The following is a 230,643-nucleotide window of genomic DNA, read 5'->3' as shown; positions in this document are numbered from 1 at the left end:
TCCATGTGAAATGTGTTCCACCATTGGTGATCTGTTTGCAGTTTCAGACAAGTAAGAACCAAAGTGATTGCACCTTGACTGCAGGAAATGCTCTTGTATAAAAAATATTCACCTTATGCCAGACACATGAAGCTGCAGTGATGGGAAACTGTGGCGGATACAGAGTTAATTATTCTTACCTGCAGCATGACAACCCAACTGAAATGATTTGGATTTTATTTATTTTTTGTAAAGTCACACTGCAACATTTCCTCAGCGGTTTAAGCACACACAGGGTGTAAAATGGGTTTAAAGGAGAAGATGGGGGAGTTCAGATGTTATAGTTTCCTATTCCAGCAAGTTGTCTTTGTTCATCTATTGCTTTTTCTGGTGGGCAAATGTAAATCTTGTTAAAATGTACTTAATATATATGTTTAATTTTTTTAATCATAAATAATGTTTTTGTTTAATCCAACCTGTGCCTATCATTTCAGGACTGTTTAAGAGAAGCTACAAAAATAAGTGTAAGTGACCTCTTTTATAAACTGAGGAAGAGAGGTTAGAAAAATACATAAACACATAATACTTTCTAGCTGTGAATATGTTTATTAAATTAAGTAAAGAAATAGGTTTTAGTAGTTGCATCAAGCACCTCATTTTAGTTAATGTTTTATTTACTAATTTATATTACTAATGACTTTTTTTGTTCAGATAGTCAAGACGCCAAGAGCATGCTTTACACAAACATGCTCTTGGCATCTTAGTGTTGATGATGTTACATTACACTCAAGGTTAAGTGCTGTCTATTAGGTAAAAAGACTGAGGTTTTACAAGAAAGAATGAGTCAGAGCGGCTAACACACTATCATGATTTGGTGCTGGATTTGTAGCCAGCACTTCCACCCCCAGTCATAAAGCATGAAGCCAGCCTCATTAAGCTGATGATTAATGCTGTTGTCCAAACCTCTGCTAGCTTTGTAATACTTCCACCTCTCTCTCTCTTGGGTTTTCAGACTGTGCGTGTTCAAGGGAATGCCATCTCCCACCACCTCAGTCTTTCCAAAGTAAACAAAGAAGATGAGGGGTGTACGAGTGTCGTGTGTCTGATCTTTGGGCGAAGAAGAGACTCAGGAATTTACAGTTCATGCAACATTGAGCATCACAGCAGGTGGTGGCATGGTGGCTGAGGAGGCTGTGTCACACATTCAGAACCGTTGGTCACTAAGGAATACCAACGTAGCTTTGGGATGGGGCTCAGCAGGCCGTGCCACCTCCAAGCCAAGCCAGCGACTGACAGGATCTGGGACAGGGCAGCAGAAACCACTGGGTACCTCAGCCCGACCGCCTACCTTCCATGTCATCCACCACTACTATCTCAGTGGCAAAGTCATCAGCCTCACAACTGCAAGGGAGCACAGCACTCCTCTCTCACACGGCTGGTGAGTGAGCGCTGAAAGGTCAAGTGTGAAACAGTGCTGTAGTGAGTCCTAGGAATAGTTCCAAGAGAATCACTAAATATATGTATAACCGTAAACACACAAACACATCTCAGCAAACTATTTAGTTTTGCAGGTTTCTGTCTTATTGTCTATTGTAGAAAAAAAAAACTTGACAAAGTGTGTCCTTGTTTCAACTTGACAAGAATTTTTTGCATTGCAAATTCTGATACCGATGTATTGAGAACTCTTTTTCTCCAATACTGCTGTCTCTGCAATCCTAATGTGTTTATGTATAAATCAGCCTAGTTTTCACTCCTTGTGACCTCCATGTTCCTCCCTTTCTTCTTAATAACATCACATAAATGGAAGTGTGGATATGACAGATTTTCATAAAATGTTTGTCTCGTCTTCACATCAAAACATCTTTTTTCTTAAGTTTGGCAGACGGGAAAGATTAGTGTTGCTATGTATGAGTCAGTATGTGAATCTTTCAGAACTAATACCACCTCTTAAACTCATTAGAACTCATTCAAAACTCCAAACTATTTATTTTAACACAAAAGCATACATTTGCTCACTTCCATATACATGGCTTACACCTACTTATATCCGCTGAGTCAGCAGCTGAGCAGATGGTGTGTTGTGTGTGTGTGTGTCTGTGTGTGTGTGTGTGGGGGGGGGGGGCTCTACTATCTCATTGCTTTCCCCTGACCCAGTTGGAGTGAGCTCATAAATATTAAAACTCTAAGCAGGCATGTGGACACTAGTAGGTTGCTGAGGCAAGGAGCCACTAGTCTATAAGAAGAACACACTTATAAAGGAAATAGCATATGTTGTCATGATGGGTACGACTTTGGTTCACTCGAGTGTTTTGCATTCATCTATGTTAGAATCTCTTGCTAGATGACCAAGGCCAGTGAGAGGGGCTGCCACTGTGTGTTGAAGCCTTTTAGAAGATTTGGGTTTTCTTGATCAGTCAACTTTTCGTCATTGGAACCAGTGATGCTTGCAAGCACACATGCTGTGTTCATCAAGGAATGTTTAGTCTTTTACTACATAAACAATTTTTTTTACACACACACACACACACCACACACACACACACACGCGCACCACACACACACACACAACACACCACACACACACACACACACACACACACACACACACCAGGATACAGAGGAGAATGGGAGACTCAGCATCATTACCAAAGAGATGCCATGCATGTTAGGGAACAATCCTCCCAAAATGCCTGCTGAATAGTTACCAGTTATAAACGTGATTTGATCATGTAGCGCACCCTTGCCTACATTACTGGCAAACATCCAAAAACTTGTGAATCAACTAAATATTGGGCGCCCTGAGTTCCTATTAGTAAAGGGTGATAAAACTGCAGTCGTTATTATGGGATTGGTTATGAGTACCCTTGTAAATATTCTGTAGATATGTATATCTTTTTAACCTAGTAAGGATATCACAATGAAATAATGAATTGCAAGATGAAATGTCTTTTTACTAAAAATAAGGGTTAAATAAAATTACAGAATTTAAATAAATGCAGAATACACTTTGCTGTGTTACTCAATAAATCAAAATACTCAAAGGAGTGGATCAAAGCTCAAAATACACCTCACAAGGCTTTTAAAGCGATATACAATTGAATGAATGCAACCTCAACACAAATACCCTTTAAACTGAAAAACCAGTATAACCAATGTTCAACCCCTTAGCGACCATCAATCCTTTCAATGGCATGAACAAACATTCAGTTCAAATACAAAATCAAAGTAACCATTAAATGTCATCAGCTATGGCTGGCTTTCAATGTAACTAAACCCAGAAAATTACCCCGTTTGGCAGGCCTGAACGTCGCTCTTGGATGCGTTTGCTGGTGCCTGGAAACGGAACACTGGCCGCTTCACTCAATGAGCAAATAAAAAAAAGAAACTGAGTTTGCGTTACCTGAACGTAGCACAGAAGAGTAGAGCAGAAGCGAGAGTAACGCTCACGTGCTCACTGCGCGATCACGTAACTAGAGCGGGACCCGTCACGGCTTGTTCCTCAGCACGCGCCTCCTGCTTGGACTCCCGCCAGCATCAAATTGTCTGGTCCCCACCTTATAGTTGAACTTGACCGCCTTATCCAAGCGAACCTCAACTCCTCCGATGTTCAGGAGGAGGAGTTGTTTTTCCTGGGTCTTCCTCAGGAGACCCAGGAAAACTTCTGGTCAGAGTTGGACTCCGCCAAGGTTGCCCTTTGTCACCGATTCTGTTCATAACATTAACTTTAACAGAATTCTAGGCGCAGCCAAGGTGTTGAGGGAATCTGTTTGGTGGCCTTAGGATTGTGTCTCTGCTATTCGCGGATGACGTGGTCCTATTGGCTTCATCAGGCGTGATTTACAGCTCTCACTGGAGCGGTTCGCAGCCGAGTGCGAAGCGGCCGGGATGAGAATCAGTGCCTCCAAATCTGAGACCATGGTCTTGAGCTGGAAAATGGTAGAGTGCCTTCTCCAGGTTGGGGAGGATGTGCTACCCCTAGTGGAGGAGTATGATACCGGGAGGACAGATCGCTAACCTGAAACCCTCAAATCAAGCTCCCAAAACAAAACGGGATAAGTGTCTGACATTTTCCTCCGTCCCCAAATAGAGCTTGAGTGTCCATCATAACTTTTAAACTAAATCGTAAACTCTGTGTGTCATGATCTTGGCACTAGTGCTGGTCTGATTCACCATCTGACAGACCTGTGCAGCTCCGCCCCATTCTCATCAGCCTTCACCTGATCCAATTGCACCTCTGCCTATATAACTAGCTCTCAGACCAGTCACTCGTTTCAGATTATTATGAGCCACCGGTGAGTCTAATCCAACGTTCTGTATCCCGTCTACCTGCCTGCCTGTTGCCTGACCTGTTCTGCATCCTGATTCTCTGAGCCTGCCTTACCCCTGTTGGATCTGATTGCCTGCTTGTTACCTGACCTGTGTATGTGCCCTGACTTTGCCCCTGGACTCTGCTTTGGATTTTCTCTGGATCTTGGATCACCTGGCTCTGACCTGGAACCCGCCCTCAGACTTCAGACTCTGGTTAACCCCCTTGATCTTTCTACCTGACTCTGCCATCACGGTTATGACCTTCTGTCTGCCCTTTGACCACCGAGCTCCTGCCAGTCCCAGGAGAAGAAACAACCTGAGAGCTTCCTCGACCGGACTCTGGATCACCACCATCAATTTCCCACCTACTGGAGCCTTCACTCACCTTCCCTGCCTGTTCCTGGATTGTGAGAAGGTTAGTGACCATAAAATCAGTGACTGTTTCACCCCGCAAAATCTCTCTCTGGTCACTAACCTGTTGTCTCCGCTTCCAGTGGTTCCTGTCCCTGACGCTGGTGATTCACCGGCAACCTGCAGCAGTTTACTCCTCAATAAACTGTCTGGTTGAATTCCAGGTCCTCTGGTTTGGTCATTACACTGTGCCGGTGATGGTTTCATGCTTATGGCCAGAACGTACTGTAATGGATAATGCTGGTGAACCCGATATTCAGCCCAAATACAAAGTTATGTTTTAAAAAAGTTTATTGAAGGGGATGAGTAATTGCAGGTGAGGCAGGCAAGCAGAACCAGATTGAATCCGTATAATCCGATCCAGTCTGTATAATCTGATTGAATTTAATTTTGGAAGTGCCTTGAGATGACATGTATCATGAATTGGCGCTATATAAATAAAATTGAAATTGAAAATTGATCAATGGTTGCTAGCAGTGACAGGCCAAATCAGTGATGAAGGCAGGGACAGACCAGAACAGCCGATGTGGACAAGGAACCACCAGAATGGGCAGAGTGAGTGGCTGAAACTCACGGGAAAACAGGCAGACTTGTGTAGAACTCAGACACAGGGAACTTTCATAAGAAGATTCCAGCTGGCTGAGCACATAGGAACTGGTAGAGGCAGAACACATAACATAAGACGAGACGTTCTGCCAGGAGGTGTTAGCTGAGCCAGGTATATATAGTCAGGGGAACAGGTGAGCGGAGTTGGCAGTAATTACTGGCAGCAGGTGGAGCTGATCTGGACTAATTGACTGGTGACTGAGGAGTGGACACAATCTAAAACAATGTGTGGTGGGAGAACAGCGAATAGGTCATGCCAGTGTCCTCTCCACCCGTTTTCCTCCATCCATCCTCTCCAAATCCTTTTTTGTTTGTCTTTTGTATGAAGTATGAAAGTTTTACTCAATGTTGCTGTGAGTAGCAGCTACCGTGAATGTGGAAGTCAGGTTAGAGTTCCATTGCTCCAACTTTCCAAGTCTTAATTCCACTTTAGAGGTTGCAGTTGGAATTTCCAAGATGGTTTGTTTGACTCAGAGTACAAAGGGAACACAATATGGGGCTTTTCAAAAAGCACGTCATAGTCGACCCGAGACTCGAGCTTCCTGGATGTTTCGGACAAGCAGAGTACAAAACTAGAATGGCAACGACTGCAATACCAATTTTGGAACATAACGACGTCTCTGGAGTTTCATTTCTACATACTTCAATTGAGAAACACAGCATAGAACAGCATAAATGTTAGTTGAAATGTAGAGCCCTCAAAATGAGCAGAAAGAAAGCAGTATTAGGTAGAAAGGTACGAGAGACTGTCGTCTGCTCTCGCACAATAGATCAAACACAAGGAAGAAACCCGCTGAATCTGCGCAGAATTTCAGCTTATTGCAAAAAATAGCCTGAAACAAGGGGTCAGGGGTTGCTGGATAGCTACCCCCCCCTTACCCGGGGACTAGCAACTGCATGCTGCCTCATAGGACTTCAGAGTCTGTCAAGGTGTTACTTTATTGTATCTGTAATACTATATCCGTTGGTTGTCCTGTTCTTTTTACATCTCTCTTTGCAGGTGACGAAGCAGACTGAAGATATTTTATAATTCTCTCCCTTTTATCTCCTCTCCCTTTTATCTCCTGTTTCTTTCACCTTTTCTTTCTTGTTTTTCTTTTCCTCTTCTACTTTCTCATTGTAGTGTCCATATAATATCAATACTCCCTGCATGAATTATAATAAAACTATTTACATGCATAAATCAAGCGGAGCACTATGGCAAAAGCCGTACTGCTCCACTTGTAAAAGTAAAATCTGATGAGCTCTTTTTGGCATTAAGACAACAATTCTTATTGCCACATTGCCAGACAGGACACTGTTAAAAAAGAGTCTGTCTTGTGCTGCAACACTACTCTAACTAGTAAAGTGCAGATGGAAACTTTTGTTTCCATCCATTAGCTTACAGTAGCTACACGGACATAATACACAACATAAAATCATGTAATGGATTCAAACAATTTGTAACATTTAGTAGAGGTATGCCGCATTCAATCACCAACACTTAGAATATTTAAAACATGAGCATATAAGGTAACTTACTGTATTTATTGGGCGCAATGTTGGCAGCGGTGAGGATGAGAGTCGAGGAGATATGTCAGTACAACCTCACGAACCAGCACCAAGCGTCTGCCCCTAAATCCCAACTGTATCTCCTGATAGTTAGTAAAACTATCTGGAGTAAAGTGGGCACTGCAAAGGCGAGTGTTGCTGGTGATATGATGTCTCCATTGTGGCTTCTCTTTACAAAAATCGATCCAGAGTTTGTTCAGGCGGTCATCTCTTGAAAACTTAAATAAAGTCACCAAGCTGCTACCCTGAACATTGTGGCATCCAAGGAAAGATGTATGAACGAGGTGTAAGAGGCAGAATTGGTTAGTTAGCTAGCAAAAAACTACCATTGACACTAACTGACTCACAATTGTGCGGGAGCCTGCCACACATTTGGTATTTATACCACTGGAACAGCAGGGGTGGGGTTATGGTTAGACACGGCCACAAAATTCTTAAACTCAAAAGTCTTGAAATACAAACTGAATTATAACTCCACAATTTAATTTTATGTGGTTAAGAGACTATTTACACATTTAGAACAATACATTTATGACATTTATGTGTTTAGATGAAAATGGCAGAATTCCCTTTTAAAACAGCTTTTTTCTAAAGTTGCAAAGTCATTCATCCCACTGTAATGACTCACAACCCATCTTACCTTCACACACACACACACACACCCACACACACACACACACACACCTCCGCATACACACACAAACAAGATCATCTATCTGGTTAGAGAGACAAGCAACTTGCTCCATTAAAACAAGATCAAAAGAAACCCAACAAGTGAACCACCACACTGTAATGTAGCGGCCGATTCTAATCATTACAAATGCATGTATTTAGCTTGGTATTTATACATGCATGTTATGCTTCTGTCTGTAACTGGCTGTGATTTGTTCTCTGTGCTCAGCTCCATTAATGGGCAGATTGGCTCCACCTGCGCTGAGCTCATTATTCTGCATCTGTGACACCTAGCCTGCCTATTTATACCTGCTTCTCACTGCCAGTCTCTGACAGTTTGTTGAAAGCCTTGGTGTGAGTGGATCATCAAGCATTCCTTGATTGCCTTGCCTGTTGTGAACTCGCTTCATGTTTTTTGATAACCCAGCCTTGCTCTGCACCTGTTGGACTCTCTATTGGCATCTGAAATTTGAATATTGATCCCCTATTTTGCCTCTTGACCAAGCCTTTGCCTAGCCCTTTTGGAAACCTCTCCCTTACAGTTCTGATGTCTGCCTGAATTCTGGATTTCCCTCTGCTAAGTTTCAAGTCAGCTCAGTCAACATTATGCATCTGTGCAGCTTGCTGCAACACCCTCAAGCCCCTCAGATTCACGTTTCCTGGATGTTGGATGGGTTGATATTGGCCCGGGTAAAAAGCTGTTGTTGCAGGGGATGATAACCAGAAAAAAGGAGTTCTGTCGGAAAAATGCCAAGCCCAAAAAGAAACTGCATATTCAAAAACAAATCCAAATAATTGCAACCGCCAACTCACAAAAGTTGCAAGAAACTTTGAGAAAAGCAAGCCCAAAGTCGCTTATAATAAGTAGACTGTGCAACACTGAAGCTCACATAAATACCCCTCAGCGACTCTTTGATATTTTTCATTCTGCAGAGAAAAATACAAATAAACATAGCCTAAGTGCACAGACGTTCCAGTTGCTAATACTGGGTCTGGAATTTTAAGTTTTGGCTTTTCCTTACCACTGACATAATGTAGAGAGAACATAAGTGTCTTTGGTCAGATTCCATAGTAACGTCCTCTCACTTACAATCTCATATCCAACACTGACATTTCTTAGCAATCCTTCGGGGTTTAGTTAAATAAACTAAGAAAACAAACTCCCTTCACATGGTCACGATCATCATATTGTGGTTTACATCGGTAGATACCGATGCAGCAGTGTTTTGTTGTTACCATAGTATATTTGTTGAGGCAATATTCAGGACAGATCTGTTTACTATTTGCCTCATAAAAAGAATGGATTCAAGCTTTACCACTCAACATTTCTCCAAATCTAATTTGGCCATGGTGCATGCACACTGGGATGTTCTAAATTTAGCCCAACGGAGACAGACTTTGCATTACCATTTCGTTGTATTCAGTACAAACCCGACATCCTGGCTCATGGCGATGTAAAAGATTCTGTCTGTCTTTCACTACTCTGAACACATCTTTTAAAGGAATGACTGCCCCCCTGCTTAGTTCAGGAGGGGGTTTGTGGACAGACACAGCGGCTAATTTATTACTGAAACGGTCTTTATCAGGGGTTCAGCAAATGACCTCTCCCAACCATAAACCCAAGCTGCATGTTTATTTTGCCCACAAAAAGGAGACACAGTCAAAAGCCATGCATTCCTCATTTCTTCCATAAAAAATACCTGATTAATATAACAACTAAGATATGTATTTTCCTCAACAACATATAGTGCAGAACAATTTAAGGTTACCTTCCCATATTACATGTCTATAACCTGCCCTTTTATTGAACTAATTAAATAACCTTACATATAATTTTATTTACACAATTGTTTCTTTCTACAGTGGGACAACAAAGAAACTTCTTGTCATGAAGCTAAATGCGGAAATTCAGACTGAAGAAACTCATTGCTTACCTCCATCAATCAAGGACTCATTCGCCTCCGACGCAAACCAATCAGTTTTGAACTGCTCCTCCTCAAAGCCAATCGGTGTCCTGGATTCATCTTAAAAGAGCTTCAAATCCAGCTCAACTTCTACCCAGCAAGCAAGCAGTCACTGTGCGATGTCTGATCTGGACTCTGATGACTGGATTCAACCCACCTCCATCCCCTTCTCCACCATCATAGCAGCTCCATCTGGCTTTCCTATGTGCTCCTACAACCTTGTTCCTATTAGAGTGTAATTCCTCCTGGACTCTACAGAATTCGCTGTCATATCTCAATCGGTCCGGCAGAAGACCGCCATGTTGAGCCTGGTTCTGCCAGAGGTTTCTTCCCAAAGGGGAGTTTTTCCTCTCCACAGTCGCTTCAGGCTTGCTCATCATGGACAATCATGCAAACCTGTGTTTATCAAATTGGACATCTAGCTCAAACAGATCATCATATGGACTGAACAAACTTCTTCTATCTCCACTCCACCACCAGTTTCAGGCCTAGGGGAACATTCCTATTCTCATACACCTGCTTATGCATATTGAAGTATAATTCAGCGTGAATGTTTCCTGCTGAGGTCTGAGCGCCAAAGTCTTAAAATATTGTATCAATAAATTCTTCTAATTGTCTCTTCTTTCCGTGTGAGTTTTTCAGATTGAATTATCCTATGACCTAATTTTGAGGGCTTGTGTGTGTGTGTGTGTGTGTGTGTGTGTGTGTGTGTGTGTGTGTGTGTGTGTGTGTGTGTGTGTGTGTGTGTGTGTGTGTGTGTGTGTGTTCAGGCACAGACACATAAAAAGACACAGGGGCACGGGCATGTAAGTCTTTCTGGGCATGTATAAACATGTACATTTGCTGCCTGCATTCCAAATATGTGGTTTTCATAAATGTTTGTCTTGTGACACCATGAAATATGGAATTTGATGATGTCTATGTAGCATTTATGATGCTGAAATCATGTTACAATGAAGCAATAAATATTTACAGTAAGGGCTATTTACCAGAAGACCTAAAGATTCGACTCAGGGAGGATCAGGGTTGTATTTAACACACCGAAGACAGTAAGATTTTTGCAAAAAGTGATTTACAGTATAGTTAGGAAAAACTTTTTACAATATATATACAGACAGACTTTATCAAACAGATCCTGGACATGCAGTAATAGTCCAACTTGTAGAACTGATAACCAGTCCAAGAGTCCAAAGAACTGAGCCAGTCTTTGGAAAATTCAAATGTTGACTGGAGTCCTTTGGTGTTGTGGGGACAGGCAAAAATGACTCATATCAAATAAATGGAAATCTAGCTGTTTAGCATCCAGGTTCCTTGGCCCAAAGGGCTAGTAAATAAATGGTAAATGGACTAAACTTATATAGCGCTTTTTCCAGTCATACTGACCGCTCAAAGAGCTGTACACTATAGCCACATTCACCCAATCACACTCACTAACGCGCAAACATTTATACACCAATACGCAGCTCGGTAGGCAACTTGTAGTTATGTGCTTTGCCCGGGTGAACATCGACATGTGACAAGGGGAAGCTGGAATCGAACCCACAACCTTCTGATTGAAAGACGATCCCAACCCATCAAGTCACAGTCTCCCCTAGTGGGTAGCTCGTCATCAAATGGGGACCTGGCCTACATAGAAAGGTGCAACACTAAGTTAATTTCATCTTAAGAGTCATTATTAATCTCATAAACACTTCCTTTTTAAAGTAATTGGAATTAATAGGAAAAAATATACATATACATGATTCAAATAGAGTACTCTTCTGAATTAATATCCAATTCTAATGCATTAAATAGTGCACCATCAGACAATATACAAACATCTTTCATCAAATAATGCTGAACAATATCACCTCAATGGTACCAGGTCAACAACAAAATATAGTCTTAGCCTTAGTATAACATTGTAATGTTAGCATTAGCATGCTCCAAACAATAAGACAAACACTCGGCAGTTTATTTCTTCCAATTTATAAGCCCAAGAAAACCCATTCTTTGTAGATTTGAGGTATCTAGAAGCTGCAAGGCATACCAGTGAGCATAGCATAATCAAAGGATGACAAATAACAGATTAAAACAGATTGAAAGCCCATCTGGAGCAGCCAGCGCTGAACTTCCCTGTTCACCACATGCTCCAAGACCAAGCAATGGGCACCGCCCTACTTTTAAAAATTAAAATCCACCAAAATCTCAAGTGTAAAATGTCACGGAATTTCACACTTAATCCAAAAATGGATGGGATGGAAAATTGAAAGGGAGACATAACCTTAATTATTAAAATTCCTTCCTCCCCCCTCACAGTCACACCAATGCAGGTGAGAGGGCAGCTGATGAGGCTTAAACAGAGGAAAGCCTCAGGACCAGACGGCATCCCCCCCAGGCTGCTGAGGACCTGTGCAGATGACCTCTGTGAGTTCCTCAGCTTCATCTACAACCTGAGCCTCAGCCTGGGGTTGGTGCCCACCCTGTGGAAGACCTCCTGTGTGGTACCGGTTCCCAAAACACCGCACACCAGGGAACCGGCCCACTTCAGACCAGTCACTCTGACCTCCCACCTGATGAAGACCATGGAGCGCCACATCCTTGCACACCTAAACACCGTGGTCAGCCCCACTCTGGACCCGCTGCAGTTTCCCTACCGGCCCAACATCGGAGTAGAGGACGCCATCATCTACCTGCTCACCCACCTGGAGCGCTGTGAGAGTCATGTTCTTTGACTTCTCCAGTGCTTTTAACACCATCAGACCTCGGCTGGAGGCCGCTGGGGTGGACAAAACATCTTGCTGACTGGACCATCGACTACCCTCACTGACCGCCTTCAGCACGTGCGGCTGCGAGGCTGTCAGTCAGTGGTGGCCCTCTGCAGCACCGGGGCCCCCCAGGGCACCATTCTGTCTCCGTTCCTTTTCACCCTCTACACCTTGGACTTCACCTACAACACAGACAGCTGCCATCTTCAAAGGTTCTCTGATGACTCGGCCATTGTGGGCTGTGTGTATGAGGGGAACGAGCTGGAGTCGGTCATCATTAACTTTGTGGACTGGTGTGAGAAGAACCACCTATGTCTAAACACCAGTAAGACCAAGGAGATGGTGATCGACTTCAGGAGGAGACCCCCACCTCACTCACCTGTGAACATCCAGGGGCAGGACATAGAAACTGTGGAGAGTTTCAAATACCTGGGTGTTCACGTCAACAATAAACTGGACTGGACTCATACCACCGATGCTCTATACAAGAAGGGCCAGAGCTGCCTCCACCTCCTGAGGAGGCTGAGGTCCTTTGGAGTGAGCAGGCCCCTGCTCAAGACTTTTTATGACTCTGTGGTAGCCTCAGCCCTCCTCTACGCTGTCGTCTGCTGGGCCCAGGCAGCGCAGAGAGGGACAGAAAGAGGCTGAATAAGCTGGTGAGGAAGGCCACTTCTGTCCTGGGCTGCACTCTGGACTCTGTGAAGGAAGTGGTGGAGAGGAGGGTGTTGTCCAAGCTCACAACCATCATGGACAACACCTTCCACCCCCTGCACCAGACTGTAGAGGAGCTGAGCAGCTCCTTTAGTGACAGACTTAGACATCCTGTCTGTAAAAAGGAGCGTTACCGCAGGTTATTCATCCCTGCTGCTATCAGATTATACAATGCCGCACTATAACTGTAACCATAACTGTAACTATAACTGTAATAACCAACGTGCAATAACTAATGTGCAATTTTACTTAATACACTGTACAATAATCCTGAAAGAAGTGACTTCTGCTGCTATTACCACCTGAATATATGTCAATACATATGTTTAGAAGTTACTGTAAATGTACATAAGACATCCTCTGCCTTATTTCTATTTTGTATTTTTATTCTTATTTTTCTTATCTACTTTTTTTTTATCCACTGTATGAACGAGGACACACTGTATATAACTGATGCACCTTGTCCTACTTTTGACACCTTCTTCTGATTATTGATTACTTAGCCGATGTGACATGTGAATTTCTTCAATGTGAGATCAATAAATCCTATCTTCTCTTATCTTAAAAACCTGGGTTACATTGATAATTCTGATATGTTGTGTTTACCCTGTTTTCACCATACTCTTTATATTTGACTGTAATTTTAAAAAAATCTATTCAGTGGATACATTTGATGATTTTGATGGTGTTTGCTCTGCATCCCTTATATTTGTGCTATTCTTAATGCTTATCAATGCACACAGTTCCTCTTTAGCAAACTAAACAATATAATTTTTTCAATTAATTGCATCATCATTGCAATCATTCTTCATAGAAAGCTAAATCTGTGCAAATTGAGGAGGCAGTGGTAATTGTTTCTGACATTTCTGTTAGTCCCAAAACTGTAGGCTATGATTATAGGAATGAAAGCAGATTTTTGTTTAGCTCCAAGCATTTATGTACCGCATCAATGATGTTCCAGAGCAACACTAACAGATGCTGGTTACATAAATTACCAGTGGAATTTTAGCTTCATTGTTTAATATTGTGTTTTATTGTTGTTGTTTTTGGTACAGAGCACACTGTATAAGTATACACAGGATGACCTCTTTCCTAAGCCACAGAATCCTTGATGCTTATTTCAAAAGTCTAGTTTTATGCCATTTTATTGGCAATGAAAGAATGTATTTGTCAGGTATCAATCTGATGAATATTAACTTCTGTGTTTAAAGGTTGTTTATCATACAACTGCATGTTGATTCAAATGGAGAATATGTGCAATTATTTATAGCTGGTTATGTTCCAGATTACAAAGAACACCAATAGCCCCAAGTTTGTACACAAATAGACGACACCAACTAAAACAAAAGGAGGTAGAAAATTGATCAAACCTATCATATCACAGGCTATTTGCACATATTACAGTTTAAAAAACACAGTCAGTGACATTTATTGTTACTTTGGTTAATCATTGGTTTAAGAGAGAATATTAACACTCACTGGTGTTCTCTCATCTTTCCTCTGTCTTTGTTTCAAAATCTTTTTTTTCAGTTAAGTTTATTAATGAAAAGCAAGGATTAAGCTCTATATTCATCCACAAGTGATGCTGTGCATTTCAAATAGGCTTAAAACGTGTTAATTTTTGTCTCAGAATGCACTAACAGATAATGTGATAAAACAGGTAAATCTGCTATGTGTGTGTGTGTGTGTGTATGTATATATATATATATATATATATATATATATATATATATATATATATATATATATATATATATATATATATATATATATATATATATATATGTATATATTAGGGCTGGGCAACGATTAAAATATTTAATCGCGATTAATCGCATAATTTGCCTGATTAATCATGATTCATCGCATTGTATTTACAAACTCCAAGAATGAATTCAAAAGTAGTGTAAAGAGCACTTTTATTTTAATGTTCTGCTGCCATATGAACAAAAGTGTTGTAACATTTGTAGTACTTATCAGTAACACATATTTAGTGTAAAGCTCAACTTAAACATGTAAAACAAAAAATAGCAATAATAATAAATTAAAGCTTATTGCCACTGACAGGGAATTCTCTTTATGGGGAAAAAATATACCAAAAACAGGCAATTTCTGAGGTAACAGCAGGGAGCAGCATTACCATTTTATGTTCAATACCAAACTTGGCAGTGGTTACAACTAACTTGTTTCTGTCATATTCGATGCTGGAAGAACTTTAAACTGAAATGCTTGCTAACTCGATATGCTTGCGTTGCTTGCGTTTATTTGACGTTGACACGCGTTTTTTTGTTGTTGCTTTCTCGCGTGCATATCCACCTTATTTTTGACGGAAACATGGAGGCAGCGAGTTGACGTTTGTTTGGGCGAGACTTCCGCCCGCTCACTTCCTGTCAGTGTTTAGCTATCTGAGAAGCGGCTCATGCGGCTACTTCGTCTCAAATTACTCGTCATTATGACTTCGAGGAAGACCGGGATCATTTGTGTGGTTAGAGGTTGTCATAGTAATGGGTGTAAAAGAAAGGTTTACGTGGAGCAGGAGTGTTTTAATCATCGACCGTGTACAAAAGCTGTGGATACGAGGCGCCCTACTTCATTCACCCTCAGCCGAAGAATGAGGAATCCCTTCGCCTGTGGTTAAAAGCTTAAAATCTGAAGAAACCACCGAAGCGACCGTATGTTTTTTTCATTTTGTGGACAAAAGACCAACATAAGACCACATGACGCCAGAAAAGTGTCTGGGCTGCGAAGTTCCATAAAAAAACAAAACCAGGAGACGTCAAGAGGAGAGGAGACAGGTAAGCTAATGTTTTGATATCCTCTCATAACATCAGTTAAATCCCAAACATTACAAAATTAACTGACCAGCAATCTAATCACAACGAGCCAACGGCCAGTATGTTTCTGAATCAGATAATTCATCAGCCTACCTTCCATAAGTCGCCGCTGCATGACTGAAGGCTTCCCCTGGAGCCGCAGCATCAGAGCCCTCTGAGGTCTCGTAGAGCCGATTGATGCAGTCAGAATCCAGCAGCGTGAACGTCGGACTAGTTTTAGCTTGAACGGACATCAGTCTCCATGAATACCAGGTCATCCATGTTGATATTTATTAACACCGATCCAACTCTTTCACTGCGGAGGTTCGCTTCGGTAAAGTCGCACAGCAGAGCCGTCCACACCAAGTAACGACACAAAACAGGTTAAAATGTCCTCGTACGTTATATGAGGCCACTTCTTTGTATCATCCACTCACTCATGAATAGTTTGAAGCTGTGGCCCTGACCTGCCACTTCGATTGCTCTGCAAGTTTTGACACTGTCGCCGCGACAGTTGATCATTTCAGTCAAACTAATGTTATTTGGCCGAGGGAAGCGCTGAAACGGAAGTGCGGCACACACAAACGGAAGTTGGACAGACCTTCACAAAATAAAAGCATGTGAGCAACATGCGTTAACACGCGTTAAAGAAAATATCGCCGTTAATAGTCTAATGAGTTAACGCGAAATTAACGCGTTAACTTGCCCAGCCCTAATATATATATACATATATATATATATATATATATATATATATATATATATATATATATATATATATATATATATATATATATATATGATATGTAGAGGCTAAAACGACGCTTAAAGGAGAAGTCCGGTCAAAATCAGAATTCAAACTCCTGAAAGTGTCAGGATGCAGCTTATTGGCTGCATGCTGAGCCTCTCTCCCTCTCTCTTGTTCCTGCGCAGCCTGATCAGTTTCACCTGGCAGGCTGCAATTAACCCACAACTGCTTCCACCTGTTCCCACCGCTTTATCAGACTCACCTCTTTCTGTTCCCGTCGCCGGTCCATAGCGTTCACTCCCGCTCAGTCCCTGCCAGTTTTTCTTGTCAGCTCCGTTTGTACCCGTCAGCCTGAAGACTCCTTTCACCTGGTCTTGTTACAGTCAGCCCAAAGACTTTCCGACAGTTTGTTTTCTCCAGTATTCAGCTCAGAAGTTCAGACCTCCACCGCTCGGCTCAGACGCTCAGACCTCCACCGCTCGGCTCAGACGTTCAGACCTCTACCGCTCGGCTCGGACGTTCAGCCCTCCACTGCACGGCTCGGACGTCCTGTGCTCCACTACTCGGCTCTGAGGTTCTGCTCGCCTCTGCTCAGCTCTGATGCTCTGCTCGCCTCAGCTCGGCTCTGACGTTCTGCTCGCCTCTGCTCGGCTCTGATGCTCTGCTCGCCTCTGCTCGGCTCTGACGTTCTGCTCGCCACTGCTCGGCTCTGATGCTCTGCTCGCCTCTGCTCGGCTCTGACGTTCTGCTCGCCTCTGCTCGGCTCTGACGTTCTGCTCGCCACTGCTCGGCTCTGATGTCCTGCTCGGCTCTGATGCTCTGCTCGGCTCTGATGCTCTGCGCTCCACGGCTCTGCTCAGATGTCCTGCTCTCCAGTGCTCGGCTCCAGAGTTCCTCCCGGTCAGTCTCTCCACACTCCTCCTGCCAGCCAGCTTCTACACCCTTCACCTCCGTCCGTTGAAAGACTCTGGTCAAATCATCCATCTTCCACACTATTCAATAAAAACTCACTCATAAGAACTGACTCTGTGTGTGCGTGCTGTGTCCGGGTTCATCCCAGAAAAATATATCATAACAGAAAGTACTTTAAATATAAAACTACTACATACTGTGCAAAAAATTATACGTTTTTTTAATTATGAATAATTTTCATTTAATCATGTTTATGTGGAAGAATCCATCTTGGTCAAGAATAGTACTGTCACCTCCCATTTTTTGACGTCACTCGGCGGACCCGCAGTTGAGCAAGTTTCAACGCTCTGTTTGTCACGGCGCACTATTTTCCAAGATGTCGACGACTGGTGCTCTGTGCGAAGCAGAGAGTGATGAAGTACTTAGTGACAGTGATGAGAGCTCCGTGGAGCTATCATCATCTGATAGCAATATGGATTTTTTTTAGAAGAGTTTCTTGACAGAAACCGGACTTTTGACGGAATCCAGCCTACCTATTTCCAGTGCAAACTCAGTCAGTCGGGTCCTACAGTATATATATATATACAAGCGTGTGTGTGTGTGTGTGTGTGCGCGCGCTCCGCCGCAGCACGGCGCTGCAGGGGAGCGCGCACACACACACACACACACACAGCGGAGGAGAGATCGCCGAAGTGACTCTTTTATATATTTGCCCTCTAGTGAAAAGGGCAGGTGGTCATTATTGTATAAATATTAAAATGTAAAAGCGTTCCAGCACATGCTGGGGTGGAGGGATACCACATCACATGTGGTATCCCTCCGCCCCTCTGCTCGGTGACCATCCCCGCAAATTCTACATATAAAATTCTAAAATAAAAAATAACTTACCGAAAATCCTCGCTCTCATGTCATGTTCAAAACATTCTTCTTCAAAATGGTCACTGCATATGACGTGTTTTCTCTCTGGCCAGAAGTTAGATGGCAAATCCGCTCTGTTCAAGTTGGCAGTCCAGCACCGAGCCCGGTGGCTCATGAATCAGAAAGTTGAAATAAGCAATGTTTTTTCCACTTTTACCAGTTGTGTTGGAACATCCGATGGCCATGCATGTGGGCATTGATGCTTCAGCAATAACTCTTGGGAATGTCAGCGGTGAAGTCCTCTGGAAATCCGAAAAAATATTTGATGATCGCAGCTATGTAGAACGGCTCCTATTGACTTTGCATGGAAAGCGGAGAGAAATGCTGTCGCCGCTTCCGCTTTTCCACGCCCCAGGATGTGATGTCAAACGCCCCTTACTGCCCAAATATGGGCAGTAATGTCAGCCCCCATACACAGTGATTCAGACGACAATTTATGTTTTTATTTTCTTATTGATTAAAGATAAGTTCATTAAATAACCACAAACGTATTAGTTTTAGTTATAGCTAATGATACCCTGATTTTTCCTTGTTGACCGGACTTCCCCTTTAAAGCCACTGGAATATTTTTAAACCGGAATCTTATGGTTGACGTGCATTTGCCGGGGTGAGATGGTAAATAGGAAATGTCCAGACGCTGTTCTTGCAGTTAAAAGCCAATTTATTCCCAACTTTGCTTGATTATAAAACAAAAAAAATGATACAAACGGGCAGCTGTGGGTTGACTGCGTTTCCAAGCCAAGCGGTCAAAACCGATTTGCCTTTTCCGGTGAAACACACACCCATACACACATCATTTGCTTTCTTATATAGACTTTTGTACAAATTGGCTTCTACAATATATATATATATATATATATATATATATATATATATAGACAGGTCGCCAGTCTGTCGCAGGGCAACATAGAGACAGACAGGACAAAAAACCATTCACACACACACACACACACACACACACACACACACACACACACACACTTACACCTAAGGACAATTTAGAGAGACTAATTAACCTAACAGTCATGTTTTTGGACTGTGGGAGAAAGCCAGAGTACCCGGAGAGAACCCACGCATGCACAGGAAGAACATGCAAACTCCATGCAGAAAAACGCAGGGTTGGATTTGAACCCAGAACCTTCTTGCTGCAAATATATATATATATATATACATATATATATATATATATATATATAGAGAGAGAGAGAGAGAGAGAGAGAGAGTTGGGTGATACCAGCAATTTTTAATCAATCCAATACCAAGTAGATACAGGGTCAGTATCGCAAAAATCGATACCTTTTTATATTTAAGCTTGATGTGTCATAAAACTATTGACCTTTTGGTGTTTTGTGATCTTCATTTTATTATTACAATTGAAAAATAGTAATGTTCTGTTCATAGTGGCGTTTTTTTCTAATCCACCTCTTATGATATTATATCTTTCAATCCTTAAGCAATTTTGTTTGTGCTGTGTGCACTTGCCTGTTGCTTTAATTCTATAAATGTCCTCGTCGTGGGATAAATAAAGGATTATCTAATCTTAGTTTATTTTAGCTAACACTTTTTAATGGGATAAATGTAATGGGTAGTGATGGGTCGATGAGGCGTCATGAAGCGTTTCGACACATTGCCAAACTATATTGATACTGTGCCAATACTGTGTCACTGAATACTGACACCTGCTGGACCTTAAAAATCCCTACAGGCAACCTAGTTGACAGAGTTAACCGACACTGACACTTATTTTTTTTGACAAATTTTTTGCTGCCATGTCCATTCAATGCACCCCCCCCCACACACACACACACACACACACACACACACACACACACACACACACACACACACATACACATACTCCCCTTTTGTCCATATGCCTTCTTTAAAGATTTAAAATTCTACTCGCAGGACAGGCACATTTCCAAGCTTTTTCCTGTCATTGCCATGGTGAATCACGTTATTTGCGTTCCAGTGATCGGGCTTTTTTTCATGCTCGTGCTCACGTTCAATGGTTGATCGGGCGCTGTGTTTAGTTACCTGACTGATATAATCTGTTCTGAAATCGGAAATGCTGAGTATGACAGGGAGGAAGAACTACTCAGAGTAGCAGCTTTCTAGTCAGTGAAGATCAGCTGTTTTTTCTGAAACGACGCTCAGAACAAAGACGCACAGCGCAACCTGCCCAACCATAAAGGCGTCTGCCCAACCCATCAATCAGTGGTGCGCTCCGATCAGCACCTGGAACTCACTGAGTCGGACCGTGGTACACCATCACACCAGAGTTGCAAAATGGTTAAAAAACTTGGTTTATTATTATTTTGTTTACAGTTCAGCTTGGATTTTATTTACTGCGCAGCATAGCTTTGCTGTGCGTGCTGAATCCAGATGCTGTGCGTGAATGCACTGCACACAGTTTAGAGGGAACAGAAACAGTTTGGCGGTCAGTCAGTTCGAAACAGATCCTGTATCGGTCACGTGACTTTCCCATAGTGACTCGTGCATCGACACAAGTTTTGCTCTACGAGCTCGACGCATCGGTGTTGCCGGACCCATCACTAGTACTGGGTTCTTTCAAGGTCTTAATTACACTTTCTAAGTGCTGCTGACGATAACCACTCGTATCTACCTGGATATTCTCTGGAGGTCTGAAACGCCTTTGTCAAAGACGTTTGTCTGTGGGTCGAGGATCTGTCGGGACCAGGCAATGAGCAAAGTTTCGTCTCCTTTCTCCGTTTCTCTCGCTCAAAGTTTTCTTGCTCATGGTTTTTCTTGTGCTTATATGAATTTATTGAGTTTCCATTGTATTTAACCGCCTTTTTACAAAGCATACAGCTAGCCATTTTTTCATTTGCAGCATGAAAATATAGCCACATGGTGCTTCTTTTCGTCTCCTCCATGTTTTTTCTGCTCCAGCGGTCTCTCTTTCTGAGTGTGAAGAGAAGCAACATGGTTGTTTGTATGTCGAGTGGAGAGAGAGCTGAGTGGCCGGGCCTGGCTGAGCCTACATCGTGATTGGCTGGCGTGACGGTGCAAGACAGTGACGAGAGGGGAGAGGAGAAGCAGCAAAGTGCTGTGACAGAGACAAGGGGACTTTGGTGAATTTGCTGTAATCAGTGCGTGCAAGAGAGAATAAAAAGTATAGATGTTTTGAAAGGAGTATTGTTCAATATCAATACCAGCATTGTTATCGATATTATCAATATTACGATCGATCTGCCCACCTCTACTAACAGGTGCCTTGGAGCTTGAGGGTTCTTCTTGGGATGTTAGCTATTGCTAAGATTGCGCTCTTCTGTACTGAGTCTTATGTTTCTCGAGGTATGTGTTGGAGCCACTTTTCCAAGGGTTGGGGTTACTGCCCTGAGTGCTCCGATGACCACGGGTCCTACTGTTGTCTTCACCTTGCAGAGTCTTTCTTGTTCTTCCCCTAGCCCTTGGTATTTCTCCAGTTTCTCGTGCTCTTTTATTCTGACTACGTCCTTCCTATGGGACTTCCGAATAGTCCCACGGGATCTTGGCCCTGTGTGACAAACAGCCGTTTGTTACGTCTAAGAAGAAACACTTTTAACTTTTGACTAGAGCACTTTAACTTGCATATTTAGCACTTTAGATAGCAGGCAGCATATTAAAAAAGCATATAAATGATTATAATCATCGTTATTATTAAAAATTAAAACAAGGATGTCTTGTTTATGTACAGTGGGTACAGAAAGTATTTAGACCCCTTTAAATGTTTCACTCTTTATTGCATTGCAGCCATTTGCTGAAAACAAAAAAGTTAATTTTATTTCTCATTAATGTACACTCAGCACCCCATCTTGACAAAAAAACAACAGAAATTTAGAATTTTTTGCAAATCTATTAAAAAAACCTGAAATATCACATGGTCATGAGTATTCAGGCCCTTTGCTCAGTATTGAGTAGAAGCACCCTTTTGAGCTAGTGCAGCCATGAGTCTTCTTGGGAATGATGCAACAAGTTTTTTCACACCTGGATTTGGGGATCCTCTGCCATTCTTCCTTGCAGATCCTCTCTAGTTCCGTCAGGTTGGATGATGAATGTTGGTGGACATCCATTTTCAGGTCTCTCCAGAGATGCTCAATTGGGTTTATGTCAGGGCTCTGGCTGGGCCAGTCAAGAATGGTCACAAAGTTGTTCTGAAGCAACTCCTTTGTTATTTTAGCTGTGTGCTTAGGGCAATTGCCTTGTTGGAAGGTGAACCTTCGGCTAAGTCCGAGGTTCTGAGCACTCTGGACGAGGTTTTCTTCCAGGATATCTCTGTACTTGGCCGCATTCATCTTTCCTTCAACCAAGAAAGGAAAATAAATGTTAAACAGGAGACAGCCAGATCTTCTCAACACCGTGATTATCAGAGAATAAGTATAAGTTTTGTTGACTGGAGTGATGGGAAGGACTCCTGGAGGATCTACAGCTGATACTCTGACAGATGGCGGAATGCCCTGCTGCTAACCCAGGAGTTGGAGAGATGCTGGTGAGAGCTATGCCTTATTGATTTGAATGCAGCAGCGGATTTTTATAATGGGCCCCAATAATTTTGTTTTTTGAACTATTCTTTGTTTTGTGCTGGAAACTAACTGAAAACGTGGAACTACACCTTATTTTTTTTTATATATTTTCTGGAGGAACACGATTTTTTAGAGACAATTATTTTTTCAGGGTTTGGACAATGCAGAGTTAAATTTATCGGGTGGTGCAGAGTTTATCAGAATCAGAATCAGAAATACTTTAATAATCCCAGAGAGAAATTACTGTTTCAGTACAACCGCCATCACATACATCACAAACATTTCAGGGGGAGACAATTTACTGAGGCCATGCTGCCAAGGACAACGTGTACATGGTGCCCACAGGGCACTGCCATTGACTCTGTGGAAAGATAGAAGCCACAATAGGAAGGTGGGAGGGAAAAAACACATTTCAAACTTTATCCTAATAACAGGATACGTTTGAGATATCAAAAACCTTGGCACGAGAAGCACAAATAAGACGAGACACATAAAAGCAGTAAGGTAAACATTGGAGACTAGTCACGTGTAAGTTCATATGTTGTTGTGAGCATCAGTTGATAAGTGTCTGTTTGGGTGAACTGTTTATATTTCCATGAACACTCTCCAGAGGCCATTGTCCTTGATGTTATTAGCCGGCCAACAGTTCTGAAAGCATCCGCAGATGTCAGCAGGGGAGGAGGGAGCAGAGGGAGGATTCTGAGCTCTACGCCATAACAATACCGGAGTAGAGATAAGGAAGGCATAATCCAATACTTTATTTGTTATGAGGACAAGCTGTACTGACTTTCCCATGAGCTTTCAGTCTTTACTGGCTCCACATGGCGAAATGCAATATTCCAAATTAGTTGGGCTTTTCCGCGTTTCAATTCCAAATTTTATCCCATCTCTCCTTGAGTTCAACCACCGAAGCCAGTCTGCGTACCAGCACATCCAGCTTTTCAGCTTTGCTACTACAACATCCGGGTCTGTTCGTTCATTGCCTTACTGATCGCGTCATATGCAGCCGGTAGACTGATCAAGGCCAAATGGCTACCGACATCCGCATTCCTGATACATCAAAAATCCACCAAATCCAATAAGTAGAAATCCAAGTATCATGAATCCAAACATGTATACGTCTCCACGTCCAAGACTGACAAAGTCAAAAGACACACCGTTTTCCATCCAAGAATATAGAGTGTATCCAACGAGATGAGTCAAATCGGGGCCGGACGCGTCCCCCTTTCGCTGCCTACCCTTCGAAAAAATTTGATCAATAGCATTGCGAGACCATCTTACCAGATCAATGATTTTCAGAGTTCGGTGATATGAAGAAAGTGCTCAGAAAGACAAGACATAGCAGCAGAAGCAGGAGAGGGGGGAGGGCGGGCGGGTGAAGAGCTGGAGAGGAGAGAAAAAACATGACCAACCTCAAAGAGAGACAGAACAGAAGGTTAAGAATAAATGGGCGCAAAGAGCACATGACTGTTTGTTTGTTTGTATTAAATATGGCTGGGATGGCACATGTGTCAGTTGGCTGACGTGTCATTTTTTTCCCCTTGTTCCTTTCGTCCTCTTAAAGGCCCAACCGGTGATCATAAATAACAAAACCCAAAAAAGACCTTTGTGTTTTGGTAATATTGCCCTTAAAGGTGCTCAATGTTAGAAGCTTTGGGTTACATATGGTTTACGGTTGTGGTTATGGTTTATGGAGGGTTTTAGATAGTTGTATGTACTTATCTTAACATGTCCACCCATGGGAGACGTTTAGTGGTTTTAGCCAGTTAGCGAGACAGTATTTAAGGCACCTGTTTCTATCACTTGCAGTTCTGCTGCTGCAGAAGACGCTACTCCCCCAACCTCCATTGCACTTGCACTTTTGGTACTTTATGTAAATAGGCACTATACAAATAATGCTAATAATTAAAAAATGTGGACCATGCCATTTCCTGTGTCTGTATCTCTCCCTCCGCACATTACATACTCCTACTGCTAAAGGCCAGCTTAAAGTATTTAAGATTGGCCTACAGTTGACATCCTCTCCACATAGCCATTCTGCTGTGACTAATCCAGCAATTCCAAAGGCCTCAGAGCCTCAGATCCTCCTCCTCTACGTATCACAGAATATTTTGTTGCTCAATACCTCCAGATTACTTCGCTGTGATACAGAGCGGGCCCTGGCCGCACTTTATCAGACATGATAGTTTCCAGCATCAGCTTGGGCCTTTTGCTGGAAATTATGGAATATCTGTGATGATACGTGGCAGAAAAACGAAAAACAAAAGGATAAACAGCAACAAATACTTAAAAGTCATAAACTGTCAGATGCAACCTGTCACAGAGACATCATCAATCACTAAGTCATATAAACTAGATTTATTAAACATTAGATCTCTGTCAGGAAAATCCCTTTTAATTAATGACTTCATTATTGACAATAATCTTGATGTAATGTTTTTAACAGAAACATGGTTACATGAATCTAATGAAGAAGTTATTCTGTTGGAGTCCACACCTCCAAACTACAATTTTCTTTGTGAGAGCGGACAGCAAAGGAAAGGTGGAGGAGTGGCAACATTGTTCAATGATTCACTTTTTTAATGATTTTAGTGACCTCCTGTCTGTGATATGTGTTGATTATGACTGTTTAATTATTGTGGGAGACTTCAACTTTCATGTTGACAACCCTGGAGACAGAAGTGCAAAATAACTGTGTGGCACCATGTTAAACAGCCAACACACAAACAAGGACATATTTTAGACTAGATCATCTCTAAAGGTCTAAAGATTTCTAAGGTCAATGTAACTGATGTTGCCTTATCCGATCACTTTTCTGTTACCTTTGAAAGCATAATTTCCAGAAAGTCGGCAACGGCACCTTAGCCTGAGGCTGGTCGGATTACCAGAGGGAGCTGAGAGCGGCCGGTGCCTGGCTCGATTCCTTGCCGAGCTGCTGCCGAATATCCTTGGCTCTGAGAAGTTTCCGGATCACCCATTCATTGTTGAAGCTTTCAGACTTCCACTTTCTACAAAGACAACAAGAAGACGCACTCCTTCGCCCCGCAAATCCTCATCAAATTCCGTTGGCTGACCGATAAATAGCGAGTGATGACAGCCGCCCGGAAGAAGAAGCCGCTGCAACTCGAAGGCAATCAATTGATGTTCTTCCCCGATCTACCTCCGGAGGTCCAAGAGAAGCGACAAAAGTTTGACGGGGTGAAGGCCCAACTTCATAACCTTGGCATCGAGTTTGGATTACAATACCCGGCCAAGATAAAGCTTTTCCTCGACGGGAGTGGGACCCTAACTTTCCTTACTCTAGCCGAGGTACATGATTACATCAAAACAGTGGAGAAGAAACGACCTCCACCCACAGAGACTACTATGGACTAAGATGTTGGTATGTGCTATCTCAATTTTATAATCAATTCAGTTAGCATAAACTTGGGTTACTGGCTGTTGTGCCATAACATGCAACAACCTATGGAGGGTACAAACCGATATTCGCTGAGCACAGGTTACTGTTCACACTGTATGGTGTTTGTTTTCTGCTCCTTTAGAAGGATCAGCAATGTTCCAGCCCTACCGGTTATATGTGAGAAGGGTCTGTGCAATGGCACAGAGAAATAGGAGAGCTCCTTCTCCTTTAACGAGGGGGGGGGGGTTCTATTTGTTCTTTTTTCTTTTCTTCTCCTTTTTGAATGGGACAAGGTTACTTTATGGTCAAGTATATGATGTAAAAACATTGCTGTCAGACACATTTAAGTACGGGACATGACCCCTCCACATCTTAATATAGTATCTTGGAATGTCAGAGGTCTGAGGAAATTGGTTAAAATTAAGCAAGTTCTAGCTAGGATTAAACATATCCAAGCCAAAATCGTGTACGTCCAGAAAACACACTTAATATCGGACAAAATCATACGCATTAAGAGTAGATGGCCTGGGCAAGGTTTTGCATCTTGTCACTCATCACAGGCTAGAGGAGCCGTGGTTCTAATCCATAAATCAGTTCCTTTTAGAACACTTAAAATGATCTTAGACCCAAGGGGAAGATTTGCTATAGTCAAGGGCTCTCTGTTAAATCAAGAAATTTTCCTGACTAATATATATGGTCCCAACAGCGATGATGACTAATTTTTTAATAACTTGCTTATGACCATCTCTTCTTATCAGGGAGAAATAATAATGGGTGGTGATTTTAACTGCACGCTTAACCCCTATTTAGACAGGTCAACAAGAGTGGACCCTTTTTATGACCGAGCCCGCAAAACGATTGAGCACTTTATTTTAGAGCTTCATTTTTTGTTCTTTTTTTTTTATTCCTGCGTGGAGAATTTCAAATTATGTGGACACTACTATGGGAATGTAGGAGAGTAAAGGAAGAACAAGAAGAGAAAAAAAAAAACAAAGAGAAGAGGTGAAAGAAAGAAGAGATAAAAGAGAAGGAATGATAAAACGTCTTCCGTCTGCTTCATCACCTGGAAAGAGAGATGTAAAAAGAACAGCAAAACCAACGGACATAGTGTAACAGATACAATAGAGTAACACCTTGATACTATTGCTAAATCATATGTATTATTATTTAAAATGACATGTACAATGTGATACCTGAGAAAAGAAAGTAATAAAAAAAAAATAATAATAAATTTCGGGCTTTCTGTATATAAGTGAACACTTAGTACCTGGAACCCAGCACCTGTGGATGTTTGTGAGAGTGCACTTGTGTATGTGAAATTTATCCATAAGAAAATTGTTCAATTGTGGTTGTGAAGAACCAAAGACCAGCCTTCCCCGAGCACCAAGGCAGGCGCCACGGGACCCATAACCCCGGACTCCCAAAAGGGCCCCTAATGCAGGGGCCAGCACAGGAAATCTGCAATCCCCCCGCCCCCACCCAGGGAAAGAGGAGAGATGACCCCGAGGAAATCCTCCAGCCACCGCAATGCCGAAGCCCCAAGGAGCCGCGGGGGCGAGTCCGTTGGCTACGCCGACAGCCAGCTACGCTGAAGTGACACCGGCCATGGGCCCCGGGGCCCAGAGGCCCCAGGGGCGCCCGGGCCAGGCCCCGCGAAGCAGCCACCAGGAATGGGCTGGCACCCACCCGGGAAACCCGCCCGAAACCCGAGGGTCGCCAATGCACCAGCGGGCCAAGGCGCCAGCCAGCGGAGGGGGGCAGGACGTTGGGGGATGGGCTCCGCACCTAGCGGAGACTTGAGATGTTCTTGGGAGACGGAGCGGTTTGTTTTCACTTCAATCCATTGTCTTGCACCCTCTTACCTGAGTGACATTCTAATTCTTCACCAGCCCAGTACAGCCCTATGCTCTTCTGAGCAACATCTGCTGGTGGTCCCACAGCCGAGGTGTAAACAGTGGGGCGTTTGTGCCTTTTCAGTGGCAGGACCCAAACTCTGGAACCCTCTTCCCCTGGAATTATGAAACCATCACAACCCTGCCCCTGTTCAAGTCCCGGATACAGACCTATTTGTTCAGTTTTGCCTTTTATACATCTACCCAGCAAGCAAGCAGTGGCTGTACAATGTCTGATTTGGACTCTGATGACTTGATTCAACCTACCTCCACCATCGTAGCAAGCTCGGTCTTACTTCCTATGGTGCCCCTAAAACCTCGTCCCTATCAGAGTGTAATTCCACACCGGACTCTTACGGAATTCCTTGTCACATCTCAATCGGTCCGGCAGAAGACCACCATGTTGAGCCTAGTTCTTGCAGAGGTTTCTTCCCAAAGGGGAGTTTTTCCTAACCTGACAACAGCCAGCTGCATGTCTCGCTCCGCCTAGCTCCATCTGGGACACGGCTCATTGAAAGTGATTTCCCCAACCAAATTTATGGTCTGGCCAATCAGGACGCAGGGCGGGTGTTTCCTGGATGTGACGTAGTGGAGAAGTGACCGTGAGATTCCAACAACAATGGCGGCTCGCATCGAGGAAGCAAGCGTTAGCATTGATGCTGCTATTTCTTCTGTGTTGTCCAATCTATCTGATATTGTTTCATTAAAAGAACATCAGAGAACGGCTCTGAAGGCTTTTGTTGGTGGAAACCATGTTTTTGCCCTTCTCCCGACCGGATTTGGCAAGTTTTGTTTTCCGGGGCGCGGATAGCGGTTAGCGCTAACCATATAAGGAGGCCTATTAGTCCTCAACGCGGTCGGCCCGGGATCGACTCCGACCCGCGGCGCTTTGCCGCCTGTCTTCCCCCCTCTTCCTGTCAGCTCACTGTCAATAAAATGCGTGCCACAAGAGCCGCAAACACATAAAAAAAAATTTAAAAAATTTTTTTCCTGCGTGGCTCTCATCAGCGTCACGGGTTAGCTTCGGTGTGAGTGGTTAAAATAGCACGTCGATAAAGATGACAGACAAGTGGCATATCCAATCATATGCAAGGAGTTTTGATAAGGCCCAGCCTTCAGTAAAGGCAATTCCTATCGCGGTGTCCCAGATGTATGTGAGTGGAGCTAGGCGGAGCGAGACATGCAGCTGGCTGTTGTCAGGTTAAGTTTTTCCTCTCCACAGTCACCTAATGCTTGCTCATCATGGACAGTTCATGCAAACCTGTGTTTATCCAAGTTGGTCATCTATCTTTCGGGTCCCCGAGTGAAGCATTGGGATCAGCTCATGCAGTCTACTGGATCCCACCAATTCAGCTCAAGTAGATCATCTCGCAAACCAGCCTCTATGGACTAAACCAACTTCATTTATCTCCACTCCACCACTAGTTTCAGGCCTGGGGGGAACATCCCTATTCTTTATTTATTTATTAATTAATCTTTATTAATTAATTTTTTTTTTTTTTTTTTTTTGTTTCAGTATCTCTTAAAACTGATTTTTTTAAAGAACGGTTTTTATACATGTTTATTTATTTATTATCATCATTATTATTTTTTTTTCTCTTCTTTCAAATTTTTATTGTGAATATAATGTAACATGCTCCTTTATGTATCTATTTATTGTCTTATAATGGAATTTTTATAGTAGTGTTATGTGTGAATGCAGTGTGACACATAGTTTGGACTATGTAGCAGTCAGAGTCTGTAACCCAAATCAAATTTCCCTTTGGGACAATAAAGTTAATCTATCTATCTATCTATTCTCATACACCTGCTTATGCATATTGAAGTATAATTCAGCATGAATGTTTCCTGCCGAGGTCTGAGCGCCAAAGTCTTAAAATATTGTATCAATAAATTCTTCAAATTGTCTCTTCATTCCATGTGAGTTTTTCAGATTGAATTACAGTTATACATACAGCTGATTAATTAGGCGCCTGCCTTGCATGTGCAATGAGGAGGCAGTGCTGTGCTTCGCACAGCACTGCCTCCCAATGCAAATGCATGGGCAGGGCCTATTACTATGCACCTCTAAACGGACTATATCTTATTCTTTATTATTCTTCCTTCACGATTAATGCGGCCTGAACCATGGCGTGCACCCCCACAATATAGGCATCAAAACCTGCGGCTCGATCTCGAGATGTGTGCTACTACTTTTATTGGGATTTCGAGTTACCATGGCAACAAAATTAGTGAAAAACCAACCCCCAAAAAACCCATGATAATCAATGGAGTCGGGTAGAAAGAAAGCCTCAAAAAAGCCTCAAAATGACCATTTTCAAAGCTGTACTTTGTCGCCATGCTTTCACCTATGAACACCATTTAACTTCCAGTTTGTAGATATATCTGTGACCTACTCAGAAGTGAAAACGGGATGTGGATATCTGTTATCATCTCTTCACAGTTACTCCTCAAAGCTCATGTCCAAAAATCAGCGAAATCATCGTTTACAATGAAAGTCAATGACGGAATTCTCCAACCGCTAGACTGGCCCACTCTAGCTTTTTTAAAGATTTCAAAACTCCGAACAACTTGACCTTACTCGCTCAATTTTCACTCTACGTAGACAAATTATACATCAAAACGTAGGTATTTTTGTCAGGATTCGGGAAATGTAACCCTCATTGGTGTGGCATTTATAGATTTTTCGCAAATCACCTCAGACCGACACAAACCCGAAACCTCCCCCATTCATTTCCTATGGAGCGGTTTTGAAAAATGACGTCTAAAAATCCCAAACATCACATGTTTTCGCATCGTTGCTACTCCTAAACCGTTTTATGTACAGACATGAGACTTTCACACATGAATGTCCCAACCCTTCTGGCACTCACAAAAAAGGAAATTTGTGAATAACTGTTACGGTTTTTCGGTAGGAACAATTTGTTCGGGAGTAGCGAATGTGCAAAATCCTGAAAACGCTTTGGAGCTGCATTTTCCCACATCAAGCACTTTTTTACATCGTCGCTGTGCCTACACCGATTCTTGTACAAACATAAAAATGAGCTTCATGGTCCTCAAAAGCCTGCTGATACTCATGGTGAAAGAATTATTTTGATATCTCTTATACTTTTTGAGCTACAGCGATTTGTTCGGAAGCGTTTTAAGAGGATGTCTGAAAATCCATAAAAATCCCATTTAGATCATAATTTTTTACGCCTTTATTAAACTTTTTCCAGCAAAAAACGATAGCTTTTCTTCTTCCCCTATCCGTTAGGAAATAAACGCTGAAAAAATTACGTCTCTACCATTTATAGATCAGGAGATATGAAGCGTTGTTCGGGGCAAAGTTCTCCATTATAATCCAATAGGCAGTCTATGACACAAAGTGTCTGCACTTGAGTAGACGGGCCAGCTGCAGCTGTGTCAGTGAGTTTCCATGACGACGGAACTCTGAGGGCCAGAGGAAGACGCTCCATTGAGATACAATGGCAACTTTCATCGCTCACTGCAGTGGCTGTGATTAATGTAGAAATCTGAAATTCGCACAGTCACTTCCTCTTAACATTTTAAAATTTTCATGTGACTTTCAGTCATGTGTCAGTTTTCTGTCCCATTTTGGATTTTACATGCTTTCCTATTGGGCCTTTGCTTCCAACAGGACCTGGCATGATGCCCAGACACGACCCAATTGGCCAATACAGCAACAACCACATGTGGGAAATGGCACTACACACCATTTTGGTCAAATGTTGAGTTCTGGGCCCAGATGTGGTTAGCCTGAGTTGCTAAAGGAGGCCAATCTGACCCATGATTTTTGGTCACGTTTGGTGACATTAAGTATTGGCACCCCTATTTGAGGCACTTCCCAGTACAGGATTTGGACCAAACTGACAGAGTACAATCACCCGGTGGTACTGAACACAACCTTGTTAGCGGCTAACGGTTAGCATGTTGCTAACCGGAAGTAGCTCTAGGAAGGTATCACCAACTTCTGCTTCACACAGTCTGTTCTTACTTTAGAGAGAAAGCTCCACAAGAAATTTGGGTTACGTCGATTCAAGCATCTCCAAGCTATGAGGTGTCAAACATCCAATGCTTTTCAATGGGGGACCAAACCCCTTTTGTTCCCAATGATGCATGCCCATATATGGCGCTACAGTATAGCTCAGAGGGAGTGTGCAGGCTTTGAATGCAAGAGGTCGTGGGTTCGAAACCTGGCGTGGGTGACTAAGATTTTTGTGTTATAATCCCAACAGTGTATATTAAAACATGTGTGCTGATCCCATTAAGTATTTTTTTGTACCACCCGCCATTTTCAGTTACCATGGCAACGTTATAAATAACATATTTTCTCCCTATTTGAGGCTCATCCCAGTACAGGATTTTGACCAAACTAACAGAGTACACTCAATCAGTGATACCAAACACAACCATGTTAGCGGCTAACGGTTAGCATGTTGCTAACCGGAAGTAGCTCTAGGAAGCCTGTACAAACTTCTGCTTGACAGATTTGGTGAATTTTAGGATTATCTCCCATTTTAGGCACTTCTCAGTACAGGATTTCAACCAAACTAACAGAGTAACATCACCCGCTGATACTGAACACAACCATGCTAGCGGCTAACCGTTAGCATGTTGCTAACCAGAAGTAGCTTTGGGAAGGTCCTACCAACTGCTGCTTAGCCAGGGTTCTTCTGCCTTTACAGACAGAGAGAGGGCTGCAGCTGTCAGTGAGTCTCCATGACAACGCTGCTAGCTAGAGGCTCCTAGGAGGTCCATTGACTTAACATGGCACCTTTCGACGGCCGCTGCGGGGGCTGTGAAGGCCGTAGGAAGCTTAAATTCGCAGTGTTGCTTCCTGTTGCTATTTCTGACGGCACGGTACGCACCAAGTGGCAGGCGCCTTGCTAAATTTCTTCAGAAATTTTCTAGTTTCTTATTACTATTTCTATTTGTGTTTTTAATTTTGTACAGCACCATAGAAATAAAATTTGATTGATTGATTGATACATAGTATTTGTCAAAAAGTCTTCTGCATGGTATTTTTAACATCCCTGAGCTGCTTTTCTGCCCCAAAATCTATACATTATTAGCACTTTATCATGACAATTCCATGATCTATGCTCACTATCTGAAACTTGCCCCAGAGTATCATGATCTAAAACATCATGATACTTTGTGGTTCTGCTTCAAATTCTTACCGACCTATATACATAAAAGTCTGCAGGTCCCGCACCATAGATACCTTGGAACTACTGTTACCAATTCCCTACCATACTCTGCCCAGGAGTATGGTAGGTGACCCATTCATATTAATGGGTCACACTAAAAACAGGCTCCCTGACGAGACTGTCAGGGAGCCTGTTTTTATGTGTGAAGTGTGAATGTTTATTATTACTACTGCACAAAAATTGCCCATATTGGGACAAATAAAAGTTACTACTACTACTATATTTGCTCCCAACATGTTGATAAAACAAGCACAACCTTACTGCTGAAGTTACTGGAACTCTCAAAATATCAATCACATGTTATGGTTTGGTCATAATAAAACCAAAAAAAAAAAAAACTTGACAATGTCCTGTAAAGGACATATACATCTTTTTTTATTTAATACTGGGGTCCTAATTCTGTTTAAAGTCTTCTATAAAACTGTTCTGAAGAAAGTCTTTAAAAATGTCAGGGAATATTCTGTATTCATTTTCTTTATGATATATCACACCCTTGTGTGGAATAAGCCTAAAGGTATTTAACACACACAACACAAATGACTAAATATATATTTCTATCAATTTGCATAAAGGCAGATATAATGCAGAAACCTAATTTGATTTCTGTGATACAACACAACAATACCAAGGTGCTGCATGTGTTCTAATGTTTTTTCTCCTGTCTTCTGCCTGTCTGTCTTTCATCCAGCCTACAGCATGATGAGCACTATGGACACCCTCCTCTTCATCACTCTTTTCTTCCTGCATAAGCTCCTCTTTATACTCTTGGTGAATTGAAGAGACATCACATCATTCTAGTTTGCCTACAGGGTCTCACTTTCAAAACAAAACAGAAACCAAAAAACAATTGGACACCAACAGGAAGAGTGAGGTCACATTGTATCCATCTGTGCTGTTGCAGCACATCACAGAAGAAAGTGAAAGCCATGCACCATGAGTGGCAGAAGACAATTGGATTGGAGAAGAAAGGCACCTCCCAAATATGCCAAGGATATGTAGCATCATGACTTGTGTCTGTGACTGTGGACAAAAGCAACAAGCTCAGTTAGTGAAGAGAGCATCAGTACTGTTAGAGCCAAAGAAGTGGCATCACAGTGGCCATGTTCTGTCTTCCACATCATCACATTTTATCCTGTGTGTCCATCAGAGTGCTGTGAGTCAACTATTCATGTCAGACTAGATGCTCATATTTGTTGTATCACTAACAAGCCTAGACCTCTGGGGTTCTTCTTCCATTCTCAAAGATAGAAGTTTCATTAGCAGGATCTATTATTTTCAGACTTCTGTTTCTCTGAATCTAACAGACCTCCTCAGTATACAGACTTACTGTTCAAAATGTGTTTGAGTTTAATCTCCACTATTTTACTAACAAATACACACTGCTGTTCAAACAACACAAAGTAAACAAATAATAGGCTACATGATATATTTTGAGTAAGATAAGATGCACCTTAGAATTGTTATAGTCAAACACTTCCTATAACAACTTTTGTATTGAACTTATGGTGATCAGTGACACATTTCACCTCTATGACACATGGATTTATTGATAATTTGCAGCAGCCTTTCAGATGGAGGATGATTAAAAAAAGGTTACAAAATATTGTAAGTAACTGTCTTTCTTTCTATCACAAGACAGCACATATGGAATCTCATCCATCTTTTCAATGGCCTTCCTTTCAACTCAGCACTTCCCCAGAGCAACCATTTTATATGAGAGGAAGTTCTCGATTATTAATGCTCCATTTATCAGCAAACAGCTGGCATTGTTATTCAACTTTTTGACCAAAAAAACTTAAGCACCCAAAAGTGATACACAACACAAGAAGTCTACAAAAGATTTGTTCAATAGAGCAGATAAGTGATTTCATCAGGATTGGAATGATAACATTGCAGGAAGTCAAAGCATCCGAGTCTATCAAAACTGTTAATTTACCTCAGGAGACTTGTTAGACGTCTCATACATATATTAGAAAACGTCACCATCACTTGAATGAGTTTATCTATCATGATGTCATGATGTCCAATCGCTTAGCATGTACAGACCATTGTATGCCTGCAGCAGAACATACAAGGGGAGGATTGTCTTGTGTGCCAATGTTTTATGAAATCTTTATTCAGGTTCGGAAGAGATCGGCAACACACAAATAAAAACACCAACACTGTTTCTGTTAGGATAATAGTGCCCATATTTATTATTCCCCACATAATATAGCAACACAAAACAGCAAGCACTTCTTAAACACTATTTCTGCTAGAATAACTACGTCCTTCATTATTCCCCACAGAATACAGCAAAGTAGCAAACATTACAAAACACTATTTCTGCTAGAATAACTATGTCCTTCATTATTCCCCACAGCATATAGCAACACAAACAGCAAGCAATTCGCACACACAAAGTAGCAAGCATCAAAGCCGACAAGCTTTCAAACAGGCATGATGTTCAACAGGTCTCTTACCATGGCACAGAACTGGGAAGTCAGTCAGTCCGGTGAAAGTGACATCAACGCAGCCGGGCATCCTCCCATGGCAGACTTCACCGGACTGAGGGCAGTCTCCCCTTTATATACTTACAAACAAAGGGCCAGGTGTGGAGAAAGAATGGCCATTTTCTCTCTCCACAGCCAATCTATTTCCCAAAACATGTTTCCAAAACATAGACCGTTCTCAGCAGTGTGTGAAGCAAAATAACATTACGAACATAGAATACAGCAAATCAAACAAAATAAGGAATACAGAATCAGTCTTTCCCACAACATATTTTCATAGGTTCCCACCACAAGTTAAAACAAGTTATAGCAAAATAACACATGTTTTTCTTAGTTTTATGTGAGCAACATAATACCAGGCACAAGCATATATGTTGCTCTTAATTTAAAACTAACCAGTTTTTCCCAAAATACATTGTCAAAGAACAGAAATAATTATTTAATAAATCAGCCAAGCATTATGGAACACCATGACATCTACACCTGCCATTCAGTTGCAGGTATTGAACTCTTTACAGCACCTTGTGTCTCCTTGTACCATGTCTTAAAGAACTTTGGTTCAGTGTCCCATAGGCTGACAGCATACAAAAGATGGCTGCATCTGCAGTGGTGGCATAATCAGGAGGCATGAACTGAAGTGATGCAAATTAAATAATACTTTGTCAAAAGGAGAGAACCCCTGTTGCAAACAACGTGGAAAGACACATGTTGCTTTGTAATGGTATTATTTAATGGTATCCTGTGTTTGTATGCCAGAAAAGTGTCCCTTCCTGATACACTTTTCTGGTACATTTCTTAGCCAAACATGCCTATCTACAGATGGCTGGTTATCTCTGGACTACCTGCGCAATGCGGAAGTTCTAATGGCTGGCCGAATGTCCCAAACCTTTACCAACAAAATACTGTAGGTGTAGATCTGCCAGATCTGAAGGGCCATATACAGGGGTTATAATGACTATATTCTGCACAGAGTGACTTTGTGTGACTCCATATCTGAGGGGGTTCCATACACTAAGCAACTTGGGGCCAATCTTAGACCCTTAGTGGGTTCACACATTACATTGTATGAAGGTACATTTTACCACCCTAGTGTTTTATAAGCAATGGCCAGCAGAGAGAGCATCTGAAAACCCAAAAAGTGGCTTAAAAGACATTTTATTTTTTGTTAAAAAAGGCATACAGCTGCAAATATTCTCATAAGAAGGGGTAGAAGAAGATAGAAATCTTTATTTGTCATTGCAATTGAACATTCCCATAGGGGGCATTGGGCAGCTTAAAGCACCGAGTGAGATATCTCGGGTTAGGTTCATGCTCAACGACCCATAATGACAGTTTCAGAGGATTCAAACTGGGTATTTATAGCCATTCTGCTCTAACCACTAGGACACCCACCCCACCATATTAGCCACAATTGTTGGGACAGAACTGTCTGAATAGTTCTTCTGATTTGTCATCACAAGATACTGTGACCAAGCAGGTGGTAGGAAAGCATGAGAAAACCAAAGGCCATCTAGACTGGAGATTAAGTCTCCAAATATGTTGCAGGTAAGACAGGTTCATGTGGCTAGTCCAGATGAAAGGGTGGTCAGCCCATTCTAACAGTATCACTTTCTATTAATGCCAACTTTATTGCCAGATATTCCCATTCTCCAACTTCATTATGTGTTCAGAGGGAGAACATAGGTAAGAAAAAAAAGCAACAGTGTTAGAGAAATGTGAATGTAATAATTTTATTTTCAGTAAGTTACAGGCATTTAGTCTGTTTTAAGAGCTGGCTTGCAGGAATGTTCTATTGTTTTAACTTCACACAGGAAGAACAAATACCTCTCCAGATAAGGAGTGTCTTGCTTTATCCAGCTCTTTGTGTGCTGACCCCCATGTTGTGAATTCCTGACATACCCCCCCCCCCCCACCCCCGTCCATTTTTTGAAGTTGATAATAAAGGCAGAAAGAAAGAGGTGGCTCAGGGCAGATGAGCCAAGACTGTCAGGGAGCCTGTTCTCCGTTTTTGGCTGGTCTGCCCTCTTCTGCAGAAAAGTCTAAACTTGTGTTTGTGTGGTTTTCTTTGTAGGATAATAAGGGGTTATTTATCATAGCCCTAACAACCTGGTGCCGTGAGCCGGATCCCAACATATCAGCTCGCTGACGAGAGGAGCAACGCGCTGAAAACCACCGGTGGTCAGAGTCTAGAGGACCTGACAAAAGTCCCGGGAGATAATTTTCCTCGCTGGGCCAGCGTCATAGGTTAACTCCTTTCGCCAACGAGGGATTGGCGGGATCCAACCAGGAGAAAACCAACCAAAGCAAGTAAGTGTTAAAACGACCAGTTACAGTCCGTCGTTCAGGGTTACGGGCGATTACAAGTTTCCCGAAAAGGTAAACGAGCTGTTTGAGTCCCTCGTAGATGTACAGGAAAAACAGGTTTATGTCCTGAAAGGTACATTAAAAAAGAAACAGGATTAAGGTCCTGGAAGGTAGATAAACACAACGCAAAAGTAAACAGGATTGGTTCAGGACAAAGTGGAAAGGGAAATCCCAGAGGGGATGAAAAGTTTATGTATCAGATTGATCCAAGTAATTTAAAATACTTGTAGAAGTGGAAGGAAAAGTATAAAATAGATGGTGTGCTGAAGGTGAATCAATGGAATAACATTGTGTGCCGTTCATATGTCTAAGCGCTAGTGAAAAAAAAGGAAATAATTTGTTTTTGCATGTATATATATATATATAAGAGCTCGAAACTGTGTGCTGATGGTTAACTCAAGCACAAAATAGACAGGATGCGCGAGCTAAAAATAAAAGACAGTCGTCAGTGGGAAAACATTGGTGAAAAATACAGGCGAATTATACAGGCAGAACCCCACAAGGCGGAATTTTTGAACATCAAGCGCAAATGGGAAAACAACAAAGGCAGCAATGGACAGCTGTGGCAAACGCAGCGCGTGCAGTTTTTCCCAGGAGGGCGGATTATGTACATTTGGGGTCCATAAATCAAAGACAAATATGTTAATGGGAGGTTTTCCAGCAACATATATCCACGTGGGTTAAAAAACACTTAGTTACACTGACAACCTCTAATGTAACCACAGTAATTGAATATGCGCGTCACGCCGAGAAACACGCCAAAAAGGGAGGTGGTGCGTCTGGGGGGGGGTCCAATTTTCTGGGCAGATCCTATGTGTGACCCAGAAGAAACTGGACCTCCTCGATTCCCAGGAGGCAGAGGCAGTTCTTCATATGAGGCGTGACTAGGGGCTAGAGCAAATTAGGCTAGAGCAAATGGGGCTCCAGAGCCATTAAAAACAGTTGATGCGTGTGGAGTATGGGAGCTATTAAATGCATTAAAAGAAAAACCATACATAGTGCTTACAATTAATGGACGGCCGGTTACTCTTATGCGATCCAGGAGCCTGTAAAACATGTATAACAGAAAATGTAGGACTAAAAGCCTCTAAAATGCCCATTTTTGTAAAATCAGCAAAAGGTCAAACATCCCAAGAATGGATGTCAAAAGCAATAGAAATAAAGGACCCTCAAACAGGAAAAAAGGTTGTATGTTCCTGTAGTAATGTCACCAACCTGTCCCATTAATCTGTTAGGACGGGACTTGATGAAAATGATTTAAAAGGTATTCCAAATGCTTTGTAGTCTACAGGAACCAACTGATGTAGGATTATAGACAACTGTAGAACCAGTTAAAATAGTTCCTAAATCGCAATACAGGCCGCGGAAAAAACAGTACCCGCTAAAACGTGAAGCTAAAATTGTCCCATTTGGCAGTTTTCACAAACCCAAGGTGAGTCCTTCCTGCATTTGCGACAGGTATACTTTGTGCAGTGCACACAACCTCAGTGCTGTGGTTCCTGTTGCAGAGATTGCGCACTTGGCACTGTGTTGTTTTACCATGAGAACGTCTCTTCATCTCACAATGCTGTCTCATCTTTTCTTCTTGTAATGCCTTTTCCTGCATAAACCATCAAATTGTCCATAGTTACAGTCCTGCCCTGGTCCATAAATGGCTCCATCAGTTTCACAACAACGTTCTCAGACAGCCTTTCTCCTGTGGGGCGGGAGGGATCTTTTCCCAAATAGGGGATAACATGTATTTTGTGTCCAGATCCACTGCAATCCAAAACTTAATTCCAAATTTATCAGGCTTTGATGCAATGTATTGCAGAAAGGGACAACAAACCTTTGATGGAAATAACTGCTCATCAACAGGAATATGTTGCCCTGAACTGTAGGACACACACAGTTCTGTACAAACTGTTGCCAGATGTTTGAAATTGCAGCAAATTTGTCAGTTTTCACACGTTCCAAACGAGTGTCTTTGTTGTCGAAGCGCAGATATTTGATTATCAGGGGCGGATTTACCATTAGGCGAAACTAGGCAGTTGCCCAGGACCCCCAAGTTCCTGGGGGCTGATTATCCAGCCAGGCTTCAATAATGATGTTGTTCCACCAGACTGAGAGAGTCCAGCATCATCCACTCTGCTGGTAAGCAGTCAGCACAGTGGATTTCCTGAAGATGACCCAGGTCTGGCCAATCAGCTGTCTGATCGTGCATGCTGCTCAATAGTACAGAGAGGACCGTTCCAGGTGAAGAACAGGATCTTGCCAAGAAATGGATACAGGCGCAGATTTACTTCCAGCTATTATTTCATTCAAATAAAAAAATGAAGAACAGATAAGTAGATCATGGCTTGTCTACTAGAAAAAGGGACAAAAGAAAACATAGAGGAAAATAACAAGAAAAGGGATAAGAGAGTGTCAGGACTCAGCCGCCAGGGCTGTGCAGCTCGCTGCCAGTTCTGCCATCCCTGCTCTCTCCACAGGTGTTCGTGGTTGGCTGGTGGGCGGAGTGCGCACACCTGCAGCTCGTTCAGCAGCACCTGAGTTGCCTACAAGAACAGCGTTTCGAACAGCGAGAGGACGCCAGAGTGTTTTCGTTGCGGTACCCCCTCGGGTCCCAATGGTCCTTTCGTGCCTACCTGCCTCTTTCGTGACGGCACCCTCGAGTTCTTCGGGTCACTCCCAAGTCGCCACCTCACCTCAGGGCTCAAGGCTCCTTCCGACGTTCTCCTGCTCCTCTCGCTGCTCTGGATCCTTGGACTCCACGGTGCTGCTCCGACCTCTTGCCCCGCTCTCCGGCCGCCCGGACACCTGTCAACATCGTCCACAGCTGAGTCCTCACTGCCCGCCTCCCCGATCGGTTTCCCGCACCAAGTGGTAAGCTTACGTTCTAGTTTGCACCTCCCCGATCATCGCTACGTTCTAACCATTCCTTTCTGTCATGGCTGTCATGACAGAGAGGGACAAAAGGAGAAAAAGTAGTGTATATCTATTCTATTAAAATATCTGTATCTGTATAATGGGTCTGTTTTTATGTGTTGTCTTCACAATTCAGAGGGCCCCATCCCTGTCTTTGCCTAGGGCCCCAAATTTCCTAAATCCGCCCCTGTTCATCATATCTTGAAACTGTTTTCGAGGTATTGTGGCTTTGATGTGTGAATTCCCAAAGTATTTGGACCACAAATCCCACATGGCGCCAACACTGGGTCCATTGCCTTCATAAACAGATCTGCAATGAAAGCCACCAGCTCATACACACTCATTTTCCAGCCATGTTCTGTTATGCGACCCTGCTGGACTGTGCAGTCTCTGATGGTCATCAGAATACCAATATCCGCCAAACAGAGGAAGCTTTGGAGGCGACTTGTAGTTTTTCCGGCTTGCAAACTCAGTTGGCCCTCCAGTATATATATATATATATATATATATATATATATATATATATATATATATATATATATATATATATATATATATGTGTGTGTGTGTGTGTGTGTGTGTGCGTGCGTGCGTGTCTGTGTGTGTGTGCGTGCGCGCGCGCGCGCTCCGCTGCAGCGTCGCAGAGGAGAGATCGCGCTGAACTCACTTGAGTTATATTTGCCCCCTAGCAAATAGGGCAGACGGTCATTATTGTATAAATATTCTTGCTATCCGTCTTTACAACGTTCCAGCACATGCAAATATTTTCATTGTACAGATTAGTTATCAGCTGATCGCTGCGCTGGTGGCTCCGGTGTCTGAAATCATTCCAGTGTTGGCGACACTGATGACGTAGACCTAGTTATTTTTAAATACAAATATGATCCCCCCCCCCCCCCCCCCCGGCCGGGTGCCACCGCAGATGCTGTCACCCATTTTCCTCGCCCATCCACCGGGCGATTCCCACAAACGCGTTTGGCAGCCCTCCCCCATGACTCACAACAAATCTGGTGCAGATCGGTCGATACAGCGAGGAGATACAGCCGTTGGATAATGATAATGCATTTGGCCACCGGGCCGGACTAAATTGTTCGGCGGGCCGGACAATTTATACCGATTTCTGGACGGTGACGACAAACAGAAAAAAAAACGGCCCATGACGCCATGAACGCCGAGCAGGAGAAAAACAACGACTTACCTTCCTATCAACTCGGCCCGTTTTCCAGTCTTTCCGAGCCCTCGACACTCAAGCCATCGTTTGAGCTGAACGCTGGTATGTTCTACCAGTAAAACATCCTTTTGTGAAAGTTTAACAGGTGTAAAGTCGGTCATATCGTTGTATCTGTTGCATGTGTTACGGCTGGTTGCTACGTGCGCTCTCACACTGTTTGCCCTAGCTTAGCGGCAAGGGGCGTTGCTCATGAGATGGTGACGTCACGTGCGCGGTACAACATTTAGATATTAAAATCATACACCAAATAATATTCTAATGACATATTAAAATTATAGCCTAATGATATAAAAAAAGTCGAGTCTTTTTCTCAATTTCCGAGTCAGAATGATCTGAATGCAGGAGTCCGAGTCCAAGTTCGAGTCATCAGTCCTCAAGTCCAAGTCAAGTCACGAGTCTCTAAATTTAGCTAATGACTCGGACTCGAGTTCGAGTCTTGGACTTGAGTACTACAACACTGCTGGAGGCTGATGAAAATTCTCATATTTCTGGGACTTCTAGTGTTAAATCCAGGCTTAAGAAGTGCATGGAAGAAACAAAGAGGCCATGTCTAGTGTGTGTGATGATTATGTGCAATGATTTTAGGAGGAGATGAACCCGGTATTAAGTCAGACACTTGAGGTAATGCGCAACAGGATTTATTGAAGTGATGAAGAGGGTGATTCAGGCAGGTAGGCAAAAAACAATCCAAGTGGGGTACAGAGCAGACATCCAAGCACAAAACCAAAAACTGACAGGAACTGGACAGACAAAACAGGCAAACAGGTCAGATAAGGTAATCAGGCAGGCAGGTAGAATACAGTATGCTGGAGAGAAATTACCGGGTGAATGAGGACTGGGACATGAAACATGACGTTCTGGCCGGGAGCAGAGAACTAAGGCAAGCATAAATAGGCGGGCGGACAGGTGAGCAGACAGAAAGTAATTAATCCGAACAGGTGAAAGTGATCAAGGGTGGGGGAGTGACTGAGGGAGCTGACAGGACCAGTGGAAGGGGACATAAACTAAACTAGGCAAATACAGAACCAGGATGAGACAGGATTCAGAACATAAATAACCACTAAGACTATGTTGGGAATATTTTATGTTTCTTTTATTGTGTTAATGATTTATTGGGTTTGTCATCATATATTTACTGGATTATATATGTGAGGTGGTTAGTGTTGTAGCTTTATCGTTTGTTTGTGTCCTTCACTATCTTCTGCCATTCTAGGAGACCTGCAGAAGACAGGAAACATGTTGTGTTGATAATGATACAAGGAATTTGTGTAACTGTGATGCACCCAGTTATCTGTGATATTTGTGACCCATTCTCTGAGTAGTGAATGGTCTGCATTGAGTGCCTGGAAGAGATGTGATTAAATCATGCTATGTTATATTGGATGTCATTGTTCCTTACTTCCATAGTGCTGCAACTGTGTTTTGTAATTAAGGACCTCCCCTATTTGAAATAAAAAGAGAGGTGATGACGGGGTGTGCTTCAGAGCGATGGAAGATTTGGAAAGAAGCAGATCTCTGTCGTTTCTCCTGTCTGTTGTCTTTTTTCCGTGATGTGTTGTTTAATGAATGTTTTAGGTGCTTTGGTGCATTCAGAAAGTTTATTAAAGGTACAAGTGAGGGTTGAGGTGAAAACAAACAAAAACAGTCTTTGGGAAAGTCCAGAGGGGAAACAGGCAAGATGAGCTGCAGGGAGCAGACACTGAGCAGGGGAAATAATCCAGGAGGGGAGCAGAGCTCAAGTAGCAGTCCAGACCGGGGACACAGAGACTTCGGTCCACACGAGATCCGAGTAAACTGACAACTCAGAACAGACAAGGGTTAAGCAGGCTCGGCGACTTACAGGCAGGCAAGGGTCGGGTTCATCGGCAGACAATCCAGGTCAGAATCATGCAGAAGTCCAGCAACAGCTCAGGTCAAAATCCCAGGCAGGCAAACAGAATCCAGATAGGGGTCGGGCAGGCTCAGTACCGGGAAGCAGAATACAGGTCAGAATTACAGATACGCAGGCAGGACAAGAAATACCTGGAAGTTTGCACCGTGAGGATAGAGACGCAATGGCAGGGAAGTGGCAGAGGAGGCAGGCTTAAATAGGCAGGAAAACAAAAGTGAGCAGAGTGAGCTAATTAGCCAGAACAGGTGGAGGTAATCAGGGGAAGGGAAGTGGCTGAAGGAGGAAGCAAGCTGACAGAAAATGGTTGGAAGGGGACAGAAACTAAACCAAACCAACGCAAAACATAAATAACCACTGAGACCAAACCTAAGATAGAAACCCAAACTAAGACTAAAACTAAGACAAAGAACTAAAACTATCACAGAGTGTCTGGACCTAGTAAAACTGTACATGAGAATAACTCCAACAAGCAGTGGTTTGACTCTGTTTGAAATAATACATGGCAGACCATACAAATTACCGCTGTTTACAACACAAACACCACCTAAAGAGGAAGAAAAGTGACTAGCAGACCACATGAGAGAAATGTTGCAGTCTAAAGAAGTGTCCAATGCAAATTTACTGCCAGGAGAACCTTTGTCTCCACAGGATCCACAAGCAGTGAGACCAGGGGACTGGGTGTTCATCAAAGTCATCAGAAGGAAGAACTGGTCGAGCCCAAGGTGGGAAAGACCATGCCAACAGCTGTAAAGATCACTGAAAAACCATCCTGGATTAACCTCAGCCACTGTAAGTTACAGAGAGTGTTAAACGCCTAAGGTTGCAACAGTGGGGAAGTCCGACTACAAAGGGGTTTGGTTTTTTAGGGCCACTCGTCTCAACGCCGGTGAAGAAATCAACCGATCCCTGTTCTTTAGAGTCCTGGGTAAAATTAACATCTCTGCTAACCGAGCAAAAATGGCGTTCCCATGGAGATGGGGCCTCTTTTGCGTTGTCGCTGTTGCGTGCATTATCTGTTTGAGTCCAGATCCGGTAAATGAGAGAGGAAAGAGGTTCATCCACTCTACTGCCATGAAGATTTGGCTGGGTAATATCCCAAACCATCATGTTGACAACCTGTGGGAAACGTATGCAAGGGCTGTAGTCCTGCAGCATAACAAGACTGATTGCTACGTGTGTTCTGTCATGCCTAAATCTACCAAGCAGCCTACCTTGTACATAACCCCCATGAAGACCTCACAGGCTATTTGTTTTGCATCATATGCATTCCAATTTAGGCCTGCTCAGTAAATGAACCCCACGACTGGGAAGATTATGATGGAACGAGTGTGCAACGGAGAAAAGTCTTCACTGTTCTCTAACAGCAAAGTTACAGGTTATCCCACCAAGATGAAGGCTGTTATGCCTAAAGGAATGAAACATCCAGTGTGTATTCGCTCACCTAGAGGGAATGATACAGGGAAGGTAGGACTTGTAACAAGATGCCAGAGTACCATCACTGACCCTTACTCTGACTTTGTCTGCGGCATCATCCCTAATGAAACGTACACCAGCTGTTCTACTTGGAAACCACAAGTCAACTTTCCTACAGAGGGTGGCTGGTTCCTGTGTGGAGGAGACAGCATCTACCCATCGTTACCTGTAAACTGGTCAGGCACATGTGCACCTGTGTTTGTTTCTGACCACACCATCATCATCTCAGCTCAGGCTGTGAAAGACCATCACTCCTCTTATAGGAGAAGAGATATCAGCTCCAGCTCAGTGTTCCAAGCCCCATGATCCCATATGGGGTTCCAATGTTCCCTCTGAACATAAACGCTGGAGCACAGGGAACAAAATAGGACTTTCACTTTTCCCGTGGTTTGGAATTGGTAAATCTATGCTGATGATCGAGACATTGGACTACAGAATGACGATCCTGGTGAACATGACGATGGACATCAATTAAGGACAAAACAAACAATTAGGTGAAATGCGTTTAATGGTACTGTAAAACAGAATGGTTTTGGACATGTTAACTGCTAGCCAAGGTGGCGTATGTGTAATGATTGGAATATCCTGCTGAACATACATTTCTGATGCTAATGAAACTCATGTTACTGAAGCGATTGCTTTAAAGATTCTGCAACAAGCAATGTCCCAGGACGCTGTTCATCTAACTATGGACTTCATTTCCTGGTTCTTTTCAGGATCCTGGTGGCACCTTTTGCTGAAAGTAATGACACCCATTATTAGTGTTCTTATTCTTTCATGTGTTTTTACTGCTTGTGTAATCCCATGCCTAAAATCTATGATTGCTAAAACTATGGGAAATTTAATGTTTCAATATCAAATGCTTTTACAAATCCCTCTTGAAGAAATACAACCCGTAGTTTAAGTTTCCCCTTGTTAAATGCTTAACAAAATGACAGTCTCATTGAAAATGCAGCATGCAAGAAATGAGTACTTGAGGTAGGTTAAGTTAAGCTTCAATTGTAAATAATAGGGGCGTGGAACTAGAATGACGTTATTTGGATGCGTCAAGCATAAGGAAGATAGAATAAGGAAGATGGATGACTCACAATATGGCAGGAATGACAGGAACCAGCAAGACGGCATGGGTGAGACCAGAACAGGGTAGAATGACGGACGACCTGACAATGTGATATCTCCTTCTTCTTTTGCTTTATTTGGCAGGTTACACACAATTTACAGGTGAATACCACCATCTACTGTACAAGAGTGTGTAGCTTTATAGGTTCCATCTACTATAGTCATAGCCAAAAGTATTGAGAATGATTCAAATGTTAATATTTACAAAGTCTACTGCTTCAGTTTTTATAACGGCAATTTGCATATACTCATGAATGTTATAAAGAGTGATCAGCGTAACAGCAATTAATTGCAAAGTCAATATTTGCCTAGAAAATGAACTTTATCCCCCAAAACACATTTCAACATCATTGCAGCCCTGCCTTAAAAGGACCAGCTAACATCGTTTCAGTGATTGCTCCATTAACACAGGTTTGGGTGGTGATGAGGACAGGGCTGGAGATCAATCTGTCATGATTGAGTAAGAATGACACCACTGGACACTTTAAAAAGAGGCTGGTGCTCGGCATCATTGTTTCTCTTCTGTGAACCATGGTTATCTCTAAAGAAACACGTGCAGTCATCATTGCATTGCACAAAAATGGCCTAACAGGAAAGAGAATCGCAGCTAGAAAGATTGCACCTCAGTCAACTATTTATCGCATTATCAAGAGCTTCAAGGAGAAAGGTTCCATTGTTGCCAAAAATGCTCCAGGTCGCCCAGGAAAGACCAGCAAGCGCCAGGGCCGTCTCTTAAAAGTGCGGGATCGGGCTACCAGCAGTGCAGAGCTTGCTCTGGAATGGCAGCAGGATGGTGTGACTGCATCTGCACGCACTGTGAGACGGAGACTCTTGGAGCAAGGCCTGGCCTCAAGCAGGGCAGCAAAGAAGCCACTTCTCTCCAGGAAAAACATCAGGGACAGACTGATATTCTGCAAAAGGTACAGGGAGTGGACTGCTGAGGACTGGGGTAAAGTCATTTTCTCTGATGAATCCCCTTTCTGATTTTTTGGGACATCTGGAAAACAGCTTGTTCGGATAAGACGAGGTGAGCGCTACCACCAGTCTTGTCTCATACCAACTGTAAAGCATCCGGAAACCATTCATGTGTGGGGTTGCTTCTCAGCCAAGGGAGTCGGCTCTCTCACAGTCTTACCTAAAAACACAGGCATGAATAAAGAATGGTACCAAAATGTCCTCCGAGAGCAACTTCTCCCAACTGTCCAAGAGCAGTTTGGTGATGAACAATGCCTTTTCCAGCATGATGGAGAACCTTGCCAAAAAGCAAAGGTGATATCTAACTGGCTCAGGGAACAAAACATAGAGATTTTGGGTCCATGGCCTGGAAACTCCCCTGTTCTTAATCCCATTGAAAACTTCAATCATCAAGAGACGGGCGGAAAAACGAAACCTAGGAATTCTGACAAAATGCAAGCATTGATTGTGCAAGAATGGACTGCTATCAGTCAGGATTTGGTCCAGTTGATTGAGAGCATGCCAGGGAGAATTGCAGAGGTCCTGAAGAAGAGGGGTCAACACTGCAAATATTGACTTGCTGCATTAACTCATTCTGTCATTAAAAGCTTTTGTTACTCATATGATTGCAATTGTATTTCTGTATGTATGTGATGACATCTGACATACACACATGAAAACCAGAGGGCAGCAGATTGCGTGAAAATATAATATTTGTGTCATTCTCAATACTTTTTGCCATGACTGTATATTCTATTTTTTTATTTTGTATTATGTAAAAATAAAAACAATGCTTTATTAATTATCCTAATTTCCTCCCTATCCCCATCTGTCCCTAATATTCCTTTAATACTTCATTATATTCCTGTTTCCCTAATTACTTCCCTCGTCCTCTCTGTTTCAGTTAGACTTAGACTTAATTTTGCATGCACCGAGTGCATATAAAACGAAATTTTGTTGCATACAACTTACGACAATGTAATGAGATTGTAATTGAAATAAAATAACATTACAATATAGAGTGCAGGAGTGATAAGAATGTACAGTGCAGGAGAAAAGCAGCTTTTAAAAAAAGTGTGCAGAAGAATGTTCAACCATGTTTGTAGAGCAAATATAATGATGCAAAAAAAGGCATTAATTTTAAAGGTCAATGTTGGCAGAGCAAAATAATATTGGTGCAAAAACGCAGTAAAAATTCAGTTGTGTAACTTTAAATTGAAATGGATTATAAAAGATCAGCAACGTTGACAGTGCAAAATAATGATGCAAAAAGGCCATAAAGTTCAGGTGCATATACATAGCAATTTATCAAATCATGATCCACATTTTCTTTTCCTCCACAACCCTGACATATATCATTATTCCTTTTCTCTAATATAAACAAAAACTCATTAAAGTAGATATGACGAATTCTTAGTCTAGTCAAAATGACAATTTCCCTTCTGCTTCTTTCTCCATAATTTCTAATTATTACAGATTCTTGAACTCTATATAATCTTTTTCATTTCTCATCTTCATCCCATATTTTGCCATATTTCTATTTCGTTCTTTTTAATTATTGATTTACCTTTCCCTTTCCCAAATGGAATCTAAACCATTATATCCTTTCCCAAAGTCTTTATAGCTAGCATTCCAAAAAAAAGTAAAAAACAAAACAACTGAACTTGTTTTCCGTAGTTGAAGACGTTTCGCCTCCTCTCCCATTAATAAGGTGTGGACCTGTTTTGGTTGAACTTGCATGTTATCTAAGCCATTACAAGGCCCTTGTTAGGCAGTCGTTTAAAGCTTGTTACTCCACATTACTCCAGACTTTTTGAATTGAGAAAGCTTCCAGGAGAGGAGGCGAAAAGTCTTCAACTACGGAAAACAGGTCCAGTTGTTTTGTTTTTTACTCTTTTTGGAATGACCATGACCTGGATGACTGAGAATCTTCACCAGCATTTATAGCTAGCACATCTGCTGTTGTCATTTCCTCTCACCCCTTCATGTGTAGAACTGATATGAACTGAATGTCTATTCCACACCTAAATAACATGAATAAACTCTGATGAATTTCTAAGACAAGGTCTTTCCTATAGTTTCCTTTTGATTGAATACTTTCAATCAAAAGGTTTTCAATCAAATACTGCCTTTGAATCTGTGCATATCACCACCCTGCCCGATCTAACCTCCTCCACCCACTGTAAGCTAATAATTATTGCAACAATTTCTGCTGTGTATACAGACAGGAAGTCCATTAATGTTTTACAGATACATATATTAAATTCCGGAATGTATATCACTATTCCCTTACTTCCCTTTGAATTTTTTTAACGATCTGTATAAAATGTTGAATACCTATAATACAAGTGTCTAATATATAAGCTAGTTTTAACCCCAACTTTGTTATGTTTCCATTCTCTTTTCATTTCATTTACTTTCATGCTGACTTTTGTTTCTGGACACTATTATTTTTAGAGAATGTCTTATCATCTAACTCATATATTTTCGCCAATTCATTTCCCATCTAGCCAAAGCCATTTCTTTCAAATCTGGAGTATCCCCAACAGTTCTTTAATATGTTTGTTGCTGGGTTTTCTTGTCTACTACTTTTATTTCTTATCCAGTAAGAAAGTGATATTTTGACTTGTCTCATTTCTAAAGGGGTCTCTCCAAACTCTACAAAAAGAGTGTTGATGGGGGTAATCCTAGTTGATCCAGTAGCTATTCGTAATGCCCTGTATTGCAATTTATCTCTAATTGTAATGTTGATTTTGCTGCTGCTCCATATACCATACATCCATAATCTATTGCTGATCTCATAAGAGCCCTGTAAATATTCAGTAGTGACTGCTTATCAGCCCCCCAATAATTCCCAGCCATGGCTTTCATGAGATTTATTACGTTTTGTTTCTAACTGCTTAATATGCGTTTTCCATGTATGGGAAATTATCTAGTTATGATTCTAAATATAAGGCTGACCATATAATTTATTTGTCCTATATCAATATTTATTTTATTAGTGAAAATGATATAGCAAGATTTACTTACATATAATTTGAATTGACCATTTTTAGTTTTTTTAACTACTCTCTTTATTTCCTACTACATGCGAGACATTCCTTCCCCTCATCCATATGGCTCAATCATCTGTATGCAGTGCTGATACAATGCATTCATCTAGATTTGAAAACATATCATTATCATAATGTTAAATAGTACAGGACCTATTACATTCCCTCGTGGAGTGCTGTTTTCTACTTTAACATCTCTTGAATATTCATCCCCAACTTTAACTCTTATTTTCCTACCTGTAAAGAAACTTACTATCCAATTGTACATTTTTCCACCTACTCCCATATTTTCCAACCCTATCAGTAAACCTTCCCTCCACATTGAGCTGTACACTTTTTCTTTGTCAAAGAATACTGCTATTATCAATTCTCTCATTTTTAGTCCTTTTTCTACATCACTGACTCTTGCCAGTGCACCCATTGTTGACCTACCTGTTCTGAATCCACATTGATAGCTACTGAATAGCTGACTCTGCTCTAAAATAAACCCCAATTTATTTACTAAAATTTTCTCCATCCATTCACACAAGTGGGATGTTAATGCTATTGGTCTGTAATTGTTTGGATCTGATGAGTCTTTCCCTGGCTTATTAAATGGGAAGATTGTTGCCCTTTTCCATTTATTTGGTACTACATCTTCTCTCCAGATTTTGTTAAAAAGTTGTTTTAATGTTGCTTCCGGAAGCCTTCTAAATATTGCATAACATAGATTATTATCTCCTGGAGCTGAGTGTCCTGTATTTTTAATTACTGTTTTAATTTCATTCATGTATATATCTTGATCTAATGCTGGAAAAGATCTGTTGTTGTTCTTGTAAATATCTCTAAATTCTTTTAGTTTTTGTTCTTTTTGAATCCTACGTGTATTTCTGAGACACTCCCCACTACAGAAAGAGAGAGCCATCCCTAGCGATAACAGAGACAGTGCAGATGAAGGGGCTTACTGTCCGATCGGATAGTCTGAGCAGAGTCGCTCAGAGATGGATCACAGCGTTTCAATGTTATGGCCAACAAGAATGACTGATTCCGTTCGAATGAATGTTGTGCGTTTAATGGCAAAAACAAAGCCTTTCTCAGAGATGGCAAATGAAGCAGATTCAGAGGGCAGAGAATTCCTAAAGTATCTAAAATATTTTACCTCCTGCAATGGAAGGGAAAAAATTGTTAAGGACTGGCTAATATACAGCAGGTCAGAAACAGCCATATTTTGGCTGCAGTTCTTGCTAGTTCTCTCGCACTAAATTCAATAGATGGGTTGAAAATATCCAATATAAAATACAGAGATTTCCAGGGAATGAAGTATACAGTTAAGTTCACTTTTTTTGGTGTGTGTGTGTAGTGGCGGCAGGTGTAGAGGGGGTCCCAAAAAGACTGTGTTGTCCCGGGCCCTAGCAAAGCTGTCAGCTGGGCTGAGTGCAGTCATAACATTTGAGGTGAAATGCGTTCCTCTGTCCGAGTCGATGGACAGGGGAACGCCCCACCGGCTGAAAACGTGATTTAGCAAAGGACTGCCGTGGTGACAGCGGTGTCATTCGGTGCCGGCAAACATTCAACCCATTTTGTGAAGCTGCATATTATTGTCAAAAGATATTTCTTACCTTTTGACGATTTGGGAACTGGACCGATCCAGTCAATCTGCAAATGTGACCACGGAAATGTAACCCCCCTTCGCTGAAGCGGAGCTCAGCCAAGCGGCCGGGTTGGTTGGAATTGGCAGCAGGACAAACAGCCCTGTACTCCTTGGTGTCCTGGGCCATTGAAGGCCAATATGCAACCTGTTGAAGAGTTTTCAGTGTAGCTTTGTAGCCTCTGTGCCCTCCTACTGGTGAGTCGTGGGCGTGTGCCAATATGATCCTGCGATGGTTCACCGGAACAACCCATCGGGGCGGACCATTTCTGTTTTGGGAATCAACCAATTGGTCTTTCTCCAGTTTCAGGTGAGGTAAGCTGCAGCGGAACGCCTTCGGTTCCTTGGTTTCTCCGTTTGGTGATGGGATTACTCCTGTCGATGGACCGTTAGCCACCAGACCTCGGAGGACGTGTATGAATGAACTTGTTCTAGTGCCTCCTTGGATGTCTTGCATTTGCATTGCACTAGTCAGCAAATCAGTACATTTCTGTTTGTAACTGTCCGTCATTGTTAGTTGTGTCCATGATAACTGTGTCATCTGAGTATTTGGTGTAGGTGATTCCAGGGCTAGTGCTTCAGCAGTCATTGGTGTATAGTGTATACAGTACTGGAAAGATGAACGATCCCTGTGGGGCTAAAGTTGAGATGGTAAGTGATGTACTGAGAAAGCCATTGACCCTGCCTTTTTGGTGTCTTCCTGTTAAAAAAGAGGGGACCCAAAGAATCAGGTGTGGTTTTACATCCATCTGGAGTAGTTTTTGTCCCATTAGGTGAGGCTGTACAGTGTTAAATGCACTAGAGAAGTCCACAAACACCAGCCAGACAAGAGACTTGGCTTCTCGAGGTTAATATAAGCTTCATGTAGCATTGTCAGCAACTTCCACCCCCTGTGCGGCTTATATGTGAACTGAAATTGGTCAGCATGTGCACTAACATCTCTTTGAAGATGGTACAGGAGAAGTGTCTCAAATGTTTACGTCATCAGAGATGTCAGTGTGACAGGGCGGTAGTCAATGTTGCAGGTGAGTGGTGGCCTAATGGTTAGAGCATTGTGATTTTATCCTGGAGGTTCTGGATTCAACTCCCACAGGCTGCAACTCTGGGTCCCTGAACAAGATTGTTGACCTCAGATTGCTCCCTGGGTGCTGCACAGTGGCAGTCCACTGCTCCCCAAGGGGATGGGTTAAATGCAGAGAACAAATTTTATTGGAATGTATGTTGCAATGGCAATATAGATGAGCATTCATGTGGGATTGTTCTTTTTGGCAATGGGACAGAAAATTGAGTGTTCACATAAAGAGTTGTTAAACAGAGAGCAAAATGACAGCAGTGTTGTGCACGTACATGGGAGAAGAGGAAAAGCATCTGAAACTGCACAGGTGTTTTGTTTGGAGGTGTAATGTCTTCTGAGGTAATAAACCTATAAATATTGAGGTTAGCCCGTGTTCTAATGCTAATGCATCGATTATTCAATTCAATTCAATTCAATTTTATTTATATAGCGCCAAATCATGAAACATGTCATCTCAAGGCACTTTACAAAGTCAAGTTCAATCATATTATACAGATTGGGTCAGATTATACAGATTGGTCAAAAATGTCCTATATAAGGAAACCAGTTGATTGCATCAAAGTCCCGACAAGCAGCAGTCACTCCTGGGGAACCGTAGAGCCACAGGGAGAGTCGTCTGCATTGTACATGGCTTTGCTGCAATCCCTCATACTGAGCAAGCATGAAGCGACAGTGGGAAGAAAAACCACCCATTAACGGGAAGGAAAAACCTCCGGCAGAACCGGGCTCAGTATGAACGGTCATCTGCCTCGACCGACTGGGGTTACAGAAGACAGAACAGAGACACAACAAGACAGACAAACAAGCACAGAAGCACACATTGATCTAGTAATCTGTTCTACATTAGATGGTAGTAGCGGGTGAGCCGTCTTCTCTGGATGATGTCACAGTTAACAGAACGCCAGACCAGGTGTACCTACTATGAAGAAAAAGAGAGAGAGCAAAAAGTTAAAAGCTGAAATGACGACAGTCATTTCAATGTAATACAATGCAAAACTGGAGAACAGTAGACTGAAGAACAGTAGAAATCAGTAGAGTCCCCGATTATAGCGGGGACTCGACAAAGTAGCCAGGTGAACAAGAGTGCACAGCGCGTTCACAACATCACGCAAGGCAAGAGGATTTTGCCCGATTTACAGAAGTATCCAGGCCATAGAGGCAACTGTGGTAAAAAGAGGATAACTCGTTTTAGATGTTGGGCAATTGTAGGGACGTTTCTCAATTGTATGAGAAAAAAATAAATAATAATAATTACAGTAATTAACTTCAAAGTTGCACTGTGTACCTTTAAAAACAACTTGATGTAATAAGTAATGTGTAAGTACTTCTTAATGCAAGGCTGAATCTTTTTCAGGGAAAAAAGGATTATTTGTATGTGTATCATGTTACATAAAACCCTAAAATTAAAAATGGAGGACTATGTAAATTAATTGTTGTAATTGAAGGATATGTATGCAGAAAAGGACAAAGACTGGCTCAGAAGGAAGTGGTGAGACAATTTAAACCCAATGAGATAAATGCCACAGTGGACATCTGGCACTAAAGTACATGGTGAGCTGCAACTAGCACATCAGGCAGGCCCTCTGGTCTTTAGACTAATCTGATTGGATTCTAGGTCATAGAAGGTCATGAAGGATAACAGAGTGGAATGCTGCCGTAATTCCACAAATACACTAGCAATAGAAAAAGTAGACTAATCCTTTGCTTAAATAGGAGTTCTCATATGACTCAGGAAAAATGACCTTTTACAAGAGAATGTCTTTATATACCTAAAGTTGAAGTGGGTGAATATATTCAGGGCGATAAAAGAATCTGAGAAATAGAACATAATATTATCTTCAGGATCTATTGGTGTCACTTTTTTTATTAAAAACATGAAAAGGAAATGTTTAAACTAAAATGTGATAAGGTCCATGCCTAGGTTGTTAGGTGCATGCTATATGTCATATTATTTTATGTTATGTAAGCACATTGGATGGTATCACCACCTGATTAAAGGATTATTACTATTTAATGTTCTTCTAAACCATCCATCCATCAGGGTCAAATGCTGGTGCCTGTGGTAATCGGTTAATGGGTGAGGTGCGCCCTGGACAGGACAAACAAAACTGGGCACACTAGTTCTGCTACTGTTATTCTTTCGAATCATAAATCCTCAATTTTTCATACACTTCATAATTTTGTAAGTCATCCGAAGCGGAGATATTTGGTTGTTTCATGTTAATATTAACATCACAGCAACTTACAGGTGCTTTTCTTACAATTATGCTGAACTTAGGCATGTTATACTGTCTACATTAAATAGTGTAATATCTCAGACACTTTTTACTATATTCTTATTCGGATTTCATCTCCATGACTGAAACATATCTGCTGACTGAGCTAACAATAGGAAAAAAGAATCATAATTAGTTCAGCTATGGGACTTATTGATTTGGGACTTGTTCATTCGTGGAACAACACAGAAGTTCATATTATTCACAAAAGGACTGCTATTGGATTTTTGGAGTCTGATACAAATCTTATCCTATCAAACACTAAAGACTATTTATGCTTTAACCTTCTCAGGAAGTGTATTGATCAATGCAGTGGATGTAACCAGGAGGGCCATTCAATTCGTAATTGCCCTGTAAATATTCAAAAAGAGAATGTTCGGGTTAGTGAAAATCCAGAGCCAGGGACATTAGCGGATAGTGTGAATGGAGCCACAGTGGGGGCAACTGGGTGGCTGACGCTGGGGAAGGAGCTCAAGGAATTAACTCTGGGGAAGGAGTTTCAACAGGAAAGTAAAAGCAGTCAGATGTTTCAGAACGTGACATTGAGAATGTCATTACTTATGTTGAAGAGAGTAAAGAGAGTCAAACGACTGCACAAGAAGGATTACAAAAAGAAATGGATGTTGGTGAATTAACTGAAAGTGGGAGAGATCTGATTAGGGATGATGAAAGTGTTTTTAAAGTACCAAACACTGAAAGAAAATCTAAAGAACCTAAAGGGGTAAAACCTAAAAAGACTCAGTGGAAAGAAGAGGCTGTATCTCATTCTGATAGTGATAGAGAATCTTCTGATTCCTCTATTCCTGATGGCCAGAGTACTAATGGATACAGTCTAGAACAGATTAGAAGTTTTTTGGAAGTTAAAATACAGCACTAAAGGGGATGTGGTTATAGATGATTTTTTCCCAAATAGAAAATTGTTTGTTGACTCAGTTAAATGGTTAATGAGGCAAAGGACATCTGATGGGTTGAGGGACACTGAAGATGAAAGTTAAAAAACAGCTGATAAAACGCTGTGTTTTTGTTTTTCTTTGGATCTTTTTTTAAGTGATTGTAAGTAGATTTAAAATCTCATCTTTGAAACCTTAATGGGTTTAAAATCTAAATGCATTGATATAGCTTTTGCTCAAGAAACTCACAGCAATGTTGATAATGAGGTTGATTGGAAGAAAGAATGGGATGGGAATCTTGTTCTGAGTCATAAAACGTTGCTAAGTGCTCGAGTAGTTATTCTTTTCTCATAGAATTTTCTTCCATTTTCTATTGAAATTGAAGATGTCGTAGCTGGAAGATTGTTAAAGGTTATTGTTAAGTATGAAAATTAATTTTACTGAATGTATATGCTCCCGTGAATTTGCAAATACACTATAAAATTGTGGGTCAACAGATTACTTAATTTAAGGTGGTTGTGATGGACCGAGGTAAAAATGCATGAGGAGTCACAGGAAATTATTCAAAAGTTGTTTTTTTTATTTTTAACCCAAAAGCCAAAAGTACAAAAATGGTGGGTTTCAGAGTCATAAAGGAGGTCAAAAAAGAAAAAAAACTAACTTTAACTGAAGCAAACTATGCCCAAACTAACTGACTGCACAACCAAACATAACTGACCTTCAAAGAAATGACACACAAGGGTATATATACACTATATAAAACCAAACAAACACTCACAAATGACAAAACAAAGCAGTACAGTTAAGTTTGGCAATAAACTAATCTAAGAACAATGAAAAACACACCAACCTCTAAATATAAACCCTAAGTGAGATACAAAACAAAGAAAGAAAAATATAAATTCTCCATTCAGCAAAAGCAGGTGGAACAGTCCAATTTACCCTCCCCGGTATTTAGGTGATCTCAGCCCTGGCTGCCATCTTTTGTCTGGCCAAACTCCCAGGCACCATGGAAGGTAAGAAATAAAGATTAGTAACAAAAAACACAAAATTGAACAAAAGTACAAAAGTGAACTAAATGTGTGCGCTTACAAATAGACCACATGTACTTAAACTAAGAATAAAGTTTTATTGTAAACTAAAGTGTACATATACTGGTTGGTAAATGAAAAGTGCATGTGTGGTACCAACTTTTAAGGTGTGGCCATGGGTTTGGCCATCACAGTGGTGATTTTAATTGTACAATAGATGATTTAGATAGGAATCATTTGGAACCACATCTACATTCAAGGAGAATATTGAAACGTATTATTGAAACTTATGATTTCAATAATACGTTTCAATAATACGTTATAGCTGATGTGTGGTGTTTTAAAAATGAAAAGATAAGGCAATATTCATGGGCTCATTGTTAAGAGAGTTACATTACTTTGGCAAGATTAGATAGGTTTTATTGTTTTGGGCATCATTTACAAATATTTAGATCATGCACTTTGTGTCCAGTGGGCTTTTCTGATCATAGTATGATCATAGGGAATGTGTTTATAAATAATTTAAGACCTAAAAGTGCATATTGGCATTTCAATACTGTTTTGTTAAATGATGGTTGTTTTAAGAAAGGATTTTCTTTTTTTTTTGGAAACAGTGGAGACTAATGAAATGTCAGTTTATGTCTGTACAGTAGTGGTGGGATATTGGTAAAATAAAAATTCAGCAGTTTTGTAATCAATACACTCACAATGTCACAAGAGAAATGGTAAAATCTATTGAAGAATTAGAGACTGAAATTGTGGATATTCAGAGTTCTTGTGAGTCCATGGGAAATCGAGGCCATATTCAGGCACTCAAATGAAAAAAAAAAAGAAAAAAAAAAAGCAGCTTTGGCTGATCTGCTTGGGCTCAGAACACAGGGAGCTTTGGTACGGTCATGTTTTCAAAGTGTCTCTGAAATGGATGCTCCCTCAAAATTCTTCTTCAGTTTGGAGGAAAAAAAATGGACAAAATCGTCTCATTCATTGCATTCGTTCTGAAGATGGAAAAGAGCTGACAGATTCCACTGAACTGTGAAAAAGAGCTGCAGATTTCTTTTCAACATCATATGCAAGTGAGTTTAAAGAAGATACTGTGATAACAGAAGAATTTCTTGATGACTTGCCAAGGGTGTCAGACCAAAACAATGTCTTTCTGGAGCATGCTTTAAGGTTGGAAGAACTGCAGGAGGCGCTGCTGAGCATTGAAAATGGCAAAGCTCCAGGAATAGATGGCTTGCCTGTGGAGTTTTATAAATCGTATTGGCCTGTGTTGGCTGAAGATCTGTTGGAAGTTCTTAATAATAGTGTGGCAAGGGGAATGTTGCCCCTTAGCTGTCGCAGAGCTGTGCTCACTCTTATTCCTAAGAAGGGGGATCTTTATGAAATAAGGAATTGGAGACCTGTCAGTCTATTGTTTACTGACTATAAGATCTTCTCAAAGGTTCTGGCATGCAGATTGAGAAAAGTGATTGATCAAGTTATACATGTTGATCAGTCTTATTCTATCCCTGGCAGATCAATAAGGCATAACATAACTTGCATTCGAGATTACTTGGATGTCTCTAATTTATTGGGCTTAAATTTTGGTCTGATTTCTATTGACCAAGAAAAGGCATTTGAGCACCAGTATTTATGGAATAGTTTGAGAGCTTTTGGTTTCTCCTCTGGGTTGAAAGTGTACTGAAAGTCAATGGTGGTTTAAGTGCACCTTTTAATGTAAAGAGAGGTATTTGCCAAGGCTGTGCAATGTCAGGAATGTTGTATTCATTGAGCATTGAACCCTTGTTATCTCAAATCAGGAAAAGGTTGCAGGGTGTAAGGTTAAATTGAGTTTCTTTACCTTTTCAACTTTCAGCATATACAGATGATATTGTTGTGGCAATCACAAAAGAGTCAGATGTTGTTAGTTTAATAAAGATTATTGAGTGTTTTGGTAAAAATTTCTTCATCCAAAGTTAATTGGAGCAAGAGTAAGGCTTTGTCAGTTGGTAAGTGGACAAAACAAGAACCTAAATTACCTGATGAATAAAAATTTAAATTTAAATTGTTTACTTTTAAATCACTGCTGCACCTTATACTGTAATTAAATTTTTACTGCAATTTACAAGCTGTATGCAACGAAATTTCGTTCTGTACGCACTCTGTGCATACAAAATGACAAATAAAGTTGTCTAGGTCTGTCTAAGTCTAAAATGGTCAAAAAATGGCTTTAAATATTTGGGTGTGTATTCGGGGGATCAAATAGAGGTTATGAAACATTGGGAGGGTTTTATTGAACTGATGGAAGGTAGATTAAAGAAATGGCAATGGCTTTTGCCACGATGTTCTTACAGAGGTCGTACACTAATTATTAATAATCTGGCTGCTTCAACTTTGTGGCATCGCTTATCTGTTCTTGAACCCCCGCCAATTCTTCTGATAAAATTAGACTATAATTTTAAATTTCTTTTGGGACAGAGTACATTGGGTCCCTCAGAGTGTTTTGTTTTTACCAAAGGAAGAAGGAGGGCAAGGTTTGATTCATTTAGATAGTAGGAGAGCAGCCTTCAGACTATGTACAGTTTTTACAGAGTTTTTTGTATGGTAATCAAAATGTTTTGTGGAGACAAATTACAAAATGTTTTTTTCCAAAGTTGGTAGAATGGTAAAACTTTGCTTATTGTTATTTTTTTCAAAATATAGTGTAAAGTGTTTGTCATCTTTTTATGTTAGTGTGTTAAAATCTTGGAACCTCATGGAAACGAAGAGAGTTGGAACGTCCACATCTTTAAATTAGCTATTACTCGAACATGCCCTAAAGGGATCTCGTTTGAAAAGGGGAGTGGTTACGTTGAAACATCTGCTTGAATTTGTTGGAACTGAAATGGATGATGTTGTTTCTTTGGCTCAAAGATTGGAGATTCGCTCTTTAAGAATTGTAAGCATTATGTTGGCAACATTTTAAGCGAATGTTATCAGAAGATGACAAAAGACTTATAAAAGGAATGTTTGATGGACATTTAACACCTGATAAAGCAGATCCTTTTGTTAAGCTGTGTTTTCTTGAATGTCCTGGACTTTTTTAGAGGAAGGGAAAAAAATGAATGGACAATTTTGGATTCTGTGAATGGAAAGATAATATATATGAAATGTGTTAAGGCTTTGAACAAAGTAAAGTTAAAAAATAAAAAAGATACCCCTTGGAAAGATTTTTTTAAAGTTGATTTGTAGGTGAAACCTGCATGGGGATTACTTTATAAACCACCATTGAATAAAAATGTTGGTGATTTACAATGGAGAATTTTGCATGGTATTATTGCGGTTAATGCTTTTGTTTCTGTTATTAATCCTGCTGTTTCAGATAAATTAGTCTGCCTGATCTGACCAGTGATGACATGTTTAGCCGCATGTCATCATTCAACCGCTGGTTGTCTAGGTGGTGTCCTGAAAACAACGTGGGCTACATTGATAACTGGCGAACTTTCTGGGGAAAACCTGGTCTGATCCGGAGAGACGGCATCCATCCTACTTTGGATGGTGCAGCTCTTCTTTCTAGGAATCTGGCCAAATTTATTAGTTCTCCTAAATGCTGACAACCCAGGGTCCAGACCAGGAAGCAGAGCCGTAGTTTAACACACCTCTCTGCAGCTTCTGTACTGTTACCCACCCATTATCCTATTGAGACAATGTCTTTCCCACGGCCAAAACTTAACAGATCAAAAACTGCTCTAAAAGGAACAAATTATAAAAATCTAATAAAAATCAATACGGCTCACCTAGAACCAAAAAATAAAACAATTAAATGTGGTCTATTAAATATAAGGTATCTCCCTCCAAAGACTTTGTTAGTTAATGAATTGATTTCTGATAATCAGATGGATTTATTTTGTCTCACAGAAACCTGGCTACAAGAGGACTATGTAGGTATAAATGAGTCAACTTCCTCCAATTTTTCAAATTTCCACATTCCTAGATCTGTGGGAAGAGGAGGGGGATTGGCAACCATCTTTCAGTCTGATTTATTAATTAGTCCCAGGCCAATTAATAACTATAGTTCTTTTGAACATTTAACCCTCAGTTTCCCTTATCCAAATTGCAAAGCAATAAAGCCTCTTCTGTTTGGGTGTAAGGGCCCGGTGAATAATAAAAAACAACAGTTTTTGGATCAGCTGTCAGACATCTTATCTGATTTGGTGATAAACACTGACAAGGTTATTATAGTGGGTAATTTTAACATTCATGTTGACACAAACTGTGATAACCTTAGTGTAGCCTTTAAAACTATCCTAGATTCAATTGGTTTTGCTCAAAATGTGCATAAACTGATGCACTCTTGGCTCCATACTTTAGACCTTGTGCTGACATATGGCATTGATAGTGAAGAATTAACAGTATTTCCTCACAACCCTGTCCTATCTGATAATTTTTTAATAACATTTCAGTTTAATCTAACTGAGTTCTCCTCCCCCAAAAGAGGGTTCCATTATAGTAGATCTTTATCAGACAATGCTATATCAAACTTTAAAGAGTCTGTCCCCCTTTTAATATCGTCAGTATTGCAGAAATGCCCTGCAGATAACAGCAATGTTGTTTCTTCCCATTCACAAATAGATGTCTTTGTTAACGGTATGGTTTCGTCATTTCTGTAGCTCCCTTGAAAAAGAAGGTGATAATTCACAGGAAGCTGGCTCCCTGGCTCAGAGCTGCGTTCCTTGAAGAACAATGTTAGGAAATTGGAGAGAAAATGGCGCTCTACACACTAAGAGGAATCCTACCTAATCTGGAGGGACAGTCTATTGTTGTATAACAAGAGCCTTCACAGAGTTAGAGCAGCAAATTTTTCATCATTAATCAAGGAGAACAAAAATAATCCTAGATTTCTCTTCAGTACAGTTGCCAAACTTACACAGAATCATAGCTCCGTTGATCCATCCATTCCCTTAGCTCTTAGCAGTAATGATTTTATGGGATTCTTCATAAATAAAATTGATTCCATTAAAAATAAAACAATTGGCATCCTCCCAAACATGATTACCTCTTCCTCAGTAAGTGAGGCAGCGTTGAAGGAATCTTTAGAACCTGTGCGGTGCCTAAACTGTTTAGAAGCTAAAATATTAGCTTCATCTAAACGTTCTACCTGTATGTTAGACCCAATCCCAACCAAATTGTTTAAGGAGGTATTCCCTTTGATCAGTGGTCCTATTTTAGATATGATTAATCTATCCTTAGTAAATGGATATGTACCACAGGCTTTTAAAGTAGCTGTTATTAAACCTTTACTTAAGAAACCTTCTCTTGATCAAGATGAGTTAGTAAATTACAGACCTATATCTAATCTTCTTTTCTTATCTAAAATTCTTGAGAAAGTAGTTGCTAATCAACTCTATGAACATTTACAAAGTAATGATCTACTTGAGGAGTTTCAGTCAGGCTTCAGAGCTCATCATAGCACTGAAACAGCTCTGGTGAAGGTCACTAATGATATTCTCAGGGCCTCAGATAATGGACTTGTGTCTATACTTGTCCTGCTAGATCTCAGTGCTGCATTTGACACAGTTGATCACAATATTCTCCTACAAAGACTTGCGCATACTGTAGGGATTAAGGGGAAAGCATTAGGCTGGTTTAAATCTTATCTGTCAGACAGATCCCAGTTTGTTCATGTTAATAATAAATCGTCTTCAAACTTTAGGGTCACTTGTGGAGTACCACAGGGTTCAGTCCTTGGACCAATTCTCTTTACTATATATATGCTTTCGATTGGCAAAATTATCAGACAGCATGGGATTAATTTCCACTGTTATGCTGATAACACTCAGCTATATTTATCCATAAATCCTGATGAATCCAATCAATTACTTCGACTGCAGTCATGTCTTGATGACATCAAAAGCTGGATGACTTTAAATTTCCTGCACTTAAATTCTGACAAGACAGAAGTTATAATCTTTGGACCAGAGTCCTCAAAAAATAAACTTCTTAATCAATCACTTAATCTGGATGGCATTAACTTGACCTCTGGTAATAAAGTAAAAAATCTTGGTGTTATTTTTGACCAAGACATGTCATTTAAATCCCATATTAAACAGGTTTCCAGAGTTTCCTTTTTTCACCTCAGGAATATTGTCAAAATTAGAAACATTCTGTCCTGGGGTGACGCTGAAAAACTAGTCCATGCATTTGTTACTTCAAGGCTGGACTATTGTAATTCGTTACTATCAGGAAGTCCACAAAATGCAGTTCAAAGTCTTCAGCTTATCCAAAATGCTGCAGCAAGAGTTCTGATGAAAATCAACAAGAGGGATCATATTTCTCCACTTTTAGCTTCCCTTCACTGGCTTCCTGTTAAATCAAGAATAGAATTTAAAATTCTTCTTCTAACATATAAAGCCCTTAATAATCAAGCTCCATCATATATCAGAGCTCTGATTACCCCATATATTCCTAACAGAGCACTTCGCTTTCAGACTGCAGGTCTACTGGTGGTTCCTAGAGTCTCTAAAAGTAGAATGGGAGGCAGATCCTTTAGCTATCAGGCTCCTCTCCTGTGGAACCAACTCCCAGTTTTGATCCGTGAGGCAGACACCCTGTCTACTTTTAAGACTAATCTTAAAACTTTCCTTTTTGACAAAGCTTATCGTTAGAGTGACTCATGTTACCCTGAGCTACCTCTATAGTTATGCTGCTATAGGCTTAGGCTGCTGGAGGACATCAGGGCCTATTTTTCTCACTCTACTGATTTCTGCTGTTCTCCAGTCTACTGTTCTCCAGATTTGCATTGTATTACATTGAAATGACTGTTGTCATTTCAGCTTTTAACTTTTTGTTCTCCCTCTTTTTTTCTTCATAGTAGGTACACCTGGTCTGACGTTCTGTTAACTGTGACATCATCCAGAGAAGACTGATCACCTGCTTTTACCATCTAATGTAGAACAGATTACTGGATCAATGTGTGCTTCTGTGCTTTTTTGTCTCTCTTGTTGTGTCTCTGCTCTGTCTTCTGTAACCCCCAGTCGGTCGAGCCAGATGACCGTTCATACTGAGCCCGGTTCTGCTGGAGGTTTTTCCTTCCCGCTAATGGGTGGTTTTTCTTTCCACTGTCGCTTTATGCTTGCTCAGTATGAGGGATTGCTGCAAAGCCATGGACAATGCAGACGACTCTCCCTGTACCTCTACGCTTCTCCAGGAGTGAATGCTGCTTGTCGGGACTTTGAAGCAATCAACTGGTTCCCTTATATAGGAAAGTTTTGACCAATGTGTATAATTTGATTGATTTGACTTTGTAAAGTGCATCGAGATGACATGTTTCATGAATTGGCGCTATATAAATAAAATTGATTTGAATTGAATTGAATTTGTTTATCAAGAGAAACTATCTTTCATTGTTTTGTACAATGTTTTAGAATAATGGATTTATTTACATTATTAAGAGATATTTGGAAATCATTTGAAGAAAGTTTTACAGAACAGTCTTTTATTTTTGGTTTTTATATGGCAAGCGAAAGAAGAAAATTGGACGGTTGTTAATTTTTTTTCGCAGTCAAGCAAAGCTTGCAGTATATTTAAGTAGGAAATTTAAAATTAATAATTAACAGAATACTGAGTGCAAAACTAAGAGTATGGTTAGAGCAAGAGTGATGCTAGAATACAAATATTATTTAAAAGTAGATGAACTAAATATTTTTCAGAATATTTGGGATTATGAAGGTGTCTTGTTTACTTCTAATAATTCTGAACTTTCATTTATGAACATGTTAATTTGACGTTGTGTTGAATGTTCCAATGTATCACCACTGAGTGACTAAATGAGTTTTTAAAAATCAAAATCTCTCTCTCTCTCCCTCCTTCATATTTTAAGGCACCACTTTTTACTTAGCATGAATGTTTCTCTTACAGTTGGCCTAACTGTCCTAATTAAATGAACTTTGTTAAACACTGAAAAAAAGATATCTAGCAGGTTTGTTTGACAAACACTTTAACAAAAGGATGGGAACTGTAGCACTGTGACAATTTTTACCAAAATCTAAGTTGTGTAGTGAAGGCTTATACTTTATTTTAACATGGTTACTCTCTTCCATATAGGCCACTGTACTTCATTTTATTTTTTGAAACAAACAGTGTGTCCATATATCTTGTGACATGTTGTGTGTCTTCCCATATAATGTAACTACTCATTGTGGGCAGTCAGGGTCATTTTTATGGTCCCAGTCCAGTCTTGAACATGAGTCTCCTTCTTTGGAGGATGCTGTTTGGGCAATTTATGTTCATACAGTTGGATGTGAGAGATCCAAATGCTTCTAAAGTTCCAGAGACAAACAGCTAAATTACAGCAATAAAGTTTATGTAATCTATTGAGAAAAGTATCAAGTAAACTAGCTTAGGTGATGAGCAGGGAGAGGAGGAAGCAAAAGAAACCAAAGCGCAAGTGAATATAAAAACATGAAAATACAGCACTAAAGGAGCAAACTACAACAATATTGACCAAACCTAACATGGTACTGTGAGATCCAGTATTATAAAAAATAAGATCAACATTAAAACCAAATTACCCGACAGATTACTGAAAGAAGACATATTTGAATAAAACAATTAGTACCTATTGGTCATCTTTTGACAAAGGAACAGTTCTTGTAAACAATTTTTTGGAGAGTTTCAGGAAACAGCCTATTGCTTAAAGATCTAAAAAATGTTTTGAAAAACACTCTGGCAACCTGTCAGAAAAACATAGGAGCAAGGATATATCTAATGCAGATGCAACTGGCTGTGCAGTTGCTGCAGTGTCTGGGCAGATGTCCATAGTTCTCTACATTCTAATCTCCTGTGAGCTTCAATCCAAAAAAGACACACAAAGGTTCTTTTTATAGCAGCATACAACCGCAAGATAAACCAGAGTCTTAATCTTACCAACAAATCTGTAGGAAGCATTATAAGCTTCATTACGGTTTTCAGTTCTTTAGTTGAATGACCTACCTGGCTCAAAGCAATTTTCTCTGATGATTTTCCCTCTGGAGCTAGTGGGTATTTGATTGACTGCATCTAAATGACTATACTTATCTGCATTCAGATAAAGATAATTAGAATATATAATGTTTAATCAGATTAAAAAAAAAATATATTTGGACAACATTGACCACAACATTATTAAAGACTGCATAATACCTTAGAAACTAAATGACTTAAGAAAATAATCTATAGTTTCCACAAGGATATCTAACAGTGACATATTATGAGATGATTTTCCTGTGTTGCCTCACATGATGAATTGCTTTTTGCCCGGCTTATTGTCACTGTTAAGCTTTCCTCTGGAAAAAGCTATGTCAGTGATGTAAGAGGCTTCTGAGTCCAATACTTCATCCTCCCTCATTAGGTCACTCAACATGTCAGCTCATATGGGGCAATGCTACGTTCGGGGGCTCGTGCACTTGGTTAAGGTGTGGTGTTAATGTCCTGGGCAAGACACTTGGGGCAACAGTTACATGTTACATTTTATTCATATTAGCAACAGAAATCACTTGTTTGAATCATATAGGTTTAAGCTAAATAGCACAAACAATGTTTAACAAAAATTAAGCTCAAACTAAAAACATTTTAATTACCTAAAAACATTTTTTTTCAATAAATCCTGACTGACCTAATGAATCTGCTTGCTTTCTCTCTACAAGGAGGCAGTGTTATTCATAATATGATTGTCATGACTCCAGCTTGTTTCTGGTTGGAGAAAAATGACATGTTCCAACTATCCTCTGTTGTAACTGTCCCCAGTCTCACTTATCAAAGAAAATGTAATTTATAAAAACTTTTTTGTGTTCTCTGCTTTTGGCCATTACTACTTGGTGCCTGATGAGGCGGCTCTTAGTTCTTCCTGTCTCATTCACTACGGCCCGCCTCACCCAGTTCATAGATTTGGCAGCAGAGGAAGAAAACAATTATCAGAGACAAAACACTTGAAATATACATATATTTATTACAATTGGAATTCCAAGGGGAGATGACACAACGTCATCCTAAAGCTCATGTAGTATAACCCGAAAGCCCGCCCTTGCATGCCGGCTGAAGGCATGTGTCTGCCCGAAATGGCCCATGGGCACACCTTTGATAGGCCAGCCCCTCACGGAGTGACTGGAGGGGAGGGAGGGGGTCCTCACTTATCTTCTCACAAGAGAAGTGTCAAACAAGGTGCCAGGTTCTTGATATATTTCTGCCAGATGTTGTAGGAGTTTACTAAGTTAAACATCAAGAACAATAAAAAAGCTTTTACCATCAACCTTCTTGACTGGTAACCCATAAACGTCATGTGACTCCCACTTTGCCTAGTATCCCACAAGATGGTTGGGTGAATTTATAGCTTTGAGTGACCCTGGAAACTCCCATTCCATGAAAAATCCAAGCCACACAGTTTAGTAATTAGAACTTAGGTAGCTCTTACTGCTTTATGAAAAATACATGATTGATACAAAACTGATTACATATTTCCATAACATGCCACAGTCTTTTTCTTCTTCCTTGATTTTTATGGCAGTTAGTAAACATTAGATATCATTATCGCCACTAGCTAGGAACCACAGCCACGTGATAGGGTCATATTGTCATGATGCAGCCTGTCTGCTGCACCATGCACAGACTCAAGACACTTTCCACCTTCCATACAGCTCCAGTTCAGTAATCATCCACACCTGTCAGCTACTAATCAGTCAGCATTCAGCACACCTGTCAGCCTCACTACTTAAGCTCACTGCAGTCTGTCATTCCTCGTCGGTTCGTTCTGTTTTCCTGCTTACCTCTGTTTCTGCTGCTCACCTCATCCAGTCTCGACCAGTCCGTAGTTCCTCCATTCTCCGCCAGCCTGCTGTAGTTCTGGTTTCAAGACTTCATTCTGTCGTGCTGTGAGTCCAACCTGGTTCCAAGTCTCCATTCTGTCGTGCTGCTGGTCCAGCCTGGTTCCAATTCTCCATTCTGCTGTGCTTATGGTTCTGCTGCCTCCATGCTCTGGTTCCAACCTGCTTGCCAGTTCCTGCCTTCACCATCCTCCTGCTTCAGCTCAGTACAGACTTTTGGTTCCTTCCTCCACTATCCACAAATTTCAATAAACTGTTAAAACTTAACTCTGTTGTGGTTGTGTTCGGGTTCAATAACAAAACATGACACATATGATATGGGTGCTCTTTGCTCACAGGGAACTTACGCTAGGCTGCCCCCTGCCGCCACATTTGTGAATTGCGTGTGATTTAAAGAGATTGAGAGTGAAATATTGAGAGACAACAATGTTGATATATTTTTAAACGACGAAGCATTACATTTTACGTCAACGCTTTTCATGATTGCTGATGACAATTACATCGACTAGTTGTTGCAGCCCTACTGTGAAGGCAAACAGTGCCTGATGAAAGTCAAAAAAGACTGGTTCCACAGGTTCTTGAGCTGATTAAGAAATAAAAAAACTGTCTCTCATATGCAAATGTCTATTTGCACACTTTTCTCTCCTCAGAGAGTTTGTTTGTACATTCATGCACATTGCAGGTTTTGTTTTACATTACTGTATAACAACTGCTGTTTTACATATTTTTTAACTTGAACATTTCACTTTTAATAGATATTAATGCACACGTTTAGCTTCTCGGGAAGTGTTTATTTGGTACATTCATGCAAAATACACTTTTTTACATAGTTCTGTAAATCAACTGCTTTTTTACTTATTTTTTTAACTTTAACATTTAAGTTGTTATCTTACTATTCCTTATTATCTATTAATGATTGCATTGATAGTATTTTTCCCATTCTTATAAGTAGCTTTCCTCTGCTGTAACGTTAAATCTAGCCTCTTTTCCCTTTCCATAATGTGTTTTTGCATTTTTGAAGATCTTTTCTAGGAATGCCCATCTTTGTTTTCCCATGGGTGTTTTTGATTTCTGTATGTGTGTTATATGTGCATTCTTCACAGCCCATACTCTGACACTGGAAACACGAAGTGGCATTTTGGAGCAATGTGGCAAAGGATGCACTTGATATGTAATCATTAGCTGATCACATCCTAATTGCAGTTTTTTTGTTTGTTTGTTTTTTTAACGTGTGTGTGCATCAACCGCCCAAGGTGATAAACCAAATTCATCCAATTCTTGAATTCTGGTCAAGGGCTGCACACAGTCATTCCACAATTCCACAGGCCACAAATGACCCCATGGTCGGACTTTGGGCACCCCTATAAAAGGGTTAGGTTGTCCTAAATTTCCTTCATTTGACTTCAGATTGTTGTTGATATATTTTGTTTAGTAAGTAAAATATGGTAAATGTTTGGTTATTACTTGTAGTTCAGCCCTGATTGATGCCAATGTATGCAAAGTGGTGGGCAAGGGCTTAGATAGTGGGGCACTTATGTCCTGAAGAAGCTGCAAGATTCCTGGTTCCACTTCCTCTTCTTCTTCTTGTGAGAGGGGTGTGGCTGCAAAGGGGTCTGCGCTGTCAGGTTCCAATGCTGGAAACCAGCAGGAGAATGGTTGAGGAGCCAGCAGTGAATGAAAAATCAGATCTACAAATTAGTGGTTGTGTGGTGAGTGGGGAGAGTGGTGGTGTGATTGAGGAGGGGAGAAAAGGGTGAAGTGGAAGAGGATGACGTGGTGGGTGGATAACAGGAGGTTTAGACCATTAGTGAAGTGAATGGTGTGTATAATGATCAGGGAAGGAAAGGTGAGGGGGATTGGTAATGTGCAGAAACCTTTGGTGGCTTCTGTGGAGGAGAAAGGTGAGGGAGATGAGGGGATTGAGCTTGAGGCTTCTGCACCAAATAAGAGGCATAGCTAGAGGAGAAACAGCTGCTTCAGTGGCTAGTAAGCAAGTCAGCAAGCTGTCCACAGAAAAATTATTTTTTTCTGAAAGTAGTGACAGTGAGCTCTCCGAGAGCAGTGAGGTGTCTCTGTCACAGACCAGCAGCAAAGAGCCATGTTGCCCTGTTGAGTCTTTTAACATGTTCCTCCAGCAAACCAAAGGGTTAAACATAAAGGTGGAAAGCTTCTTTCCTAATTTTAAAACAGTTTACTTCTCTGCTAGATGAAAGAAAGGAAGAATCTGTTTTTTCAGTCAAGAAGTTTATAGACTTGAGAAGCTCGGCGTCAAACATGTAGGACGTGTCTGCCGGAGCTCCACAGGAATGTGACTATTTAAACCTTTTTTAGCACGACTTATTGAAGTTTCTTTTACAGCTTTAGTTCATTACGTAATCTACATGACATTTATGCTCAACCCGTTTTGATAATTTTTTTAAACCATGGCAAACCGGGGTAAATCCGACACCTCAAAGGTAGGCCGCAGCAAATCACGCCTGTCGCCTGAGCCCGAGGCTGCTTCAGTATTCGATGCTAACGAGCTTCTGCTAAAGCGTATGGAGGAAATGCTGGAGGGTGTGCGCTTGGATCTTGTGAGTAAATTTGACGAAATTGTGTCCAGGGCTGTGAGAAGTGAGATTACGACTGCTCTTGCTCCACTGGAAGCTAAAGTTACTTCACATGAACAAGCTATTGCGGACCTTGAACGTTTGGCTACTGACCACGATGACAAGCTAACAACCCTTGGAGCAACTGTTGCTTCGCTAAAGGATATGGTGGAATCCATATCAAAGAAATGTGAGGATTTGGAAGGACGGTCGAGGCTGAATAATGTACGGGTGGTCGGCGTGCCTGAAGGATCTGAGGGAAGCCGCCCAACGGAGTTTGTGGCTACTTTACTTCAGGACTTACTCGGTTTATCCTGCAAGCCCGCGCTGGACAGGGCTCACCGGACCCTCCGTGCTAAACCTAAGGACGAGGAACCCCCACGTCCCTTCGTCGCCAGACTGAATATGTTTCAACAACGTAACGAAATCCTGCGCAAGGCTAGTGAAGCGTCTCCTTTGATTTATAACGGGAGGAGGATTTCTGTTTTCCCGGATTTCACGGCTGCTGTGGCCAAAAAACGGTCCGCCTTTACTAAAGTTAAGAAGGAGCTGCACTGCTGTCCAGGTGTCAAATATGGTCTTTTCTACCCGGCAATATTGCGGATTACTCTTCCAGATGGGCAAGTCCAGAGGTTTGAAGATCCGTTGCTCGCCATGGACTTTGTTGAGAAAAAGCTGAAAAATGCGGTGATCCCTGACTCTGTTTGAATGCTTGCCCTATGGCAGACATTTTCAAGTAAAATGTTTGCGTTTATGCACGGGGATTGATATGACTTTATTGATACTTTTGTTGTAGTATTTTGTTACGGCTAATTTTTGGCCCCAAGGACCATTAATGTAACTTGCACTAATGCTGCAGATTTGATAATTGAGGTTGGCTTTTTTGCACTTTAAGTATTGTCTTTGCACACTGGTTTGCACTTTTTTTCCTTTTTTTTTTTTTTATAATTTAAAGGGGGAAGAAAAAAAAGGGGGAACAGGAGAGAGGAGGGAGGGAAAGGGAAAGGAATAAAAGGAAAGAAAATATTTTATTTATTATTATTAGTATTATTATTATTATTATTATTATTTATTTTATTTTTTTTCCTGAGCGTTGAAATACGATATTGTGCACCTGGATTTTGTCTTTTGTCGCATTCTATTTGGAGGGTTTTTGTTTTTTCTCTCTAAGAGCTCTCCAAGGACCTTTTGTAGGTCGGACCATGGGCATTTTGTGGGGGAAGTGGGTTTTGCACATCCCATTTGGGGGGATGCTTCTGCGAAATGTTCGGTTTGTTTGTTTACCAGGTTTTCTTTTTGTGTTGTGTACCTCCAACTCTTCCTTATCTTTTCTTCTGCTTAATCCTTTGTTTTATCGATCAAGCGCCCAGATTCTTTCTGTTACTTATAAGTCTTATACTTTGCTATGGCTCTATTACTAGGACAGGACCTCCAATTTTCCAGTTTCAACTGCAAGGGGCTGAATAATCCTGTCAAACGCAGTAAAGTACTACATCACCTAAACCAGTTGGGAGCAAGAGTCATCTTTCTACAGGAGACTCATCTTAGGAAACAAGAACATCAGAAACTGAAGAAGAACTGGGTTGGCCAGATCTATCATTCATCTTTTTCTGGTAAGGCCAGGGGTGCAGCTATTCTTTTACATAAATCTGTCCCTTTTACTTGTGATCAGATTATTTCTGATCACAATGATAGATATGTTATTGTCACAGGTTCAATTGGGGATATACGTGTTACATTAGCTAATGTCTATGCTCCCAACTGGGATGATGAAGCTTTCTATAGAAGCTTTTTCTCTGAACTTCCGGATATGTCAACACATTATTTAATATTAGGCGGAGATTTCAATTGTTGGCTCAACCCGACACTCGACCGTTCTTCATCCAAGCCAGCCGTGCTTTCTCGATCGGCCAAAACAATTCACTCATTTATGCAGGAGTTTGCAGTATCTGATGCATGGCGTTTTCTTAATCCTTTAAAAAGGGAGTACTCCTTCTTCTCACCTGTACATCATACATTCACTCGCATTGACCTTTTTCTTATTGACAATAGGCTGTTACCATCATTGTCCCTGTGTAGATATGATGCCATGGTTTTATCTGACCATGCCCCGCTTTTGATGGATGTTAAATTAGGCATGTTAGCATCCCAACGTCCATTTTGGCGATTAAACACTCGTCTTCTCTCAAACACTAGCTTTATTGACTATATTTCGAAACAGATAGACTTTTTCCTGGCAACAAATAGAGCACCGGGTATCTCTCCCTCCCTTCTTTGGGAATCATTGAAGGCTTTTATTAGGGGTAAGATCATTTCTTTTATTCATTTCGAGAAATAAATTGAGGAATGAGAAGTTGAATACCCTAAGACGACAAATTGCGCAACTGGACAAAATGTACGCGGCCTGTGCTTCCCCAAATGTGTATAAAGAGCGTCTTTCACGGCAATCCGAATTTGATATACTCATGACCCATCGCACTACAGAACTTATGTTGCGGTCCGGGGCACAGTTTTTCGAACACGGTGACAAAGCCAGCAAATTGTTGGCACACCAAATTCGCCACATGTCTGCTTCGCGTCAGATTATCAAGGTTCAAACTGACACAGGTGTGACGACGGATCCCTGTCAGGTTAACCTTGCTTTTGAGAAATTTTATAGGTTACTGTATTCATCTGAATCCACTTCCACGGCTGTTGACTTGGATAACTTTTTCGCCAAATTGGAAGTGCCTACTGTCGATCAGGACACGGCGGTTAACCTGGGTAGACCTATTACTGTGTCAGAACTTGATGCGGCTATGCGATCTCTTCAGGGAGGGAAGTGCCCAGGCCCTGACGGGTACCCCTCTGAGTTTTATAAAGCGTTTTGGGATAAACTTGCACCACTCTTATTAGAAATGTATAATGATGCTTTTGTTATTGGAGTCCTGCCCGAGACTCTTAATCAGGCTACCATCTCCCTTCTTTTGAAAAAAGCCAAAGACCCTCTTTGTTGTTCATCCTATCATCCGATAAGCCTTTTAAATGCCGACTTTAAACTGTTATCGAAAGTTTTAGCTACGCGTCTTGAACGTGTTCTGCCTACAGTAGTTCACTTAGACCAAACCAGGTTTGTTCAAAATAGACATTCTTTTTCTAATATTAGGAGGCTTTTTAATGTTATCTACAATGACTCATCTCATAACAATCCCGAAGTCTTGATCTCTCTCGATGCTGAAAAGGCTTTTGACCGAGTTGAGTGGTTTTACCTCTTTTATATTGTCAAAAAGTTTGGTTTTGGTGAAGCTTTTTTGACTTGGATTAAGTTACTCTATTCTAACCCACAGGTCTCGGTTAGGATTAATAACACTTGGTCGGGGTATTTCCCCCTTCATCGCTCTACAAGACAGGGATGCCCATTGAGCCCCTTTTTATTTGCCCTGGCTATTGAGCCACTTGCCATTATGCTTCGTTCGACTCCAACTATTGTGGGCATACGACGTTATAGTATGGAAGTTAAAGTCTCACTTTACGCTGATGACTTACTCTTATACCTTTCAGATCTGCACAACTCTATTCCTGCTGCTTTGCGCTTGCTTTCAGACTTTGGCCGGTTATCTGGTTATAAACTGAATTTGGGTAAAAGCAAATTGTTTCCTATTAATTCGGCGGCTAGGGCTCTTCCGCTGCACAGCTTTCCTTTCAAAGTAGCCAATGACAGTTTCACATATCTTGGAGTTCGAGTTACGCATAGGTATGAGGACTTATTTAGTGCTAACTTTTCTCCCTTGCTGTTGAAAGTTAAAGAAGACTTTGAGCGCTGGTCCTTACTTAAACTGTCTCTGGTAGCTCGAATTAACTGTGTCAAAATGAATGTTCTCCCCCGTTTTTTGTATCTTTTTCAATGTGTCCCAATTTTTTTAACCAATTCCTTTTTTGGCCAGGTAGATTCTCTTGTTTCAGATTTTCTCTGGGAGGGGAGGGTCCCTAGATTGTCTAGACAATACTTACAGAGACCTAAGCCACTTGGGGGGATGGCCTTACCGAACTTCAGGTACTACTATTGGGCTTCCAATATTAGGGTTTTGACAGCATGGCTTCGTCGTGGCCCGTCCTCTCCTGACTGGCTTGTAATGGAGACGAATTCGGCAAAACCGGTGTCTCTCGCAGCTCTATTGTATTCACCAATTAAATCCTCGACTGTTGCTTACACAAAGAATAACATAGTTAAAATTTCTCTTAAGATTTGGACTCAATTTCGGCGTTATTTTGGTCTACAACCCCTTTCTCCATATGCTCCTATCGCAAACAATCATGTCTTTTCTCCCTCTCTCACAGACAAAACTTTTGTGATCTGGTCAAACCTTGGCATTCAGACCTTTAGGGATTTATTTATTGATGGTATCTTCGCTACTTTTCAACAACTCTCTGCCAAATTTACCCTTCCATCTCGAGATTTTTTCAGATTTTTACAGGTGCGCAGCTTCGCTCATAGTAATTTTTCCTAGGCTGCCTGGGGACTCTGACCTTGACTCCTTGCTTTTGCCCATTCCTAGGCTGAAAGGATCTATTTCAATCCTTTATACCCGCATAGCTTCGATCCGCTCTGAGTCTCTAGGATCAATCAAGGCCCTCTGGGAGGAGGATATAGGAGAGGCTATCTCTGACGAACTTTGGTCACGTATCTTAATACGGGTACATAAGTCTTCTATATGTGCTAGGCACTGTCTTATTCAATGCAAGCTTGTGCACCGCGTTTACTATACCAGGGCTCGTCTGTCTAAATTTTATAACACGGTTTCCCCAGTGTGTATTAGGTGCCAACAGTCCCCTGCGAACCTTATACACACGTTTTGGTTGTGCCCCCAGCTGAAGAGTTTTTGGACTGAGATATTTGTTGTTATATCAGAGGTGGTCGGCAGAAAAATTGATCCGAACCCCCAGAGTGCTTTGTTTGGGGTGTTTTCGGGGCCATCTTCTTTGTCCTCTTCCCAAGAAAATTCTTTGTCCTTTATGACCATTATTGCAAGAAGGATAATTCTTCTTAAATGGAAATCGCCACAACCTCCTTCTTTCATACATTGGTTGAGGGATGTGGTGTTTTTTCTTAAGCTTGAAAAAATTAGGATGTCACTACGGGGTTCCTCTGACAAATTTGCAGAAATCTGGCAGCCATTACTGCGATTGATTGGTCAGGTTAATTTCCACTCTGTCCCAGTCTAGTCCTTCGTGTATGTATTTGTCTGCTCATCCTGTCTTTTTTACTTTTTATTTTTTATTGTGGATTTTACTTTTCTTATGATTCCATATTTACTTTCCTGGGTACAAACTGTACTGTACTATTTCAAAACATTTTTTCTTTTTTGTGGGCGTTTCCTTTTCTTTTTATGACTTTTTCTTATGGCCTGGGAGTGATTGGACGTCGTTTTGTTGTGCTTTTTGTTTTGTTCTTATGACTTAAGGGAATTGTATGGTTCGTTTTATATGTATCACATTGCAAATGTATGGCTATGCAATTCCTGTTAAAAAACCAAATAAACAAAGTTTGTAAAAAAAAAAAAAAAGGAAAAAAAAGAAGTTTATAGACTGAAGAAAACAGGGGGATAAGTAAGAAAACAATTTTAAATATAAGTTTTTATTATTTTTAATTGTGTGTGTTTTGTTGGTTGTTTTTAGCCTTTTTACCCAACATAAATACTTTTAATGTAACTTCTTAATGGAGCTAGGAAGGCTACAAAGTGCCTCATCATGTAGCAAAAGCATAACAAAAAAGAATCAATGTATTTTGCTTACAAGAAATGCACAGTGATTTTAATAATGAAGTTGACTGGTCCAGAGAATGGAAGGGAGAAACTTATTTTTAGTCATGGCAACTCACAGAGTTCTGGGATGGTTGTTTGCACCTGTGATATTTTTTTGATTGGTTTTGCTGTTCTTATATCTCTTTCTGCAGGTGTAGAAGCAGACTCCGAGGATATTATCTTGCACCCTCTTTTTCCTCTAATATGGGTTGCACATGGGTAAATGACTTGCACTTATATAACGCTTTATCAAATTCGACGACCCCAAAGCACTTTACACTACAGTCAGTCATTCGCCCATTCGCACCCTGACGGTGGTGAGCTATATTAGTAGGCACAGCTGCCCTGGGGCAGACTGAAAGAAGCTAGGCTGCCATACATTGGTGCCACCAGGCCCTCTGACCACCACGAGCAGGCAATGCGGGTAAAGGGTCTTGCCCAAGGACACAACAACTGAGAAGGTCAGAGCGGAAGATCAAACTAGCAACCTACCAGTTACAGGACAGCCTCCATAACTCCATTGCCCCTCAAAAAGATTGAATTTGAGTCGCATTTCCCTTCAGTGTGAACGTAGCCTAAGTGTCTCAAGTTAGTTTATAAACATCACTCCTTGAAAAGACAAATTTTAAAATAAAATCATATGTTTAATCAATCAATTTAACGCACAAACTTTGTTTTTTCTGTATAGATCTGCATGCACTATCTGGGCTGGTCTGTTTCTGCAAGCATCTTGTAGTCAAAGTCTGACTCTGCATGCTTCGTCTGGTCAAGTCAGTCTCTGCCTGCAGCATCTGGTCACCTGACCTGCTGTCATCTTCTGGTCAGCTGCCTTCATTCATCTCCTATTCCTGCCTACCTGTCCCATATGCCGCTATCACACATTGAATAATAAAACTTTTAAACTCTATGTTGTGTCGGCTTGAATATCGGGTTCTTCTCTACAAGATCATTATACACAGCACACAATTTCCCTTTATAGGTCACAGCTGTACCAGGTTCTGCCTCATGTTCTGCCCTAGACACGGCCACTTGTTAAAAATGAATCAGCTGCTAATTTTTTCATCATGGTGACGTGGTAACCACAGAGAAAATGTAAAGAAAATTTGGGAGAATTTCACAGAGAGGCATTTATCAAATTCGTAAATCAGAGGTAAAAAAAAACAGATGTTGCCCATAGAACCTAGGCCTGGGTATTGTTAGGAACCTCACGATAATGTTGACATTTTTAAAATATTTATTTTCAAACAAAGTTCTGTAACATCACCTTTCTGAGCAAAGAAACAAACTTCTTTCTGTAATGTGCTTAAAGAAGAAAACTGTTCTTAAACAATAAAAAATAAAGTGCATGTAAAATAAAATTAGGCATAGCTTATCTCTTGAAAGTCTAATATAAATAAAAATGCATTTCAATAACATCTGTGCATATCAGTGCAGATTTAAACCCAAATCATAGGGTTGTATTCAATGGAATTGCACTGAATAAGTTTAGTGCTTGTAAACATTCTTAGCTTTTGAACATGTAATGATTAACCTCTAATTTTTGAACATATCTTGAACTGAACTATAGTACTGTAGCCAGAAATAAAGAATTGTACTGTAACAGTACATTTCCTAATTTCTGGTTACAGACTAAGTAGGCACGTGGAGATTCTTGTGCAGAAAAAGCAGCTGATCCACATGCTCAGGCTTCAATGCTCTTCTCTGGGCTGTGACTATGTCACCTGCTGTGGAAAAGATCCTTTCAGCAGGTACACTACTGCCTGGGATGCAAAGGTACCTTTTAGCTTGGCATGACAACAAAGGGTATTTCCCCTCATGCTCTCTCCACCAGTTGAGTGGATTTGTGGAGAGTGGCAGTGGTTGTACCTCCTTGTAACGCACCACCTCATCCAATGCCTTGGCATATGTGGTTCTCGACACTGCTACTGGAGTTGTATATGCGCTTCCAAAAAGATCAGCCAGAGCACAAGAGTCCCTTGTTTTGACCCTAGCCCTCCAGCTAGGGTCAAAACCAAGCTAATCTAACCTGGGTGGGTGGAGGGAAGGTTGGATGGCGGGCTAAAAAACAAAAACTACCCACTCAGGGCAAACCAAAAGGGGTTTCTAACAATCCCTGGTAAACAAAACAAAGAGCGTGTAACCGACGCTGACAGGCGAACATCGCCACAAGGCAAAACAAACAAGACAGGTGCACGACAACGCCAGAGGGCCAAGACAGGCGTATGACAATGCTAGGGCTCAACACACGTAAAGATAGCTGGAGCACGACTAACGTGCGGATCGCCAAGGGGGAAGGAACGGGCGTGCGGAAACAGCAAAGGGAAAACCTGCCGGGGCGTGAGGGAAACGCCGGGGCGCAAGGGAAGCAGGAACGTCTAAAACACCAGGGAACAAGAACAGAGGGCATACTAACACGCCAGGGAACCGAGAACAGAGGGCGTCCTAACACGCAGGGGAACCGAAAACAAAGGGCGTCCTAACATGCCGAGGAACTAAGAACGGAGGGCGTCCTAACACGCCGGGGAACCAAGGAGCCTAAGACAGAAGGCGTCCTAACACATCGGGGAACCAAGAAAAACGAATATGAAGGGCGTTCTAACACACCGAGAAACAAAGAAAAATCTAAACGCCAGGAACTAGAGGGTGTCCTAATACGACAGGAAACACGAAATCGAAATACCCAGAGACAGAGGAACTAGGAGAACAAAACTAAGGAAGCTCGAACCAGCCAAAGCTAAGGAGCATGAAACAGCTCAGAACCAGGGGTCAGAAGTCTAAACGAGCGCTAAGACCTAAGGAATGCTGGAACCTAAGAGCGCAGGACAAAAATAAAGAATCAAACCAAGAACTAGAAAATAAAGGCAAAAAAGAGCAGGGATAACACAAAAGAAAAACTAAAAAAAAAAAACTAACCAGAGCACAGCAGACTTCTCAGGGACACCTGGGCACAAAGCAGAGCTTCTCCAGGGCAGCTAGTCAGGTTAGCAGTTCTTGGGAGGCACTAGGACACAAATCACAGCTTCTCCAGGGCAGCTAGTCAGGTTAGCAGTTCTTGGGAGGCACTAGGACACAGATCAGAGCTTCTTTAGGGCAGCTAGTCAGGTTAGCAGTTCTTCAGCAACACACAGCAAAGTTCAGAATCTTACAGAAAGTCTGGCAGAACTAACCTTAAATAAATAATTAAATACAGTAAAAAAAATTAAAAAAAAAACACAGCAAAAACTATTTTAGGAAGCTGCCGGACACTGCACTCTGGGGGCTGAGGAGCGGCCTTTCAGCACCTGCAGGGAGGTGTAGCCACTTTCCCTAGGTTATATGAAAATGCAATGATCGGAGTCTAAAGCGGCATATTAGACAATCATCTTCCTTGGCCAATAAATATTTGATCCCTGAATCCGTGTTTCCCCCTAATTCTCCCATCTTCAAGGTCTTCCAACCGTGCTGATGCATCTACCGCGCAGCATTATACCTACGCCAGGATCCTGTTTGTGGATTTCAGCTCTGCCTTCACCACAATCATGCCAGCTCTGCTTCAGGAGAAACTCTCCCAGCTAAGTGTGCCTGACTGATCACAGACTTCCTGTCTGACAGGAAGCAGCACGTGAAGCTGGGAAAATATGACTCTGACTCAGGGGTGGACTGGGACAAAAAATCGACATGTGTAATACCAACTGTGCAATACCTTGAGGCCAGGTTAATGGAAATTAGTGAGAGTGGACACTTAAAATACTTCCAAAATCTTAATTTATTAACACTGTAAAATGTAAACTCCACCACAGCACAGCAACAATTCTTAGATCAGAGAGAGAGAGAGAGAGAAAGAGAGGTGTCACGGTCAATCACACATATTATCACGTTACATCATCATAAGAAGTTATTGTAAGTTGCTCATCAGATCTATTCAGTCTTCCAGATACTGTAGGGTAACATTGGACTACTGTGCACTCACTGTGTAAAAAAGGATGCCAATGACAACATGAACCAGAGAAATGCCTCACTTGTCATCATGGAAAGAAAGAAAATATATAATAACATAATATAAATTTTTATTTACTCAGTCATTTGTAATAAGTATTTTATTTGTCTAATTTCCTAATTTTTTATCATATTCTCTTTAAAATCGCAGACTTTTCGCTATTTTTCATGTAAATCCTTGGTGGCGCTTCATAGCGAAGCCGGTGAGGCCGCAGCGAGCTTGGCCTCCCCTGGGATTGCGCAATCCCATGTTAACTGCGCTGACTTCCATTCTGTGAATGCATCTTCCTGTCTCTAGATCATAAATTCAGTTGTGATTTTCCACAATTTAATATATGTGGATTACGAATTGTGTTTTGGTCATCAAACTGTGTGCAGATAACATGTTTTCGTGGTGCTGGCCGATCAAAAACAGCAAAGAACTGGTTGTAGGTGAGGCCGGCAGTTCCTTGGCCGCTAGGCAGGGGGCGCTCAAGGGGCACCGCTCGTGATCCCCAAATAGTAGAGTCAAAACAAGTTATTGATGTTTTATTAGCGAGTTTTGCTAAACAAGTGGCACTTAAAAAGACTCTAAACATACAGCCGGAACAGGACTGGTGAAGGAAGGCTTTCCTCCCTGGCAGTGAGCTCCACTGAGACTGAGAGACTTTAAAACTGAAGAAGATAAAGAGAACTTTTACCGGAAAATGATGATATTTTTGTTCAGAAAAAGCGCCGCAGGGACTTAAATTATAAGTAGAGGTAAGATAGCGATACTTATTCATGTTTTGTTTTTGTGATAAAAACAAAACACATTTTTTTAAATCACATAATCAATATTTTTCCATGTATCTTGGTGAATTTATTTGGCTCAATCAGTCTCCTTTAGCACTTTGCAACGAGTCTACTCTGTAGAGTGTATATATTAGTAAATCTGACTAATGACGTCAGTGCCTCACCAGCTATGAACTCTACCGCACGTCACTGACTACAACCACCACTATATTTTACATCAGACACCGGAGCAGATGAAGGGCCTGCTGTTGGGAACATGTCAGTCAGTTTGACACATTTCGCAGCGTCCGTTTAAAGAACTTGTTTCTTTTTTTCGCGCAGTTTCTCTGCGCCTCCCTTGCGTTTCTTATCCATTACTACTGTGAACACCGCTGCACAAAGGTCCACATGGAGCGTGAAGGTGTTTTTCTACTTTATGATTGGCCTAGCCCTTTAGACTGTCAGGGATGATAACCAATGGGCTGCAGTAGCCTGTGGTAAGGGCCGGATGATCGGAACAGACTCTTGTGCTGCTGATTTTATTTTTCTTAATGCATTATGCAAATATAACGAGGCCGATATAATAATAATAATAATAATAATAATAATAATAATAATAATACATATTATTAATATGCATGTCGGGTCTGCCGGCCCAAACAGCACGTCGGCCCACCGGGAAAATGCCCGATACGCCCGATTACCAGTCCATGCCTGCTCTGACTCACAGCTCATCAGCACTGGTTCCCCCCAGGGCTGTGTTCATACTTCTGTGCTCTTCTCCCTGTTCACCAACAGCTGCACCTCCAGTCATCACTCTGTTAAGCTTCTGAAGTTCACGGATGACGCCACTCTCATCTGACTTATCTCTGATGGTGACAAGTCCGCCTACAGGTGGGAGGCTGACCATCTGGTGACCTGGTGCAGGGAGAACAACCTGGAGCTCAACGCTCTAAAAACACTGGAGATGGTCATGGACTTCAGGAAGAGCTCAGCCCCAGCTACTCCCATCACCCTCTGTGAATCCACCATCGACACTGTGGAGTCTTTCTGCTTCCTGGGAACTATCATCTCCTAGGACATAAAGTGGGAGCTGAACATCAACTCCCTCACCAAGAAAGCCCAACAGACGATGTACTTCCTGTGGCAGCTGAAGAAATTCAACCTGCCAAGGGCAATGATGGTGCACTTCTACTCCTCCATCATTGAGTCCATCCTCACCTCCTCCATCACCATCTGGTATGCTGGTACCACCGCTAAGGACAAGGGCAGACTGCAGCGTGTCATCCGGTCTGCAGAGAAGGTGATTGGCTGCAATCTTCCATCTCACCAGGACCTGTACGCCTCCAGGACTCTGAGGCGTGCAGATCCTGCAATCCTGAAGATTGTGGCTGATCCCTCGCACCCCAGTCACAAAATATTTCAGACACTTACCTCTGGCAGGAGGCTGCGGTCCTTCAGGACCAAAACCTCACATCACAAGAACAGTTTCTTCCCATCCGCTACCTGCCTTATCAACAAGGCCAAGAGCCACCCGTGACACTGCCTGTCTCCCTCCCCCGTTCAGGATCTACACGCTACACCAACAGAGCATCTCCAGACCTTCTGCATTACATTAACACACAGTCTACTGTGTATATAGCTCTAGATTCTGTATATATATATTTTGTTTTGTCTGCACCATCAACACCAAGTCAAATTCCTTGTAAGTGCAAACCTACTTGGCAATAAACTTGATTCTGATTCTGATTCTGCGCAAGTGTATTAGACTGTTTACAGCAATTAAAGTAGTTGCTGCACACCTTGTGACAATAATCTGTAAATCTTTGTTACACATCACCCTGTTGATAGTCAGGGAGAGGAAGGTGATGTTAGGAAACCCGATGAAATGTGAAGACTTTTATTCAAGATTCAAGGCTTATGGGATTTTTTTTTTTTTTTTAAGTCCTTTTGTATAGTTATGTCTCACCAGTGCAAGTATGAATAACACTGCAGTTTTGAATGCTTATGATAAAGTTGATCAATGATTAAAGTCTAATATGGAGTGAAATTGAATGTCTGAGAAGAATCATGATACAGTTTGGCTGCATCTGCATCGCAATTTCCTTGTCTTTAAAATGAGCGCACGCCTGGGTCAGAGTTGTCAGGAGGCAAACTTCTGTGACGTCTTTTTTTTTTATTTTTTTATATAGATCCCAACCTTTGCATGGAAAGTGACGTATGCACATTTCAGGCCCTGTTTTGTGCATTCACAAGCTTTATAAATGAGACCCCAGGACTGGGAAACAATGCTCTATAGAGCACAGCAGAGCCTATGAAGCAGGTCCCCTGTTCTGAATTAGTCAAGCTACTTTAACCTCAATTCACATTCTTTAAGTTGAACTTTGGTTCTTTAACTTAAACAAAATATTATTTCATCAAATAATGTTTTGTTTAACTCAGGATTCGCATTGTGAATGGATTGAAACACATGCCAAATGTTTTTCTAAATTAGTTAAGCTAAGTTAACTCCATTCCATACTTTTTGAATCAGAACTGCAGTGAACAAGGATTCACTGAATTATTCTGATTATGATCAACCACTTTTGTTTTGGCTTTTGTTTGTTTTGTATGTAAATAGTTCCTTAGCTTAGTTTCTTTTTATATTTGTTTCGCTTAGTAGTTCAGTTAAGTTTCACTAGCCTAGTAGAGAGGATTTGTTAATCGAAATATAGTGTTGATTCAGATAAACAGTATTATATAGTGATGTTCTCTAGATGTTAATTTTATTTCTGTTATTAAGTTCTTGAACTTGAAAAGAAGTTGTCACTCCCTTATTCTATGTGTGTGCAGAGTTTGCTGTTAAAAGATCGCTAGTGCTCAAATTCATCCTTTTCAACCATTGTCCTGATATCAGTTTAAGAGCTGATCATCACTAGACAATACTTAACAGACAGAGAGTTATTTAATAAACATTAAATAGCTTTAAACTGTGTATAATTGCACAACACCTCTCTGCCAGCAGGTGATTGTCGGGAGCAATGTCAGATGTGCCCTTCTGAAAAGAAAGTGGCAAGAACAGACAACATTTTTGACAGAGTCCTAAAGTGGTGTACATAACTTTCAAAGGTATATTTAACATGTTATTTGCAATAGCTATTGTACAATCATGCTTTAAATCCATCATCAACCCTGTTTTAAAGATCTTTGTGGTAAATGTTCTCCCTGGATTTTTCCTCTGATTTTAACATAATCAACCCACAATAGGTATTATGCAGCAGAAATGCAGATCAATATGCAAGGAGGTACATCGCCAAACGTAGGAGCCTTGATAACATAGAGAGGCTTGCTTTTACCTCTTTTGATGTTACCTGTATCCCAGCGCGGTTATGTTTGCTTGTTCTTAGATGGCTTACCTTACTATCAATGGTTGCTGAATAGCCAAGAAGAGAAAGCATGAAAAATATATATATATTTTTTATTTCAAACAATATTTCAAGGTGGAAATTAATACTCTCACTTGATTCAGTATATTTGACTAAATAAAACAGCACTGAGGATGCTTTTGTGGTCTTTTAGTCAGTTGAAGCTACATGCACGTGGCCAGAGCGGTCCTACCAAGCACAGCTCCCTTTGCTCCAGAGTCTGCAGAGTTATTCTGCATCATTCAGCTCACTCGCCATGGGACTCTACCTGTGGCCCTTCATTATGACCCCATTCAGTCAGCCCAGCTTTCTGCCTGCTCTGCTCCAATGCATTGCCTCAACTCACAGAACCGGAAAAGAGCCACAGCAACATCTAATCATAGCCGCTTCACTGTTTCTGCCGTCTGCTGAGATGATTATGTCTATAAAGCCAGAGAGTGGAAAAAGTACAGAACAATGTGTTCACTAGAGAGAGAGAGAGAGAGAGAGAGAGAGAGAGAGAGAGAGAGAAACATGCCATATGGTCAACTTAAATCTCTCAAATGAATTATTTGTGTGATTGTGGATTTACAGTTCTTTAAAATCTTAAAACAAAGATATGTAATCTTCAGTTGTGTCAAATGAGCTCGTCAGCTAGATAATGTGACCTCAGTTCATTATTTCATGTTTGCCAAAATGTGACAGCTATTTGTGTAAAAAAATAAAGTCAAAACAATGTATAATGCAGTTTTGTTACAAAGAAAGTAGATATGCTAGTACAAAGGTATCCTCTCCTCATCAGGTCTTAATTTAAATTAAATTCAAAAAGACTTTATTTACCCCAAGGGGAAATTAAATGTTGATGTAACTAATTTTGTCAAGTAGTTATTATAGATGGTGATGGCTGTTGGCAGGAAATATATCCTGTAGCTGTTTGGTTTTCAAACCAATCTGAAGAAGCCTTTGACTGAAGAGACTCTGTTTTCCAATGAAGAGGAAGTTCAGGATTGTCCATAATTTTCTTGATTTTGTGCAAAATCCTGAGTTTGATCTAATCCTGTTTCTCATAAAGTCTACAATTGTCTCCTTTGTTTTGTTCATATTCAAGATGAGAGGATTGTTCCCACACCAATCCACCAACTCTCTGTACTCAGCATCTTGTCCATCTCTGACAGACCTGACAACTGCAGAGTCATCTGAATATTTACGTAGATGACAGAAGTTAGACCTGTGCTGGAAGTCTGAAGTGTACAGAGTGAAAAGGAATGGTGAGAGGACAGTCCCTTGTGGTGCTCCTGTGCTGCTGACCATCTGGTTAGACACACAGTCCTTCAGTCTCACAAACTGTCGTCTGTTTGTCAGGTAGTCATTGATCCAGGCGATTATTGAGGCCTCCACTTGAGTCTTCTGGAGTCACAATGCTGCCAGATGACAGTGGGTTTGTTGAAGCAGGCATATGATGGTGTCGTCAACTCCAACTCCATAGCAAAAAGCAAACTGCAGGGGATCCTGGTATGTTCTGGTTTGCTTACATAAGTGGGCCAACAGTAGTCTCTCAAAGACCTTTGTGATGTGGGATGTCAGGGCAACGGGTCTGTAGTCATCATTGATGACTGATGGGTGAGTTTTCGTTGGTACCAGAACCAGACAGGATGTCTTCCACAACAGCGGTACCTTCTCTCGGGTCAGGCTTAAATTAAAGAGATGCTGCAGAATCCTGCAGAGCTGCTCTGCACAGGCCTTCAGGACTCTGAGGCTGACACCATCTGGACCTGCAGCCTTGTTCTGGTCCTGTCTCTCCAGCTGCCTCTTCACCTGAGTTCTAGAAAAGGAAAAGAGGGAGGGGGAGGGAGCAGCAGCATCTCCTGATTTGGGTGAAGACAAAGTAGTGGAAGCAGAAGAGTACATGATTGAGGTAGAGGATAAAACATCTGAGGCGTGACAGGAAAGCTGTGGATCAAAGAGATTACATCAGCAGTTTCATCATCATCCAGGTGACCAAGTACTCTACTCACACCAAGCAATAGCTTCTAAGGACCCTGGACAGTGACGGGTGGGCCATTGATTTGCATGACTTAGAATGTGTCTAGGACAGGGGTCGGCAACCTGCAGCTCCGGAGCCGCATGCAGCTCTTTGATCGCTATGATGCGGCTCAGGTGTGGAAAATAATTATGTCGCGGAGCCACAGGCAGTCGTCAATGCTGGCTGACCAACACTCCTCCTCACCAGTTGGTGGTGGTAATGCACACTAAAAAGACTCACCGTCAAACTCAAGAAGAAGAACTGGTAGTTCACTGGCTGCAGTGACATAAACACAGCAAGGCGGAGTTGAGGCGGCATTTTCAAATGCTGCTTTTTGTTTTAGTAAATTCTTCAAATGACAAATACGGTGACCTAAAATAGCATGGAGTCATTGCTGAGGGTGAAGAGAGCTAAACAGCAGGGTAAGAGTCGTTACTATCTTAAGGTGACCAGATTTCTGAAATCAAATCTGGGGACATTTCTTGCTCTTGATCTCCTCTCTACCTGAAAGATGAAAAAGATCCATTTGTACAGAACCTGTTATTTGTAAATAAATCGTATTACTTGAAGTGGTCTCTGTGGATGACTCTGTATGTGGGTCAAGCAATTAAACCTGAACATGTCAAGTAGACAACAAAGGAAAGGTGGAGGAGTGGCAATTTTGTTTAGTGATTCACTAAAATGTAAACAGGGGTTTCTGGGAAATTTTGACTGTTAAACATTTGGCTCTCCAGGTAAAGAGCCCGGCGAACTATGTTTTTGAATGAGTACAAGCCTCCTAATCTCCCATCTGTGTTGATTATGACTGTTTAATTATTGTAGGAGATTTCAACTGTTGTCAACTCTGAAGACAGAGGTGCTGTGGGAGCATGTATGTATGTATGTATGTGTGTATGTGTGTGTGTGTGTGTGAGTGTTCTGTTACTTTTCATTTCTTCTTAATAAATGCAGGGCTTGACATTAATCTTTCTCTTCATTTGCCACTAGTATTCTTCCAGCTTTGCTTGACTTGCCTTGTTTTCTCAGTGGAAGAAGTAAAGATGTGGGCCACAACTTTAAGGACCCAATACAGTAAGCTTCTGAAAGCCAAACCCAGTGGGAATGGGAACAAACCACTGACAAGCGAAAATGGCTCATGACACGTGCCTCTGAAGCAGCGTATATGTAGAGCTGATTATTACCTGCCCCTTGTAGTTTTATGTCTATTTATAAGCAGTTTATGTTATGTGGCAGTTGTTCTTCCAGTAATGATTTACTTACAGACACTTAGAGGAAAAAAGGACAAGAATTAAACGCAATGCAGTGGATTTCTTTGCGCTCACTGTTTCGTAATTTACCTCACGTGACTATTTAGTGACGTTAACGCGTAGTGTACGCAGGCGCGATACACAAGGTCGTCTCGGCAGCAGTGAAAGCATGATGTCCCTTGCTGCCCGATCGGGGGCATTTTCCCCTTACCTGCAGGCTACAGCATTTGCTGTTGCGGGGCCCCTGAAACCTCTGGTACCAGGCGTTGTTGTAAAGTCAGAGAAGTTTCTGATGGACCCCAAAAAGCCGTTCCTGTGCCGAGAGACGCTGAGCGGTCAAAGCCCGAAGACAGGCCCCGCTGTAACAGTTAGCATCAACGGTGAGTCCTGCCGCTGGTTTTACCTCAACTGTCTGGGAGATATCTAAAAAACACAGATGGACACGTATTCAGATATGTGTTTCAAGACAGATAGTATATGTAGCAGAAGGATACGCTGATAACCAACTATTTTTTTCGAACTGTTTTTTTTTTAGATCGGAAGTTGGCTTTCTTGTTTCTATAGTTAGCTACCGGTTAGCACAAGTTAGCACAAGTGCTATGAACAGCTTCGCTTCTCGAAGAAAATGTTAGCAACATGCCCCTTTGTGACCAAAGGGGCATCTTCCTTAAATGCATAATGTATAAAGTCACGTATCTTATCACTTAAAATACAGATTTGAAATTATCAGATGCTTTCATCCGTGTTGTCTCAATGATCAGGCTAGCTAATGCTATGTAATAAACATGGTGTCAAAATCAACAAGAGTTGTATTTCAAAACAAACGATTTCATCTGATAGACCATGAAAATGACTAAGATCATGGGTGCAGACCAGCTGCAGTGTTGTTGTTGTTGTTGTTGTTGTTGTTTTTTAAAGTATTTTAAAGTGATTCCGGGTATTCTGGAATGGTTTCTGTCCCTCAATTTACATTGAAACCAACATAAAGACAATAAAATTGCTGGATTTAAGTTTTGTGCGTGTCAGCATAAAATGTTCAGCAAACAATGTTCTGCTTTCTGAGTGTTAGAATAAAAGTCAGGTAATTGACCTTTATTTGTCCTTTTGTCCAGCCCATACTCGGAGAGCATGAAGCTGTGAAATTAAGACATTCAGCAGAAATTATTTTTGAAAGGACAGCATATGAACAAAGACCAAATCAGTTAGGCAAGGTTGTTCGTAGAGCAGATTTCAGTAAAAAGAATTCACAGTGCTGTGCACAGTGCAACATAAAAAATAAGACATGCTGTGGAATAGTAGCAGCAGGTCAAGATAAGTTGGACTACAGGCTTAATTTAATGATGTTTCAGTTGATATGTATGTATATAAACTTGAAAGCTGGTTTAGAAAAAAGTCAATACATTTTCAGGGACCATAGGCGACCAATATTGTAGGTATGTTTACTTGACATAGCCTCATAAATTCTTAAGTGGTTAGAGCATTGCTTTTGTGTCACGGAGGTTCTGGGTTCCACTCCCACACACTGCCGCTCTGGGTCCCTGAGCAAGACTCTTAACCCCAGATTGCTCCCTGGGCGCCGCACAGTGGCAGCCCACTGCTCCCCAAGAGGATGGGTTAAATGCAGAGAACAGATTTCATTGGACTGCGTGTTGGAATGACAATAAAGATTATTATTATTGTTATTATTATTAAACTGTCGCTGCAGACTGACTGGTAGTATCGTCGTTATTGTCAGTTTAACATTAGGTTTCTCTGTATTTCTGCATGTATTCATTGTTACAAGGTTTTACTAGTCCGCGTTAGCATTTGTGACTAATTCAATGAGATACAAGCTCACAAAGTGCTAATGAATGTTTTATTATTGCCTATATTAAAACTTCTTGTGCATTTTCCAAAATCAATGCTGGTTAGACACTTGAAGGACAAATTAAGACATTTAGCTCTATTCTTCTAGCCTACCACATGGAAATTCAAAGATCCAAATGGAGCACATTGAGTCAGACCTGAGTTAACTTACAGTAAATGGAAGACTTATGTATGTTATGTTATGGTAAAACATAAGCCCCTTTTACACTAGATCTGTTCAATACAGTTTTCAGCACCGCTGTGACTTTTTTTTGTCCGTGCTTTCTGACAATATCCAGAGAACAGTTCATCTAAAGAGCGACATCAATAAAATCCAGCAAAATATAATTGTACTATTAACAAACCATAAACCACGCCTGAAAAAACAAAACAAAAGAAAAAAGACACTTGAGCCTTCTATACACAGATGGACGCAAAGTATTTACCGTATTTTCCGGACTATAAGTTGCAGGGTTTTTTTTATAGTTTGGCCGGGGGTGCGACTTATACTCTGGAGCGACTTATGTGTGAAATTGTTACACATTTTTACCGGTATATCATTACACCTGTTATTTTCACACAAAATCGCAAGAAGGCGCCGTAGAAGCGGAAGTGCCGCATCTTCTACCTCCGGAGTTAACGGAGTTATTTGAAAGTGACACGAGGATGAAGATTTCACTGGATTTTAGTTATTTGGAGTGACACGGGCGCTTTGGTTAACTTCTTCGTTATTTATGCTATAGTTATCTGAATAACTTTTAATATGTTATGTTAACATACCAGGCACGTTCTCAGTTGTGTCATGTAGCATAAGCTAACCGTACAATTATTCAGCCTGTTGTTGCCTCCGTTCAATTTTTATTTAAAATTGCCTTTCAAGATGACATCTCTGTTCTTGATGTTGTATATTATCAAATAAATTTCCCCCAAAAATGCGACTTATACTCCAGTGCGACCTATATATGTTTTTTCCTTCTTTAATATGCATTTTATGGCTGGTGCGACTTGTACTCCGGAGCGACTTATAGTCTGGAAAATACGGTAATAACCTAAATCAGATGGGTGGATTTTAGATGCAGGGGAAAAAATACATGCATCTAAAATAGGGATACAAGTTATTTATGAATAAGTTAACTTAAAGTTTATTGTTAAACTGATTAATTGATAAAGTGTCGCTTTTCTTAAAAAACCCAATTTTCTCTTGTATCAATAGGGTTTGTCCATAACATGCACATTATTGTATTTTAACAGTTCATTGAGCCACCTGTATTAAATGTTGACTGAATAAACATAAAATTGTGGCTTTCTCACATTTTATTTATTCTATTAGGTTACTGAACGTTCAAGTTCAATAGAATAAAATGTATGAAACACTAATAATCCCCATGAAAGCCCTCACTATCAACTGTGGTTTTGGCGTGTCTTTTTCTATCATGCCTGTGCAATTTCTCAGTCTCCGGGTCATCGCAACAGCAAACAGGCTTCAAACCGACTGTCTTAGAATGCTGCTGGAAGGACGAGCCTCCATGTCCTTTAAAACAGCAGCGCTCCAACTGCAGGCTGCTTAGTGCAAGCTGCCAGAACTGACAAAGACTCCTGGATAGGAGTTGACTCTGGCTCTGCCTGATTTAAAAGTGTCACAGCTAATGTTAATGAATTTGTCTTATTGGCAGTAGGTAAACAAGCGGGCTCACCCACTGCTCCCCCGACTTAGAAAAAAAAGTGTGTTTTGACTATTACTCCGTGACATGTGATGTTATTTAAATGAGTTGTAAGCATAGACAAATAGAGATGGGCAGAAAGTGGTTTTGAGGGTTTTGGTGATTAATATAAGACACCCGACCCATCACTCCCTATGTATGAAACACTAATAATCCCCGTATTGACCATAAGGTGAGCTTTTAACTTTATCACCAAAGGTACTCTGCCATTCTTAGTATCGTTGATACTGGTGTGTAGAAATTATTCAACGATGTAGCGGAGCTCAAAGGGGGAGCTCAGAGAGCTATCCATCAAGCTAATAACGGCTAGCATTAGCTTTTGTTGTCCGGAAGGTTTACAACTTCCCTGATGCAGATTGAAGACCTTTTACTGACCTTTTTGTGTCGCTCAAAAACACCTGTGTGCTTTTTGTTTTTCTCGTCTGTCTACAAGGGAAAGTTTCTCGGAACAACGCTTTTGTGTTCATCTTGTCTACACTATAGGGTCTCGTGTTTTCTTCTGGCTGTTTTCCACATCTTAGCAGACTTGATGACTTCTAGCAGCAGCTTATTATTTTGGTCAGGTGTGTGGCTGCAGAGAGGAGATTTGGACATATGTGAATGGGTCATTGAGGGAAACCCTGCCTAAGGTGTCGGTCAAAGAGCCGTTAGGCTGATTAATAGTCTGCGTAACGGCCTAATCACAACATCATTTTGACAACTGACTGGGCTGGCGATAATCCTAGAGAAGCACCAGACCCAACAAGGCAGCTATCAAAAAAGAGATGCAACTAATGATGATTTTAATTATTGATTAATTTGTCATTCATTCTTACGATTGATCAATGAATCGGACAAAAAAGCTGTTTTATTTCCATTTGTTTTTTCCAAAATAGAACATTTGGACTGACGGAGCAAATGAGCGCACAAAAAACAAGTTGCTAATTAGGTGTTCTTTTATAATGAAATAATAAAAGTATTGTGGGCGTGACATTTCTTTTTATAATATGCCTTGTATTGATCTATGGAATATTCTCTACAGTAAATTTTGGGTTTTCATTTGCTGTAAGCCTAAATCAATCATAATCAAGTAAAGGCTTGAACTTTTTAACTCTTTTCATTGGCTCTATATGAGTTTCATTTTCTGAAATGAGGAACAAACAAAATTATTATTTTTTTAACAATATTAAAAATTTGAGACATCTTTGAAGACGCACAGCAAAGTGACTTCACCTAAATCTGTCCTAATTGTAATACATTTAATCAAATGACCCTGGTAATTTGAAAAAGTAATAATTTAACCTATTCATTAATGTTTTGGCATGTTTCAAATATTTTGGTCATACTTGACAGTGCATAGTCATTCTTCTGGCTATTGTGCTCCGTACAATCCTAAAGTTTCACTCTGAACAAGTGTAAGGAGCCAGGACATTACCAGATTCGGATAGACTTATACAAAATAATCCATCTGTTTGCTGTGGAAAGTTGTCAGACTTGATTTTCTTGACAGATTCCTAAATTGAAGAAAATTTGTTTTAGCCATTTGCAGCTGAAGATTGTGTAAAAGTGTGATTCTTGTGTGTTGGCTTAATGAGCAATGTTCAGCTTAACTGATGACTGATTGTTTCTGCAGGGTGTGCAGGAGTCAGGTTCGCCCACACTGACATCAGAGTACCAGACTTCTCTGACTACAGGCGTCCAGAGGTGCTCGACCCCCACAAGTCATCCCAAGCAAGCAGCGAATCCAGGAGAGCCTTCTCTTACCTGTTTACTGGAGTTACTGCGGTAGTTGGCGTCTATGCTGCCAAGACGGTGGTGACCCAGTTTGTTTCCTCCATGAGTGCCTCGGCCGACGTCCTGGCTATGTCAAAGATCGAGATCAAGCTGGGTGACATCCCCGAAGGGAAGAACATGACCTTCAAGTGGCGAGGAAAACCACTGTTTGTACGTCATCGCACCGACAAGGAGATCGAAGCAGAGGCTGCCGTGAGCCTTTCAGAGCTCCGAGACCCCCAGCACGACAAGGACCGGGTCCTCAACCCCAAATGGGTGATTGTCCTTGGCGTGTGCACACATCTGGGCTGCGTGCCCATCGCCAATGCTGGAGAATACGGAGGTTATTACTGCCCTTGTCACGGCTCACACTATGACGCCTCTGGCCGCATCAGAAAAGGCCCCGCCCCTCTCAACCTGGAGGTCCCATACTATGAGTTTCCAGATGATGAAACGGTCATTGTGGGGTAAACAACCGTCACAGACAGGTGACTTAATCCTACACTTTTCAGTCTGTCCCAAATCAAAAGGCCGCAATAATCACAACTGGGACGAAGAAGACTTCAGTCCTCAATAGAAACATCTGCCAGTGTTGGTTATCGTTTAAATTCAAGTTTATTGCCCCCATTTCTCTCTAATGTATAGTTGGATACTTGAAAGATCACATTCTCTCTGCTTATTCTTATTTGTTAAATATAATGTAAATGTAAATTAAGACCATGGCTCGTCACGTGTTGTAGTCCATCCTCTGTTGTGCTCAAGTGTGGCCAATAAAGATTTCTATTTTATTTGACTGCTGGGAGTCTGTGCTGAGATTTTACAGAGAATACCTGCTTCAGACATGCTTCGACAGACAAGCACATGTTCAGAGAACATCAGGAATTATGACAAAAATATCTGCAGTGTATTGTGTACAAGGAATAAAACATGAAGTCTGTGTGTGTATGACACACACACACACACTGGAAACTTCTAGTGAAGATGTCCTGAGGGATAATTCACTGCAAAAAGGGACTAAATAAGTAAATTTTTCTTGAAATCATTGTATTTGTCCGTGATTTCAGCAGGTAAATAAGATTATTTGCCAATGGAATGAGTATTTCGACCCCTAAAATAGGATATTTAGATATACTGCACTTGAAATAAGATGGAGATGAATTGTTCCTATTTTAAGTCCTAAAATCTTTTTCCATCGGCAGAGAATCTTATTTAGCTGCTCAAATCATGGACAAATGCACTAATTTCAAGAAGATTTTACTCACTTTTAGCTCCCTTTTTGCAGTATAAACCTTAAAGCAGCTGGTTTGGCATACTCTGCAGCTTTTAATAGTTTATCAAACGCCACGTTTATCATACATTTATCAACTTGCATGGCTGAATCTGTTGGTTTTAAAATGGCAAAATGCTTATGTGAATGTAACTTCTGTCGGGTGTTCCTCCTGCGTGCCTCACAATAGAAGGCTCTTCTCAGTGAGCTAGTCTTTGTCATTATTTTTCCCTCTTCCTGCCTCTGACTAAGAAACATTCACAACGAAAATGTATATCGTGTTCCGTCCAAACTGCTGCAAGAGGGTAAGAAGTTGGTTGAGATTAGCCTTTGCAGAGGTCCTCAGAGGTGGTGTTGAAGTGACATTTGGGTCAAAATCCATGTTTTACATTACAACAGCAAACTAAATAGAAACTTGATTCAAGCAGCCGCTGCTCCTTAAGAATTCATTCTAATAAAGTGATTGCCATGAATTTAGTGACAGCTACTACATCTCAGATGCAAATCACTTTAACTATTCTTTCTTCTCCAAATGAGGATCTGAAGAGGAGGACACTTTACCTTGTCTGTAAGCCGAGTTCTCGCGGTATTTGTGCATTCACAAACACACGAGAATCCATGTTTTCCTCTATTAACTGTGAGTCAAAAGGCAAACATGAAATTAACAAGGCCAATTACACAACTGAAAGAAAAACAAAATGAAATACAAAAGGAAAATCAATTAAATAACACCTAGAGGTCTGCTACATTTAGGTTAAAATTATTAAGTAATTTGATTATTTTGGTCAATTTATTCTTTTTTCTAGTTTTTCAATGCTGGTCAGAAACATCTTTTTATCTTCTGGAAGTGGAACCAGAAAGCAGTAACATGGATGCAGTGAACAAAAACATGCTCCTTGGTTTCACCCTCACAACCACAAAACGTGCTTACAGTAGGAAGAAAAGAACAGATAATTGCTTTTGAAGGGAAGTATTAATGTTCAATTTTGAGCAATCCAATTTTTATTTTGTTTTCAAATGTAAAGTTAGGCCCAGAAATATTTGGACAGTGACACAATCTTCATGAGTTGGGCTTTGCATGCCACCACTTGGAATTTTAAATGAAACGACTGCACAGAAGTGCAGACTTTAGGGTTTAATTCAAAGGGTTGGAAAATATATAAATTGTAGCTACTTTGATACAAATGATATAAATTGTAGCTACTTTGATACAAATGCTCATTTCAGGGGCTCAAATGTAATTGGACAAAGAAACATAACCCAAACTAAAAAGTTACTTTTGAATATTTTATGGAGAATCCTTTGCAGGCAATGACCGCCTGAAGTCTGAAACCCATGGACATCACCAAACGCTGGGTTTCCTCCTTTGTGATGCTTTGCCAAGCCTTTACTGCAGATGTCTTCAGTTGGTGTTTGTGGGGGGTTCTGCCTTAAATTTTGTCTTGAGCCAGTTAAAAGCAAGAACAATTGGGTTGAGATCTGGTGATTGACTCGGCCATTGCAGAATATTCCACTTCTTTGATTTAAAAAAGTCTGGGGTTGCTTAGTATGTTTTGGATCATTGTCCATCTGTACTGTGAAGCACCATCCAATCAACTTTGCTGCACTTGGCTGAATTTGAGCAGAAAATACATCCCTATATGCTTGTGCAAATTCTCAGTTATCCGGGTCATCACGACAGCGTAAATCGGAGGCAACCAGACTTTCCCCCAATCCTTTCTTTAAACGGTTTGACGCCTGTCTTGAGTGGAAGACATTATGTTAATCAAATTGTGCCAAACTAAAGGCACAAATTGACTGATCAGGCGCGCAGCAAGAAATAGTCAGGACCCTCCAACTGATGTCAACTGAACATGCATCCTTCATGGTTTCGCTTTAAAGTATACAGTCCTGACTTTTTCTGCAAAGAAGACTAAAGCACTTCTAAAAAGGTAAGATAGTGCTATATTTATTGATTTCCAGCACCTGTTCAGGTTTTTAAAAAGTTTAGTTCTGCAACAATTTAAAAGGAATATGCATTTTTTTCCCTTTACCCATACTATACTGCAAATGTTGTAAAAAAATGAACCAATTGATGTGCAGGTGGCACACGGGTAGCACACATAGCTCATGTACAGAGGCCTTAATCCTCAGGGTGACCCCGGTTTGACTCCAGTCTTCGGTTCTTTGCCACATATCTTCCCCCTCTCTCAGCCCCCCTTTCCTGTCAGCCTACTTTTGATAAAAGGATCACTAGTGCTATAAAAAAAAAATCTGTGATATCTGGCATTCAGGCCATGTCACTGTGGCTGTGTTGTTCAAATGGTGTGTACGTATGTCTTTGCACATGCATTTATTTAATCTTGTAAATAGACATCAGGGTATGTTGTTTATGTATTCTTTGCAGTTTCTTTTTTATTTGTTGGTTTATTAAATCATTTAAGTTATGACACTGATAGTTTGGTGCCAACCTTGTGACGCAGTAAATGGGAAGGGTTTTTATGGGAGGGCCTACCAGTAGCTTAAGTAGGCCCTGCTTGTGGCCATCAGTAATTCTTGCTGCAGTTCGTGTTAACAGAGCAGCAGAAGAGGGATCAGAGTTATGAATAATCTTGGTCTTAACTCTATTCACTGATTATTTGCACATTTGGGGTCTGTTTCATTTGATCCGTTCATTCAGGTCTATCTAGAAACAAAATGTTTTACAAGAACAAAGCAGACAGCAGTAATGGACTCAGGAAGGTGGTGTTTTTGTTGTAGCAAACAGAATTTCTGTAGATGAGTGACAATCAGAGCAAGGTGTATTTTCGACAGAAATCTGTAAAACAATCACATAGCCGTTTGTTTATTTAGACTTGGCAATGTTGAACGTAAATGTGAATGGAGTTTAAACAGACGTGATTCTCCTCAAATAAGGCAGTCTCGATATGTTGAAACAATAACGGGAGAAGAGTTGTGTTTTAACCCCCTAACTGAACAATAAAGTGTCAACACTCCTCTTTCACTTTTTAGGCAAGGCAAGTTTATTTATTTAGCACTTTTTAGTAACAAGACAGTTCAAATTGCTGTACATGGACAGAAAAACATTACAGACAAGAAAAACAAAGGAATAAGCTAAGTAAACCATTTAACAAAAGTAAAACATCTCTGCTTTCATGCCTAGTCGGTTAAAAATTAGATGGAGTTTACTAGATCCGCTTTAACGAGTCTAGCAGCCTGAATGACAGCGTAGAAAGGAAATTATTCACGTAATCATTGTGCTAATACACGCCTGCTAGTGGGCCAAATCTTTCTTGAAATGCTGTTGGGGGGTAACCTGACTCTAGCCAGATGGATTTCGCTCCGCCTAGCTCCACTCACATCCATCTGGGACATCTCCATAGGAATTGCCTTTTTTGAAGGCTGGGCCTTATCAAAAATCCTTGCATATGATTGGATAAGCCACTTCTCTGTCATCTTTATTGACGTGTTATTTCAACCACTCACACCCAAGCCAACACGTGACGCTGAGAGAGTGACGCAGGAAAAAACAAAACTTTTTTTTTTTTTTTTAATGTGTTTGCGGCTCTAGTGGCACGCGTTTTATTGACAGTGAGCTGACAGGAAGAGGGGGGAAGACAGGCGGCAAAGCGCCACGGGTCGGAGTCGATCCCGGGCCGACCGCGATGAGGACTAAAGGCCTCCTAATTTGGTTTGCGCTAATCGCTCCGCCGTGGACGCGTCCGCCACGGTTGCGCCCCGGAAAACAAAACTTGCCAAACCCGGTCGGGAGAAGGGCGAAAACATTGTTTCCATCAACTAAAGCCTTCGGAGCCGTTCTCTGATGTTCTTTTAATGAAACAATATTAGGTAGATTGGACAACACAGAAGAAATAGCAGCATCAATGTTAACGCTTGCTTCCTCCATGCGAGCCACCGTTGTTTGAATCAAAACAGTCTAACGTCACGGTCGCTTCTCCACTACATCACATCTATGAAACTCCAGCTCTGCGTCCTGATTGGCTAGACGGGGGCTGCAAATGGCCACCGGGCTGCACTTTGGACATGCCTGGTCCAGTGGTTTCAACTTCAAAATGCTCAAAAATCAAAATTAAATGATGGCTTGATTGATCATCAGTTTAGTTTAGTTTAGTTTTAATCACTCCAAGTATTTTAGCTTTGGAACTGGAGATCATCAAATGTAGGGCAATCTTTTTAAATAGCCTTGATAGCTGCAGTCTGAATAGTGCAGTCCATAAGGAAGGAGGATTGATAAGGAGCCGGTCTGTTTCCTATCATAGTTCCTTTAGCAAAGGGAGATCACTATGTTCTTCACTGGCACTAAGGAGCTACTGAGGAATCCAAGAATCTTCTGCATGATATGACGTATAAGCACTGCCCACCACATGGAAATTAACGAAAATGTCTGGAGAGAAGAGACACTATGTTCTTCTTTGGAAGACTGTAGGCCATCCATGTGTACTTCCTCTGCATAATGACGTATGTGTTAAAGGCTGCCCGAAATCGGCACAGCAGTCAGAAGCTTTTTTCTTCCCCACGACAGAGTTCTTACTGTTGACCTCATAAAATATCAAGGAGCTAGAAGCTATAATTACAACATTTCAGACACATCCCTAGTAGGGGAGACCGGGGCTAGTTGTCACACTTTTGACACTTTTACATAAATATTGGAATCAAAACACCATATATAAAAACATATGTACCAGATGAAAGACCAAAGTCTCTATATATTTTGTATTCGGGTATATTTCATATCTTATTTCTGCGCAGAGTTATAAGCGATCTAATGGAGATTGTCACCATGTGACAAGTTGCCCCTCCAAAGGGTAAGTTGTCACACTGGGTTTTGCAACCAATAAAATAAGGGCAAAATTAATTTTGTTGTAATTTTTTAATGTTAAGTGAATAAATGACAATAACTCACTTTTACTACTTATGAAATAACATGAAATAATATGCAACATGCATTACGAAACTGACACTTAAACTTTGAATACAAACAAAAGAATATCTCACGAGTCAGACTCCTTATCTGAGTTGCAGTTTTGCCATAGCTTATGTAGATTGAATTGCCAGGAGCACATGCATCATGTGAAATAACATGAAAAAAAAATATTCTGAAACATTGATTGATAGCTGTCTGACCCTGAATTTCTGCTAGTGTGAATGTTTTACAGTATCACCCCAAAGTACGGTAATTGACATTAAAGTCCTTTGCTGTACTCCTGATCGACTTGTGATCTAGGGTCGCCTGCCTGACTGTCCTCAGCATCACGTCAGGTGCATGCACAGCCATGCTCTGTTTTGCTTTTATAACTCCTGACCATCTTCTTTCTCACTTTGTCCTCTCTTTTAAATCACTCTATTTTCTGTAAAAATGATGTAAAATTTTTATTAGGATGTATTGATTTAAATTATTTTTGAAAATTATAAAATTGGGGTAAGTTGATACATGTGACAACTTACCCCAAAATGACTGTGACAAGTTGCCCCAAATGACCATGTTTGCTAATGCTAGCTCTATCTTAACATTAGGCTAAATCAGAACAATGACTGAGGTATGACTGGATGCCTTAATATCTACTTTAACAAGTCCATATGTATAACTGCTAGAATTTCTATCTGAATGAAGGTTATTTAATTGCAATGTGACAACTTACCCGTGTGACAACTAGCCCCGGTCTCCCCTACTGCTGTGTATAACTTTGTTGCTGACTGATTCAGCGTGAGCGTGTTATGGCATGAACGGCAATCGTACTGAAAGCGGTGCTGTGTCACTTACTTGCATACTACACTAAAGGACTGATAGGCAAGACAGATGTAATTTGGGAAAGATAATACAGGGATCTATTTAATGGATTTATTTCCTGGCAGCACCGGCATTAATTTGAAATATAGGAGCACCCTGTGATTGGCTTCACAGATGGGTCCCCTCTCTTGTGGGAAGTACTGTGCTACTTTGTTCACAGTGTAAACAAACAAAGCAGGCAGTGATACATTTTTGATCCAAAATTCATATTTAGAAAGTACCTTTTCCATTTTTCATCTGAGCTGGCTGACTTCCGGTTGCTAGAACTTCAAAATAAGGTAAGGAGAGAGCCTGAAATGGTTCTTTGTTTTTCCTGTTTTAACTGTAAAGAAACAAAATAGGTAGTTAGCTGTCATATTATCATAACCACACTATGAAGCGGAGTTTTCCCTATCTAGCTTAAATTTGTGTTATTAATATTACTAATTTTATTTTTAATATTACAATTTACAGTTACAATATTAATATTACAATAATTTTTACAGTTTCAGTTTCAGTGAGACACAAGTTCTCAATTACAAGAAAGTATCTACAAAGTGTTTGAGACAAAAAAGACTCTCAAATGTACAACAGTTTCAAGCTCATCTTTCATCTGGGACTCATAATAACTCACATTTACAATAAACACATACTGACAGAAACTTACAAGCGCTTCACAATACTTCTTTTTAATTGCAGTTGGCAAACAGCTACATCACATTAAAGAAATTGACTTGAGAATTATATAGCGATGTAATTTGGTCAGTGGTGGATGATTTGAATATTTTCTCCTTTATTTGATAGTCCTGTTATGTTTTAGGTACATTTTATTAAACACAGACTGATTCTTTCCTTAAACAATCAAAAATATGACTGTTAGGTTGATTGGTCTTAATTGCCTTTAGGTTTGAGGGTTTGTGCATGGTTGGTTGTCCTGAAGATTGATGGGTGGATGAATGAATGAATGAATGAACGAATGAATGAAAAACTAGAGGAATGATCTAATAAATACTTTAGATTCATATATAAACATTTGGGCAAAATAAAAGCGCTGGGATTTAATTGTTTCAGAACACACGGCTTCTTTTCTATTATTTACTCTTTAGTCTCCTTTGACTTGTTTTTATTTTCTTGTGTTTGGCAAGGCACTGCTATCAACAGGATGTCTGACTACTTATATCTTGATGAAGCATTTGATGTGTCTGTAATAAACGATATCACAAGATTCTGTATTCTGTAATAGATCTAGAGTTTTTTCATCTTTTCAGCTGCTATCCCAGCCATCCTAAACAGTTGAGAAAACAAGTAAATAATTCTAAATCAAAAAAGCAAGAAAATAGCAGCAACCTTCAAGGCTGAAAACAGAAGCTAACATAGATGTTCCCCGACTGTATGGAGACAAATTTCTGCCAAAACGTTGCACACAAAAAAAAGTTTTGCACACAAATAAAACTTGTTTGCACACAAAAAGATTTGTTTCACACAAAAAAAATTGTTTTGCAAACTGTTCGCCAACCTTGCACTCAAAATATCATTTATAAGTTTTCCTCGAGCACAAAACGGTCTCTGCTCGCACAAAACAGCCTCTGCTCGAGTACGAAACAATCCCACTACCGCTGCGGTAAATTTGTGCCAAAAGTCACGTGATGCATTGAGTTGTTGTTGTTGTTCAGACTTCCCGACAGCAGGGGGCGCACCCGAAAGAAACTGAAACGCGCCGGTTTGGCTGAAGAAGAAAAACGTGATATCACAGCTAACAGCATTAGCACCCCACAGGTAACTTTCAAAGCTTTCCCGGTGAAAAAGTAATAGCTCACTATGGTGATAGATCATGTAAGATTTCAGTTAAAGGCACTGTTTAGTTTTAAAAATGCTGTGCAACGGACTTTTGAAAAATAACGTATTTAAACCATGATTTAACTCTCCTTTCAGAATTCAACGTGTTTGGAGAGACGTGTGGTGCGCAGGAACAAACATATACAACAATGTGCTGCACTCAGGAGAGGACAACAGTTTGCTTGAGCTGTCAAACATGTTGGATAACTTCTGTTGTCACTATTTATTTACCCCAAGACTACAACTAAGTTTTCACACCATCAGCAGTGGCTGAGATGACCATTCACTCAGAACTGAGGGGAATCTAACACTCAAGTCAGTTATGGGAGATGGGAAGCATCCAGCATGCTGTGGTAGAACCAGAAATCACAGAGGTAAGATGGATTTTTTTTGTGCGTGCTATTATACAGTTTCTCACAATGCATATATTTCAAACCAGAAATTAATTTATCTGATCATTCCAATACAACAAAACATCAAAAACATCAGAGAGGGGGCATTGAAACTGTTTTCTTTGAAATGTGTTTATTATTAAAATAATTAATGGATTTTGGAGTCTTTTTTTCAATCCTTAGCTCCATGAATTAAATTATATTCAGTAAGTTGTAGCAACAGAATCATGGCCTCTTTTTTATTCTCTATATATCTCCATCTTTCTTGCAGGGACTCTGCCTGCCTCATATTGACAGTGGACTGCTGGATGACCCACACTGTGGGGTCACTATTCCTGAAACTGGCAATGTGTTGAGCCCCGAACAACTGGTAGCACTGAGGGCAGCCATGGATGCACTGGGACATTCTGAATCACACGGTTTAGATATATATATATATATATATATATATATATATATATATAAATGTTGCTACTGTCCAGTATGACCAACACTTTACGAGTTTAATCTTATTTTGGTTACCATTGTTGCAAAAGGTTTTCAAGTAATAAAATCTAGCCAGGAAAATGTAACTAAGTTAGTGTATTCACTGAATAAAAATGTAGAATTGCTAGGATTGTGATAGTAAATGTGTAAGGTACTGTATAAACCTTTTGAAAATGCTGAGGTTATTGAAAAAAAGGGGCACATGACCCCTTTTTTTTACTAAAACTGAGGATGCAAACATTGTGAGACAATTAAACAGTCCTTTATTTTCCACATTGCATAATAAACATACCCTTTGATAAACTCTTCATTTCCAATTCTTACCAATATTAATCAAAGTGAATACACCTTTTTCACAAGGATTGCTTTTATTGTTGAAATTAAGACTGAAAGAACTCCATTAATTCTCCAGGTTTTTCCCAGTAAACAATCCATATATTAACAATAAAACGGGCTGTATTAAAAAAACTGGCTGATGAAATGGATGAAGCCAAAAACAGGACTATGAAAAACAATTTCTGCATGTAAGACTGTCAGGAAATTTAGAACCTCAAACCTGGCCTTTTTTTTCCTAACTTTTTTTTTTTTTTAGCCTAAAGGGCTCCACTAAGAGCTATGAAGGACATGCTGCAACAGTTACTGATCAAAGTAGTTAATACTGGGAACTAAAACGGTTACATATTAAGTTATTTTTTAACAAGCCCAACTCCTCATGTGTTTAAAGATTCCACCAAATCCTGAATTGTTCAAGTCTTGGTAGTCTCGTGATGGAAGTCGACCTGGTAGACTACCAGAGTTTATGTAGGAGCCTTCCATCCAGCCCAGAACTTTGATGGCCTTCACCTCATCAGTGGGTGCTGGAAAACAGATATGTGTTATTGTTATGTAAAGGATAATACTGTTAAAGAAAAAAATAAATCACCACTTCGATGAAAACAAACTTTTCAAGAAAATATCTGCTCATGTGGCTAATTCCAGCTGTGGTTTTTGCCATGGCCAAACCAATTTTATTAAGTGCACAACACATATTTGCAATTGGGCACAGATGACCTCATTTTTACTTTGAAGAAATTAAGGAGTTAGAAAGGTAGTGAGATATGATCTAGATCTGCTGCTATATGCTTTACTTGTAACATTCATATTTATGTTAGAAAACGCAATTTTTAATTAATTTCCTTACCAATTTTCATATAATCAATATCCACTCGTTGCAATTATTTTAAATTCATTAAGAATTCGTTTTGCACATAAGCATACATGCATTGGTTTGACAGTTTTAGGATAAATTACCAAATCCAAACACCAATTTAGATTTACACCAATAAGAACAATAGACAGTCATTTGAAAACAACACAAAAACCACATGATAATCTGTTAACAATGCATTTATCTGGGTATCCACTCAGGTACTATTTATTTGACACAGCACAGTAAAAGCAGAAGCCAACCACAGTGGCTGCATTACAAAGCAAAAGTTGTTTTAGCATGGCGTTCAACCTAAGGCAAGCTTTCATGTTATTTGCTCTAAAAAGTAACATGGTCCCTTACTGTAACATAGCAGGGCCTTTAACTGAAATCTTACATGATCTATCACCATAGTGAGCTATTACTTTTTCACCGGGAAAGCTTTGAAAGTTACCTGTGGGGTGCTAATGCTGTTAGCTGTGATATCACGTTTTTCTTCTTCAGCCAAACCGGCGCGTTTCAGTTTCTTTCGGGTGCGCCCCCTGCTGTCGGGAAGTCTGAACAACAACAACTCAATGCATCACGTGACTTTTGGCACAAATTTACCGCAGCGGTAGTGGGATTGTTTCGTACTCGAGCAGAGGCTGTTTTGTGCGAGCAGAGATTGTTTTGTGCTCGAGGAAAACTTATAAATGATATTTTGAGTGCCAGGTTGGCGAACAGTTTGCAAAACATTTTTTTTGTGTGAAACAAATCTTTTTGTGTGCAAACAAGTTTTGTTTGTGTGCAAAACTTTTTTTTGTGTGCAACGTTTTGGCAGAAATTTGTCTCCATACGACTGCAGATTCTTAAATTCACTTGTTTCAAAAATGAGTCCACCAAAAAAAGACTAAAATACTTTTATTTAGGAAGAGAAAATTAAAAACACATGGGAATATTCAAGGAAATTGGGTTTGTATCGAAAGGGGAAATGAAGACAGTCATTGATGGCAAACATATCAGAAAGGCACACATAAAACAATCATTCTAAAGTACCTAAAGGCATTGCAATACTAAATAAAGTCAAGGAAACATTACGTTGTACGTCACTCCATATCTGCTGTTCACTGGTTTCACATTATTTGAATTATTTTTCAGAAGTCTAGGGAAAAAACTCCAAAGGTACAGTGTACTAATTTTTATTCTTCACAAAAATCTGTTTTTTTTATTTGAAATATGGGTTATAAGGATCATACAAAATCTTACTAATGCACTGTTTTGTTTTGAAATATTGAAATGTCCACGTTTAGCGTAATTGAAAACAGCTGAAATTGTGTACACAGCAAGAAATAATCAGTTACCTTGAAATATTCAGATGTTTTCTGTCAAGGAAGGAAACTATAGTTTAAAGGCTCTATACAACTTTAAGCATTCATTTGTATCCCTGAAGAGAAAAGGGGTTTGTGTTACTGTAAATTGACCTTCAATTTAGTACCTGTGCATTCATTGCTGTAGCAACAGTTCCATATGGGTTACCTTTCCTCGTGGCTTCCCTTGGGCTTCAGTCGGTGTGGATTGGGGGGAAGCTGATGTGTGCAGGGTTAAAATGCTCTTAACATTTTAGCGAGAGCAGAGAAGATGCTTCATACCTGAATCCACTGTGACAGCGTTGCTCCAGGGCATAGGGCTGTGCAGTCCGATCAGCCTCTTTTTTCTGTTTGTCTGACATCTCTTGTCATCTTTCCCACACCAAAGATCTATTCACCTGCCACAACTCTCAGGATGCAGCACCATATTTTAAGGTGAGTGGGGTTATGCCAGAAGGATCTCAAAGGCTGTGGTGCTCTAAATAATGCAGTGCACCACTCTTATGTAACTTCTTGCCCATACATTTTCTTTGCTTCCTGCTCTCACATTTATTTAAACTTAGAAATCCTTCTGGACACATTTTTAACATTCTATTTCTTCCACAAAGATATATGTGGATCAGCTTTTAAAAGGATTTACTGTCACAAATATAACTGAGATAAGAATAGAAGAAATACACATTTTCTCACAATGGGGCAAAGAACACATAGAGTTACACACTAGATCAGTATGAATAACAAGCTAACTTAAAGTTTAGTTCTAAAGAAAAAAGGAATGAAGGTACCAGGCAAAAAAATGAAAATATGCAATCATTAAAAATATGGCATATTCAGATAAATGTACTCAGTATTATTAATTGTAATTCAAAATGTTCTATTTTTAACAAAAGCATAACATTTACGTTTTTTAAAGCAGAGACTTTTAAACCACAGATGTGGTCTTCTTTGTACCAATAATTTTACAACACCAGAAGAAATAAAGTACATGAACTAGAGCCTTCTCATTTTTTATGTGAAAGCTTGTGCCTTCTGAAAGCTGAAGTTGCAGGGTATTTTTTGTTTGCTTTGGCGCTTTCTAAACACTCCACTCAAGAGAGGCAACACACATGCTGGCTTGCTTTTTCACCACCCTTGTAGGAAACAATATTTCTCTTTACTGTATTGAGTGAACATGTGCAGATCACTTAATACTAAATAACTTTATTGAACACGCTTTACATGACATCTCCCCATTAAAATAATTATGTCCAACTTTCAAAGTTCCTCCCTTTCTTTGAAGAACACAAATGGGAACGCGAATTGGAACGATGCAGACATCACCACTAAACTAAAAAGAGAGGACGCAGAGATTATTCTGTTCCATATGCCTTTCATCACTAAAATTATTTTTGACTTTACCACTCGTCCACTCCTGGTGACAACAGGACCTCCAGAAGTTTCTGCTGCTGAGCGCAACTTGTTCGAGGGGGTGGTTTCCACTAGATCTTCCTTGTTCACCAGCTAGATGGTTTTACGTCTCAGTGCATCACCTCGAGATGTAGGACTCCTTGGCTTCTCTGTCATCAGTTCTTACAATTTCAATGTCAGGCCAAGCTAGTCTTAGGTTTTCCTAGAAGTTGGCTGGGTTGTGCGTAAGCTCCACCCCATCAGAAGCTTGGCAGGACTTTCCCTTGTTGGCTCTGTTGGAGTAGTAGTAATTACAATGGTAGTAACTGTGGGAGTTTGGGACACTTTTTCCTTCTGTGTGGTAGTCTTCTTCTTCCTCCACTAGATGGCGTCCAGTGAGCATGGTGTCTGGGTGAGACACAGGTGTTCTCCATCAAGACCTCATTCAGTGTTGCCAAGACCGCTTATTATAAGCGACTTTAGGCTTCTTCTTTTCTAAAGTCGATTGTAGATTTCATGAGTCACGGGCTGCGGTTTTTTTGGGCTTGTTTCTGAAAGTGAAGTTGCTTATTTGGGCTCTAAAATAAGTCACGGAAACACGTAAACACGTTAGAGACCTGCTTGCACTGCCACGCTGTGCAAGCGCGGCAGTGCAAGCAGTACTCAGCCAGTACTGGCTGAAATATCCCTCCGTATCTCCACATTCGCACACTCCTACTGATAATTTAGTGTACTGGCCTGCTCCTGCTTAGCTCTGAAGGCCCATTTTTACCCCTTCCAAAAAAAGGTAAAAAACAAATGACCATGACCTGGATGACTGAGAATCTTCACCAGCATTTTTACCCCTTTTTAAGATTTGACTTACAGGGCAGTCAAACTTTTTTAAAGTAGCAGGCCACACACTATCATGTAGGAGGGTGCACTTTTGCCCAGGGGTCGACTGGAACAAAAAATCAGCCCTGGTATTTTGGATTAGACTGGCCCACCACATTTTTTTTTTCTTGATAGCGAAGCCGGTGAGGCTGCAGCGAGCTTGGCCTCCCCTGGGATTGCGCAATCCCGTGTTAACTGCGCTGGCTTCCATCTTCCTGTCTCTAGATTCAGTTGTTCAAACAGTTATGAACTGATTTTCCACAATTTAATACAGGACTGTTTTAGAAAATTAGAATATTGTGATAAAGTTCTTTATTTTCTGTAATGCAATTAAAAAACATGAAATGTCATACATTCTGGATTCATTACAAATCAACTGAACTATCGCAAGCCTTTTATTGTTTTAATATCGCTGATTATGGCGTACAGCTGAAGAAAACTCAAAAATCCTATCTCAAAATATTAGAATATTTCCTCAGACTAAGTAAAAAAAAAAATTATAACAGCAAAACAAAATCAAACATTTGAAAATGTCCATTAATGCACTCAGTACTTGGTTGGGAATCCTTTTGCACAGATTACTGCATCAATGCGGCGTGGCATGGAGGCAATCAGCCTGTGGCATTGCTGAGGTGTTATGGATGCCCAGGATGCTTCAATAGCGGCCTTTAGCTCATTTGCATTGTTGGGTCTGGTGTCTTTCAGCTTCCTATTCACAATACCCCACAAATTCTCGATGGGGTTCAGGTCAGGGGAATTGGCAGGCCAATCAAGGACAGTAATGCCATGGTCAGTACACCAGTTACTGTGAGAATCTTATGTCGTCTCCTAACCACTACCATACTTGTGATTTAGTTTACTGAACCAAGCTGAGTGTTTTTCAAGGCTCAGGAAACCCTGCAGTGTTTCGAGTTAATTAGACGATTCAAGTGATTAGTTGAATAGCCTACTAGTATACTTTTTCATGATATTCTAATATTTTGAGATAGGATATTTGAGTTTTCTTCAGCTGTACACCATAATCAGCAATATTAAAACAATAAAAGGCTTGCAATATTTCAGTTGATTTGTAATGAATCCAGAATGTATGACATTGCATGTTTTTAATTGCATTACAGAAAATAAAGAACTAATATCACAATATTATAATTTTCTGAGACAGTCCTGTATATGATGTCTATGGATCGTGCTACCGGTACGGATCAGGTAGTGACAACTGAGCTATATTTATATATAGGAACAGTCTGTTACTGGTACAGATGGAAACAAGATGGAACATATATATATGTTCCATCTTTTTAAGGGAGCTGGAGGTCTGCCTGACGTTTGCCCCAAAAGTAATCGCCGCCTGCTGCATCCTCCACAAGATTTGTATAGAGGCAGGGGACCAGCTTGACGTGGAGGACGAGGAGGTTGACCCAGAGGAAGATGACCATCCGGCGGCTGAAAACAGGGAGCTGCTCCAGCTGGCTGCATCAGTTCTAGTCATGTACACATGCTGGTTCATCTCATTGTTTTCACTACCTGTAAAAATAAATTAAATAATCAGGAAATTAATTTCCATTCCAACTATTTTTAATTCTAAGTTTATAGGCGTTGTCTATTTGTATAAGATCTTAATAGGAGTTATTTCTTTGTTTTAAACCATGTTATTAACTGTTAATCATTTGTTGAATATATTACACCTTCATTCTGTTCCAAAGATAAAACATTTGTATAAAATAAATGTCTGTTATTTTCACATACTATTATTACTATTGTTTTCTTTACCTCTTTCTCCTCTCAATTATTCGTGTCCTGACTCAGAAGAAACTCACTTAGATAGGAAAAACATTTATAGGTTTTATTTATTTATTAATAGGGCTGTCAAAATAACGCGTTAATTTTGATTAATTTAAAAAAAAATAACGGAATAAAAAAATAACGCAAATTAATCGTATAGGGTAGTTCACTGCTATTGTTTTCATCCGGGTTTTTCGCGCCTGTGCGCCGGACTGGAAGGTAGAAAAGGCGAGCACAGCGGCAGACGCAAACACAGCAAACAACGAGTTCTCAACGTATTTTTCTCAACTACCTCCCGATCAGGAATCGGACGGTCGGTTGAAAATCAAACATGTTTGAAATTCAGTCGGCCGTCGTGAGGTTTTCGTGAGAGCATCCTGCTGTTCAAGTAGAGCTACGAGGGGGCGCCCTCCCCTCCTCTCCGTCCCCGTAAGGGGAGTGAGGGGACCGGGCGTCCCCGAAGCGACCTCCGCCCAGCCAGGGACCCGCGGGGCCCGGACGTCGGCTCGCGGAGGGGTTGGGGAGTGCAAGCGTTCCGGTCCGCGCGAAGCGCTGGCCGTCTGTTTCCGTACGCCTCCGCTCGCGGGGGGCGGGCGGTCTGCTGTGCCGCGCGGCCGCCGGGGCGTCTCGTCTTTCCTCTCTCCCCTCCGTTCCCCCCGACGCCCGGTGCCTCCCGTGCGCCGGCGGGTACTACCCAACTCTCCCCCCTCTTCCGGAGGGGGCACGACACTCTGGTCGCGTCCAAGCGTCGCGCCGTACAGTGAACACAGATCGTGAGCGGTGAACTTTTAAATCCCGCGGTTCCGTCGCACAGTTTGAGATGTATATAAGTACCACGACTGAAAAACTCATACAGTGTATGCCCGGCTTTATTCACACGTTTTATCATGGTGTTTGGCGAGAACAGTCCTGCTTTTGCCTACCGGCGTAACCCGGAAGTAGCGCGGACGTCACTTTACTGTTGTAAAGTGTTGATATTGAGGGGAGTGTTCATTTATTTCCATAGTGTCCCCTACATTACTGTGTGCCACATATGCCACAACGACACATGTTAAAACTTCTGAAGGCATGGAATGTGAATAAGAGTTTTTGAACTTTAATGTATCTAATACTGATTATTAATTTAATCATTTGAATTTAAATATTTAAAATACTTTAAATATTATTATATGCAATTATATTTAAAGACAGTTTATATTTAAAGACAATTATATGCAATTTTTTAAATTGCATATAAAAAATTATATGCAATTAATTTAGATTCATTAATTACAGAGTATGTAATTAGATTATTTTTTTAATCGATTGACAGCCCTATTTATTAATTTTATATGCTGCAATTTATTCCAGCAAGTATTGAGTTAATAAAGCAACACACGTCAGTCAGATAAACACAAAACAAATAAACCAGAACCAGCGGTACTACGCACACTAGTTGCGACAGAATAGTTGGCCGACAGAATTGTCCTAAAGACGGTCTAACATCAGCCCTGGCTGCGGTTTTCCTCGGAGGTCTGCGGGTCACTCTGCTCCGCTCAACGTCGGACTTTTTATTAAAATTACTCACTAACTCTGTAAACAGGCCACATAGGGAAGTTTAAAAGTATAATGTTCTTGCCTCAGCCGATCTGAAAACGTACTTTTGAAGAACAACAGCAGCAGAAAAGGGAATTTTTAACTTACCGCTGTGAGCTCTGTTTGCGCTGTCTGGAATCAAGCTGCGGCCGTGGTGCATTCTGGGCAAGCGGGCTGAGGCTGATGACGTGTCACGAGCACACGAGACCGCTCTGCCAGACTAGCTGTGGCTGCACAACACTGCCATCTGCTGGTTGTTCAGTGGAGGGTGTCTTCACATTCAAATCTAGTGGCATTTATATTTGGATCTAGGTTTGCAGTAGGAATGTCTCAAAATTACGTCATCAACATGAAAGCGAAACGGAGATTCACAAATGCAAAAAGCAGATTCACAAATGCAAAACGGAGATTCACAAATGCAAAAAGGAGATTCACAAATGCAGATTCCACATACAAAGTCAAGCATATTTATTTTCAAATCTCGAAAATATATTTACAAAGACATGTTTATTTATATAAATTTGTTTATTTATTTGTATGTCACATTTTTATATTTGTATTTTGTTTATTTATTTGTATGTCACATTTTTACATTTGTATTTTGTACTTGGATATTTATAAATGTATGTATATGTATATATATCCTTTTATATTTATTCAAATCTTTTTAAGACAAAATTCACTCCATAGAAAACTATTTGTTTAGAAATAAATATTTCTATACTACTACAATTGCAAAAAAAAGAACATACAAGAACAACATAGATCACAGTACAACATGGATGTTTCAGAGCAACATAAAGCTCACATGCATCAGTGAAGTTTTAAACCGCCCAGACAACAGAACAGTAAGCTAGCGCTAGCTGTTATTAGCTTCACAGACAGCCCAATAACAGGATTCTGTTGCGGTCTGGGCCCTTCAAGCTGCAGCACGCAACACTCCACTGTGTGAATGCATACTGAAACAACAAAATGATATACAAACATGTCTTCAGTCTTTGTTGTCTATAAGTTTACGTTTCAATTAATTTGTAAGTGGTACAAGAGCAACATATAGTATTTACAAGCCTTGAGAGCCCTCTTGCGGCTATAGATTGGTTTACCCCTTGGTTCATGTTATTCAATATGAAACTGATAATAAGTTGCAGCTGATTATAAGTTGCAGGATCGGCCAAACTATGAAAAAAGTGTGATTCAAGCTGACAGAGGTCACTGTGACACTAATCAGTATTCTGCAAATTTATGACGTAGGTTAATTCCTTAATATTTCCATTGATGAAGAAACAATCTAGACAAACAGTAAAATGTGTTTAGCTAATCTCTCAGTTGAGGTGCACACTGTCACATCTCATGTTCACATCTCATGTTTTCAACAATATTTGTTAAAAAATGTTCTTCATTTTGTTCTTCTTTTTCATGGCACAGTTGTGACTCACATCCCCTCCCCCATGCAATAAAAATAAAATACTGTAGTGGTAGATCATAGCTTTCTTACTTTGCTTGCAGTGATTTGACCAATGAGTCATTTACCTTCATACACAGAAGAACCAAGGCTACTATGAGCCTGTGTAAACAGTAACCACATAACAAGGTCAAAGACCTGAAGGGTCTCACTGAACTTTGTTTTACAGGCTCTGCAAGAGCACATTTGTTAGGGTGATTTTTTTTATATATACATATTGGGCGTAGATATTCACCACATGACATACACATAAGAACACAAGTAAAGCACACATGCAGCGCTGTTTAAGTTTGTCAAACAATAACAAAAATTCAGACACTGAACAGTTTTTCAGCAGACAACACTTTTGGAGCTGAGTAACTAATTATAGTCTCTTTGTTTATGAGTCTTCATTGATTCTCTCTTCAGAAGAAGAGGGGAGCGTAGACTCCTCCTTGTGAACTTTGGAAAGTTTTATCTGGTTTTTCATTCCGTAAAGCACCTGCTGCGTTAGACGTTCCCTCCTCATTGCAGCCAGTGACCTAGCAGGAGTGAATGCACAGTGAGTAGAGCAAAAGATATGTAGATACAGTATCACTGAAATGAAAAATTATGCTAAATTAATATTTGTCATGTGTGGGAAATGGGGTGTGTTTGTTAATCTGAGCATTTTAAGATTCATGCTGAGAATCACACTTTTTCCAGCTTCAGTTTGTTAAACTTCTGCTGATTAACTGTCATTTGAAAATAATTTTACTCTTTTCCACTAATAGAAGGTTGACTTTGCTATTTGTGATATGAGATGGAAAGGTTGGAATGATGACATGATAAATATGAAAGTCCAATAATATTTGTCAGGCCCAAGAAGAGGAGCTTTATCATTCCTTCTGTTGTGGAAATTCCTCATTGAAAAATAAGCAATACTGTGTGGTGCTAAGAATTAGGAATTGATTGTTTGATGCATTACAAAACAGTACTGTTCCCTATTATACACCTTTTTTTAATACGTTTTAGTTATAGTATTTACAAGGCAGGTAAATGGAGGCGAAAAGGTAACTTGAACAATTTTAGTTTAACAGAAACAAGTTTGAATATTTCATAATACTCTCCTTGCTGAGTAGATTATGCTTTTGAAAATCTGCACAGTGGTTATTTTGTGATGGTTTCTTGTCCAGTATTTTAATTGTATATATAGAACTTCTATATGCTTAATGATGAGTTTTGTGACTAAGATGTTACCTGTAATTGAAATGTGAAATGACCATGGCATTCATGTATAGTTTGGATGCTTACAATAATGTGACAGGAAAAGAAAAATATCTGGGCACTTTTCCATTACATGTGAAAAGTCACAGGCTTTTGAAAAGCCTCACACTTGTTTTGATGCAAATTTACACAGGGGATTTGAGATTATCGGGGCTTTAGTTTTATAAGAAAAGGGTCCTGGTCTGAGGGTAGGACCTTTCAACAAGTCTGGGGCTTTGTTTAACGGGCGGGGTTGTGTGCAGCAAGGCAAAACTTGGAGGAGCAAGGTGCAATAAGGAGATAAGTTTACAAATATATTGATTTTACATCCTTAATTTATAATAAAGAGTAGTTTTAAGATGTTTTAGGCGAGAAATTAAACTTCATATGTACCAATTTTAAATCTATTTTCTGAGTTCTGGGGAGCGGCAGAGCTCTGCTTACAGGTCTCTGGTCTCACCAGGGAACTGTAGTGGGAGACCCCTGTTGCTGCAGCGTTTAGTCGGCCAAACAGTCTGTGATTTCCTGCAGACTGTATGTCTTTGTCACAGTATATTATGTTTGAAGGGAATATCTGCAAGTACCAGATCAAATGTGACAATCTCCGCTGGATGTTTTCGGCATTTTAAGTTAATTAATTCTAAACTTTTTTGCCAAAAAAAGATCAACTGATTTTGTGAGGCTTTCTCTCATTTGACATACACTTAAAGCATTTACGTTTTGCCTCTAAAGAGTGCAAGTGGAGGAAGGAAAAGCCAAATCAGTTTAGCAAATATCCAACTCCATGAGGCAAACTTTGGAGCAGACCAGACAACCTCGTCTCCCCTCTCAACTTGTGTCGTTTACCCATGTTTGAATGCGCTCACTTTTAGGTATCTTCCTCTGATGGTGTAAATTGGTAATACACGTCAGTGGAACTGCGACTCTGAATGTGGTGCACAACATTTATGCTTTTTACAATACAATAAAATGAAATAATGAAGCATGAAATAAAATGACAAATTCAATCATAAAAACAGCAAATTAACTGTGTGGGTGGCCTCTTTTGAACAGATTAAACATTTTTATGATTTATGAACTTTTGCCAGCTTTACTTGCCATTCTCACATTTATACCAACGTGAGTAGAATAAAGTGGAGCTCAGAAGTGCAGAGCCAAGTGGGCAGAATAGGGTAGGTCCAGTGTAAAAGGGGATTCTAATGAGATGAAACGCCATTACTAAAACTTGTTGAGCATTCTCTATCTTGTTCTGCAGACGATGGCAGGATACGGATGCAGTTTCTCAGTCTGCCTTTGTTTGTTTAGCCTTTGGTGTATTCTTACCACCACCTGCTGGACCCAAGGTGTACTCCAGTATTCCTCCCAACTTCCCCACACCTCATTGGGCTGATTGGCATAAATAGCCCCTGGCAAATGGAAATGTGTCAAACTTAAAAGCCCCAGGATTTTAAGTTTGCACCCCAGGATCAATCAAAGCCTATGACTTTAAATCATGAGGAATGCAATGCAAAAACGGCTAATGCTATTATCCTATCTGACTTCACCACACACATTTCACCTGTGATTTCAAAGTTAATTTAGAATAAATGAAAACCCAGTGATATTTAAATTCTTGAACAACATCACACTCAACATTTGGTCTATTGGAAATATTTAACATTATAGAAATAATTTTCAGGTAATTTATTTCACAGTAAATAAAATAGTGAACTTAGTGTTGCAAAGTAGGACATGGTCATCAGATAGTGAGTGAATGTCCAGAGTGCAGATAAACATATTTATTAATCCTCATTCAGTAAATAAAGAAAAGGACAAAGTTATATCTCGACAACTAGTAAAATTTAAAGTGCCATAAATCCAGAGATTCAGTTATGCATTATCGTTTTATTTATAACTGAATTTTCTTCACCACAGTTGTAGCAATAACAGTTTCCTTGGCTGTCTTTTCTGACACAAGAAACCACTCAAAATGTGACTACACGAGTCTAAAACTGCAAAAGGTGGTTTTAAGCATTTCTTCATTTCTTGTTGAACGTTCTAACCATTCTCTGCTCATTTCAGATATGCTTGACACCTGGATATTCCTACTTCTCCTTGTCCCAGGTAAAGTAATACTTTATGAAACAAATTAGCAACTGTCTTTTTGAATTAGCGTCCATTATTTAAATTCTGTAAATCTTCCAACTTCTGCAGGGGGATGGATGTTCATGATCCATAACACACAGTATGGCCTGTGTCTGGAGGATTCAGCTGACACAGGTCAAGTCCTCATGAAAAAGTGTAACCTTGACTCACAGGCCCAACAGTGGGTCTGGATGAATCACGGCATGTTGATGTGTGTTGCATCATCCAGATGTCTGTCAGCTCAACAGAACCATCCAGTCCAAACCCAGCCTTGCCAAGATTCAGATATGGATGCTGCAGAAATGATGTGGGACTGTACCAGTAACAGACTGATCAGCAGAAACACATCCTTAATGTTGTCAACCAATGGCCAAGAAGTGATTCTCACAAATCATCTCAAACATTTTCAGTGGAAATCTCTTGATGAGGGGGACATCTGTAAAACAAGACTCAGTAAGTCTCTGAATTACGTTAAACCGAAGTAGATCCTATAGATTTGATCTCTTTGGTTCAACAGTTAAAACATTGAACTCTGACATATACAAACAGACAGCAGTGATCCTTTCTTTTCAAAAACAAAATTACAGGGCATTACTAAAATACTTTCTTGCATGTAAAACGCTTGTCAATAATAACCATTTGTATATAGAAAATAAATAAAAAATGTCTAGCACAGGCACAGTCATTCATCCCATAATTAAAACAGAAGGACCCCAAAGGTGTTAAAATCTACCTCTCGCTTTCTGATGGATTGGAAAATGTCTTACTCAGAAAAGTTGAAAGTAATATTAGTGTTAATTAAAGTGATGGTTTGATCAGATTGTTAACGGGTTAAGACACTAGTAGTAATATTAAAGGTACCACCTTCTTATGGGCCATATTTACATCAGTGTCATCAAATCAAGACACATATTTTAGAACTTCACCTTTTTCCCTGTGAATTATCATTTAGTTGCTCTGCAGGTCATCCATAGTATATTTTGCTCATATTTACAGTATTTATATGTTTTTGTTATTTTTTAACTTGCGTCTATTTATCCGTCCTTGTGTGAACAAAACTGTAAATAAAATAAATATTTCAGAGCTCAATGAGGAATCACGGAAGAAACATGAACTCTAACTGGGGAGAAGTCTAAATTGCTGGCAGTTTTTAGTGTTATTAAAAAAAAATGAAATATATTTCAAAAGTAATTATTTGAACACAAGTACTAAATAATTTGACCTGCCTTTACAAAATATTTTTAGTTTGCATCTAGTCATCAGTATTATGCAATGTTTCTGTGTATTTCTCTTCAGGACCCAGGAGAGCATCTGAGGACCAGGACCAGCTTGAGGATCCAGAACAATCAGCAGATGAGGGGAAAGGCATGACGGAAAAGCAGAGAGACTACTTTCGCTGGTTGTACCGCACCGAGGACTGTAAGTACTGCTGATTATAGGAAAAGTCATAAAATCCTTGGTTTGAGTTTTAAAAAATTTGGTAAATCAATGACTTTTCTAGATCACTCATAAATGCATAAAATTTGGCATGGGCTCTATTTATTACATCTAGTTAAGCCCAGAGAAGTTTAGAAGCAATTTCTGCCTGAACTGACAGATCTCATATAAATCAAAGAGCTTCAAAGCTATATTGTGAAAATGCAAATTGTTGGTAACTGTGTGAATATAAGGCATTAAAGATAATGTGACAGATTCTGAAAGAGCGGAATCTAGGTTTTCCAATGATGCCAAACTTGTGGAAATCAACAAAGAATTGAAGAAGATATGACCATTTGAATGTTGGCACTCTGCAAAGAAGATTAGTCAGAAAACAGGCATTAAAGTTTCTTTATAATCACCCCTAGCCAGGGGGATGTTAACAAAAGTTGTTGAATTGAATTACTTTGCATACAGCTCAGTCCATCTTCTTCACATGGAGGGGTTTGTGCTCTGCCTACTTGTTCTTACTTTTGCTGTGGCGGGTCACATATGTTTCCAGTGGAACCGTTATTGCAAATGTCACTATGTCACATTTACAGGTGATTAAACAAAGACAAAGTCTTATCTTTTGAGCCTCGCCTACATGTTTTCAAAATAAACAAAACTACATGAAAACCCTTTTGAAAATATAGGAAAAGCCTCAGCAAATCCGGACTGAATCAGCTGAAGCATATTTGTTCCACAAAGGTTTAAGTGAACAGTGCCATGTGGACCTGTGATTTTGTCACAGTTTAGCGCAATGTGCCAAAACTGTGCCAGATGTGTTTTTCACCACAAAAAAGTTAATTTTCTCAAATAAATGTGCTGATTTCCTTTGTAGCACTCCTTCTGCATAGGACAGAGCCTTTGGTCACAACATTTACACTTTGTCTAGAGTAAAACGAAGAATGTGCAAATCAGGATTTTTTTGAAGGGTAGCCCTTTTGATAACCTCTGTTACGCACAGAAATTTTGATGAACATGTGTCTGTGATGTTGTCAAATGACTTTCAACATTAGGTTGACCGTTAACAGAGACTGGTAAAACATACATGAAGTCTATAATCTTGAAACCTTGTGTGACTAATAAAAACAATTACAATCTACAAACCTAAACTCTCACAGAATATTAGAAAGTTTATATGTTTTTATCATTGTTCAATGTTGAAATTGTCATCTTCACAGCTACAGCTGTGATTATTTTCCTGTTGCTGACTGGCGTAGTCATTCTCAGCATTCTGGATGGTTCCAACCCAATCCCCTGATTGCATTCACCTGTTACTGCCCTGATTACTGGCTTTGGTTTTACCTATATGTGGCACTACTTAAGCCTGCCTTCTCCTGAGTGCTGGTGCCAGATTCTCAAAAACCACAGTGTGAGTAGACCTTCCAGCATTCCTAGCCTGCCTGACTACGTTGTGACTTCTGATCGTTTTGGATTTCTGCCTGTTGCCTTTTCCTTGTTGGATTCTCCTGTGGTTCTCAGTTTCTGGCCATAGACCCTTGGCTGTTCCCTGACTCTTCCTCTCAGCCCAGCTCGTCTGTACCTCTGCCCGTTGGGTATCTGGATTTTGGACTTGAAATTGGACTCTGCTGGATTTCCCTATTTGTGCCTCTGCCTATCCCTGACCATCTGTGTATGACCTTGGACAGACTCAGTATTCTCCTGCATTGCCTGTCCCTTTCAGGAGAAAGAACTCCTCATTGAATTCAACGTTGGTTACGAATCCAATTAAGGTTAGTGGCTACTCTGAAGCTTTTACACTTCTCCTGTGCAAGCTTTCGGCCACTAACCTGTCTCTCTCCCCTGCAGAGCTGCCAGTCCCGTTCCCTGAAGCTCCCCACTTTCGCTACACCTTACTTTTTAATAAAATTATTAAAACTTTCACTTGGTGTGGTGTGAAATATTGGGTCCAACTCCTAAGATTCATTACAGTAGTTTCTGGCCATAAAATGGACCTGTCCGAGTGGCATGTAGATGTAGACTGGGTTGGAGGAACGTATGAACAAAATAATCAGCCTCTTACATAATGCCATGGTAACTCCTAAAAATCTCGTCAGTAATTCGGTTTCGGCTAGTGTTACTCCTACAGCTCCGGCTCCTGTTCCTGCCCGTGAGCCTAAGTTATCTCCCTCAGAATTGTTTAAGGGGGAGGCTGACCAGTGTTGTTCCTTCCTAACCTAATGTGAGATACAATTTGAGCCACAGCCTTCTTCCTTTTCCACAGAATGCTCCAAAGTAGCCTATGTCATCTCCCTGCTGTCAGGTAAGGCTAAGTCTTGGGGGACTGGCGAGTGGCAATGAAGATCTCATCGCTGCAGTTCTTACCAAGCTTTCTCTGAGGAACTGATTTGGGTGTTTGACCTGGTACTTCCTGACAGAGAAGCGGCTAGAGTTCTACTCACGATTCGCCAGAGGGGCAGACCTATGACCAGTAACATTGTTGAGTTTCACACAATTGCGGCGGAGAGTAAATGGAATGAAGAGGCTTTAATGGATGCCTTCACGGCAGGGCTGGATGAGAGAATAAAAGACGAGCTTGCTACTCGGGACCTACCTGACTCCCTTGTGGAACTGGAGGAGTTGGCTACTCACGTCATTGTTAGATTGGCTGAGAGGCGAAGAGAAAGAAAGAATTCTACGCCAAAAGATATTCCCCTTACGGAAGTTCCGCATCTCCTGTATTACCCTTATCCGCCACGAAGGAATCGGCGGAGGAGAATCCCGCTGAAGAACCAGTGCAGCTTGGGTGGAGTCATCTGTCTTCTGAGGAGAGGGATCGCTGCAAAACTGAGACTCTGTATTTATTGTGGGAAAAAAAAGGACATTTCTTCATAGATTGTCCGTTCAGTTCTAAAAGTAGGCTGCTACTGAGCCAATGCCACACTCAAACCTCCTCCACGGAGTCAACATTTCCGGCTGTCATTCAGGTACGAGAACGTTCTTTTCCCGTGTCTGTATTCATTGACTCAGGTGCTGACACAGAATTTATTGATGAATCTTTCGCGTTCAGTTGGTCCCTGCAGAAACCAAACAAAAAGTTGTAGCTTTGGATGGACATTTTCTTAATCAGTCATATTCCCAAACTGCACCTGTCCAGTTCTGCATTGGGGCAACCATTTTGAAAATTTGGTTTTTACTCCCATTAAGTCTACCGATCTCTCTGTTGTTCTTGGGGGTTCCTGGTTATCAAAACACAATCCACACATTAATTGGAGCCTTAAGGAAATTCAAGGGCAGTCTGAGGAATGTTTGGCTCGATGTCTTACTAAGGCAGACGTTAACACCATTTGTAAAGACAATATCGAAGAGACCTATCCAGATCTTTCCAAGGTTCCTGAGGAGTATTTAGATTTGAAGAAAGTTTTCAATAAACATAAGGCCACTGCTCTACCATCTCACTGTCCTTACGACTGCCCTATTGACCTGCTTCCTGGGACTATGCCACCTAGAACACGACTCTATCCCCTAGCAGCCCCAGAACACGAGGCCATGAAAAAAATATGTTGAGGAAGCATTAAGAGAAGGCATCATCCGACCATCCTCATCTCCTGCAGGGGCAGGTTTCTACTTTGTCAGCAAAAAGGATGGATCCCTCCTTTCATGCATTGATTATCAGGATTTAAACTCACCGTCAAGAATCTTTATCCCCTACCTCTGATGGATTCTGCATTTGATGCCATCCAAGGTTCCTGTATCTTCACCAAACTGGATCTGAGAAATGCTTATCATCTGGTGTGCATTCGTGAGGGAGACAAATAGAAAACAGAGCTTAACACCCCAACAGGACATTATGAGTATTTGGCTATGCCCCTTGAACTAACTAATGCTCCTGCTCTTTTGCAAGCCCTGGTTAATGATGTACTACGTGACATGATTGGTCATTTTATTTATGTCTATCTGGATGATATTCTGATCTTCCCTAAGGATCTCAAGACTCACCAACAACATATTTGCTCCATCCTCCTTCGCCTTCTCCAAAGCAACTTGTTCATCAAAGCTGAACAGTGTGAATTTCATCAGTTCTCCAACATTTTTCTAGGTTATGTCATATCTCTCAACAAAATCTGCATGGACCCCGCAAAGTGTCTGTTGTCCTAAACTGGCACACTCCTTCTGATCACAAGCAGTTCCCGGTGTTTACCAGTTTTTAGCGACTTTTCATTCGCAATCACAGCCAGATTGCCGCTCTACTTCATTCACTTACCTCCTTCAAATCCAAGTTTGTCTGGTCTGATGCTGCTGAACAGCCCTCGAGTGAGGACGTGAACAGACTCGAGAGTCTGTTCACATCGGCTCCTGTCCTCAACTCTCCTGATCCCAACAAACAGTTCATTGTAGAGGTCGATGCATCCAATACTGGAGTGGGAGCTATACTCAGCCAAAGAGGTGAGGACAACAAGAAATTGATATCAGCTTGTTGAGTTCTCTTTCACTCAGTTTAACATATAATCATCTGTATCTCGGTTAGGGTTGTAGTACGGAATGTCAGTAATATTGTCAGAGAAAGTACTTTAGTGATTTATTTGTATATTTTTATTTTATGTTTTGTGAAGAAACTGAACATCTGAGTGTAGTACTAAACATGTTGATGAGCAGCTATATTGAAATTTAAACCAGAGGGCCACAAAAATGTTGGAGTTGTTGAAGATCATTTTAATGATTCATTCTTGTAGAACATCTACAACCATCAAGAGAAAACCAACTTTTACCAACTTCTTAACATGAGTCAGAATATAGTGATGTTAAGTGACATTTAAAAAGAATATGTAAACCAACATGTGTACCAGAACTGTTGACAGATAAAGATGGACACGAGCATCATAAAGATAATTAATGTCAGTGAATACAAGCTAAATTGCAAAGAATATTGGTGCATTCTATTTCGCTCCATTCTGAGTGAAATAGAATGAAAATGATGTTCAGCTGTGTTTCATTATGAAGGTAAAAATTCAGATTTCTAAAACCATGCAGACGCACACCACCAAGCAATTTCATTTTATAAATCACATCTGCACCTGAACATTTATGTACCAGCTTCTGCCACATGTTCTGCCCTCTACACAACAGGGTTCAACCATAAATAGTAAATTCAAAGAAGCTATGATTTACGCCTACTTACATGTGCAATGAGGTAAGACCACTGTCCCGTTTGCTTCAATGATGCAGTACCAGGTGTTTAAGTGCAAAGCTATGAAATTCTGGGAAACATTTATGCCAATATGTTTAAATAACACATACATTACTCAATAAAACTGCAAATAATTGCACTTATTATTAGTCTGTTGTTATTGTGCATATCCCAAAAGCAGCTGCAACTTGCAACAGCACTGCAGTGGGCACCAATGGCAGGTTACTATGTGGAGAAAATGTAGGTGTCATGATATGTCTACGTGAACCCGGACAGAGCACGCACTCACAGAGTTTATTGTATTGCAAACATCCAGCAGGGCAGCAGGGACAGTTCTTGAGATCTAGGGGCTGTAGTAATTCCAGCAGCTAGTAGAGGCCTTACTTGAGGCACAGAGGAGGTAGGAAACCCAGCAGCTAGCAGAGGCCCTACTTGAAACACAAAGGTGGCAAGAAATCCAGCAGCTAGCAGAGGCTTTACTTGAGGCACAGAGGAGGCAGGAAATCCAGCAACAAAACAGGGAACAAACCAGGCTGACAGACATGGAGTGAGTGGAGACTGAAGAGAACAGGTCTAGACAGGCGTGGTGTTGGTAGAGACTGAAGAGAAGACTGAGGGAAGCTTTTGTAGGGAGGCAGGCAGGTGGAGTGAATTCTGTCTAATTAGTGCCTAACAGGTGTGACTGATTGCTGAGGAGTGGAGGGTGAGCTGAATAAGAGGAGGAGGAACTGAAAAATAACAGGGAAAAAAGCCAGACCAAAACTAAACCATGACATTGAGTAGATGAAAAGAATAGCAATGACCTTCTCTGTTCATGTGAACATCTTTGAAATAATAGAAGAAAAATATAACCAGGACCTGTGGCAGTCTGGCAAGGTCGTTGTTTAATTTTTTCGAATACAAGCCCAGTTAAAAATGGCCGTCACATACTCTCTCCAGACACTCAGGACACACAAAACTGTTTGTAATGAATGGAGAACTTCTGCTATTTGCTTTTTTTGTATATTAAAGCCAATTTAGTTGCTATAAAAATAAAGGAAAAATGTGTGTTTTGTCAGCAGAGGTTCAGCAAAAACTGTTCAACAACATCACAACAAAACAGAAGAAAAACCAGCAGTTTTCTTTTCTGGGTTTAATAAGAAAATATTACAGCTGCCAAATCAGATTTATAGGCAATGAAAACATCCCGTTTATCATTGTTCTACCAGTTCGTGGATCAGTGACAATACCCATGTCAAACGCACAAGCTGAGCAGAGCTATTCCAACCTGATGACCATACTCCAGTCAACAATGTCTCCAGTCAACAATGGGGTCTTAATCAGCTCCTCTACACATCCACAAACACCAGACTGACTCCCTGGACCTGAATAGTGCTGCGCACCGTCTGCTTTGCCAGAGAGCGAAAGGAGACTTCTTATGGACCATTCTGAGGAAATTAAGACCTGTTAACAGTTTACAACTTTATAAGTGACTTCCCACATCAATTACTAGACCACATACTTTACTCATGACATCAGTAATAGATCGTCACAAGCAGCCACAGTGCAGAAGCCCCCGAGGGCTGGAGTGACGACACAGCCAGGGAGTTCAGGCCCGTGAAGCAGCCGCCAGGAGTGAGCCAGCGCACACCCGAGCAGACAGATCTACAAACAGACCCATTGCAAACTTCTTTTTATCTTTAGAGTTGGTGATTTCCTCTATTAATTCCAGGACTGCTGATGCTGTGAATCTCTGGTATCTAAATACATATTTATTTTCATGAGTGTAGAGCATGAAAGGTGTTTTCCATCTACAGATGGAAAACACGTTTTAATTTACAGTTGTTAATGTTTCTTCAATCCATCCCCTAAACATGTCCATATCAGAACCTGCTGTTCTGTAGATATAGATAACCAGAATTTTTTTCTTTTCCCATACAGACTTCAATCATTGCATTCAACTGTACCCTCTATCACCTTTGTCATGGTATCTATTAATTTCTATTTCAGGTTTTTGTCCACATATGTACACAGCCACTTCTCAATTGTTGCCAATTATATTCAGATAATTAAAGTCATGTCCCACCAAAATAATCCATCATTACTGAAAAATAAATAAACAAGAGACTTCTGAGATCTCACTCCCACTTTTATTTTCCAAAACTGAACCCAAGTCATCCAAAACTGACTGTGGTCCAACCATGTTTCGAAAGGTTTTTAGTTTTGCTAGCTCCTAATCCTTTGTGAAGATGGCTTAACTTTGTGGTAGTTAGAATTTTTTGCACTATATGGACCCTGTAAATTAACAAATAAAAGTTAAGCAGAGTGCTTTCTATTCTTCCTTGCAGCAACTATTTGGACATTTGTTCTATTGGGACTGGCCTTTGTCTGTTTGCTCATTGGGTTTTTGCTGCTTGGAATGGGAACCATGGCCAACAGGTAGCAAGTTACACACCAAATATTACCAACTAAGGAAAATGCTTTATGTGACATTTTAAGGATTTCCTGCTTTATCCCCAACAGGACCAGAAAGAAGATAGCTAAATACAAGGAAGCTGCATCCCTTTTTAAGAAAGATGAAGGCGAAGAGCTTCATGTCATTTCTGATCCTCGGAATAACGGCACATCTTCACTGCCCCAGGATCACACATCGTCCATATCTGAGGGCGACACAAATGAATTTAAGGCAGGAGACATTGTGGTCACATGGAAAGATGGCAACACCTCCTGTCTGTATTCCGATCATGTTGTCGAGGAGATGCAGGAAGAGAAAGTGGAGAAAGAACAGGAGGAGAAACAGCTGGAGGTGTGGCAGGAAAGAGAGGCTCAGTGTGAAGGGAGCATGACAAAGTGAATAATTCTGGTCTATTGCACAGCTTTTAAAGATAATTTTTTATTTAGTTTTGTGGAACTGTAAAGCTCTAATGACTTGATAGTTTTTTTAAAGGAGTCATAACCTGGTATTTTACATATACAATCCTTCTAAAAATGTTTTTAAATTAATGTTTAGGGATTTTTAGAAGAAAAATGTTTTAAACAGAGCTCATCCGGACTCTTTTTCATACCCCATTTCTTTCTCACGAGGGTACGCACGAGGATTTGACTTGCGTGTATGTGCGTTCGTGTGTCCCCATGGAGATCTTACTGGTTAGCAGCGAGATATTAGCACTTTATATGTTAGCGTTCCTTTGCTCAGGTACACACAAGCACGTGGAGCAGTTTACAAACATCCACATAGCAAAGCAATGAAATGAGGAGATTTTAAGCCACAACTGCTAGAAATGTGTATCTTACATGGTGATGTTGTGTTAGCAATATTAGCAGTTAGCCATGATTTGTAAATGGTAAATGGCTTGTACTTGTATAGAGCTTTTAACCAGTCTGACGACCTCCAAAGTGCTTTGCGCTACAGTTTAGTCATTCACACATTCACATACACATTCACACCCTGACGGTGGTGAGCTATGTTAGTAGCCACAGCTGCCCTGGGGCAGACTGACAGAGGTGATTACCATCGTTTCCTGGTCTCCTACACAATAGGTAAAAAGTTACCCAAGGAACAACACTTACCAACTGCAGATGAGATCCTGATTGTTGGAATCCCCCTTCCTCCAAACGCAGGCTTGATGCTATCTTAACCTGGTATTGCCCAAAGTTAATGAAACACGGGTGCAAAATTATTTACAGAAAATTTACAGAGTTGGAGGAAGAGTCATTAACAACAGCCTTATCAAAGATGCTCCCTGCTCCCTGGTAGTTTGGTCCACAGATGCAGGCAAACTGAAAACATTTGCAAGCATATTTTGGCAAGCAACAACGGAGCAGTTGACATGAGCGCAAGGTTTGGACATCTTTACTTTTTACATAACTCGTTAGTGGCAGCAACGCAAGTAGTGATTTCAGGTGGTTTTACGAGAGGCAGGCATGGCTTACGTTACCGTCTTTCCATTAGTGATGTAAATCTAGGAGGAGCACCAAAATCTTGCTTTGAGGAGAGCACCGTCTCTTGGGTTTTTCTGGTTTGTACAAAGAGCCAACACAAAAAACCAAGTCACTTTCACACTCCTGATTTATTGGAAGGTTTTAACTGAGGACCAACGCACCTGTTTCAACATGAAAAAGTCAGATTTCCAGGTGATGACTCCTTTAAACAAACATGTGACCAGTTGTAATCTTCTTATCCTTTGATGTGTGAGATAGATAAACCTTCAAATCACTTTTCTATCGCTTATCTTTCTTTCATGCGTAATGCTGATCCCATGAACACTATTGCACCAAAATTTACCTTCAAACACCTCAGGTGTTAACGTAGCTTCTTAATGTAGAAATGATGGTGCAATCATACCACTAATGTCATTTGATGCACATTTCAAATATACCAAGGATCATGTTGAAAGAACTTTGCTGCCACGAAGAGGATGAAGTCAACTAAATTCTCCCTAATTTTGCAAATTTGCATCCCATGTACCTAAACTTACATCTGTTGTAAGTGCTGTATTGAAATGAGTTCACAATTTGCTTGACAGTTAAACCATGTCATTATTTCTATATAATTGTTATCAAATTCAGCAAATAGGGGTTAATGTCTTCATTGACGATATAGGTCTCAACTGTGATGCATCAATAAATGAATTTACCATGTTGTGTTGAAGCTTTTTCCCTCCCCGAGTTGTAATATGGTCGTACCTAAATGGCTGATGGGATTTATTTTAACACGGAAAATTTCACAAACATATGCAGATTTAACCATGGATGACGACTGCAGAGCAGTGATGGTACTCCGCCTGCCCTCAAACTAAAATTTTTCACTTATGGTTGACCAGCACTTGCACATTCTGTCTGTACAGAAGCTTACACGTTCCAAGCTGTTATTGCTACTTTTAAAAAGCTAGCTGAAATCAAAAGATGTTTGATGAACAATAATGAAAATTCAATTCAATTCAATTCAATTTTATTTATATAGCGCCAAATCATGAAACATGTCATCTCAAGGCACTTTACAAAGTCAAGTTCAATCATATTATACAGATTGGGTCAGATTATACAGATTGGTCAAAAATTTCCTATATAAGGAAACCAGTTGATTGCATCAAAGTCCCGACAAGCAGCATTCACTCCTGGGGAACCGTAGAGCCACAGGGAGAGTCATCTGCATTGTACATGGCTTTGCTGCAATCCCTCATACTGAGCAAGCATGAAGCGACAGTGGGAAGAAAAACCACCCATTAACGGGAAAAAAAACCTCCGGCAGAACCGGGCTCAGTATGAACGGTCATCTGCCTCGACCGACTGGGGTTACAGAAGACAGAACAGAGACACAACAAGAGACACAAAAAAGCACAGAAGCACATATTGATCTAGTAATCTGTTCTACATTAGATGGTAGTAGCAGGTGAGCCGTCTTCTCTGGATGATGTCACAGTTAACAGAACGTCAGACCAGGTGTACCTACTATGAAGAGAAAAGAGAGAGAACAGAAAGTTAAAGCAGAAATGACAACACATAATGCATAATTGAAGAACAGTAGAACTCAATATAGTGAGAAAATTAGATCCTGATATACTCCAGTAACCTAAGCCTATAGCAGTAAAACTATAAAGGTAGCTGAGAGTAACATGAGTCACTAGTTATAATTTTTGTCAAAAAGAAAAGTTTTAAGCCTAGTCTTAAAAGTAGACAGGGTGTCTGCCTCACGGACCAAAACTGGGAGTTGGTTCCACAGGAGAGGAGCCTGATAGCTAAAGGATCTGCCTCCCATTCTACTTTTAGAGACTCTAGGAACCACCAGCAGACCTGCAGTCTGAGAGCGAAGTGCTCTGTTAGGAAAATGTTACTTTAACTTGGTATATTAAGACATGTATTAAATTGTTTATGCAGCTTGAACTTATTGAATGCTCAGTTCTGGAGGGCAAAGCTGTAAGAGTATTTGTCTTTTTGCATTGTTCGTTTCTTATGTATTATGCAATTAAGGAAATATTCAAGTATTTAAAAAGGAAACAAAAACAAACTTTGCCACGGTGGTTGCTATGTGACCCCACAACAGTGAGAAAGTTCTTGGTTTGAATCCTGGCAGCCTGTCTGCATTAAGCTCAACTCCTGTTCACAAGTGGACTTGTTCCAAATATGCTGGTTCTCCTTAATACCTCAAAACATTTTCTTCAGGTAAGATTCCTCATTGTTGCAATTTTTTTAAACGTTGACTTGCCAACGCAAGGCCACATATTCTTACTTTTGGCTTTACTTTGACACTGATAAGATAATTTTGTATGAGACATGTTACCTGACTCTCGAGCATATTGCCCTTTTCTGTAAGACTAAAATCATGCATAGAGAAGACATCTCTATATCAAAGTCCCTTTATGCCAAAGAGTAAAACCTTTGGTTTTGGACTAAGGCCCCTCTAACTAAAAAGAAGGGACCGTGTTTGAATTCTACAGTGACTAACTTGGACTATACCCTGGACAGCTCACCAGTCCATCACAGGGTACTATAAATTAAAGGAGAGAGGATTATCAGTGTTATTTAAAGAAGCCCTCTTAACTGTCACCCCTAAAATGACAAAAAAAAAAAACACTGTAAAAAGCATAGGGCTCAGAAATAAAACTTGTCTGCCAATCAGCATCAGTGGGTTAGACCTGCACCCCCTTAAAAGGCACTTTGTTTTTCCTGGATGCTCTATGGACAGCTTGAATGGGAGTACACACTGTACCTTCAGGCCTGACTTTTTGACTCTTTGTTGGATTCCTTTTGTCTGGGTAAAGAAACAGCCAGTCATTCAACTCGCCCAGCTCTGTTCCTCTTGATTGACAGGAAAACCGCTTCTGCTATTAAGTGTCATAAAATAAATAGGCCATTGGGAAAAACAGCCTTAATGATTAAAATAGGACCTTTTACAGTTCGAAATAAAAACTGATGGAATTAAATAAAAATGCCTCAGCAATAATTTATATTATAGGGGGAAATTAATGTGATATAAATGTTATATCATACAAATCTTTTTAAAAGAATGTAAAATATTTCATAATAGTAAGGTGTTAATTGTTCAAGCATTCAGTTATTTCACAATTTCATTGTCACTTTGTAAATTTCTCTTATTTATTAAATTATTCATTTATTTAATTTTGAGCGCTTTGGCATTCCATAGTTGTGGGGATTTAAATTTCCACCTCCACAAGTGATACGTCCACATGACAGTCATTTTATTGGTTACAAGCCGCATGTGTCAGAATGATTGTCTGCACCGACCGACCCGAACAGCGTGTGTTAAAACAGGAGGAGAGAGTTTCAAAAATGTGCTATGTTGAATAACATTGGCTCTGGAGAAACTGTAGATCAACCCAGTCTTTGGTGGGGCCAATGGGGCCAGGCCCCACCAGATGTCACTGTGGAGCTCTATGTTCACAATAATCAGTGGGACATGATCTTCTTAGAGTAATATTGTAAAAAAGATCAATTCCCTTACCAATAAAATTATGTTATAAACGTTTGTATTTATCAGGGAGTACCCCGCCTCTCTCCCATTGACAGCTGAAGATAGGCACCAGCACCCCTTGCGACCCCCCAAGGGATAGTCATGTTAGAAAATGGATGGATGGACATTGTGTTTTTAATAATGTTATGGGTTGGTTCTCCATAACTAACTGTCTGCCTTCTACAAACTTAATCATATTCAAACATCATGAGGCAGAAGGCTCTGCATAAATCAGAGTCAGATATGAACAATTGAAACAAAGAAAGAAAGTAAACAGGAGTTGTTCAACCCAGCAGCAGCAGCTCAGAGTTTCAGGATTCAGATGAAATCACTACAACATAGAAGACAAAACTAGTGAAAAGCTTTTTACAAATGAATCTCTTGTTTACTGATTTCAATACACGTAGCACACAGCTCTACCTGCTCCCCCTGTGTTACAGAAACCTGTCAGTCTCAGAGTCATATAAATCCCAGGCATAATGTTACAGGACACAGAGCTGGGAGCCAGAAGTGTCAGAAGATCTTAAACCCCTTGAGCAGAGTGAGTGTGGCGGCCCTCCGTTTGCTCTGAGCTCTGGATGTCTTCACTGTGACCAGCTTGGCAGTGGCAGGGACCGGCATCTCCCTGTAGCACGGAGTGGGGAAGGAATGGACGCCAAGCAGCGCTTTGTCCTCGCTGACATTGAGCAAACTGCTGTGCTCGCTGCCTCGCTTTGCTCTCCGCACAGCTTCATAGAAGATGTGCTGTACAGACTGGAAGTCCCAACAGGCTGACACCTCAAAGAATGAGCAGCCAAAGCGAGCTGCCAAGGCCTCACCGTCACTCTGGCTCACCTGCCTGAGAGGAAACATCAGCATTTAGGACTTTCTTTCAATGACATTTTTTGTTCAGTCTTGTATAAAAACCCAACTTCAGCTATATGAGGACATCTTGAACATTCAGTTTTCACTACACCATAGGAAAAGACTGTTTTTTCTTCATTTTCTGACATTAAGGGAGACACATTTGTCCCTGTTTTAGAACAGCGAAGATGACCAAAATTATTTTCATCTGCTACATTTTGCAATAATGTGAGAGAACTGTATTACTTTTAAGCAATGGTGTAACTTTGGGTCTACCATGGGGGGGGGGGGGGTAAGCTCTCTGCCTATTTTTTTACTTTAGTAAAAGGATTCAGGCTATTTTCATACTCTTGTGTTAGAGATAAATGTAATGCTTTTATTGTAAATGTATCTATTGTCTTTGTATTTACTTTGACCCTTTTCTGTTCCACTGCAGTTTTTTTTTCTTTACTTTTTGCTAAAAGTAAAAAAATCTTTTATATTTTAGGATATATTTTACTACAAACCAAAATCGCACACTTTTCCTTGTGAATGTATGCATTTACATGGGCCACCATAGTTTGATGTACCATAATTCATCAAATAAATGAGAACAGAATAAATCAGTCAGATAACAGAAAAGCCTTGCAGCTTAAATCATGTTTACAACATTACAAGGATGTTTGTTGAGAAATCAGCTTAGGTCATTCAACTGTATGATTAAACAGTTATCTCTCTCTTAACATCTCACCCAAGCTTTCTGTTTTCATTTCAGATTTTCTTTTTATCATTTATTGTCATGAATGGGGACAGATGGACACAGTATTCAAGCCAGACAAGTAGGAGGTATGATCCAGAGGGTTTAATTAAAGCAATCTTGACCTTACAGGGGCAGGCAGAACTCAGTGGTCAGAATCACAGTATAAAAACGATACACGAAATGGCAGTCCAAAACAGGCAGGAATACAGACAGGGATAAGGCAAGCTCAGATAATCCAAAGGCAGAATCAGGTCGGCAAAACGATTAAGCAGTCAGACAGGGCAGGAAAAACAGGTTCAGGGATCAGGCTGGCTCAGAAGTCAAAAAGGCAGATTGGGTCAATATTTACAGGACAATCAGAAAATAACGCTGGATAAGACTCACCAAAAGGCTCAAACTGATCTGGCAGATTGCAGGGGGCAGAGGCAGGTATAAGTAGGGGAGTGAGCAGGTGAATGGAGTGAATGGGTGGAGCTAATCGAGGGAAGGGAAGTGACTGGAAGTAAGCTGAAGCTGATTGGATGGTGACTGGAGAGGGGAGTCGCAGGGTGGTGACTAAGAGGTGAGCTGGCAGATAGCTGGCAGGTGAACTGAGTTGACTGATTAAAGGCTGGACACACAGACGTGATCTGAGCAGGCCAAGAAAATTGATAACCCAAACTATGACATAAGCCAAAACTAAGACAGAACCTAAAACAGAAATAAAAGCTGAGGCAGGGGAGTAAACTAACTGATCAAAATTAACAAACATCAGCCAAAACAAAGCCCAGGGGTCCGTTCTTTGTACGTCGCTAACTCAGTTAGCTGGATTTGATTGTTGACGATTTGGCATGATCTTGGATTGTTTGGTTCTTCGAAAGACATCCTGCACTTGTTGTCATAGCAACATGTGCGCAAGCTTAAGCCTGCTCGAGAGCAGGCTTATTTCATATAAACAGGATTAGATCGCGGCTTCATAAGCGGAGGAGATAGGGAAGTCTGTGTATCCATGTCTTGTCCATTTGTACGACAGCAACCTGTTGCGGAAGGTGCAAGAATAATTTCAGAGCTTTTCGAATTAATCGCGTATTGCGAGACAGACAGGATTCATTCGCGCAGCGCAACAGTGTAATTGTAGAGAGATTTTTCTTGGTGGCTGTTATAAACAGACAAACGCATCATTTAACAGTGGCTTTTAAAGAGGAAAAAGTTGTGTTAGAGCCATAAATATAAAATATTTAAGTTATTTGTATGATGGTTTGCTTTTTATTTTTATCATATTCAGTAAGAAGATTTGTTCAGGTCATTTTATTGTGAAGTTTAGTTTACTTTGAAAGGCTTGCTTCCTGTCGAGCTGTATATTGTATTAGAAAAAACTATGGATGGATTATCTAGACACGGAGCAATACAGTTTTTGATTGTGTAAACTGTGGATGACTTGGAAAAGGAAGAACTTCATTTTTTTATAGATACAGAATTTTTAGTTATAGTTCCCTGTTTGCACGTGTCCTTTACTTCCAGTGTCAAAGGAATGACATCGATATTGGATCTGTTGCCATAACAAGTGACTTTTTAAAATAAAGTATAATAATTAAAGGCTACCATTTTGTAGAATATTCTTGTATTTCACTTTTACTTGTCCCCATGTTCTAGTGGGTCCCGTGGAGGCTCTGATATAAAAGAACAAAGTAAATATGAGATTATTAAAATGCAAAAATTCATACTGTAGAAAGTGATAGAAACATCTACCATGGACAGTATTTACGCATTAATTTGTCTGCTGCTTTTTGCCAGCCCTCTCTCCTGGCTTTAGCAGACTTTGAGGTGTTCCCTGCCGTTTTAATTAATGACACAAATTCGGCATAACCTTCCATTAAAAGCTCGTGTTCTGCTTGGGAGAAAAACTGTGGGCGTTCTTTGGCCATGCTGAACAGCCAATAGCAGCGTTGCTGATCATTGTTTCTACTATCGCCACTTTCCCCCTTTTAAAGCGACGCATGATCGTGCAGTTGTCTCAGATAACTCAATCCAGCGATACTAATCATAAACAACAGGTGTGTTCGAAGAACCCAATTAGCCGGATCATGATTAGCCGGATTAAATCATCTTGAATGTCTCATTTGATCTCGGATCCTGACATTTACTAAACATTTCAGAGATTTAACTTGCATGTACTGCTAATGTTCAACATAAACAAACGGTAGTTAAAAACTATAGTTATGTGTCCTCTTCATTTCATTCACAAGTTTACTCTCCTGTTGAACCTTCTTTGGCTAAAATACAGCATGTCTACTCATGTTTTAATCAAACAAATCTATTGCTGCAGTGTACCCTAAAGTTAACACTTTTTTCTGCCACTCTAGATTTTTCAGCAGTCCTATTTTGGGTTTATTCAGGGTTACATTTTTGTGTGAGCCTCCTAATTTTAACGTTTTACTTATGAAGGCCGATGGACAAATGAGATCTTTGGAATTTTTGGCTTCCCGCTGGTTTTTATGGTGTTAGTTAAAGACTCTCCAGAGGGTGCAGTTCTCTGTGCCTGTGGTCAATCATTGCTTTTTGCGTCATTCTTTTTCCAGTCATATGAATTAATCATACATGTCAATCAAAGTCCCAGCCCTGGTAGCTTAGACGCTCACTCATTAGTACAGACGCAAACAAAAGAGTCAGACCCAATGGCAGAAAGGAGAGAATAATGCAGTAAAAGAAAATGTGGTCACTTATTTACAAAGGTTGGTAGATGCCACTGTTCAAAACTGTTTCCCTGTTAGTGACTGCCTGTAGTTTTTGCCTTAGTTAGCCTCAGTCTACTGTTCTCCAGTTTTGCATTGCATTGAAATGACTGTTGTCATTTCAGCTTTTAACTTTTTGTTCTCTCTCTTTTTTCTTCATAGTAGGTATACCTAGTCTGACGTTTTGTTAACTGTGGCATCATCCAGGGAAGACAGATCACCCGCTATTACCATCTAATGTAGAACAGATTACAGGATCAATGTGTGCTTCTGTGCTTGTTTGTCTGTCTTGTTTTGTCTCTGCTCTGTCTTCTGTAACCCCAGTCGGTCGAGGCAGATGACTGTTCATACTGAGCCCGGTTCTGCTGGAGGTTTTTCCTTCCCGTTAATGGGGAGTTTTTCTTTCCACTGTCGCTTCATGCTTGCTCAGTATGAGGGATTGCTGCAAAGCCATGTACAATGCAGACGACTCTCCCTGTGGCTCTACGCTTCTCCAGGAGTGAATGCTGCTTGTCGGGACTTTGATGCAATCAACTGGTTTCCTTATATAGGAAATTTTTGACCAATCTGTATAATCTGACCCAATTTGTATAATATGATTGAGTTTGACTTTGTAAAGTGCCTTGAGATAATATATTTCATGAATTGGCGCTATATCAATAAAATTGAAAATTGAATTGAATTAAATGGGACCTTGTGGCACCTGTTTCGTGGACCTTCATGTGCACATTGTTCCTAACAGATAAATAAATAACAATTACATCAGCTATTGGAATATTACCTGAATAACATTCAATATCAAGATGTTCATCTTATTTTTAAATGAACATCTTTAAAAATAAGATGACTGTAAAATGTCTCCACATACTTCAGAACCACAAAGTCTAAAAGCCTCGGTTTCTCCCTCCTGAACTAGAAAACAAATATCAAGAAACGCGTGAGGCTTAAGAGAATCCCAAACAGAAAGACAGAAGAATACGTGCCTGTATCGGTCCATGTCCAGCTTGTTGCCCACCAGGAGGATGGGAGTTTGGGACCTAAAAGTGTTGTTATGCAAGGAAAGTGCCTGCAGGTACAGCTGGCAGCCTTTAAAGCTCTCCTTGTCATCGATGCTGTAGACCACCAGAAAAGCATCGGCCCATGACAGATAACGCTCGCAGTTCACTGGACCCTCCTGCACACACACATTCAGGATAATATAATTTTTTCGCATTATGCCAAAGTAACGGCCGCCTCGCCAAGATAGCGCTGCGGGAAACCCTGCACTACAGCCGCAAACACATAAAAAAATAAAAAAAAAGGTTGTTTTTTTTTCGGCGTCGGTCTCATCAGCATCACGGGTTAGCCTCGGTGTGACTGGTTGAAATAGCACGTCGATAAAGATGACAGACAAGTGGCTTATCCAATCATATGCAAGGAGTTTTCATAAGGCCCAGCCTTCAGTAAAGGCAATTCCTATGGCCGTGTCCCAGATGTATGTGAGTGGAGCTAGGCGGAGCGAAACATGCAGCTGGCTGTTGTCAGGTTAACACTTAACTGCATTTTATTACTTTAGTACTTGTATCATGTGCAATAAGAACAAAGTACAATACAGTCTAATCTAATCTCTTTTATCTAGATTCAATATCTGATTTGCACCCTTAAAAGAATGAGAGAATAAGAAAATCCACTCACTGTGTGTCTCAGAGGCTATGTAATTGCAAATTAAAGTGTTGTCTGTAAGACCCTCAGATTGCTAGAAAATTAAGGCCCTGAAACAAATCCTCCCTCTATGAGATATGAAAACATTAGACTCGTAGAGTGAACAGTGACAAAAAATTAAAGCATATTTACTTTTTCTTGTTTGCAAGCTTTGAATCCATTTGCCAATTGGAAGTAGTTTGAAGTCAGAACTGTTGAACTGGGATGCTTTTCAGTGAGGCCTTGGGGTCAGAACCTTACCCACAGTACCTGCTACCTGCTTTTATGGACCTTTAGAGTTAAACTGTGTCAGTAGTAATGATTGAGCATATCAAACTGATTATTAACATTGCAGGTGTTATGCTGTTATGTTAGATGTGAGTCGAGTCCAACAGTGGTTACTTTAGGTCTAGTTTTGTTTTTGTTTTTTTCTGTCTTAACATTGTGATTCATACCTGGTCCCAGGTGTCCATCACTCTAACTGTAACAGGCTGTTGATCCACAACCTCATCTGTTGAGTAGATATCCTCTAAAAAGACACAGACAGAAGAAGTGATGATAGTTTCAGAGACACTTCTAAATATGTTGTGTCATTTTTTAATAGAGGGGATTTTGCCAAACTCTTCCCACATACTTTCAAGAATCAAGAATTCTTTATTGTCCCCATGTGTAACTTTTCAATTCAATTTTATTTATATAGTGCCAATTCATGAAACATGTCATCTTGAGGCACTTTACAAAGTAAAAATCTATTATATTATACAGATTGGTCAAAAATGTCCTATATAAGGGAACCAGTTGATTGCTTCAAAGTCCCGACAAGCAGCATTCACTCCTGGTGAAGCGTAGAGCTACAGGGAGAGTTGTCTGCATTGTCCATGGCTTTGCAGCAATCCCTCATACTGAGCAAGCATGAAGCGACAGTGGAAAGAAAAACTCCCCATTAACGGGAAGGAAAACCTCCAGAAGAACCAGGTTCATTGTGAACGGTCATCTGCCTCGGCCATCTGGGGGTTACAGAACACAGAGCAGAGACACAACAAGAGAGACAAACAATCACAGAAGCACACATTGATCCGGTAATCTGTTCTACATTAGATGGTAATAGCGGGTGATCTGTCTTCCCTGGATGATGTCACAGCTAACAGAACGCCAGACCAGATGTACCTACTATGAAGAAAAAAGAGAGAGAACAAAAAGTTAAAAGCTGAAATGACAACAGTCATTTCAATGTAATGCAATGCAAAACTGGAGAACAGTAGAAATCAGTAGAGTGAGAAAAATAGGCCTTGATGTCCTCCAGTAGCCTAAGCCTATAGCAGCAAAACTATAGAGGTAGCTCAGGGTAACATGAGCCACTCTAACTAAAAGCTTTGTCAAAAAGGAAAGTTTTAAGATTAGTCTTAAAAGTAGACAGGGTGTCTGCCTCACGGACCAAAACTGGGAGTTGGTTCCACAGGAGAGGAGCCTGATAGCTAAAGGATCTGCCTCCCATTCTACTTTTAGAGACTCTAGGAACCACCAGCAGACCTGCAGTCTGAGAGCGAAGTGCTCTGTTAGGAACATACGGGGTAATCAGAGCTCTGATATATGATGGAGCTTGATTATTAAGGGCTTTATACGTTAGAAGGAGAATTTTAAATTCTATTCTTGATTTAACAGGAAGCCAATGAAGGGAAGCTAAAATAGGAGAAATATGATCCCTCTTGTTGATTTTCATCAGAACTCTTGCTGCAGCATTTTGAATCAGCTGAAGACTTTGAACTGCATTTTGTGGACTTCCTGATAGTAAAGAATTACAATAGGCCAGCATTGAAGTAACAAATGCATGGACTAGTTTTTCAGCATCACTCCTGGACAGAATGTTTCTAATTTTGCCGATATTCCTGAGGTGAAAAAAGGAAACTCTGGAAACCTGTTTAATATGGGATTTAAACCATTTTAACCATGTTGAAATTACCTTTGAGGCAGACGGCAGCTTATCATGTATAAAAATAAAACAAGTAGCATCACAAGCAAGGGCAATGCAACCTATTATTTACTGGATTTATTTTTTTCCCCACACATAAGATCATGCAAAAGATAAATGTATATAGCAGAGTCTGAGAGCGCTGATATCAGTCCCTTAGCAAGTGATATGAGCCATGTTACATAGATTAATCTGTCCTTCGGGAATCTAAAGTAATGAGGTAATGAGATAATTTTTGTGCAGTGATCTCGAGGCTTCATTTACAGAAATTGCAATTTGATATTCCTCAGAATAAGAGTGTACAAATAGGCAATAACATCAGTGTGATTGTAACATATGATGGGTAACAAACTTCTTAGCAAGGGGAAATAACCCTCATACCTCTTGGAAAAAAGCTGTTCCAGAGTTTATTACTTCTGGATTTGATGCTTCTGAAGCATTTACCTAATGGGAGAGGGGCAGACAGTACGTTGTCCGTGTGGGTGGGGTTAGTGGAGATGCCTCTGGCCCTTCTCTAAACTTGTTCTGCATAAAAAGTTAAAATCCTGTAGACAGCGTCCCACAATCCCCTGCGCTGATCCTTTCCTGGTCTTCACCATATGTACTAAATCCTTCCTCTCCTGAACTGTGCAACTCCTATACTACACAGTTATGCTTAGACATAGAACACTTTCTATGGTAGCTCTGTAAATGTTTTTTAGCAGCTTAGTGGAAAGTCCAGTCCGTTTAATTTTTTTGAGGAAGAAGAGCCATTGTTGGGCCTTCTTCACCTGGTGGGAGGTGTTCACAGTCCAGGCGAGGTCGAAGGAGATGTGAATGCCCAGGAACCTAATACTGTCCACATGCTCCACTAACTACCGCTGTATGCAGAGAGAAGTGTGTTCAGTCTTACTGGACCCCCTGTAGTGCTCTGCGGCCGTGGTGTTTTCAGTTTGTGTGTGTTCCACCTGCATCTGCTGAAGTCTGGTTCTATCAGCAACTCCTGGTCTGTCTCTGCATTGAACATTTCCAATAATCCCTTTTTAACTTTACCCTGTGCTCGGCTGAATTTCGGCTTCACACCTAAAATCATAACACAAACACTGTAGATTCTAGAATATTGTATGTGAGAACCATTAAGACTAGTGCAAAAACTGCAAATGTGATTCAAATGACATAATCATTTAAGATAGTCCTGCACTAAAAGTTATTTCCAAAAACTCAGAATTAGGGAACCTTTCCGGATGGAAGAAAGGTATGTGTTATGACCAGGGGTCTCATTTATAAAAGATTACATAGAATTTTTCATGGACACACTCAGACCATGTGTGAACACATTATCTTCCCCTCCGGTTTGATTATTTCCTAAAAGCGGGTTCACTAAAGGAAACATACTCTAAGGATGACTCAAATTCAGAGTTAGACTTTAACATTTGAATCTAAATACCACAGAGAAATGATTACAAGTTTCTAGTGCTGGGCTCCCCTTACTGGCAACCACACGAGTTTCTGGAGCAAAAAGAGAACTTTGCAAGTACTTCTTTCCTGATCTTCCTGCCTTCTTCTCCTCAGATCACTGGATAACACCTAAGATTAGGCACAACCCAAAAGAGGAGGGTGCCTCCTCACGTAACATCGTCAGAAAAACTGTGGCGCCACTTGTGTGTTTATCTGGATTTTGCATATGAATCCTTAAGTGTTTAAATAAATGCACACATCTAACCCACACAGTGCAAATGTTCCAATAATCAAACCCACTTTATACCATGATCAGTTGAACTAATTCTTACTTTTTAGAGTCAAATAATGCAAATATTTAATGAACAAGTCATTTACAGAATCCATACTAAAAGTGTACATCCGCCAAAAAAAAAATCTGATTTATAAAACCATGCACACACACACCAGGGTACAATTTCCCTTTATAAATCATAGCTCCACCTAAACATTTGCATACCAGGTTCTGCTTCATGTCCTCCATACGCACACATTCAGCCATAAATGGTCAGTGCACCGGACCTCATGATTGTTAATGTGAATTTAAATGAGTCAGCTGATTGTTTGGGGGGGGTTTATGGTGAAATGGTGACCAGCGAGAAAAGGCAAAGAAACTGTGAAACAATTTCTCTTAAAGGAGTTCATGAAATGTGTAAATCAGAGGTAAAAACACAGATGTTGTCCACATTAAGAGAACTTGTTAAAACGTAAACTCGATTGCTGTTTTATAAACATTGAATGACATTCTCATGGAGCTGTACTCTGTGTTAAAATTATTCTGAGGCTGTGTGTTCAGATCAACATTCTGAGGAGGGAGGGAGACCAGGAGGAATGTAGCCACTGTGCTCTCTGACTGCAATGCTTGGAATCTAAAGCGGCATATTAGCCAGTCATCATCACTGACCAGGAAATCTTTGATCCCTGAAACCAGGTTTCCTCCTAATCTTCCTATTTGCAAGGTCTTCTAGTAATGCCAATGCATCCACCATGCAGCATTATGCACTAAGTGTCTTTGACTGTTTACAGAAAATAAAGTAATCACCCCACAACAGCTGTGGAACACGTCACCCTGGTGATCATTGGAGAGAGGAATGGTAGAAAACCCTCAATGCATTTAAGATTAAAGATGTCATATAGCCATTTATTTTATTTATTATTATTATTATTTAATCTCATAATCCCTAACAGAAGGTCCTTATGCACATTTATGTGTCAGCAGTGCAAGCATGAATAACACATGGCTTTTGAATGCTTATGATGAAGTCGATCTATGATTAAGGTCTGAAATGGAGTGTTGTGCAATCAGCCATGTGGGATAAAATCAGACTCTAAGTTTAAAGCTACTGAAATGTGAGACTTTTACAGGCATCAGGGGACTGTTCTCACAACAGAGGACTACTATATAAAGTCCCTGGCCACGTCTAATTTCTGGGAAACTATGTATAGAAAGTGTATTGCATTGGACTGATTTCATCAAATAAATTTCATGAAATGAACTGGGTTGAAATTAATTCCAGATTCAAAGGGATATTTAAAAACTTTCTAAACTTTACCTTTTAACATAAAAGTGACTTTTTAAATCAGACCATCATTATAAAAGCAATACAAATACAGGTATGGTTTATGTGCTTTATCAAACCTCATGCACCTTCTGGGACTTGACAATCCAAATTAGGATGTAAGCATGGTCATGGTTTTTATGTCTTGCCCACATGCAGACACAATACGGAAGACAGAGTGCAGTTTAAAGGTGTTTATTAAAGGGTTCAGGTACAGGGATCGCACGGGTGTGGAGATCCGTCGAGGTCTGAACGTCAATGCCGGAGGAACTGTGGGAAGAGGAGGAGAGTGTTTACGAAAGACTAAACCAGATAGAAAAATCCCAGAAGCCGAGCCGCTTACCGTTTAGTTGAGCGAACCTAACCGGGGAGGGAAAGGTTAGGGAAACTCTGAGGCCAAGTGTTCACGAGGATGGCCGGTGGTTAGCAGCTGGAGGGCGGACTGATGCAAGGCGGCGAGGGATCCAGAGCGAGCCACGACAGACAGGGGAGACAGACGGTTTGACCAGAGATCAGAGGGAACCAGCAAGAATCCAGGGAGGGAAACCTCGAGCCCAGCTGGGTAACATCCAGAGAGTACCGCCAAACAGAGAACCCTGACACTACCACCCACCCCCCCCTTTCTAGAATCAGGAGTAGGGCCATTCAACTACGGCCCTAATCTTCTCCGTGTCAGACCTCACCTGACCGCCCTCTAAAATAAGACCAGAAACGAGACTGTGCTTTGATGGAATTTGCACTTCTCAGCCTTAACGAACAGGCGGTTCTTTAAGAGGTGTTGGAGAACGAGACGGGACATGTTGCTGAGTGCTAATCTTTGACATATAAATGACAAGTCATTAAACATAGTGTACATACCAAAGTCGATTCCAAAAGTCTCCCTACGGACATTAATGAGTAGCTGATTGTTTGGGGGGGGTTTATGGTGAAATGGTGACCAGCGAGAAAAGGCAAAGAAACTGTGAAACAATTTCTCTTAAAGGAGTTCATGAAATGTGTAAATCAGAGGTAAAAACACAGATGTTGTCCACATTAAGAGAACTTGTTAAAACGTAAACTCGATTGCTGTTTTATAAACATTGAATGACATTCTCATGGAGCTGTACTCTGTGTTAAAATTATTCTGAGGCTGTGTGTTCAGATCAACATTCTGAGGAGGGAGGGAGACCAGGAGGAATGTAGCCACTGTGCTCTCTGACTGCAATGCTTGGAATCTAAAGCGGCATATTAGCCAGTCATCATCACTGACCAGGAAATCTTTGATCCCTGAAACCAGGTTTCCTCCTAATCTTCCTATTTGCAAGGTCTTCTAGTAATGCCAATGCATCCACCATGCAGCATTATGCACTAGTGTCTTTGACTGTTTACAGAAAATAAAGTAATCACCCCACAACAGCTGTGGAACACGTCACCCTGGTGATCATTGGAGAGAGGAATGGTAGAAAACCCTCAATGCATTTAAGATTAAAGATGTCATATAGCCATTTATTTTATTTATTATTATTATTATTTAATCTCATAATCCCTAACAGAAGGTCCTTATGCACATTTATGTGTCACCAGTGCAAGCATGAATAACACATGGCTTTTGAATGCTTATGATGAAGTCGATCTATGATTAAGGTCTGAAATGGAGTGTTGTGCAATTAGCCATGTGGGATAAAATCAGACTCTAAGTTTAAAGCTACTGAAATGTGAGACTTTTACAGGCATCAGGGGACTGTTCTCACAACAAGGACCACTATATAAAGTCCCTGGCCACGTCTAATTTCTGGGAAACTATGTATAGAAAGTGTATTGCATTGGACTGATTTCATGAAATAAATTTCATGAAATGAACTGGGTTGAAGTTAATTCCAGATTCAAAGGAATATTTAAAAACTTTCTAAACTTTACCTTTTAACATAAAAGTGACTTTTTAAATCAGACCATCATTATAAAAGCAATACAAATACAGGTATGGTTTATGTGCTTTATCAAACCTCATGCACCTTCTGGGACTTGACAATCCAAATTAGGATGTAAGCATGGTCATGGTTTTTATGTCTTGCCCACATGCAGACACAATACGGAAGACAGAGTGCAGTTTAAAGGTGTTTATTAAAGGGTTCAGGTACAGGGATCGCACGGGTGTGGAGATCCGTCGAGGTCTGAACGTCAATGCCGGAGGAACTGTGGGAAGAGGAGGAGAGTGTTTACGAAAGACTAAACCAGATAGAAAATCCCAGAAGCCGAGCCGCTTACCGTTTAGTTGAGCGAACCTAACCGGGGAGGGAAAGGTTAGGGAAACTCTGAGGCCAAGTGTTCACGAGGATGGCCGGTGGTTAGCAGCTGGAGGGCGGACTGATGGCAAGGCGGCGAGGGATCCAGAGCGAGCCACGACAGACAGGGGAGACAGACGGTTTGACCAGAGATCAGAGGGAACCAGCAGAATCCAGGGAAGGGAAACCTCGAGCCCAGCTGGGTAACATCCAGAGAGTACCGGCCAAACAGAGAACCCTGACACTACCCCCACCCCCCCTTTCTAGAATCAGGAGTAGGCCATTCAACTACGGCCCTAATCTTCTCCGTGTCAGACCTCACCTGACCGCCCTCTAAAATAAGACCAAGAAACGAGACTGTGCTTTGATGGAATTTGCACTTCTCAGCCTTAACGAACAGGCGGTTCTTTAAGAGGTGTTGGAGAACGAGACGGACATGTTGCTGATGCTGATCGGGGTTGCTAGAGTAAATGAGAATGTCATCTAAATATACAAAAACAAAGTCATTCCAAAAGTCCCGTAGGACGTCGTTAACCAGGGCTTGGAAAACTGACGGGGCGTTGCAGAGGCCAAACGGCATAACGAGGTACTCAAAATGCCCCAAAGGGGTCTTAAAAGCGGTCTTCCACTCATCCCCTTGTCTAACTCAAACTAAATGGTAAGTATTGCGTAAATCAAGCTTAGTGAAAATGATGGCATTCTGGACTGGTTCTAGAGCAGAGGACAAAAGAGGAAGCGGGTACTTATTCTTACCGGTAATCTGGTTTAACCCCCGGAAAATCAATACATGGCCGGAGGGACCCGTCTTTCTTCCCCACAAAGAAAAAACCTGCACCTAAAGGGGAGGAAGATGGCCGAATTAATGCAGCCGTTAGATATAACGGCTGCATTAATATACTTCTAGAGCGCCTGACGTTCAGACCTCGAGATGTTGTACAGTCGGCTGGATGGCAAAGGAGCACCAGGTAGTAGGTCTATGGCGCAGTCATATGGGTAATGCGGAGGAAGAGAGCACGCCCGACTCTTGCTAAAAACCTGACGGAGGTCATGATATTGCTTTGGTACACGGGACGAGTCTATCTCAATCTCCTGTTCGGGAGCAGACGCAGGAGAACGAGAAAAGGGTCGAGCTGAGAGCAAACACAGAGAGTGACAAGTAACAGACCAAGATTCAAGCCGGGATTCGGCCCAATTAAACAGTGGGTTATGAATATTTAACCAAGCCAACCCTAAAACCAGCGGTGAACGTTTAACAGGAAAAATAAGAAACGATAGTTGTTCTCTGTGATTGCCAGACACTATAATTTCCAGGGGCTCAGTCTGGTGAGTAATGAGAGTAAGTCTCTCTCCGTCTAACGCAGACACCTGGAGGGGTGTGGGAAGCGGCACACTTCTGATGCCCAGGTGACCAACCAAAACTGGGTCAATCAGGTTGAAATCAGAACCGGAATTAATAAGGGCAGACGTGTCAAAACTGTCCTGCCCAAAAACAATAGTAACCGGCAGAGAAAGGTGTGACGGAGACGAACCAGATAGGTCTTTGGAGATCTATTTTGGTCCGCCGCCTCCCCCATTACAGGTGATGGACCCGTTCTTTTGGCCGAACAGGGCAACTCTTAACAAAATGGCCCTCACCTCCACAATAAACGCACTGTTTACCCGAATAGTGTTGTTGTCGCTCCTCATTGGTCAAATGGACACAACCAATCTGCATGGGTTCTGGAGGTGAAGGAGGTGGAGCTAATGGATGCTGGGAGTCGGATCCCTGAACTGATGAACCGGTGGACCGTAAGGGTCTCTCGGTGGTGGTGCGCCCTCGGTTACGACTACGTAACCGGGTATCCAATCGGATAGCCAAGGCAACCAGGCCCTCAAAAGTACTGGATTCTTCGAGTCGGGCCAATTCGTCCTTAAAGCTTTCATCTAACGCCAGAAAAAAGAGTGCCTTTAATGACTTAGACTTCCAACCCGCGGCTGCGGCGAAAGTACGAAACTCCACGGAGAAATCAGAAACACGCCATCCCCGCTGTTTTAAAGAGAGCAAAGAACGCGATAACTGGACCGGGTCCAGCTCGGCAGAGAAAACCGTTTTAAACTTGATGACGAATTCTATAAAAGTACACCCGAACGCCTGACAGTCCGAGAACTGGGCTTCAGCCCATCGCAGAGCTCTACCTGTCAAGAGCCGAAGTACGAATGAAATCTTAGACTGGTCAGTGGAAAATGTATGAGGGGAACGGTTGAACACGAGATTACATTGAAAAAGGAAACCACCGCAGTCACCGCTCTCAGGAGCGGGAGAAGAACTCTCAGAGAGAGGGGTTTGACCGTGTCTTCAACAGCTGATGCTGTAGGGGGAGGAGTCCCAGGTGCCTGAGCGACAGGCTGAGCGGACGCGGAAGAGAGCGAAGCCATCAGCTGACTGATCTGAGCGGTGACGTGTTGAAGCTGTCCGTATGTAGAATTTAACGCTAAACCTAACCCGTTTAGTTGTTCCTGCTGCACGGCTAACTGCCGACCGATTGTATCTGCTGGGCTTTGCTGGCCAAAGCCTTTTTCTGTCATGGTTTTTATATGTCCTGCCCACATGCAGACACAATACGGAAGACAGAGTGCAGTTTAAAGGTGTTTGTTAAAGGGTTCAGGTACAGGGATCGCACGGGTGTGGAGATCCGTCGAGGTCTGAACGTCAATGCCGGTGGAACTATGGGAAGAGGAGGAGAGTGTTTACGAAAGACTAAACCAGATAGAAAACCCCAGAAGCCGAGCCGCTTACCGTTTAGTTAAGCGAACCTAACCGGGGAGGGAAAGGTGAGGGAAACTCTGAGGCCGAGTGTTCACGAGGATGGCCGGTGGTTAGCAGCTGGAGGGCGGACTGATGGCAAGGTGGCGAGGGATCCGGAGCGAGCCACGACCGACAGGGGAGACAGACGGTTTGACCAGAGATCAGAGGGAACCAGCAGAATCCAGGGAAGGGAAACCTCGAGCCCAGCTGGGTAACATCCAGAGAGTACGTGGGGGGATGCCAGAGCAACATCTGAGCTTCGGGGATTCTTGGAAGCTGGTTCGTCGAGCAAGACATCAAGACGGGTGAGTAATCCAGACACAAAACTACAAGAAAGGCAGGAGATCCAAAATTAGTCAGGTTCCAAAGATACGAAAAAACTCACAAATTCAGGTTTGCAGGATCAGGTCAGAGGCCACGTCGTACTACGACTGGGTAAGGCTCTGGCGTCTTCCATCTGTCTGTGCCTTCCTTAAGACGCCAGTGAACAGCGCTCCAAACAAGCCGCAGGAGTGGGCCACGCCCCCCAGCAAACTAGAACCACCTGTGAAGCAGAGTTAGAACACCGGCCAAACAGAACCCTGACAAGCCTTTTCATAGATATCCAGAAACTATACAACCATACAACAAACTTTTTGTTGGCTAAAACACAAACATTTTTGATAGACTGCAGACTAGATCAGGTAGACCACCGATATTGAAAATATACAAAGACCAACAAAAGCCAGACCCTCGCATTGTGTATGAACAAAACTTCTGTCCAGCAGGTTTCAGTTGTTTCCCTACTTAAAAAAAGTATACACAGAGTTACACAGTTCATCTAATTGACCATAGTAAAAGTATTTCTAAGTGTACTTCTGGTTTAGGAAAACATCAAATAACCGATATAACTGTCAAGTAAAAACATACTTTTTATTTTACTAATTATGCCCAGTTCTATGTATTGGAGTAGAGTCCTAGTTTATTACTTAATTCCCTCAAAGAGACGGAGACATAAGATTATCTTAACAAGCATCAAACTGTTCAAGTGACTGTTTAATAAAATAAAAAGTATGGCATCTCTCAGGGGGTTGGTAATTCAACATTACTAATTCAGTAATAGCACATTACAAATAACAATGTACATTTGTGTTTGTCAAGAAATAAATATCATAAATATCCCATACAATGTTTTTGTTTCATGCACAAACCATAAATACCATTTACCGGGTTCAATATTCCCATGCGTTAAGAGAAAATACCGTATTTTAACCTCCTGGAACCAGCTCTCAAAATGCTTCATAAGAAGTTTTAATCTTGATATATGTGTATTTATGTAAGTTCTTCATGCTGTCTCACCTACTCATTGGTTTCACATTTTAGTTTCACACAGACATGCATGTGTGTAGTGCAATCACAGCACAGCAGTAAATGTACTTGTTATAATAACTATAATTTTTATATTATTAAAAAAGAAGAGAAGACTCACCAAGATAAGGGTCATATTCGCTGATGAATCGTTTCGTGAGAAACTTGACTGTGAGAGCTGTAAAATGAGGAAAGAAACATCAAATAACTTGTGTGAATGTGGAGCCCCAGGGGACCAGGGTCAGTCAGTCAGAGCAGTCAGAGTCCTGGGAACATTACAGCTACATAAACTGTAAAAGAAAAACAATTATTCTATTCTAATATATATATATATATATATATATATATATATATATATATATATATATATATATATATATATATATATATTAGTTAGTATAGAAGAAGTAACAAAAACGTGTTTTTGTGCAAATGAATGTAACAGACCTGATTTTCCGCTTCCCATCACTCCAAGCAGGACCAGGTTACACTCAGCACATGGCTTTGCTTTCCCAAACATCACTGACATAGTCAGCTTCAGACTGTAGACTCCTCTTTCTGACTGTTATCCTTGCTTTTCTGCTGGCGATAGCGGAGCTTACAAATGTCCATACAGAACAGCTGGGACAGGAAAAGATGCTCTCCTTTGGGCAGAAGCCCAAAAACGACATTGAGAAAGGGAGGGGTGATGATGGTGCTCCAGATCTGCAGTATTGAAGAAATAGACTCAATTCCCTCTTCTAGTCATTTTAGAGAAACCACAAACAGTAGAAGCTGAACTAAGCTTCATGGAAACACCAGTTGAGTCAATGCTCCATGCTTAGGCTCTAAAGACAGCTCAGTGATTGTGTTATGTCATTCATGAGAACACTCACATATCCTTGTTTTCACATTTGTAGTTGTTTTTTGTGGTTCCGTAAAGAGACATGTCCAGCTTTACCCTTCTCAATAATCTCCTCCATTCACCCTGAGTGATGTTGTTAGATCGATGGTCTTTCAATTCAATTCAATTCAATTCAATTCAATTCAATTCAATTCAATTCAATTCAATTCAATTCAAAAATACTTTATTAATCCAAAAGGCAAATTAAATGCTGGTGTACTCATGTTACAAGGGTTTCTTCACAGAGTTCTTGCAGATGCTGATGGCTTATAACTGATCTGGAGAAGCCTCTGACTGAAGACACTCTGTTGTTGTTGTTTGATAGTCTGGTTAAGAGGATGCTCAGGGTTGTCCACAATATTCTTCATTTCATGAATAATCCTTTGCACAGTTATGCTTAGAGGTTTTAAAGGAATCTCCAGAACAGAGCTGACCTTCTCATCAGTTTGTTGACCTTCTTTAACTCAACATCAGAGCAACATCAAGTTGCTCTGATGTTGCTACCCCAACAGATGATGGCAGTGGAGATCACACTCTCGATAACAGACTTATTCCTCAGGACCAAAGCTTCCTCAGGAAGTACAGTCTGCTCTGTCACCTTCTTGTAGACAGCTTCCCAGTTGTGGCTCCAGTCCAGTCTGTTGTCCTGGTCATCTGAGTCATTCTGCAGATGACAGGAATCTGTCTTGTATTGGAAGTCCGAGGTGTAAAGAGTGAAAAGGAATGATGAGAGTACAGTCTCCTGTGCTGCTCCTGTGCTGCTGACCACCCTTCAGTCTCACAAACTGTGGTCTGTTTGTCAGGTAGTCTCTGATCCAGGCGATTGTTGAGGCCTCCACCTGAGTCTTCTCTTCTAGAGCAGTGATCCTCAATTCCAGTCCTCGCGGTCCAGTTTTCTGGAACATTAAGATGTGTCCCTGGTCCAACACACCTGAATCAAATGGCTGATTACCTCCTCAGTCCGCAGTCAAGTTCTCCAGAGTGCTGCTGATGACCTGATTGTTTGACTCAGGTGTGTTGAAGCAGAGTAACAAACAAAAGTTGCAGGACCTCAAGGATCAGAATTGAGAACCATTGTTCTAGAGTTTCTGACTTTGTCGTGATGTGCAACATGCAGGGGGTCATGACAGCTGCTTTTTTGCTTTTCTTAAGTGGGTCAACAGGTGTCTCTCTGGAACCTTCATGGTGTGAGATGTCAGGGCTACATCATGAACCCTTTATGAAAAATCCTTCAAAAATATATCAAAATGCAGATATATTCAAATTGCTCTGACAAATCATAACCAAATGAATTAGCTGAAAATAATTCTCTGAATTATATACAAGCAGTATTCACTTCATAGAAGCAAGCTCTTTATTTTACTTTGTTCTACTCTGATTAAATGTTTTAGGCAGTTCCATCAATGAGTAATACTTAACAAAATAATAATAATAATAATATAAATTGGTAAACAGGAAATATTTTTGAAAATGATTAAACTAAAACTGTTCAAATCCAACAGTAAATTACATTTACTGGTAAAATACACAGTTTAACAGTTGTGGGCAAAAACAAAATCAAACAAGAACAATTTAAGAAACTTGATGATTAAAATATATAGCACTGAAAAGTGCTATGTAAATAAACTTGCCTTACCTAAAATTACAAGTGTATTCTCCGATAGAAACATAAAAGATACAGCACCAGAAGGGCCAACGATTACTAAAATGAAAACTCCTTGGAGAAGGCAATATTATTTCTTATCAAGCATTATCCAGATTTGATCAGCGTGTGGAGACTGTATCTTCAGTTTCTGAACTTTTGCTGGTCCATCTGTTTTAAGTTTAAACCTGTTATGTATTGAGAGATGGTAAGAGCGGTTATTCGTGCTACCATTGCATGAGCAGCGCGATTGCATTCTGAGAGGGCTGCAATTAACGCCACTGTAAGCTCCCTCCTGCTCCCTAAAGGACGGGTTAAACGGAAACAACAAACAGATTTTGTTGGAATCAACAATTGCAATGATCACATAACTTCACAACCACTGTCAACCGTCCTCTGATCTCTGACGTCAAGTCATTTTGATCCACACAGCTGCTGCTCACCAAACGTTTCTCTTTTTTGGACGACCTTTGTAGTTGCGGTTTTTGTACGGAAATCCAAGTAGATCTGCAGTTTCTGAAATACTCTGACAACAGCTACGCCACGTTCACGGTCACTTAAATCCCATCATCATTGCCACATCTTGATGCCCAAATAGTTTGAGCTGCTGCTTCACTGTTCACTATTTGGGGGTAACAAGCTGTTAAACATGCACGTGACAGAGTTGACCAGTGAGGGTATGAATACAAGGTATAGCGGCTCTACTTTATTTTTATCAGTATGGCATGAGTCAGTTGTGACTTTAAACTTGACTGAACACTTGCCCTGTGAACAGATTGGGTGTTGAAATGGTGGCATTTGTGATATGCCCCCAGATGAATTAACCATTGTCTCATTAGTCTGGTTTTGATACTCAAGGTCAGATCTTCAGCTGTTCCACATTTTGTCAGCCAAAAACAAAGAGGGAGTTATCGTTCATTCACTGCCATCATCCAGCTCATCTGGCTGCTCAGGTTACATGTCCTCTTGGACTGTGTCACACCTCTGCATCTGCTGCTGCTATGTATAGAGAGTGTTCTCAGAGCTTTGCCAACAAATAGAGAGGAGAATACTCCCTTTGGTAGTCCAACAAGAGGTGCATGTAGTTCTGTTTTAAAACGGATTGATCTTCTCTTTATGGAATGGCCAGTATGGAAAAGACGGACTGAAGCAGAAAAATGATGGAGCCAAACACTTGTCCATGGTCCGGACAGTGTGAGATAGGAAGTAGGGTGAGGGTCAATGTCAATGGCAGTATTTTCAGTGTGGACAAAACCATCATGGCTGAAAACTGTGAGTACTTCAGAGCATTGTTCCAGTCTGGGATGAGAGAATGCCAGCAGGAGGAGGTGCGGTTGCAAAGTGTTGGGGTTCAGGGGTTTCTAGTCCTGCTGCGGGTGCTGCAAGGGGAGCGTCCCATGCTCGACGGTGACCAGATTGTGGAAGCTATTGAATGCACTGCTTTTCTTCAGGTACCGGCTCTCACGAAGCACATGATTAACATTCTCAATTCTGAAAACTGCTTGCTCATGTATCACACAGCTGCAACCTACGGAGTGTGTGAGCTGTACCACCACTCAGCCTTGTTCATCAGAGACATGTACACTGACCTGAAAGAGGATGTGCACACCTTACCCAGCAAGATGATAGAATATATCAAGTCTCTTCCCCCGAGTAGCTACATGGCAGTGTGCAGCCACTCTCCATCCTCAGAACTGCTGCAGGATGCCCAGAGGGCAGTCTGCTATTTGGACGAGGAACAAAGAAAATGGAGAGCCCTGACTCAGTTACCTCTCAGCACCAGTACCACTATGGCCGGGGTGGCCGTGCTGGACAACAAACTATACATCATTGGAGGAGTGCACGATGTTAGTAAGAGGGTTGTGGAGGCAGGATTCTGTTATAACCCAGCAGATAACATATGGTCAACAATCGGTGGTCCCCAGCAGCTGCGCTACAGCTTCACACTGATAGGTCACGAGGGCTGCCTTTATGCATTAGGAGGGAAATTCAACATGAAGGACCTGTCATCGGTCGAGAGACTCAGGCTGTCAGAGGGGAGCTGGGGTTACGTCTCCGCCCTCCCCTGCCCAGCAGCTTCTGTGGTGTCTGCTGTAGCCATGAACAGGATCTTTATCTGTCTCTGGAAAGGAAACGGTGCCACAGACATACACGAGTATGTCCCTGAATATGACCGATGGCTTTTGGTTACAACACTCATCCGCCACCAGAGTTACGGACTTTATATGGTGGCTCATAGGGATAATCTGTACGTGATGCGCAATGGACCATGTGATGACTTCTTACTATGTGTGATGGACTGCTACAACCTGACGACAGCTCAGTGGACGGCCATGTCTGGTCACTATGGGAACACCAAAGGCTCTCTGCTCACAGCTGTGGTCAGAGGGGATTCTGTGTTCACCCTTAGCAGACATGTGACAACAGAGTACAGGGTGGAGGAGACTCAGTGGAAACGAAAGTGTGAGATGGAAGGTTTTGGCAGAATTGGATCCATATACACATTTCAGATGAGGCTTCCTAAACCCACCGTCTCTTTCATGAATGATCGCTTGGATCAAACTTCAGAAGAAAGCTTTAAAGGCATGCGTATTCTTCCCAATTTACCTTTACAGTGCTCTGATAACCTTTAAAGGAAGTTGCTTGTTTTGAGAACTAATAAGCAGTCAGTATCTTACCCGCAGGAGTTAATTGTTGGACTGATTTCTTGGATGAAAACTGATTAGGCTCGAACTACTGGCTTGTCAGAGCAGGGTTTGTGCCAAAGTGTATTTCTGTAATGATGTAATAAAGCATTGCTACACTTCCATTCCATTTTTATTATATATAGAAATCTATTGTTGTGTATAATTAAGATGTGGGCGTCTACAGTTCTTAACAGGGACCTTTCCATGTGAAACATCTATTACAAACAGTAATGCTTTCAGAGTATGCCAAAATAGGAAAGTATCGGGGTTTAAAAAACATACTATCAGCTTGAACCCCTTAGATAGCTTTAGTTCTCACCCTACAGTAGTTTTGAATAACATCTTGCTAGTTCTACTGATCATATTTGGTCTTGTCATGTTTCATATGAAATATTTTACCATGTTTAAAGGCTTCTTTCTTCTTGCACCCCTTTAAGGGGGTCTTAAACCCAAACACTTGCTTTATGTGTAAATAAGTAGTGAAAGCAAATGTATCAGCAATATGTCTAAGGATTTCTAAAATAGTGTGAAAACACCATATTTGAAGGGTATGTTCATGTATAACTTTGACATCCTTGCTTTGCTGCATCCATCTAACTCCAAAATGAAGCATTTATTGTCTGTTAAGCAAAGGTACAGGCACAAAACTTTAGTTCTTATGTATTTATTTAGTATACATGTGAAAAAATTAAGAAGTTTTTGAATTCAATCAGATTACCTTTTTGTGATGGAACACACTTGTTTCGGTGATACAGTAAAGTGAAAAAGAGCAGAAAGTGTTTGCAGCATGGAGAGTTTAAACGTGTAGAAGTTTCTTCAAACTCAGATAGTCTTGATAAAAAGAAAGTACACTCTATTTCAGTTTTAGGATTCTATACATCAGGGCATAAATCAAATAATATGGTATTTATGAAGTTCTAAAATTACACAAATCTAACTTCAAATGTATAAAAAAGTAGAACAAATTGTACACTGTTTTTTATTAAACAAACAAAAAACAAAAATGGAAATGTAGAACATGGGAAAAAAACTAAGCACACCCTCATTGCTTTCTTAGGGTTTGAGAGGGATAGTACTTAGCAGGTGTGCCCACCTCAATAAAAGCAGGAGTTATGAAAACTTGTTGTTCTGGATCATTTAAGTGTGTGGTCCAGCAATGCCAAGCTGGGGAAAAAAACAGCATTTGAAAAGACAAGCGAAATTGCTAAAAACCCAAGACCTTTAAGACTAAATGCCTCAGACAGCATGGCATACAGATTATGGTAAAGCAATTAGAAACAGAACAAATAGTACATATTCAAGCTGTGTTTTCTCTTTGTACTCCTTTAATAGGGTCTTGAAAAAGAAAATCCCTCTCCACATTATGCCTGGGTGTTTCTTGGTGGTGGGTTTCCTTACAAAGCTAAACTTTGTACCTCAGCATAGATCGGAAAAGTTAAGGGCAGAATTCCCACTGTTAAAATCATTAAGATGCAGCTGTCAGCTTTTTGTAGCACTAAATGCAGTCCCACATGCTTTGGTGGAATACCCACAATCCTTCACTCTGCAATGAGTCAGATCGACAGATGAAAACCTGTTTGAAACAATGCCTTTGATCTAAACATCTTGTCAAACACATACAAGGAGGGAAATTGTTGAAACATGTCTGTCATATCTGAACCCTCCTTGCTTCCAGAGATACAATTGGTAACAAAATAATTGAAGATTAGTCGCTATAATTCATGACCTACTTCTCAAATATAAAGACAACTTTTACATAGAAAGAAATGTCCTATGAATCATAAGAAAATACCAAGTGTTTAACTGGAGTGATTTTGTATAAAAAAATATATATAAAGTCATAATATTGAAGAACATGTGAACAAAGGTGGAATATTTTTGCTAAATACCACTATCCACTTAGTGTGTGCTGCTGCATTGTCAGGCCACACGCATCATCAGCTCCTCAAGCGCCCGCTCTCTGTGATTTTCATGGACAAGCAGCACTTCTTTGATGGTGTTTGGATGGAAGCCCATCTCGTTGAACTGACTCAGAAGGTGTAGGAATTCCTCGGCCTAAACAGGAAAAAGTCCCAAGTTAAAAACTGACCCCGTCAGCTCACAAGAGTCAAGTCTTCAGGATTCATTCACTGTTACGTACCTTTGTTTCACAGTTCTGAAACATCTCAAGGGCTTCTTCCACCTGAACCATGTCATAGCCCTGCTGACACAGGTGATCACATGCTACCAGGTAACTCAAGATCTGCAGACAGAAACACATTTAAACATGTTCAGTCCTGCAGGCTGGTCACCAGTCGTTCCCTGGCAGTAGTCTGAAAAACCTAAGCAAAAACTTCCATAGGCTTAAAAAATTTATCTGACTGCCAGTAAAAAAAAACAAAAAAAAAAAAAAAAAACATTTTAATTGATATTTATTTTGGCTGCTTTAATCCTGTTTGGACTTCAGTTCAATTCAATCCAACACAATTGAAAATCACTTCATTCATCTGAAATGGAAATGACATTTCCATTTGTGATAACTTTTACTAAATATATTCCATCAAAGTCCTTAAAGGCTGTATTATAGTAGATCTGAAGAACCCTCAGATAGAAAACATTGCAAACGGTATTAACACACGCAGTCTTTTGCCTGAGCACAGAGGACTTGCAAATGTACCAGTTAAAGACATGATCTAGTTGGTCTATAAAATGAACAGCTTAATACCAGAACATAAGTCCTTGTTGGTCATGGAACAAGTAAGTTATGTGTCAAACTCCTCCCCCCTGGGTCTCCGGTAAGTCCCGGGGGGAGGGGTTTGTTTATATGTCAGAGATAGATGGTGTAGCAACTTTGCTGACCTCGAACTCCTGTGTGTGACCCTTCGACCACATTATCTTCCCCGGGAATTCACAAACATATTGTGTGTGTTGTTTACATTCCACCAAGTGGGAACGCCTCGAGAGCAGCCAGCCAAATCTCAGACAGTACACCTTCATCTTTAAAACAAACCAGATACTCCCATGTTCATGTTGGGTGATTTCAATCACTCCAGCTTGAATAAAACTTTACCTGAATTTTATCAATATGTGCAGTGCAATACCAGATATAATAAGATTCTGGATAGGTGTTATGGGAATATTAAAGATGCCTACACCTCCAGAGCTAAACCCCCACTGGGTAATTTGGATCTATAATGTAATCTAACTTCTTCCAGATTATGGGTCAGTGTTTAAATCTGACCCATAAACCTGAAGTTCACTCTATCAAATATAGATAAATATAAATCTCCCAGCTATTGTCCTGCAGTTTATAAAACTAGTGTAATGAAAATGTCGGAGTGGTATTTCTGGGCAGCTTGTTTTCTGACCCAATGAAACAAAAACAAAATCTGCGGATGGGTTGGAAAAAGAGGATTTAAGGGTGCGGGAAGGAGCAGGGATGTGAAAAAGATCAAAAAGGTAGGGGGAGTGAGGTTGTGGATGGCCTTGAATTTGTACAGGAGGATTTTGAATTCTGTTCTGGATCGAACCGAGAGCCAGTGGAGCTGCTGTAGGACTGGGGTGATGTGATGAAATGAGGGGGTTTGGGTAAGAATGCGAGCAGATGAATTCTGAACCAGTTGTAGCTTATGGAGCGATTTTCAAGAAAGACCAAAGAGAAGAGAGTTACAGTAATCAACATGGGAGGTGACAAGGCTACAAGCAAGAATGGATGCAGAGTGAGGGGAAAGGGAGAGACCAAGGCAATTAATGTTGTACAGATGAAAATAAGCAGAACATGTGATGTTATTGATGCGAGAGGTAAGGGGTTATCATGGATGAGCTTCAATAGTTGTATCATGTTGTGACATACAGAGCGTTTGACAGATTCCTGCTGTTTTCCTTTAGTCTATTGTGTCCATACTGGGTGGATTTGCAAGTGCAAGAAGTTGAGGCTCTGATCAGAGGCTGAGCTTTTATCCTTGGACATGAATCCTATAAAGTCTGATCTCATCTGAAAAACAATCCGAGCCGAAGTACTGTAGCACTTCACAATAATTAAATTTGTCAATTAGGGACTGTTATCTCAGAGATTAACCAGCTGACAGCTGAGCTCAGGTTTAATGACAAAAGAATGTGGGTAAACAGAGACGACTGAACTTCATCTGACAATTGTGAGACTAATTGAGCCCGGCTGACTTTCTGTGCTATATGTTGGAGAAAATATACAAAAAAAAAAAGAAGCAAACAACCTAAAGTGTTTTTGCTTCATTTCACATGAGAGTTAGCTTCTGTTGAGAGGATGTGAGGAAATATAAATAAAACAATTAAAAAAATGTCCTTAACTTTAATGGTCCATAATTAAATTTCATGAAACAGTCTAATGGGAGAAGTGTCTGTCTCCCATTGCAACTTCTCCTGTTGTTCCCTTTCCCACCATGTCCTGCAGTTTGAGCTTCACTCTTCTCAGAGCAAAGGCCATTTCATGTCATGGGAAAACACATAATACACAGCAAGCTGTGGAAGTCTTGGCTCTATTTTTAAACCGGCTTAAAGTGACTTAGTATACGGTATTTCTGTTTCACCTCCGACAACCCCACGCCCACCACTGCTTTGTGGTGTTCTTTTTTCTATTTTCAGATTTGTAAATGACATTCAGAAGGCCTGGACAGCTACTGATAAAGACCACTTTAAGTGAAGGATTACAAAGTGACTGGCTGATTTGCTGCTAAACAGACAGTCAGGACTTTGAAAAAGTTCCGTGTGACAAGCATGTAAACAGACATACTAATTTGTTAATATGTCCACTGAAGGAAATCAAATTGAATCCATATCCAGTGTGATGTTGCATTTCAGCCTCAGTGTTTGATTCCTTACATGGCAGCATACTTTTTGGTGAATGTAAAACAAACCTGATCTGGGGTCTGTTGTCCTGCCCTCTGCAGGGCAATGATAGCAGTGCGAAGCGGATAGCCCCGGGCGGTGATGACCCCAAGCAGCTCCCTCTCCTCAGGGCTCAGAGCTGACAGGAGCTCCACAGATGAGTCCAAAGCCGAGCTAAGACCCCCGTATGGTGCGGCTTTGTGGGAACTTCTCCAGGAGTTTGGTCTAAGAGGCATCTGAGGGACACAGGACACAGCAGTCCAGCATGAAATAAACCGAAAAGCACTACATGGCACCTTTACAGGTTTTCAACAGCTGAAATTCACTGAAATGCTGACAGCAGGTCGGAGCACGGCTTTGGAAGACGGAGACACACGGAGACCACACTTTCTAATCCTGAGCAACCTTTTGTAGCCTGTCTGCTGTCAGGGAGCAGGCTTTACTATGTCTATTTTAGGAGCATGGATCCATGGAAGCATTTTAAAGGTGCTAAGAAAAACAGATCCCAACAACTGATTTAATTTTTCAAAAGAATAATAAGTAATATTCATACAGTTTTCACAGTATTTGAAACTGTGAATGAACTGAGTATGTTGTGATTAAATTAAAATAAGCAAGTCTAAATAAACTCAAAGAGTTGTTATCTGGTTATGGTCTTCATAGTAGTCCTGTCTGTTACATGACCAGATTTCTACTAAACTGCAAAGGCAGGACATATCTGTTATGATGGAACCATCAGCTGCATGAACTGCATCTGTATCAACTACAGATCAACCACAAGCTCTTTTTAACATAGAAGAAAAACTCCCTGACATCAATTTACTCTATGTTGGACTGTTTTGTATATGTTCTCATCAGAACCAAATGTGTACTTGGCCTAAAACAGAAGACAAATAAGTTAATTTAAATGTGAACTGCTGAAGATGGGGAAGTAACAGCATTGATTGCATGTATACAACAATTTGCATTACTTGTATTTGGAATCATGGTTTGAATGACTTCTACCAGGGTAAGCATACAAAATATATATTTTGCATTCATTCCAACATATTACACTAAGCGCTGCGCTGTTTATAAATCATTAAAAAAGCAGTGAATGTTGTCATCATTAACCATTTCAGCATTGACTTGGTGTGAAGTACTTTAGATGTTTCTGTTCTCATGTTGGGGGGAAATGACAATTTTAAAATCTTAGTTTGGATTACAGTGGTAATGGGCACTGGGACTCACTCATAACTGATGGATTACTCACAATGAAAACATACATGGAAAAATACAACTTTCTGTGCATGTATGTTTATGTCCTGATCCAATAGAGGGACAGACATTGTAAACACATCCCAAAACAAGCAAAGAAACTCTGATATTACATATTAGGTGGATAAAATATTCCTTTTCAAAACTACATTGTGAATATATTATTTCTAGGAATTTATTATATGTTTGGGCTTTGAAAGTCCAAATTTCTCTTGCATTGGTTTTGCCATGGATCGGTACTGCAGCTTCTGTGGCGCTTCTGTTTCACATTTTATTAATAGATTATTTTGCTTTGTTGCGACTGGGTACCTTCTGCTTGGAAGACTTGAGGTGAGTTTCTTTTTCTAGAATGGATGGTCAGAACTTTTCAGAACTATGAATTTGTATCATTTGCAGCACTGAAGATAATTCAATGTACCATCTTTTTCAGTCTATGAGGCACACTTTAAATCCTTACATTTTCTCAAAAATTGATAGTGCGCTTTATGATTACCGTACTTGTGCTTACTGACTGATTCTATATGGTACAATATGCTCAATCATCTGTCACAATGTGTAAATACGACTTTGGTTAATGGATATTCAGGGCATCACGGTATACTGTCACTACCTGATCAGATCCCTGAGCTGTCTACAAGACTGCCTGACTGTAATGTCTAAACTAGAAGTGCATTCATGTGAGGCAGCCCGTGCCCGGAGTACACGCTAGCAACAATAAAACAAGTAAGCTAATTCAATATAATATTGAAGTTTATTTTGGACTTATGTGAGAAACATGGCAGTGCCGTCCAACTACTCTGTCCTCCCAACTGAGACGGATAGCTCTCCCTCTCAGGTGGTATGTGTGTACACTGAGGGGCAGAGTGATACTACACACTTGGGAAGAATATTTAACACACCTTATTATCCAGTGCGCCTTATGGTCCAAAACATACAGTATACAGAGATTTCTGTTTGACTTAATAATACTTGACAAAGTAAACGTCATTGGCACACATAGTGAGTATTTTCTCAGCTAAAAGAAAAAGACTAAAGCGTTTTATTTTCCACTAAGTATTAAGTTAACAATGCTCAGATGTTATATTAAGTCTTACCATATCTGCTGTTTTGTGGTTGTCTCTGGCTTTGTTGATTGTGTTGGCCGTGGTGCTAGGAGCTTTGTATGAGGATTGGCTCAAAGACTGACTTTCTGAGTTGGATTCTTGTTTTTGGGACGTATCATTTGCCGAGACAGAGCACTGCCGCAGATTCTTCCTGCGTTTGTGTGGCAGGCTGCTAAGACAAGATGGAGGATTCAGGAGGTCCGGGATGAAAGCTCTCTGTGCTTTTCTTTGACCAGCCTGACACGAAACAGCTGGACACTCTTCCTTCAGGCAAGCTTTTTCTATCTGGTTCGTCTTGCCTTGTTTTGCAGTATTCTCTCCTTCATCCTCCGAGTCTGAGATGGTAAAAGTGGCGCGAAGGACAGCAGGGTTAAGGCTGTGGGAGCGTTGTCGAGGGTTCGGTTCCCAAAAGTCGGAACTGTGGCGGCTCGCCAGGCGACTCTGCTGTGGGCTGCTGAACATCATCCAGTATGGAGGACAAGATGGTAAAAGTTCAGACGAAGAGGTGGATGGCTGTGGCAGCTGATGGTTGGTGGGGCCATTCTGTAGCCCAGTCAACACCCACTTCTCCAGGCTGAACTCATACTGTAAGGAATGAAACAACATACAGTATAAACAATCAGGAAACAACATACCTGTCACAACCTATTCTATTGCAGCTAAGAACTTTTTAGATTGATACTCTTTGTTAATCCCATTAACGGAAATTATATGGCTTCTGTCTTTATTTTTATTGTTTTGCAATTAGTTACTTAATTTAGTCTGAAATATTTTCCTATTAACTTAAAGAAATATTGTTTTTATGATGTCAGACAGGTTAAATTAGCCATAGAGACCAAACAGAATCATGTTCTTTAGTATTTGTGAGCTAGGGGCACCGATGGAGTAAACGGCTGTTTTCAGATTTAGGATTGTTATCTAACCCTGTTCCACTGCACACAATGACATGCCTGTTTTGTTTCTATCACTCAGTGCCCCTGATTTAAATACATTAATTTCTTCAACAGCTATTAATCAGGTTCTGTAGAGTCCTGTTATTTAGAAATATATTTTCAATATTTGCTTAATGCTTTTCAAGATTAACTAAACCATATCTAACATGCATGTTTCTGAACTGCAGAAGGAAACCAGTAAGAAGGAATATACGCCCCAGGCCTAAAACCAAGATTGCAACACCAGGCCGTTGTTGCAGACTACTGTGCCACCCTGTTCTCAACTTAAATAAGGTACATTTAAGCAGGGAAATGGCTAAAAGTGTATGAGGCATACCTTGTGGATGGGTCTTCAGAAAAAATACATTTAGACTAAACTAAAACTGTTAAGACTGAAAGAAAACAACATCTTTGACAAGTCAGAAGTTAAACATAATATTGCATGTAGGATTTTGATTAAGTCATTCAAAGCAAATACCCATTTATGATATGAAACAAAGAGTCTGTGAAAGCCTCTAGTAACCCTAAATACATGGGCCAATCAGCCATCACTTTTAGACTACAGCCAAACCTCTAGTACTATGACCTGAGGAGATGGAAATATGTTAAACAACTAGTAAACTTTTTTTGATATGGAAGGAAAACAAAATAAACATTTTAGTAAATTTGAAAAGCAATGGCTATAGCTTCTTCATGTCATTTCCACAACTATTAAATAATTGAATGTACGGTAGTTATTATATAATGGCAAATATTATCTCATTACACTTTTCATGACAAGCAGATCCAATTTATTTGCAATTATGAGAAATCTAGTCTGGTCCAAATCTAGTTTGGTCCAAATACACTTTGAATCAATCCAGTCTCACGTCTAATTACATCCAATCCAAATAGAATACAATCAAGTATCACATGATACCAATTGGTATAATAAAATAAAATACCATATGTTTCAGACTATAGGGTGCACTCAAAATCCTTAAATGTTCTGAAACATTTATGTTGCGCCTTATAATCCGGTGCGCCCTATATACGATTAAGGTTGTGCTTACTGACCGATTTTATGTGGTACAATGCGCTCAAAGAGCTGTTAAAATGTGTTAGTATGGCAAGACTCCCTGACTTCTAATGTCGAAACTAGAAGTACATTCATGAAGGCCCCCACATACTGCGTGGACTCCACGTATAGAGTTATGTGTCACACTATAAACTTCTCGGAGGCAAGAAGTCTTTACATCGAACTGTTTTATATGTGACACTGAGCTTTACACACTGAGCTTCTCCAACCAGGCTCCAGGATGCACAGCATCACAGTCCCTCTCTGTTCTCACTGACAGGTGGGAGCCTGTTGGCAAAGAAACAGCTCTGGGTGATCAGCTAGCTAATCACACATTTTACCATCTATTTTGCCGCTTCGTCCTATTGGCAGAAAGGGTGGGAATTGTAGGAATTTACCACAAAAGATGTACGCTTGATTATGAAGGGTAACTCTCCGCGGAGAGTCAGCGTGGAGTCTGCCAAGCTCACAGTATGCGCACAGTATGCGCACAGTACGACCAAATATATGGGAGTCTTTTCGCAGCCCGTGCCTGGAGTGCAACAATAAACCTAGTAAGTTAATTAAATATAAAAGTAACGTTTATGTTGGCCTTATGTTAGAAACAGGGCGGTGTAGTCCAACTGCTCTGTCCTCCCGACAGAAATGGATAGCTCGCGGGTGAAGTGTCTTGCCCAAGGACACAACGACAGAGACAGTCAGTGCGGGGGATCGAACCAGCAACCCGCCAATTGCAAGAATATTTAGTGCACCTTATAATCCAGTGTGCCTTATATGGTAAATGGTAAATGGCTTGTACTTGTACAGCGCTTTAACTAGTCATGACAACCTCCAAAGCGCTTCACACTACAGTCAGTCATTCACCCATTCACACACATTCACACCCTGATGGTGGTGAGCTATGTTAGTAGCTACAGCTGCCCTGGGGCAGACTGACAGAGGCGAGGCTGCCATGCACCGGCGCCACCGGGCCTTCTGAACACCGCCAGCAGGCAAAGCGGGTGAAGTATCTTGCCCAAGGACACAACGACAGCAACCCGCCAATTGCAAGACAAACTCCCTAACCTATGTGCCACGTCTGAGGTTCCCAATATGTTAGGGAGAACATATTGGGAACAACATGTTCCCAATATGTTCAACACAGCCACATGTGGTAAGCCACATAAAATCACTGCACTGGGTCAGTCAATATTAAGGCATTTAGTGAGCCAACTTTCAGCAGAGTCAATGGCTACAAGCCTCCAGACTTGGTGGTCTTCAGATTAGCACAAGAATGCATCTTATGTAGCCTTAGGGAATGGGTTTCCATGACCAAGCAGCTGTATCCAAGGCAAATATCATCAAAAGCAAAGCATCAGATGCAGTGATGTATTACACACCGCCACCACACTCTCAAACTGTGGAGACATTCTCTGGACTGACAAATCATGCAGTTGCTTCACTGCATTGGGGCAAGTGTAATGTTTACCACAGAGGGGAATCTTATTTGGGGCTGTTTGTTGTTCCAGTGAAAGGAATTCTTAATACTTATTTGTGGGAACAGTCTGGGGATGGACTCTTCCTGTTCCTTTGTGATTGCTCAATAGTGAACAAAACAAGTTCTGTAAAGAGATGGATAAGCTGGTTTGGATTGGAGAAACATCACTGCATACAGGCCTGCAGAAAGTTGACCTCTGCCTGGTAACACAGTTGTGGGATATATTACAGCTGAGACTGCAATCCAGGCCTTCCCATCCAACATCACTGTCCATTCTGGAAGAATGGTCAAAGATTCCCATAAATACACTCCTAAAGATGGTGAAAATCCTTGCGGTCTAAAAAGGGGATGACAATTGAATAGTGAAGACAGAGGACATATTACTTTTGGCAAAAAAGTGTACCAAAGATGGAAAATCAGGATCAGGGACAACCAAAGGTTTGTTGAAGACTAGCCCTTTTGAGGCTTCCACTCTTACACTGTTACCATGAAATGTATTCAACACAACTTCTGCACTTTCTTGCTCCAGAAACAAATTTTAGTAACTGACACAAACTAACCTCAGAGTTCCATGTAATTTTTGACCACACACACAACTACGGCACATAAAGACATACATACATACATTAGGAAAGAATTCATACCTCTGTTTTACGCAGTATGGTGAGGTAATCAGGCATAGTTACTTCCACGTCATGTCTGACATTTTGTAAGGCCACCGCCTGGGGCGTCTTCAGTGGGACACCTTCCATGCTGCTTAGTCCACTGAAACAGACATAGAAAGCATTACAATTAGATGGTGTTGGCAGCATCTCCTCCACTAAAGCTAAATGGTTGTAGTTTTAGTTTGCACGAGTCTGGTCGGTCATATATATATATATATATATATATATATATATATATATATATATATATATATATATATATATATATATATATATATATATATATATATATATATATATATATTTACAAATAAATATGTCCCTTTTTAGATATTTATATCTAAAATGTTTTCATTGAGAGCTAAGTGGTACTAAAGTCAAATTCCTTGTTTATGTGCACAAGCTGATTCCTGCATGAGCCATAATTTCACGTTATCCAGGATTTCTGTAATAATATCAAGATAGTAACAGCATGCCAAGTAATATCATCTCTATCATGTGTGTTCTACATGTTGGGTGTGGGATTTGCATAAACTCTCACATCACTAACTGAAATACCCTGGCCATAAGCAGATACGGTATTTTGTAAACAGGCAGCTTACATTCTGTTCTTGTCAAGATCTTAGAAGCCACAAGAGGACAAAGAGCATTCTGATGAGTCCAATCTGTTGCTGACCAAAAGCACGTCTTCTCTAAAGTCTCCTTACTAAGGAGTTACCTACATGTTTACAGTTGGAACAAGTGTTAAAGTCCCTGAAAGACGTGTTCAGGAGTCACTCTTCAGTTCAACAGAGAAGCAGAGGACTGTTTCCTGTGTGCAAGAGTATCAAGAAAAGTCGCAGTCTAAATCAGTTTACGTTCCCAGAAAACCTGCGTGACTTCACTCCAACCTCTCTATTTTGGTGTTGAGTGTTACACAATTGAATCCAGATAAAAGGACCAAACCAGCAGAGCAATTAACCCAGGTGCTCTCTTGTTGTACACTATACAGGTCTGTGGCATTGTATCAGTGAAAAGAAAGTAACTCTAAACAGATGGTCTCTGTCAAACATGTCGAGCGTAAGTAATTGTGTGCAGTGACGTCAGAACAACACGCTCAGCTTCTTCTCCTTCTGTCCACTGAAAGTTAATCAGATATGTGCTTCAGTGAGAATAAACCCCCGAGCAGACAGATGGTGCAGGACTTCCTTTAGCAGAGAAAACAGATGTTCCTTAAGCTTATTTTGTGGTCTTTGACGCACATATTCTAGTGCCAATTAAGAGGTTCCTGTAAAGCTAAACCACAGCAAGTTTCTATCTACAGTCCCGTGCAAAATGTTTAAAAAGATACTAATCCCTTTTAAACAGCGCTGTATGGTAACAGCAGACATACTATTGTCATCTTGATGTTACTTCATGTTACTCACTGCTGTATATTTATTTATTCTACCAAAGTTGTAATAAAATGGTCATAATTTAAAGCTTGATGGATCCTCTGCACCACTTTATAAGTAATGTTTTTACTTGGAGGCTTGCAACAAAATTTCACTCAAATGTACATTCTGAATAGGAAGCTGAATGACAACAAAGTCTGTCTGTGTCTCTTCTCACAAGAAAGTGAGTTTGTATGTAATTTTAATGATGATTTTTCTTTCTGATCTTTGAGAGGCCTTCCAAGACACACCTGGCTTTCATTGAGGAACTGTGTACTTGAGATTCTCACATAACACACACGGAAGAACTTATTGCTGTACCTATGCACTCTTAGGTTTTCTAAGGGAGGCATTACTTTCTAGATCCCTGCCAGATGCTTGCCCTGAAGTGGACAGACGCCAAATGGCAGCAAAGAAAATATGACAGTAAACAGAAAACAGAAATTCCATATTAAAAGTAATCTTTAAAATCATTGTTTGCATTTTGCATCAGTCACATATGACTTCAAAAAGAGAGAACCTACCTGTGTGTTGTCTGTGCCTCAGTCAAAGGGTGTGTGAAGCTGTGACTAAAGCCTCTCCACGCAGGTTCGGCCACAGCACCACCTGGCACACTAATCCATTACCCTGAGTCATCAGCTGGCAGCTGAAGGAAGCAACAGAGTCAACAGGGTGAGGTATCAGACAGCATCACGTTTGTTTATGTCCTGGAGTTCAATTCGGTTTATCCATAGCAGCTGTTAGGTGATTGGGTGACAAGGATCAAATGTCTTTAATTTCCTGACTTCATATTGCAGTGTCTATTCAATAATTCCTTTTTTAAATGATTTGAAAAGCCCAATCAGCACCATATGTATTGCTTTAAAAATTTACATTTTGTTGTTAAATTCATCTGAACAGATAAAACTGAAATGCTCATTCAGCCCAGCAGTTGTCGCAGTATCAAAAGTATCTGAAAACCTGCAGTTTTGGACAACCTCTCTTATGTCACAGTGCCATCTATTTCCTTGCGAGTCTGAAGCTATTAAAGCTACTTAAAACACTGATTTTAATTGTTTAGAGATGTTGGGCACCCCATACCAAACAGCTTGAAAGTTTATTACATAAACCACCAAATAGTGATAATGGATTAAAAGATAGTTTATTCATTATTACATTATTACATTATTAGTTCTCCAGCCTTTGTGTCTGCTCTCAATCATCACGAGAAATGTCAACTCTGTGCCCAAAACTGAGAAGATGTAGGTGAAGGCAGTCTACATAGTTATAATTCAAATTCACAAAATGATTTAAATAAAACATGCATACACATCATTTACATGTAGTTTTGTTCACAGTTACTATTACTTTATGAAGTTCTATATGAAACACACTAGAAATCCTGATGTACTTTGTATTATAACAACATCACTTCATGAAATAAAACATAACTTCAGACATGTGTCCCTTGTTATGCTATTACACACTGCTTTAAGTCATTTAATGTTTAATAAATAACTCTCAGTCTGTTTGGTATTGCCCGGTGAATATCAGCCCAAACAGCTGATATTAGGACAATAGTTGAAAGGAATGATTCGAGCACTGGCGATCTTTTAACAGCAAACTCTGTACACATATAGAATAAACTTGACATCTTCTCTTCAAGTTTGTCTGAATTAACACTATATTTCAAACAACAAATCCTCTCCACTAGGCTACTGAAACTTAACTAAAATTATTAAGTAAAATTAGAAGATAAAAAGAAGCTAAGGAACTATGTACACAGAAAAGCAACAAAAAGGACCAAATAAAATGCTTGATCATCATCATCAAAATGATTCAGTGAATCCTGGTTCTCTGCAGATATAAGTTAGAGAACCAAAGTTCATCTTAAAGAAAGTGGAATGAGGTTAAATTAGGGTAACTATTTTAGAACATTTGATATTTGTTTCAACCCATTCAAAATGCAAATCCTGTTATTTTATCAAACAAAACATTGTTTGATAAAAAATAAAATAAGATTTTAAAGAATGATTTGCTCAGTAAAATCAGTAACCTTTAGGATACTTGATTTTATTATTGAGATTATTCCTCTTGGAAGCCAGGGATCACTAGAGTTATTGTTTGCTAAATGAGTAATAATAATAATCCGAAAGTTATACAAAACACCATTAAATCAACATTAATATTCCATATTAATGCGGTAATAATGCTCATAGCACTATCGAACGATGGTGGAGCAAAGTGAAAACAAATCTTAGATTTGGAACACACCGTAGTTGTGTGGTAGCACAAATAATAATAGCACGGTGTTGTGCCATATTAAAGCCATGATGATGAAAAATTATGTCAGATTGAATTCTAAACATTTAACACGGAGGAAACTCTGAAGGGGTTTGTGAGCAAAACACACATTTTCAGACAGACAGCCTCCCTGCAGGGTGCGATCAGTGCACAAGCTTGCTCCCACAGGACAACTCCAGTTTTTCAGTCGTCCCCCACAGCCACAAAGGAGAGTCCAGCAAGGACGGCCTCTCTCTCAGCAGGGTGCTTCTGTAAACCACCCCTACAGACAAAAGGTCAGAGCACTCCTGACCAAGCCCTATTTCCAGACCTCTCAACTTTTATCAAAAGTTAAGAGTGAGATTATGGTAATTGGGGGGGGGGGGGGGGTTGGCTTGTTTGGGGGCGGGGCTAACCGGACCCTGGAAGAGCCGGTGGAGTCAGCTCCATCTCATTTTTATCCCACCAGACAATGAAGTAGATATGTACTACTTTTGTTAAAAAGAGAAAGAGAAGTATTAATACTTTATTATTCAGTTAATGATTGGTGATTCAGGCTGAGTTTCATCAAGCCTTTATGGTCAACATTTTCCCCTCAGCAGCAACACTGTGTCCCTCTTTTCAGCTCAATGCACTTCTAGACTGTTACAGTTTATAACCATTATCACCTTTCACAGCGACAGGTTTCTCATCTCAGTCGCCACGCTGATCAGACAAATCTCTATTGCTCTCGTCAGTGGGCTCTGGGCTGTGCGGTGGACGGATTTTACCCCCGTTGATGCGCTGCATGTGAGGGATAAACAGTGGGGAAAATGCATAACTAAATACTGTAAAGGGCTCCTATAAAGGGAACAGGGGTACTGACGGGTCTGAGATGAAGCCCCTGATGTTACAAGTTCTTTAAAATGACCCTTAAAAGTGTAAATCAGGGGCACTCTCCAGTACCCCTCCAAGGACTCCAAAAAGGGTGGGTAATCTGAACTGCTGTTTGGCGCCTAATCAGAAAGCACAATGAGGGATTAATATTTAGGGCTAAATCCATAACTACACTGAGTGCCCTCTGTATTTTTAGCTTGATAGAGTCTTAGTGGATCTTTAATCTTGACCTTTTTGGGAAGACCTAGACTAATTCATTTTCTACATTAGCCTCAAGAAAATTCTGTCCCTTTTAAGTATATTAGGACACACTTACTTGGTGACAGGGGACTTTGCTCATGTGATGTAGTGGAAACATAAGCGTGTGTGTCATCAGCACAGCTATGTCGAGAGTTTGTAATATTGTTGTAATGTTCCATAATCTGAGGAAGGAAAACCAAAGTGACCCAAGAATGTTTCCTTGACAACACTATATATCTGTTTACTCAGAATTATAAATACTCAGTAACTCAGTAATATGGCTGTCATAACAATATCATATGAAATCAAAGAGACCACTGAATCATCAGGTAATAATTTATTGGTTTTCCTCCAGTCATCAACAAAAAAGTTAAAACAGTGATCTGCACTACTTGGCAGCAATGTACAAAAATGATCTGATTCATATAATGTCAGTTTGTCATTGGAGATAACATCCATGGTTTACTTTCTTGTAGTTGTCTCTATTACTTCACTTCACATCTCTAGGTCTATTTAATCTGCAGATACCGTGGCTCCAAACGTGTTCATACCCCTTGGACGTCTCCACGTTTATTTTATTGGAATCTGTGCGATAGATTGGCGACTTGTCCAGGGTGTACCCCGCCTCTTGCCCATTGACAGCTGGAGATAGGCACCAGCACCTCTCGCAACTCCACAAGGGATAGACGTGATAAAAGACGGATGGATGGATGGATAGATGAATGTATGGATGGATGGATTTTATTGGAATCTTGTAAAAGACCAACACTAAGTGGTATGCAATTGTGAAGTAGAAAGAAAAGTATACATGATTTAAAACATTTAACTGTAACCTGACCAAAGGAGTGGATTGTTTGCAGAGCGTTCCTTACAAGCCTGACCAAAACATATAAAAAAATACAAATAAACTAACAAAAACAAAACAGGAACAGCTCTGCAACTTGACTTCAATATACAAGAAGGGTTCCATTGTGGCTGCTTGAATTGCTAAGGAACCAAATATGGGGTTGTTGCACGTTCTCCCTCTGATCATGTTCCAGTCTGTGGGAGCAGAGAGCCATCTACTGCCCTGTGCTCTGCTGGGGGACCAGCTTCAGTACAGAGATGTCAGCAGGTCCTGTATGTTTGTCAGTAAAGTTGGAAAAATTACAGGGCAGGAACGGAAGATGCCAGTGAAGTACAGGAGGCCACTGAGTGAATACTTAGGCTACTTATGCACTTTATCCTCGCCTTCATGACATCCTACAGAGAAAGCAGTTTGCTCTCCAACAGCCTCCGTTCCAATGCCACGTGGAACCCTTCAGAAACAACAAAGCTAATTTCCTTGCAACTACTTAACGGTCCACTGCACTTCCACAGCTTTAAGCATGTGTAAAAAACAATTTGCCATTACACACAGTGTATATCTTTTTGTGTAGTTTATCCTTATTTTATCACTTTTTTTAAGAAATTCAACTTTTTTTCTACATTATATTCATTCTTTTTAGAAATTATTTCCAATATGTACATACTATATAAACACTTCTGTTATTTTATTTTTATTGTATAAAATGCACAATTTCTTTCCTGTATGCTGCAGAGACAGCCTACAGGATCCATAGACTCCCGTGTGAACGTACACCCCCATGGTATGTGGGTGAAATTTGCTTTAAACCACTTTCTTTAGATTTTCTATCCACTTTGAGCAATTATTCATTAGCAGCTGACATGATGCTACCACCAACATGCTTAAAAGCTGGTCCTGGGTTTTCAGACCTGAAAGCCTCATCTTGACTCCTCTGAGTAGGGCTGAACGATTTTGGCAAATAATCTAATTGCGATATTTTTTTAAGTTTAATTTATCATGTCTTTTTAAACATATACAAAGAACACATCAATTTGTTTCCTCGCCGCACAGATTAGTTGCTAAAAGACCCACAGCATCTAAACTCGGAGCAGAAATGATTGCGTTCTGCCTACAATATAATTCAACCAAAATTGCAATTTTTACTTTTCTCTGCGTTAACCACAAGCAACAGAAATGGCCTCTAAATAAAGATGTTTGTAAACAAGGACTATTTAAAACAAGAACTTTTAATGTTTCTATTAATCAGAATATTATTCAAGAGAACAGCTTTTAATTGATTTGGACAATGATCCTTGTTGAACATAAAGTGCAAAGTCCAACCAACAAGCAAGTCTATGTATTAAACTGATTGACCTGTACTTAATGCAATGTATGATTATATAAACTCTAAAACAAGTAATAAAATTAGATTATCTCACTGCTGCAACTGTCTTCACTTCCATGTGGAGGCAAACCCACTTTAAACATTTTACTGACACCTAATGGACGTGTCTAATTCCCTAATTGTTACATAGCCAAAAATTGCAGACCTCTGCAATTTGGAAATTGCGTTTTTTTAAATCACGATTATATTCAAAATGCGATTAATTGTGAAGCCCTACCTCTGAGCATACTATTGCTGATCCCTGAGGCCAACTAGTGAGATCTTTGGCTCTCCTGACCATAAAACAGTTCTCCAGCAGGCCTTCCTCTTCTTCTTCCGGACCCTAGTGAAGTCATTACATCTAAATAACTTGCAGTTAATTTGAAAGGGGTTCAGAAAAAGTTTCTGAATCTACAATTCTCCCATTATTCTTGTTACTGAATAGAATGGGTCATGCAAAACTAAACATTTTTATTCTGGCAAAGACAAAACTACCAGCTGGATTCATTAATGATCACTTACCACCAGCCAATGGGACTCATTGTGTGACTTTCAGAACCACGTTAACAGACTTAAATTAGCATATTTCAGCCTTTATGCATAATTTCGATGTGTCAGGACTGTATGTCAGCCCTGCATTACATCTTGAGACAAAATGTATTAATTATTATAAAATATGCATGGAATTATTAAAGCATGAGGTCCTAAAATCACCCCTGACTTATCTTCTTTAAAAGCCTGTAAGCAGCTGCACTCAAGAAGGCTCAGGGAGTTACACTCTACCCGGTTAATCAAGGTCAACGCTTGAGTGTTTTCTGTGTGAAACTGTAAATGTTTGGGTTTGAGACGTTCTGTTAACTGTGACATCATCCAGGGAAGACAGGCTCACCCGCTATTACCATCTAATGTAGAACAAATTACTGGATCAATGTGTGCTTCTGTGCTTTTTGTCTCTCTTGTTGTGTCTCTGCTCTGTCTTCTGTAACCTCCAGTCGGTCGAGGCAGATGACCGTTCATACTGAGCCCGGTTCTGCTGGAGGTTTTCCTTCCCGCTAATGGGTGTTTTTTTTTCCCACTGTCGCTTTATGCTTGCTCAGTATGAGGGATTGCTGCAAAGCCATGAACAATGCAGATGACTCTCCCTGTGGCTCTACGCTTCCCCAGGAGTGAATGCTGCTTGTCGGGACTTTGAAGCAATCAACTGGTTCCCTTATATAGGAAATTTTTGACAAATCTGTATAATGATTGATTCTGACTTTGTAAAGTGCCTCGAGATAACATGTTTCATGAATTGGCGCTATATAAATAAAATTTAAATGAATTGAATAGATGTTTGTGTTACGTCTGCTCTGGTCAGCTGATAAAGCAGAGCATGACCTTAGCTAGAGGTGTGATTACTTTGTCTCTGCTCTGGTTCTCAATAAAGTGCTGGAACTTGATGGAATCACCGTCTCCTTTTATTCAAATAAGTAACTGGGGAATCAGTTATCTTCATAAAACATTAACACAATTAAAAACTCAAACTTTTAGAAATAAAATCACGTAGTACCTGTGCTATGAAAATTAAGTGGAGCTGGCTTTTAGCTCAGTGGAGCCAGCTAAACCATCACTCTCACTTTGTTACCCAACTCTCATGAATTTTTTTCCCCCTCCTTCTAATTAGTCAAAACTTTAAATTAGAAAGCCTGGATTTCCATTTTACTGTGACCTGATGAGCTAAGAAATAAAATGTGCAAAAACATTTTTTTTTATTTTCAACTTCATGGAATGACAAAATAAATAGTAAAATGAAATTATTTAACAAAATACTAAATTTGGAGTAATAAATCAAAGCCATAAAAAGGATGCACGGTAAATTAGAATCCAGATAAGACACATCATGGACTCTATAAAGCATTTCCCCCAAATGTAGAGAAAATTCTTTGTTCTTTGTCTGGTAATATGTTGAGCTGGTTGGATCTGAGTCAGAGGCTGTCAGCAGCAGCCTGCAGGGCAGAGCCCCAGGTTTGGTCTGATGGGGACTCTGGCAGGACCCAGCTCTGAGGAACGGAGGAACCATCAGGGTGATCTGCTGCAACCAGGAAGGCGTCCCAATCCCTCCTGAAAGAGAACCGCATGTATTCAACAGAAGTCCACCCAAGAGCAACAAAAAGACGGCCCAGGCCCAGCCCAGGTGCGCCTTTATCGTATCATTCTATCGTTATCATGAAAATGTTCTTATCACAATATAAGATTTGGGTATCATATTGACAATGATAAATTCCAATTAGTAATGTCTGTGTGCAGTTTAGTTTCTTTATATAACTTGTGTCCTGATAAAACATGTGGGATTTTGTTTTAATATGTTACAGTATTAAATGTTTGGAGTAACAGCCACAATGTTCCCCAAAAAGACTACAAGAAGCTGGTAATAGCCTTTTATCATCACTTTTATCATTATCACAATTGTACCACCATTCATCGTGCTAAAATTTAAAGTCCATATCTGCAATGCTGGCTGCGTGTCTGAAAGCTCACATGCGCACAGAATAAAGTCGAGGTGACTGGTGCACTGAATCTACTGCAGACTGTGGACCGGCGGTGGTTCACAGTGTGCGGCGCGGTGAGAGAGGTGATGTGTGAGGCTCATGGAAGCCACAGTTGTGGAAAACATCCAGCTAATGTGTAACTTATGTGCTCAGCTGTGTTCACGATCCTGATTTTATGTTCTGTCTCTGCATAATAAAATGGAACTCCCGCAGAAGACTGAGCCACTGTCAGGGCTGGACGATAATTCAATAACAATATATATATATATATATATATATATATATATATATATATATATATATATATATATATATATATATATATATATATATATATATATATATATATATATCGATAGACGTACATCAATGATAGAAAAAGAGGTCTATAAAAAGTTCAATAGAATAACAGCTTTCCCTGCCTTTTGCATTCTAGCCATGTAGGTTAATACTACAGTCATTACATCCTCCCAACCAATCACAAACACATATCCAGAAACCAAGCTCCGCCCCCTTCAAAGAGTTCAGAGAGAATGTGTCTTTCGTTCTTTTTAAAAAGTTTTTGTATCTAAAAATAGGTTGCTGAGCAACAATTTGTTGATAATTATCGATAAATATGATTTCTATTGTATCAATAAGCTTTTTTTCTTTATCGTCCAGCCCTAGCCACTGTTCATTTCTGCGTAGATGAACCAAACCAGAATATCTTAAATAGGGCCAGGACAAACCTGATCCGAATCAGCGCCTGCAGGGAGTGTTCTGCTTGGCTGTAGTACTCGGTGAAGGGCTGCAGGACACCGTCAGCTGGAAGCTCATCTGCAAAACAAAGCCAGAGGCAGATGAAGACGCAGAGCAGTCCTGGGAGGAATCTTGCGGTCTTATCGGACAAACGGATACCTCCAAACAGCATGGAGTTGGCACTGCGTTTCCTCTCCAGCTGTCGCGCTCTCTCCTTCTTGGCACGTCTCTCCTGCTCCTTCCTCCTCTCCTCCTGCTGCTCTCCTTCCAGCATCACCATCAGAGCCTTCTCCTCTGCCGAGTAAAGCTCCGTCCTTCTCTTCACCACGCTTCTCAGCTGCTCCAGCTGGCTGCTGAACACCTCATCGCACTGCAGCTCAGTGGTGATGCCTTTTAAACCCCACATGCAACGGAGCAGAGTTACATTTTAAGCCACTATTAGCCAGACACTATTTCAGACTGGAACATCTGAAACGGGGCTCTAAGGGAGCCGGCACTTTTGAATTTTAACCCTCAGCCCACTGGGTCTATTTTCCAGCGTACGCCGCGTTTTCGTATTTTGTAACATTTTTGTATTGCTTGTATCTAATAATATGCTTTACACATTATTTTAAGTATGTCATCGTTGTGATTTCTATGCTTGGTGCCCTGCGCCCAGAGCATGATGCATGTGAGCGGAGCTCCGGTTCTGAGTAAGATCATCTTTGCTAAAGTGACACGGCTTTGTTGAGGCCAGGATACTGAGGAGAAATATATTTTTCAGAGCAAACCGTAGGAGTGATAAGCTTAGTGAAGTCTGGAGTTATCGCTGTAAGTTTTATACAGTAAAACTACCGATCTAGGTAGTAGAGCTGTTCATAGTTTGTGTTTTTGGTTTCTGTGATACGTTAAATGCATTGAACCACATGCACTTTATTTTCCTGTTAATATATCAGTGTTCAATAAAATGAATATTTTATTGAACATTTGGCTGCTTTTGGTGATTGAATGACCATAAATATCGATGTTGGAGTCAAATCAAATCAAAATCAGTTATATTGAGAATCATATCGAATCGGCTCATCCTAGACGATACCCAGCCCTACTAGATATATCTATATAAAAGCATTACCCGTGTTTCTGTCCCATATTTATATGACATTAAGGCCGGGCATCTTTCTTTCCACTTAAAACACTGGCCTGAAAGAATATTTGAGTTTTGTTTTTTTTCCAGAGCCGAATGGAGCTGCTGAGTTGAGAAGATGACTCGCAGGAACACGCCATGTGCCTTGACCTCACCTTTCCTGGATGCCACCTCCTTCCTGAGCTTGCGCAGTTTCTCCAGAGATCTCATGACGTCCTGCATCCTCTTCACGTCCGCTTGCTTTTTCCTCACCTCGCACAGGACGGCGTCTGCCGACAGCTTCAGCTCCTGCTCCTGAAAGACAGACAGGCGGAGGACATCCTCATCACCTCCACCATCCTTCAAGGACTGAGGGGATCCGACATTATTACCTTCTTCCTCTCTTCTACTTGCTGGATCTGTCTCATCCTCCATTTATCTATGGAGGCCTCTTTCTCAGAGCTGAGCTCTTCCGCCAGTTCCTTCTCCATCTGAAGTTCCTTCTTGGCCCTCAGGCGCCGGGCCCTTCTCTTGGCGATGCGGGCCACTTTAACTTTCAGTGCATCTAAACTCTGGGAGTCGGTGAGCTTGTCGACACCGGCCTGCAGTTCTTTCTTCACCTGCAGAGCCGTCAGATAGGACTCGGACCAGCCGCTGTCAGCGTGCAGATCGTGCTGGAGAGTGCGGCAGAGCTCCTGCAGCCGTGAAAGCAGCCGAGCTGCGCCGTACAGGGCCTCTCTGAAGGCGGGGACGGAGCCGAGGCTGGAGCGCTGCAGCGGGCCGCTGGCTGTTCTGCCTCTGCTCTGTAAGAACCGAGCCAGCCACTGGCGGTCCTGCCGCCTCTGCAGCCCCTCCTCGTCCTCTGCTGGTGCTGCCGTCTCCCACCTGCTGTCCCGGTCCTGTAGGGGACAAGGTGACCCCCCGCAGGAGAGCTCTCCATCCCGGTAGTCCTCCCGCTGTCTGAATCCGCAGTATGTCCGGGGAGGAGCGGTCCCAAACTGCTGGGGGGGCCCCTGAAACGTCGGGGGTCCAGAGCTACGGAACCCGTTTCCAGGGTCAGGAAGCGCAATTCCCGGGAAGTGACTCGGAGGAGGGCTACCGAAAGGAGGCGGGGGAACAGAGGGGTTGAATCCATAGGGAAGGGGGAAGTGGGAACCCCCGAAAGCTGCTCCTCCTCCTGGAGCAGGGAAGTTAGCCGATGGAGGAATCCATGGGGGAGCGGCGTGGTTCGGCTGCTCTGAGGCGGGCTGATGTATCCCTCCACCGAAGACGTGATGATGAACAGCATCTGGCTGACCGCGCTGATAAGAACCCTCCATGCTGCCGCTACCGGTTCACATCAGATAATCACGAGCATGAATCCACTACCCGCTGCCTCTTCATGCCGCCATGTTTGGTCGCTTCTTCTGTTGTTTAGTGGCGACTGACCAACCAGCTACTGGCGCGTTTACCGCCACCAACTGGACTGGGGTAAGGGTGGACTGGCAGAAAAAAAACGTTTATTCAAGCCACTGCTTTGAAAAATACTACTAATAAATTATATATATATATATATATATATATATATATATATATATATATATATATATATATATATATATATATATATATATATATATATATATATATATATAATAATTAGTTGGTCAGCTAGTAGTGGTAGCTTTAAAAAAGTTACCACAACTATCTATAGAAAGTTTACTAAGGCTGATGGTACATGCAGTCCAATCTTTATTGTGTTAAATTTCGATTTCTTTATAAGCAGAGGGCTCCCTAAAGGCAAGACACATTTATTCACAAGTGCTTTTCAGTAATAAGACAACTCAAAGTGCTGTACAACACAGAAAACAAACAGAGGAAAGAAAAGAATTACAGAGACTGGGGAAAACTTTACAGAGAAAATCACATTGCATAGTAGCAGCAGGTCAGATACAGTATAAGTTGCAATACCCACCTCCACATTAACATTTGAAGGCAACTCTAAACAAACAGGTGTTTAACCTCTGGTTCTAGGTATGCAGCATTTGAATTGAGCCAGAAGACCTTAGTGGTCTGGAGGGTTGATACACTGGCAACAGGTCTGTAATGTATTTAGGTGCTTAGCCATTCAGTGATTTATTGACTAACATAAGTATTTTAAAGTCTATTCTCTGAGATACTGAAAGCCAGTGTGACTTTAGAACTAGAGTGATGTGCTCTACTTTCTTAGTCTTAGTGAGGACACGGGCAGCAGCGTTCTGGATCAACTGCAGCTGTCTGATCGGCTTTTTTAGCAAACCGTTGCAGTAATTGATTCAACTAATGATAAACACATGGATTAGTTAAAGGGATGGTAAATGCAGAGAACAAGTTTCATTGGAATGTATCTTGCAATGACAATACAGATGATTATTATTATTTTAAATCACCCATATAGTACATGCTCTCTTAGCATTCCCTACATGTTTGCAATCCTTCTCTAGATCCACAGAATTTATGTAGCCCAGAGAAATAAACTTCCATGATATTCTCAGCAATACCACAAGGGTAAAGATACCACTTTGCCCTTCCTGAATCCAGGGATCTACAATCAGTCAGTCTTCTCACCAAAACCGCTGAGTAAACTTTCCAAACAACCCTACAAATAAGTTGACAATGTAAAAAATATATTTCTTAAATTGTATTTTAGTCAGAAACCATGACAATAATAAGATTGTGACAACAGCTAAATAATTAGCATATAGCTATCACAGTAAATCTTACATGGATGAATATATTTAAGGAATCATATTAGTTGCTTCATCCAGTTTATCAGCACAAATTATTAAGGAAATAAATAGACAAGATATAATATTCAATATTTATTATCTTCTTTAAAAAATTGCAGATAATAGATTTTCAAATCAGCTTCATCTATATTCTTGCTCATGTTGGCATTGATGCATTGATACAAAGTAATGGGTAGTTAATGAAACAGCAGCTTTTAGGCAAACGATGTGCCCTGGACAGTTTCTCTAAAAAAGGGAAACATTCTTGTTTAATCTCAGAAAATAATATACTGGATTAAACAATATTTAACAATTAGCAAGTAAACAGCCAACTGGATTGTGGACATATTGAAATCAGTCTTTAAAACATGAACTGATAATGCCAAGTTCCCTAAGGGCTGTCTGATCCTTGTATGCTCAAAGCATTAGCTGTCTCCGCATTCTTGCCCCTAAATCGAGCTCGTTTTCACTGCGGTTGGACTCTACAATGGTTGCCGCTTTTCACAGTTCCAGTTCCTGTTTGTGGTGTTTAATCATTAACAGCATCTCAAGTAGCCATAGTGGGAAGGTGTCTGGTTCTATTGGCTTCTTGTGGCCATGACCTTTAGCGTGCACTGGGCAGCAAAGAGTGAGAGTTAGCTCCTCAAAGTTTGAGGTTGTGGTTCCTAACCAGGAAAAATGTGGATTGCCCACTCTGTGTTAGAGGTCAGTCTAGCGGAGGAGTTTGTTCAGGAGTGATGAATCAAGAGCTGGACAGACAATTTGGGGCTTTGCCTGCAGAAATGCAGGCACTGATTTATGTTTTTCAAATGCTGCAGAGTGCAGAGTGGATGCTTTTACCAAAATAAACAGGATGAAAATGTATTTGACTTAAATCGCCTTTCTCCAAGGCTAAGAAAAAAAGGAAAACATTATTCTAACCGAACCAGGGCAGCAGAGGGCGGTATAACCCCATGAAATGCAACACTCTACTCCACAGGTCAAACAACAAAACCCAAAAATCACAAAATACAGTTTGAAATACTTTCCCTTTTATTTAACAGGCGTACAGACAGAGCTTTAATTACTCGAAATAAAGCTGGACAGAGTAATGCAAATTAATAACACGCCATCACAGAAAAAAGTGTGTTGCATTCGTTGACAACAGGAAAACTCAGTTCTTAAAATGAAAAAAGAAAGAAAGAAATCAGGAAAGTATTTTTTTTTGTCGAAATTGGTTTTTAAATTGAACCCATTTGTTTTGCAGCTTTTCAAGGTGGTGTTCGCTGTGAATCGGCGTTTAAACAAAGCAGCAGAATTTCTAACACCACGATTAGTTGATTTAAGAAACAAATAAATAACCATTGTTTATTGTTTTTGTTTGTCTGTTTTTGTGATGTATATGTCCATGAAGGGTTCTATTTGAAATGATATGTTACTTGCTTTTAATAGTTAACAAAAATACTAAACGTGTGTTATATTTTCTCTTGCATATTTACCCGTTTGTCATCTTTTAACTGAACTGTAAAACAGCTGATAACGTTCTGCATTAAAGCAGCAAAACAGCGAAGAGAATATTCCCCTTTTGTCAATAAATGTAAGCCTTTGCCATTTGGTCCATCGCCTAACACTGTGCTTTCCGACTTCCTGCTGTCTCCAAACGCATTCGTTTGCGTGAGTCGCCGTCGACGCTTTGCGGAAGTGTGTGAAAAAGAGTCATGAGACCAGGCAGGAGCTAGAGAAAATGCTACCGTGACATGGATGAAGACTCCCGGACACCGTGATTCGCTCCACTCGCAGCAGCAGCGGCCTGACGTGGGGACTCTGAGCCGGAGTAAGCAGCTAGCACGGCGGGGTTCGTTCGGCTGACCGTCCGGAGGAGAGGGAGCGCTTTCCGAGCTGATTCGGGGCCGTCTGTATGTGACGGCTCAGCCCAGTCTGCCCTCAGATGGAGGAGATCAAAGTGTCTCCTGACTACAACTGGTTCAGAAGCACGGTGCCCCTGAAGAGAGTAAGTACACCCAGCAAACGATGTTTGCCCTGTGGCGTTCAGGGTTCCGATCCACCCGGAGGCAGCACAGAAAGGAGGATGAGGTGCTGCTCATCACCGGGATCTTTGTCATGAAGCATAACTGGATGTGTTCATGTGTCCGGGGAGGGGAGGGGGGGGCAAAGGCATGCAACCATCAGATCGTGCTGCAAAAGTGTTTTTAAAAAAAGGTTTGAGGAACTGAAAGTGTTTGAGCATGTTGACTGGAGCTCCAGATGTTTGAACAAAACTACTCCAGTCAATGGAGATCCCAGCTATCACCGCTGACAGCATGGTCCACATTCATCCGCAGATCCTCAGAGGTCCATGGGGGGGGGCCCTCACAGAGAGGGCCTGTAGGTATTTTAAAGGTACAGCGGGCCTGTTGCAGATGGTTGTGTTCTAATAGCTGCTGCATGCTGTCAGGAAATGATGCTTACCACACATTTAGCTCATCACTTTATTTCTGTCCATCATCACGAGGCCCTTCCCTGCTCTCCATGAGCCATAGGATCTCCATTAGCAAGATTCATTTCAGGAATGGGCGTCAGTAGTACTGAAAGTCCTTTGGAGTGGACTTTGACTGGCCAAAAAACACGAGGAGAACGGATCCCCGCATCAGTCTTTAATAAACCATCGGCAGACAGAGTTTTAATGCACAGCAACTAAAATATCACAGGGCCTACCAAACGCTGCATTGGAGCAGTTCTTTGCAGTTGTGGTGTTGCACACACTGACACTGTCATGCTGATCGCGGTTCAATATGTTGTAGAGCTCTAAGTCGTCAGGATATTACCTGTGATGAGATACTAAGTGGGTGCTTTGTATCAGCACACATGCCAGTTACTTTGGGTTGGGTCAACATGCCTGGATACGTCCACGATTGAATACTAAGCAGCTGTGACGTCACATTGAAGACTCTGGTTTTCCTGCTACGGGGAAGGGGGGCCATTGCTGATTGTCTTATAGCCAGGTAAAGTTAATGAGCAGCGAGGGAGGTGTTTCCCTCCTAAATGGTGGCCCAAAATGTCAAAACGGCCCTCTTGTCAGCACCGTCTCAGGGCGATGAACTATGTGCTTCTGTGTTTTTAGATGCAAGCATCAGGTCTTCGCTGTCCTCAGCTTCGGAGGCTTGGTGTGTCAGGTCAGACCTGGGGCCACCAGCAGTGCTGTACCTGGATGTTTGCTTGCATAAGTCTTGGGGAGTTAAACCTTCAATGGATTAAAACTTTCACATTTCTGACATGTTTACTGTGTTGGGGAAAGAACGCAAGTTAATGCTTTGCTTTCTCTCTGTGAACCGGCGGGATGTGAACATTCACCCAGCTGCTAATCTAACACGATAAACCTAAATTCCTGGATTGACTATAGTCTTTACAACTATCCATCTTTTTCAACTGATCTGCCAGTCGAAATAAAGCCAAACTTCAAAGCCGACTGTTCTTTGTCCCTTCTTGGATTAAATCCTGCCAGACGTTCTGCTCAGAGTCAAAGGAAAATGGTCCGAAGCAGCTCAGACGCTAAGTCATTCTTTCCAAAGAGCTGCTATGCAAATCGGGCTGTGCTGGGAATGGACTTTGGCTGGACCGCTATCCCGCTGCTCCTGCTGGTTTCAACACAGCCGCTGCTTCTGTGGCTTTGCGCTCCACCGCCGGAGACACCGTCACTGTTTACTAATTAGCGGCTCATTCAGTCTGCCTGTTCTGGATTCCTCGCTCTCTCGCTGGCGTTCGACTCAGATGTGAGGCTTTCTGTTGAGCGCTGGTGTGCGTCAGAGGTTTATCAGGGGTAGGTTGTTTGCTAATCAAATAATCTATTGCTTGGTGCCCTGCGCAAGGACTGAAGGGGTTTGTCCCGCAGCACACGTTCATCAGCTCTGAAGTCTAGTCAGCCGTAGTCACATGATTACACTCAGACTGGGCCTGCAGATCACAGGGTGATCACTATCACATGGTGCATCTAAGCTGTGAGTGAGGCCGGCTGTTTACCGGAAAATCTGAAGGAAAACAGCATATCAAGGCTGAAGGTGTTTTTTTTCTGTATATTGTGAGGAAATATTGTGCTCAAAGTCTTGAAAGAAAGCTTCTGACTGGCACCTACTGAATGTGCTTTTAGATCAGAGCTCCTCAATACGCATGCAGCAGTTACAAATGACTGTCTCCTTTCTGGTTGTACATGTTGGTCCATCAGGCTCACTGACTCGGTGCTGAACCAAAGGTCTGGCTTACAACTCTTTCACCTGAGCAGTGGGAGAGGCGTGTGGGACGAAGCGCTGCCTTCATGCAGGCTTTTCAGATCCATTCAGTGTTTATACACAAGTAAAGTTGTCACACACCATCGTCAGCATGCTCATCACGTTGTCTGAGCTTTAGGATCTTAGTCATTTATATTGATGGCAGGTGTGGGCATGAAGGGAGGTGGTGGAGCGTGTGAACAGCATGAAGTTTCTGGGTATTCACATCTCCACCGACCTCTCCTGGATTGTGAACACCTCCCATCTGGTAAAGAAGGCCCAACAACGGCTCTTCTTCCTCAGGAAACTGAAACACACTGAACTTTCTACTCAGCTCCAAATAAACTTTTAGAGAGCCACAATTGAAAGTATTAGTGTGGAGCTCCACGGCGCAGGAGAGGAACGATTTAGCACGGGTGGTGAGGACAGCTCAGGGGATTGTGGGATGCCATCTACAAAATCAAGACATGGTTTATGCTACAGAAAAGTGGTCAGACAAATCCCCCCCCCCCCCCCCAAATAGTAAACTGTCCAAGCATTACTGCCATGGTAACCGCCTTTTGCATGTACCTCGCAGTTTAGCTTCACTCTATTTGCCCAAATACACACCATTCACATCACTCGAAACGCATCGTTAGCATCACTGACCTGACCAGGGGCCCGATCACGCCTTTACATAGGGATAGTAAATCACTTGCTCCACTCACCTTGTTCATGTTCGGTGTGAACACACCTTAAGACAGACCGCTACAGGGGATCCTTCCTACCTGCAGCCATCAGCATCTACAACTCGGTGAAGAAACCCCAAGGAGTTACACCAGCATTTAACTTCCCTTTGGGATTAACAAAGTATTTTTGGATTGGCTTGAACTGACGGCGTTACTCTACAATTAATTTTATTATCAAAAAGTGTTTGACTTATGAGTTTTATTATTTCTAAGTGTATTTAATAAAGATTTCCTCTTTCTGTTGAAGCCTTACAATTTTTAACATGGTGTCCTTAGCTTTGAAAACAAATGGACCATCAAGTTATCTTACAGATGTTTGTTTTTCCCAGATTATTGTTGACGATGATGACAGCAAGGTGTGGTCTCTGTATGATGCTGGCCCAAAGAGTATCAGGTGTCCAATCATCTTCCTTCCCCCAGTCAGTGGGACTGCAGAGGTGTTCTTCCAGCAGGTGCTGGCCCTGACTGGCTGGGGTTACAGGGTCATCTCGGTGAGTTTACTGCAGCACAAACACTGTTGATGTTCACTGACATCCACAAGAAGGGAATCACTTCTGCTTCACACATTTCTCCCCACTGACATTCTTAATGCTCAATTATTTGTTTTGACATTTTATAGAAATACCTATAAAAACATCAACATTTCACAATTGTATATTTTAGACATTTAGTTTATGATGAGAAAAATACACTTCACAGCTGAAATCTAAGGGCTCTGTATAAAAAGATATATAACCTCTGTTTGTCCTACAGCTGATGGGAAGTCAGACAGCAGCTGCAAGCATATATCTGATGACCTGCAGGGGTTACATGGTTCATACTTAACAAACCGCTCAGAAATGTATTTTCGGCCCAAGATCATTGAATGCTTTTTAAAATCTACCACTTAACAAACAGGGAGCCCATGCAGTGAAAAGCCTATTCCTATTCTAGACTGAGCTATTGTTAGTCTTCCAGCCATTCCTGATGCTTAACATTTTGTTTTTGTATCAAATCTGAATTTATTAATTAGTGATCAGAAATGTTGTTTGTTTGCTTTCTCCCTTGTTTAATCTGATGTGGTTCCTCTCTTAGCTGCAGTATCCCGTTTACTGGGACCTCTTGGAGTTCTGCGATGGATTCCGGAAGCTTCTGGATCACCTTCAGCTGGATAAGGTCTGACATTATCCTTACAGATCCCTCAAGGCCCATTTATGCTCTCTTACGCACGTAAATAAGTTATTTGGGTTGGGTTCTAACGACGCGCATCACTGGCATCATGCTTTCAATGCATTTATTAAAGCTGCAGTAGGTAACTTGTATGAAATGTTTTTACACATTTTTTAGAACTGTCACTGTTCTGACAGTAGAATATGAGACAGATAATTCAGTTAAATTTACAATTTTATGTATATAGTGGCAGTTCACAACACATGTCATCTCAAGGTACTTTACAATGTCATATTCAATCAAACCATACAGGTTGGTCAAAAAGTTTCCTAAGGAAACCCAGTAGATTGCATCAAGTCTCTCCAAGCAGCATTCACTCCTGAAAGAGCGTAGAGCCACAGTGGACAGTCGTCTGCATTGTCCATGGCTTTGCAGCAATCCCTCATACTGAGCATGCATGAAGCGACAGTGGAGAGGAAAACTCCCCTTTAACAGGGAGGAAAACCTCCAGCAGAACCAGGCTCAGTGTCAGCGGACATCTGCCTCGGCTGACTGGGGGTTAGAGAAGACAGAGCAGAAACACAAAAAGCAAAGAAGCGCACATTGATCCAGAAATCTTTACATGGTAATAGCAGATGATTTACCTCCCCTGGATGATATCACAGCTAACAGAACGCCAGACCAGGTGTACCTATTATGAAGAGAAATCATAACTACAGAGATAGCTCAGGGTAACCTTGGCCACTGTAACTATAAGCTTTGTCAAAGAAGAAAGTTTTAGCATAGTCTTAAAAGTAGACAGGGTGTCTGCCTCATGGACCAAAACTGGAAGTTGGTTCCACAATAGAGGACTCTTCTGTCTTGTCAGAATTTAAAAGCAGGAAATTTAAAGCCATCCAGGTTATGATGTCATCAAGACATGACTGTAGTGAAAGTAATTGATTGGATTTGTCAGGATTTGTGGATAAACTTATCTGAGTGTCATCAGGATAACAGTGAAAATTAATCCCATGCTGTCTGACAATTTTACCTATCGGAAGTATTGATATATATAGATAGATAGATAGATAGATAGATAGATAGATAGATAGATAGATAGATAGATAGATAGATAGATAGATAGATAGATAGAGAGAATAAATAAATAAGAGGATTGAACCCTGTGGTACTCCACAAGTAAACCTGGAGTTTTAAGAACATTTACTATTACCATGAATAAACTGGAATTTGACAGAGAAGTTTCAAACCAGCTTAATACTTTCCCCTTAATCCCTACAGTATGTTCAAGTCTTTCTAGGAGAATATTATGATCAACTGTATCAAATGCAGCACTGAGATCTAACAGGTGAACTACAGACACAAGTCTATTATCTGAGGCCATGACAATATCATTAGTGACCTTCACTAGAGCTGTTTCAGTGCTATGATGAGCTCTGAAGCCTGACTGAAACTCTCCAAATAGGTCATTACTAGGCCTGCTGCGATAATCAATAAATCAGTTAATCACACGATACATTTTAATCCCATGATTAATTAAAATAAGCAGGATAATTTGCGTAGTCATCATTGCTTATTTCCCCTTGTGTTTCTGTCTACTCTTTCTGAGACGGTATAGCAAAAAGGTTTCAGTACGGTGCATCAGTGTCTGCTCACCCCTCCCTTCTTGTTTCCTCAGTGTAGGAGGAGTTAATTCTTGCCAGGGTTTCCCACAGAAAATGGGAGAATCATGGTGGTAGTGGTCTGATGGCTCACGTGAGGAGAATTGAGCGATGCGTGCGTCAAGCTAATAATAGCTTAGTTAGAAAGCAGGTTAGTTGACCGGGAGGTTTTATTCCTGATGGAAAATTTACTGATAGTTTTACGTTTTCTCAAACATTGAGGTATTTAAAATAAACAAACCATGCTCAGTCTGGCGGGGGGGGGGAGTAAAGACTGGAGGCCAGCGGGGCTTATAATACAGTGGGGGAAACCCAGCTTGTCTCAAAGTTAACATGAGAGCCTCGTGACGGAGAGCTAGAGAAATGGTAGTTTGAAAAGAAACTAAATTGGTGTCAAAGCCAATCACGACTGCTGTAGGGTGGGAGTTATTTGGATTTAAACCAAACAACGCCGCCTCCAATTTGTCCGAGCCCATAGGTCAAGAGGATATGCTTGCATTATTATGCCATTATCATATTAGTTGAAAAGGATCTCCAAATGACCATAATATGATTTATGGTAATAAGTTTTAGAAATAGTTATTTTCCAGCAAAATTTGTTATCATGACAGCTCTTCTCATTACTTTGTAAATGTTCACATAGTTGATTAGCAACTACTTTCTCAAGAATTTTAGATAGGAAAAGAAGATTAGCTATAAATCTGTAATTTATTAAGTCATCTTGATCAAGAGAGGTTTCTTAAGTAAAGGTTTAATAACAGCTACTTTAAAAGCCTGTGGTACATATCCATTTACTAAGGATAGATTAATTATGTCTAAAATGGGGGCATTAATCAAAAGGAATACTTCCTTAAATAACGTGATTGGGATTGGGTTTAGATGAAGTTAAAATTTTAGATAACTCAGAAAGCTCTTCTGTGTCTAAACAGTTCTAAACACCAATCAGGTTTTAAAGATACCTCCAACGCTGCCTCACTTACTGAGGACGAGGTAATCATGTTTGGGAGGATGCCAATGATTTTATTTTTAATAGAATCAATTTTATTTACGAAGAATCCCATAAAGTCATTACTTTATGTACTTAAGAGAAACCTGCACTTATTTCTATTCTCCTCTATTAATGATGAAAAATATGGTGCTCTAACTCGGTGAAGGGTCTTTTTATGAAACAGTAGACAGTAGACTCTTTTTTGGTAAAAATAAATAAATCAAGCTCACTGTTGTGCTACAGACAGTGAGCCGGCCAAGACAATTTGTCCGCATAGACACATTTCTCTCTCTCTCTCCGTCTTTCCAGCTGCTTTGACAGCAACAGTGCGATGTAGCTGTGGGGTGTGGAGTACGCAGAGGGCAGGTAGTGTTTACGGCAGTGCTATTTTCAATAGGTCCTGTAGGGGGAGCACTACTCTAAAAATTACTTCATGCTGCATTAAGTTACCATTGTTTTTCGAGGATGTAACCACTATAAGGCAGGTCTGGGTTGGCTGCTGAATCCAGTTAAAAATGGTCAACATTTTCCCAAAAAAAACATAAATATAGGCCCGACAGTAGACAGAGATGGTCTGTGCAGCCATTAAATACATCATGGCATGGTAATAGAGAACTTTTGTCTATTTTTGTCCTCATCTTCTTCTCCTTTCACTGATCGCACATGAGCTATTGTGCACCACACTGATCCTTTGATTATGGGCGGTATTGCACCATTTTCTCATGTTACGCGTCTTGAAGCTCCATAACGGTGGACCGCACGTAACCCAAAATAAACCTAAAGAGACAGACAGAAGAATCCATCTGTATGCTCTGCGTTTATAATGTTGTGCATAGATAATGTTGTGCATAGTGTTATAAATTGTATTAATAACACCCATCCTGTGACACATGCAGGTCCACCTGTTCGGTGCCTCTTTGGGAGGGTTCTTGGCTCAGAAGTTTGCAGAGTACACTCACAAGTCTCCCAGAGTGCACTCTTTAATCCTGTGTAACTCGTTCAGTGACACGTCCATTTTTCACCAGACATGGACTGCAAACAGGTGCTTTTCACTGCCATGATGATTTATTTTTGGGGTCGCTTTTCTTTTTTTTTTATTATTGATGCTGCTTCTGTGTTGCTGCCCAGTTTCTGGCTGATGCCTGCATTCTTACTGAAGAAGATCGTCCTGGGAAACTTTGCTAAAGGACCTGTGGACCCTAAGATGGCAGATGCAATTGACTTTATGGTAGACAGGGTATGTAACTATGGGTGTCAATCAGCTTTAAGAAGAACATTAACAGCACAGGAATGTGTTAATTCATTAACATCAGTCTTTGTGTTTTCCTTCTGCAGCTGGAGACTCTAAGCCAAAGCGAGCTCGCTTCGAGGCTAACACTTAACTGTCAGAACTCCTACGTTGAGCCTCACAAAATAAAAGATGTTGCTGTGACCATCATAGATGTAAGTTGTTTATCATCGGTATTTGATTCTGTTCAATCTGCGTTGCATGCACATCTAACAGAGTTCTGTTGTTAATGTTGAGGTGTTTGATCAGAGTGCCCTCTCGCTTGAGGCCAAGGAAGAGATGTATAAACTGTTTCCCAATGCTAGAAGAGCACATCTGAAAACAGGAGGAAACTTCCCATATCTGTGCAGGAGCGCTGAGGTCAACCTCTACATACAGGTTTGTACTGTTTTTTGTTTTTCATTTCTTTCACAAAATTTTAAATCCTAACCTACAGTATTTGCGTTACGTCTAAATGTAGGCGTACTGCAAAGATCAGAAGGCTATATAACAAAAATGACAGAGAGTCAACAGCTTCTTCTTCAGGTGCTTCTAAAAAGCAGAGATGGAAAAAGGGCTAAAAAAAATAAAAAGCTTTGATCCCGCTCTGCAGAGGGAATCTCTGAATCTCTCACCCCCCAAAAAGTCAAGCAATGAAATCTATCTGAAAAGCTAAAAAACATAAAAAAAACAGAAAGCCTCTCTCCTAACAGTGCTCTAAGCATGTATATGTGAGTAACAACATGATTAACATATAAGGAGGGATTTAATACCCAAATTATACTGTGAAGGAAAGAAGCAGAGTCTCTAAGGTGAGGAGAGAGCGACTGGTGTTCTGTTACACTGCAGGCCCTAAATGGACTTCACTGATGAAGTCAAGACCAAGGCCAAGCCCAGATCTTTAGAATTAGACTAATATTTTGGGACCCAGTTTTTTTTTTTTTTTTTCTAAAAGAAATTCATTCCTGAACCAAAACTACTTCTAGGTATTAAATAATCATTATAATAAACCAATAAGGATATTTGTAACCTGGTGCAACATTTGTAATGACTCAAGGGTCAGGGGGGAGTTTTCCTGTTCTTTTATTGTTTGCATGCCTGGTTGCTTTAACCTCTCAGTAATTTGTGCATCTACAATGTCTAGCACGCAGTAGAACTCTTCTATGTAAAACCTCAGAGCTGATTCAGATATAAACTGGGTAGCTTCAATCCTTTTGTACTCGCTGGTTTTTAAAGCAGCATGAAAGTTAACATATGGTTTTATTTAGTCTTGTAATGTTTTTATTTTTTATGTTTTAAACTTTGAATTGTTGTTGTAATGTGTCATTTTTGTTTGCAGCACTTTAACCAACAGCAATTGTTTTTAAAAGTGCTGTAAATAAATTAACTTTGATTACAAAACAATTATCTTCCATATCTGGGAAAGTCCACTGACACGGGATAGCCTACTTGTGGGTCATTCACAATCTTCAGTAATGGAATGCATCAAACCCTGTCTACTATGTAGAAAACGTACCTAAAAAATTAAATTAATAAATGGATAACCTATATCATTCCTATATCATTTGTGACGTCTGTGGACTAGTTGTGTAACGTCACCTTGCAATAAATGCACAACTCACAAAGTAACCACTGTATTTTGGAACTTCAGTCGTTAGCTAAGCAGTTTTTCAGAGCGGTTATGTGTTGTTGAAACTGATCTTAATGATTTTATATGGGACCTTTTTCAACATGTAGGAAGTGGTGGTGGGGACAGCGTTCTGGCTCGCGCTGTCTGGAACAGCAGCTGTAAAAAACAACCAGAGCAGATGCACAAAACGTGGGGATTAGGCTGCTCTCTGGAACGGGGCCGAAAAGGCTGGAAATTGTGAACAACCCCTTACATTTTCATTTCTTCATCAGTTGATTAAAACTCCCCCCAATGAACACAGGTTTAGCAACGAGTTGCTCTTTAGGTCCCTTGGGAGTCAGCTTCCCTCATGTTTTTTTGGTCGCTATGAATCTGGGGGGACATGTCCATTCAGTTTGATTGATTTTTTTCTTGATGTGTATTTGCAGCGGAGATCAAAGAGAGTTAGTATTTGAAAAATGTATCGGGTCTCAAAACAGCCACAACTAAACTTCTGGCTAAGTCTCGAGGCCAAGACAGGTCTGGAGACCTCCATTCCTGATGGACTTACTTTCCACTCTGTCTTCCACCGTCTTCTTGGATCCAGGTTGCAGGAAGTTTCAGTTTGCCCTGGAATGAGCCACGACTCCCCAACATGGGTGGCCTCTCGCGTCCGTAGACTCCCTCTCTCTCTTCTCAGGTGGAATTAAGAAACCTGGATGTGGGGAGCCTCTGCAGCAGACAGAGAGCTGACCTCTGACCTTGTGCCTCCTTTTCACAGCTGTATTTTGTGCATTTTTTTTTGTGAATCTTGCGTTTCAGCATTGAAACTTCCAGCAGAAAGCTGAAAAAAATGTCCATACGTTGGAATTCATAACAGGAATGTACGATTGCAATGACAATTAAAGATTTCTTTCTCTCTTCTTTCTTTCTCTATCTGATCTACTGTTGTGCCAAACAGGGAAATGACAATTGTAAAAAAAAAACAAGAAAAATAATTATATGTAATTAATTGCTGAATTGTCCACTACTTATTGGTTTAACTCTAATTAAGAAAGTTAAAATTTAGTTATATTGTAATTAATCATATATATTTTTGCTCTTAACCAGAAAGAGCCCTGTGCCTTCAAAAAAAATAGTTTTTCTTTGTTTTGGTATAGACCTTGAAATGTTAGTATCGTGACAACCCTCATATGATGATATTGTGAATTTTTTTTTTCCAGAAGTGACGACAGGAGCGCTACTTTAAACCATCTCTGTTTTGCTGCAGAAAGAAATTGCTTCTGAAAACTGTCTTTTTGGTGTGATGTAAATGTTAGCCAGTGACAGTTTGCTTTGCGGTGTGTTTCAGATTCACCTGCGTCAGTTTCATGGAACCAGGTACGCTGCCATAGATCCTGCCATGGTGAGCGCAGAGGAGCTGGAAGTGCAGCGGAGCCACCTGAGTTATAACCAGGAAGCTGAAGACAGCCAATGAGCCGACGTTTACCTGCAGTCTGGCTCTGAACTCTTTGACCCCTGAGCCCATTTCACACGAGGATCCAGGGATTTTTCCGCTGGAGCCTAACAGTCAATCGGCAACTCAACTGAGAATGTTTTTATTTGTCAGATGAAGCAATATTTTCATAATGATGTGTGGTACATAACTGCTGCTTTGCTTTAAAACATACAACACTTTGCCTTATGTGGAATAATTATTGCACTCATTAACTGCCTGAATTGTGTTTTCGTGTCTGTTTAAAGGATAAATTGCTGTAAACTGTGCCAGCTGGTTATACAAAGACACGCTGTACATCTGAAGATTTGTTTAATTTACCAGTATGAATTTTGGGGGAGGGGGGGGATTTTTGGAATACACTTTTTGATTTCATACTTTGTTGCCTTTTTTTCGTTCTTCCAACAAATATCCCTGTGTCTGAGCCGGTAATTCAAGCACGGCTCAGGTCCAAATAAATCAACCAGCTCCTCCTAGCTTATCCAGAAGTGTACCTGTGGGGTTTACTACGAGATAAGTTCTACAGCACTTTAAACTACTTGGAGGTGATGGGTTCTGTGACACATTCTGGTCCTTCATAAAATGGTGATTTACACACTGTTTCGGGTGTTTCCAAAAAAAGGTAAAAAACAAAGCAACTGGACTTGTTTTCCGTAGTTGAAGACGTTTCGCTTCCTCTCCCGGAAGCTTTCTCAATTCAAAAAGTCTGGAGTAATGATGAGTAACAAGCTTTATACCATACCAAACAAAGGCCTGTAATGGCTTAGATAACATGCAAATTCAACCGAAACAGGACCACCCCTTAGTAATGGGCGGTCGTAAAAACCATTAAGCCAGCAGAATGGACCGAAACTGGTCCACTCCTCTGTAACGAGGAGTCGTTAGAGTGTTATTGGCTTGGCTTAAAGGAACAATGTTTTAATCACCTGAATGAGGGTGAGAGTTAAGTTGACGATTGGCTGGAATTAATCCTATAGCTGTGTTGTAAGTTTTTGAGAGTTAGAACCTAAGGCCTCCTCCTCTGTTTAAGGTTGGTCTTTCTCTCTTGACGTAGATGGCTTCCTTCACACCCCTTTCAAACCATCTGTCTTCTTTGTCCAAAATGTGAACATTTTGGTCCTCAAAGGAGTGTCCTTTGTCCTTAAGGTGTAGGTAACAGCAGAGTCTTGTCCTGAGGAGGTAGCTCTCCTGTGTTGAGCCGTGCGTCTGTGGAGAGGTTGTTTGGTTTCTCCAATATAAAGATCAGAACATTCCTCACTGCACTGAACTGCATACACCACTCCGCTCATCTTAGGTTTGGGGGTTTGTCCTTAGGATGCACCAGCCTCTGTCTGAGGGTCCTGTTGGGTTTGAAATGTACTGGGATTTTATGTTTGGAGAAAATCCTCTTGAGTTTTTCAGATCAAATCAGCAAGAAAATCCAAAAGACCCGCTGCAGAACATAATGGTGAGAAGAATAAACGCAAAAACATTGTCATCCCATATGTTGCTGGAGTCTCTGAAAAACTCAAGAGGATTTTCTCCAAACATAAAATCCCAGTACATTTCAAACCCAACAGGACCCTCAGACAGAGGCTGGTGTATCCCAAGGACAAAACCCCCAAACCTAAGATGAACAGAGTGGTGTATGCAGTTCAGTGCAGTGAGGAATGTTCTGATCTTTATATTGGAGAAACCAAACAACCTCTCCACAGACGCATGGCTCAACACAGGAGAGCTACCTCCTCAGGTCAAGACTCTGCTGTCCACTTACACCTAAAGGACAAAGGACACTCTTTTGAGGACCAAAATGTTCACATTTTGGACAAAGAAGACAGATGGTTTGAAAGGGGTGTGAAGGAAGCCATCTACGTCAAGAGAGAAAGACCAACCTTAAACAGAGGAGGAGGCCTTAGGTTCTAACTCTCAAAAACTTACAACACAGCTATAGGATTAATTCCAGCCAATCGTCAACTTAACTCTCACCCTCATTCAGGTGATTAAAACATTGTTCCTTTAAGCCAAGCCAATAACACTCTAACGACTCCTCGTTACAGAGGAGTGGACCAGTTTCGGTCCATTCTGCTGGCTTAATGGTTTTTACGACCGCCCATTACTAAGGGGTGGTCCTGTTTCGGTTGAATTTGCATGTTATCTAAGCCATTACAGGCCTTTGTTTGGTATGGTATAAAGCTTGTTACTCATCATTACTCCAGACTTTTTGAATTGAGAAAGCTTCCGGGAGAGGAAGCGAAACGTCTTCAACTACGGAAAACAAGTCCAGTTGCTTTGTTTTTTACCTTTTTTTGGAATGACCATGACCTGGATGACTGAGAATCTTCACCAGCATTTCGGGTGTTTATTACCCAAATGGTTATGTTATTATTTCACCGTGTCCCATCTACGGTGAAGCACCCTCGGTGGACCCAGTTCGTTTTACCCAGTCAGGCGACCCCCACTTACTTATTACCTTGAATGTAGGACGCATAAAACAGACAAGTATGCTTTTAGTTATATTTTATCTAGGTAAAGACAGAGAAATAGTTACAGTCACACCAGCGCTGATGGGCCCCTGATCGGCAGGCGGCCTCGAGTGCTCATCACACAAACATTATAAAGGGATCTCGGGACACACCCATACAAGGGCGGTACACATCCAAACTGTGACATCAGCAGGGAAGCTGTGTCACCTCCGGGGTGGTATCTGATAGATATGTGCCGGGATAAACAGCTCGTTCCACTTGACCTTGTTGATATCCTAACAGTTAAAATGCAAAACTATTCAGCATTTAGATTTGAGAACTGCAAGTTCCAATAAAAGACAGTGAAGAAAATTGAAATTATTACATGTATGAAACAGTTTCTACAAGCATGAGCTACTTCTGGCTCTTTATCCATAAACTCTCTGACTTAATTCTACAATATTCAGATCAGTTTACTAAATTTGAATAAGAGAAACCTGCAATTATAAAATATCCTTTGATACAGACACTCATTTTATCAGTAGCTTGAATATCAAATCAAAGCTGGACATAATTTGAAAGTACTGAGAAATAATTTATCCAAATGTCAACATTAGATTAAGGCTGTAATGCAGCAAACTCGCTTGAAATTAGAATTTTTAATTTCATGATCACACACAGCAGGTAAAATAAATGTTGAACATTTCACTGCTCTTCTCCAAATCTATACATACATTTATCAAATATTTCCATTGGCAGGAAATTTATTCCAGATGTTAGTGTAAAACCCCCACAAAAGAATTTAGTCCATGAATTAAACAATGTTTAATGAGATGGAATGGTACATGGAATATGTTTTAAACACACACATTTCTCGGTCATGAAAACTTCAATGCATGTCCTGTGTGCAGAAACTAGCCGGGTGGGATTTTAACCCATTCTTCTGCCCGAACCATTTTGAAGGTTCTGGGGGTCCTTTCTATGCTCTCTGGTCTTCAGTTCAGGAATTGGATGCAAGACAGGTGATTGGCTAAACCATTCTTACTTGGACACCCAAACTTGTTTCATTTCCCAGTTTTTAAGAACATCTCAGCAGATTTCTCCATCATAACCTGAAGGATATTCAGCACCTGTAAAAACAGCCCACACCATTATATTCCAATAGCAAACTTTACTTTTTGCCTTGTGGTTTGGGGGATATGTGCAGATCCATTCTACCTGCAAACCTGCTGCAGGAAGACATCCCGACATCCAAAGACTTCCTCTTTGGGCAGATCTGCCTAGAATGTATTCTCTCGCTATTTTACAGGCTTGTCCAAATCTACAGCAAACCATCAGCAAGTTTTGAAATGCTTTTTCTTCGGTAATGGAGGCTTCCAGTGGTCCGCCAGTCAGGAAGCTGTAGACTGACCTACACAGGTCAGTTAGTTTAAAGACCAGTCTGGAGAGGACTACGGCGTTGAAGGCTGAACTGTAATCTCACACATTTCTCCTTAACGGGGTCCACATGGAAGAGGGTGTTGTGGAGGAGGAAGGTTATGGCGTCGTCTGTGGATATGTCTGGCCAGTGTTCAAACTGAAGCAAGTCCAGCGTGGAGTCCATGTCTTAGTGAGTATCTCAATACATTTCATCACCACAGAGGTGAGGTCTATGGGCCTAAAGTCAGTGGGACTGCTGGGGTGAGGTTTCTTTGGGACAGGATGGAACTATTAGACCTTTTTAAAGAGGAGAAACTAAACAACAGCTACATAAATGCACGGCACAGCATAGGAGGGCCAGCAGCTCTGGGCAAGATTCAACAGACCACCTGCACCTCAACAACAAAGGACACGCTTTTGATGACAAAGACATCCAGATTCTGGACAGGAAGAACATATGGTTTGAAAGAGAGGTGAAAGAAGCCATCTTTGTCAAAAGAGAAACGCCATCACTGAACAGAGAGAGAGAGGGGGGGGGGGGGGTGCTTCCAACTGCTCAGTGTTTACAGCTCAGTCCTCCAGCGAAGACTACATCAGTATCTCGTCATGATTCAGGTGATTCAGTGATGGTGGGTCAGTGATTTGCATCTGAATGTAGGAGTCTGAGCAGTCCTACATATGCACCTGAATTAACAAAGACTCCTGGATAGGTGGTGAAAAGTTTTCAGAAAGACCTGAGCAAATATATGGTGACCTTCAATTTAAGCCTGTTTGCTGTATGCTAATTTTTCTTGGACACTTCTGCATAACATGGTGATGTTTTTTTTTTTTTTTTACCGGACATAATCTAAAGGAAAAAATAACATCATTGTCACTGACCAGCTGGCATCCAGTTGCTGCATGCGGGAGTCAATAAGTGGACATTATCTGGTTTATGTTCAGGGCAATTAGCAGGTAAACATGCTAAATAATATTTTAACAGTTGATGTAAATATACGCTTTACCTTCAAAATATTCATAATGTCATATGTTGACATTTTATGTAGCAGTTTCATTTATTTAGGTGCTCCTTCAATCATAAACAGTTTGAAGCCACTTTCTCCTCGTCTTTGGTAATACACATGCTCATAAAGAAACTAAATAACGTTTATGCTGGTGAAGATTCTCAGTCATCCAGGTCATGGTCATTCCAAAAAAAGGTAAAAAACAAAGCAACTGGACTTGTTTTCCGTAGTTAACAAGTCCAGTTGCTTTGTTTTTTACCTTTTTTTGGAATAAATAACGTTTACTTAAAATATTCATTAGGTCCATTTTACTTTTGCTTGAGTACCAGTTTACACTGGTAACTTTACTTATATCTAAATGAAAAAAATCTAAATGACAGTACTTGAGCACATTATTTTGTTGGTGGAAAGAGTAACAAAGTGCTCTCAGGTTGAGTGACTGTTCGTCCAGGCGAAATTCTGTTCCCCCTGTGTCGGGAGCGCGCACTGCAGCCGTTTTCACGGCGCTTCTTATTGATTTATCGGTAAAACAACTCATATAACCATGTCAAGGTTGTAACATTCAGTTATTTTCGGCAATCAATTAGAAGCGCCGTGAAAACGGCTGCAGTGCGCGCTCCCGACACAGGGGGAACAGAATTTTGCACAACACCGGAAGTCTGTGTTGTTCCGTGCTGGAGGACCTCCGGACACTGGGGGGCAGTACTGGGTCATTGCCTTCCAAAAAAAGAGAACATTTCCGGAGTAAATGTTTCGCCCAAACACAGAAGCTCGGTTGTTTTTAATGAGTCACTAAGGGCTGTTTTGTTGTTGGAAGAAGCATCACGACTCGACGGTGTGTCGGTACAAATCCCGGAGGGACGACATGGCGACCACCATCAGCACCCAGAGGGGACAGGTAACGGCATATGTTAGCCCCGCGACTGACGAGCAGCTTGACAGACAGCTAGGCGCAACTTGTGTCCTGATTGTTGTCTCCCATTAACAACCAGCCAGGATCACGGCTCAGCCTCGGGCTGACACACTCATTTATCGCGACACTTCGCCTCATCTGGCCGCTAGTTAGCCCTGCTCACTTTCCGTCCTGTGGATGCGAGCTGTATGCTTGTTTACGTCTTCCGCATCTTTGACAGTTTCCCCCTTTCTCTACTCGGTTGACTGCCAATAAAAGACCGATCCGACCTGCCAGAGTCTCATGTGGACACACAGGCCCGTCCAGGCATGACTAAAACGTCTACCTCTCTGTTTTACCACCGCGATTGATTTATCTCCCAGCAAATCAAAAGGCTTCAGCGCCGATGTTTGCTCAATCCTCTGATCTTAATCCCCAATGATTTAAAGCTCTTTAGGGAAGACCTACACCCTCCGTGTGCTTCCTGAATCAGTGTCGCTCATTTATTTTCCCATGTTTGGATCAGATAACAGAATAGATTGGAAGTAGCGCATGTGTTTAGTAGAAGTTGCAATCAGAATAGAATCACATAACTTTATTGTCCATCGCATTGCCTGAGATGGAGATTTGTCTGACAAAAAAACATAATTTTAAAGGCGTATCTAAAAGAACAGCGTTACTAAAAAAAACAAAAAAAAAAACAAAAAAACTATATTTAACACACTTAAAACAGTACCATAAAATACAAAATTAAAATAAATGAATGGCTAAAATGAAGTAAGCGAGAGCCACAATGATATAAGTGATATCAGGGAGTTTTCCTCACTGTTCTTTCTTTGAGTGTATAACAATGTTGTATTTATAAAACCAAATACCCATTGTTCAGTGAAATAGTTTCAAAATTATCAAATACATCTTTGTACGCAGGACATTAAGGGCCTACCACATATCGCAATGAAGTCACTATTTTTTGCGATTAAAAATAACGCTTCTCACATTGATGTTGAAGCACTATGGGATTTGATATGTTGTGTTCTCCTGTTTTTACGCTGTGATCCATTTACTTTAAGTAGTCTTGATCATTAGGGTTCCTCCTGTCTGTGAATTATGTCCCAGCCTTCTGCCTATCCCACATAAACGACTAGCCATACGAAAAACCTTTGCTGCGCACATTTGTGGAGAAAATTCAAACTAATAATCTAAAAACAGGCACCAGATAAAACCTGTGCTACATGTTTCCACGAGAGTCTAGATCTCGAAGCATAAATGCGTGTTTGTACCGTTTATGCAGGTGTTTATCGGAGAGCTACCGCAGGACTTCTTGCGAATCGCTCCCACCCAGCAGCAGCAGCAGGTCCAGCTGGACGCCCAGACGGCCCGGCAGCTGCAGTACGGAGGCTCGGTGAACACCGTGGGCCGACTCAGCATCACTGTTGTCCAGGTGCCACTGTTCAAAACGCAGCCAAGTTTCTGCTGTATTCAGCTTGGTACCTTAGTTCTGTCAATGTAGTTAATGCTTGTTATTAGGATTTTAACTACAGTATTATCTCTGTCTTTATAGTTTAACTTAGTGTAGATTTCTGCAAAAAGAAGCTAAAATTATTGTAGAATTGTGTAATCTCATGACAGATTTCAATCTTTTGTTTGTGGATACACTTTTCTACCACTTTGCTGAAGAAATTAAAGCAGCCCCACTAATGCTGCGATTTGCTTTTACTTGAAGGCCAAACTGGCTAAAAACTATGGGATGACGCGGATGGATCCCTACTGCAGGATCAGATTGGGCTACGCAGTCTACGAGACTCCAACTGCTCATAATGGAGCAAAGAACCCGCGTTGGAACAAAGTGATCCAGTGTACGGTACCTCCAGGGGTGGATTCCTTCTATTTGGAGATCTTTGATGAGGTGAGGAGCTCAGGGATGAATGAATACAAATGTGAAAACTTTCTAGCCCATGCATGTTACCATCACATGACCCTGGCTTGGCAAATTCTGTTCTATGTCAGCATACGATGGGAGGATAATAAAAAACAAAGCAAGTCTCATATTTGTCTCCATTTGTTGACTTCTGTTTGTTGGCTGTACAAAGGAAAGAAAATACTCATGAGATTTGAGCTTTTTATGAGGATTGAGCTCCAAAATGTGTGAAAATATTTACCAAAAAAACAACAACAACATAAAATCTGTTGAAATGAATGGGTATAAAAGGGTTTGGTTATAGGTAGAAAATGGAAACAGGATGGGATGGAATGGCACCAAACTGACCCGGAGCTGCATAAATTTCAGCTAACTGAAGGAAGTATATATAAACTAAAAGCTTTTTTTGTGAACTATAAATAAAGTTTATTTATAGTTCACAAAAAATGTCTTCCTATGAAAATGTGAATAAGTGTTTGTGGAGCTCTGTGCTCTCCAGCTGATTGAATCCTAAATAGGCTGAGTCGGTGTGTGCTTCCTTTGGTTTCTGTGTAGAGAGCGTTCTCCATGGATGACAGGATCGCATGGACACATGTCACCATTCCTGAGAACTTAAGGGAGGGCAACGTGGTGGATGAGTGGTTCAGCCTCAGTGGGAGACAGGGTGATGACAAGGAAGGCATGATCAACCTGGTGATGTCATTTGCTGTGAGTACTATTACACACACACACACACACACACACACACACACACACACACACACACACACACACACAGTTTACCAACAGTCAGACCTGGTGATACACACGCTGGTGTTGCAGTAAAACACTCTAACAGTGTTAGTTGTAAGATCTCTAGTAATGACGTCATTCTGCGCCCAGATAAAATATACACCAATGAGCACCTTCCATTGTCTTTATTGAGGAGCAATGACAGAAGTGTTTTAGAGATCTGGAGGCCTGCTTAACTAACCGCTGCTCACTTTGTATTTTTTCTTTTGATTTGGGATCAGAGTTTGGGAAACTGTAATAATCTCAAGTACTTCTCAAAGACTTCCAAATGGGTTGAAGCCTAGACCCACATTCACTCCCAGGGATGCCTTGAGATTTAAATAAATTTAAATTAGTTTCCTTTTCTCCGAATGTGAATCCTTTAAGGGACTAAGAAGGTACGAAACAGACTGTTGAACATATTTATAATAACAATAATATACTATCTCCAATTTGATTGTAGTAAACAAGAATTGCAGGAAGCTAGAATTAGAATTGTAACAATATTTCTTTTTTTAGTAAAGTTTTAGATTAAAACTTTATAATAATCTTTAGCAACTCTTCTCCAGGCTTGCTCCTTTCTGGACATGTAGTAATAATTAGTGGAATCTTACAGCTCATGATGACAAAATCGGAACATTTTTACCCTAGACACTTGGCCAAATCACATTTCTTGTTTGGAACCTTAATAAGAAAATAAATAAAAATGGTAAAAAATAGGCCCTGTTCACTCCTAGGACATGGTGCTGACTTATTCAGATAAAAGTAGTCAGGATAAAGCTTGACCATCCACACCTGTCCATCCATCCAGAGTGATCAGATCAAAGCTAGTAAAGTCAACATGTCAGAAAAATAACATGTAAAGCAAGTCAGACTTATGTTATTATCCATTTATGAACACTGGGAAGATCCAAGTGTCCCCCCTTTGTAGTTCCTTTAGAGAAAAAAAAAATCTAGATGAACGTATTAAGCTTAACAAACAGTAGAGAAATGCTTGTGTACTGGCAAGGCTGTATGTTCCCTGCTTCAAATCCGACAGACTGCTACTCTTCCTGAACAAGATCCCAGGCCCAGAATGCTCCCCAGGCAGCCTCCTGCTCCCTGAGGGATTAAGTGCAAAACAAACCCCAATAATAATAATAATAATTATTATTATTATTATTACTATAATACAAAGCTCAGCATCTTTGGAGGACCAACTCTGAAGGTGCGTTCACACTGGCTTCACAAACTTGCTTGCTGTCGTTTGTCTGATATTATCGTAGGCCACTGATACGGCATGCGACAGTAATTGCACAGCGGGTGACCAGCCAGAAATACAGTAGTGCTATGGTGCTATCTAGTGGCACTTTCACTTCCCTCCCACTCCAGCCTCCTCACTTTTCTCCAGGCTCACTGCTTTCTGGACTTGTAGTAATAATTGGTTGAGTCATACAACTCAGGCCGACCGCAGACCGCCACTATCAGCTTTTCTTCCATGATGAATGCAAACTGCTTCTTCTCCGCCATAGTCCTTCACCCCACCTCACAGCCACATCCAGTTCATGACTGGTGCGACAAAACACAACAGTTCAGCTTTTTCAACTCCTGCGCCAGACGCGAAGCGACAGTTTTTGGTGGCTTCGGTTTAATCGCCAAAATTGTGCGTTTTGCGTCGTTAGAATTGCCTCTGTGGCCTCGCTTATCGTCGCTGTGTGACATGTTGCTCCCGTGTGGCACCTGTGCAGAGGGATATCATGTAAATATGCACTGGAAAAACGTAAAAGTAAAATGTTCTTAAAGTTAGTCTATTTGTCCTCGATTTGAGCCAGTAAATAAGATTATCTGCCAATGGAATGAGTATCTTTACCCCTAAAATAAGATAATTAGACAACCTGCACTTGAAATAAGATGATGGTGATGAATTGTTCCTATTTTAAGTGGAACATTTTTATTTCATTGGCAAATCATCTTATTTACCTGCTCAAATCAAGGACAAATACACTAATTTAAGGTTTTTTCAAGTCGCACCTTGACAGATTTAAAAATTAATACAGAAATAAATAAATGCTCAATAAATATAGATGCATATGATTAAATTGACAAAAATGCAGTAAATAAATGTAGGGAGTGATTAATTATATAATGAGACATAAATGTATATATTTCTTTTAATTAGCTTCTTTAGCTCTTTCTTTATTCACCTTTGTAATAATTAGATAAGATAAGAAATCTCATTATTGTCCCACATTGGGGAAGTTCAGGCATGACAGTGGCAAAAAGAGTGTCGCACATTAGATTAGTAATATGAATAGAAAGCTAATGTGTGCTGCTAACAGTGTCCACACGACAAATGATAAAGTCAGAAATCACAGCGTTGTTTCCAAGTAAAGCTCACTCATATGCTGGGCAGCCATTGTGACGGTGGCCACCGGCAGCAGCGGCCATCAGCATGTAGATTCAGCTATGCAGTCTACCCAACCAATAAGCAGAAGTTGTCCCTTAAGACTAACCTCCCTCCTCATTTGCACAATGAGGCAGAAATGCTTACAGAAATGGGAAAAGAGCAGACAGAAATAAATAGGGTCGAAGAACTAAATGGGGTGCAGAAAATACATAGAAAGAATAAAACAGACAAAAAATTAAAACATACTCATAAATAAATGCATTTAAAAAATAAGTCACAAAAAGGAAATCATAACAGACTATAAAGAAAGAAATTTTTACAAAGGTGAATAAAGAAGCGACAGAGAACCTAATCCCACGACACCATCCCCTGTAATCATCAAATCAATAGTATCCTCACCTCTGGCTTTTTTCCTCAACAAGTTGCCTTTAATATTCTTCAGTCGATAGCTGTTAAACTAACAGCGGTATCTAATTTTCAACTATTGTTTTTCTTTTCTAACCAAGACACAGCCAGGTAATAACTCTGCTGTGTCAGAGGAGTCACGACCAGGGGAGGATGTATGGTGTTCAGATAGTTAAATTCATTTTAAACTAATGTGGATGCAAGGGTTTCACACTGCCTCTGAACGGAGTCGAAGGAAAGCCCACCTCAAAGCTTTAGGTGTGTTCATCACTGATCTCTATTTATTCACTGGAGTGCTGATTTGCCCGAAAAACTGAAGTCACTGGCCGCCATCTTGCTCCTCCCTACTCTCACAGAATCCCACAGGATTTGGTTGCAACAACAAGCAGTTTTCTGGCTGTGTGAAAACGTTTCACAGGTAATTCTACAGTCAGTGGATGTACTAACACGATCAACTACTAGGAAATTAGGTGCTGAAATATTTTACATGTTATTTATTTATAAATATATAAATAACAATATACAAAAAAAAATGTATGTATGCATGTATGTATGTATGTATGTATAAATAAATAACATGCAAAATATTTCAGCACATGACTTTCTCAGTACTTGATAGTTTTAGTACATAACATAAAAGTATATGGCATTTGACATTTTAAAAGTTTTAAGCCCCCCCTGAACACGAGAAAATCCTCGTTATTCGATGCTGTTGCGCACATATTCCCTAGTTACTGGGGGAAAATAGGGAGTACCAATATGGCGGCTGGTGGCTTCAAAGCGGCTCGTTCTAACAGCAGGCTCTTAGCACTCCAGTGGATAATAGAGATCAGTGGTGTTCACTCCCGTATTTAGCGTTGTTTAGATCTGATTGGATGGCTTAGGATGGATGTTCGGGCCGGGTGTGAACCGGGTCCTATTCTAGTCCAGGATGGAATACTACTTCAACAGCTGGAGCATCATTAGTTGTCTCAGATTCCTAGTGAGCCTTCAGTAGATGTGTAGTGTTAATTAGGGCTGGGCGACATGGCCTAAAATCAATATTGCGATATACTGAGCAGTTGACCTCTAACAATAAATGGACAACAACACTGGAAGAAAACAGCACAGCTCTTAACAAAGGTCTCTTGTGGAGCTGTGACTGCTACATGGATGGGACTGGATGGGATGGAGTCACATGACTACAGATGGTACCTATAAAAACAGGTTTTCCTTTTGTTTCTTTAATACCAAGAATACAGACATGGGCAAAATGATCGACGGTTATTGTCGTAAATTTCGGTGTCGGTAAAATTTCAGTTTATCGCCCATGCCTAGTGATGCTTGTAAAGGAAACATGAAAGAATTGCCCACTGTGACACACCAGACTAGACCTTCAAGAGGTTTTTGTTTTGCTGGTGGGGCGATATTATTCATGAACCGTCTAGTGGTCAACAAAATAAAATGACAATGGAAAATAAAAGTTGCTGCTTAAAGACCCTCCTTGAGTCACTTTCACATAACGGAGCTTAGAGCGAGTGATGAAAGTGAACAAGTCAGGATAAGCTGAGTTGGCATCACGGGTTGACAGAGCTCTGATCCTCTGAGCTGGTTAACAATCTGGTCCGATCTAACACCAAACGTTTTCTGGGTTTCTTCCAGTCTCTACCAGCAGCAATGATGAGTCAGCCGGTTGTCCTAATGCCTTCTGTCTACCAGGAAGGAGTAGGTTATGTGCCTATTGCAGGTAAGACTCTCTCACACACACATTGACACATCATCCCGCCTGCTGTCTGAAACGGTTTCTCACTGTCCGTCTCATTATAAGGAGTGCCTGGAGTCTACAACCAGGGCGTGGTACCCATGGCTGTACCGACAACCATGCCGGCTATGGTGGGCCAAGGCCCAGCGTGCAGCGAGGAGGATCTGCAGGCCCTTCAGGACATGTTTCCCAACCTGGACAAGGAGGTGGTGCGCACAGTGCTGGAGGCGCAGCAGGGCAACAAGGACGCTGCCATCAACTCTCTCCTGCAGATGACTGAGGAACTCTAACTATAGAGTACCATCTGATGGCAGACATTCCAACAAATATACACGCATGAACGCAGGCAGGGAGATCATTTTGAGTAAGCTATTGCCCACAGAAAGACTACTGCAGCTTTACACATGTACACCCAGTTCTCCCAAAGAACTTTAATCCTGAGATCCTCCTCCAAGCGCTGCTGGTCAGAGGTCCGTTTCCTCTCAGTTAAATTAGCCCAACAGTTCAGGGGAAGTGCAGGGTGTGTACTTTTACACAACTCTGTATCACTGCAACGATGGGACCGGTCAGGTCTGAACAGGTTAGACTCAACATATTGAACTGGCAGAGTTGTGACTTGGTAGATTCTGTAAATCTTGCTTGAGTTTTGTTTGAGTCTTATAAATGTTGTAATTCAGTTGGAACTTCCCTGTGAGTCCAGGGTTTGATTTGCACTGATTGAGCTGTAGTGAGTCAGTCTGCCGTAGCTTAATAGTATTTGTGTCTGTGCTGTACAACTTCTCCTTCACTTTTAGCCATAAGATGTTAGCTATATGAAAAAATCTTCAGAAGTATTAAATAAATTATATAGAAATCTATATCATAACAAAAAAGTGAGAATAAATGATTCATCTTAAGGAAATTATCTATGAAATACTGCGCAAGTTTCTTAGCTGTATCTTTCAAAAATGCTAAAAAAGTATTTTAAACTTATTTTGATATAAAATATTAAAATGTTTGTGCCGTGGCTTGTTGAATTAACCCTAGTCTCAAAATTGCAGCGTGACATTAAAAATGTTGCTTTGTTTCATGATTAGCTTGCCAATAAAGCTTTTGAGGCCAAATACTTGAAGTTTTTGTATGATTTTACCTGTTCAATTCAGCAGTGGTGTATATGATCATCATCTCAAGACACGCTACAAAGTCAGCTCTTATCAAATCCTGGTGATGTTCCTGGATGATCATGTAGCCACAGTGGACAGTCGTGTTAAACAGTTCTTACAATTTACTTTTTATCAGCTAAATCTGTTTTTACCTTAGCATATTACGAAATGTACATGTAGGTAACCCAGGAAGGAAGGTCTATTGTCCAAAAAACCCCAATCTCAAGGTTTTTAAAGGTTCAGACTTTTTGAGGTGAGGTTTTGTATAGGTATGATATCTTACCAACAGCAGAACATCTTTGATTTTGCACAAGTGCAGATTTATTTTCCTGGCAGATTGAAACTAATAATCTGTCAAAATGTGATCAAGTACAGTCTCACAACTTGTTTCAAAACTGGTTTAGCAGCTAAGAACACTTATAATCCTAATCCCGGGCTCACATTGAATGTGGTGCAGTTACAGTTGCGGCTCCGCAAGGAACCCAACTATTTATAAAAATCTGTGTGTCAACTCACATCAGTTGCATGCGGTTGAAGGTCCGGTTACCGAGGCTGTGCGATGTTACAAAAACTTCCACAAGAAGGAAGCTTGAGCGGACACCGCAGCGGTTACCGGATCAAGCTCCTGAATTTCATGAGCCAAACAGGAAACGTTTTGTGCTAGACAGGATAAAGTTCTGGTTAATATCAGAATTAAATCACCGCACCAACTCACGCTAGCTTGACTAGTGTAAACAAAATGGCGACACAAACATGTGGATACAGAGGAGATTTAAGCACACGGATAACGAGTTTTGCCCTAAAAAATGAAAACAGTGGCTGTTTTTAATAATTTATGAGGGACAGCAACAGAAAGGACCACATAAACCTTTGTTCTTGCCTGTGTCGTTTCCGCAACCGTAGTCGCAGCTGGCCTATAGGATCAGTGTGAGTCGGGGTATGTGGAGAACTGGATCAGGACCGCAACCTGCACCACATTTAATGTGAGCCTGGCGTTAAAACGGCTGGCGCTGCATTCATATAGAGAAGGTTTGCACTTGAAACCACGTAATGTGGTAGATAACGGCCTGTATGAACGACTATACCATGTGACGTAGGCACTGAAATAGAGAACACAATAAGTTTATTTTGGCCAGAGAAACTACTGCAAGGAAACGGCAAACCGGCTTAAATCTGAGGCAACTGGACTTTTGCTCAGTTATTCTGAAAACGTTTTGACACCTATCCAGGAGTCAATTCTGGTGGCATGTACTTGTGCAACCTGCAGTTGGAGCACTGCTGTTTTTAAGGACATGGAGGCCCATCCTCCTTGGCAAATCTGTGTCAGAAGCAGATCAGTGACCCATCCGTCACTGATCTGCTTGGTGCTTGGTGTGAGTGGAGTAATTGGTCACCTGAATGATGAAGAGACTGCTGATGTAATCTTTGGAATGAGTCTTTCAAGGAAACTTTACTGGTCTTAAGTTGGTATTTCCTGATCAATTTGACTGTATTATAAATTAAATCTGGCTCTGCAATGGTAGCGCTGGTAGCGCTTTTGCTGCCAGCGCCAGGAAGGTCCTGGGTTTGAATCCTGGTCGGGTCCTTTCTTCATGGAGTTCTTGTGTCCTCTCTGAGTACTCCAGCTTCCTCCCACAGTCTGAACCATGTGTGTTAGTTTAACTGGTTTTCTAAACTGCCCCTAAGGTGTGAGACTTTGGTTGTCCGGACCTGGTCTGATCTCCGGATCAGACCAGGTTTTCCCCAGAAAACCTGGTCTGATCCGGAGAGACGGCATCCATCCTACTTTGGATGGTGCAGCTCTTCTTTCTAGAAATCTGGCCGGATTTATTAGTCCTCCTAAATGCTGACAACCCAGGGTCCAGACCAGGAAGCAGAGCCGTAGTTTAACACACCTCTCTGCAGCTTCTGTACTGTTACCCATCCATTATCCTATTGAGACGGTGTCTTTCCCACGGCCAAAACTTAACAGATCAAAAACTTATCTAAAAGGAACAAATCATAAAAACCTAATAAAAATCAATACGGTTCACCTTGAACCTAAAAATAAAACAATTAAATGTGGTCTATTAAATATAAGGTCTCTCCCTCCAAAGACTTTGTTAGTTAACGAATTGATTTCTGATAAACAGATTGATTTGTTTTGTCTCACAGAAACCTGGCTACAAGAGGACTACGTTAGTATAAATGAGTCAACTCCCTCCAATTATTCAAATTTCCACATTCCCAGATCTGTGGGAAGAGGAGGAGGAGTGGCAACCATCTTTCAGTCTGATTTATTAATTAGTCCCAGGCCAATTAATAACTACAGTTCTTTTGAACATTTAACCCTCAGTTTCCCTCATCCAAACTGCAAAGCAATAAAACCTCTTCTGTTTGTTGTTTTGTATCGTCCACCAGGCCCTTACACTCAGTTTTTGGATGAGTTGTCAGATTTCTTATCTGATTTGGTGTTAAATACTGATAAGGCTATTATAGTGGGTGATTTTAACATCCATGTTGACACAGAATGTGATAACCTTAGTGTAGCCTTTAAAACTATCCTAGATTCAATTGGTTTTGCTCAAAATGTGCATAAACCGACGCACTCTTGGCTCCATACTTTAGACCTTGTGCTGACATATGGCATTGATTGTGAAGAATTAACAGTATTTCCTCACAACCCTGTCCTATCTGATCATTTTTTAATAACATTTGAGTTTAATCTAACTGAGTTCTCCACCCCCAAAAGAGGGTTCCATTATAGTAGATCTTTATCGGATAATGCTGTATCAAAACTTAAAGAGTCTGTCCCCTTTTTAATATCCTCCGTATTGCAGAAATGCCCTGTAGATGGCAGCAATGTTGTTTCTTCCAATTCACAAATAGATGTCTTTGTAAACGGTATGACTTCGTCATTGCGTTCTGCATTAGACAATGTAGCTCCCTTGAAAAAGAAGGTGATTATTCACAGGAAGCTGGCTCCTTGGTTTAATTCAGAGCTGCGTTCCTTGAAGCACAATGTTAGGAAATTGGAGAGAAAATGGCGCTCTACAAACCAAGAGGAATCCTACTTAATCTGGAAGAACAGTCTATTGTTGTATAACAAGACCCTTCGCAGAGTTAGAGCAGCATATTTTTCATCATTAATTGAGGAGAATAAGAATAATCCTAGATTTCTCTTCAGTACAGTTGCCAAACTTACCCAGAGCCACAGCTCTGTTGATCCATCCATTCCCTTAGCTCTTAGCAGTAATGATTTTATGGGATTCTTCATAAATAAAATTGATTCCATTAAAAATAAAATAATTGGCATCCTCCCAAACATGATTACCTCATCCTCAGTAAGTGAGGCAGCATTGGAGGAATCCTTAGAACCTGCGCAGTGTCTGAACTGTTTAAAAGCAGTAGAGCTTTCTGAGCTATCTAAAATTTTAGCTTCATTTAAACCTTCTACCTGTATGTTAGACCCAATCCCAACCAAGTTGTTTAAGGAGGTATTCCCTCTGATCAGTGGTCCTATTTTAGACATGATTAATCTATCCTTGGTAAATGGATATGTACCACAGGCTTTTAAAGTAGCTGTTATTAAACCTTTACTTAAGAAACCATCTCTTGATCAAGATGAGTTAGTAAATTACAGACCTATATCTAATCTTCTTTTCTTATCTAAAATTCTTGAGAAAATAGTTGCTAATCAACTATGTAAACATTTACAAAGTAATGACCTACTTGAGGAGTTTCAGTCAGGCTTCAGAGCTCATCATAGCACTGAAACAGCTCTGGTGAAGGTCACCAATGATATTCTCATGGCCTCAGATAATGGACTTGTGTCTGTACTTGTCCTGTTAGATCTCAGTGCTGCATTTGATACAGTTGATCACAATATTCTCCTACAAAGACTTGAGCATACTGTAGGGATTAAGGGAAAAGCATTAGGCTGGTTTAAATCTTATCTGTCGGACAGATTCCAGTTTGTTCATGTTAATAATAAATCTTCCTCAAACTCTAGGGTCACTTGTGGAGTACCACAGGGTTCAGTCCTTGGACCAATTCTATTTACTATATATATGCTTCCGGTTGGCAAAATTATCAGACAGCATGGGATTAATTTCCACTGTTATGCTGATGACACTCAGCTATATTTATCCATAAATCCTGATGAATCCAATCAGTTACTTCGACTGCAGTCATGTCTTGATGACATCAAAAGCTGGATGACTTTAAATTTCCTGCATTTAAATTCTGACAAGACAGAAGTTGTAATCTTTGGGCCAGAGTCTTCAAAAAATAAAGTTCTTAATCAATCCCTTAATCTGGATGGCATTAACTTGGCCTCTGGTAATAAAGTTAAAAATCTTGGTGTTGTTTTCGACCAAGACATGTCATTTAAATCCCATATTAAACAGGTTTCCAGAGTTTCCTTTTTTCACCTCCGGAATATCGCCAAAATTAGAAACATTCTGTCCAGGAGTGATGCTGAAAAACTAGTCCATGCATTTGTTACTTCAAGGCTGGACTATTGTAATTCTTTACTATCAGGAAGTCCACAAAATGCAGTTCGAAGTCTTCAGCTGATTCAAAATGCTGCAGCAAGAGTTCTGATGAAAATCAACAAGAGGGATCATATGTCTCCAATTTTAGCTTCCCTTCATTGGCTTCCTGTTAAATCAAGAATAGAATTTAAAATTCTCCTTCTAACGTATAAAGCCCTTAATAATCAAGCTCCATCATATATCAGAGCTCTGATTACCCCGTATGTTCCTAACAGAGCACTTCGCTCTCAGACTGCAGGTCTGCTGGTGGTTCCTAGAGTCTCTAAAAGTAGAATGGGAGGCAGATCCTTTAGCTATCAGGCTCCTCTCCTGTGGAACCAACTCCCAGTTTTGGTCCGTGAGGCAGACACCCTATCTATTTTTAAGACTAATGTTAAAACTTTCCTTTTTGACAAAGCTTATAGTAAGAGTGGCTCATACCCTGAGCTATCTCTATAGTTGTGCTGTGATAGGCCTAGGCTGCTGGAGGACATCAGGGTCTAATTTTCTCACTCTACTGATTTCTACTGTTCTCCAGTTTTGCATTGTATTACATTGAAATGACTGTCGTCATTTCGGCTTTTAACTTTTTGCTCTCTCTCTTTTTCTTCATAGTAGGTACACCTGGTCTGGCGTTCTGTTAACTGTGACATCATCCAGAGAAGACGGCTCACCCGCTACTACCATCTAATGTAGAACAGATTACTAGATCAATGTGTGGTTCTGTGCTTTTTTGTTTCTCTTGTTGTGTCTCTGTTGTGTCTTCTGTAACCCCAGTCGGTCGAGGCAGATGACCGTTCATACTGAGCCTGGTTCTGCCGGAGATTTTTCCTTCCCGTTAATGGGTGGTTTTTCTTCCCACTGTCGCTTCATGCTTGCTCAGTATGAGGGATTGCAGCAAAGCCATGTACAATGCAGATGACTCTTCCTGTGGCTCTACGCTTCCCCAGTAATGAATGCTGCTTGTCGGGACTTTGATGCAATCAACTGGTTTCCTTATATAGGACATTTTTGACCAATCTGTATAATCTGACCCAATCTGTATAATATGATTGAACTTGACTTTGTAAAGTGCCTTGAGATGACATGTTTCATGATTTGGCGCTATATAAATAAAATTGAATTGAATTGAATTGAATTGAATTGAATTGTCTATGCGATGGAGACATTTGTTTTTAATCCGTTCTTTAAGTGTAAATCAACAAGACTGAAACAAAAGGGTTGCTAAAATCAGAAATGTTAAGTAATTATAGATTTTTATACCACGTAACTTTGGTAACAGACTGGATGTGCATAACATATCTAGATGGAAAAGTCCTCGTCATGAACTTTGAATGACAGGACAAAAAAAGTCTCACAAAATATTTAGACCTCAAGCTGGTGGATATCTACTTGTTAACTGGCTCTGCTCTGACTAGTCAGCTTTGAAAAAAATTCAAATGATTATCTACTGTGGGTAAGGACGGCTAATTTCTGTATTTAATGCCGTTTCCCAACAAATGTCATTTTGCAGGTTCAGTTCATATGCAATTTCAGAAAATCCAATTCGATTACGATTCACCTGAAACTCAATCCAATTGAATTAAATACAATATAATTTACCTGGTAAGATTAAGATCCAGCTACAAACATTTCAATTCATTCCAAATTATAATACAAAATTATCTAATTCATTAGTTAATTATTTAATCCCAGTTGGTAAAAATGTATCTAAGGAAGCGATTTGATCGTGTTCAGTCTTGACTGAGCCAGACGGAAATGATCAGAGAAAGAAGTCCTTTTTTGATTTAGAAGTCTTTTTAACAGGAAGCAGAGCTGGGCTCAGTATGAGGAACCGTCTACACACACACACACACACACACACACACACACACACACACACACACACACACACACACACACACACACACACACAGAATGTGCAAAGTTAAAAGCAGCAATTGCTTCTCAACAGTAGGACACACTGCATCTTCATGATCTGCTGCTTTGGTTCTTGTTTCGGCATAGCTTATGAGCTTAAATCCAGTCTTAACTCTATTCAGATCCATCTGTTTTATTCAAAAATGTTTCCCATTCCCCACAAAGGTTCTCAACACAAAAGATCATTTTGCAGATATATTTTATTTATTGTTAGCGAGAAATTCAGAAGCAGTCTTATTTGTAAGAACGACTCCGGAGAGGAGCCCATTGCACTATAAATAACAAAGTTTGGAAAAGGTTAGGACATTTGTGGTTAGCTTGTGGCTAGTGTAAAGGAGTAACAGGTCAGCGTCTCCTGCGGCGCTGGGGTTTAGCTGTGCTCGCTGGGCATTCTTCCTTGCTGCAGCGGCAGGTTTCCACATGGGTGTAGCTGTGGCGGACTTTTGAACCGTCAGCGCAGGTCAGCTCCACCTGCCTGATGCTGGTAGTGGCCTCATAGCAGCACTCACACTGGTGCATCATGGTGTTAGCTGCTGCCGAGTACCTGCAGACACACAGACGACAGCTCTGACCATCGACACCAACATGGTTTCTACAGGTTCACTAAAAGGGGCTTGTCTCCTCCAGCTTAATATATTTGCAGACTGAATTTAAATAGAAGCCTGCTGTACTTTACTCAACTTTTGAGCAAGCATTTTAGCATGCTGATTAAAATCTGTCCCTAGGTATGTTTAGACATCCACGTAAAATAACAACTGCAAGACCTTCACAGTTTTTGCTGTTTTTCCTGAATATTTCTCTGTTGTGCCCAACATTTTTACGCATCAGTCTAAATAAACCTCTATAATAACCTTTAAATATTCTGAATTTCAGAAATATAGCCACTATACTTACATGGACGAGCTTCTGCAATGTCCGACACAGGATGTAACGTTGAGCGGCTCAGCACTGACGCAGCTGTTCACCTCGATGATGGTCTGCTTGCTGTCCACCTCACAGACGCTCTGTAGCCGACCTGGAACACATGACCACGTCGTCACGATCACGTCATACAGCTACCTGCTGTGCTGTGAAAGTTCAATTCTGAAAATCTGTTAACTTACAGGTTTTGCAGCAGCCAGTGGCATCAGCTGTCTCGGTACCCTGGATGAGAACGATGGTTGGGTTAAAAGTGTGCAGTTTGGCTACATGGATCAGAGGTTCTATAGATCTGGATGTTTTTTTTGCTTCAGCGAGTTAAATGGCCGAGAAGCTTTTACTGTGGCTTGCTAACAGTCGTTCTAATGGATTCCTTTTAACAGTTCAACACATTCTGCTCATCTTCCATAAAGGCCAGCTTTTTGTGGCGTGAACAACTAATAGTGGATGGCAACGTCTTGGTTGGTTTGCACTTGTGCCGTTAAATGGGCTGAACACACTTCCCCTTTGTGTGCACGATTAAAGGTGTGCACATAACTGGAATTCATGTAATAAATAAGACATCCAGACTGCCTGTGTTGTTTTAAGAGTGCTAAACTGTGTAGGATAGGGTCTCTTTTGTGTGTTAAACAATTTGAAAAAATGTGTTGCCCACAGTGCTTTTTTGTTGAAAATCTACAAACAGTTCTTTTGTCCTTTTATCCTTCTTTACCATCTGGCTATAGTTTCATGCCCTCAGACAAGATCCAACGCGAGAGTTTTGGGAAAAACGATGGCGGGTTTGTGCATATTTCATCTTCACATTTGATGAACTCACAGGTTCACAGTCCAGCGGGTTGAAAGGAGGACAAGTGGTCCTTGTTTCCTTCACCACAACCTGTCCGTTGATCTTCTCACAGGTGTACTGCACACACTTGTCGTCGGGTGGGACAAAAGTGCCGTTGACCTGCGTGAAAGTGAAGAGCAGCGTGCTTCAGACAGCAGTGACGAATGTGTCGTGCAGTAAGGTAATAAATAAAAGATCTACTACAGCTAAAAGCTTTATACAGCTACGAAATAAAAACACGCGTTGCACCGACCTTAATGACGTGTACTGTCTGGTTCTGCGGCGTGGTGAAGACACAGCTCTTCTGTACACACGTCCCGCAGCACTCCTCTGTAGAACGTTGATATTCAAAGCCCTGCAGACAGAGTCAGCAACAGGGCGTCAGGCGCTGTGGGACAATGACGCGATGCTGGAATTCATCTGCTAAATGTTTGGTCTATTCCGGTGAATTTCATTCTTCTGATAGTTTTATGGAGGTAGACTAGATACCACAGGTTCCCATTCTTTGTGTCTGGTTCAGGCTCTCAGAAACTGTCACTATTGGTCCTGGGAGGTTTCATTTAATCAGGCTCATTTAATCCAATTTTATTTCATTTTCACGTGACTTTTCTTAGCTTTTGAGTCCAGGGTTGAAAATCTCACTGAACGCTTTCCAACCCTTTTCAGTTCTCAGCATATATCTATGTTTCAAACTTTCTCTCACAATTTACCCGCAAAGATTTTTCATCAAACAGTAGTTTTGAATTTTTTGTTTCATGTTCAGCATTTGTTAAGCTCACGCGGATACTAAATGCTAAGTTTGTTTTATAGATTAAATAACTTTTAACTTTTTACCACACACACCATTTTTCAACAGAACGAGCTTTAAACATGTTTCCGTTGTCCTTCAGAGAAATAAAGTTTTCTAGTTGGACCAAAGCAGGAAGGCAGCTCTCTCGGATGCAGCCTGGAGCTTTGGCCACCGTCTGCCGCGCTGTTTGAAACATTGTGTGAGGTTTTGTCCTTCATGTTTAATTGAAGTGGTCACTTGTACCAGATAAACTCTCAGAATGTGTGCAACAGTATTGTGAGTGATGTCTGGTGAATAGTCTTACTTCAGAGCAGCTTGTGTTGCAGACAACAGGGGTGCATTTGATGGCGTTGAGTTTGGTGGTGGGGTCTGTTTGGTGACTGCAGTAACACTGGTGGCAGGGTGCAGGGCTAAAAGACTCCTCCTGCCCAGTCCCACTGGTATCTGCTTGTGTTTCAGAGGATGCTGTGGCTCCTGATGGTTCTTCCAGTGGAACCTCTGACAGTGTTTGAGGTGTTGGTATCTTTGCACCAGGCTGTAAAACCACATATTGCATGTTAGTTGTCTCAGGCATCATTACAGAACTCTGGGTCTGTTTATGATGACAAACTTACAGGTAAAGTTCAAAGTGTGCTGTATACTACATTCAGTACTAAGGGAAAAAAACAAGGAAGCATTTTTTAATAAGCTGGGTTGCTAAGCTTTGTCCCTCAGCAGAATATAAAGCCCAAATAAAAAGGTTTTAGTCAGGGTCCAGCTGTGTCATTTCAGAGGGTCCCTGCTGCAGAAATGCTGCACTTATCGGCTGTTCTGTAGGGGATCTGTTGTTATTCTTCTGTGTGACTAGTTACTTTTTAAAGCGGACATATCATGATTTTCCATTCTTCCTTTTCACATATTCTCTCTTTTTACCCCTGCTCTGAGGTGCATCTGAGAGCAGCTGGTTTTGGTACTGTCTCTTTAAATCTGAAGGAGGCAATTCAAAAAACATTTAATAGAGAATAGAGAAAACTGAATGGATCGGAAAATATGACCCAAACGGAATCTAAAAATGTCTGCTCAGCTTCTGGACAGACTACGCCCAACTCCTCTGCACTCCTAAAGACTCGAAGTACACAACAAAATGTATTTCAGGGCTAATAAAGTGGATTTTGCATGATATATCCCCTTTAAAATGAATATGTTCCCTAACGGTCCATGGAGAGGGGAGCCAGAATTAAGTAGCCTTTTTTTTAAACTCCCAACACAGATGCAGCCATCTATGCTGCTTGACAAATGTGAGCTCTTGTTGATTGTGCAAATCCTCTCTTTTTAAAAGCTCAAATGTGTCTTTGAGAGACTGTCAATAGACCTTCTGGTTAATTCAGCAGGCTGACAGAAAACAGGCCACTGGGTGTGGTTATGGCAGATTCTGTACATGGTGATAGTAAAAGGGGGCAAACTGAGCATATTTTCCTTCACTGGAGCTCTTAGGTATGAAACGTAGTCTGTAAATAATATGATCAAATGATCTCAGTGTGAAGGCCTTATAAATATGATTTTAACTAAAGGCAACCAACTAGTTCCATGCTGCTAGACCTGCATATTTAGAACTGATTACACTAAAGTTCTTGAAAATGCTGCTAAAAAGCAACACAGAATTTCTTGAATCGATCCAATACTTGGCACCGTGTTACATTTTTCAGGATTTCACACCAAGATAAGGAAAAGAAAGGAAAAAAAAAATTATAATAGTTTAAAAACAAGAACAGAACCAATCAGCTATTAATAGGGAAAAAAGAATCACAAACAAACTTAACACATTATTCCTTCAATCGTTCTTATTTTAGGAGTTTCTTGAGTTTCCTCACCTTGAACTCAGTCAGGTCATAGACACACACACCTTTAGGGACTGCAGAGACAAAAACAGGCAAGTTCGCTTAAACATGAGACTTTTGTTTTAATGAATTAGGTTTAAGTCACACAATATTCCAGTTTTGTTCCAAGTCAATAGAAATATGTGCTATAACTTACATCAAACAAGTAGAAGAGGAAAAAAGCATTTTATTCAACATTATTTGATAAAGTCCACGATGTGACTAAGTTTTCTAGATTAGTTTTCAGCTGTATGTTTAAACTACATTTTATTGCATACTACGGTACTACTTAAAGGGCAACACAAAATTGTTGTATTTGCTTGTTGCAAAAAAGACCCTCTGTATTTCAATTCTACGGATTAGCAAATGACGGTTCAAAGCTTTACCAAGTTGTAAACTTGTTTAAATCCAACATTGAATGTACAGAAGTCACAAAACAGAGCTCACTGTCATTATTTAGAGGAATTCAAGAAAAGTTTGTGGAAAAACTGGGAGCAACCCAAAACTTGAGAATTTAAAGGGGCTGCTGTTCTTTTCTCCATGACTATAAAGTAGCAGTTTTTCATCTTGTTGTACATCCAATAGGGAAAGTAATTGTCTGGAATAATAAATTAGTTTAATCTTCTAACGTATAAAGCCCTTAATAATCAAGCTCCATCATATATCAGAGCTCTGATTACCCCGTATATTCCTAACAGAGCACTTCGCTCTCAGACTGCAGGTCTGCTGGTGGTTCCTAGAGTCTCTAAAAGTAGAATGGGAGGCAGATCCTTTAGCTATCAGGCTCCTCTCCTGTGGAACCAACTCCCAGTTTTGGTCCGTGAGGCAGACACCCTGTCTACTTTTAAGACTGATCTTAAAACTTTCCTTTTTGACAAAGCTTATAGTTAGAGTGGCTTATGTTACCCTGAGCTACCTCTATAGTTATGCTGCTATAGGCTTAGGCTGCTGGAGGACATCAGGGTCTATTTCTCTCACTCTACTGAGTTCTAATGTTCTCCAGATTTGCTTTTAACTTTTTGTTATCTCTCTTTTTTCTTCATTGTAGGTACATCTGGTCTGGCGTTCCGTTAGCTGTGACATCAGATATCTTCTGATAGTAATGTGCTATTATACTTGGTAATAGCAGATAACCCGCTATTACCATCTAATGTAGAACAGATTACTGGATCAATGTGTGCTTCTGTGCTTTTTTGTCTGTCTCTTGTTGTGTCTCTGCTCTGTCTCCTCTAACCCTCAGTCAGTCGAGGCAGATGACCGTTCATACTGAGCCTGGTTCTGCTGGAGGTTTTTCCTTCCCGTTAATGGGGAGTTTTTCTTTCCACTGTCGCTTCATGCTTGCTCAGTATGAGGGATTGCAGCAAAGCCATGTACAATGCAGACGACTCTCCCTGTGGCTCTACGCTTCTCCAGGAGTGAATGCTGCTTGTCGGGACTTTGAAGCAATCAACTGGTTTCCTTATATAGGACATTTTTGACCAATCTGTATAATCTGATTGAATTTGACTTTGTAAAGTGCCTTGAGATGACATGCTTCATGAATTGGCGCTATATAAATAAAATTGAATTGAATTGAATTTCTTATCATCATGTCTACCCTTTTTGTTGTTTAAACTCAAAAGATAAATGACAAGCTGCCATCCAGAACTGCTGCATCCAGTAACTACTGCAGAAGGGAGGGCTGAGAGACTCGAGTCACTTACCGCACTCGTAGGACTGGCAGCAGGTACCGTTGGTGATGAGAAGTTGGAAGCCCAGCAGGCAGGTAGGAGGAGCGCCACATAGCCTAAAGTTGCATTCTGTTGGGGGCAAAAAGTTTTACTGTGAATCTGTAAAAGTCACGTTTCATCACAGCCATGAAGAATGAAACCAGAAGCTCTGGAGGTTCAGATCCTACAGTAGGATTTAAAAAGAGACTGTTTGGTTTGGCTTTGTTTGCAGGAGGGCTGTGCCGACAATGGCAACCAGTTAACTTTTCTCAGCTGCTCACAGCAAAACCAAACGCTAACACATTAAGCATATATGGGTCCTTCTCAGGGTTCATTATTTAGGTCAGAATTTGAGTAAAGCCGTGTGATCTACTAGGGCTGGACGACATAGAAAAAAAAGCATATCGATAAAATAGAAATTATATTCATCGATATTGATAATTATCAAAAAATCCAAAGTGCAACCCTGGCCGTTTATGCTGTTGCTTTTCAACCTGTTTTTAGATAAAGAACAACAAACACTGAATTCAAACTCAACCGATTTTTGACCAAAACTGCAAATTTTTAAAAAAAGAAAAAAAGAACGCATGCTCTCTGAACTCTTTAAAGGGGCGGAGCTTGGTTCCTAGGTCTGCATTTGTGATTGGCTGGGAGGAGGAATATTACAGTCGTTAATATAACGACTGTAATATTAACCTGCATGATAGGCTAGAATGCAAAAGGAAGGAAAACTGTTATTATATTGAACTTTTTATTCACCCTTTTTTTTCTATCAATATACATCTATCAATCGATATATATTTTGTTATTGAATTATAGTCCAGCCCTATGATCTACACAACTATACCGTGAAAAAATATGAGATTTTTTACAATTTGGACGTTTTAATAAAGGAAGAGATTAACAGTGAGACACTAACCTAATCACTCTTTTGTTCATTATATACCCGTAGATGGATTTCTCCTACGGGTATTATATTTAAGTTCTCAGTCATTGAACTGAAATAATTATATTTCAGTTCAGTCACTGAGAAGCAGTTATATTGGTGTGCTAAAATACTTACACTGGTATACAAAACTGATGTTATTTTTATAGAATGTGAATACGTTTGTGTACAGATTTTGATTTGAAATCATTTTCATTCAGTCATTTTTTATTTTATTTTATTGAGACGGGCATCTGTCGAAAAATAGGAATAAAACGTTACTTTAAACCTAATTTTGTCAGTGGAGTGAGTTCTTATGGGCTTCCTTGTATTTTTCTCCATTGTTTTCTGTCATCACTCTTATAGGTAACTCTGTATATTTAGCCCAAATACTTAGATACTGATCCTATCGGGTTCAGGTAGCAGTGATGTGTGTACGTGATATTATCTAACGTAACTGACCACAGGTCTGCGTTGTGCAGCAGCCTTCTGTCTTGTTGAGCAGCTGCTGGCCGGGCTCGGTGCAGTTGGGGCTCTGGACCTCAGGGCACTTCACGGGATTACAGTGAACACTCATTGAGTCCTGGTCACACTCACAGGTGTTGCATTCACTTGTCCATGTTTCCCCTGGCTGGTTGGAAGAAACAAGATAGTTTAGACCCACAGGTTCTGATTCATTGGATCAAATTAGAATATGTGCCGGGCATGGTTTTCACCTCTTTGGGTTTTCCATCTGATCCAACACAGTCTGAAATCAAAACACAGGAAAGTGAAGCTTGTATCAGTTTCACCAGCTCAATTCCGTGTTATGACAAATAGCTAATTCAGCAGTCACGTGACAGCTTGAATGCATACAGACATCTAGAAGTGGTGAAGGACATATGCTAGAGTTCAATCTGAGCATCCAGTCGACATCTATACGGCTGCTACAACAGAAGCAGGAGACCACACTAAGGCCAACTGCTGTCAGCTAAGAACAAAAAACGGAGGCTACAATTTACACAGAACCACAAAACCTGGACATTAACCTCTTTGGTTGTGACAGATGTTATATTGATTTGTTTGGATGACGATACAATATTTGCCAATATCACAAAGTCTGTTATGCTATGATTTTGATAAAATTCAATTCACAAGTCTGTGCTCGATATGATGCAATATCATCTGTCCATCTAAAACTATTATTTACATTGATTTTATCCCACCCAAAATATGATTTGACATTGTATTTCTAAGCTCTTAAAGATATCAGGCTTTTAAATCCAAAATCAGCATTTTTCTTATTTTAATCACCTGTTTGCTATAGTCTCATGCCTTGTGTTGTATCTTTTAAAATGATGATATGGATCAATATTTTAGTTTTGCATTGGTGTAATTGTTTCATTAATCATTTAATCAATATATATATATATTGATGTGGATCGATGTGTTGTCGCACCTCTCATTAACAGACTGGGGACACTTGGTACAATACAACTCAACATTCCAACCAAGGGATCACAACTGGGCAAATATTATATGAAAGTTACTTCTACCGTGCACCATGTCTCAAAGCTCAAGTCATCTCAAACTGGTTTCTTCCTCATCACATTGAGTTCTTTCAACTCCAGTGGGCTCCACAGTCAGTTGATCTCAGACCAGTAAACCCTTTTTGGGATTTGGTGGAAGGGGAGATTGTGAAGCCAACAAATCTGCAGCACCTGTGTGATGCTATCGTGTCAACATGGACCGAAATCTCAAAAGAATCTTGCTGACCCTTTGTTGAATCTACAGCATGAAGACTTAAGGCAGCGCTAAAGGCAAAAGGAGCTCCAACCCAGCTCCAAGAAAGCTTACCAAATAAAGCTTCCAGTGAATGTACAGCTTACAACTGAGCTCCAATGACTAGTAAGTTGAACTAAATGTGCTCTTAGTTCTAGTTTACCATCAGTTTTTACAACCATTTGAACATGTGGAGAAGAAAGTACCAACAGAGTTCACCTGGATATTCTCTCACATATATAAGAAGCAAATAGTTTAAAAGGGATGATTTATCAAATGGTTAAGATGGAGAAAGGGTTTATTTACTGGGACGTGAAATAAATAACATTAATGGCTCCACCATTACCCAGTTAATGAAATGCTGAAACTGCTCAGTCAGACTCAACTGAAATATTTCCCAATGACTCACTGACATCTTTTTTTTTTTTATTCTCTTACCGCAGGAGGTGACACAAGTGTCATAAACTGAGTTGAACAATGTGGTGCCCTGAGGACAGAAGCAGCCTTCCTGGGTGAAGTTAGCAGCTGATGTCACATCTGCCTGAAACTTCCTGTTGTATCTGTTGGAACAAATGGAAAGTGGGATCATTTCAGGGGTGTGATTACTTTTATTACCATTTTTATTAAATGATCTAGGGGTAAAATAAAAGATATTTTGCTGTTTACTCTTCATCCCACATGCAAAAGTATTTACACCCATAAGAACTTTTCTCCATTTTGTCTCATTACAAAAAAACAAAAACCTTTAGGACAGGACATTTTATTTGGATTCTTTGATTGACCAGCTGAAAGTAGCACAGAAGTATTAAAGTGGAAGGACAATTAGACATCCTTTTGAAATGTTTTACCAAAAAAATAAGAACAGTGGGGCATGCCCCTTTCACTCTGTTACTTCCAAGTAAAGTCAAGTATAATCAGTTTATTTTCGAAGTCACCTACGGTAAGAAGAGTCCATCTGATCTCAGTATAAATCCAGCTGTTCTGTTTCTGGTCTCCAGTGTGTGTGTGTGTGTGTGTGTGTGTGTGTGTGCGTGTGTGTGTGTGTGTGTGTGTGATGGAGAGGAGGGGGGGGGGGGGGGGGGTTGCAGAGCAATATTAAGAGAAGCAGACAAGAGCCCGGCTGGAGAGATCCAAAGTTCAGGTGGTAGAATCTGTCAACAGGATAACCAGCAAAAGTACACTCCACAAATCTGGCCTTTATGCAAAAACAGCAAGATTGAACTATTGCTGAAAGAATCCCACTCTGCAGTTTGGTACACATGTTGTAGCAGATACAGCTAGTTGATGTTTCTTCTTTATGGGTTTATGGTTGTCTTTTCCCATGTTTCCTATGGTCCAGTGCTTGGAGCATTTCTGGAGGTTGTTTGTTCAACTCCCACAGACTACCACTCTGGATCCTTGAGGAAGACCCTGAGCCCCAGAATGTTCTTCTGAACCCGTACAGTGGCAGCCCACTGCTCTTCAAGGGGATGGATTAAATGCCTAGGACAAATTTCATTGCGTTGTATGTTGCGATGACAATAAAGATGATGATTATTATGGTAGCTGTAGGATGATTCTTTATAGCAGCTGGCTGTCAGATTTTGTAATATTTGGCTATATGTCCTTGTTATCACTCTTTCCCTCTCCCTTGTTATGTTTGGCATCAGTTTTATAAAATACCTTATTAGCAATAACATGAATAATAAAATAAATTGTCAAAGGAGGTATTATAGGTGTAAAAAGCCTCCCATGGGCTGGACATGACAAGGAAGAAAAAAAGAGGGAAAAATGGCCCAGTCAAAGTCCAGTCTTAAATTCAGTTGAGAAATATTAGCAAGACTTGGAAATTTTATATCATTTAGATATTTAACTACTTTGTGTTGGTAAAAAAAATCCCAGATGTACTAAAGTTTGTGCCTGCTATAAAAATATAAGACAAAGTTTAAGGAGAAGGAATATAAGCAAGTAAAATTAATTCATCCCTGACCTTTAACCTGTACAAAAAAACAAAACAATAAGTGACCTGTAACAAATCATAAATGTCCAGCAGTGTGAGCAAGTGTTTACTGTACCTGTCATTGCATGTGAGTTCTACCGAGGGACCACAGGCCATGTACACTTTGTTGCTTGGACATCTATGCTCTACAAGATATTATCGTGTTATTAACATTTTTTTTCAGATCTCCAGTAGAGATACACTCAGAACTAAATGCCTCACCACACAGTCCATTAGTGGCATTCCTCCAGTCGATGCAGACTCCTGCACTGGAACACTCAGCAGCATATGCCTCCAGGCTGGAGCACATGTTATTACCACCACTGCAAATCTCATAGGCGCACGATGTCACAAATGGTCCAGGAGCTATGACTGAGTGGCAAGGTGCGAATAAACTAGAGGAGACATAGTTGCATGTTAGAACACCAGAGAAACAACCAAACAACTTGCACACTCAGGTTATAAAAAACTGCAATCCTGAATGTGCAAAGGCCTTATATAGAAGAAATAAATACAAAAAAAAACTGGCAGAAAAAGTTTGTCCTGTCTTAGATCTGGTGTTGTGTGAAACTGAAGATGTATAGTGGTGTTCACGGATACTGCTAAAAGGAGCGATAATATCATTTGTAAAACTAGAAATAATCACTAACTTGGACAAACATTAGTGGAAATACAATTTAAAACACAGCTGATGCAAAGTCTTTTGCGTGTTTTGAGGTTTCCTCACCTGCTCATAATGAGCTCACAGATGGCAGGTTTGCAGGCAGGTTGTGTTGTTGGATACGGCCGCTGTGATGAAGTGACAGGTTCTGTTGTAGCAGCTGAAGGGGTGGGTGAGGGGACACAGACGGTACCAGGAATAGTCCAGAGTTCTGCAGATTCTGCGCAGCTTTCTATCTGGCCGTTTGGAGAACGGCAGTCGTTGGCTTGGGAGTTGTCACAGGTCCCTACAGAACAGAGGCAGCAGTTACTGGCAGAGTCATGAAGTTCAAGAGAAGTTGCTCTCTGAACTTTTGTCTCCAAAAATGCAAATATACAATCTTCAGTATGAAGTATTTTGCTGAAATGTAAAGAAAGCCACTAGATGTTCAGACATAAGTCCATTGCTGACTTATACTTTTCCTTCTGTAAAATGATGCATAAACAGGCCACCTGACCTAGACTTAGACTTTGTTGTCATTTAACTTCACATTCACAATGTACATTTGAGCATAATTTTGTTGCGAGGCACAAAGTAAAAACAGAAGAAAAAAAAGAAACATTATAACTAAATGTAACAAATATGTGTTTCCTTCTGTTTGTCATTTTTAGAAGTTAAATATCAATCAATCCATTTCAATATCTACAGGTAAACTGCACAACAGCAAAAAAAATAAGAGCATAGAACATTTGTTTATCTCAGTATTACTCTGTGTAGAAAGTTGAGGTAATGTGGAAGAATGTATATTTTTTACCAACATATAAGGAAACCCTGAAGGCTGTATACACTTTTTCTATTTACTGGACTCTGGTTCAAATCAAAAGGAAATTCCTTCTGAATCGGGTTATATATACTTGGAGAATTCATTCACTGATTTCCTGATCCTTGATTCATTCTGGGATACTTTCATCCTAAATAAGTGTTAACAGAACCTATTCCCTTAACTTTACAAGTGGTTCTAATCCATTTCCTTTTATTTCATAATAAAACCATATGATCGATCACAATAAACGATAACTCACCACACTGTCCCTCAGTATTCCCCCCAAACAGAGAATAGGGCAGGTCGATCTTGAATGAAGATCCCCTATAGATTATTGTTGTGTTGATCTCCGGTATCAGTGCTGTGATCTCCATATCCGTGCCAAAAAGGAGAAGCACCGAATTGCTATAGGCTGGATAGATACGTTTCTGATTGACATACACCTGTAGAACCCAAAAAAAGAAACGCTGTAAGCCATGATGTGAACTACACACAACTGTCTATTGTGTCATTTTATAAATATTTTCTATATAGTTTTCTCTGAAAAGAAAATCACCAACTGGAATAGTTCAGGCTAAACTGCTGCTTACCACATTAGCTGCTGTTCCTGAAGTCTTCACCTGAGTCAGAACTACCTTTACTGATTTATATGTGACAGTGAGAGCCAGAGGGCAGAAAGTGCTATCTGAAGGATCACAGTCATTGCTTCTTGTAATAGTCAGGTTATATTTGGAAATAATCTCCTTAACCAAGTAAAAGGAGCAGTTCTGTTGTAAATTATATATTTGTCCATCAAACGTCATGTAGTAGGATCCACTCCAGACACTGCACACACCTGCAGGAAGAGGAAGCAGACGATGGAACAGGTGTCCAGAAAAAAATCTCCCGGATAAATAAAAACAAACTAAAAAAAATTTCACGTTCAGGTGGTCCGTGTGCATATTACATATTTGATGACATTTCTTTTTTGTAAAATGTAATGTACAAAGGTACTTTACGTGTTGTAAATGAACGCTAATAGCATCACATTGTTCTAGTTTCCTGTAAGCAGACAAAAATATAGTGAATGATTAAATGATTAAAAATGTAACTTACATTCACATTCATAGTGAAAGCAACATCCATCTTGCTCATAGACCTGGACCGGTTTCCTTGCATTGGCACAGATGGGCTGGGTTACATTCGGACAGACTTTAGGTGTGAATGTTATCTTGCCTTCTTTGCAAGTAGCTGTGGTGCAATTGTCAATCTTCCAGGACTCTCCATTCTGGTTGGAAAACAAGACGCGTCAAATTAAGTGCTGCGTTTTCATTCATCATTGAAGGGCTTTTTTTTGCCGAACTCACTTGGTGCCATTGTTGTCTGGGACTAGAAATAACACATTCTGCAACAATGAGTCAGATGGAATGTTTGTCCACCCTATTTAACCATTGAGTTTTCCTCATTATGATACAGGAAGAAATGTTTTTCCAAAGATTTCAAATGATAAAGCCGAAACTCAAGTATGATTTAAAGTATACTACCAGCACATTTTCAACAGATTCAACTCATCAGAAGTATATTTCTTGACAAAAAAAATACAATTTAAGACTAAACAAAAAAATCACAAGATTTTTTAAACCAATAATTAAAACTGAGTTACAGTCTAATCAGTAGTGAAAAATGTAAGTTTCACAGTTCAACAAACTATTTCTTTCTTTCAAATCTATTTCTTGGAACAAAATGACTTGCAATAGTCTCCTAGTTGGACAGGATCTGGATATCTTTGTCAGGTTGCACTTTGTGTGAGATGAGTTTTAACAGATCAAAACTTCCTCTTTGTTGGAACCAATCATTGATCAATTAAAAGCCTTTGCTAATGATATATTCATGCCTTACCTTTTTAGGTGTGCTCAGATCATAGCAGTCTTGGGTCGTTGTGGATGCTGTTGTTGTGGTTGTACTCAGAGGTACTGAGCTTGAAATTGGGGCCTGTGTTGTGCTGAACAGTGAAGTAGAAGAATGTGCAGTAGTACTAGGTGTCGAAGAGGTTGGACATGGGCTGGATCGAGTTTCAACTTTACAAGATGCATTGCAGTATGCGCTGTAACACCACCCAAGGCCATCAGTAACATTGTATAACAAGTCCCCTGTGTAAAACAGATTATGGAGAAAGTTTTAGCATATTAAGTAAAAAACTGCAAAAATAATATTTCAAATGGGAGGCCAATAATTAAATTAGCTTTAAAAAATTTAAAAAGAGACATTATCTAGAAATACTGAGGTAGACATTAAAACTGTTGAACCTGTTAGGTCTAAGCCTTTTTGTTTCACAGAATTTACGAATGTGTTCCTTAATTTTTAGAAAAAGCAATATCGTTGATATCAGAGATGTGTCGTGCATCATGAGTTGTTACTGAGATTGTAAAACAATCTGCAGCCTCTATAATTATTTCAATATATATTTAAAGAAAGCTGGAGGCTTTAATCAAAGTCTTCAAAAGGTCTCCATGAATCTGATACATCACACAACACTGCAATGAGGCTCCATACTCACTCAGTCCTTAATTTGAAAAACAACACCCCAATAATCTCAAAAAGATCATTTCTAACAGGTTGTCTTTGAATTCAAAAATGCGTTGGCTGCCACCAAAATTTTTACACCATGTAGAAGATTAAAAAAAACAGACAAAAAATAGTTTGTGAATAACTACAAGACTCTACAACAGTGAAGTACAAAAGGGAAATTCATAGTTGTTCTGTTTTGTTTTCAGAGCTCTCCACTCTGAAAGTTCTGTTCTTGATAAAATGTTGTGAATTTGAAGTTTTCTTTAATATTAAAATGAAAATATATTAAAAGTGTGAATATTTTTTATGTCAGGGAAAGAAGAAAAAATAGCAATTAAAATGAAAAAGAACGTACCAGGATGATGAGATGTTCCATTAACATTACAAACACACAATGTTGTGGTAAGTCTTGGAGAGGAAGGGACTGTTGCTCCGGTCGTCTGGAAAGTGGATCCTGATGGAAAAACTGTTGTACTACCAGGAAGTGTCTGTGTAATGGGGGCGATATAGGTTGTGCCTCCTAAAGGATGTTCAGTAGTTGAGGTTGTAGTGTTTTTCACAGAGGGATTTGTAAGTACACTTGTTGTGTGTAACTGTCCTGTTATAATACCTATGGTTGTTATAGAGCTTTTTGTTGTAGCTCTCTGGCTGGAGGTGAAAAGGACTTGTGTAGTTGTTGTAGAAAGGGAGGGCTTTGATGATATAGTTGTTCCTTCGCTGCTTTTTGTAGTTGCCCCTGGCACTGAAGTTGTGGTTTCAAGAACTGCTGTGGTGGAGGATGTTAGTTGACCAGTGGTTGCTTCAACAGGCTTTCTTGTACTTACAGTTGTTTCTTGACCTTCGGATGTTGTAGTTCCAGAAGCGTTTGTTGTAAATCCTCCAGTGGTTCTGGCTGGTGTTGTTGTGGTTTTGGTAACAATGGATGGCTTAGATGTTACAACTGCTTCCTGACTTGTTGTCATGACTTCAGGTACTGCAGTTGTAGTTTCAACAACTTCTGTAATGGAGCCAGTCACCGGGCCTGTTGTGACAACTTTTGGAGGTTTTGTTGAGCCAATGTTTACAGTTGTTGTTTCTGAGCCAGTTGTTTCAACAAACTTTGTTGTAGCTCTCTGGGAGATGCTGAAAGGGCCTGGTGTAGTTGTTGTAGAAAGGGAGGGCTTTGATGATATAGTTGTTCCTTCACTGCTTTTTGTAGTTGCCCCTGGCAGTGGAGTTGTGGTTTCAAGAACTGCTGTGGTGGAGGATGTTAGTTGAACAGTGGTTGCTTCAACGGGCTTTCTTGTACTTACAGTTGTTTCTTGACCTTCGGATGTTGTAGTTCCAGAAGCATTTGTTGTAAATCCTCCAGTGGTTCTGGCTGGTGTTGTTGTGGTTTTGGTAACAATGGATGGCTTAGATGTTACAACTGCTTCCTGACTTGTTGTCATGACTTCAGGTACTGCAGTTGTAGTTTCAACAACTTCTGTAATGGAGCCAGTCACCGGGCCTGTTGTGACAACTTTTGGAGGTTTTGTTGAGCCAATGTTTACAGTTGTTGTTTCTGAGCCAGTTGTTTCAACAAACTTTGTTGTAGCTCTCTGGGAGATGCTGAAAGGGCCTGGTGTAGTTGTTGTAGAAAGGGAGGGCTTTGATGATATAGTTGTTCCTTCACTGCTTTTTGTAGTTGCCCCTGGCAGTGGAGTTGTGGTTTCAAGAACTGCTGTGGTGGAGGATGTTAGTTGACCAGTGGTTGCTTCAACGGGCTTTCTTGTACTTACAGTTGTTTCTTGACCTTCGGATGTTGTAGTTCCAGAAGCGTTTGTTGTAAATCCTCCAGTGGTTCTGGCTGGTGTTGTTGTGGTTTTGGTAACAATGGATGGCTTAGATGTTACAACTGCTTCCTGACTTGTTGTCATGACTTCAGGTACTGCAGTTGTAGTTTCAACAACTTCTGTAATGGAGCCAGTCACCGGGCCTGTTGTGACAACTTTTGGAGGTTTTGTTGAGCCAATGTTTACAGTTGTTGTTTCTGAGCCAGTTGTTTCAACAAACTTTGTTGTAGCTCTCTGGGAGATGCTGAAAGGGCCTGGTGTAGTTGTTGTAGAAAGGGAGGGCTTTGATGATATAGTTGTTCCTTCACTGCTTTTTGTAGTTGCCCCTGGCAGTGGAGTTGTGGTTTCAAGAACTGCTGTGGTGGAGGATGTTAGTTGAACAGTGGTTGCTTCAACGGGCTTTCTTGTACTTACAGTTGTTTCTTGACCTTCGGATGTTGTAGTTCCAGAAGCGTTTGTTGTAAATCCTCCAGTGGTTCTGGCTGGTGTTGTTGTGGTTTTGGTAACAATGGATGGCTTAGATGTTACAACTGCTTCCTGACTTGTTGTCATGACTTCAGGTACTGCAGTTGTAGTTTCAACAACTTCTGTAATGGAGCCAGTCACCGGGCCTGTTGTGACAACTTTTGGAGGTTTTGTTGAGCCAATGTTTACAGTTGTTGTTTCTGAGCCAGTTGTTTCAACAAACTTTGTTGTAGCTCTCTGGGAGATGCTGAAAGGGCCTGGTGTAGTTGTTGTAGAAAGGGAGGGCTTTGATGATATAGTTGTTCCTTGACTGCTTTTTGTAGTTGCCCCTGGCAGTGGAGTTGTGGTTTCAAGAACTGCTGTGGTGGAGGATGTTAGTTGAACAGTGGTTGCTTCAACAGGCTTTCTTGTACTTACAGTTGTTTCTTGACCTTCGGATGTTGTAGTTCCAGAAGCGTTTGTTGTAAATCCTCCAGTGGTTCTGGCTGGTGTTGTTGTGGTTTTGGTAACAATGGATGGCTTAGATGTTACAACTGCTTCCTGACTTGTTGTCATGACTTCAGGTACTGCAGTTGTAGTTTCAACAACTTCTGTAATGGAGCCAGTCACCGGGCCTGTTGTGACAACTTTTGGAGGTTTTGTTGAGCCAATGTTTACAGTTGTTTCTGAGCCAGTTGTTTCAACAAACTTTGTTGTAGCTCTCTGGGAGATGCTGAAAGGGCCTGGTGTAGTTGTTGTAGAAAGGGAGGGCTTTGATGATATAGTTGTTCCTTCACTGCTTTTTGTAGTTGCCCCTGGCAGTGGAGTTGTGGTTTCAAGAACTGCTGTGGTGGAGGATGTTAGTTGACCAGTGGTTGCTTCAACAGGGCTTTCTTGTACTTACAGTTGTTTCTTGACCTTCGGATGTTGTAGTTCCAGAAGCGTTTGTTGTAAATCCTCCAGTGGTTCTGGCTGGTGTTGTTGTGGTTTTGGTAACAATGGATGGCTTAGATGTTACAACTGCTTCCTGACTTGTTGTCATGACTTCAGGTACTGCTGTTGTAGTTTCAACAACTTCTGTAATGGAGCCAGTCACCGGGCCTGTTGTGACAACTTTTGGAGGTTTTGTTGAGCCAATGTTTACAGTTGTTGTTTCTGAGCCAGTTGTTTCAACAAACTTTGTTGTAGCTCTCTGGGAGATGCTGAAAGGGCCTGGTGTAGTTGTTGTAGAAAGGGAGGGCTTTGATGATATAGTTGTTCCTTCACTGCTTTTTGTAGTTGCCCCTGGCAGTGGAGTTGTGGTTTCAAGAACTGCTGTGGTGGAGGATGTTAGTTGACCAGTGGTTGCTTCAACAGGCTTTCTTGTACTTGCAGTTGTTTCTTGACCTTCGGATGTTGTAGTTCCAGAAGCGTTTGTTGTAAATCCTCCAGTGGTTCTGGCTGGTGTTGTTGTGGTTTTGGTAACAATGGATGGTTTAGATGTTACAACTGCTTCTTGACTTGTTGTCATGACT

The 230,643-nt window shown here is 40.7% G+C and overlaps 9 protein-coding genes and 1 long non-coding RNA gene across 14 annotated transcripts; 5 read left to right on the top strand and 5 right to left on the bottom strand.

The window, feature by feature from the left end:
- Nucleotides 1-88,439: 88,439 nt before the first annotated feature.
- Nucleotides 88,440-94,428, top strand: LOC105924362 (cytochrome b-c1 complex subunit Rieske, mitochondrial). The gene is made up of 2 exons (XM_012860207.3): nucleotides 88,440-88,697; nucleotides 93,496-94,428. Exons 1-2 carry the CDS (start codon nucleotides 88,487-88,489, stop codon nucleotides 94,104-94,106), a joined length of 822 nt encoding a protein of 273 aa, XP_012715661.1. The 5' UTR covers nucleotides 88,440-88,486; the 3' UTR covers nucleotides 94,107-94,428.
- Nucleotides 94,429-113,291: 18,863 nt separating this feature from the next.
- On the top strand, nucleotides 113,292-127,560 carry si:cabz01068815.1 (Solute carrier family 51 subunit beta). The gene is made up of 6 exons (XM_012861633.3): nucleotides 113,292-113,534; nucleotides 116,279-116,320; nucleotides 116,411-116,794; nucleotides 117,638-117,760; nucleotides 125,258-125,348; nucleotides 125,433-127,560. Exons 1-6 carry the CDS (start codon nucleotides 113,528-113,530, stop codon nucleotides 125,761-125,763), a joined length of 978 nt encoding a protein of 325 aa, XP_012717087.2. The 5' UTR covers nucleotides 113,292-113,527; the 3' UTR covers nucleotides 125,764-127,560.
- Nucleotides 127,561-130,740: 3,180 nt separating this feature from the next.
- rasl12 (RAS-like, family 12) lies at nucleotides 130,741-151,963 on the bottom strand. Of its 4 annotated transcripts, none has more exons than XM_012861634.3 (6): nucleotides 151,890-151,963; nucleotides 148,198-148,455; nucleotides 147,872-147,928; nucleotides 136,809-136,882; nucleotides 135,657-135,847; nucleotides 130,741-131,218 (listed from the first exon to the last, which is right to left on the bottom strand). In XM_012861634.3, exons 2-6 carry the CDS (start codon nucleotides 148,277-148,279, stop codon nucleotides 130,894-130,896), a joined length of 729 nt encoding a protein of 242 aa, XP_012717088.1. In that variant the 5' UTR covers nucleotides 148,280-148,455; nucleotides 151,890-151,963; the 3' UTR covers nucleotides 130,741-130,893. The 4 variants fall into 4 exon arrangements, with proteins under 4 accessions (XP_012717088.1, XP_035992207.1, XP_021171656.1 ...); XM_036136314.1 differs by lacking the exon at nucleotides 151,890-151,963 and adding an exon at nucleotides 150,719-151,103; XM_021315981.2 differs by lacking the exon at nucleotides 151,890-151,963 and adding an exon at nucleotides 149,138-149,250.
- LOC118562964 lies at nucleotides 141,537-141,796 on the bottom strand. The gene is made up of 2 exons (XR_004930918.1): nucleotides 141,701-141,796; nucleotides 141,537-141,627 (listed from the first exon to the last, which is right to left on the bottom strand). It is a non-coding gene; the product is annotated as an uncharacterized LOC118562964 (long non-coding RNA).
- kbtbd13 (kelch repeat and BTB (POZ) domain containing 13) lies at nucleotides 151,221-153,084 on the top strand. Its single transcript, XM_012861612.3, has one exon. The coding sequence runs from the start codon at nucleotides 151,433-151,435 to the stop codon at nucleotides 152,906-152,908; it is 1,476 nt and encodes a 491-aa protein (XP_012717066.3). The 5' UTR covers nucleotides 151,221-151,432; the 3' UTR covers nucleotides 152,909-153,084.
- Nucleotides 153,085-153,610: 526 nt separating this feature from the next.
- On the bottom strand, nucleotides 153,611-172,193 carry ubap1lb (ubiquitin associated protein 1-like b). 2 transcript variants are annotated; one of them, XM_036136310.1, is made up of 7 exons: nucleotides 171,534-172,193; nucleotides 166,232-166,353; nucleotides 164,275-164,395; nucleotides 160,156-160,749; nucleotides 157,834-158,040; nucleotides 155,103-155,204; nucleotides 153,611-155,017 (listed from the first exon to the last, which is right to left on the bottom strand). In XM_036136310.1, exons 3-7 carry the CDS (start codon nucleotides 164,380-164,382, stop codon nucleotides 154,883-154,885), a joined length of 1,146 nt encoding a protein of 381 aa, XP_035992203.1. In that variant the 5' UTR covers nucleotides 164,383-164,395; nucleotides 166,232-166,353; nucleotides 171,534-172,193; the 3' UTR covers nucleotides 153,611-154,882. The 2 variants fall into 2 exon arrangements, with proteins under 2 accessions (XP_035992203.1, XP_021171653.2); XM_021315978.2 differs by lacking the exon at nucleotides 171,534-172,193 and having other exon boundaries at nucleotides 166,232-166,833.
- Nucleotides 172,194-172,730: 537 nt separating this feature from the next.
- On the bottom strand, nucleotides 172,731-177,111 carry pdcd7 (programmed cell death 7). The gene is made up of 5 exons (XM_012861664.3): nucleotides 176,056-177,111; nucleotides 175,840-175,978; nucleotides 174,721-174,951; nucleotides 174,552-174,639; nucleotides 172,731-173,395 (listed from the first exon to the last, which is right to left on the bottom strand). Exons 1-5 carry the CDS (start codon nucleotides 176,980-176,982, stop codon nucleotides 173,260-173,262), a joined length of 1,521 nt encoding a protein of 506 aa, XP_012717118.2. The 5' UTR covers nucleotides 176,983-177,111; the 3' UTR covers nucleotides 172,731-173,259.
- A 2,199-nt stretch (nucleotides 177,112-179,310) lies between these two features.
- spg21 (SPG21 abhydrolase domain containing, maspardin) lies at nucleotides 179,311-191,922 on the top strand. Its single transcript, XM_012861652.3, has 8 exons — nucleotides 179,311-180,400; nucleotides 183,709-183,870; nucleotides 184,454-184,534; nucleotides 188,071-188,216; nucleotides 188,303-188,411; nucleotides 188,510-188,617; nucleotides 188,700-188,840; nucleotides 191,402-191,922. The coding sequence occupies exons 1-8, from the start codon at nucleotides 180,338-180,340 to the stop codon at nucleotides 191,525-191,527; spliced, it is 936 nt and encodes a 311-aa protein (XP_012717106.2). The 5' UTR covers nucleotides 179,311-180,337; the 3' UTR covers nucleotides 191,528-191,922.
- Nucleotides 191,923-197,130: 5,208 nt separating this feature from the next.
- LOC105925678 (toll interacting protein) lies at nucleotides 197,131-205,625 on the top strand. The gene is made up of 6 exons (XM_012861646.3): nucleotides 197,131-197,307; nucleotides 198,593-198,742; nucleotides 199,025-199,207; nucleotides 199,775-199,927; nucleotides 204,423-204,507; nucleotides 204,589-205,625. Exons 1-6 carry the CDS (start codon nucleotides 197,275-197,277, stop codon nucleotides 204,810-204,812), a joined length of 828 nt encoding a protein of 275 aa, XP_012717100.1. The 5' UTR covers nucleotides 197,131-197,274; the 3' UTR covers nucleotides 204,813-205,625.
- Nucleotides 205,626-212,279: 6,654 nt separating this feature from the next.
- Nucleotides 212,280-229,808, bottom strand: LOC105925677 (intestinal mucin-like protein). Its single transcript, XM_036136302.1, has 20 exons — nucleotides 227,970-229,808; nucleotides 227,227-227,501; nucleotides 226,203-226,453; nucleotides 225,420-225,591; nucleotides 224,915-225,159; nucleotides 224,584-224,767; nucleotides 223,589-223,808; nucleotides 223,084-223,256; nucleotides 222,938-223,007; nucleotides 221,322-221,443; nucleotides 219,839-219,870; nucleotides 219,585-219,753; nucleotides 218,192-218,287; nucleotides 216,483-216,523; nucleotides 214,937-215,167; nucleotides 214,096-214,197; nucleotides 213,834-213,962; nucleotides 213,202-213,241; nucleotides 212,993-213,113; nucleotides 212,280-212,642 (listed from the first exon to the last, which is right to left on the bottom strand). The coding sequence occupies exons 1-20, from the start codon at nucleotides 229,703-229,705 to the stop codon at nucleotides 212,444-212,446; spliced, it is 4,608 nt and encodes a 1,535-aa protein (XP_035992195.1). The 5' UTR covers nucleotides 229,706-229,808; the 3' UTR covers nucleotides 212,280-212,443.
- Nucleotides 229,809-230,643: the final 835 nt, after the last annotated feature.

The sequence above is a fragment of the Fundulus heteroclitus genome, chromosome 4, assembly GCF_011125445.2.
Source record: "Fundulus heteroclitus isolate FHET01 chromosome 4, MU-UCD_Fhet_4.1, whole genome shotgun sequence".
Taxonomy (NCBI): domain Eukaryota; kingdom Metazoa; phylum Chordata; class Actinopteri; order Cyprinodontiformes; family Fundulidae; genus Fundulus; species Fundulus heteroclitus.
The sequence above is the reverse complement of the archived record's forward strand: the minus strand, read 5'-3'. Positions and strand labels throughout refer to the sequence as shown.

Bases quoted from the DNA above. Each gene is read 5' to 3' on its own strand.
- LOC105924362 (XM_012860207.3), top strand. From the start codon at position 88,487: ATGATGTCCCTTGCTGCCCGATCGGGGGCATTTTCCCCTTACCTGCAG. The intron at 88,698-93,495 runs GTGAGTCCTGCC...TTGTTTCTGCAG, and splicing joins TGTAACAGTTAGCATCAACG to GGTGTGCAGGAGTCAGGTTC.
- si:cabz01068815.1 (XM_012861633.3), top strand. The intron at 116,795-117,637 runs GTAAGTCTCTGA...ATTTCTCTTCAG, and splicing joins CATCTGTAAAACAAGACTCA to GACCCAGGAGAGCATCTGAG. The intron at 125,349-125,432 runs GTAGCAAGTTAC...TATCCCCAACAG, and splicing joins ATGGGAACCATGGCCAACAG to GACCAGAAAGAAGATAGCTA.
- rasl12 (XM_012861634.3), bottom strand. From the start codon at position 148,279: ATGTCAGTGATGTTTGGGAAAGCAAAGCCATGTGCTGAGTGTAACCTG. The intron at 136,883-147,871 runs GTGAGTCTTCTC...GTGTCTTTTTAG, and splicing joins CGAATATGACCCTTATCTTG to AGGATATCTACTCAACAGAT. The intron at 131,219-135,656 runs GCACGTATTCTT...GTTTCCTCTCAG, and splicing joins CTGGACATGGACCGATACAG to GCAGGTGAGCCAGAGTGACG.
- kbtbd13 (XM_012861612.3), top strand. From the start codon at position 151,433: ATGATGGAGCCAAACACTTGTCCATGGTCCGGACAGTGTGAGATAGGA.
- ubap1lb (XM_036136310.1), bottom strand. From the start codon at position 164,382: ATGGAAGGTGTCCCACTGAAGACGCCCCAGGCGGTGGCCTTACAAAAT. The intron at 158,041-160,155 runs GTAAGACTTAAT...TGTGTCCCTCAG, and splicing joins ACCACAAAACAGCAGATATG to ATGCCTCTTAGACCAAACTC. The intron at 155,205-157,833 runs GTTTGTTTTACA...TTCTGTCTGCAG, and splicing joins GACAACAGACCCCAGATCAG to ATCTTGAGTTACCTGGTAGC.
- pdcd7 (XM_012861664.3), bottom strand. From the start codon at position 176,982: ATGGAGGGTTCTTATCAGCGCGGTCAGCCAGATGCTGTTCATCATCAC. The intron at 174,952-175,839 runs GTGAGGTCAAGG...GGGGTTTAAAAG, and splicing joins GGAGGTGGCATCCAGGAAAG to GCATCACCACTGAGCTGCAG. The intron at 173,396-174,551 runs GTTTGTCCTGGC...GTTCTCTTTCAG, and splicing joins CAGGCGCTGATTCGGATCAG to GAGGGATTGGGACGCCTTCC.
- spg21 (XM_012861652.3), top strand. From the start codon at position 180,338: ATGGAGGAGATCAAAGTGTCTCCTGACTACAACTGGTTCAGAAGCACG. The intron at 188,618-188,699 runs GTAAGTTGTTTA...GTTAATGTTGAG, and splicing joins TTGCTGTGACCATCATAGAT to GTGTTTGATCAGAGTGCCCT. The intron at 188,841-191,401 runs GTTTGTACTGTT...GGTGTGTTTCAG, and splicing joins AGGTCAACCTCTACATACAG to ATTCACCTGCGTCAGTTTCA.
- LOC105925678 (XM_012861646.3), top strand. From the start codon at position 197,275: ATGGCGACCACCATCAGCACCCAGAGGGGACAG. The intron at 197,308-198,592 runs GTAACGGCATAT...CCGTTTATGCAG, and splicing joins TCAGCACCCAGAGGGGACAG to GTGTTTATCGGAGAGCTACC. The intron at 198,743-199,024 runs GTGCCACTGTTC...TTTTACTTGAAG, and splicing joins TCAGCATCACTGTTGTCCAG to GCCAAACTGGCTAAAAACTA.
- LOC105925677 (XM_036136302.1), bottom strand. From the start codon at position 229,705: ATGACAACAAGTCAGGAAGCAGTTGTAACATCTAAGCCATCCATTGTT. The intron at 223,809-224,583 runs GTGAGTTATCGT...TCTGTTCTGTAG, and splicing joins GAATACTGAGGGACAGTGTG to GGACCTGTGACAACTCCCAA. The intron at 223,257-223,588 runs GTGAGGAAACCT...TGTCTCCTCTAG, and splicing joins TGTGAGCTCATTATGAGCAG to TTTATTCGCACCTTGCCACT.